Source organism: Sminthopsis crassicaudata, chromosome 4 (assembly GCF_048593235.1).
Source record: "Sminthopsis crassicaudata isolate SCR6 chromosome 4, ASM4859323v1, whole genome shotgun sequence".
Taxonomy (NCBI): Eukaryota; Metazoa; Chordata; class Mammalia; order Dasyuromorphia; family Dasyuridae; genus Sminthopsis; species Sminthopsis crassicaudata.
In genome coordinates this window covers 399,373,593-399,635,874 of record NC_133620.1, presented here as the reverse complement: position 1 = coordinate 399,635,874, position 262,282 = coordinate 399,373,593, and the positions used below count along the sequence as shown (strand labels likewise).

General features: G+C 34.8%; 3 protein-coding genes and 2 pseudogenes across 7 annotated transcripts in view; 2 read left to right on the top strand and 3 right to left on the bottom strand.

The window, feature by feature from the left end:
- Window positions 1-19,115: 19,115 nt before the first annotated feature.
- On the bottom strand, window positions 19,116-116,889 carry CNST (consortin, connexin sorting protein). 5 transcript variants are annotated; one of them, XM_074262576.1, is made up of 13 exons: window positions 116,560-116,700; window positions 110,609-110,702; window positions 78,669-78,770; window positions 78,104-78,551; window positions 57,646-57,851; window positions 53,886-53,916; window positions 52,894-52,980; window positions 52,289-52,403; window positions 49,829-49,850; window positions 49,580-49,676; window positions 43,232-44,103; window positions 25,001-25,133; window positions 19,116-21,822 (listed from the first exon to the last, which is right to left on the bottom strand). In XM_074262576.1, exons 4-13 carry the CDS (start codon window positions 78,498-78,500, stop codon window positions 21,617-21,619), a joined length of 2,166 nt encoding a protein of 721 aa, XP_074118677.1. In that variant the 5' UTR covers window positions 78,501-78,551; window positions 78,669-78,770; window positions 110,609-110,702; window positions 116,560-116,700; the 3' UTR covers window positions 19,116-21,616. The 5 variants fall into 5 exon arrangements, with proteins under 5 accessions (XP_074118677.1, XP_074118680.1, XP_074118676.1 ...); XM_074262579.1 differs by lacking the exons at window positions 110,609-110,702; window positions 116,560-116,700 and adding exons at window positions 77,499-77,546; window positions 103,013-103,114; XM_074262575.1 differs by lacking the exon at window positions 78,669-78,770 and having other exon boundaries at window positions 116,560-116,889.
- Window positions 116,890-116,937: 48 nt separating this feature from the next.
- On the top strand, window positions 116,938-135,782 carry TFB2M (transcription factor B2, mitochondrial). Its single transcript, XM_074262573.1, has 8 exons — window positions 116,938-117,406; window positions 122,249-122,337; window positions 124,960-125,110; window positions 126,259-126,407; window positions 127,422-127,508; window positions 128,965-129,024; window positions 130,421-130,572; window positions 134,917-135,782. Exons 1-8 carry the CDS (start codon window positions 117,106-117,108, stop codon window positions 135,101-135,103), a joined length of 1,176 nt encoding a protein of 391 aa, XP_074118674.1. The 5' UTR covers window positions 116,938-117,105; the 3' UTR covers window positions 135,104-135,782.
- Window positions 135,783-149,518: 13,736 nt separating this feature from the next.
- Window positions 149,519-262,282, top strand: part of SMYD3 (SET and MYND domain containing 3) — a 954,064-nt gene continuing 841,300 nt past the window's right edge. The window contains exon 1 of the mRNA XM_074262568.1: window positions 149,519-149,773. Coding sequence (XP_074118669.1) covers window positions 149,610-149,773 — 164 coding nt within the window. The 5' untranslated portion in view covers window positions 149,519-149,609. The remainder of the gene's footprint in view (window positions 149,774-262,282) is intronic.
- Window positions 177,839-178,822, bottom strand: LOC141538751 (transient receptor potential cation channel subfamily M member 7 pseudogene; annotated as a pseudogene).
- LOC141538748 (transient receptor potential cation channel subfamily M member 7 pseudogene) lies at window positions 180,527-183,749 on the bottom strand (annotated as a pseudogene).

Here is a 262,282-nt window from a genome sequence, read left to right as displayed (position 1 = left end):
AAATATGTTTTTTTAAAACAGAACTATACTAGACACTGAAAAGGGTTTAGACATGGCCACTGTTTTTAACTGACTTATGATATATTTAGAGAAACAACATATGCATAAAGAGATTAGCAATGCTATGGTACATGTGCCAAAGGGCAAATGAGTGGCACAGGCAAATGGTCCCAGAAAAGCATTAGATACCTTGGGTCTAATTATAACAGTACCTCCAAGAGGTCTCGCATAACCAGCTCATTTTTCATCATCATTTTTTTTTAAACTTCACAAGGTATGGTGAGAATGCCATAAGCTTCTTGGAGGGGAAATTAGACTATCTTTAAACTTGGCCATTTCATAACCTTAATATGATATAGTTCTGCACAAATGTAACCTACTCACACCAGCCAGTGAGTCCCCTTCAGGAACTGGGGGAATGTTACACTGAGAAGAGAAGGCAGAGGAGACTTAGAACAAATATCTTTTAGTATTTCAAGGGCTGTCACACAGATCAGGGATTAGACTTCTTTGGTCCAGCCGAATGGGCTTTCTTGCTATTCCTCACCCAAAACATTTTATTTACCATTGCTATACCTTTGTATATACCCCATTCTCTATTTCTAGAATGCCTTCCCTCTTCAGCCAAAATCTACTAGAATCCTGAGGTTCCTTCATATGTTTAGCTGATGTCACTTCCTCTACGAATTTTCTTCTGATTTCTCCCAGTTGCCAGTCCCTTCTCCCCCAAAGTACTTCCTATTTATCTTTTATATAGTTTGTTTATATTTATAAATATACATGCTGTTTCCCTGAAGAGAATGTAAGCTTCTTGTGGGCATTTTTTTTGTGTCTGTTTTTGTATTACTAGAGCTTAACATAGCCTGACACATAATGATTAATAAATATTAATTGATTGATTATTGACATGTGTAACATATTCCCCCCCCTCTTTCATTTTTACCACTGTATCTCTAGTACCTATCAGAGTGTCCAGAACACAGTAGGCTCTAAATAAACACTTGTTTGATTCTTCTGCTTAGTCAGCAGTGCTCTAGAGTTATGAAGAGACAAATTTATGTTTGGTGTAATCAGAAATTACTTAAAAATTAGAGCTATCCAAATGAAACAAACTGTCTTGGGAGTTAATGAGTTTTCTTAATCTTCAAGCTTAAAAGCTGTCAGCTATCCTGGGGAAGGGATTGTTTTCCATTATAGGCTATCCAATAATTTTTTCAATTATTTCTCCTGGATTTGTTTTCTAGGTCAGTCTCTTTTTCCAATAAGATATTTCACATAATTTTCTTCTATTTTTTTCATCTTTTTGGTTTTTATTGTTTTTTGAATTCTCATAAAGTCATTAGCTTCAATTTGCTCAAATCTAATTTTTAAGGAATTATTTTCTTCAGTGAGCTTTTGTACCTCCTTTTCTATTTGTCCCATTTTTAAAAGTTGTTTTGTTCAGTGGATTTTTTCCCCCTCATTTGGCCAATTCTGGTTTTTTTATGGTATTCTTCTCCTCACTAGCTTTTTGTACTTCCTTTACTATTTGACCTAGCATGGTGTTTTGTTTTGTTTTTTTGTTGATGCAATTGTGGTTAAGTGACTTACCCAAGATCACACAGTCAGGAAGTGTCTGAGGCTAGATTTGAACTCGGGTCCTTTTGACTTCAGGGCTGGTGCTCTATCCACTGCACCAACTAGCTGCCCCCCTTAGCATAGTATTTAAGGTGTTATTTCCTTCAGAATTGTTTTGTTTCTCCTTTACCAAGCCATTAACTGTTTTTCATGATTTTCTTGCATCACTCTCATTTCTCTTCCCATTTTTTTCCCTCCACCTCTCTTACTTGATTTTCAAAATCCTTTATTTTTAAAAAAATTTTTTTTTAGTTCTTCTGCGAGGGTGGATTTTGAGCTCTTAGATTCTAATTCTAGGCCCAGTGTTCAAGCCTAAGACCAATTCATGTTTTTCTCATTATGGACTGAACTAGATAGCCTCTGAACAATTAGGAAATCCTGTGATTCAATAATCACAATGGTACAATAAATTAACTGAACACTAACAAAAGCTTAATGAATACACTTTTGGTTTTCCTCGTAGCTCCTAGTATTAAATAATGGGCACATGGTAGGTATTCAATTAATATTTGTTGGGTTTAACTCATAGTTGAGCATAAGGTCTGTATTGCTTGCTGGGAGTTTTAAAAGAGAAAGAAGTGCTCTATGGCAGCTAGATGTTTTGGGATAGAGTGCTAGAAGACCCGAATTTAAGTCTAGTCTCAGACATTTGCTAGTTGTGATTACTAGTGGTCCTGTGCAAGTCACTTAACCCTCTGTCTTCATCCATTTCCCCATTTATAAAATGAGGATAATACTTCTTTGTTGTGAGAATAAAAAGAGAGATTATGTACAAAGTATTTTAAGAATCTTAAAGTGGTATATAAATGGTAGATATTGCTATTATTATTACATGCTGCTTTCTGGTTGCTGGGGTTTTTTTCCCTTTTTTTGGCTGGAACTATGATTCCATTAGTGGAAGAAATCATGCCAGCTAACCTGCTCTGCATCTTACAGTTTTAGATCTGTCCTGTGGCATTGAGAAGTTAATTATGTTGTCCAAGAGTCCCTTGAATTATCTTGAATTGAGCTTAGTCTTCTTGACTCCTCTAGCTGTTATATCAGACTCCCTTCTATGTGCAATCATCTTGACTTTTTTTCCTGCCACTTAAAATGGAGGAGAGAGTGAGACTGATAGTCTGGACAATTCTGTCTCACTTAAATCCAATTTATGTTCAAGTCAAGACATCATCCATGATGTCCCCGGGTCCTCTTCAAAAATGAACAATTTCCTACCTCTGCAAATAGGGGACACTCCATGGGGGAGTGGTGACCCAGGTCAGGCAAGACTTCCCCACAAGCTTGAAGGACTCCTTACTTTTTTAGATCCCAATTTTTTTGTCTTTTGTCCTAATTCTTCCTGCTACAAGTTTATCATCTAATTTAGAACCAAACTGGCAACAAAAGCTTCTGGATGGAGCTCAGCAGAGGGTGAAAAGCTCTCCAGAGATTTCCATGAGAGAAACTTCTTCACAAACAGTAATAATATCTACTGCAAGTAGGTTAGATAAAAATACCAGAACAACTGCTCCCCATCAAGAGAGGAAAATATCATCCCTACCACTGCTTGCAGTCACATGAAAATTTCACACCTTCAGTCAATTCAAAACATGAACCAAGGAAATTATTGGGTTGATGAGGTGCACTGGATTGTAAATCCCTAGGGATTTGTCTGGGAGAGCTCATCTCTCCTTTCAGAACAGAACAGGATGTGCGGCTGATGGTGTCCACTCCACATGATACCTTTTTTTGGGGGGTGTCTGACCTGCGATTTCATCAGGGAGTACCTGATACACGTCCACACAGTCTCTGTGATTTTGGGAAATTAACTTAACCTGATGGCAGGTTAGGTCCCTTAGGCTTTAGCACTATAAGCTGCAAAGTGAGGGGCAATATGTGTGGGTTTCCTCTCCTGACTCTCTTCTGACTCCCTGAACTTCACTATTATACCCCCATTGTCCCCCGTCCTTATGCCCTTTTATGTACTGCAGTGATTCTCAAACTTTTTGGTCTCAAAATCAAAATTACTTTTTTCCTTAAATGTTTTTTGTAAAAAAACTTATAATCCTAACAGTTTTTCTTTATTATTTACTTATTTTAAACATTCTTTCCTTTTTAAGTTTTGAGTTTCAGATTCTTTCCCTCTCTTCCACCCCCTCCCTACCCACTGAAAAGGCAAACAGTATATCAGTTAAATGTGTGAAATCATGCAAAACATTTTCCCATATTAGACATATCACAAAAAAGCAAGAAAATTATACTTCAATTTGAACTCAGAGTTCATCAGCTCTCTCAAGAGGTAAAAAGTATTTTTTTTTAATCATGAGTCTTTTGGAATTTACATCAAAATTCTTATAAATTATAAAGCTTTTTTAAGGAGGGGAGTTATGTCTAGAAATATTTACCATATTAGGAATGAACACATCTTAGTATTATTTTTATGAAAATATTTTTGATATTGTGGACTCCCCAAAAGGGATTTAGGGAGGCCCAGGGGGCCCCTGGATCAGACTTTGAAAATTGCTTATGTGTTATTTTCACCTATAAGAATGTAAACATCTCTGAGGGAAGGGTCTATCTTTGTTTTTGCTTAAATTTGTATCTCTAGCGTTTAGTCTATAACATATTAAGGGTTAAAGGCATGGGTTTTAATTTGACTGATTTTGTTAGGGTGCTGGACACTAAGGTCCTAGCTCAATCTGAACTGCCTTTAAACATTCAAGCTCTTGCAGAGAGTACAACTCTGATGGGCTGGCCACATAGCCTGAAGGGCTAACACATGTTTGTCTAAAAGATTATTTTATGGAGAAATCATACAAGGGAGCTCAGGGTTTTTCTTTAGAACATTAGTACTGATTATGAGATGCGGGAGACACTGGCATGGGACTCCTGCATCCAAGAAGCCCATTGCTGCCTGACCTGATGTCATGATGGACTGACCAGCCTCATTGACACTGAACTTTGACCTTAAAATCAGCCTGTCATTGGTCCTCTTTGAATATGAACATGAACACCAACAATTTTCTATCTGAGCACTTAAAATGGTTTTGTTGCTATTTAAAAAAAAAATTGCTATTTAATGCAGTCGTGGTCTGAGGCTATATTCTTCATGTAGGATTATCGGATTATAGATTTAGGGTTAGAGAGGATTATTTTATAATCATTTTGCAGAAGATGAAATGAGGTCAGAGAGACTCGGCTTTTCTTTAGGGTCACAGAGGGAGTAAACGACAGAGGCTCCTCCAGCTCCAAATGCAGCATTCTTCCTATCGCACCAGATGATCCAGACACTGAAATAATTGTCTGGTCCCAGATTCCTGGTCTTTTCATCCCTACTTCCTCTTTCTCCCCGAGAAGGGCCGGGATCTCACCAGCTACCTTTCTCAAACCTGCCCAATTCTGTAACATTCTCTTTTTAGAGTGTTCAGAGGTAGAAACTACAGTGACTGAACATTCTAAAACATGGTCCTCCGGTACTCCTGGCATGGAAACTAGGACATGTGCGACCGGGGCCCTTTTAGTGCCTCTGACCTTCATGGGTGAATTGGCAATATTGGAACAAAAAGAAATTTCCTTTTTATTTTCGCTAAAATACCTACCAGTCAAAAGATTGAAAATACCATTAGAAACAGAAATGGTTTTCTGGAAGACAGAGAAAGGTTCTCTTCCAGACCTCCCTTAGTGATAATGGAGCTGGGTATTTATAGCTTGGCTACCCACTCAGCTCAGACAACAATCAATGAATGAGGTCACCTGGTGGGTCACTGTGGACTGGTTTTGTTGTGAACAGTGCTAATTCTGATAGACAATCAGTCCAGGCTGAGTCCCAGGGGAAAAAAGGCTGAGGAACCCGGGCAATGTACTAATTGGAAGGCACTCTTGGGGGTCTCAGCATCTTGTACAAAGGCTTTTGTTTATCTCTGGCCTGGTCTGCTTGTTTATACTCCTCATCCCAATGACCTTCTCCCTTCCCAGGCCCTGGACTTTGGAATGCCTCTTATCATTTTAATGCTACTCAATTTTAATAATTTCTATTTTTCAGGGTTTATATTGTGCCCAATTATAGCAATCGAGGAGAATAGGTGATAGAAAGTGCACTGGACTTGAGTCAAGTTATCAATAAGCATTTATTAAGCACTAATTATGTTCTTTCCCTAGGATGAAGATGAGTTCATCAAATTAGAATTTGGCTTAATTATAGCATCCCCATTCATAATTTCTTCATTAAATTCACAGACTACAGTTTATTTAAACCTTTTCTATTAGAAGGGTATCTTCTTTGTTTCTAGGTCTTTGCTATCCTAAGAAAAATGCTGCCATGAATATTCTCATATATATTGGACCTAATTTTTTCTTTCTATCATTTACTTCTGGGATATATGCTCATAAATGGGATTTCTGGTTCAACAGATATGAAGAGTTTAGTTAATTTTTTTTTTTACATAACTATATATTGTTTTCACAATTCCAAATGCATCTTTCTCTCTTCTTTCCCTTCCTTCCTTCCTTCCTTCCTTCCTTCCTTCCTTCCTTCCTTCCTTCCTTCCTTCCTTCCTTCCTTCCTTCCTTCCTTCCTTCCTTCCTTCCTTCCTTCCTTCCTTCCTTCTCTCTCCTTTTTTTTCTGAGGCAATTGGGGTTAAGTGACTTCCCCAGGGTCACACAGCTAGGAAGTGTTAATTGTCTAAGACTAGATTTGAACTCAGGTCCTTCTGACTTCAGGGTTGGTGCTGTTATCTACTGTACCACCTAGCTGCCCCTATGTATTTCTTTCTATAGTCCTTCTAACATTGCCACTTTCCAACTCAGGATTGTTTTAATTTGAATTTTACTTTTAGTGATTCAGAGCAGGAGTGTCAAATTAAAAAAAAAAAAAAAAGACCTCGCATTAATTTAGAAAACCACAAATTAGTATTATCTATATCATATTTTATTTTGTTAAACATTTCCCAGTAATATTTTTAACTGGTTTGGGTATCCTTTGGAAAATTTGCTGGTCCCAGTAATCTGTGTGTGGAGAATTTGATACTGCTGATTTTAGAGCATGTTACTTTCATTAGTTGCTGATAGTTTGGAATTTGTTTGTTTGTTTTTTGGAAAACTGTTCATATCCTTTGGCCCTGATTTATTGGGAAATTCTTCTTGGTCTTAATGTATTTGTGTAAATTCCCTGTAGGAAGAAAGGAAAGAAGGGAAGAAGGAAAGGAGGAAGGAAGCATTAGTACTTAACTATGTGTTAGTCAGACACTGCTAAATTTTGAAGATACAAATGTAAGAAAAAGAAAGACTTCCTTCCTGTCCCTGCCCCCTCCCATCTTTTCCCCTGCTCCAAAGGGATTAATGGAGAAAGAACATAGACAAAAGGGAGCTGGAAAACAAGAATGAGTTGGTAGTAGGAGATGAGGCTATCAGTGAGAAAGCTGATTTTGAAATCTGTGAAGTCGGGAGTAGAGCTAGGAAGACAATGTGGAGTGCCTGACTAGAGCTACTCCACAAAATGGAAGCCTCCAAGAGGAACTCACCAATGCAAGAAGGGGGAATAGTCCTTGGATGTTCCTGGATGAGGATGTCCCAAGTGCAGAGGGAAATTCCAGCACGAGACAGCTGCTGAGGAATGGTTTTGAAGTCCAGAAAATCATGAGCAGAGCCAAGGAGGAGATATAGGAATACACACAAAACACACATGCTTAATATATATACATATATGTAATAATGTGTTACATATGCACACATATGTACAGCATATGTATACACATATTTATACATACATAAAATGATATATTTCAGAATCAGAGCTTTATGAATGGTTCTTTCTACTCAACAGTTTCCTTTATTCTAAGTTGATTTTGTTCATGTTCATTTACTTTTTGTATCTATTTTATGTAGATATTTTCAATAACTAATGCTTTAAATTTTTTTATAATTTTTTTCGTTTCTACATCACATTCATTTCAAAATGTACGCCTCTTCCATCTCCTGCCCAGAAAGCCTTCCTATATTACAAACAAAGAGAGGTCAGCAAAATTAACAGACTTTTCAACCGCATGTCCCATTATATGCAATATTTTACATCTCTGGTTCCTCACCTCTGTAAAGAATGGAGGAAGATGATTTTTTTCATCTCTTCTACTGGGAATGAGTGTGGTCACCACCATCACCCAGCAACCTGAAAACTCCTGAAATCTTAAGTGAAAGACTAGTCTTCCCTTAGGTCAGTGGTGATGTGATTACCTTCTCCTCTCTTTTTTCTCAGTGTTCATATCTATGCACCATTCCCTGAGTAGGAGAGAGAGCAGGTGGACTTTAGGTCTAGCTAATGCTAATACAGGCTTTTCAGTGAAAAAGGGATATTTTAGAACAAAATTCAATTCCGTCCTTTGGGCAGCTGGTCCTAGAAACTCATCAGCTAGCATCAGGTTTAAGGACCAAAGGTGAAAGGACATATTAGAATGTGAGGTCTCTGAGGAGGGGGTAAGAATGGGACTGGCAGCTAATAAAATTAGGGGGGGAAATGGTTAGGCTTCCCTCTAATTAATATCCCAATTGATTTAACATAAAGATGGAGCTGGGCAGGAAAATAGGGTCTAGAAAGGAATCCAGCTAAAATACAATTCTTGGGTGAAGAGAAAGAAAATAAATTATTGTCATTTCAGCTAAGTCACAGAGTCAGAATCCCTTCTCTGGAATGAGTCCTGGAATGATAAAAAGAAGAAAGATAATCAAAAGAGCAAAACAAATTGTGTATCAAAAACCATCCATTTCAGGTTTGTGTCTTCAGACTTGGGTAATTTTACGAAGGTAAAACTAGGCATATAAAATGTAAACCTAGCTCTTAGAGTGATAAAGCTGATGAATATTTGGGGATATATAAACCAAGATGAAATTCGGGTGATTTACCACTGTGAGAGTGGTAATTCTGATAAATAATTCAACTCAAAAGTAGAAAGTTGATTGCATCTGATTCAAAGCAATGATAAACAACCCTCCTTAGGGGATTGGGGGGAGGACAATACTGTGTTTAAGCTTCCCTGATGATGAGGAAAGCCTAGAAAGTCAGATATTTCTTATTATTTCTTTTTTAAAAGCTAAATTCTATTTAAAAATTTATCTATTTGAAATTGGATCTTCCTATCCCTTCAGGCTAGAAGCCACTTACTGGCTTGATCCCATTGCCTAGAGCTGTAGAAGCTTTGATCTTCGGTCCCTGACTTGAGTCGTTAGGCAGCATGGTGGCCCTCTGCCCTTAGGGGCTCACCATAACCCTATTGCAGTTCATAATTCCTAAAATGAATTGACCCACTAGCCTCAGATACCACAGGTATTCACTACCACTTTATTTCATTGTTTTTAATGAATCAAACGTTTATTTTTTCTCCCTTCCTTCTCCGATTCCCTCTACTCTTAAAAGCAAAAACAAAAATGAAACTCAAAACTGATATGCCTGGTCAAGTAAAGCAAACTCAGATAACGGCCAAGTTAAAAAAAAATGGAGGAATCACTGAGTCTTCCACTTCTCTGTAGGGAGAGGAATAATGAATGTTCTTTATCATCAGGACTCTGCAATCATGGTGGGCCATTGGGATAATCAGGGTTTGTTTTTTTTTAGATCTTTCATAGTTGTTTAATTTTTTTAATGTTGTCATTGTCTACATTACTTTGCATCAGTTCTTACAACTCTTCCCAATTTTCCTGGAAAGTCAACCAGTCAAGTTAGCAAGCACTCAGTGAGTGCTCCTCCATGCAGACACTATGTAATGCTACAAAGAAAAGCAAAAACCTTTCTTGCCCCCAAGGACCTCACATTCTAATATGCCAGCAATGATATGTAATATGGCACCAGGAGGACACTGGGAGGTATTTGGGTTGAGTCCAGAAAAAAGCTGGGAAAGTCAGGTACACAGATGGAACGGGATGGGAAGAGGGGGAGATGGGGATGGGGGAGAGACACGGCAAAAAGGCACAATTGGGAGATGATGTTTCCCAAGTGAAAAATATCAAAAACCCAGTGTTGCTGAACTGTAGAATTGAAAGGGATGATAGTATAAAAAAACTGCAAAGGTAGGAAGGGGCCGGATTGGGAAAGGCTTTAAATGTCAAATCAAGCATTTTATTTTTGATTCTGGTGGCAATTAAAAGCCACAGGAGTTGATCAAATAAGGAGAATGTGTGTGACAGGGAAAGACTGAAAAATCCTTCAAGGAATCCTTTTGGCAGGTCTGTGGAGGAGGGATCAGGGTGGAGACCCTTGAGGAGGGGACGGATTAGGTGTGAGGTGATTTTAGGCCCCTGGATGGGCAGCTCGTTGGCATGGTGGATAAAGAATTGGATCTAGCAGGAGTCTAGAAGACTCATCTTTGGAATTTAAATCTGGCCTCAGACACTTACTAGCTCGGTAACCCTGGGCAAATCCTTAATTCTGTTTGCCTCAGTTTCCTCATGTATAAAATGGGCTGGAGAAGGAAATGGCAACCCACTCTAGTGACTTTGTCAAGAAAATCCCAAATGGGGTCAGGAAGTGTTAGACATAAATGAAATGACTGAACACCACCAATATCACCAGTATGGCACTTGTGTGAGTGAAAACAAGGTGCTTTACACAAGAGATACAGGTAAAAATAGGAATGGATAACAGATGGTGAAGAGTCAAAGCAGACACTGATACTTGCAACCTGGGTAACTGGGAGGAGGATGGAGCCCTAGACAGTAAGAGGAATGTTACAGGCTTCAAAGCCAAAGAGAAGATTTTATATTTCATCATACCATTCCTTTCTTTCAGCACAAAAGGATTCTTATATATTCCTATTGCACAATATGGTTGACCATTTTGCAATGGATGGATCTTGTATCTTTCCATTTTAAAGCCAGATATTTAATCACCCACGCCAAGGAGATTGATTGTAGGAGGGAGGAGGCTAGTGGGGCATTATTCCCTGAAACTTGAGAGAGAGCCAGGAAGAACCAAGTAAGAGCCCTGCTTAGACAGTGCAGTGGAGCATAACTAATTGTCAACCTAAGTAATACCATCTTAGTTTTTAGTGATTATGGGATTGCTATAATTTGCTGAGTAAGTATCATGTTTAATAATATTCATCTGTAAAAACATCCCATAACCTTTATCCTCTTTCAAGACATGTCTTACTAGATGCTATTAATTGTCTCTACCATGTATCACTTATAGTCTGTTTGAATCTCTCTGGTTTATTTTTAACTACAATGCATTCCATTTTCCTGTTAGGGGAGCCAATCAGAATGGAAATTTAATGAGCATTCCCTCCTCCCCCCATTTTTCTATAAATATTTTAGTAAGAGCTTATTAACTTGTATATACAACACAAATTCCTTTGCTGAAGATTAAAATGGATTGACAAACTTTGTGTTGCATTGTTTTGTTTTATTTCTTAAATTTTTTTAGGTGTTACAACAATGTTTATTAGCTATGTCACCCTGGATAAATCACTTAACTAATCTTTCTGGGCCTCAGTTTCCTTATCTGTAAAATGAAGATGTTGGACTCAGTGGCCTCTCAGGTCTCTCTCAGTTCTAAATTCATCATCCTATGATCTTACAACTACCTTCTACTTGAACCTGTTCTGTTTTTTCCTGACTTTTTCTCGAGCCTCGTTCAATGAGGTCTCCTTCCCCACAGAAGGGGATTCCTCATTTGGATCTTGCCCCATAAAACTTATTGACCCTTTCCTCCATATATTTATCTAGCTTTTAAATTCCAACAGGAAAAATACCATGTATGGTTACATCCAAAGTTTCTAGAAAAGTCCTTAGTAGACATGGTTTTGATGGTGTTCAGTAGTGTCCAACTCTTAATGACTCCATATGCACAATAAATATTAGCTTCTAGATTGGTGATAAAGGGCACTGGTGGCAGTTTCCATTTGCAAAGCTAAAAGACAGAGAGAGGTAGAACCCAGAGGCCCACAACCTGTCTAGTAAGCTACAAATCAGCAGTGAGAGATGGGTGCATTAGTCTCTAGTTGGAAACCCCCATAGGGATTTTTTACTTCTCTGTTAAGAGGAAAACCCGCCCGTCCTATTCACACTTAATTCCTATTCCTTAGAGCTATGGCTAAAAATGTGGTGTAGGATTGAATTCACTGCCTCATTATTTTATTTCTATTCATTTTTGGTGAAATCTTAGCCTTGGATTACTCCTACCACTGAGTAAACTACAAATATACGTTGTCTAATTTCAATGGGAACTCCAATTAATCAATCCTTTTATTCATCCCAATTGCTTCCGTAGCCTACTCCCCATACAATTCCCTTTTCTTTTTAAGCTACCCATATCTCCCCCTTTCCTCACCCTTTTTGCTGAGGACCCCACCACTTATTTTACTGAAAACTGAGAAGCCTATGAACTTACTCTTCTTCCTTTCATTCATCCCTTGACATCATCCCCCTTTCTCTCTGGCTTCTGATAATGAAGTGGTACATCTGGACAAGACTAATCCTTTTTTACATATGCTCTTGACTCCATCCCTCCAGTCTTTTCTAGAAGATTACTCTCTCAAATATCCCTTCCTCCTTACTCATCTTCAGCCTTTTCCTGTCTCCTCCTAAGAGGAGATGGAGCATTAATTTTCCAACATGTTCAAACCTTCATCACCCATACAAAATCTTCACTTAACTCTATCAGACCCTCAAGCAACTCTCCATCTCAGCTCTTTTTTCAGCCAAATTCTTGGAAAAAGCTATTTCTTCTTATCTTACTCATTCCTCAACTCTTTGCAAACTGGCCTCTGATTTCATCATTCTGCCAAAGCTGCTTTCCAAATTGACCTAAATCCAATGGCTTTTTTCCCAATCCTCCTTTTTGTCAAACTCTCCTTTGAACTTTTGTTTGGCATCATTCTGCCTATTGGACATTTCAAACTGGATGATGTCCTGAAAACTGTTCAAAATTAACATGTTCAAAACTGAATTTCTCTATTTCTATTTAGGGTATCACCTCAAACCAGCTCATTTTCCTACGTTTCTTATAATGTAAATTTAAGCTAAGGAAAAACAGAAATGGAGAAAATAATTTACCTAAATCTCACCCCATATAGCACCATTTCTTGCACCTGACCTCTTCTCTCTACCCACAGAGCCACCACTTCAGTTCAGGGCCTCATCACTTGTTGTCTGGAAAATTACAATGACCTCTTAGCTTTCTCTTTGCTGTGCTTTTCCCTACTCCAAATGATTTTTTTTCACATCCCAGCAAAGATTTTTCTAATTAGTACTGACCATGTAATCTTGGCCCACCCCCTTACTACAGTAAACTCCAGTTTGCATTTCTTCTTCACATCCACTTCATAGAGCCCTTCCTTCTTTTAAATTTTTTTTTTATTATAGCTTTTTATTTACATGATATAAGCATGGGTAATATTTCAGCATTGACCCTTGCAAAACCTTCAGTTCCAACTTTTCCCCTCCTTTCCTCCACCCCCTCCACCAGATGGTAGGTAGTCTAATACATGTTAAATATGTTAAAATATATGTTAAATATATGTATACATGTCCATACAATTATTTTGCTGCACAAGAAAAATTGGATTTAGAAATAAGATAAAAATAACCTGAGAAGGAAATAAATGCAAGCTGTAAAAACAGAGGGAGTGGAAATGCTATGTTGTGGTTCACACTCATTTCCCATAATTCTCTCTTTGGTGTAGGTGGTTCTCTTCATCATTGAACAAGTGGAACTGATTTGGTTCATCTCATTGTTGAAAATGGCCACGCCCATCAGAATTGATCATCATATAGTATTGTTGTTGAAGTATATAATGAAGTATAATAAAGTATATATTGTTGGTCCTCTCACTCAGCATCAGTTCATGTAAGTCTCTCCAGATTTTGAGCCCTTCCTTCTTTTAAGACTCACTATAAGGATCACCTTTTACACAAAGCCTTTCCTGATCCTCACAAATGCTATTGCCTTCTCTCCTTGTCTTGTATTTATTGCCTTTAAATTTATTCTATATATATATTTTACAAGCATGTGAATGTACAGCTTATTTCCCCTGGTAGAATGTAAACTCCCTGAAAGTAAGAATTACCTTATTCCTTTATTTGTAAACTGAGCACCTAACACAGTGCCTGGCACATAACACCATTTGATTGTTTGATTTAAAAATTACTTATTAAATAACTTGATTATTTTTGTTGTGAGGCAGAAGCACAATAGAAAGAGGGCTGAATTGGGGCTGGGTGAGGGGGTGAGGTGGGTGGGAGGTTCTAAGACTGTCTCTGCCATTCATTAGCTTGGATGATTTATTCAAGTAACTGGGCTAATTGCCTCCCTCTGGATCTCAGTTCCTTCTCTGTAAAATGTGGGGTAAAAAGATGTGATCTTTTTCAAATCACAGCTCTGTGTCTTATTAGCCTTGTGATCTTAGGCCACTCATGTAACGTTTCAGATCCTCAATTTCTTAATCTATGAAATGTGGACAATAATAATTGCATAGCTCACCCCACGTGATAGTTAAGGTAAGCAGGTAAAAGGTGCCATCGTTTATATTCACTTTCAGCATAGCATTTCCTATGGAAAGACAATCAGTTTATTTTTTGATTCCCTTAATTTTGTTAACAACCCATAACCCTCGTTTAGAACACAGATCCTAATGGCTCTGTCCCCTTTCCTGACTGAATACAACCAAAACCAGCTCATTTTCCTATGTTTAGTTTAAGCTAAGGAAAAACAGAAATGGAGAAAATAATTTACCTAAATCCCTGTAGATTTTCTATCTCATTAGCCATTGTTTGACATGACTTGATATTTCCTCTACACTGGGAGCATAGTTAAAGATCACATTTCTCTCCTCTGTGCTTTGGTTGCTCTGATCTCATTTCTTTGGAAAATAAAAGAAGAGTCATTTATAGGCTGTCAAACCTTCTGATGGATTGTGGGATCTTCCCTACCTCCATTAGTGCAGAGCTCCTTCTTTTTGACCTCCTGACTCTAAGCAATCAATAGTCACAATAAAAAAGAATTATAGCTCACTTTCCGTAAATGCATTCTCAAACTGGGGGACATCTGGCTGTTCTTCATAAAACATCCATATCTGGCTGACATTCAGAAGTGTGGTTGTACTGAGCCTTAAAAAACAAAAAACAAAATCCAATCTCCAAATAAACACACAGCATGTGACTTTGGATCCCTCATCCCAGTTTTAGGGGCTTGGTTTCTTTATTTTTATCTTTATCCAAGAGGATTTGGCATAAATAATTTTAACCATAATATTCTATAATACAGAACTCTGACCAAAACCTTAAAGCTGCCCATAAATGATCATGAAAATAAATGAGCACGCACATTTATACAGTCCTCTAAGGTTTGCAAAGTGCTTTCTTGACAACAATCATGGCAAGTGATCACCTTCATTTTATAGATGAGCATTTGGAGTCTTAAGATATTCAGTGACCCAAGATCACAAGACTAATAACCAACTATGAGAGGGGAGTCGGAAACTTTTTTTTTTTAATTCACAGAAGGGAACATAGAGCAATTCTGTGACCAACTAGGAAAGACACATACTATACTATGCAATGGGTTAGTTTCTCAAATAATCCTTTTTCTTGTTCTTATTATCTTGAAATGTTTCTGTTTGTTGAAGACTGTTAACAGGAAAAAATAAAGTACAAATGAGACTACTTATAAATCTTAAAGCACTCTCTAAATGGTAGCTGTTATTTTATACTGAACTCTATGAATAAATCATTATCCTGAAATAACTAAGGTTGGCTGTAAAAATGGATAAATAATGTTAGGCAGAAAACCCAGCAAGCATTGTCTTAATACTGATTAGTCTGGTGTTCTTTGTTAAGGTTTCTCTGTTTAGATTAATTGTGGTGACTGGAAATAATCAAATTGTCTTGATCTAGCCCAGCTGGCCAGTGATTATTTGGATGAAGTTCCCTCACCTGTTAAATGAGAGCATCGGACTACATCATCTCTCAAGCTCCTTTGCAACTGGACTGCTTCGTGATTCTATGATAATGATCTTATCAGCAAACTCACAAAGACTCTCCCTGGTTTACAAAGTGATCTTGGTAAACATGAGCTCATTTAATCTTCACAAGAACCCTGTAAGGTAAGTACAGCAGATATTATGATCCCCAGAGGCTGCTACAGAGCTCTGTGGATGGAGCACAGGCTTGGAGTTGAGAATAATTCAGTATCAGACACTTAACTACTTGTGTGAACCTGGGTGAATCATTTAACCTCAATTTGCCTCAGTATCTTTAATTGTAAAGAGTACTTATGCTTGGATTATTGTGGGGACCAAATGAGAAAATATTTGCTTATAATAGGCCCTTAATAAATGCTTGTTTCTTTCCTTCTCCTCCCCCATAATACAGATAGTTAGAGGCAGGATTTAAATACATACAATACTGGTTCTAGGAATCCAGAAAGAAATATTAGAAATATTTCGCAGAAACCACTATTCTTTTAGTGTGGAAGGACATAATATATCTGGAGCCATGCCTTTTCTCTGACCCTGGGGAGGTTTAAATCGAAGTACTTGGGAGGGTTAGGGATGGAGAAGTAAGTTACCTGAGTCTTTCGTCCTTTTCAACTGGAGGATCCGAGTGTCAGCTTGGCAGGGGCTGTTAGGCTGAGCTAGGGCTCTCAAACTTGCTCCCTAGGGAAGAGAAATGGGAGACTATCGGGCAAATCTCCCCTTTGTTTCTCCTTTCCACTCCCAAGCCCAGCCAGGGGCCCATGAAACAAAAGAGCTTCCATTTTTATAGCACTTTTACAAAGTACACTCCTTCCCAACACTAGGGTAAGTCAAGAAATTCAGCAGAATCTCACTTTTATGAGGGAGGAAAGTGGGGGGCCTTGATAAACTGTTTCTTACCCCATGAGTCACTCTGTCAGCCACTTTTCTCTTACCTTGGAGAAATGTAAACATTTTTAATGTTTGTTTCTTTATGGTGTATTCTTGGTGAGGGCTTTTTCCTTCTCTTTTCAAGTATCATAAAATGCTACTCTCTGCCCTCTTTATTCCAGGAAATGCTCTTTTTGGACTTCCCTTTGGACTTGCTTCCTTCTCATTCTTCTTTGCTAGATGACCCTCTTCTTTCCCTTAAACACAGTTGTTGTCCAAGGCTTTCTCTTATTATTATTAATGACACTAACAATAACCACAAGAAACTTTACATATTTCTCGCTAGATCCTCACAACAACCTTGTGAAACAGGTGCTATAATTATCTTCCTTTTGCAGTTGAGGAATTTGAAACGGAGAGATTATGATCAATCGCAAAAATGAAGTGACTTGCAAATCTTAGAACATTATATAAATGTTAACTCTTATTGTTTTTATTGTATGATCTGTCCACGGTCACACAGCTAGTATTAATCATCTAGCCTTTCCTATAGATGTTTCATGCCTTGCTGGATACTAAAGATTGAAGAGTTCTTGAACACGGTTGTTATGTGTTATATCTTCCAAGGAAATTAATTTTGACATACCATGGAGATACCTAGTTGGAAGCCTTTAAAGTGTTTTTTTTTTTGTTTGTTTGTTTTATTGACTCAAATACTTTTTTATAGTCAACAAAAAATAAGCATAGTAGCACTTTGTATTCTATAAATCCTTCATTCACAATGTGCATAAAGATATGGACTACTAAAGAACACTGTTAATAAAAACCTGATTAATCTCTTCTAAAACTCTCATCAAGGTCATCTCTGTGTGGGTAGATTATTTTTGTAAAAATTTTATGTACATGGACAAGTAGGTATGTAATTGTTAGTCTTTTGGAGTAGTAACAAGGTCAAAGATTTTTGCCACTCTTCTGGTATTTTTCCCTCATCTAGTCTCCCACACTTTGATAAACTGATCCCTCAAGATCCCAAAATTGTTTGCCTCTAGCATGGACCTTTCTTCCGTAGCTAGATGCTTTTTCCATTTTTTGTCCTCTATAATATCATTTCTATTTCTAAGACTGTGACAGCAGGCATTAGATGTTGTGTCTTTATTTTGTAGATGGAGAGCCTACTGGGGATAAGACTGTCCATATTTAGTGAGGGTGGTTCTTGGAAAATAAGGTGGTCTGTTGCCAGGACAACACTCACAGTTCGGGTAATTTCACACTTCTCAGATTGGCTGATAGGAAAAGATAATGATAAATGTTGGAGGGGATGTGGGAAAACTGGAACACTGATGTATTGTTAGTGGAGTTGTGAACCTATCCAACTGAGCAATTTGGAATTATGTTCAGAGGGCAATCAAACTGTACGTACCCAGCAGTGCCATTTTACTGAGTCTATATCCCAAGGAAATCATACAGGAAGGAAAAGGACCCACTTGTGTAAAAATGTTTGTAGCAGCTCTTTTTGTGGTAACAAAGAATTGAAAAATGAGTAGATACTCATCAACTGGGGGAATGGCTGAATAAGCTGTGGTACATGAAAGGTAATGGAATGAAGCTGATGAACAAGTTGATTTTTAGAAAGGCCTGAAAATATTTACAAGAGCTGATGCTGAGGGAAACAAGCAGAACCAGGAATACATTGAACACAGTAACAGCAAGATGATCAATTATGAAAGACTTGGTGGTTCAGTGATCCAAAGCAATCCCAATATACTTTGGACAGAAAATGCCAGCTGTATCCAGAAAAAGAACTAAAGAGGCTGAATGTAAATCAACACATGCTATGTTCACTATGTTCACATGGTTTTTCCCTTTTGTTCTGATTTTTCTTTCCCAATATGATTCATAAAGCAATATATGTTTAAATTAATTAATTTATTTTTTAAAAAGGAACTACATTAAATATATATATCCCTCTGGTGACACAGCAGGGTCATTTTTGTGACTGGATGAGGCTCAGGAGTAGGTCTGCAGGGACATTGTGGAAGAAAATATGTTCATTTACAAAAAATTATGTTTTATGTATCCCCTTTTTTTGTGTTGCAGCTTGCCCACCCTACATCTTAGGAGAGGAGAGGATAATTCTTCAAAGATTACCAGACTATTGGGGCCTCTGAAGAAAACATTTTAAGAGAGGGAAAAAGAATTTCAAAATTCATATTCTCGTACCTATAACATGTAGAGTACTGGATGGCCTTAAAAATTCATAGAGTAAGATTGTTGATTTGGGATTACTCCAATGACTTAATAGGAAATTAAGCATAAGCAAAATTTGTAAAGCTGATGGGTTCTCCTGTCCAGCCCATCCTACAGCCTGCCTTCATGCTGTCTCCTGCAGAATTCCCATCACTTTCCTTTTATTCCTAGGCAGGGCCTCTTACCTTCCTCAAAACTCACATTGTGGTTCATGTGTTCCCCTCTCCCAGCAAGGTTGAACTTTTTAAAAAGACAATACCTTAAATCTGAAGGAATGGATTTTTTATGACATAATTTCAGGTAGTGCAGCCATAAGTGGAAGAGAGATGCTTGCAAATGGGAACTTTTCAACATCTCACTATGTTGGTGGTCCCCTGGTACTTGTATGAGTCAAAAACTGCTCAGCACCCGAGGGTCCAAATAAATTCTCTCAGACACTTTTCGTTTGTTAAAGATTTTAAATCACAAGCTAGATTTGATGCTTTCAAATACAGTTCTTCAAGAATATTAGATTTGTTACAAATTATCAGTACCTTCAAATGACAGAAAACTTTACACTGTTGAAAAATTAGGTGAAATTTTTCATGTGAGTTAAACAGCCCTTTCATCACTAAGTGGAATTATTCCAAGTCATGCAATAAATGGCTATTAAACTTTTAAAAATTGTCCTAATTTGCTGTGTTGAGATCTTAAGCCTGTCCTTAAGTCAAGGCATCTATGTGCTCTGGCCACACTGTACTGACTTCGCTTTTCCCCACTCAGGGCACATCTTTCTAAGCACCACTTTTTCAATTTTACTGATGCATCTTATTTCTTTTCTCCTCTATTCTTTGTGCAAATTTTCCAATAAATCAATATGCTTAAAGGAAGAAGCCTTATGCTCTAAAGGCAAATACAGCTGATTTCCTGTAGATTCCAACAGTAAGTGACTTGGAAGGAGAGGGGCTTCAGCTGTGTGACTTTGAAAGAGGGAGGAAAACCTTATTTTTATCTTAATGTGGATCTGCCAGACTGCAGGACAAAGAGAGTCTTCTAATTAGAAAGTGAGGGCAAAACATAAGATATCTGGCTATGGCTAATGGCCACTCATTGGAGTTCCTGTGAGCAGCCCTTACTGACAGAACCACATAAGAATTAGTACCATCATCATTTTATATAGAATTTGAGTATAAATTTGATACACAGTGCAACTGAGCTGCTTTTAAAAAATCACCTTGGCTTTTTAATCTTTTAAAATTTATAATAGAACATTAAAATATTTTCTAATAAAATCAGTCTTAAGTATAAGGTTTCATGATCTCAATATCTTATATACTTTCTAAATAAATATCTCTCACCTATAGCTCTTGAAGGTATTACATGGTGACATGATGCAGATAAGTCAAACAGTATTTTTTGGTGAAATCAAACCATCAATTTAAAAATAAACAGTTTAAAAACACTCTGAACTTAAGTTGCAGAAAATCAAAACACAATGGTACAGTTATTGTACATATATCTTTAAAATAACTAAATGCATGCTCAGCAACACTTTACAAAAACAAAATCCCTTAAAAACAAATCTAATCTAAATAAATAAGCAGAAACACAAAGGAAGGTACTGTACCAGCCAGTAACACATAGAAATATAAAATTGATTTCTCCCTTCCTCTTTTAGATGATTTTGACATGAAAATAATGTAAAACAAAGATTATTTTCTGGAAAATTATAATTCTTAAGTTTTATTCTGAAAGTAATGTTTTGCATTAAATAATGTGTAATTGTTGCCTATGATATGAAATGGCAAAGTAAGGCTTCCTAAATGTTAGACAATTGAGCCTCAGAAGGGGATAATTCCATTTTACTATTACTAATTATCTTTTGGGAGGGAAGGGGAACTGAAGTTCACCAATTCCAGAAATGACTGAACCTTTAAAGCTGACAAAATGACTATTAAATGTTCATTATGAATATTCAAATTCATTATATAAAAACGGATTCAAATGTAAAAAAAAAAAAACAAAAAAAAACATAATTTTTTAATACTGAATCATTTATCTCAATGATGTAATCTCACTTGTCCAAAAAAAAAAAAAAAAAAAAAAGAAAAAGAAAAAGTTTGCTTTTAAGATGAGAGGCTGGAACTCACAGCATTCATTCGTAGCATTTATTAGTATGAAAACCATGTCAGAAGCATGTACTGACCATGGGTGAGAAATGGGGGCCTGAGGAGCAGCAGGAACTGTTTGATCTAACTGACTCAGCTAGAAATCAATCATTGTCAACTGCTGCACATAGTTATCAGAGCTTCCATGCCAGAGCCAATTTTCTGAAATTCAATTGTCTACTTCAGGCCATCTATTCCAGAGTTGTATAGTTAAACAATGGTTAAAATGGAAAGAAAATCTGTGCCTGCACAGCAATATTCAAGATAAAAGAATAATGACAATTGTTATTATTCTGTGTTGGGTATTTGCTCATAATAACTGCCTGAGAATAGAGAAAGATGGATGAATACATACACACAACTATTTCACATACGGAAGGTGGACTTTGAAAATATTGATTTGCTAAACCTGGATTACACAGCTCTCGAGTAATTAAAAACACATCAAGACTATAAGGTAATTCCTTTTTGTGACACACACAAGACTTATTGCATGATAGCTGGAAGCAACATCTTTGGACAAACAAATGTAAACTAAAAGTGATCTTTAACCCTTAGCATATCAGGATGGCTAAAAATGGGTGGTTATAGGAATGCTTTGTCCATTTCTATTTGCAGCGACTTGCAGGAAGATACTGATGTGCTCTCACAGACATCAAGATTTGGTCATCCTTCCACCCTCCGGTGCTCGGAGTCTCTGCTGAAGAAGTCTCTGTTGCCCAAGGTATTTCACCGAAAGTGGCAGCGCACGGGACAGAAGCGTTCTCACCACCAGCAGAGCTCAAGGCTGGGATGCTGCTAGGAGAAGGATATCCTGTGTTTAAGCTCTGTTATTCCCTGCAGTAACTTGGAATAATAGAAATCCATGTTGGCCGCAAAGTCAGTACAAACAGGTGATTCGACATCACCAAAGGTACAGTACAGGGCAGTTCCTCCGACGCTGAGAAAAACGGTCACTATGCACAGCAAGACCAGTAAAAGGCAGGAGCCGCCACCAACTTCATCTGTAAGATCATGAAGACAAACCAGAGGTCACGTACAGATCTCCAACATGGAGAAGTCATCAAAGGGAAACCAAAACAGGGCCCTAAGCACCTGCCAGGATGGAAAGAAGCCCGGTCCTCTAGGGAAAGCTTCAGGGCTTCACTAATGTGAACAAAAAAACACTTATATTTCAATGTCTTGCAGCTTATTCAACTTTGAAGATCCCAAATGAATGGCTGGGAGAGGTTCAGAAGTCCCCATGTTCAACCTTATCTTCTTACAGACAAGGAAACCAGGGAGCTGAGGGAGTAACTGACTTGTCTGGGGACACAAGGCTGGCAAACATTTGGGCTGGAGTTCAGACCTAGGGCTTCTGGGACTCCCAATTTAGTGACTTAGATACTACATCATGGTGCCTCTCTGACTCTAGTCAGAGTAGAAATGAATGCTATCACTAGCATTAGATATAGAGACAAAATATATGTGATCTTTGAGAAAAGAAGTCAATCTTACATCCTGCTAGTGCCTACAACATAAAAACAAAAATTAAATAGCCAAAGCCATCCCAGAACTTAAAGCATCCAATTCGACCCCTATACTTGAAAAAACTGAGCCTACATAAAAGGTGGTGACTTGCCCAAGACCACTCTTGGTAAAAATAATGGAGCTGAGACTCTGATCCACGTTCTCTGACTCCAAATCTAAAACTCTTTTAAGGTCAATTTGTCTTGTAGTAATGAAGTTGTGCTTAAAGAGAATCTGAGCATTTTTATATAGACTTTTACTCTATAATTACAAATACTGAGGTAATGAAAATGAATTGAAATAATTTATTAATATTGTGGTTAAAGCTTTGCTTTAGGTAAGAATGCCATTTTTGAATCAAATGAAATGACTGAACTTAGAAATTCCTCTGCTGAAAAAAAAATTATTCAAATAGAAATATGCCTTTTATAAGGCCAGATCATCATTTATTTGTTTTTTTCTTTTTGTTTGTTTGTTTGTCTTTTTTTTGAGGCAATTGGGATTAAGTTACTTGCCCCAGGATCACAGTTAGAAAGTGTTTGTGTCTGAGACCAGCTTTGAACTCTACCTACTATACCATCTAGCTACCCATATATATATATATATATATATATATATATATATATATATATATTTTTTTTTTTAACTAAGGCAATTGGGGTTAAGTGACTTGCCCAGGGTCACACAGCCAGGAAGTGTTAAATGTCTGAGACCAGATTTGAACTCAAGTTCTCCTGAATTCAGGGCTGGTGCTCTATCCACTGCACAACCCAGATGCCCTCCCCAATCCCAGATCACTCTTTGGAAACCTCAGCACAACTATCTTCATACAGTTTAAACTGTTTTTATATATATATATATATATATATATATATATATATATATATATATATATATATATATATATATATATATATATTTTTTTTTTTTTTTTTTTTACTTTATTGATATATGTTTAAAGTGTTCAAGGAGAAAAAGTTTGTCTCTAAGATGTTTGTAGCAAAAACACGAGTTGAACAGAATCTACAGAATGCAGTGATGATATAATCATCCACCAAAATTCCCCCAACCCTTGAGAGTCCTTTAATACTTGTCACTGCAGTTGATCTTCCAGGCAGGCCGGTCAAGAATTGCCATTCCCATTTTACAGATGAGGAAAATGAAGCTCAGGGAAATTAATCAACTTAGCTAAAATTACATACACACCATAAATAGCAAAAATGGGAATGGAACTAAGTGTGGGCCCCATGTGCTTGACATTTGGGCGACTGCCCTCTCATGATGGGAAAGACTGACGGAATGGAGCTTTTTGGTTTTGTTTGTTTCTTTGCATAGAACAGTATAAAGATAGATAAGGATACATGGTCTTTTCTCCATTTTCATGTTTCAGGAAAAAGAAATGGGGAGTTTGGGGAAGAGTGAATTAAGGACATCTCTGAACTAGGCAAAGCCAAGAATGAAGCAAGAGTCAAAGAACTATCAAGAAGGCAGCTTAGTGTGTCCTGGCTCTGGGGTCACCGCTTAGTGGTTCAGATCCTGCTGCTCACTATTTGTGTGACATTTGGCAAGCCATTGCCTTTCAATTACTTCATCTGTAAAGTAAGAGGGTTGAATCAGATGATCTCAAAAGTTTTCTTTTATGTACAAGTCTATATTCTACAGCCAATTAGTAGGTGGGAGGCCTGCTACTTGCTAGAATGACAGAAAGTTCTTGAAATACAGTGGAGAGAATTAGGTTAAGGTGATTAATAACATCTATGGTTTAGTCAAAAGTACTACACTCCTGGATACATTTCTTTAAATCCTACCTAATGTGTGTTACTTATCTAACTTAGAGTGATTAATGAAACAATATTATAAATATTTAAAGTTACACTTTTAAAATAAGACTAAGGTAACAAAATTATGCTTTAACTTTAAGAAACGGGACATACTATTGGTTATCAAGCCTTGACCCTTATGTAACTTTGGTTTATGGAATCACATTACCCAATACCATCCCTGTGCCCAAAGGCAGCTATGAATTGCAGGCACTGTGCTTAGAACGGAAAAATGGGCTTCTACAGGATTGGTCTTGCAAATTCCAACTTACAAAGTTATGGCAAAGCTGATGGCAATTATAAGAATTTTAAATTCCAGAATATTATTCTCCTAATGAATTTTTATCCATTATAGAGTTATCTGAAGAGATGGGGATACTTTAAAAGAGGATCAAGAACTTGGTACCAGGCTTATAATCTATAGATATTCTGAAAAAGTAATAAATAGTAATGAATAATCCTTTTTGAGATGATTCTTTTCTTTTTCCTATGGTGAGCTGTGTGAAAGGAACAAAAGTTCTATTCTAGTAATTTCTAATTACAGGGCAAAAAAAATGTTCAAAACAAAAATGATTTGAAAAAAATTTCTGCACTAAAATCTTCCTTTCATGGCTCAATGTGGAATAACAGTCACCCTAGGTTCTCAAAGGTGATTTCTGTCTGTGCACCACAAATTCTTACATATCCCATAAAGAAGAACAGAGTCAAGCATAGAATAATGATGGGCTGATTTTCTTTACAGTGAAGTATGTAAATCGCTTCCTGGTTGAACAGAATATGTAGGGATAAAATTAGTTGCTAAATTCACATCTCTTTTTAAAAATTTTGTTACTAATCATTATCTGCAACTTACCCTGATCCAAGGAGTCTTCCATTTCTTGGAACCTCACTCGTCTCTTTGATGATTTTTGCTGCATTTGGGAAAGCTGATTTCCTTCACTGTTTCTTTTCTTTAATATAGACACCAATCCCTCTGTTGGAACAACCTGTCAAATTTTAGAAACACCACATCTAAGTATTGCCAAGGAAAACAAATCGATGGATTATATTAATAACACATTTCATTATTCATCAGGGTAGGGGCAAAAAAAAAAAAGTCCATTGTTTACTTTTTTTCCTTAATTACTTTTTAATAATTAATAATATTTGGATGTTGCTGTTTTATAATCCATAAGTAGGAACAAAAACACGGTGTGAAAGACACTGAGTGTTAGTTACTTAAAACTACATATTATGTAATTATATAACTATAATTAGTTATTTATAGCACCAATAATATAGTTCTAGGAAAACCAATAATATAGTTCTAGGAAGGCAAAACTAGAGAGGTGCTTTTTTAAAAAGTAGATTTGGTGATTTTAATGGACAATAAACTTAGTGAGTCAACAATGTGACTTGGGAATCAAAAAAGCTAATGTAGCTAATGCTGCATGAAGACATGGATAATTTCTAGGACTAGTGACATTCCTGATCCACTATGACTGAGACATGCTACTTCTGGAGGTCACATTTTAGAAATCACATTCATGGGTGGTGGACAAATGACCAGGATGATGACAGTTCTTGAGATTGTGCTATATGAAAACTGGGGGGGGGGGAACCCCTGGAAATGTATAGCTTGAAAAAGAAAATTCACGAGCATGAGACTTGTTTCAAGTTTTTGAAATGCTGACACAGATTAGATTTCTGCTGTTTGGCCCCAAAAGTACAACTGGGAATTACTTGGGGGCAGTTGAAAAGAAAGATTCAGATTTGATGTAAAGTAAAACGTCTATTAATCTTAATAAGGATCTTCAAATAAAAGCTGGATTGCTGTTGAGGGGAAACTCATTCAAGTACAAGTTGTAGTAGGTGGCTTTTGAGATCTCTTCTAATGCTGAGATTTTATGTTTAATGGCAATAAAATAGAAGCATAAAAACTTAGCCTTGATTTAGCAATCTTAGAAGCTAGCTGCTTTCAAGGTGATTAATATCTTGTAACATACTGGACAAATAGTCACCTAGTCTCTTCTTGAATTATTTCCAAATGACAGAAAATTCCTCACTCTAAAAGGCAATCTATTCCATTTTTTCATTGGTCCAATTATCAGAAATTCTCTCTTAAACCAAAATCTCCTTCCTTTTATCTTCTATTCTTGATTCTCCTCTCTAAAGTCAAGAAAAATGTCCAATTCATCTTACTTGATAACATTTTAGATATTTCAAGACCATTATTATATTCCAACTCTTCCTCCAGCTAAACATTCCCCAGTTCTTTTAAAGCATCCTTTATGGTTTGGGGTTGCTCTCTTTTGAAATCATTCGAACTTATTAATGTCCTTTCTAAAATATGGTGCTGACAAATAAAAAAAAAAAGACTATAGATGTGGTTTGATGAAGAAAGAGTACATTGGAACTATCACCCTTTTTGTTCTGGACAATGGTTCTATTAATGTAGCTTAAATTGTATTATTTTTGGCAACCACACATTATTGATTCATACAGATATCCTAGTGCACTAAAAATTCCAGATCTTTATTATATGAACTGAAGTCAGAAAGACCCAAGTTCATAATGTTTATATGGGGTTTTCTGAGACAAGAGGTACCAATAAGGATCTTTGTGTATAGTTTAATGAAACCTATTTCTATCTGAGTTTGAGACCACTGCCTCAGGAGTTAGTCTTTCTGAGAAGGTGTGGCTAAAAAAATTCTTTACCTCATCGACAGTGATTAGTTCTCTAGCACTGAACTTGACCAGGCTGGCTTTGAACAAGAGGCACATGATCCATTGCCAGAACTGTACTGAGATTTTTTTTCCAGTTTGGTAGATTGAATTGCCAAGGCTTGAACTCTGTTTTGAGAATTTGGTGTTTCCTTCATGTCACAAAGAGGCACTAGAATAGGACTCTGATGGAAATTTCCTAGTCTTCCACCAAAGGGGGGGAAAAAAAGAAGAAGAAGAAGAAATCACTTTACTTATCAGGGCATTCTTAATGAATCAGTTTTGGCTCTTAGTGTTGCCTTCCTGGCCTATGTGCTCATGTAATTCTTCAATAATCTGTCCTGGAGATTAATCTGTTCTAGGGATTAATAGAGTTGTGTCAATTTGGGCAAATGACTTTACTTTTTTTGGGTTTTAATTTCCTTAATTATAAAATGAGAAATCTGGATTAGGTCACTGTTAAGGTTTCCTCAGAGAGAAGTCTCCAAGACTGAATGACATGTTCTAGTTATGCTCTAGAGGGGATTTCTGTTTTATCAGATGATCTTGGAGGTTCTTTCCAATTCTGTGGTGTCACTGTTTCTGTCAATTGCACTAGTTTACAGTTTTTAGATTCTATTTTGTCTTTTTTTGAAAAATATTTGGATATCTTTCAATTTCTGGAGCTTTTCTTCATTCTTCAGAGATGAATAGCAACCATTCATAATTTTATCTGCATGTTATTTCAATTAATTGCACTACAATTTGCCTATATCTGAAGACTTAAACTTCAAAGACTTAAACTATGGAGACTAAAAGTTAAGAACTGAATCATTTCTTAGGTCTGTTATTTATTAATACCATATAATTTGCCATAAGCAGTGGGTTTATTCTGTAAATTTGTTTGGAGTATAAACTAAAGATATTTTTTAAAAAACTGTTTTTCATAATTTTTCATATTTTTCATAAAATTCAATTCCTTTTAGGCTATATTTCTCATGACACTATTCTTAAAACCTCAGATTGGGGATAACAAAGAAAAGCAAATGCACAGTTTCTGACCTTATGGAGTTTACACATTAACAGAGGGGAGAATAGTGCTGTATTTATGAGATCTTAACAGGGTAGGTGGAAAGGAAATTCAGAGACCTTAGTGTGGGGATGATAGGGACTGGGGAGGAGGGGAGGAATCGGGAACGACCTTTATAGGAAGTGGGATTTGAGATTAGTTTTGAAGTAAAGTAGAGAAACGAGCCTGAGGAATTGAGAAGGGACAGTGCTCAAGACTTGGGAGGAAGGCATAGTCAAGGGGAGGGTAATGAGTAACAACAGCAAGAAGGCTGCACTTACTGGATCCAGAATACGTGCAACGGATTAAAGAATAACAAATGGCAAGGCAGTGATGAGTTTTTTACAAACCAGAGGATTTTATACTTGATCTTGGAAGGTTATAAGGAGTCACTGGAGTTTATTAGGTGGAAGGGGGAGGGAGACAGTAACATGGTCAGATCTCTCTTTTATGAAAATCATTTGGCAGACAAATAGACTGAAGTAGAATGGGTGGAGGTGCAAAGGTAGGGAGACTAAGTAGTTACCACAGTATTTATGGTGTAAGGTGATGGAACCTACATCAGGTTGGCAGTTGTGTGTGTGAAGAGGAAACATATAAGACTACTTATTACTATAAAAGTAGGAATGAGAACTCTTGACAACAGATTGGATAGGAGGTATTTGAATGGGAAAAGGAAAATGCCGTGGAGGTGATATAGGCAAGAGTGACTGGAGAGGTGGTGATGGTACCCTCAATAGTAAGAAAGAAGCCTTGAAGAGGGGATTTTTATTTTTGAAAGATGAATTTCATCTTGGGCACGCTCAGATCCTGTGGGTCATTCAGTTTGAGATGTCCAAAAGTAAGCTGGTAATGTTGATGTTGTATGGCTTCTAGAGGAGACAGCAATGATTTTGAGGCCCTCTGGCCCAAGAATGCTCTTGTTCTAACAATCCTGTCTATCAATAATTGTAGAGGAATATAATGATATTCCTTTCCTTGGATTTTAGGGAAGATGTATTAGTAATCCTAAGGCCCTCTGACCTGAGTGCTATTGTTTTGACAATTTGTCAATGACTGTAAAAGTCCTCTGACCTTGGAATGTAAAATATTTCTTTCTTTAGATTTTAGGGAAGATATGTTAGTGATCCTGAAGTCCTCTGACCTAAGTGCTCTTGTTCTAACAATCTGTCTGTCAATTATTTCAAAGTTTTCTGGTCATAGAATAGTCCTACAAACATTACTGTCAGATAAACTGTTGGTTGGCAATAACCAAATTCCTGAGACTATAGTGAATAAGACCACCCCTAAAACCTATTTGTAAGTCATAAAATTAGCAAATAAGTAACATGAAGCTCTGATCCAACTCTTTTCTATAAATCTATCCCCTTCTCTTAGGACCCTTGCTAATTTCTTTGGGAACTTAGTCCATTGTAATTGGCATTATAATCACAATCAACTTTGCCTCTTGATTGGATATGGGTTCAAGCCTGCAAATTCTTACAACACTGGTCTGTGAACCCAAACTTTTGGGGTCCTTTTCCCCCAACATCAACAATGTGAGAATAAAACTCAAGGGAAAAACTGGAATAAGTTATATAGATCTGGGAATCATCTACACACACATATAAAGAATATTTTAACCCAATAAAGCTAATGACATAGAAGGAAACTAGAGAAGAACTCAGGACTGTTTTGTTTTTGTCTCTGTATCCCCAAAGCCTAAACACAGCACCTGACACAGAATAAGTATTTAATAAATGTTTTGTTTTTTTTTGGGGGGGGGCAGTGGGGGAAGGACAGTCAGTGTTAAGTGACTTGCCCAGGGTCACACAGCTAGTATTTGAGGCCAAATTTGAACTCGGGAAGATGAGTCTTCCTGACTTTAAAATAGGCACTCTATCCACTGCACCACCTACCTGCTTCTTAATAAAAATTTATTAATTAAAAAGTACTTCATTGTTTTTCAAATAAGCTACCTTTCTGAAACCAGTAAATGTAGAAAGCCACAGTTAAAAAGAACAGATAATTAAAAGAACTGTTCAACCATTTTTGCAATTTTACAGACATAAATGAAAGCAGAATAAAAATATTTGGTACTTTTAGCTTGACAACAAAATTAATATATGCCTTTTGGTATCATAATTTCATGCTAGTTATCCAATCTTTAAAACTGCTTCACAAAGTTTCAACATATAAGATTGTCTGTGTCTACCACTATTTTCTTGTAACTATCTGTATGTAGAAAAAGAAAGAAAACATAATTGGAGGAAAAAAAGTAGTATTACTTCTTTAAAGCCTTCATTCCATAATTGCTCAGGCTTTGGAGTCTAAATCAGATTATAGGTGAGAGCAGATTATGTTAAAAATAGAAAACAATCTTCAGCTCTAACCTATTTCTTGAGGCTACTGACAGCAACAACAGTTTAACACTGGCAAATGTGGAATAGTGGAGAGACACTGGATCTTGAAGCTAGGGTTAGGTATTGCTCCCAATACATGCTGACTCACTGACCCTGGAAAAATCACTTAATGTCTTAGTGCTTCAGGAGTTCCCTGTACCAACAGAATCTCAAAGCCAGCTTCTCTTTCCATCTCTATATTGTTTAAGATAACTATACTCCAAAGGATAAAGCTGTTATAAAGAGAATGTTTTTTACCCAATATCATTTTATACTTCTCTGGGTTAATTCAGCTTCTTCATCTGTAAAATGAGAAAATGGACGAGGTGAGAGACCTCTAAGATTTTTTCTATTTCTAAATCCTATGATGCTAACTGGAGATTCTATATCTGACTCAAGATTCTTACTCTTATCAAATTAACTGAAACTAAAGCTAGAGAACTAGATTAAAAGATCCTAGCTAGAAGTTAATTAAGAGAAATGGGCTCAGATTAAAATCTGGGGAAAAAACAACTAGCAGAGTAATATTTTGTTGAAGAGGTTATTATAAATAGTTGTTTCATGCCTTCAGAAGCCTTAAAACTTTGGTTGGAATAGGTAAATAAACCCAAATGCACAAAGTCTGAGTCTGAATCCCAAATTCTCAAGCCTTTATATCTCAGCCACAAGTCCGTATAATACCATCACTTAATAACTCATTTTTTCTCTTATCAGCCTTTTTATGAAATGTATACAAAAATGAGACCATCTAGGTCACAGAATGTAAGTATGAATCCACAAAAGATCAACTGGGAAGACAAAAATGCAGTGGAATAAGGCAAGGAGCTCACTGAACAGAGTGGGAAATAAACACAAAATTCTTGATTGACTAGAATGATACTGATTTTTAGTAAATATAACAATGCATACATAAATTAATGATCTTCAAAATAGTCTCCTTGAGAATATGAATATATATATATATATGATTTAATTATGCTTTTATCAAAAAAATTCTTATAGCTTTTTTTGCTGCAAAGTTATTTTCATAGGTAGTTTATCATACCCACCCATCTACTCACACATTTTCATTACTTTAAAATGATGAGACATTTTTCTTAGGCCCATCATCACTCCTTGTTTCATTCATTACTTCTTGTTTCGCTGTCCCTTTTTTCTTTCCTTTATTTTTTGAGACAATTATGTCAGAAAACCCCAAGGAGAGGAATTTTGTAGGATGAGTGTTTAGGGGAAAAGACTAGAACTTGGAGTGGGGCAGCCTAACCAAAAACACATCAGAAGCATATCAATTAATATAAGTTCATGTACATGCTGCTGATTTGCAGAATATACTTTGAATTAATAAAATGGGTACAAGTGGCTGAACAAATATGAAATGCTAAAATTTGCATTGCCTTAAGGACTACCTATAATATCTATCTTTCATCTGATAGATGAGACACAGAAAACAGGTGGTTTCCAGTGTAAGCTTGTCTTTAATAATGGGCTTTGCATTTGTATAATCTGTTATTTTCAAATCTTAAGGTTCTTAGAACTAAATTACCAAATATAGTCCTCTATTTCAATTCTTTGAAAAATGAGCACACAAAAGTCACTGTCTCCAAAAAAATCAATAAAGATCAGCAACTTATGCCTTTCAAAAAGTATTTCTAATAATATCTTTGTTCTGGGAAATTTAGAGCAGTTCATATCACATTAAGATTTAAGTATAAATATACATGTCTCATAAACAAGAACAGTTTTTCATCCCTTCTAGAGAACATAAGTCCAAACAAAAGAACAAAAATTCCTTTAGAGCAGAAACAATTTAGAGAATTGGGACCACAACTTAGGTTTTTCTGCTTCTACTAAATAGCACGCTGCCTTATTTTCTTATAAGCTAAGAGTGATAGGGCTGAATAGTAAAGAATTCATGAAACCACTTATTTTGTTTTCTAAAATCAAACAAAAGATTCACCTTCAAGAAAGCCTAAGACATTTGATGGGTTACACATGCTTTCAATGTGTTTGCAATCAGCATTCTTGACTTTTTTCTTAATTTTCAGTTTAATTTTTTGTTGCATGTAAATGATAAGCTACTTTAGTTTCCTAACTTGATTACAACTTGGAAGACCCAAAGATTTTGGAGACTATCTTGGTATTTAGTATCATATTGGTAGATGATATCACCATAGATATTCTGGGTGGAAGTGTATTCTTATCATATGCCAAAGAAGGGGTAAGGATGAAAAAAGAGTTCCTGGAGATGTCTCAATAAGCTATGACTACCTAATATCCCTCCAGTTGCTGGTCACAAACCAAAGTATAATTTACACTTTTCTTTCTTAGATCCCTTTAAGTAGGGGATTTGTACATTAATTGAAGTGATAGGATACAACTCGGAAGCAACTGTAACCCTTTGTTTTGAGAATAAGATAAAGTCAAAGCTTTTCCAATTCTTTTCATTTCCCTCCTTCCCTTCCCTTTTCCTTAGCCTTTTCCAGGAGTACGGAATCTCTTATTTAAAAAAAAAACAAAAAAAAACAGGCAGGTGGGTCAACATATAGAAGGAAGAAGAGCTGGCCAAAAAGAGATGCCCAAAGAATAAAGATAAAGGTGTGGAGATACCCTAGTGTTGCCCTTGGAAGAGTCTTGGTGTACAACTTCAAGTTACAAGAATAAAAAGGCAGAATATAATGTATCCAAGTAGGTACCTGAATATTCTTTTTAGCTACATTAGAACCTAAAGCCATAGTTTCTCTAGCTCTTCTCCAAGTCCACATAGCAATACTGTTTAACCATGATTCTGATCCGTGATCTGAGGAAATAAGATGTTGAAAATGCATGCTAAATTAATCTCCAAATAGCTCCCTCCTTACATCAAAAAGGAAAACTACAACAAAGCTTTTCAATGTGTTCCATTGAGAACAAAATAATTTCTCAAACTGCAAATTAATATAATTGTTATTGGTGATGCTCTTTAAATAACTGAAGATGAAAATAAGATCCATCTGGCCTGTTGTACCACAGATGCATAATAAGCAGTCTTTTCAATACTACCCTCTAATATTAAAGACCACCTTAACAAAATTAAATTGTTGCATAAACAAATAAAGCTGTTTTCCAACTTGAAGGGCACAATATAATCCAGTATAATGAGAAGAAAACTCAGACACTGAAGTTAAAATCAAGAGCTTGAAATAGAAAGGAACAGAATACAAATTAGAGGCCTTGTTTTGAGGAATCCCTGAACTTTTGTGAAGCAAGGCTTTGAAGAACTACATAAAAACAAGAAGAAATCCTACAAGATTCACACCTATGATGAGAGAGGACATAAGCTTGGATAAACTCAGCTAGGTTCATTCAGAGACAAGCAGACAGAAGGCTGGAGGCTGAAGGCTGGAGTACAAGCCCTTGGACTCAGACAGATTCATCCCATCTCACATTGCCTTGGTGGCAGGCTCTCCACTGAAACCAACACTCCAGAAGGCATCCAGAAAAGTAGCCGAGCCCCAAGTGAAGGAGATAGGACTTTGAAAGAGATAATAAAGGATTTGTACTTTAACACCTGGCTGCATTTGTGGCGATTACTGAACTGAATGAAGGCTGCTCCCAGAGACCCCAAGAAAACGGAAACAGAGAATACTACAATAAATGTTGGCGGGGATCTGGAAAAAGTGGGAGACTAATGTATTATTGGTAGAATTGTGAACTGATTGTGAACTATTCTGAAGAGCAATTTGGAACTATGTTCAAAGGGCTATTTATTGATGCAGCAATGTCTCCACTGGGTCTGTATTCCAAAGAGATCATAAAAAAGGGAAAAGGACCTACATGTGCAAAAATGTTTGTAGCAGGTCTTTTTGTGGTGTCAAGAAACTGGAAATTATATGCCTTAGTTAGGGAATGGCTAAATAAGTTCTCGAATGTAATGGAATATTACTATTCTATAACAATGATAGCATGATCTGATTTCAGAAAAGCCTGGAAAGACTGATATGAACTGATGCTGAATGAAATGAACAGAATCAAGAGAACATTGTACACAGTAACAACAAGATTATGTGATGATCAACTGTGATAGCCATGGCTCTTTTCTACAAAGAGGTGATTCAAGAGAATTGTAATACACTTGGGATGGGGAGAGCCATCTGGATTCAGAGAAAAGACTATGGAGACTGAATGTGGATCAAAGCAAAGTATTTTCAGATTCTGTTGCTGCTGTTTGTTTTGTTTTTTCTTTCTCATGTTTTTTTTTTCTTTCTTTTTGATCTGTTTTTTTCTTGCCCAGCATGATGATGAAATATGTTTAGAAGAATTGTGTATATTTATTGGATTGTTTGCTGTCTAAGGAGAGGGGAAAGGAAGAGAGAGAGAGAGAAATTTGGAACACAAGGTTTTACAAAGGTGAATGTTGAAAACTATCTTTACATGTATTTAAAAAAATAAAAAGTTATAAAAAGAAGGGAGAAAAAAAGAGAATAAGAGTTCATTCTTTGTACTGAGATCCTTAATGCCTAGCACAGGGCCTGACACAGAGCAGGTGCTTAACAAATTCTTGTCAATTTATCGGAGGGGTCATGTAGCTTCTCCTGGATGATGTTCACTAATGTGAAACTCACTAACCTAAGGCTGACCATTTCATTTATGAACAGATCTGTGGATATTTTTTCATTATGCTGATCTAAAATACATTCGCCTTTAACCTTTATCCATGCTTCTGGTTTTGCTCAAGCTAAGCAAAATAAGTTTGGACTTTTTAAAAAATGTGTAAAGATGGTTATTCTATGTATCGTTAAGGCTTCTTTTCTTTAGATGACACACTAAAAATTTCCTGTAAAAAATACTTATATATTCTTCTAAAAATCACTCAGCAGAATGTTTAGCACACAGCAGGCAATTAACACATTTCTAGCTGACTGAATGACTGCTGGTAAATAGTCACAGTACTCCACATGTGGTCAGAACAAATGCAGAGTACAGTTGTCTAGGTATCGGCTCCCTTGCTCTGAACATCACGGGAATACTTCTATCAGTGCATTTACATATACAACATATAATTATATACAACTTCAGCAATTTTGGCTGCTGTTTCATACTGCTTATCTGTGATAAGTTTATAGTTCATTAAAATCTTTACTTCTTTTTCACATATATGATTTGCTAGCCATATTTCATTTCAAACCTCATTTTACTTTGGCATGCACATTCAAAATTCGACTGGGCACTGCAGAAATACAAAGTTTAGATAAGACATCACTGTCCAACTTAATTGCCTTTAAGCTTTCTGTTCTAGAGCCTCTCTTTTCCAGAGATTGCCTTTTTAAAATTGTTTTAGAGAGGGAAAAAAAAAGGTGAATTGCTATTTAGACATTTAGAAATTTAATTTTTTGAATATGGGTATAATATTTTATATTTCCCTTTAAATGTTATCTTATTAGATTTAGTCTAATGTTCTAAAGTTTTAGTCTGTCAAGGTCTTTTTGGATTCTGACTTTGGGAAGGAAAAGAAATATATTTATTGTTTACTATATACCACTTAATAATGAGTAGTTAGGTGGCACAGTAGATAGAGTACAAGCCTCTAGTTAGGAAGAGTCAACAAATCTATTCTTAGATACTTGCTGTGTAATTCTGGGTAAAATCATGTAACCTTGTATAAAAAAAAACCCAGCTTCTCATCTATAAAATGAGCTGAAGAAGCCAAACCACTCTAGTATATTTGCCAAGAAACCCCCAAATGGGATCATGAAAAGTTGAACATAACTTAACAACAACAATTATATACCTAGCACTATACAGAACAACACTTTACTAATGTTATTTCATTTTTGCCATTTGAAATATTGACTAGCCTTCTAGTTTTACATCTATTACTTTAAAAAATTAGGGTAAACTGAGATACAATGATCTGAGCACATCAGTTTATTAGTTAGACCAGCAGAAACCAATAAGTTAGATCAACGGCTCTCTCAATGACCAAAAACTATGAGATAGACCTATCAGTCTTCACAGAATTTTGTGAAGTGCAAGAGACAAAGAACTGGCACATTTCCACAAGATATACTGTCTATTATTGCCTTCCTTATACAATTAAGGAGGGTCTTATTTCCCCTCCTAGGAGCCAAAGAGTCTGCCATCCGAGATCCACCACCAGTAGCCTCAGGGTGTAAGATAGATCCTATAAATCAATTGAAAATTCTTTAGTGACAGATAGGAGTAGTTTCTAGATCCACATGGGTATCAGCCCATTTTCTTTGATATAACCAATCATGTCCTCATCCCTCCTCATCCCTGCTGATAGCAGTGTAACCAATTGTTTTGTTTTCCCCATCTACCAGATCAACTTGTAGGTCTTCAAAGATTACAAACAGATCTCATGTGATTTTCCAGAGGCATAAAATATGAGGATAACAAATTTTCTTCTAACTCAAAGAGGAAACTGAACTTGTGTAACTAAAAAATGTTCATTATTTGAATCTATCTACAAGGTTAGAGATGGTGGGCTAGACTCTCTGGTGTCCATTTGCACCCTCCAAAGATAACTTGAGGGAAGAATAGAAAAATGATCAGCAGGAGAACTGACCATCTTAAATTAGCTCATGGGCAAGTAGACAAAGAAATGTGGCTTGAGCAATCATACAAAATGGAGCTATTATACAGAATAGGATCAATTACATAAGAGAACCAATGAAAAATGATACAGAATCAAAGTAATTCCTTCATGTCTCTTGAAAAAGTTGATAAGTATGATATCTATTCTGTTATCTAAATCATCAATAAAAATGTTTTTTAAAAAGCATAAGGTTGAGGACAGATCCTTAGAGGCACTGTGCCAGAGAACTCTCTTCAAACTGATAGTGAATCACTGAACAATACTTTTTGAGTCTAGTCACTCAACTAGTTCTTAGTCAACCTAAATTATCATCCATCTTATTTTATTAAGCACAAGGGACCAAATGTCTTTTGGAATTCCTTCAAACTAAGGACATCATACACAGCAAAAGGCATGCAATAAAGTTTTACTAATGTAAATGACAAGATTTCAATCAAGCTCAAGAGTTCTTTCTCCTCAGGGAGATTTATAGCAAGTGATGAATATAAGTAGTTGAAAATTCCAAAGCAGATCTACAAGAACAAAATATACACCAACTATGGCAATGTAAACAAAAACATGGCCACAAAAAGCAGTTATATTCAAGTGGAAGATGGGACATTATAGAACCTGGTTAAAATTAAAAAGAGCCTAGCTTTTTGTTATTCTAATAAATCAATGGTGAGTTCCAAAATTATATCTGGAAACACTTTTTTTCTGTGACTTTGCTTTAAGTTATTGGGAAATAACTTTGGGTTTATCAGCTACATTAAGACAAAATTTCAGTTAAAAAAAAAACCACAAGTTTTTTTCTCAAAAATATTTTTGTTTCAAAGCAAGTTTCTCTGATAAAGTTTTATTCTTAAACACAGAGGGAAATGAATTAAATTTATAAAAAATTACAGCCATGCCACATTTGATAAATGATCAAAAGATATGATCTATGCCCAAAAAGCTATAAATTCATGCATAAACTTTGACCTAACAATACCACTACTTGTCATGAATACCAAAAGGGATTGGAAAAAAAAAAGGAAAATACAAAAAATATTCACAGCAGCTCTCTACTTGAGACAAAAAAAAAAAAAAAAAATTGGAAATGAAGGGGATGCTCATTAATTGGGGAACAGCTCAATAAATTGTGTTGTGTTTATGATGGAATATTTTAGTTCTATGAGAAATAATGAGCAGGATGCTCTCAGGAAAAAACAAACAAAAAAACAACAACCTGGAAAGTCCTCTATGAACTCAAAGTGAAATGTATCATATGCTAAGTAATAGCAATGTTCCAGAATGATCAGCTGTTAATGACTTTAATATTCTCAGCAGTATAATCATCCACGACTACTCTGAAAGACTTATGATGAAAATCCTATCCATACCCAGCAAAGAAACTGATTGTTTGAATACAAACTGAAGCATTCTGTGTGTGTGTGTGTGTGTGTGTGTGTGTATGTGTGTGTGTCCCTCCCTCCTTCTGTCTCTTCTCTCTCTCTCCCTTAATTTTTTTTGATAGTTTTTATTTTCATTAGGGTAGGACATCTATTTTTTTTTCCCGACAACTTGACTTTTATGGAAACGTTTTGTATAATTTCATAAGTGGTTTCTTAATTGTGGGTGGGGATAAGGGAGAGAATCTAGAACTCAATAATTTTAAAACAAATGTAAAAAAAAAATTTTGGAAATTATCTCTAACACTACAATAATTGTATTCTGCATTCTATCCCAATTAGAAGATACTTAAAACAATAGACCCCATTTTTAGAAATTTGATATTTGGCTTAGAAATGTGTATCAGTTAATATAAAACTAGAAGAAAAGGGTTTGATATATGGAAAACACATCAGATATTATTGAGGAAAACTGCAAAAACTGCAAATATATTTTAACACATATACATGTTGTATATGCAAATTAACATTTGATACTGTTAACATGAATTAATATATGAATCCTATAGAGGATAACAAGACCAGTTATATAGGCCCCATGGCAGAGGAGAGACATGAAATTAGGAAGACCTGGTAGCATTGCCTACCTCTGAATTAATATATGAACAGGGGCAAATGGCTTAAATGCTTTTAACTTGGTTTCTCTATATTTGAAATGGGGATAAAATGATTGAAAGGCAGCAAGGGTTTTTCTTTTCCTTTTTTTTTTCCTGAGGCTGGGGTTAGGTGACTTGCCCAGGGTCACATAGCTACGAAGTGTTAAGTGTCTGAAACCAGATTTGAACTCTGGTCCTCCTGAATTCAAGGCTGGTGCTTTATCCACTGCGCCACCTAGCTGCCCCCAAAAGGCAGCAAGGTTTAAAAGAAAAATCATTATTGCTTCAAAGGTTCTGAGTTTAAATCCTTCGGTTGACACCTAATAGCTGAGTGCCCTTAGTCAAGTAACTTATCTTTGCTGTATTTCAGTCATATCTGAATGGGTAAGACTAGATGACCTCTAAGGTTCTTTTCAGTTCTATATTGCTAATCCTATTCAGCAAAAATATTTGTCAGGATATATGCAAAATGAAATCCAAAATAATGGAACGTGTAATCAGCAAGAAATAAGACAAAAAATGAAAATGAAACTGATTCAATGTTGAGAATCTCAAAAAGGAGGATACTTTGAGCGAAATATCAATTAGAAAGTATGATTTTTTTCAAGAGATTGAACTGCATGTTTCTTGATTAATAAGCAAGTCTGTCTTATCATTCCCTCCCTATCATATGAGGCTTGCTAGCTTAAAGAATGAATACTGACATCATTCTAAATGGTAATGAATGGGGCAGCTAGGTGACATGGTGAATAGAGCACCAGCCCTGAAGTCAGGAGGACCTAAGTTCAAATCTGGCCTCAGACACTTAACATTTCCTAGCTGTGTGACCCTGGGCAAGTCACTTAACCCCAATTGCCTCAGCAAAAATAAATAAATAAATGGTGATGAAATGATGACAGGACATTGTATTGCTTCTTTTTAATAAACAATTCACATCAACTTAGGTGGGTGGATCCATTTGTCAGCAGTTATATTAAAACTGAGAAAAGCATAGGCCAATTTAAGGAACATAATTTAAAAAAACATACAAAATTCACTTTTTGAAGACTACATATTTTTATTTTCTTATTAGTAAATGAAAAAAAAAAAGCCTACTTTCCCTCTAATTTGCATTGATAGACTCATTTATGCAAGTCCATGAAAAGTCATACTTAGCCAATCAACAACAACAACAGTATTTTGGACCTTTCTATGTGTGAACCTCTGGGGTCCAATACTACAACTTGAGAAATATTTATTTTTTCTACATCTGTACTTTCATCTGTGTAGGCAGCTCCTGGTGAGTAAGCCCCCTTTATTGATGCATAAAGCCACTGTCCTGCAACTTAGACATGAAAACTCAGATCCATAAAAAGTGTCTAATAACATAAAGGGCATATATTTATCAAATAAATGATACAGTGGAAAAATGAACAAATAAAGAGTTCACGAATGAGAAAATATTAATGTGGTTGTTGTCTTTTGTGAAGGAATTCAATGACCTAGAAGTAGGAGGACATAGCTAAAGGTTCTCACATATACCTCCAAAGCAGGGGTTTTTAATTATTTTTGTGTCAGATCCTTCTGTGAGTCTGATGAATACAGCCTATGCATCTCTTTTCAGAACAGTGTTTTTAAATGCATGAAATAAAAAGATTATAGAAGAAACCAATTATATTAAAGTTCAGTTATTGAAGCATTTAAAAAAAAAAAAAAACTCACAGACTCCAAGTAAGAACCCTTGTTTTGGTGGAATAGGACAAAATCTTAGCTTTTTTCCCCAAAGACAGGCAGACTGGCCTATATTTCATGTTAGGTTCTTAGTAAGAGAGAAGAAATTCAGAAAGTTATTAGTTATTTGTTATATACTGTTATAGTTAACAGTTATCAGAGATTGTTTTCTTTGAGTAAACAGTGTTCTATCTCATAATGAGGGGGACTCAAAGGCGGCCCCTAACTGCTAGTCCAAGGAATCCTGACTTTCAGGGGAGCATGCAGAGCACAAACCAAGCCAACTACACTCTGGTCATCTTCCTCATCCCCCTTTAATCAGAACCTGGCTCTGGCCCTTGCACTTTAGGCTCTTAAGAGTAAACTTTCACTTTAGGGTCAGCTAGCTGATGCAGAAGATAAAGGCTTGAACCTGCAGTCAAGAACACCAAAGTTTAAATGTAGCATCATTCATTTGCTATAAGACCCAGGATAACTTAACCTTGTCTGTGATATCTCAGGGACCGTGCTAAGTGCTACATAAATGTGATTTCATTTGATCCTTAGGCTGAGGTAGGTGCTGTTATTATCCCCATTTTACAGATGAGCAAAGTAAACAACATAGGTTGTCCAGGTGTACACAGCTAATAAGAATCTGAGGCTTGACTTCAAGCCCAGTACTCTATCTATTGAGCCACTGGTTGTATTTAATTCAATAAAAAATAAACAAGGCAAATTATAAAAGAAATAAAAAAAATACAGAACAAGCCAATTTTTTCCCCACAGGGGGAAAAAAATCTGTCAGCATTTGTATTTTAACTTAGAATTGACAGCTAGAGGGCTGGTGTTAATTTGGCCAATGTATAAAAGGTGATTTCCACACAAAAAGGCCAACTTAAAAATTAGCTGATACAACAAAATATTTGGTGTCATCTAAATTTTCATTCTTCCTCAGTGTCTAGGGACTGTGCTCTTAGACACAGAAGACAGTTAATACAGTGCTTTTGATGAGTAAATTAAATTAGTATAAGCTATATTGTATTTTTGCTCTGAAATGGCTAGTTAGTTCAGAGTATAATCCAGTCAGTCTTCAATTCCATTTCCTTAGACTTTACCTCTTGAAGCTTCCTCTCCTATGAATAGAGGCTGGAAGATTAGGTCTCTATACTCCATAAACTCTACACTTGTAAGTCATGCCGTGTGAAGCTTACTACATTAGTATAATAAGAACAATTTACATTGATATAGCATTCATACAGATTTACAAGGCACTGTTTGTCATGCTTTGCCCCACCCTGTGCACCCGGCCTCACTTAGCACTTTCTTATTCTCCACCCATGATGACTGCACAGAGAGCATGATTTCATGGACTGCTTCAAAATTCAGCCTAAATTTTCATTTCTTTTTGTGGATCTGTGGTTAACACTCTCCCTGAATTGGAAAAAATAATTTAGGGATTTGCCTCAACAAATCTGCACTGGGTTGCACAGAAACAAATATAAATGAGAGTGAAGAATATCAAAATAATTTATCATTTACTCTGCTTAATTATGTCAAGAAAAACTCCAAAAGAGAATTATTCCTGGAAAATCAACTATAAATAGTAAATGAAGGAAACTAAAAATAAAAAAAAAAAGAAGCTTATGTCCTACTTTAGCAGCAATTAAGGCTTTAAATGTTACTGGAATCTTGGGGAGAAAAGTATTTCAAACAGTATTATAACCAATGTAATTATTTGTTTTTCTTTAATCTTGGCTTACTGAAAGTACTGTGCAGAGTAGTTTTATGGTTTTACCTAGAATTCTATCATTATCAACAGTAGACAAAACAAGCCCAGAATCAATTAAAAGGAAAGAATAAAACTTAAGTTAGGGGAAAAAAAAAAAAAAAAAAAAAAAAAAAAGGCTCTCCAGTGGGTTTGGCTATTTTCTAAAAGAGGGCTACTTTTTTTTTTTTTTTTTTAACTTGTTTTACTGAAGAGAGTTTCTTTTCTTTAGGAAAAAATCTGAATCTGAATTACTTATTGTGCTAATGGAGTAGATAGTCCAAGTCAGTATTACTATGTTTATCCTCAAAACACTATTGTTTATTCAGATCAGAATGGAACTTTGTTTCTAATAAACTACATTTTAATATTTTTAAACTACTTTAAAAATTTTTTTAAAATTAAGATTAAAAATGGAATATACTAAATTTTATCTTCTATATGAGAAGGAAAGAAAAGACTTTAATGAAAAGATATTAAAAGCTAATTGGAGAATAAATCTTATGTGCTGAACTTTCTTTAACTGCCATATACAAGCCCTATTTATTTAAGGTTTTTACTAGCATTTAAATAAATATGACTCAACTATATCCAGAGGCCAGTAATTTCCCTGAATTTTAAAAAAATCATTATTAAAAACAATTTTTGGCATGTATATGGGGCACATATTAAGTACATAAATAGATGTTTGTTAATTTATGTTATTAAGATTTAAGTCCTAATAACTGAAATTAAATTAAAATTATTGTGTCTAGGACAAGTGCTCTTAATTAACATTATAGTTAAAAATGTGTGCATATATATGTATAAATAAATTCAACTTAAAATATCATTTATTTCTAACTCTGATTTTTGGTATTAAATCTCTTAGATTTACCTCTGCTATCTCTATCCTTTTTGCAAGATCATCAAGAGAAAGGAAGCTTTCATCGGAAGGCAGAGGCTCCTGTAGACTATAAGATGCTTCTTCAGGTGAAAGATCTTGAAGGGTATCAGAGTCCTCTTGATTTTCTTCATATGGAAGACAAGGTTCACTGTCTTTTAGGCATCCTTCTAAAAGCTTGTTCAAGTAATCTTTTGTTTCTTTACTGACTTCCTCCTCGTCCTCCTCTTCTTCCTCCTCTTCTCTCCATTCCTCTGGTCCTAGATGTAATTCTGGATCCTCCAAGTCAGATGTTCTATTATCTTCATAATGCACATTTTGTGGTGGTAATTTTCCATCATTATCTATAAGATCGGGTTGCTGCTGATTTAATGCACTATTTTCATATTCTTCTCTCGCAGTAACATCAGGGGCATCCTGGGGTTGCCATTGGAGTCCATTTCCTTCAGCCTGTAAATTTTCATCTTCAGGATTCAGAGAAAGAGGTATATGTTCACTGCTGGATAAAATCAAGGGATCTACCATTGATAATCCAGAAATCAGCTCGGCAATTCCTTCCCTTTTTGCTACATCCTCATGGCCTTCTGTCTCACCCAGTGGTAAGCAGCTGTCCTCTTTACTTGAATTCTCAGAAGAATCAGAACCAGGCCTGCTGCCCACTGTCTCTGAGGGCTGGGTGTGTGACTCCAGTGTTGATTCAGCTCTGCCCTCCTGCTCCTCCATGTGGTCTTTGCTGGCACTTACTGGAGGACTGACTGCCTCCATCAGCTCATCAATCTGATTACTGGACAGGCTCCTCTCTCCCTTCTCTTCTTCTTTATGCTCATTTTGTTTCCTTGGTTCAATGCCAGTACAAGTTTCACTTTCTAAGGACAAAAAAAAAAAAAATCTCAATTTGAAAAATGACTTTGTAGGTGAACAAAGATAAGAAAGAACATTTCTAGGTGGGATCTGTTGCAAGGTAAGAGTAAATAAAAGATACATTTATTTCCTAATCAATGTATTTGCAAGCAGAACTAAATATATTTCACTCAAAACCATTTTAAAAGCAATTTATAAAAATGATTGGTGCACTATAAAGTCTCAGTCCTGGAGTTAGGAAAACTCTTTGAGTTCAAATATGGTCTCAGACACTTAATAGCTGTATGACTCTGAACAAGACACTTAACCTTTAATATAACATATAATACTATGCATTGTTGACTATAGTCAGCTACTACTTGTGGATTTTGCATTTAAAATGAATATTATTTAGGTCTTTAGAAACTCTAGATGCTAAACTTCAAAATAGACAGATCCATGATCTTTAATCAGAATTTTTTTTAATAATAGAAAAAGTATTATTTGGAAAATATGATAATAGTTGAACTGCTTTTCTAATAGAAAACAACATACAACTGTTCATGACTTGGAGTCAAAGATCTTAAACATTAGTTTTACATAAAATTTGAAAAATACTAATAGCCTTTTATTTTCAAAATATATGCAAAGATAATTTTCAACATTCACCTTTGCAAAACCTTGTGTTCCAAATTTTTCTCCTTCTCTTCTCTCCACCCACTTCTCTAAACATCAAGTAATCCAATATATGTTAAAATGTGCAATTCTTCTATACATATTTCTACATTTTACATTTAAAATTTAAACACAAAAATTTACAAGAGGTAACTGAATAAAACCAACAGATTAAAAGTGTATTTTAAAAAAGGAAAAAACTGTATTTATTAAGATAGCTATTTTGGCACGTCATTTTATTACACTTCCTTTTTTTAAGCTTTGTAGATATTGTGGGATTTTTTATTTAAAACAAACTGAAAGTTTATGGCAACTCTGTACTAAGCCCTCCTGTCTACCAGGGCCATTTTTCCAATAGGATGTGCTCACATTGTGCCTCTGTGTCACATTTTATTAACTGTCACAATATTTTAAACTTTTTCATTCTGATTTTGTCTTTTATGGTGATCTATAATGGTGATCTACTGTAATAGTTTTGGAGCACCATAAACTGTACCCATATAAAATGGTAAACTTAATTATGTATATGTTCTGACTGCTCCCCTGGCTATTCCTCTACCTTTCTCTCTAGCTCTCAGGGGGTTCCCTATTCCTTGAAATACACAGTATCGAAATTAGGCCCATTAAAAATTCTACAGTCTTTTAGGTGTTCAGGTGAAAGGAAAAATCAATCAATGGGGCAAACTTCATTTTTGTTTTATTTTAAGAAGCTGCCATGGTCACCCCAATCTCAAGCATCCACCATCCTGATCAATCAGCAGCCATCAACCTCAAACCAAGACCCTCTATCAGCAAAAGAATTATAACCCATTGAAGGCTGAGATGGTTAGCATTTTTAGCAATAAAGTATTTTTAAATTAAGATATGTACATTATATTGCTACACCTAATAATACTATTGTACATTTAACAGACGACAGTCTAGTATAATATAACTTTTACATGCACTGGGAAACCACAATATTTGTGTGACTTGCTTTATTGGCATATTCTCTTAATTGCAGTAGTCTGGAACTTAACCTGCAATATCTTCAAAGTATGTCTATATACAAAATATGGAAACGTCTACAGACTGAAAGATTATCAGGTAAAAATCTATTATAACAGGCTGAAAAAATAATAGCTAACAATTTAATGTTTGCAAATTGCTTTATAGATATTATCTCATTTGACCCTTTCAACAACTCTGTGAGGTAGGTGTTACCATTTTATATTTGAGGAAACTGAGTCACATGGTAGTTAAGTTTTTTGCCCAGGATTACACAATTAGTATTTGCATTTTAACTCAGGTCTTTCTGACTCAGACCAACATGTTATCCACTGAGGCAGCTAGCAAAACTGGCAGCTTTCTAAGAAGTATTGACTAGTTTTAATATCCTGGATATTAAATTTCCTTTGAGGAAAAATATTATTCATATATCACTAAGTCAATAGTAGAAGTAAAAGCCTGCTCTGTGATTTTAGGCAAAAGGAAGATTTGCCTGGGAAAATGAAAGGTTTAGGTGCTAAGTATGTCAAATTTAAAACAAACTACTGTATTACTAGGATGCCCGACTCTTTCAAGGCAAGGATAACTTTGTCCCTTTGTTTTCTGTGGTTAAAGAGTACAATATAACTGTGTAAGAAAGGCAAACAGTTGTGGCTTCACAACCTCAACATTTAAAATAAACTTCTGTCTTCTATTATCAAGTGAAGGCAAATTTCTTAGTGAATATAACAACTGATTACTGGTCTGATATTCTTCAAGTGATTAACCACTGTTAGAAGTTGTATCCCAATAACATTGTTAACAATGCTGGCAGTAAAAGGAAGAAGTTAATGACGAGGATGTAAAGGAAAATAAATGGTCAGTTTCTGTAATTTTCAATTGGCAATGCTAACAGATTTTAGTTTATTAATTGGAACTTATGAAAGAAAAAGAAAAAGTAGTAAACTTATGTGTTACTGACTTCTGACTGATTGAATCCTACATAATAGTAAAAAATTAAATAGCATGGGAAGGAGACTAGTAAAAATGCAATAGCACAGTTTTTGGAAATTATTTTTAAGATTACAGCTTTGGTTTTACTACTTCCAACTAGAGTGAAAAGAATTAATGGACAAATTATTTTGGATTCTTCCAGGAAAAGGAACTATCTATTTTATTTTATAAGTTTTAATACTTGCTTAACATGTAGCCTTCCCTTGGAAAAGCTCACTCCCTTATTTCCTTTGAATGCTTTAATTTCTGTAAAACTTACTGTAATTTTATTCTACTAGCATATATAATATTCTTAGTTGAAGAAATGTACCAAATTTCCAATTAATTACTCTGTAGTTGTGTGGTTGGTTTTGTTTTGTTTTGTTTTGTATGTGTGACATTAAATCTAAATCAGGGTGTAAGGGATTTTAGATGCCCATTTTCCATATAGAATGAGGATTAAAAAAAAAAAATCATCCTCCAAATCCACTTCCTCTTACATTACCATGTCATAAAAATCTTTTTACAGGCTACTTCAGGTCAACCAACAAACCTTTTTTGCTGTAACTTTCCACAGTGTTTACTCTGCAAATAGTGAGTATTCAATAAACTTGGGGCTATTTGGCTTCATAACTACTTACATGCCTGTCTCAAGATGTGAAACTGAAGATAAATCCATTTGACAGCAGGACAACAACTAGGTTGATCAATAAATTATTATTTATCTCCCTGCAAATGAGCTAATTATTCGCTTGTTTTCCTACTAAGTTTTATTTATATCACAAGTCCTTATCATCTATCGATAAACCAAACTATGTTTGCATTTCCCAAGTATGTTTGAATGGCTTAATCTTCCATAGGATTTTGAATTTAGATCTAGAAGGGATATTGGAGATCATTTTGTCCTATCAGATTGTTTTGAAGATAAGGAAAATGAGGTTCTGGGCACTGACTCTGGGTTCAAATCTCCAGATTTTCTCATTTTTAATCCACTTTCTCTTTTAGGGCACCATGATGCCTCCCTATGCATGAAGAAGCTTAGCACAGTGTGCAGAGCATTAGATTTGGTCTTTACAAAACCTACTGAGTCCAGATCCTGTCACTGCCTGAGGAGCCTTGGGCAAATCTCTTAACCCCTAGGATCAGTAAGAGCACTTACAAAGGGCTGTGTGGAAATCAAATGAAACAATTCACGAATAGTGCTTTGGAAACATTAACCTGCTCTGCCTCCCTGCATACACACATATATGTCAGCATATATGAAAGTTTTGCTATCTGAGTTTCAGGACACACACTCGAATTATATTCACTTATAGTAACAGTGATTCTCATTTGATTCTAAATTAATAAGAAAGCTTATAATTTTGATGTTAACATAGTTGTAAACCATAACCATAGCTATAAAGCTGGGAGGGATCTTGGACGTTATTTATTTTCTCATTTTACAGATGTGAGAGGTCAAATGATTTATCCAAGTCCACAAAGACTTTACATATAATATTTCACTTAATCCTCATACAGATTTGATCCTCACATTCTGAGTTTGAGCACCTTTTTGGAGTACCTCCAAAGCAGTGACTCAGGAAGGAAGAACTTGGAAGAATTGGATGGAATTTGTTAGCCAATGATAAAAATAGTCTGAAGCTCATATTTATGCAGGTCATAATATAATTCATTGATTTCTTTGATAAATTTTACCTTCTCTGTAACTGAGGCAAAGGGGTGGGATTTCCCTTCTTCCTTCAATAGTCAATCACTTGAACTGACAAGTACTGACTTTCAGAAGTGTCCTTGATTGGGATATCAGCCTATTCTTCATACCACACTGGAGCACCTCAATATATAAAAGTATTTGGGGAGGGGAAGGAGACATCCTAACTATGATTTTCCTTAGAAAACACCTGTTAAAAATGGCCTTGGCTCTGGTGCCACCTCCTTTTGTTTGCCAAACATTGTTACATGTTACATAAAATTAAGACTGTAGTTTCAGAATCATTTTAATGAAATAGCAAAAATAGTTATTTTAAATTTAATTTTTTTTAAATTTTGGATTCTGTTCTTTTTATAACTTAAAACATCAATAATTACAGATCTAAAAATTCACTTTCTTTTAAACCTTTAGTCAGTTCCCTTTTCACTTGAAACCTTCAAATAACAGTAAGTAATAGGATCTTAAACAATACTACTTTTAAAAAGAACTAGGATGACTTGGCTACCAAATTAATTTCTACCTGCTCACAGTATTATTAAAAACAGTGATATCAAATTTGAATAGAAATGGATTCCTGCAAGCCACATATTGAATTAGAAAACCACAAATTAATATCTATGTTGTTCTGTATTTTTATTTATTTTGTTAAACAATTCCCAATTACATTTTAATCTGTCAGAGTCAGATATCTCTGGATTAAAGGATTTTAATGTTATAAATTCATCACAGATATAAAATATATCTGTTCTATAAAAGAAATAAAGCTTCTGAGCTGAGCAAACTCATTGTAAAATAGCATAAGCTGAATTTCTTAGGGATGTCCACACAGTTCTAGTGAACTGTGTGCTATGCAATGAAATTAAACTTTTAAGTTCTTTTGAGTTTTATAATTGTAACTTACATGTAAGAAAATTTTCACCAAAGGCTTACACTAATGTAAAAAATATTACACTTAGGAACTAATTTTTAAGTATTCTAAGAATTCAGATTTTATGAACAAAAAATGCAGGAAAGTGGAACCATAAAAAAAGCTTCTCTAAAAAGATAAAAGTACAAAAACCTCAACAAAAATTGTTATGTGTGATAGAGATGGAAGATTTGTAGAATACCAAGAATAATATTAAAATATAAAATTCTGATGAAATCATAACACATACCTGACTTTTTGGCAGTGGCTCCTCTTTCTTCCAAATCTCCAATTACCATTAACTGCATAAAACATATTTCCTCTAAGGACTTTTCTGTAGGTAAGATCTGCAAAACATTAAGATCTTTTCTGGTAACTGTTCAATTGAAGTTAAAGTGTTATAATGATTTGATAAAGAAAATATTTCCCCCAAAAATCCATTACACATATATAATGCTACTGATACTCTGTCAAGGTTATTTTCAAAACAATTTCTTACCTTATGTTTTGAGAGAAGAGGCCTGTAGTAAAAATGGAGAGAAAAAAAAGATAAAAAACATTCCCAACAAGAATGAACTTATAAACAAATGTCATTGAAATAGCAAAAAATGGATTCACTCATCTAGATTCTATTATTAGCACTTAACATTTCCAATGCTGAAACATTAACACTGGTCTACAGAGTTTAAAGTGCAAAGCTATATCATATGTTGATTTCATTTGATGACCAATTACTGTGAACTATGCTTAACCTTTACTGTCGCTATAAATGTTAAAAGCACATAAGCCAAAAATAATTCACTACATAATTTTAAAATATTATACATATTTTATAGCTATAAAATATAAAGTGATCAAACATAATGAAAACATTCTGTATTCATATTTAAACTTAGGATAAACTACTTGAGAAAAAGATTAAATTTAACAAATGCTTAAAATAAAAAAAAAAAAAAAATCCTGCCATTTTGTAATATAGATGAACTAGTTATTTCCATTTTTTTTTTTACATACAACATTCTATCTGATCTCTGTACTTTTAATCCAACAGGTTGTCCTCATGTGAAGTTAAATTCTTCCTCATCTCTGGCTCTTTGAATACCTAACATCCTTCAAAGTGGAGCTCAAGAACCAGCCCAGATATGAAGCCTTTCTTAACTTCTCTAGTTACTAGAGTCTCTTAACCTTGTTTGCTTCAGCTTCCTCATCTGTAAAATGAGCTGGAGATGAAAATGGTAAACTGCTCCAGTACTTTTTTCAAGAAAAACCCAAATGGGGTCACAAAGAGTAAGATACACTTGAAAAACAACATTTTGTATTTACCTATATGTGTACATGTTATTTCCCTTGATGTGGATTGTTTTTGTTTTTCTATTGTCTATTTGTGTATAATATTATTATGACAGCATTAAACCCCCAAATAACGTGGATTCTCCTAGAAGACATCTGAAATCATTCAAAATAGTTTGGCTTGGCCACTCACTTAGGAAGGATCATATAGATGAACAATGTCCAGATTTCAATTTGGAGGGATAACCTATAGAGCTTGTTCATCAGTATGTATAGAATATAGAGTATAGGCTATTCTGTGACAGGTTGGGCCCAAAGTTGAACCAAAGGAAAAGAAAGGGCCAGAGTATTTTTAGGAAATTACAAAGCGCCTTCACTGATCTCAAGCTTCCTATGAAACCAAAAACCTTTCTTTTCTACAACATTTCATAGTGCTGGCATCTGGGATCTTCTGATTCAAACTTTGAATGGGAAGAACTTCTGATTCAAAAAAATTAGGTTCATTTGAACATAATGCACCTAAGTACCTGGCGCAATGTTTGGCACATAGTAGGTGTTTTAAAGATGTTTGTTGAATATGGCAGGAAAAGAGTGAGATGCCTTATTCCTAAATTTAAAAAATAACTTGAAAAGGTAAATTTTAATAAGCAATATAATGAATTTTTAACTAAGAAAATTATTTATTCAATTTTAAAGAATAAGATTGATTTTTTCATAAAATAGGTATGCTGTAAATGTTTGTTGGCAGGAAAAATTTGCAACAAATTAGAAAGATTTAAGACCTCTAAAGAAATATACATGCTTCATAATACTGAACAGATCAGTTTTGTTTGTTTTCCTAAGATGAAACCAGTTCTGTATTCCTGTTTATATGTTTCATGAATGAGAACCTTATTTACATATTATTTTTTGAGAATTACCAATTAAGTAAAACCTGTAATTTAAAAAATCCTCAAAACAGACTAACCTGTTTAAATAATAAATTTATTAAAATGATAGCTACTAAAGAGAAGGCAAAAGCCTAGATATCTGAGCAGCTAGGTGGTGCAGTGGAATAAAAAACAAACAAACAAACAAACAAAAAAAGCCATGATTCAAGTCCAGAGTTGTTTATTTACTAGATGTGTGATTTTAGACAAGTCAATTAATCTCTGTTTGCCTCAGCTTCCTCAACTGTAAAATGGGGATAATAATAATAATAATAATGCCTAACTCATGGGGTCCCTGCAAGAATCAAATGAGAATATTTGTAAACTGCTTAGCCCAAGGCTTGACACACAGAAGGTGCTACCATCCTTACCAGTTCTTATTATTGTTCTCCGAAATACTGCTTTAGTCATCCAAATAGATCCTTTAATTAATAACCCTAGTAACAGAACCCCCAGGTTACAGATCCCAAAGCAACTTCTTTATCTAGTATGCAGTGTTTGAAAGCAATTACATCAATTATAATAAACTGTTAGTTTACTCTTCCAATAATTCTCAGTAGAAGAGAGAAAAAATATATCCATCATTATTTTGAGAATAAAAATGTGATTGTGTTAGAAATAATTCGGAATCATCCTATTGAGAATATCAACTTAATTTTTAAACAAGTTTTTCTTAATAATAGATACTAGGTGTTAAATGAGGTTCTTCAGCTTCCCTTGCTTGCAGCTGTTATACTTACTCTTGATGTGTTGTACAAAGTTTAGCAAGTCTTTCAAATTCTTCACCATTCAATCCCTTTTCTGAATTCCTCAGAGATGTAATAACATGTGGTTCTGCTGTTTTCCATTTTGCTTCTAAGTAAAAGATAAAATAAAATAAAATCTATTAGCCACTATGCTCTCAAAATATTTTACGAAGTAAAAATATGAGCCTGCACCAATGTATATTGGTATCAGTCTACTATATTTTGAACAAATGAAAAGGATTCATCACTAAGAGAATTAATACAGATTAAACTATAATGCCACAATAAAGTAATTGATTTTACTTTAAAAGAAAACACTAAATAACATTCTAGATTTTTAAAAAGATAAAACTTAATGACAACTGCTCAAGCAAACTAATCAGAGAAAAGAAAGGGGGAAAAAAGTGTTCTTTTCCAAGCAAGCCCGTCAAAAGCAAAAATCTGAAGGTGAGTTATAGTAAAAATGTTTCTTTTTTATTTTTTTGCAACATTGAATTGTCTGGGAAAAAATATAATCTTTGAATAAGAAAACCAGGACAAATTTTTTAAGCTTTTTATCTAATGAGATAATTCTTCCTTCTTAATCAAACTATACTTACCCCACTGCTCTTGAATGGAGGTCAGATTTGCAAGCAATTGCTCATGATATAATCGTTCAAGCTCAATGAACTTCATTGCCTTCTCATCTGAATACAGGATTTGAGAAAAATATAAAGGAAGACTAAAAGAAATGTCTGTATGTACATTTATGCTGAATATGAGGTTTGTTTTTGTCAAAAAGGATGTCTACCTAAAATGAGAAATCTACCTACTATTTTAAAACTTATTGAGACCTAAAATTTTCTGTCTCCCCATAAAAAAGTAAATTTTTATGTAGATTATATAAAAGATATTTTATATGAGGTAATGATGGAAAGTGATGTTAAATCTACAAAAATCAAAGAATTTCAAAGTTGGGTATTATCTCTCTGATCATTTGATCTAACTCATAACCTAAAAGGAATTTTCATCACAAAATTAGATACTCAGCAAGTGATCCAGCCTTTGTGTGAAGATTTCTAATGAGGGGAAGCTCATGATTTCATATGACAGCCCAACTCACTTCTGTAAAGCTCTAAATTTTGCATTATTTTCAGATAAATCAGCTAGATGGTGCAGTAGATGCAGTTTGGACCTAGATTTAGCCTCAGACACTTACTAGCCCTATGATCCTGGACAAGCTACTTATTTGCCTCGGTTTCCTCACCTATAGAATAGGAATAATAATAGCATCTGACTCACAGGGTTATTGTGAGGACCAAATCAGATATTTGTAAAATGCTTATTACCATAGCCTCTTGGCATTATTTGAATGTTTATTTTTTTCCCCTTTCCCCAATATCAAACCTAAATTTATCTTTTAGTAACTTTTACCTAATGTTCCTGGTTTTATCCTCTAAGATTAAAAAAAAAAAAAAAAAAAAGTGCATATATCCAAAGTCATATGTTAGTTATGAAACATGACAAATTTTGAGAAGAGCTACCATTAATCTCTTACTAATGATTCTTAAAAACTTTTCTTAAGCAATGGCCAATAGAAAGAAAAGGATACAATCTTCCTCTTGAAAATAGGTCTCTGCGATCTGTTTAAAACAATGGAAAGATTAGCATTATTAGTTAAAGAGACTTAGAATACAAGGCTGGGACTTTCAATTTATTTAGAAATGAGGGGAGGAGCAGAGAGAGAAATAGAGGCAGACATAAACACACATGCACACACACGAGACAGACAGAGAGATTTAACTTCATTTTCATTAGGGAAGTTGGTAATTAGATTAAAAACTAATCAGGAAGGCGTATCCTAGATCTATTTATCCCAAGAAAAAGAGCTATTCATCCCATTCACAAATGTTTTTCTTCCTGTTCTAGTTCCATGTCAAAGGTGACTTCTTAGGTTCATACAAGTTTAAGGATTAAAAGTTCCAGAAAATGTAAAGTGAGTATCCAGGTACACAGTGAAACTCTTGATTTTTTTTTTTTTTTTTGGGGGGGGGAAGAACAAAGATGATATATATGTTCCATCAGATGAGATCCTAAAACTGTATTTGAATAAATCCATTAAACATTTATTCTAAACATTCATTTCATAATCTACTAAGAACATCATAAAACTTAACTTTTTTAAAAGGCAAAGACTTGTACAACTATCAATGTTTCAGAAATGAAACTAGATGGAAGCAGAGCTTCTGTTAATTATTTTAGGCTCTTCACAGAAGATTTTTTTTTTTTTTATTAAAAGTGTAGTAGTTTTGATTATACAGATTATTTCCCTAAAGCATACCATAGTGAATACCTGCATAATTTGTCTGTTTTATTTAGTACAGTCATGCATTTAACCTAGATGCATAGTAAGAGAGACATGATGTCATCAGTTTCCATGGATTTAACTACAACTTTATTCTGATGATTCCCAAACTGATCTTACCTGCCCCAACCTCTCTCCAACTGTTTTCAAATATCTTGAACTGGCTGTCCAGTTCAATATGTTCAAAACCAGAAAAAATCATCCTTCCTCCTAAATCTTCCCTACCCCCTACCTTTTCCTATTATTTTCAAGGGCAGCACCATCCTCCCAGTCCCTCAGGTTCACATCCTAGGAGTTATCCTGGACTCCTCATTATTTCTCACCCTCTATTTTCACTCTGTCACAAAGCAAGGCCTGCTGATTTCAATTTTGCAACATTTCTCAAATATGTCTTTTCTCCTGATACTGCACCCATTCTGATACAGGCCCTCATTGCTTCATACCTAGATTACAGTTAATAATCTACTAGAGGGTCTGTCTGCCTGAAGGTTCTCCCCATTCCAATCATCCTCCAGTCAGCCACTAACAAGCTTTTTCTTAAATGCAGGTCCAATCATGCAAATCTTCCCACCCTCCCAGTAAAGACCATTGGCTTTCTATGGCCTTTAAGATCAAATACAAAAATACTCTTTGCCATCCAAAGCCCTTAATAATGCAGATCTTTCCAGTCTTTCACCTTACTTTCTATCACAAACTCTTCAATTTAGAGATTCTGGTTTCTCTGATGTTCCCCAAATAAGATCCTCCATCTTTTAGCTCCAGGTACTTTTCTTTATTTGTCCCCAATGCCTGGAACACTCTCTCTGCTCCTCTGACTAAGGACCTCCTTGATTTCCTTTAAGTCCCAATTAAAATCTCACCTTCTGCAGGAAGTCTTTCCCAATTACTCTTTTCCAGTGCTTACCCTCTGTTAAGTATTTCCTATTTATCCTATGCACAGTTTGCTTTGTCTATATTTGTTTGCATGTTGCCTCTCCCATTAAATTGTAGGGAATGTCTCTTCTCTCTTTTTGTATCTCTAGTATTAAGCTGGGTGCTTGACATATAGTAGGTACTTAAAATTTGATTGATTTATTGATGTTCCTTACACTTGACATATCTATTTTTATGGGTTGAAATCTCTTTATTTTCCTTACTTAGAAGTAATCTCTCCTTCAATATCTCAAGAGTATCTTATATAAAAAAGTAGAGAACAGAAATACAAAATAAAATATAACTCCTAATTCATATTCTATTTTGTATTATACATATTTGTATACGTTTATTGCTGTCCGAATTAGATTACTGCTCCTAGATGGTAGTGATGGGGGTTGAGGTCCCTTTAAGATTCCTTTCTAATTGCCCAATGCATGGCTGACCTTGATTCACAAATCCTGGTCAAAGGTACCCTTTGAATATCTGGGCCCAGCTCCACTATCAGCTCAGCTTCCCCCAGCCCTCACCTGATCTGAGCTAACTGAAAAGCCCGCCGAGAATTTAGGGGTACCACCCATCATCTTCTAGGTATAAAAAGAGCCAAGCTGGAGCCCTCTTTGCAGGAGCCTTCCCACCAACACATGGTATCCTTCCAGCCATGTAAGGTTTCTGCCCGCCTAGCGGCCACCTCTGGCCCTAGCATCTTTCTAACTGAGCTTTACTTCCAAACTTCTACAATAAACCTTTTATTTATCAATCTAGGTTTTTGGGACTGTAAATTCATTTACAGGGGACACTGCGCCTCATGGGATTATCTTATTATCTATGTACCAAGAAATGGGGTTCCCCCTTTCCTTTCCCTCATTAGTAGGGTCATACCTTAACTTTGTTCTTCCCACTACCCTTCTCCTGCACAGACTTTACAGGGTGAAGTTGCTCACAATAGGTTTTTTTGAAAAAGCAGTTTTTGATGATACTCATACCCTACAGAGTTTTGTGAAGAGTCAGAGGTTTTCTTATAGATTCTCTCTGCATTTTCAAACTATAGCGAAATCTCATCAAATAGCCCAAATGCTCATGGTGAGGACAGAGAGATGGTCCAGTGGACCGAGTCTTTAAACAAAAAGTGAATTTCAAGGAGAGGAAGCAGTTTGAATAATGTAATTTTTAAAATGTTGGTCATTTCTTTGGGAAAAATCTTTTTTTTTTTTTTTTCCTGCCAAAGTATAGGTCTGTTGATAGTATCAAACTCTTTTAAGATTTGACAAATTTGGATGTAGGACTTGATGCTTTCTTTGCAGTTTTGTATGCTAAAACTTAAGGCCACAATATTTTCCAGATAGTGTACTGTTGATGAAATACACTATTGTATGAAAGATTGAGCATATTCAGAAAATCTTGCTGTGAATATTCCTTCTATCAGTGCATTCTATATCAATGTCTTCCCATTCTATGCAATTATTACCCAAGTCTCCCTGAAGGTATGCATATAGCACCTGGATAGCACCTGAGTAGGATGCAAAAAGCACATGAGAGGGAATGAAGACATGAATTGTTTAACTAAGTGTTAAGTTTGGGAAGGGAGAAAAGTAAAGCCAGAAAGAATATAAAATAAAATACTTTCTATGGCTGTTAGCAGTTGACATTGCACACAATCAAAAGCAGTTAGGAGAGAGATACTATGTTTGTGTACTAAGTATGTGATGAAAATTTTGATGAAATATTCATTAGGCCTGTCGGCTATGATCCCACCAAAAGCATTCATTGTGTCTAACTATATGTTTAATTGCTGCACAAAATTAAATTTGATTTGAATTATTGATTTTCCCTGCAACTGAGGTTATCTATTCCGTCCCTCATTCCCTCTTTGACTAAACTACCAGGTATGCCAATAAAGGGCTAGAGTCTCCATTTTCCATTTAATTGAAAGTCACTTCTCATAAACCCAATGCAATTCTAGGACCATGGATGGGACAAGGAATGAAAGATATGTAAGTAAAAATACATCAAAATGAATTTTGGATCCCATTCTTACTCTTCTATTTAGCTGAGAGTTGGCAGTGTATAACAGAATGCTAATTGGAATGGGTACCTGATGAAGACAAAGGGGCAGAATTCTTGAATCCAATTGTTCAAATTCACCTCGGATGAGAGAGAACAAGGACTGCAAAGCTTGTTTATGCTCCTTTGGTTGATAATTAGCATTGGATTCAGCAGCACTTTCCTCACCACCAGCATGTGTAGACAAACTAATGATCTTTTCTTCCATTATTGCTGCAGTGTCTCCTGAAGAAAGTCCTTCAAGAAATAAATGAAATATCTACATTACAATTAAAATCCCTTCATCTTGTATATAGTAGCTTAATATAATTATGTAATTATGAAACTTTCAGATATTACTACAAATAAAATTATAATCACCTAAATAAAAACTCGGGAAACAAAAAGATGCAAGCTCAATTAAAGTAAGATTCTGTTGATACTTTGCTAAATATTTCCAAGTCCAAATAAAATATTCATGCACTATCTGTACTTGAAGATGTTATAAAGGTTGAACTAAGGAAAAATAATAGGGCAGTAGGTAGTGGGAACCAGGAGTCAGGAAAACCTGAGTTCAAACTTGGCCTCAAACATTTACTAGCTGTATGATCCTGGGCAAGTCATTTAACCCTATTTGCCTGTTTCCTCATCTGTAAAATGAAGTAGACAAGGAAAAAGCAAACCATTTTAGTGTCTTTGCCAAGATGTAAATGGGATCATGAAGAGTTGAACAAAACTGAAATGACTGAACAACAATAACAAAAGAATAAACATGCTAAAACTTAACAAAATTGATTCCCTCAAAGAAAAAGAAATAATAATTCTTTTCTGTTGTCTTGATTGAACATAAACAGATCTTTAAAAAAAAAAAAAAAAAAAAAAAAAAAAAAAAAAAAAAAAGTTGAACCTTCCTCTTTTAACTCTAACCTGGTAACTTCAGAACTACTCCCAGATCCCAGGAGTAATTGAAATACAAGATTTTTGAGGACATTAAAAAAAAAAAAATCAGGACATGAACTTTTAAGCAACTACATGTTGTGCAAAAAAAGATACATTTTAAAATTTGCCAGGAATAAATACTTGATAAGCAGCTTCTAAAATGATGCAACTTTTTCAAGTAAATAAAATTTCAAAGAAATTATTGCTAATATTGTTACCACAACTTACCTAAAAATCTCAATTATCAGTTTCAGTCTTAATTGTTATTTTCATATTGAAAAGTGTATATGGTTGCCTGCTACCAGGTCCTTCTAAAGTTTTGTTCTTCCTAATAAATCTGTCCTATTTTTTTTGAAATCAAAATTGGCATTCCAAGCCTTTTTCATTCTGGCCTAATCCACCTATCTAGTTATACTTTCCATTAGTTCAGCACACAAATTACCTATTCTAGGTAAAATGATTTATTTGCCATGTGAGGAACCAGCTTCATGTTTTGTTAACTTTAGACTTTGTTCACATTTCTCTTCTTGTCTGATCTCATTGTTGTATATAAAAATCAGAGGGCAACTGAAATCTCACCTGTAAGAAGGCTAATAACTGTAATTTCTTCCTTCTCTGACCTTCCTTAAAGCCTTATTTTTGTGTTGTTCATGTGATTTGTCATATTGGGGGTTCCAGGTTGCAAAGGATCCCCAAAATATATTAGTGTTCCAAACTGGTATCCCTAAAGAATATGGAAGTTTAGAAAATTTCTAAGGCAAAAGGCAAAATTTTATTATAATTGTAATGCCAATTAAAGCAAGCTAAATTCTATAAGAGAAAGATAGCTAAGACCAGGAGGCAAACAGATAAATTTATAATAATTGGGGAGAATAAAGCAAAACTGAGCATGATAAATGACATCATGGGATTGGGTTTCACATGATTTATGGGAAATTTGGTAATGGGGGCTAACAATGACCCCTTTTCTTCCTTCACAAAATTAAGAAGTGGTCATTGTTTGAGTGTAGGTGGGAGATAGTAGCCCAGACTTTTGGATAACAAACCAGACGTCCTTGAAGGATAGCTTAGTGGAATAAAGATGTCAGCCCCAACTCCCTTTCTTTCACACATTATTCCTAATAGCTACATTCCTAAAGTGAGTTCATCTCTCTAAGGCCTAAGGGCTTCTTGATACTTATATCTCTTATACTATTGGGGTTTCCACTATATCATTTCCAAGGTCAAGTAATGTGAGGATTATTACTACAACATTCCTAAGGGTTGCCTCATATTAAAACTTCATGTAATTTTTAGTAGAAATAACACATCAAGATATACAATTATTCTAAGAATTGCTAGGACATGCACAAGTTAGATTTATATGTAAGACAAATATAAAATGTTAAAATCAGTAAGAAAAGAGGTAGTATAGGAAAATCAAAAAAGCAGGGGTTGATACCTGAGCAAGACTTTCCACTAATGAAGTTATATATCCTTGAACAAACCACTTAGCTTCTTGGAACCATAGTTTTCTCATTTGTAAAATGATAGTTAGAGCAGATTCTGGGAACCTTTCAAGGGATACCTACATGAAATTAAAATGGCTTCCCAAAAGTTCTATTTAATTAATAATACATCACTTTCTATTTTTGACTACAAGAGAGGTGACTGAAGCCTCCAGAGCTAAGAAGTACTTTGAGCTTCAGGAAAGATTAGAAAACATAAATCTGTAGTGTCCAAAATCAGCAAAGTGGCGTGACTTTCTTCAGATCTGAAGTAGGAATGGAGGAGGCTAACCATGTAGGAATCCAAGGTTATAATTTGGCAAATACAATTTCAGATATACAGTGAATTTATGTCAATGTTGGTTAAGTACACTGAATGTATAATTGTACTCCAAAATTATCATAGTCTAAGTTACCCTCATATGAAGGGTCATAAACTGGTAAAAAATTTATTTCTAAAACCTATAGGGCTAATAAAGATGTGCAATGGATAGAATGCTGGATCTGGAGTCAGGAAGACATCTTTCTGATTTCAAATCTGGTCTCAGACATTTCCTAGTTGTGTGGGCAAATCACTTAACCCCAACTACCTCAGTTTCCTATTCTGTAAAATGAGCCACAAAAGGAAATGGCAAATCACTCCAGTATCTTTGTAGTCACAAAGAATTAGACATGACTGAAAAAACAATTGAATGACTACAACAATGATGTGTGGATTACTAACAACATGTAAGTATTATAATTCAAATACTTTTTTCAAAGGACTTTATAATTTGATGCAAAAAGCATTATATTAACCAATGGGACAGAAAAGTATTTGAATCCTGCCTTAGATACTAGCTTATGAGTAAAAGTCACTCAACTTTTTTTCAGTTACTTCATTTATAACATGGGGATAATTTCAGTAGTGCCTACTCATAGTGTTGTTAGGGTTAAATTAAGTAATTTGGAGCTGTTATAAACCAAAGAGCACTTTACATTTACATGTAAACTATAATAATTACACTTTCTACCTTAAGATTATTGAGCTTACTTTGTAACATCATTGCAAGAAGTTAGAAAAAATTATAATTTCCATCAGAAATGGGAAAATTCAAAGAAGGGTAAATTATTTACCTTGTATAACTAGAGACAGAGATTTAACAATCTCACATTCAGCCTAGCATCTTAAGTATTAGAGCCTCTTGGTTTTGATTGAACATTGTATTACTGGGGTGGATTAGAAACTGGCTGTCCTTTCAAGAGGAATTTGTGCAAATTTCACATTTGATACCACTGACAGGATTTATTTGGTAGTGTTGCTAAAGCCTTTCAGGAATATGTCAATTCTATCTTTTTTTTTTCCCCAAAAGGCATATAAATTCTTAATCAAATTATGAAATGACAATTATGTTCTATTATCTAAGAATTTATTAAATGGACCAAGAAATCTAGAAGATGTTTAGAAAATCTTTAGTTATGAATTTAATTCTTTGATTACTTAAATGTAGGTGGCCCCATTTAGCTACTATTATGTTATTTAAGGCAAAGAATTCAAAAAGGAAAGTAATTTTTCTTTTTTGCAAAAAGAAAAAGTAATGTTATCCTGAAAGTAAGGCAATACTACATTCAATATATTAAAAATGACAGAGCAACAATAGGGAGCTCTAAAGTGGTATCACTGACTCATTTAAAGGAAAGTGTGCAGCTGAAAGATTAAAGCTATTTTAAAATTGTATTTAAAATGCTTACTGAAGAAAACGAAGATGCCTGAATGTCAATATGAATAATGAAGAATTAGAAAAAATGCCTTTAGTAAATAAAACTCTTTTCAATCGTTTCTCAATGGACACAATCATTCATGTCCCTGGAGTTTAAAATGTCACAAATGGACAAAATTATTTTCTGACGCTAATTTGATTACTGAATTTTGGAAAAATTAATAAAATATCTAAATAGCAATGAACATATTTCAATTTCTCTATTTTTCAACTGATTTGTTATAATTATTCGATGTCTCACATCTAGAAGTATTTTAAAATGTATTTTACTCACTAATAGTATTATTCAATTTAATTTTTATTAATTTAACATATATTTAATAAAATTTCTCCCACCGGTACCAACAACCCTAACAATTCAATAACTTCAAAATAAAGTAAAGCTACATTTAAAAGGAGAAAAATGAAATCTAAACATTGACATAAATACTCCATGTAAATAAGTTTTCTTTCATTATATAAACATCTGTTATGTCAACTTGGCCGAAAAAATTTAAAACATGGAAAAATTATTTTTAAAGACTGTTTGTGAAAACCAAGTGTTTAAAACTGTTTGAACAAGAGTTTACCCAAAGAAGAGATATGAGAGGACTCCCTTTTCTACAACTCCTTTGTAGAGGTGAAGCTGGCCCATGATGTGGAATATTGCAAATAACATCAGAATTTTCTCTTCTGCTTCTTTATTTCTTTTTCTTATTAAAAAAATTATGTGCGATGAATCTCTAAGAAGAGAATCTCTCAAAGAAGAAAAGCAAGAAAAGCAAAGACTAAAGATATCCATAAAAAATTATCTTAGAAAAGAAAAAAAATTATTCAGTTAAATTGGTATTACTATTGAATGTACTGACTGACTCTTGTATGATAACGTTAAGTCACTCAGAGATAAAGCTTCACACTACACTTATTGTTAATGAAGTCTGGAAAACATTAATTATTCATAAAATACCTTGAGATCTAGTGGTCAAAGAAATGACTCAAAAGTCATGTTTTAATAGTTTATCACATGAATTCTCTTGCTAGAAATGGATTCCAAATTTGAAGATCACAATAAATGATAAAATGTGTCTGACTAAAGGTTCATTTTCAGAACACAGTACTTTGTCTTTAGACCCTGGTCTAAAAAAATTGAGGATGTACCCTAAATATCCTTCACTTTGCTTTATTTAATAAACCATTTATTTCAAGTGACCTGAAATTGAGTTTTATGGATAACAAATCAGTGATGTAGAAATGAGATGAAAATTTAAAAAAAAATTATTTTTAATCTCAATTTGAACACACACACACACGCATTTCCTTGCACACAAAACACCAAAAGATGGTTATGTATGAAACCATAACTATTTCATTCTGCCTTTTAAAAAGCACATATTTCTTATATGTTTCATGTATAATTGTCCTGTTTGTCTCTAGTTCTTTCTAAACCTCTGCTTTTTTTCTATGTAGTTTAAAAATATTAACAATGGCATCACTATATTAAGTGGTCAAAGGATATGAATAAACAATTTTCAGATGAAGAAATTGAAGCCATTTCTATTCATATAAAAACATTGTAAATCACTATTGATTAGAGAAATGCAAATTATGACAATCCTACAATACTTCTTCAAACCTATTAGATTGGCTAAGACGACAGGAAAAAGATCATGATAAATGTTAGAAGATTTGTGGGAAAACTGGGACAATAATAAATTGTTGGTGGATTTGTGAAATGATCCAACCATTTTGGCGAGCAATTTGGAACTATGTCCAAAGGACTATACAATTGTGCATACTCTTTGATCTATCAGTGACTCTATACTGTATCTATATCCCAGAGAAATCATAAAAGAGGGAAAAGGACCCACAAGTGCAAAAATTTTTGTAGCAGTTCTTTCTGTGGTGGCAAAGAAATGGAAATTGAGCAGATGCCTAATAATTGCCAAATGATTGAAATAATTATAATGTGTAAATGTAATGGAATATTATCGTTATACAGGAAATGATGAGTAGTCAGATTTCAGAAAAGCCTGGAAAGATGTACATGAACTGATGTTGAGTGACGTGAGCAGAACTGAGAGAGAACATTGTACACAGCTTCACCTCTACAAAGATTATGTGATGATTAACTATGATGGTATGGTTCTTCTCAACAATGCACTTATTCAAAGCAATTCCGATAGACTTGGTATTAAAGAGCCATCTACATTCAGAGAGAACTATGAAGACTGAATGTGGAATAGTATTTTCACCTTTTTGTTGTTGTGTTTGCTTGGTTTTTTTTTCTTTCGCGTGGCTTTTTCCCTTTTAACTTTATTTTTCTTGCACAACATGACAAATATGGGAATATGTTTAAAAGAAATGCACATATGTAACCTACATCAGATTGTTTGCTGTCTTAGGGAGGAGAGAGGTAAGAGAAGGAGAGAAAAAATTTGGAACACAAAGGTTTTGCAACGTTGAATATTGAAAACTATCTTTGCATGTACTTGGAAGAATAAAATGCTATTGGGAAAAAGAAACAAACAAAAAACCAATGGCATAAATAGTGATATTGCTAGCTTCTCCCTCTCCAATTAAAATGGAGAAAGAAAACTCTCTGTCTCAAAAATAGTCAAATAAATAAATCCATAGTTATTTCAAATATATATACCTGATATCTATTACCTCCTTGTTAAAAAGTAAGTTAAGCTGCATCACAGGCCCTCTGGAGATATAGTTCATCTATGCCATTGATGAAAGTTCTGAAGTCTTTCAAGGTTGTCCTTTTTTAAAAGGACATTGCTGTCCTTTGTATAAATAGCTTTCCTGGTTCTGCTCACTTCATTCTTTATCTGTTCATACTACCCAGGATTTTCTGAAATGATCATTTTTGTCTTTTCTCAAAGAGAACTAATGTTTCAATATATTCATATGCCTCAGTTTGTTTAATAATTCATTAGTTCTTTTTCTATTTATTAAAATGTTACTATTACATTACCATATAGTTCCTTCTAATTGTTTAGATAAAACTTAAATTTTATCTTTCTCTGGACTTATTTTACATTTCAAAGTTTCTACTCTTTTTTTTTTTTTTTTTTTTTTTTTTTTTTTAATAATCAGAAATGCTTGAAAACTCTTTCTGGCATTAAAAATTCATTTCTCCACATAAGATTTCCCTTAAATTTTTGCATGGTGAATTATTCTTGGTTGTAAGCCTATTTATTTTGCCTTTTGGAATATTGGATTACAATATCTACTATGGTTTGTAGTAAAAAATGCCAGTTCTTTTGTGATGTTGACTATAGTTCCTTGGTATTGCAACCTCTTCTTTCTGGATGAGGGAAGTGTTTTTTCTTTGACATGAGGACTTCAGATTTTAACCATGACATGCCTGGTACTTTCTGCCAATGGAATTAAGTACTGAGAAAAGAATCTATAAAAACTGATAGATAGTTTATCTATCAGTTCTACTGTATCTTGGTACTTATTATTTGTTATTTTTAGAAATACAGTATAGTCTTGGCTTTTTGGGGGGGAAGGGTAGTGTGGTCAAACCTTGATTGTTAGGGATTCAGTGACTTAAATGATTTCTCTTTTGGCCTGTTTAACATGTTGGTTGTCTGATATCAGGTATGTTACATTTTCATCTATTTTTAATCAGTTGATTTTGTTCTGATATTTCTTGCATTGGTTGCTATTTAGTCTACTTCTTGAGTAAGGATTATTACTTTCTCTTCTAAGTAATTTACTCTCCTAATTCTTTCTTCAAAAAGTTTTACTTTTTAGACTCTTACCTCATTATTCTATCTGTTCATGTAGACCCTTTGGAAAAAAAATCCAACTGTTGGCAGTTTTTATGGTATTACTCTTTGCTTCTTAGCATCTTAAGATACTGATCACTATCATATTCACCACCAGGGACAAGTGTTACTCTTAGGGTAGGTGGTCCAGCTTAGGTTTTTCATGATCCCCTCATTTCTTTGTGACCTTTTCCTTCTGTGCTGGGCTTTTATGGATCTTTGAGGTTTTGTATGTTGGGAGATTAAGGCTAATTTTGGCCTTTCCAAATAGCGTTGATGACCTCAAAGACCATGGGCCTGAGCTGCCAGAGTTTAAGTGTGTAGAATTACCTGTTGCTGCAGCTACTTTCTGGGGCTTCTAAGGCTCCCATTGGGACTTTTTGACCAGACTGGTATTTATTCTTCTGCTCTTATCTTTACTTCCTGATTCCTCTGACTTTTTTCAACACAGCTAAAGTCCCATGTTCTGCAAGAAACTTTTTTCTGTCCTCCTTTTATCTCAATGTTTTCCCTCTGAGAAGTCCTTCAATTTATCCTGTATTCATCTTGTTTGTAAATAGTTATTTACATGTTGTCTCCTCCATTAGACTTTGAACTCCTTAAGAGTAGGAACTATTTTTTTTAACCTTTGTTTGTATCCTCATAATGCCTGGCATATAATAGATGTTCAATAAATGTTAGCCAACTAATAATAATAATAATAAGAAGAAGAAGAACTAGCATTTATTGAGCATCTATATGCCAGGAACTGAGTACTTCACAAATATAACCTAAACTAATACTCATAACAACCCTGGGAGTTGGGGCTATTATTATCCCTATTTTATAGTGGAAGAAAAATGCAACGATCAACCATGATTCCAGAGGACTAATGATGAAGCATGCTGACTTGTAAAGTGCTGGAGTTGATGCAGAATGAAACATATCTTTCTGGCTATGGTCAATGTGAGAACATGTTTTGCTTGAGTAACGTATAAGAATTTATTTCATTTATTTTCATTTTTTTCAACTAGATGGAGGGATGTGGAAGGAAGATAAAGTAAACACTTAATTAAAACTCTACTTTTTAAAAGGGAAAAGGCTTTACATCTAATAAACACTTGTTCTTGTAAGGATTCATTTGACTTAAGTATTGAAAGGCTCCTTTCACTGAATTATGGCTAAATTAGATAAGAATCTGAGGAAAATACCATAATTCTGAGGAAATGTTTAAAATGTTTAAAACTAATCAGTTTTCCTTCAAGAATGAATCATCAAACTTTCCTATTTATAATATTCTTTATCTCACTGAAACTTAACAGGATGGTTGGCAAAGACAGTTTTTCCTGGGTTATGCTCTTTAGAGATAGCAACATACTAGCAGAAAATGAACATGAAATATAATTTCCACTGAAAATTACTTTTATGGTCAAGCCCTAAGATGAGGTTTTCTTTTTCACATCCTATAAAACTATCTTGATTGAAGACAACTCCCAATCATAGGAGTAGTGAATGAATACTACAAGCTTAGCTACAAATTCTTTTGATTTGAAAATCTTTCTGACACTTTTCTACACTCTAACACACTGATATCACTTAATAGAATTCAATGGACTGATGCTTTTAAGAACAACCTGAATTAAAGAATACTTCTACAAAAATATGAAGTGATAGCATTCTTTTAGTATAGGTAGCTTTAATTGTATTATTAAGTTTTGTTATTTTTACTGGGAACTTCCAAAATCCTAAATCCTGAAGTCTTAATATCTCAATAACAGACTGTGACAGAAATCTTGTCAAAATATTCCCTTTCCCACTATAATACAGGTTACTGTATATAATGTCCATGCTAGCTCCCTGGAGGGCCTCAGGATCAGTCAGAGTCAGGATAAATCAAAGTCCTTGGTCTTTAGGGGCAGAAGTGAAAAAGGCAGGCAAGCTGCTATGTGGCTTGCCAAAGATATATCCTAGATTCTGGAGTCCCAAGCCTCCAGCCTCTCTACTCCTCATCCTACAGCCAAGTGGCTCTGACCTTTCCCTCAGCCCTCCAATCTTTGCCTAAGATTACCTCACCACCAAACAGTCAGCAAGTACCAATGGTGAGGAGAGCTATCAAATCACCCTCTTATCTAAATAAGAGAGCCACTATCTCACAATGAATAGGTAATTAGCCTTCAAGTGCTCTGTTAGCTGATTCAAGCATACCTTTTCAGAGTTTCAGCCCTCTACAACTGTACAATCATGGGAATTTTTTGATATGTAGCTTGTATGCATGGATTTATGTTTGATCCCTTGTTTCTTCTTTCATCTTTCTAAAATTCAAATCAGTGCCAGAAGAATAAGGAAAAGGGAAACATACCTTTTTGAATATTTTAAAATGCTAGTCTAAGGCAGATCTTTGACTTGTCATGGACCCTCTAATAGTTTGGTTCAAACTATGCATCTCAGGTTGAAAACCTGGGTGTCAGCCTCAACTTCTCACTCTTATTCAACCAAGCTTCCCAGAATGTTGACATATTTGTTATTTCTCTTTCCCAAAATTTAAGTCCACTTTCTCTATACTCACACAGTCACTGTCCTAATGTAATTGCATTATGTCTTACCTGGATTATTACAAAATCTTTCTAATTGGCTGCCCCATCTCAAGTTTCTCTCTACTCCAATCCATTTTCCATGCAGCTGACAAAGTGATTTTCAAGTTTGCATCTGACCATATCATACTCCTCCCTTCCCCCCTTTAATAAACTCTTAGTGGCTATTATTGCCTTTAGAAACAAATATGGTCTTTTGTTTGGCATGTAAAGCTCTTAACAAGAACCTGGCAATTTTTCTATATTCCTAGCCTTAAATTTTCAGATCCAATTTTTCATGTCTTTGCTTGGGTTACCCCAGTATTCTAGCTGTCACAGACACTCTCCTTCTTTACCCCTATACTTCTTAGAATCCTTAGTTTCTTTAATGACTCAGCTCAAATCTTACTTTCCCCCAACTAGTTATTCATTAATATTTTATCTGTAAGAGACATCCTTGAAAGATATAAAACTCAGGGTAGGGGACTGAGATAGAGGGTTAAAATATTTTATTCTAATCAATTAACACTTAAGAAGCAACTACATTGGGGCAGCTAGGTGGCACAGTAGATAGAGCACCAGCCTTGAATTCAGGAGGATCAGAGTTCAAATCTGGTCTCAGACATTTAACACTTCCTAGCTGTGTGACCCTGGGCAAGTCACTTAACCCCAGCCTCCAAAAAAAAAAATTAAAAAAAAAAAAAAGAAGAAGAAGCAACTACATCATCAGTTGATCTTTTTCTACCACTCAAATGAAAGCATGAATGGAATAAATGTTTGGGAAAACACTTTTAGGATGGGAAGGCTACTGTATTTATATCCTGTATCAATGGTTAGAAGCCAACAGTATTAAAAAAAATTCTCCCTCTTTAGATCTTCCAAAAAACCTTAAGAAAAAAAAAAAAAAAAAAAACAACCCTGTTGTTTCTCCTCTAATTTTTCCTTATTATTTTACTTCCTCAAGTGCCCCAGCCAAATCTCTTCTCTCCTCAATTTATACCTCTCCTCTCCACTCCCTTCCTCTTAGCATTGTATTTTCCCTTCTACTTTACTTAGAGAATAATTGAGACTTCCTACCATGAAATCAACCTTCTTCCCAATTTTATACTTTCATTTCTTATCATCACACCCCCATTCTCTCTTCTATTGGTCCGGATTCTGAGGAAGAGTTGAGCCTTCTCCTTGATATGATCCATATATGATATTACATTGTCTACATGGGACCTTGAGCTCATCTCCTATGGGCTCTCATGTTGAAAATATAGGGCTTAGAAGCAAATGTCTGCTCTGTTACTTACTGCCTCTGTGACTTTGAGCAATTTCCTTCTAGTTTGTCCTCCTAATTCAAATTCTCCTCATTTTAATGTCTTCATCTGTAAAATAAGGAGGGGAGGAGGCAGACCAGATAATCTTTGAAACTTCTTCTGGTCCTAAATTTATGATATCTGGTGGGAGCATACCACAAGTATGGTGACATTGATTTATGAAGTCATTGATCAAGAATAGTTTTCTGGGAGCTTGTCACTCAAACATTTTGCTGAGATTTCTCTCTTTTCTCACTTCTGCCTCTTGGCTTTTGAAGTCTCAGTTTTAAAATACCACCTTCTACTAGAAACCTTTTCTGATTCCCTTTAATCATAATGCCTTCCCTCTGAGATGTTCTCCAATTTATCAAATAAATATAAACAGATATATATCTTGTTTGAACATTGTTGTTTATATATTGCCTCCCTCTATTAGAATGTGAATTCCTTAAGGGCTAGAACTATTTTTGCACAGGGCAAGCAAGTGCTAAATAACTGATTGTTGACTTGAGTCTATCTTTCCTTATAGGAAATTGGAGTCCTTTAAAGAAACAAAAATGAAGCCCAATCAAACAAAAAAACTTCACTTGATCTCAAAATCTTATTTATTTTTAATCAGTCCTTTCCTTTACAGTCAAAATGTGTTGAAAATCATTGCTTCTACTTCCTTCAACCTTTTGCAATATACCTTTATACAGTATCACTGACTTAAAACTATTCTTTTCTGGATTATCAAGACTTATTAATTACTAAATCCAACAGCCTTTTCTTAGGCCTCATATTTATTGGTCTCTATGAAGCTTTTGAAAATACTCACCACCCCTTCTGGATAAGCTCCTCTCTCCAGGTTTTCATGATATTGTGCTCACCAGATTCTCCTTTTACTTTAACAGCTCCAAGATTTCCTTAATAGTAACTATTATCTATATCCTCCCCTTGAAGCACTCATGTACCTCCAGGGGTCTTTCCTAGGCCCTTTCCTCTTTTTTTTTTTTTTTTTTTTTTTTCCAGCTCCCTGATTCAATCTGTTCCCTCTTTCTAATGCCAGTACCTTATCACCACAATTGGCCATTTCTACCATGATGACCCAAAAGAATCCCTAACAGATCTCATCTTTTCTGCTGAATCTAGCCTTTTCTTAAACACCTACTTAAATGCTAAATGCTAGGGAGAAGTTGTTGGTCCTTCAATCTGGAACAGGACCAATGATATCATGATAATGGAATCAAGGTATAGTAAGTACTTCAGCTGTTGCTGATCAGTCCAAGGTAAGTTAATTCGGGAAGACTCTACCAGAGAGTAGGCACAGTGTATTTGAACATTAGCAATGGAGCATGCTCAAGTCCTAAAGTTAGAGTGGGAAATGATTTGAGTAATATTTTATCTTGTAGAATGATGTGTTTCTGGAGATCATCAAGTCTAAAAAGTAGTCTATTTCTGTCAAAGAAACTACCATCCTTCTAACCATGTAGGCTCCATGTAACCATCTTCCTCTCTCTAATCTCCCATATCCAATCAGTGGACATCTTCTTAATTCTATTTTAACAGCTATATCAATAGTTAATACTTATAAGGCATCTAATATGTGCCCGCCACTGTGCTAAGCATTTTACAAGTATCATCTCAGTTGATCTATACAAACTGGGGAGGGAGGAGCTATTGTTATTTCCAGTATAGATGAGAAAATTGAGCAGAGATTAAATAGTTTGTCCAACAAGGTCACACAGCTAGTAAGAATGTGAAGCTATACTTGAACTCATCTTTCTGACTCTAAGCCCAGCACTCTATCAGTTTCCATTAGTAATTGTCCAATTCTGTCCACTCACAGGGTCACCATTCTAATTCAGGAATTCATCACCTACTGAGTGGACTATTGCAAAAACCTTCCAAATAGTCTCCCTGCTTCCACTACCACCATTTTTCTCTAATTCACCTTCTATTCAGTTATGAAAGTGATATTCCTAAAAATCCAATCTAACTCATTTACCTATTTAATAAGTTTCAGTGTCTTCCCTATTGCCTCTAAGACAAAATGCAATTTACCTCTGTTTTTCAATTAAAACTTTTCCCAATCTGGCCCAGCTTAACTTTCTTGGCTTGTTTCACTTAACTAATCTCTCCTCAAGCACTCCAGCTTCAGATGGACTGGCCATCTTGCTGCTCCAAGGTAACGATTTATTTATTTATTTTTTATCAGTGTGTTTCTGCACAGACATTCTCTCCCTTTTCACTTTTATCTTGTAGAATATCTAGCTCTCTTAAAGGCTCAAATCAACTGCCACCTCCTATGTGAAGCTTTTTTTTTTTTGATCCCACCTTTCCTCCAAACTATTCAAGTTCCTCACCCCACAATCAAAATCATTTTGTGCTTAATGTTCTCAGTAGATATTTTTATACTCCCAGCAGGAAGATTCTTGAAATCTTTGTATCACTAGTCCTTAAATGCCTATCTAACAGTACTTCTGTATACAGTTGTTATTGTTGTTTCAGAGAACCACGATAGCAGGGAGGTGATGCCACAACATGCAAATAAGTTGGCTGGAAGTGCAAGTAGGCTGCAGACATCTGTGCCCAGTGACAAGATGCTTAATAAATACATTGTCCACTGGAGAAGGAAATGGCAAGTCCAGTATCTTTGCCAAGAAAGCCTCATACGGGGTCAAGAAGAGGCAGACACAACTGAATAACTGAACACGCAGTAATGAATGCTATTTCTGTTAAAATTTTAGGTGTTAATTGTGACAAGTCCTAAACAAATAATGAAACAAATGACATTAATGCTGAGATGACATGATGAAAACCATATACAGTATAATCAACTTGACTCTATCATGCAAAATTCATTTCTCAATTCCTCTAGCTTTTAGGACAGCATTAATATCTAGCAAAGCTAATTTTAACAACACAGGGAAAGCACTATATAAGGTACCTCCATATCCTAAGTTAGATGAAGAAAAAAAAAAGTCCTCTGTTACAATATGACATGCTTAGAACCTTATGTTTTAAATACAGCTCATTAACAATGTAATATTAAGGGATTCTGTCTTTTCTAATTCAAATCCCTTTTACATTCTGAATATGCATTTTATAATTTGTGTCTGAATCTGGATTTTCTTATGTCAAGCTGAAAGAATGTTAGAAGTGGCAGAAATACTCTAGATCAAGTCCTTTAGTTAACAGAAGCAGAAACTGAGAATATATTTTTTAAGATAACAAGACCCCTATATTCTGTTCAAATTCATTCATGTAACATAGCAAATAGTAATGGAATTGGAATTTCTAAGATTTGAGTTTAAGTCCTGGCTCCAATATTTACTAGTTTGGGGGATAATATGAGGATCTACTTACAGAACAAATCATGATCAAGGGACAGACAAAATATATTAGTGTTTTGTAACAATGAATCAAATGACAACTAAAAGTGCCATATAAATAGTAGATACTTTTATTTTCTCTTCTAGAGCCTCAGGTAATACAATTAGTCTTAACACTCTTGGCCAAAATAAATAAATAAATACATACATAAATCCTACATTTTTTGCTTGACTGTGCTAGAAATACAGAATATTAATCTTAAGAATCTTATTGAAAATGTTCTTTTCTTTTTATCACACCTATAACTCCTTTTTCTCCCCACTCTCAATATTTTAAAATTAAGAGCAAAAATCACATATGTTCTCATTTGACCTGTCTTTGGGGAAAAAATTAAGAATTTCATTGTTAGGGGCAGCTGGATGACTCAATGGATAGAACACTGGTGCTGGACTCAGGAGGACCTGATTTCAAATCCAGTTTCAGATACTTAAAATTTACTTAGCTTAAAGCTTACCCTGGGCAAATCACTTAATCCCAATTGTCTCCTACCCATCTCTGGAAAAACAACAACAACAACAAATCTCCCAAACTTCATTGTTGAAAAAATGTTTTACTTTTTATGTGGCTATAGAACATTCCTTTCTCACTAGCTTCCCCTTTTTCATTTTATTAAGCCTTGTATACTTGAGAACAAGAGAAAATACTTACAGAATGTTATAGTAAACTATTTTGTAGATTATTTTGATTTTATTAAACTAAAATTAACTGATATTGATTTTTTAAGGGGGATTAATTATAAAGAAAGAAAACCTTTGATCTCCATGTTTCTCTAACTTATAAAAGTTTCAAATGACTGAAATTAATGTTTTAAGATTCTGAATTTGTCAAGTAATCTATAGGCACAGCTACTCTCTTAGGTAAAATGAATTTTAAAACTTTTTAGTTTGGAAACTGGAATACAGTCAAAGAGGTAGTGAAAACCACAATTTTGAAGCCTGGACACTTACACAGATATACAATTATCGTTCAATTCCTAAAATTTCATGTAATCAGGATAAAAAGATAATACAAAATAACTTGCCTCTAAACTTTGGATATGGAATAAAATAAACGTATTTGTCAATATCCCTGTATACAGATCTGCTTATCCCTTGGAGAATTTTGAAGAAGATCGAAGGCTATTCCTTCTCAAATGATATTTATCTTTCTTAATGAAAGAAAAGTAATAATACTAAATTAGAAAATTAAAATAATAACCACCTGAGGTAACAGAAAAAATTTTATTTACTGCAACTCCATAAATAATACTTAGTGAAGAAATGAATGACAAAAACAATAATGATGTCTCAAATGACTTTGAAAAAGAGAGGGACAGACTTACACCAGAATTTTTAATTCCTTTTTGAGTTTTGGGACATGGCATGACTCCAAACAGACTGAATATACTGAAACAGAAATACAAAAAAGCTGGCATTTGAGAGAATGATCATGAATCCATTGATTTTTTCACAATAGTGGACAAGAAGGGTAAAAATATGTGGCAATTACTGCCATGGTAAGAACCACATAAAGAAAGGTGAAGATTTCAAGGAATATGATTCAGGTCAGACATCAAATATCACCATGGGAAAAACTGGCAAAGAAAAACTATTGAAGATTTATGGAAATGCAAAAGACAAAAGGCTGAATGGAAATATGAAGTCAAAGAAACACAAAAGAAATAATTCAACGTAAAAACATTTTACTATAGAAACTTGAAAAGCAAGGAAATAAGAGGAGAGAAGATACGTTTAAAACACACGCACACAGACACAGACACAGACACACACACACACACACACACACATTTTCACATTAGACCAAATGAGAAAGAGAAAACTTCTCTACCATTAATATGATGAACAAAAGAATATCTATATTAAGGGAGGTAATCAACACTCTAATTTCTCTGTAAGACTGGAAGTTGGCAGAGTCTGAAAAAATACATAATTATTGGCTCAAATACTTCAGAATACAACATGAATTACCCTCACAGCATTTTATTGGCCTCCTCTTTCATACAGCCTACACTACCAAAAGGTGAAAATCTTTTGACCCCTCCAAACATAGGTCAATTATGTATTTACTACCATACAGCTTCTGTACCAAGATTTTTTTAAATCTATAAGCTTGCAAGAAAATAATATATTGATTGAGGAGCAAAAAGAATGTGCTAGAAATTGTCAGAGGATGTAAAAGCAATTATTATTGATTCTGTAACCATTAAACAAGCCACTGAAAAACATCATGGACCTTTTTTATTACAAATTATTTGGCCCTAACTGTATTATAAAGTGGTAATCATCAAAACTATCTAGTACTGGCTAAGAAATAGTGGTGGATTAGTGGAATAAATACGTTTAATAAGAAAAAAAAAAATTTAGAGCAATTAACACCTATACAATGCCAGTTTGGCATGGTAAAATGTATAAGGAATCTAGAAGATATGAAAAAAAATGTGCAATGTTAATAGCAGGTATAGAAAAATTAACTCCTCATCAAAAAGGAAAAAAAAGATGATTTCTGGATTTTTTCAGATCCCATAATAGGTTGAACATTTACTGAAATAAATTTGGAAAAATTCACTTTACCTCTAGAGCAATAGTAAAAAATTATAATAATTCTATACCATAGGATATGTCAAACATAACTGAAAGTATATTTTTAACTAGACAATAACCTATGAAATGGCCAACATTCAAAAGTGGAATCAAAAAAAGCCTTCATAAGCAACATCTTCATGAATTCAATGAATTATGCATCAACCAAGAATTGTGGAACAAAAGGCTAAATCATATAGATGTGTTTATAGAAAGAGGACATTTTTAGACTAATATAGGAACAGGTCATCACTGACAGAAATTAAAGAGAAGTTACCCTTAAGAAACTGCAATTTATAAAGGGCTCCAGATTTTGCAATCAAGTTCTGGAAATTTTGCAACATATGACTGAAGCTTACAAAAATTAACTTTCTGCTGTTGGCTAGAATTATGCATCATACAACAAATTTCCATGCTACACACTGCAAAAGATTCTTGAAAATTTAAATAAGCTGCAATGGAACTGAAACATTATTAAAGATAAAATCATTGCCCATCTTAGAGAATAAGCCCAACACTTTAATTTAAAAGATAAGGAAATTGAAACAGGGAGAGTTAAGTAATTTGCCCAGGAATACACAGCTAGTAAGTGTAAAGATAGGATGTGAATCTTAGTTTTCATGACTTTTGTACACTGTCTTATCTATAATACTACCCTGTTTCTCAATGTAGTCATATTATTGATCTTAAAACTACATGAAATGCACAATTTTCAAAATGTAGACACACCCAGCTAAAGATATTAAGATAAAGTGAGAACATAATGAAATACATATCCTTATAGTCATTCAGTCTGATGGTGGAGTTGTTGTATCTCAGTACTCTTAATTACAAATTAGATTGCTTAATTCACTTGAACAATAGACTGCACAACTTTAAACATGCAAAAAATGACTTGTTCAAGTTTACCTTAACCCCCTCAAAAATGATGACAAGAAAGCAACAGTAATAGTAGCATATTCATTCATAGAATACTCAAAAGGTTTAGAAAACATCTTACAAAAATTATTTCATGTGTCTCTCAACTATTTGGCAAGAAAGGTGGTATTCTTATCCTCTGACTCCAAGTCCAGGATTTTATTTTCACCAAGTTACCTCAAACTTGGGTTAAAGTTAGAAGTTAATAATATTTACCAAGTATTTATATTAACTTTATGAAAAATAAGGATTTTTAATCCCTAAACAAAAATAATCCTTTATCAAAAATGACCATCTTCCTCCTCTGAGTCTGAATAGAGTCCTTCTCTAAAACTTTATCATGCTATTACAGTGACCCTGGGATCTTTAAGGCTGTGATGGCAGAGCCTAAATTCTAACAGGTACTAACCACTTGGAAAGACTTTGGGGAAAAGCCCTGCAGGTGTTCTATCTACCTAGCTACGACTGGCCATCAGAGTATTGGCCATCAAATCACTGAAATTTTTTGGCCACAACTACTAAATCAGAGAGGAATAGTACTGGTGAAGGAAGAATACATTTTGATGAAATCAGAGATAATTGAAGTACTGGAAAAAACTGAACAAACTTCTAATTAGTCAGTGAGGAAAACAATCAAGGAATAGGAAAAAAGGAGGAGAGGTGACATTTCTTCTTCCTTCATCACAGACTTATGCCAAGTCCAACAGCTAGGGTCATGGAAAGTGGAAGCTAAAAATCCCAGTCTCAGTTGTACCAGAGTGCCCTATCTCCACACATTCCTACTCTTAAATCACCAGAGACTGCCTTTTTCACAGACACTTCACAACCCAAAGAAAGCAACCGGAGATCTAAGTTCTGACAGTTAGTACAAAGAATGACATTTCATTTAAGGGTAAGCAGCTTAAAATGAATTGTACAGAATGCAAAATAGACATATAGAAATTCAATTCAAAGTGAGTTTGATACTGCTTTATTATGCAAGTTAAGATAATAGAAAAAAAATTAAAAACATTAAAAATGCAACAGACCAAGCAAGAATACTATTCAGGGTACCTGAGTATATATGGTAAGGAGGACAGATCAGCAGTACTCCCTGTGAACCCAGATCAGTTCACTTGTGAACTGTATTTGTATCCCTCCTTTTATGTTGACATATCAATACATTAAAAAAAAAAAAACAGTAAACTTATTCTAGAGTAGGGCTTCTTAAAATCTTTCCTGTTATGGACTTACTTGGCAATCTGGTGAAACTTCAGAGATGCCTTAGGGACTCCTTGCTACCTGCATTTATAATCGAAGGAAATGCTCAATTTCAATTAGGAGTTAGTGAAAATAAAGATAATTTTTTTTTCCTTTTCTATAGACATACTGCTGAGGGGTTATGGGTCATAGGTTAAAAGCCTATCTTCTAAAGCTACTATGAAATTTGGGAAATTATGTTAATCCACAGTAATATTTTCTTAGGGACATAAACAGAGCAAAAAAGAATGAGAGAAATTAAAGGAATAACTATTAAACAGCACCTCAAAAATTAACAAAAGAAACAACTGGAATGTTAACACAATAATATGTTGTCTGTCAGGGAGGCTGTTGTGGAAGAAATTCATATCACAGGTAAATGTTTGGTTTTTAAATTAGTCCCATTCTTCTATTTTTAAGGTTTTATGACTTAAGCATAAATTTTATGAAATAACTAAAAATGAAGGAAAGATATGGTAACAAGAACAAGAAGATTAAAAATCACATAGTGACATCCAACAGAAAATGGAAGAAGCATTTTGAGGGAGCTTGTTCAAAGAATACAATGTAATATTTTAAAAGGATTTTGTTTGAAATACCTGGTGTTGACTTTGTAATCATTCCCTTTTTGCTTCTTGAGTTTTTTTTCCCAGGAGTTTTTTTCTCCTTTCCGAGGTGCTTTTCATCTGTGGAGCCTTCAGGGTGGATTTTTTCAGAATTATCACTTGCAGGTGCTTCACAGCTTGGGGTAACAGAGTTATCACAGTTGCTGCAGCTTTCATTATTGTTGAGATTGTCCTGTTCAAACTTTTCATGTTTTCCCATCTCATTGTCACTGCTGGTCACAGCCTCACATGCATCCTCATCAACTTGATTTTCATTTTCATCTGATACAGAAGGCAAGCACTGCCTTGTACTTTCCATGCTGTCATTGGTATGACATCCATCTTGTGGGTCTAACTGTAGGTCATTTGTAGGAGTTTCTCTGTCATCCATTAGAGCATTCTTTGTTGAAGCATCAAAGTTTCATTAAAAATCTCCCCATGTCTAAAAATGGAAAAAAAAAAAAAATGACATGGCTTAAAAGTTCACAACTACATAAATATAACTAAACTCATATATGATAAAATAAACTTCCATTTTAATCATGATACTATTGATTACCAAGGTGTTAATTACAAAATAAGTGCTTATTCTTGTTCTTTGGTCCTCTTGTATCCTTAGGTCATTTGACTTTTGAGTATTTCACTGTTCACTAATATGTACCTGTCGGTGCAAAACAATAATAAAAGCTTTATTACTTATGATGAATTCCTTTTTTTAAAAAGGTTTAGTGAAGCATAATAAATGATCTTTGAATATTCCATCTTCCCTAACCCTCTTCTTATTCTTCATTATGATCTCTACTCTCCCCCTCTTCTCCTTTTATAAAAATCTCTTTAGGATACAGGCCTGGCAGTGGTATTGCTAGATACCACTCTTTATAGCTCTTTATGCAGAGTTCCAAATTGCTCTACAGAATAGTAGGATCAGTTCCCAACTCCAACAGTGTATATTAATGTCTCAACTTTTCCACATGACCCTCTAATATTTTAATTTGCATAAGAATTGTGGATTCATTGTGGCAATCTACTGAGTTCTTAAAAGAGATGAAAATATTATTTATGTACTTATTTCATTTGATCTGAGCTTATTTAGCACATGAAATCTACTGTGGTGATTCAAAACTAAAGCATTTAATATTTAGCAAAGAAACTTCATATGTATATCTAAATTTGGCCAGTTTAGTTTTTCATTCTATATTTCTACCATCATATATATAATATTGAAGTCAAAATAATTTGACAGTTTGTAAAATACTAAAATAAAAAACCAACAACCTTCTATTCAAGGTTTCCTAGTTATGCTACCATTTAATTCTCCAACTAAATAAATACCCTCTGTGTTAGTGTAGGGCAGAATGTTAACCTCAGAAAGAGATTAAGAACAACATTTTCAGCAGCTACTTTAGATTTGGCCTTTACAAAGAAAAAATCCTTGCAGCTGTCTTAAATTTTTGAGGGCTTAATTTTCTATTTAAATACATCAGGTGATATAGTAGACATGCCTTTACAAATGAAAGCCCTAGGGCTTTACTTGTGCTTTTTAACTCCCCAGTGATTTGAAACAAACAAAAAACCCAAAGGTTTTACTTTTTGTAGTGGTGTATATTAAATTTTGTGTATTTCAGTTTCCTGGCAAAACAAGGGGTCTGAATTAAAAGGTCAATCAATCAACAACTATTTACTAAAAACCTAATAAACCTTTGGATAAGATAGATATAAAGACAAAAATGAAACAGTAACTTCCCTCAGGGAGTTTACATTCTATCAAAGGAAAGAACATGTATAAACAACAACAGATACAAAATATATGAAAAATAAACATCAAAAGCTCTAGTTGCTGGAGTGGATTAAAAAAGACTTCTGATAAAATATGGTATTTGAGCAAAAGTTTGAAGGAAACCAATAATTTTAAGACTTGGAAATGAGATGGGAGTGCATTCTAGAGGGCATTCTAGGGGAAGAAACAAGGAGAGATGGAATATCATGAAGAATAGCAAGAAGGACAGTTTGGCTATACTTTTAAGCAGGAATTTTAGATTTTTTTTTGTGTGTGTGTGATGAACTCCTTTGGAAAGTGGTGAAGCCTATAGATTTCTATGAATATTATTTTAAATGAATAAAATAAAATACATATTACAAAGAAAAATCATAATGAAATATAATTAAAACAATAATAAACTTTTAAAATAAGTATAGCCATTTAATCCGTGTTTCTCTTTACTATAAAATTATTTCCTTGATCCTGACTCTTTGCTAAAATTAATTCCCTTGGAAATTAGCCCGACAGTGCAATAAATCTTTGCCTTTTAACCTGGAGACTGAATGTGCCAATTCTTTTGCCAAAATCCACCATACTGAATAGGAGGACATTTTGGGGTGCGTTCCACCTCAACAAGACCACAGTATAAAACTATTAGAACTAGCAAATCTTTCCTAAGAGATGGAAACACTTACACCTAAACATTCAAGTATAGGGGAGAATCAAAGGGGAAAGGACACAAAGATAATTAAAGATAAGTTCTATACACTTTAGGAACTCACAATTTAGTTGTAGTGCCAATGTAAACAATCTATCTACCCCAAACCCCAGACTGATTCTTTTGTGAAGGCAAACTAGGCCATCTTTTTACCTCAATTCTTACCTAGTCTTTAATTACTGAATGCCTCTTAGACAAACAGATTTAGGAAAGATCTTGAAAAGCTTAAAAAGACCATGTTCTCTCACTGCATCAGGGACCACCTTCTCTGGTTTTTACCTATCTTGCCATAAGACTCCAATGCAGAGTGAGGCTGATGACTTTGTGCAACCCTACTTCACTGAAATCCAATTCACTTGCAAGTCAAAATATCACCCTTCTGATGTCATTGGTTCTCTTCCAAAAAGAAGGAAGAATAACAAGTAACAATAAGTCAGCTAGATAGCTCAGTGCAAAAGGTGCTGATCCTGGAGGTAGGAAGACCTGAGTTCAAATTTGCCTTCAGATATTGGGTGACCCTGTTTAGCTCTGTAGAAGAAAATGGCAAACTATTACAATATCAATGTCAAAAAAACAACCCTAGTATTGGCTCTTAAAGAGTCCGGAATAACAGAATGACAGCAGATGTAAGAGCAGTTAGTGGTAGGAATGTCTGATCACAAAGTTCAGAGGATATTGAGGTTTAGAAAAGCTAATTAATTAACTAGTGATTTGTGTTGTGGAGTGAAGGCAAGATGAAAAATGCCCTATCAGTTAAACTCAATATTAAATAAATTATTTGGAATAATAGGCAAAAGAGTCCTAATAAATTTCTTCTATGAAACAAATATAGTGCTGATACTTATACAAGAAAGAACAAAACCAAGAAGAGAAAAAAATTATAGACCAATTTTACTAATGAATATTGATGCAAAGAATCCTAAGTAAAATATTAGGTAGGAGACTATATATCACAAAGATTATACACTATGACCAAGTGGGATTTATACCAGGAATGCAGGACTGGTTCAATACAAGAAAAAATTATTAACATAATTCAAATATCAATTAGAAAAATAACAAAAGTTATAAGATACATCAATAGTTACAGAAAAAGTTTGCTACAAAAATACATCTATTCCTATTTAAAAAAAAAAAAAGGTAAAAGCATAGGTATAAATGAGTTTTTCTTGAAAATAATAAGAATCTATTTAAAATCATCAATAAACATTATCTGTAATGGGAATAAGCTAAAAGTCTTCCCAAGAAGATCAAGAGTGAGACAAGAATGCCTATTATCACCAATATTATTCAATATTATATTAGAAATGCTAGCAATAGCAAAGAGAAGAAAAAGAAATAAAAGGAATCAAAATGGGCAATGAGAAAATGAAACTCTTTTTTTTTTTTTTTGCAGACTACATGACAGTATCCTTAGAAAATCATAAAAATTCAATTAGTAGAATATAATATGCTTATATTATATATCACATAATATACCACATAAATCATCCGCATTTTTACACAATACTAACAAAGCAGTAAGAAGAAACAGAAAGAGCTATTTCATTTAAAATAAATATAGACAATATAATATGTAAAGGGCTAGAACTGAGCAATGCACTTGAATAATGAAGCATGTGAGACTAATTGCCAATTGCCCTATTAACTTGTTTGAAGATTGACCCTCCCCTGCTGTTCTGTGCTGATTTGATTGGTGGGACAAAGAGGGGGAAGTGACGTGTGTGAGGGAGAGGGAGAGGGAGAGGGAAAGGGAGAGGGAGAGGGAGAGGAATTGAGACACAAAAGCTGATTCAGTCTCTCTGGGCGTTTGAGGGAAGAAGGTGTATGTGACGTTGCTAGGCCTAACCCCCTGACCTTGAGCATAAAAGATCAAGAATAAAGATGTTTAGTGATCCTGACTCCAGCTGATGGGAAGACAGAGTTCCAGCATTTTGGCGTCCAAGTGTAGGGCCAGCACCCTACTTCCACTTAAGTCCTCAGGTGATCAGGAGATTAGGTGAGTATTCTAATAGAAATAAGGAATTTAGCTTGTTAAGGACTAAACCAGCAATCTCTAGGAGCTGAGATGGGGCAGGTGTTAGCTAAAAACATTCCCTGGGCCTCAGCAGACCCAGATACAGCCCCTGCTCAACCTCCCCTAGTAGTAATCCTATAGAGGATATAATTAAGATGATTGACGAGAAGAGTTTACTTGTAAGTAACCCACAAATGGATAATCTTTTAGACTCATTGAATTGCACATCCCCTTGGTTCTTAAAGGAAGAAAAACTAAGTATAGATAACTGGAAGCTAGTGGGACTTGAAATGAAAGAATTTTCCACAAAAAATAGGCCTTATTCAATTACCACAGAGATATTTTATATATACCAAGTGATTCAATTAGACTTAAGCTATCCAGCAAGTTATAGGAGAAGGAAAAGTGAACAGAGGAAGAAGCTTGAGAAACAAAAGATAGAAAATAAGCAAACTCAAGGCCTTGCCAGAGGGCAAGGGGATTTGAATGAGGAATTAGGGTGTGTTGACTGACTGTCCTGAAGGGACTTCTATCCCATCTAGAGAGCAAGTTATTGATCAGCCCACATCAACTCCACCTTCAGGGACAGAGGGAGGAGGAATAGTGGGAGGGGCGGTGATATCATCCGCACCTCCCCCCCAGCAATCACCAACCCCCATAACTAGATTACAGAAAGGGCTTATTGAAGCCATCAAAAATGGGAAAAAAAAAAAAATAATAATAAGATAATGATTTCAAACTTCAAATTTTTCCCGTGATAAATCACAGCATAATTCTGCAGTTCAAGAAAGTAGAAAATATGCTCCTTTTAATATGGATATCCTTAAAGACCTGAAAAAACCTTGCACTCTCTTTGGGGCTACATCAAATTATGTTAAGATGTTAATACACAATTTGGCTTATGAAACTTTAACCCCTAGTGACTGGAAAATCATTGCAAAGTTGTGCTTAGAACCTGGACAAAACTTGTGGTTTTCTGAACATAGTGAGCTCTGTAGGTTTCAAGCCCAACAAAATAGTCAATGTGGAGTTAATACTTCAATCACCTGTGACCTACTAACAAGTGTAGGTTCTTATGCAGATGCTTCAGTACAGATTAATTACTACATAACAGCATTTGAGCAAATTGATGCTGCTGCTATCAAAGCCTGGGTTTCTCTCCCCAGTAAAAACTACAAGGGTGAGACCTACACAGAAATTGTACAAGGACCAAATGAACCCTTTGCTGATTTTGTGGCACGTTTGCAGACAGCTGTCACACGGACTAATGGTGAAAATGAAGTAACAGACACTTTGGCATTTTCTCTAGCAAGTTGCTTACCAATGAGGTTTGTAGAAGGATTATACTAGGATTAAATAGGGATGCTCCTTTAGAGGAGATCATAAGATGCTGTGCCACAGTGGGCACAAATACCTTTTATAGCCAGACTATTGTGCAGACTTCCCAAGATCCCAACATAGGAAGACAGGGTCCCTTTTGGCAAGGGACTTCCAGAGAGACTCGTCAATGCTTTCAATGCTGTAAAGTAGGCCATCTGAAAGCTCAATGTTGGCATAGAGACAGAGTGAGAAAACAGGATGGGAGAACAAGACCCAAAGCCCCATATCCAAAATGCAACAGAGGACTCCATTGGGCATCAGAGTGTAGACTGATTCAGGGAAATGGGATGAGGGGCCCAGATCCAGGGCCCCAGGCAAAAAACACTTGGGGCATGATGGCAGCCGATGCCACACCCAGAGAGTGTCTCTAAGTCCAATACCCAGACATGACCAATCAGCCAGGAAGCCATCTGATGGGAGAAAGGGATTACAATTAAGGAGGATAGAGTTGTATGCAGCTGGGACAACTGAGATACCCCCTGGAGAGGTGAAATCTGTTCCTCTCTAGCCTATGGATCCCTTGCCTCCAGGGACAGTAGGCTTGACCATTTCACCTCCTAAGAGTACTTACAAGACAGTGTTCATTCATACACTGATGTGGGAAACTGGGGAATGTGTAGGTAATATCCCAGTCACTAACACAGGTAGATATTGTGTGACTTATCAACCAGGGGAAGTAGTAGCATTGAGTTTAATGATAAAGACCCCTAATAAGCAACCTGGTGACAGTCACCCACGTTCTGACTCCAAGCAGAAAAACCCAGGAATATGCTGGACAGCAGCTATGACAGCTGACCAACCTATGCTCACCATCTATATAAATGGCATACCATTAGAAGGACTGGTGGACACAGGTGCAGATCGCCAACTGGCCCAGTCACTGGCCAAAGACTAAGGCAGACACCTACATGTCTGGGGTAGGAGGATCAATAGCAGCTGAAGTTAGTGCTACCCCTTTAAGATGGATATTTGAAGGTGAAACAGGAGTTTTTACTCCTTTTATAGTTGAAAAAATCCCCATCAACCTATGGGGAAGAGACATTTTACAACAATTAGGGTTAGAAATGAGTACTTCGGTTTTTTAGGCAGGGCTGCTATTGAAGGCCTGCCACCACTTTCACCTGTTCCTATCCAATGGAAAACGGATACACCAGTGTGGATAGAATAGTGGCCCTTAGGCAGTGATATAATTCAGGCCTTACTAGACGTAGTACAGGAACAACGTGACCAAGGACACTTACAACCTTCTCTAAGTCCTCAATATTTGTTGTAAAAAAGAAATCTGGAAAATGGAGGATGTTGACTGATTTAAGAAAGGTAAATGAACAGATGGAAACTATCAGAACTCTTCAACCTGGACTTCCATCTCCTACTCAGTTGCCTAGAGAATGGCCTCTTTGGGTTATAGACATTAAGGATTGTTTCTACTCTATCCCTCTAGATAAAGAGGATATGAAAAGATTTGCCTTTTCAGTGCCCAGCGTTAACTTAGCTGAGCCTTATAAAAGAAATGAATGGACAGTTTTGCCACAGGGAATGAAAAACAGTCCTACTATGTGTCAAATGTATGTTGCTGCTGCTCTTATTCCAGTAAGAAAAGCATTTCCAAAAGTAATGTTATTACATTACATGGATGATATATTAGGATGTGCACCTGAGGAACAAATGTTAGAAGCATGTCTACAAAAAGCCATAGGAACACTAAGGAATTATAAATTGCACACAGCTCCAGAAAAGATTCATAGACATGCTCCTTTTCAATATTTAGGATATGAAGTATATCCTAAGGTGCTTACAGTACAAAAACTCTCCGTAAGAACAGAGAAGCTAAATACCTTAAATGACTTCCAGAAATTGATAGGAGATATCCAATGGATGCGACCCGTGCTAGGCTTGGCTACCTGTCAATTGCAACCATTACATCACATTTTAAGAGGAGACAGTACTTTAAATTCACCACGCCAGCTTACAAAAGAAGCTCAAGAGGCTTTGAGACAAGTTGAACTGGCTTTATCCAATGTGGTTGAAAGAGTCACTCAAAAACCCTTAGAAACATCAGTTTTTGCTACACAAGAGGCACCCACAGCAGTCCTTCATCAAGGAGACGGTGTGATAGAGTGGCTGAACCTCCCAGCACAACCAGCACAAAGCCCTATTCCTTACCCAGTGCTTGTGATTAGAATTTTATTAAAGGCCATTAAATGAGCAGTACAATTATCTGGGATAAGACCTGACAAGATATACACCTTTTATACTAATACAAACTTAATGTGTGCTATGAAACCATCCCAGAGTGGCAAATTTTATTAGCCATGGCTCCAAACTTTACACACGAGTCTCCATTAAAGATAACCAGACTGTTACATAATTGGCGATGGATTCCTGAAGAAAACGTTTCTGAAGTTCCTCTTAAAGGACCAACTATCTTTACAGGTGCATCCAAACACAATATTTCCGCTGTATATTCTCGTAACATAACTATAAAGAGGGTAATCAGAACTCCTTTTCAGTCTACTCAGCAGAATGAATGGTATGCAATCATTCTAGCTCTTGCTTATTATCTGGGAGACATAAATATAATATCTGATTCGGCCTATCCAGTAGGTGTGGTACTAAAAATTGCCACAGCCCAAATAAAATTTGTAGCCTCCAATATATATCAGCTCTTTAAGGAACTTCAAGAGCAAGTGAGAAAGCATCCAGGTAAGATTTATATTTTGCATGTCCACTCCATAGTGGACTTCCAGGTCCTATTTTTGATGGTAATTCAAAAGCAGATAGCCTTCTAACCATGCTGGCCAGTACTCCTTTATTTCAAGAAGCACAAGAATCTCATTCTAAATATCATCAGGCTGCCCGAGCTTTACGTTTGCAGTTTGGAATAACAAGAGAAGAAGCTAGGAGCATAGTAAAAGCCTGTACAGCTTGTCTTCCTTTCCATGCTCCTACACTCCCTCCAGGGAAGAACCCTCGTGGTTTGAGACCTAATGAAATTTGGCAAATGGATGTGACCCATTATAAATCTTTTAGTCGTCTATCTTTTATCCGTGTTGTGGTAGACACCTTTTCAACATTCACATTTGCAATGCCAGCAGCAAAAGAGACAGCCGAGTGGTCACTGAATTCTTTATACAAGCATTTGCAATTATAGGTGTGCCACAAGCAATAAAAGCAGACAATGGACCTGCATATAAGTCTAAACATTTTACACACTTTTGTGCACAGTAAAGATTTTACATACCACGGGCATACCCTTTAATCCTCAAGGGCAAGCAATAGTAGAGAGAAGAAACAGATATTAAGACACTCCTCCAAAAACAAAAGAAAGGGGGAGCCACGGATAACTCTAGAGAACTTCTAAATTTAGTTCTCTATACCATTAATTTTTTAAATTTTTGACAAAGATGCACTGGCAGACAGGTTTTATAACCTACCAGAAGGGCAGTGTCCAGTGAGAACAGCTCCACTGTCTTTAGATAATCACCAGGTGATGTGGAAAGACCTAGAAAGTGGTGAATGGAAGGGACCAGATAGGTTAACTGCTTGGGGGAGAGGGTTTGGTTGTATCTCCATAGATGGATGCCAACGAGCCGTATTAGCCTTATCCATTGGAGAGAGATGGAGCAGACCCTTGAAATGAAGGAGAAGACCCAAGAAACATCAGGTGGTTCCATTGCTGACTGTGCCCACCACTAAAAGAACCTGGCAGTTATGGCGTTTGACTCATGAACATCAAAAACTGTTAGACTTGAAAATCCTCAGAAATCATTGGATTCTGAGATGTGATAAGACCGTTATAGGACTTGAAAACCCTCAGGAATCATTGGATTCTCTGAGGCATCATAAGACTTCAAAACCTGTAGGGATCATTGGATTCCCTAACATATAAAAAGGCTGATGTGGGACTTCAAAAACTTGTGGGGATTATTGGATTCCCTAACACATGAAGCAATGGACAATAGATTGATTTTGGACTATCTCTTGGTTGCTGAAGAAGGCGTATGTGTGACTGATGTTTACATACCCTCCTTCTAGGACTTCTGGAAATCTTTTACAAAACCGTGTTGATTTATATTGTTTGTTATATTACTATTTGCATGTAAAATTCCTGTTTGTTACACCACATCGAGTCTGTACTGACTGTGGGGAGAGTCATCACTAATAGCCTCTGTGTTATTGCTATGTGCTTGTGTAATAATTCCCATGCTGATGGGTTTGTGCATACTTGTCTCTAATAAGGCCCTTCAACCCAGAAATTTGCTAGCAAATCCCCACTTCTCTTTGGTGCTTTTCATCTCCCTTCCTGAGATGTCAGGGAGGGCATGATCACCTCCTTTTTGGGGTTCTCACCTCCCTGAAAAGTCAGGGATGGCACCACCACCTGTGGTCTAAAACAGAAGAAAGCGGGAGATGTAAAGGGCTAGAACTGAGCAATGCACTTGGATAATGAAGCACGTGAGACTAATTGCCAATGGACAGTTCCCTATTAACTTGTTGACCCTCCCCAGCTGTTCTGTGCTGACTTGATTGGTGGGACAAAGAGGGGGAAAGTGACTGTGTGGGAGGAGTAGGAGGAGGAAGAGGAATTGAGATGCAGAGGGGTGTTTGAGGGAAGAAGGTGTGTGTGACGTTGCTAGGCCTAACCCCCTGACCTTGAGCGTAAAAGATCAAGAATATAGACGTTTAGTGATCCTGACTCCAGCTGATTTCTGGGAAGATAGAGTTCCAGCAATAATATACCTAAGATTATATATACATACTAAGACAACCCCAGGAACTATATGAACATAATTATAAAAAGAAAGAGGGCTTTACGAGGCAGAGGTGAGAAGGAAGAACACTCCAATGATGGAGGACAGCTAAGACAAAGGAAATATAGTATATGAGGAAGACAAAAAAAGTCAATTTGGCTAGATAGAAAAGTGTGGAATGGGGGATTAGGAGTGGGAGAAGAACAGTAAGGTTAAATGTAACTAGTTTGTATTAAATTCTAGAAGCATTAGAGAGCAATTGGAGTTTAATGGGAGTGAGATGGTCAGATCTCTGCTAAAGGAAAGTCACTTTGGCAGTTTTGTGGAGGTTGAACCAGAATGGGTTAACACTTAAAATAAGAGTCCAATTAGGAAGATTTTGTCCTTGAGCAAAAATATGTCCAGAACTTGAACTAAAGTGTTAATTGCTTATAAACTTATTAACCTGTAACAGACTACCATACAGGCTTCCAAGAAGAAAAATAAAATTAATTCTAAAACAGGATTACAGTCACAAAAGAAGCACGGCAATAAGATTTATGTTTCTCTTTAGAGACTAAAATCTTTGTATTAAAATTGGTCAGATATTACAGATAACAAATAATAAGCATTTTTTCTTATCAAGAATTCAGAGTTCTTATGCCTGAAGGGCATACTTTTAATCCAGTAAAACAATATCCCAAACAGATTTTTAAAAGGGCTTTTTTTTTTTGGGGGGGGTACAAAAATATTTTTAGGACTTCTTTCTAGGGTGGCAAAGAATTGGAAACTGAGGAGATCTTCATGAATCGGGGAAAGGCCAAACTGTGATGTATGATTGTAATGGAATATTGTTGTGCTGTAAGAACTTCAGAAAAACCTGCAATGACTTGCATAAGCTGATAAAGTGAAGTGATAAGAACCAGGAAAAGATTGTACTCCGTAACAGCAATATTATTATTTGATGAACAATGGTGAATGACTTATTCTCAGCAATATAATGCTTTAATACAATCCCAAAAGACTCATTGGGGGGAAAAAAAAAAAAAAAAAGCTGTATTCCTCCTGAAAGAACTGATGGCATCTGATATAGGCTGAATCAAAGTATTTTTTCACTTTTTCTTCCTTTTTTGTTTACATTTTTTTCCATAAAATGACTAATGGGGGAAATGTTTACATTTATTACACATGTATAACCTATAATTTTAATCTGCTTACTGTCTCAGGGAGTATAGGAAGGAAGAAGGAAAGAAAAGAATTTGGAACTCAAAACTTTTTTTTTTTTTTTAAGTTAAAAACTACTTTTTACCTGCATTTGGGGAAAAATAAAATGTCAATGAAAAATAAAATGTGATGATGAGGGTTAAAAAAAATTTCAGCATTCTGAGGGTTCTTGGTACCCCTTTAAAACAACCAAACTAAACAGTGTATTTAAATATTATATTCTATTAAATTAAAATATAAACCTTTTATTTACACAGAAACTAAGAATTGATGAGTTTGACATATCAGATTCATTGTACTCATATGTAATTATATTTGTGTATGTAACTACTTTGTTTCTATAAGTTACTTTTTTGGGTGTTTAAAAAAAACACTAAAAATTATTTGTTACAATCCTTAGCATTTCAGAATTCCTAAATTAGATTATGACTTCACTTACTTGCCACACCTAAAAACAAATAGCAAGGAAACAAATCTGAGAATACAGAAATTCTATTCATGCTTCATTCCTCATTTCCCCCTTAGGGTAGGTTCTTATAGTGGTTAGGAAAAAACTTTTTAAAGTTTTTTTGTGTTTTTTTTTCCCCCTTTTGAAAATGCGTGGCAGGAAGTCAATCTAATCTTAAAGGGAGCAAGGAGAGCTCATTATATGAAAAGTTTGCTTAGAATCTCTTAATCTATATTCCAGATAAAAAGTGCTTTTCTGAATAGTTAGAGAGCTAGGTCCTCATTTTACATGTGGTTTAAGAATAACTATTTTAGGTATTTAAGAAATCAGATTTTTTAAAGAATAATGTTATTAGTAAAAATGCCTGAACCCATGAAGAGCTGAGCTTAGTGTCATAGGCCTTGAGTTCAAAGCTTAACTCTGCTACATATAGCCTATGTAACTTCAGGCAAATTATTTGGCCCACCCACAGAGAACTTGTAAACTGAACTAATATGATTTAAATGAGAGATCCTATTATGATTATTATATCATCCCAATAATGTTGCAGCAGTGAAACTTAATGCCCCTCACTGCTCTTTATCATCCAGTTCTTAAGATATGCTTGTTTGTTTTTTTTAGTTTGAGGTCTTTTACAATTTATAGTTTCTAAATCTTTTCTAATTACATTGCAGAATAGAGCAGGTTTTACAATTTGTTTTGATTATTTCTCCCTCTTCACTTAACAAATAACACAAAAAAAGACTGACAATCGTGGCTAGAAACTGGAAGATGAATGGATGTCCATCAGTTGGAGAATGGTTGGGTAGATTGTGGTATATGAAGGTTATGGAATATTATTGCTCTGTAAGAAATGACCAGCAGGAGGAATACAGAGAGGCCTGGAGAGACTTAAATCAACTGATGCTGAGTGAAATGAGCAGAACCAGAAGATCACTGTACACTTCAACAACAATACTGTATGAGGATGTATTCTGATGGAAGTGGAAATCTTCAACATAAAGAAGATCCAACTCACTTCCAGTTGATCAATGATGGACAGAGGTAGCTACACCCAGAGAAGAAACACTGGGAAGTGAATGTAAATTGTTAGCACTAATATCTCTCTGCCCAGGTTGCATGTACCTTCGGATTCTAATGTTTATTGTGTAACAAGAAAATGATATTCACACACATGTATTGTACCTAGACTATATTGTAACACATGTAAAATGTATGGGATTGCCTGTCATCGGGGGGAGGGAATAGAGGGAGGGGGGGCAATTTGGAAAAATGAATACAAGGGACAATATTATAAAAATATATATATATATATATATATAATAAAAAAAAAAAAAAAAAAAAAAAAGACTGACAATACTAAAAATGGCCTCCTGTTACAAGCACATTTTTATAAACACCATCATTCAGACAACTTTAATATCATCTAACTCACAGTTTTTATACTATTAAATAAATTCAACCTTTATAATAGTAAATAGTAAATGACATTTTTACTAGTCAATAAATTCAATATATACTCTCAATCCTCAAATGTGAAATAAATCACCATTAACAAGGTACAGTGGTCTATTTCTCAGTTACTTTTCTTACATTACATGCAAATAAACTATGCTTGCTATTCTGAGAACTATGGAATAGAGAGAAATAAAGAACATCCTTATTTCATTCTTTCAGGGATTTGTCATTTCATCAGTTTAGATACTCCCTCCACTGATACACTAAGAATTCCTCTACATCTTTGTAGGTAGTCTTCAAAAGTTACCAAGACTGAAAAATACACTATTCTATGGCCAAAATGGAGACAAGATTTTCTGAACTGAGTTAGATTAGATTAGTCTTTAGGGGAAAAAAAAGGCTTCATCAGTCACATTTGGAGCCTTTCCGATTTAGCAGGATTCATCCAAACTAATTCCTTCTATAGGCGCAAATTTTGAGCATCCAGAGTCATCTACAAAGCTAGGTCACAGGGTAGAATTAATATCTAGATTCTAGATTAGGTTCATGAGATTTGCAGCTAAATAGGAATTTAGTCATCATCTACTTCAACCTCCTTATTTTATAAATGAAGAAACTGAGACCTAGAGTGATTGAATCACTTGTTCAAGGTGATACATGTTGGAAGTGGCACACCTCGTCTTCTAAACTCCAAAACTACTTCTCTTTCTACTCCTTGACCAAGGAGAAATGGCAGTTAGAGGAAAATATTTAATGGGTAACATAAGGAATAAGGCTATCTAGCTATATGCATATGTGTGTATGTGTATACACATACAAATAAAATGAATATAAATAAAATGAAGTTTCTGGTGGTGGTATTAAAGAAACAATTTTATGCAGTAACTTTAGTAAAGAGAATTATTGTTTTTATAGTTTTATTGGTATGTCAATGGAATAATGAGTAGGTCAGTGGCATTATTAAGTTATTAAGTATTAAATCGAAATAAACTTAGCTATTAAAATGTTTTCTCTGGCTCTGGTTCTTTTCAAAAGATGGACTTAAAAATAATAAGTAAACAAAAATTATGATAGAATGATAAAGCGTTTATCAAATACTTACTATATGTTAGGCACTGGCAATACAAATTCAAGGGAAAAGCAAGGCAGTCTCTGCCTTCAAAGAGTTTACATTCTAAGGAGACAATACACACTGCACTGTAGCACCTGGCTGCCCAAAACTTCAATATCTCGGTCCAGATTCAAAGACAAATGGCTGGACAAGGGGTATATTTATTCTATAACTGTTGAGACTTCCAAAAATCCTATCTAAACAAACAGTCTATATGTATGTGTATACAAACACACACACAGACACATACATAGACCATCTACAAGATAGCTATAGCTGTAATGGATTTAAAAACATAGTTTTGAAAGGGACTTTAAGAAATTACCTAATCTAATTCCTTAATGTTACAGATGAGAAAATTGAAGGAAAAGAAGAAGTTAAATAACTTCTCTGAGGTTAAACCAGTCAAATCTGAATCCTTACAAAGTCCAGCTCAAGTGGAGCTCAAGTCCACCTCCTAAAAGACCTTTACTTATCGCCCAGAATGTTATTTCACATATATTTTGTATTTACTTATAAATGTGTTCACTGTGTTTGAAGGTAAGGTCCTTCATATTGTTTTTGTATTTTTGTGGCCAGTACCTAGAAAAATATCTTAAAAAATAATAGACGTGAATTAAATACTTGTAGAATGAATGATAATGTATAAATGAAAAGTTATTTAACATTATTCACAAATTGTGATAAGCACTGAGGACACAGAAAAGTGGAGACAAAGACTCTGTTTTCAAGCAAAGCAGATGATACTGTATATTATTTCAAGCTGTTTCTATGGATAAAATATTATCTGTTTCTGATGTTGAACTATTTTATGGTGCCAAGGACATTGGTGTCAAGAATTTTGTTTTCCAAAACCAGTGCAGCCAAATTAGACTGGGATGGGGGGAAAGGAGAGTTTGTGGCAAATTTCTCAAATATATAAAGAATTAAACCAAATTTATAAAAATAGGAGCTATTCTCCAATTGATAAATGGTCAAAGAATATGAGCAGGCAGTTTCCAGAAGAAATCAAAACTATTAATATTCATTTGAACAAAAATGCTTTAATCATTATTGAGTGCCTTTTGTCCTAGTCATATTGTTACTATATTGAGGCCAAAGAAAAAGGAAAAGGACCCATATGCACAAAAGTATTTGTAGCAGCTTAAAAAAAATTCAAACCTTAGTTAAGTTGTGAAAGAAGAATCAGAACAAAAGGGAAAAATCATGAGAAAGAAAAAATAACAAAAAAGTGAAAACAGTATAGTTTGATTTGCATTCAGATGCCACAGTTTTTCTGAAACTATTCCTTTCATTATTTCTTATGGCAAAACGACATTCCATCACATTCATATACTACAACTTGTTCAGCCATTCTCTAATTAATAGGCATCCCCTCAATGTTCAATTCTTTACCACCACAAAAAACTGCTAGATTTCAGAAAACCCGGAAAGACTTACATGAACTGATGCTAATGAGGTGAGCAGAACTAGCAGAACATTGTACATAGTAACAACTTTGTACAATGATCAATTTTGATAGCCTTAGCTTTTCTCAGTAGTACAATGATCTAAGACAGTTCAAAAAGACCCATAATGGAAATTGCTGCCCATATCCAGAGAAAGAACTGTTCTGGTCTCTATAGGGGCTGCTTTCTGGGGTGAAAGCTTTCAAGTATGCATTGGAAGCAAGGCCAGTGGGAATCTTGGACTTCCTTGTTTTTCGATGGCTATTGACCAGTGGTTATTGATGCTGGGGATAAATTCTCCAGTGAGGGTGGGAGGGTAGGGTGGTGGTGAAGGGAATGAGGACTGTGCACAGGATGAAGGCAGGATTGGTAATCTGGGGTGCTGCTATTCCTAAATTATTGTATACAAAGTCTTTTACTATCTCCTTCAGAGTCTTAGGGGAAGTAGTGATGTAGTTGATAGTGGTGTAGTTTGACCTGTCTAGCAATATGACTTTCAGTCTTTCTCTCAGGAAGTCTAGCTGCTTCCAGTAAGAATGAATTAAAGCATTTTGTCCATTATGCTACACTGCCTTTTTCTGAATGTTTTAAGGGAAAAGTGTAATTATATTGGAGGAAAAAAGAAAAGCTACAAAGGAAAGGAATAGAAAATAAGAATAGAATTCGGATAGAATTGTACTTTTTTTTTTTTTTAAAGCATACTATGATTGGAAAAATATCAACATTTGTGTCTTCACCAATTCTAGGTTTTACGTAAATACTTAATCTTTCTGAAAAGATGAAGACAGTAAAAAAGTGAAAAACACCCATATTGTCATTAGGTATACAAAACAATCCTTTGGTCCTCAGTTTTTTCATCTGTAAAATGATTTTTTAAAAAAGGACTGTTCAATTCCTTATCAGCTAAGAGATATATTCAGATATGAAGGTGATATAAAAAAAACTAACATTAAAAATGTTTTTTAAAATCTATAAAATGCAAATTACTTCAGCTAAGAACATTGTTTATACCATTATTTCTAACTTATCTATTGTTTTAAATCTGTTCTTTAGTTTTTTCAATTCTCAAACAAGTTAAAAGCTCCCCACAAAACTGTCTTCTATGTTGTAAGTACATAAAATTATTCAATGGAATATATATTTTATTTTTTACTAGCTGTAAGAGTTAACTATTAACTCTTGGCTAAGGGAACAGATTTAAGATGACAAAAATTAAACAAATATGAACTTGCTTTAAGTTTTGTTTTTTGATTCTCTGCTTTGATTCCATTTGAGAATTTCCTCTATTAATACAAATCAACAACTCTTCTATAACCTATGATCTAAGAAAAATGCTTTGAGAAGAAGGGGAAAAGCACAAGCATTTGCCAGGCCTAAATTCTTTACATTTGATCCTCACAACAACCCCATAAAAAAAGGGCTATCTATTATAATTCCTACTTTATGGCTGAGGAAATTAAGGTAGACAGAGGTTAAATAATTAAGTATGAAGATCACACAGCCAGTATTTGAATGAAGCTAGATTTGAATTCAGATCTTCTTAATTCCAGACTCAATCAGTACTCTAACCACTGGGCAACTAAAAGGTAAATGATTGGCCTATCTTCATACGGCCAGTAAATGTCAGAGACAGAATTTGAACACAACTCTTTCTAACTCTAGGATCAGTCACTGTCATACTATCTCTCTTAAAATTCTCTTTAACCAAAAACACCTCCTTCCCCCCTCCCAAGCCACACAAACCATGAAAATTATCAAACAGGAAACAGAACAGAGGGGAAGCTTTATAATTATGTATCTTGTTTTTACTGACATTGACTAAAAAGTAAAAGTTAACATGGACAGTAATTGTCATAGTCCAAAAGGAAGTAGGAGTTAGTTTAAAACAAAACAAAACAAAAAAAAAAATATGAACTCTAATATTGGACTATATATTCAATGGTAGATGAATGGTATTTTCCATATTCTACTTCTCTGATAATTTGCAGAGTTTAAGAATCAAGAGACAAAAAATTCTGGAAGCTTTATGCTGTTAAAGTTAAAATATTCAAAAGAAAAGTCAGAAGTTGGTGGTTACTTCTTAAATTTTTTGAAGGTGAAGAATGGCTCAAGAATGGACAGACTAGGATCTAGCTTTTTTTAAGCCAAGTTTAAGATTTTTTCCTCATCTACTGCTTTACTAAATCAGACATATTTTCAATTTAACAAATTATATCCTGATAGTTACATAAGGTTTCCAATACATTCTCTTTATGATGGCTATGGTTTGTATAGCACAAATAGCTTTTACAAAGTATTTATCTACCTAGTGACATTTCATCTTTTTAATAACCCATAAGAAATACATTGTTTAATTATTATTATTCCTACTTTACACACGTGGACACTGAAATCTGGAGTGGTAAAGTGACTTGCAGATTTTCATAGTTACATGGCTAGTAAAAGGTAGGGCCAGAATTCAAACTCTAATTTTTTAAAAACGTGAAATCCAGAAAAAAAATCTGTCATAAGCAAAGTATTAATTTCCTCATTATAGTTCTATGTCAATAATGATCTAATAGCAAAATGAAAAATTGCACAAATAATTATATAATATAATCACCTGTGAAAATTGTAAGGAATCGCTACATCATTTAAAAAAATGGAAATATCCAGAAATTTAAAGTAGAAGACTAATGTTTTAGAATAATCAATAAATAAGCCCTTACTAAAGATCTTTTATATGTGAGGGTCTGGGCATAGAAATAAAAAAAAATAATGTAGGAGAAATATAGAGAGACTAATGATAGAATAAAACAAGTTGATATAATCATGACAAAACAGGGAAGAGACTGAGAAGTACAGAGGGAAAAGTTATAATTTTAAAGAGGTGGGAGGAATATGAAGGGAGATGATTTACAAAAGTAAAATACCAATCCTACTAATTAACAGTCATTAAAAATGGTAAGATATTTCAAAATCAATTGGATGATAAGCTTTGTTAAATATCCCACAAAGAGGAAACAGCATGGCTTTCAATGTGAAGGATTAATAAATTGTGGTCATTTCACTTACTGCTATAATGACTTCCTATTTACTTGGGAAAAAAGCAGGGGTGAAAGGTATAGGAGGGGAAAGCCACTGTGAGGAATCAGTAGGTTTTAGGTGACTAGATTTAACAAGATTTAAAATGTCAGATGTTTCAAAATCTTAATTGACAAGATGTCTAAAAGATTACAAGAGATTATTCCATATAAGAATGTACTTGTGTAGATTAAAATTCTAAAAAGAAAACTCAACTCTGAAGCTATCTTATTAACACAAGTAATTAACATAAACATTTAGCATAACTGATGTTCCTATCTTAAATAAAATGTGTTCACTCCAGAGAATTTAATTAAACAACTATGATAGAGAAGGCAGTACAAGGCAGAAACTTTTCAATATGTATTAACAAATAATTCAATTTTGTTTTTGTTTTGTTTTTTAACTAAAGTAAAAACATGTTAAAACAAGGGTTTAGAATGTTTCCATCTTGGCATTTCTTCATATTCTCTGACAGCCAAGTTTCTAAGGATCCCTTGAAATTTTACAAGACAATTTCCTAGATCCCAGTAATTTTTTTAAAGCCAAGTTAAAATATACTCCACTCAACAAATAATTGAGCAACTACTGTTGCTCATAGCATTGTTACTCAGCATTGTGGGAGGTTAATATAATTTTTACCCTTGTTAAAATTCATTCAAATAAAATTACTGCTCTGCAACTATGTGCAACTTAGGTAAATGAGGCATACATACATGAATTATGTAACAATTAAAGACAGTGCCAAATCAGTGGTATATGCAATAAATGCTATATAAGAGTTCTAAGAAGGGAGAGATCACCATAGGCAGGAGTAGATACATAAAGACATGACAAAGCTAAACTTTTTATTTTCCCAGTGCCTATCATGGTGATCTGGATACATAAAATATTTAATAAATATTTATCTTGTATTATTATTTTGGGCAAAGATAAGGTATAGCATTTCCAGCAGGGGAATCTGTCTAGACTACAGTGGTTTGACTAGGCAAGGAAGAACTGGAAGTTAGTCTACCTGTTTGATTTAATTATATAAGAAACTGTATATAAAACCACTTTACCTTTTATTTCTTATATTGTCACCAGAGTCCAATGTTCTATTAACTCTGTAAAAGAATTCTCCACTCCAGTCAAACTTGCCCATCACTGTCTCCAGACAATCCATGGCCTGTCCTCTCTACAGAACCGAGTCAGAAGACCTAAGTTCCACTTCTATCTCAGACATCTCTGAATGTGGGCAAGTCCCATAGTATCTTTGAGCTCCATTCCTCATGTGTAAAATAAGAGTTGGATTCTACAGTCTCAGGTCTTGTCCAGCTCCAAATCCATGATCTTATAAACTTGAGTCACACTGCAGTCCACTCTTGACTAGTGAGTGTGTGTGTGTTTGGGGGTGGGAGGGTGGGGAGAGTGTACACACATGTGCCCTTTAATCCTTTTCATTTGTCAAAATCCTACCCACAGTTCAACACTTACCCTTAGTACCCCAACTAGGAATTAGCTCTGCTTTCTTGTAACCTATAATCTTACCATTCATTATGTCCCTATAATTTGCTACCTTACATTATTAATTATTTTTAATGTAAATTCCTTATCTTTCCAACAGGGACTTTAAGTTTCTTAAGGACATACAGCAAAAAAAACAAATCAAACTAAAACATTTACTTCCCTCACCATATCTTTGCCCAGATATGTAGTAACAACTCAAATATTTGTATATGAAATTTGAAAAGTGAGGCAGAATGTAGAAGCCTTGAATGATAGGCTAATAGTTCCTAGCTTGTGGGCTGCAGGACTTGAGAGGTCATGGAGGTAAGAAGTCTAAGAATACACATATGGATATATAAATAAGCAAAAAGACATCATGGTACCAACCAATAAGTAAATATTTATTAAGAGCCTGCAATGTACTAGGCACTGTGTTAGTGGTTGGGAATATAAAGAAAAAAATGAAATTCTCACCACTCTCAGGGAGTTTAGTTAGGTCTTAGGGAGGAAAAGGGTATGGTGGAATGACAAAATGCATATCAATAAATACATAAAGAATATATTCAAAATAAATATAAAGGATTTTGAGGAGAGGAATACCAGCAATTGGGGGGTATCAGGAAATTCTTCATGTAAGAGGCATTGCTAATCTAAATTCAAAAGAAAACAAGGGCTTCTAATACATTCAAGCCATGAGAAACAGTTAGGAAAAGACATGGAGGCAGGAGAGAAGTAGAAGTCCTATATATGGAACAGTGAGAAGGCCAGTTCAGAGAACCATAGAGTGTATGAAAGCAAATAAAATAAAAAGATAGAAAGGTAGACTGCAGTGAAGTTGTAAAGAGCTTTAAATGCCAAACTGTAGATTGTATTTGCTCCTAGAAATGATAGAAGCCACTAGAATTGATTGAGCACAGCAATGGGAAGATCCACACTTCAGGAAAATGACTGGCAGCTCTATGAAGAATGGATTAGAAAAGAACCAACCTGGCTCAAGAAGACCAAAGAATTATTGCAATGGCTGAGGCAGGAAATGATAAAGGTCTACATTAGAGTGATAGTTAAGGGAGTAGAGAGAAGGGATAGATGTCAGAGACATTATGGAAAGAGAAAAGGCAAAACTGATACAGATGGCCTAGATTCAAGGCTCGCCTCTGACAAATACTTGTCTGGGACTCTGGCAAAGTCTCTTAATTTCTCAGTATCTCAGGCAACTCTCCAAGTCTCTAGGTTAGAAAACAGTTGCTAAATTCCATTTGTAGGGGAAGTGTTCTTCTTCTGGGGAACTGTAAGAGAGCTCTTTACAGAAATGAAATCATAGATCTGGATAAAATTTTTTAATTCAAATGTGTCCTGAAGACTACACATTTTTCACATGTCCATTATCATTTTCAAATTCATGAATGTTATTGAGTAATAAAAATTTAACTAAATGTATAACTAGATTCATAATAATTTCTAGTCTATTTTCTCAATTAACATATATTCATGGAACAACTACTACTTTGGAAGGCAATCACAAAATTTACATTAAAAGGGAGATCTCATATTTGAAAACACCAAGAACCTTTGAGCAAAGAAGACTAGACTTCATACATCATGCAGAATTATTAAAGGTTCTCCAGAAGGGGATGTTGTTGTTGTTTAATGTCTAACTCTTTGTGATCCCATCTGAGATTTTCTTGGCAAGGACACTGGAGTGGTTTGCTAGTTCTTTCTCCAGCTCATTTTCCAAATGAAGAAATTGAGGCAAACAGAGTTGAGTGACTTTCTCAGGGTCACACATCAAATATGAGACCATATTTGAACTCAGGAAGAGTCTTCCTGATTCCAGCTTGGAACTTTATCCATGGTACTACCCTACCCCCACCCCAAGTAGGTGATGCTAAAATGTAACACTGAAAGACAGTATATGATGATTAAATGTCAAATAAGTGGTACAGATCCCAGCTTTAAAAGCTCTATCAGACTTCAGAGACAGAGAAAATTGCTATGGAAGGAATACTCTTTCTTCCTTCATTCAGAGTGTGATTTGTGTTTTATCTGCCTTTATATCCCCACCCTATCTTATTCATGCAGTAGTTAAGTAATTAATATTTGCTGAATTGAATAAAAGATTAATTAGCATTGTTATGCAGGATGAATTATAGGAGTAAAGGACGGGAGGTAGAAGATCAATTAAGGGATAAATGTAGCAGTTGGGAATAAGCTATTCCCCAGTAAGAATAAAAAAGAAAGAATAAAAAGGCTAAGAGTGAAATCAAGATGATTTCAAGATTTGACCCTGGGGATGACTAGGGTAATTAAAGAAATATAAAAGTCAGGAGATGAGCACTAATTTTGTTGAGAGAAGAAATACTTATTTGTTTTTGTTTTTTATTATACTTGCTGATTTTGCTCTTCAGGAACACAACAGAAAAAATCCTAATTCTTAAAACTGAAAAAAAAAAAAAAAAAAAAGTGCCTAATAAAGTTAGAGTAAAACTTCATCATATGCTGCAAAGGTGTCAAAATAATTACCTTGTTATACTATTCAAAAGAAAATCCAAAAAATTAAATCATTACAAAAGTTTCATATTCAAAAATTTTTTTATTTTATTAACTTTGCATATTACCCAAATTAGAATCTACTTTTACTTTCTATAGCACAGTATAGAAGATAAGTAAAGCCCATAGGAACAGAACTCTTTTAGCTCATTATTATTCTAAATAATATAATGAAGTAATGATTGGGAGAAATATTTTGAGATCAAAGAAAGCTAATGAAAAAATTTTAAAAAATTTTCATTTATTAAAGATTTATTATTAACTTCAACTGGTGCTTACATTAGCCCAGTAATCCTTCTAGTCAACATTCATTGGATCTACCAAATTCTAATAACTACTATAGACTTTTCCCTATAAACTTACTCTTTGATATAAAAATTTACCATTAACCCTTGTGTTTAATCCAAATTTTGTTGCCTCTCAAATTTTTTTTTGTAAACTTGTGTTGTTTTATTTTGTTTGTATTTTAAAAATAGCTTTAATTTTTCAAAATGCATGCAAAGATAGTTTTCAACATTCATCCTTGCAAAACTCTGTGTTCCATATTTTTCTCCTTCTGCTCCCCTCTCCTCTAGACAGTAAGTAATCCAATATATGTTAAACATTTGCAATGCTTCTAAACATATTTCCACATCTATCATGATGCACAAGAAAAATCAGATCAAAAAGGAAAAAAAAAAAACACAAACAAGCAAACAACAAGAAGTTGAAAACACTATCTTGTGATTCACATTCAGTCCCCACAGTCCTTTCTCTGGATGCAGATGGCTCTCTTTATCACAAGTCTATTGGTATTACTCTGAATCACCTCATTGTTGAAAAGAATCAAGTCCATCAAGTTGCTCATCACATGTTATTGTTACTGTGTACAATGTTAGCCTAGTTCTTCACTTCACTTAACATCAATAAAACTTTTAAAAAAGACAATCCTTAAGCTTGTTAACTAATTCTAAGTATCTAGGTGCCTTAACTTTAATTTAGGATCAATAAGCTTTTAGGATTGAAGAACCATTTTTGGTAATCATCTTATAACTCTTGAAGAGCCAGATCAAGATTTCTATACTTATGTACACATGTGCATATACATGCCTATTTTTAAAAACTGATCTTGGAAAAATATGCCAACTTCAAGTGTACTGCTTTATTTTTATTTTCTTCAACTTTTAAGTTGAGAGATAATAAGCTTAGAAATATATTTTATACTTCATGCATTTACCATACATTATTTTGTATTTCAGTATGTTTTATCCTTCACTAGGGCTCTATAAACAATATTAATGGAGGGGTCTCTCCCTCAAAGGCTAGCATAATATTTTAAAAGAGAAGTCACCCAAAACAATACCGACCCTCAACCCCCCAACACTCCACATTTGAACCCTTGCTCTCCACTGTGCAAGCTTCCATCCTCCATGCTTCTTAGTCGGGTATGGCTCCTCAGTAAAAACATAACAGCAACTGGGGCACTCAGGTTGAGAAAAATCTCCCTCCCATTCCCCCAGTTCCCCAGTGTACTTATCTCCTGGTGCCACGATCCCTTCATAGCTGTGGCAGGCACCTCTGGGAGAGGAGGTTTTGCACTTGGGCAGTAAGTAGTGAATAAGAGCTCTATCTCCCTCTTTTAATTCTTGGGTGAGCCAGAGTAAATCCCACAGAATGTGTAACAATGGATTGATTGTGACCTGTATCACATATCCCATTACATTACCTTTCCCCAAAAACCATACCGCTTCCAAACTTCCCTGTTATTATTAAGGAAACTGCCATATTTCTAATCATGACTCTCAAAATCTTGGGGACTTCTCACTCTCTCTTAACTTACATAATTCAATCAGTTGTGAAATCTTATTTATAGTTCTATAACATCTTCCACTTTTCTTAACTCAAATAGCCACCACTCTAATTTCAAACATTCAACACCTTTCATTTGGACTAATAATCGGTCTCCCTACTTCAAATCTCTTCCCTCTGCAGTCTATCCTCTACCATGTTGTCAATGATTTTCCTAAAGCATAGGTCTGCCTATGTTACTCCTCTATTCAATAAATTGCAATGACTCTTTGATGACTACCAAATCAAATAACTTTCCTTCTTTTTAATAGTCAACAAACAAAAAGCACAGTAGCACCTTGTATTCTACATGAATGCTCATAAATCTGGAAGTAAAAGGGAGGCCAGTTAATCCAGCTCCTTTATTTTATAGTTAAATAAATTGAGGTCTGGCTCTGTTAACTTTACCTTGCATCAGTTCACATAAATCTTTCATGTTTTTCTGAATCTATTCCTCTCATTTCTCATTCCTTGTGATTGGATAATATTCCAGTATATTCACATACCACAACTAATTCATATATTTCCCTATTGATAAGTAGGCATTCCCTTAGTTTCCAGTTTTGCTATAATAAAAAAATACTGCTATGAATATTTTCGTCAATATGGGTCTCTTCTCTCTTCCTTTTTTGTTTTTAGGAAATACTCCTAATAGCATTGATAGGGTAGATTGTCTCTGGTTTAATGGTTTTTCAAGTAGAGTTTGAAAACTGCTTTCCAATGAGTACATCTATTTACTTGTCCTTTCGTATTCTCTTCATCAATTATCACTTTCCTTTTTGTTATCTTTTTTGGTGTTCATAGAAAAACAAAAATGAAAAGCTTTACATTCTATTTCCTACACAACCCTGGCATACTATAAGGAAAAAAAGAAAGATCAAGATCTTGCCCAAGGGCAAGGGGTTAAATGAGGAATTAGGGTGTGATGACTCTGATTCTCTTGAAGAAGCTTCACCCGGCCTAGAGAGCAGATTATTGACAGGCCCACATCAACTCCACTTTCAGGGGTGGAGGAAGAAGGAGGAGGGGAAGAGGCAGAAACACAAACAGAATCGCCTGTGAAGCAGCCTATGACAAGATTAGAAAAAGCATGGGTTAAAGCTAAGAGAGGACAGGATATAAGTGATTTTATACATGCATATCCTGTGATTGAAGAGATTAACTCTGTAGGTCAAAAAAGGAGAAGATATGCACCTTTAGATTTGAATAAAATTAAAGATTTGAAGAAAGGTTGTACCCTTTATGGGGCTACATCAGCTTATGTTAAAATGTTACTAAATGGTTTGTCTTATGAAGTCCTAACCCCGAATGATTGGAAATCCATAGCAAGGATATGTTTAGAACCTGGACAAAATCTGTTGTGGCTTGTGGAGTTTCATGAATTATGTAAGATCCAAGTCAGACGCAATTTGGAAACAGGAGTTAACACACAATTCACTTTTGAGCAATTAGCTGGTGAAGGTCAGTATGGAGAGAATTCAGAACTGATTAAATATACTATGACAGTGTATGAGCAAATTGCTAAGGCTGCAATAAAAGCTTGGGGTTCCTCCCCGAACAGAAAGATGGGGGGGGGGGGAGGCTTTCACTAAAATAGAGCAAGGTCCCAATGAACCTTTTGCGGATTTTGTGGGACGTTTGCAAACTGCTGTCAAAAGAACTATTGTAGAAAATGCAGCTACATAAATAATGATCAGACATCTGGCTAAGGAAAATGCCAATGAGATTTGCAAGAGAATTATATGGGGACTAGACAAAGATGCTTCTTTAGAGGAGATCATAAGACGCTGTGCTACAGTAGGAAGAAATGCTTTTTACACCCAGACCATGATGAACATGGAAAGACAGGGTCCCTCCAGGCAAGGGACTTCTAGAAAAACTCGGTGATGTTTTCAATATGGAAAAATTGGACATCTAAGAGCTCAATGTAGATATGGAGATAGAGTGAGAAGACAGGGTGAGAGAAGACCTAAAACCCCATGTCCAAAATGTCACAAGAGCTTCCACTGGGCCTCAGAATGCAGATTGATCCAGGGAAATAAGAAGTGGAACCCAGCTCCAAGATATCAATTAAAAGATAGGTGGGGCATGATGGCAACTGAGGTTATACCCAAACAGCCTTTAGAAGGTCAGGACTCTGATTTGATAAACCAGCAGAAAAGCAATCACATGGCAGAAAGGGATTACCTGATAAAGTCAGCCAAAAAGCAATCAGATAGCAGAAATGGATTACACTTGGGGAGAATACAGGCCTTTTAAACCAACAGGGCAGTGTCCAGTGCAAACCACTCTAACGTAATTTCCAGATGATAAGAGATTTAGAAAGTAGTAAATAGGAGGAAATTAGATAGGTTAACTGCCTGGGAGAGAGGGTTTGCTTATATTTCTTCAGATGGAGAAGGAATCAGATGGGTGCCAATGAGTCGTATTTGCCTTGTCCATCAGAGAGAGACAGAAAAAGAGAGACCTCAAAACAAAGGAGAAAATGTAAGAAACATCTGACACTGAAACAGCATGGCTAATAAGAAGACTGTTAAAGAACTTTAAAACCAGCAGGAATCATTGGATTTTCTAACACAAGATGAGACTAATGGACAACGGACTTATGGACATTTATAAATTCTCAATTTATGTTATTTGTTACATTACTTCTAGCATGTGTTATGTTACTATGTGTTTATATAATTTATGTAATTATGTGTAATACCTCCCATATTGATGGGTTTATGTTTCAGGTCATGACCACCCTATGTTCTAAATCAAAAGAAAGGGGGAGATATTAGGATTACAAGGTGAGAACTCAGGTCGTCTAAACAATTCTCTGGCTCAGAATTCACACCTTTGGTTCAGGCCTTTGAAAGGAGTTTGCACCTTTGGACTTGTGGGGGAGAGTTTACATGTTTAAAAGAGTTTGCACCTTTAAGAGGAGCAAGTTCATTGGTTGAAGTATCTCTCCCGCTGAGTTCTCACTAGCCCATTCTCTGCTAGGATAAAAGAGGATGGCAGTAGGGCAAGGAGTTAGTCTGACTGAGGTTGAGTTTAGACGGTGGTCTGAAAGGAGAGTCTGACTAGGAGAGTGAATTAAGACAGCAGCCTGGAAGGATAACTTCACAGCTTACCTCACAAATAACTCTAAGTCATTGCCTTTGGGCATCCAGCTTTTTATTTGGGTTAGAATTCCCTGAACTACTTCTCTTAGAGGAAGAATAGTATCATAACCAAGGCTCTTGCTATTTACTTTTGTGACTAGATAGATCCTCAACCTCTACCATGACAGTAAGTTATCTGCACAATATAGGTTTTATGAGAAAGGCTTCTAGCAGTTTCTACATGTGTCTTCCCTTCTTGGATGGTCCAAACATAGTATATTACTTAGCTGCAAAGATTCCAGGACCTTGTAAAAAAAGTGGAACCCAATAAGGAGAGAGGAAAGAAAACTGTATCGTGATTATTACATTTTTTACATTTGTTTTTGTGCTCTTACAAGTATAGGATCTGGGAGAATATATACTCCTTAAGGACAAAAGTTATCTTATTTTCAGATTTAAGAGAGATCTTTAAGAGAAAAACTAAGTCTATGGGAACCCTGAGACACTGATTAATGTATTATTTCATCTCTTACCTCAGTACCAATGTCTGTAATGTTTTCCCTTTTGTTTTGTTTTTTATTTTGTTTTTTGTTTTCCCCTACCTCTTAAAATTCCTGTCTCTAAAAGTTTAGCTCAAATGCCACCTCCAGATGCAAGGATTTTCTTTATTCCCCTACTTGTTAGCTACATTCGAAATTAACTTTCTATTTCTTTTGTATTTATTTATCTGTGTCCTTGTCACTGACTGAAAGTAAGTTCCTTAAAAACAGGGTTTCTTGTCATTTTTATCTTTTTATCCTTAATACCTAGCACATTGCCTGCCATATTATATGTTTTTTACTAAATGCTCATTAAATTGAATTGAACATAACTGGGAGGAATATTTTACCAGTAGTGTTAAATATGGATGAGGAAAAGAAGAAAGAGAGCTGGCTATTATACTAGTCCAAGTAGATATGAAATAAGACTTTGGGACTAAGTGTTAGAAACAGAAAGGTCAGACAATATATTTTGGTGAGCAAAGCTTGAAAGTAATATGCTTAAGAAAAATAAATTTATATTTATTTTAAAACATTGTATAACTCAAACTTTTTATAAATACAAACTAGAAATTTGTTTAACTGATCCAGATGAATACAATGAATATAATTTTCCTTTCTGGAAGAAAATTATAATGGTACTAAATTTCTAAAAACAATAAGGTATATATAAATATTGAAGAGCTCAACAAGACAGAAGTTGGGGGATTTTAAGTTCTATTCTTAGATCTATTACAAACTCATAGGACATTGTATTAAGAACCAAATAAGTAACATTTGGTCATTCTAGGGCTTAATTTCCTTAACTGTAAAATAAAGGAATTATTACTCAATGATTTGGTAACACTAGCCTCCTTGCTGTCCCTCTGCCTCCAAACTCTAGGCATTTCACTGGCTATTCCTTAGGTTCTCCCTCTTCATTCCTTGGCTCCCCTGGCCATCTTCAGATAACAAATAAAAACTTAACATCTACAAAAAAAGCTTACCTGATCTTCCATAATGCTGATGCTTTCTCTCTATAATTTCCAATTGTTTGTACGTAATTATATGTTGTCTCCCCCATTAGACTGTAAACTCCTATAGAACAGGAGTTCTGAATTTTGACCTTCTTTCTATCACTGGAGCTCAACAAAGTATCTATCACTAAAGTTTTATCTATTTATTAGTTTGATGTTTAATGAATGCTTACTGACTGAATGATTAAAAATCTATCACGATAATTCCATCACATGAATTCTTTAATTAAGGTCATACAGAAATACATAGTAATTTCCAAAGTGCTGAAAGATATTTTTTGTTAAAATGATTATTCCCCACCAGTAATTTGATTTTAGTCATATTATCTTCAACTAGTAAAATTTATTAAAATGCACAAGGGAAAATAAAGTTATGTAAGAGTATACTAGGTCACTTCCCAAAGGAATGTGTGTCCTGGTAGTGGTTGTTAGGAAGGATGTACATAACCCAAGGTCACTCAGTTTCTGGTGGATCTGAAATCTAAAAAAGGGATGTCCCAAATATAAAAATTCAGAGAAACTACTGAAGATCTCTATGAACCGACAGATGTCAAGGTAAGCAGAACAAAGATAGCACATAATATAATGAACAAAATAATATAAAGTGATACAACTGAAAGTCACTATAAATCTAATTAATATAGTAATCAATCTCAGCTTCAGAAGAATAGCTATAAAGCATATATTCCTCCTCTCAAGAGAGAAATCATGAGCTCTAGGTATGGAAAGAGGCATTATATTAGTGGACATGACCATTGGGTTAGATGGGAGGTAAGTACATTCACCAAGAAGGTCTATACTACAAATTTATTCCTCATGTACCCAGAGTTTTTTCCTTACAGAGAACTCCTGACAATAACAATAGAATAAATGCAAATAAATTAGCTGACTGCTAAAACATATGGAATTTTTTTATTCAGTTATTCAGAGTAATTCATAATGGTCAGTGGATCATGGATTTAGAACAGGATAGGGACATAATTATACAGAAAAGGAAAGTGAGATAAAATGACTTGCTCCAAGTTAACATAGATCATAGGTAGCAAAGATGCTACACTCAAATCTTCCAACTCCAAACCTAAGTAACAATTATTACACACTCAAATGCTCTTTCCCCCCACTAGGGTATTAATCTTATCAAAAACAGGAAGTGAAGAAAAACCACCAATTGAAATAGTTTTTTTCTTTTTCTTTTTTTCTTCTATCTTGGGCAAGTCATTTAAAAAATTCTTTTGGGTCTCAGTTTCTCATCCGAAATATATAAATGAGGTGACTTCTGAGATCCCTTTTAGCTCTCAATTTTATGATTCCTTCTATATTTCAATAGAGAGTCCATCCTCTGGATTGGCATTGAGCAATACCATTCTCTAGGCACCAATAGAAAATGAAGCACAATGAAAAATCTTTTGAAGATAAGAGCTTAAAATACAGTGCTTAAACAAAAGATCATTTAAAATATCTTTGGCAAATGTCCAAAAACCAAGCAACCAACCAAACAAAAAAAAAAAAACACCTCAAAAACCTATCATTCCCCACACTTAGTTCAGTTTTTCTTAAAATAGATTTTTCTGTGGCTTATTATAAAATGGTCTCTGATGGTAACAAGACTTGCAGAATGTTATTTAAAACTCAAGGGTTCAAATTTAGGATTAATAAGACAAACCAAGCTCTTTTTTCACTTAGTCATGAAACAATCATTATCTAATCACATTATTCTGGTTTTTTTTTTTAAACTTTAATTCTTGCCATTTAAGATCTGACATTGCGTTTTAACTCTATTTGAATTAGACCAGATCCACATTAATCTACAGAATTTTTTTAAAGTAACAAGCAAAACAAGTACCATATCATTTTCAAGTTTGCTGAATTTGTATTAAAGATTTTGTATTTACTCAGCCTCGTTTTCTTGGCAAAGATACTGAAGCAGTTTGTAATTTCCAATCCAGTGGACTTTAGTCAACTAAACTAAACTAAACTTTAGTCAACTAAAGCAAACAGAGGTTAACTGACCTATACAGAGTTAAGTGAGTGTCTAAGTCCTAATTTGAACTCAGACCTTTTGAGTTCTGGGACTACTGCTCTATCCTCTGTGACAACTAGCTTACTACCAATAAAGATATCAAAGTATTTACCTTTTTTTGTTGTTGTTGCTTTATGTACTAAAATTTGTCATTTCCCTAGTCAGTATAATTTCTACTGAATTCAATGTTTTCAAGCTAAGTTGATATGGTTTAATGGAGTTATAGTATTAGGCAAAAGCTCTAACTACGTCTTACATTAAGGAAACTCGCTCTACCAAAGCAGATCTAGAAATTATTTTGAAATGTATAGTATTAGGGATTTTCTTGGGCACTGACAAATAAAGTATTTGCTTAGAGCAGGCCAATAGCCAGTAACCAATAGCCAGAGATTATACTTGAACCCAGGTTTTCTGATTCTGGTCTAGGCTTTCTCTTCATTATTTCATTATACCTGTCACATTACATATATTATTTGTTCTTAAGTATGACAGAAAATGAGGAATCAGACTGTTTAATTTATTGCAAAGCAACTGCATATTTAAAAATAACTCTACATTTGCCATAGAAAACTTTAAACTGCTTATGCTTTCTTTAAAACTTAAAAACTAAAACTTACCATTTTAAATAAAATTTCAAGATTCTGTGACAATACAAAAATAAGAAGTTCTCTATTCAGATAGCAATCATCAAGGATGTACACATAGGCATTCCTGCAAAAAAAATAGGAAATTATAGGATTACTTTAAATAATATATAATTGTCACTTAGTATCAACACTTCCTAAAAGAGTTTCTATATCTACAAGATAAATAAGTAACAATTACTATTGATTAAAATGATATCATTTTCTTATTCTTACTATTCTTACTATTTGTACTACTTACTATTTGATACTTTATCAGAGAAATTACATTGATTAATAATGGAAAGTTCTGACAGCTAGCATGAAAATATAATGTCAAAATAGAAATACACACAGGCAGGTCAGAGGACAAAAAGGCTTGAGAAATCTCTCATAATTGTCAATGCAATTATAAGATTTTAGTTATTTAAATAGTTTTCAATTTGTTATGAAAGAACATTGAAATGTCTGGAAAAACAAAAATATTCCCTGGTTGAAAGGAAAGAATTTTCCCCAGAGAAAAGACTCCTAAATAAAGAAAAAGCGAAATCCCATAACTAAACAAACACTTCAAGATCAAATTAACCTCTTCTGTGTCATGTATCCCTTTGGAAGTCTGATGAAACTTATGGCCCCCATCTCAGAATCATATTTCTAAATGTATAAAATAAAAAGGCATATATAAAAGAAAAAAATAACCGCCACTTCTGCAAATCGAAACTTTAAAATGTGTTTTTGTGCATAGACTTAAAAAAGAAATCAACTATATTGAAATACAGTTTTTAAAATATTTTAAAAAACAAATTCATAGATCCCAGATTTAGAAAACTAAATGTCTAGAAATACCCACATGTATTACTTAACACTCAAGATATAACCATATATAGTGTTGTCTAGCCACTATTAACAAAGAAAAAGGTGAAAACTGTCAGATTACAAATTAGCTTTTAGATTTTTATTTTTCTAATTCAAGAAAAATTTGGAGATACTATTACTTTTTCCCTCAAAAAAGAAAAATGATACCAAATTTTCACTTAATCCTCTAAATTGCCTAAGACTCTGAAAAGACTCCTAAGAAATCACAATACTTTGAAACCTCTCCAAATTTTTCATCGAATGATTAACAAACTCCCTTGTAATGCCCTCCACCTCACAGTGATTCTGAAACTCTGCAGGTGACCACTCAAACTTCATTTACTTATCCTCCAGTATCTAATTTCTTATTTCTATTCCTCTCAAACTTCCACACCCATTCCCATGCCCAAGTCCTAAATTCACTCTTTTACTGGGACATCAGAAATATCTATTTCAAAGAAAATAATCCTTTTCTTCATCTTAAACCTTTTCATTATGCATCCCTTCCAATTTCTTACTCACTAAAATCTGGTTCCTTCATGATGACAGCCTCTCTGAGGGCTGTATTTTCATTCATTCTTCTCAATTCACTAATCATGGTGATCGAGTTAGAATATACTTCAATCCCCATAGCCACTTATATGTTCTCTACTTGTCAGCATCATTCAGTAACTTTTCTTCCTTTAAAACTAATGAAATCCACATCTACCACTAAATCAAAATATGGTAATTTTCTACAAACCTCCAGGACATATTTCTTTTCCTCAATGAATTCAGTACTTAGACTGAAAATCGCCCTTTCCCTGCAACTCCTACCTGCATTTAGGGAACTTTGGCATATGTATTGGTATTCCCTTAAATTTCTTGGACTATGGCGATAGCTGGCCTGTTGATCTGCCCTGCCACAAGTCTCTTCCCACTCCACTCCATCCTTCATTTAGGTACTATAGTGATTTTCCTAAATCACTCACCTACCTCCTTATTCAATAAACTCCAGTATCTCCTTCTCACCTAAAATCTTTTTTTTTTTTTTTTTTTTGAGGGAGGGAAGGGGACATTTTAAGCCCTTCATAGCCTAACTCCTTCCTACCTTTTCAGTCTTCTTACACTTTAGATTACACCATATACTATTCAGACTAGTGATACTGGTTGTCTTGCAAGAACAAGATACTATTTTCCAACAAGACTCAGAGCATTTTCATTGGCTGTTCCCTACACTTAGAATGATGTCATCTCTACCTCCTGGGTTCCCTCAGTTCCAGTTTAAATATCATCTTCTCTAGGATGTATTTTCCAATTTTTCTTAATGCTACTACTTTTCCTTTGTTAATAATTTTCTATTTATCCCGCACCTGTTTATAGATAATTGTTTGTATGCTGCCTTTTCTGTGAGCTACTGAGGGCAGGGGCTGGATTTTTTGTTTGTTTGTCTGTTTGTTTTGCTTTTTAAAAATATCCCTAGGACTTCATAGTAGGGTTTTAATAAATGTTTACTAGCATAGGCATACCTAGATTTAAAATTAACTAAAAATCCTTGTGAAATATGTTCCCTCATAAGTTTCCATAACACCCAACCAATAAAAAAACTTCAATGGAATACTCAAATATTGAATGTGGGACAAAGATTTAAGATGAGGCTTTATAAGTCATCTAGTTTATCTTCCCTCATTTTACAGAAGAAGAAACTTCTATTCCAGAAGAGCTAAATGATTTTTTTCAAAGTTTCAAAGGCAGCAAATGGCAGAGCTGACATTTGAACAAAGGTCTTCAGATTCCAAATTCATCTATTTTTCAATTGCAACGTGTTGTTCTATAGGATAAAACTTTTACAACAATTGAAAGGAAATGTTTGATGAAGGGAAAATTAAATGTCATTGGTTTTAATAAAACTATTTTCATCCATAAAAGTTAGTATTTTTATACTTTGTAGCTTTTTCCCCCTTAAATTGTGCCTGTGGTTTAAGCACCAAACTGATTTTATTCAGTGATTCCCAGGGATAAATAGCATGAATTAAACCCTCCACTACTCAAAGAATAAAGTTTCACAGGATTACAGATATAGAAATGAAAGCCCTCTAGTCTAAATTTCCTCATTTTATAGAAAAACAAACTAAGGCTGAGGCGGTTAGGATCATAGTGAATGTAGCACTGGACCTCCAATTGAAATCAAATCCAGTCTTATATACTCACTGGCCATGTAGCCCTGAACAAGTCACTTAATCTGTTTGCCTTAGTTTCCTTATCTATATAAAACAGACATAACAATAATAATAGCACCCACTTTCCAGAATTGAGATATTTGTTAAGTGCTTTCCAAACCTTAAAGACTTTACAAATATCAGGATTTGAACCTATCTTCTAAACTAAACTTTAAACCGAAAGTTCTTGTCACAGCACCACATCATGTATTTACATAACATTAAGGGTAACCAAGTCCATCAGCTAATATTGTTAGGTACTACATATAATTTATACAACAACAGCTGACAGAGTCAGTGAGAAAATGGTGTTCATGAGGTAGGTTTGATTTCTATTAGGATCAGTTAACTTCAGAGCCAGTTCCCCAAACGATGTTCTTGTATGGGATCTGAACAAGAAATGGATTTGGTGCCAACTATATTACACCTATTGGAAAAAAAACAACACAAAATACATGCCCAGACAGTGTGCCCAATATAAAATAAAATCAGAAAGTTATGCTACCACTGCTTTAATTGTATCACTGTTAGATTTTCTAGACATTGGCAACAGTCATCATTAGATCTTCCTCACCAACCTTGCTAAAAAACAAGTTTATTTCCTGTTACAGTGTTACAATAAATTTTCTTCTACTTTTGCCTGAGAGGGACTAAGAAAATACAAAATGACAGAAGATTTATCTTCTAGGCAATGAAGTCCAAGTCTTGGGTTTTCACCCCTATTATTAATAGTGTGAAGCACAGAATCTAATTCATAAAATCTTGTACAATGCCAAGGCTGGCATTCAGATGTTAAATGATAGTAATAATGACATCCCAGGAAATGACCTGGCACTCTATTCATCTTCTTATGACCCTCACTGAACAACTACTCAGCACCTGTTTGTCCCCAGCCTTAATAAGGCCACACCCAGAAGAAAAGACTTCTTGGAACTTAGTTCCAATATCACAACACTTAATCACATCTCACTAGGTCTGACAGCAAACAAAAACCTTTAATCTTTGCTATATCCTAATTTCTTTTTTCATAGTCTAAAGTCCATGAAAAACAATAAGTAAAAAGGCATTTGTCTTTCCTACTTTAAAAATACCATTGAGAATAAAAGAAACTTCAATAAGTCAGATTCTAGGAAATAAAATAATACAGTCAGAAGTTTTGCCCTGATATCAAAGGTTTAGAGTTGGAAAAGGCCTCAGATCAATTAGTGTGACCCTTTATTTTATTTATGAGGACACTGACCCAGCAAGGTTAATAAAATGACAGTGTCAGTGGAGGGATTTGAACCTAGAGTCAGACTTCAAAGACAGTAAGAGCTCTTGACACTACCCCACACTGTCTACCTTTTGCAGAAGTACAAAAATAGCACAGGCTATAAATAACATGCAGCTCTTAAGAAAATCAAAAAGGGAACCATACTAAATTTTCCTAAATGTTGATTTTCAGAATCATTCCATCAGTGATCAGAACATCTAATTATTGAAATTTACAAACTTAAATCCTAATTTAAAGCTCTTCCAACCCAACCAGGAAAATTTTCAATATCAGAAAAATGCACATAACAATAGAAATTCATTGGTCAGGAATATGTAAAACCTCATTCTTTCCCCCAGAATTAAAAGAAAATCAAATCAGTCAGATATTATTAAATGGAACTTTAGAAACACTCCTACTAAAATAAATAGGGAGCTTAAAAGATGAAGAGTGAATGATTTTTTTTTTTTTAACTGATGAATTAAGCTATCATTCTACCATAAAACTCTGACTTTAAACTTTTTGGGCCACAAGAACACTTTGAAAAAGTGTAGTACATTTAAAAAGTTTATAAAACTAGTAAAAATAATAATAATAACAATCTGAACAAGAAAAAAAAAGGGTAAAGGTAAACTTCAATGTCTTTCATAAAGTACACAAATTAGAAGACAAAAATCAGATCCACAACAGCAATCATGAGAGAGATGATTTAAAAAAAAAAAAAAAAAAAAAAAAGCTTAGATGAAACTGTCGGAATAAATACTCAAAAAATGACTAAAGATCCCTTTGTAGAGTACTACAAATCTTTAATCTAATGAATTAGTTATCAGTTTAAGACAAATCTGTAAGTATCAAGATCTTCGGACTTTGGTGATTATTCGCTGAATGATACATTATTTAGAAATCTTTTTCTTCTATTATGAGCTATGGCTTTGGCTCGTCCCCCTCCTTCTCTCCCTTCTAGCTTCGAATCCCTCAATCTGACATCGTCCTGAAGGGATTGGGACTTTTTTCGCTGCCCAGTCGGTAAGAGGACTGCCAGCATTTCCATTATAGCAGCCTATTTTTAGAGCCTCTGGACTGGCCATCGAAACCGCGCTCCGAAGCACAACTTGTTTGACCATCTTTAGGCTGCACTGAAGCAGAGGTTCAACGTTCGAAGTAGGAGAGCCTTTCCTAAAAACAAAAACCACTGGGAAGTCCCTTGGATCCGGTTGACATTTTAAAGCACTTCATTTTTCTTGGTTTCATTCAGATATGTGAATATTAATTGGAAAAATAAGATTATTTATGCACAGAAGCATTACCGCCACAATAACAAAATGCAATTGGGCAAACAAGGCGTTTAAACGCTCCCGGCGGGCAGAGGGAGAAGACGCGGATGGGGGTGGGGGGCGCTTCTGACAAGCCCAGGAAAGAGACAGCAAAGGTGTGAATAGGAGGAAGCAGCAACATCTCCCCCCCCTCCTTATTCCCAAACTGGAAGGCAGAGATGGGGGCGCCAGGGACAAGGAGGGGATCGGCCGGGCCGGGGGATGCGGGTCCGAGAGAAGGCGGGCTGGGGGCGCGGGGCGGAAGGTGGGCTGGCGTGGGGGTGGGCAGCGGCCGCTCCGACCTCCCCTCCGTTCTTCCTCCCTCACCTGGGCGTCCGGTTACAGGGTCCGGGCTGCCGTCAGGGACTCGGTCGGGCTCCAGCCCAGCTGGCTGACATGGCCGCCTCCGAGCTGTCACCGCGCTTGGTTCTCCCGCGGCTGCCGGGCGCTTCTGGGCAAGATCCTCCGCCCCGCTCTGCGGGTTACTCCACACTGGCTCGCGGGCGGGTTAGAGCCGACCAGCCTGAGGCCGTGGAGCATAGAGCGCTAAGGGCTAGAGAGGCCCCCGGAGGTGCCACAACCATAGAGTGACGAGTCACGACTGACGTCCAGCGAGCATCTCCCCTCCCATCGCAGCTTCAATCCCTCAGGCGAACTGAGAGTGGGAGGAAGCGGAAGTGCTTGGGAGGGACTTAGCCGCATGCGCCGAGAGTTCTGTTTACTTCCGCTCTGCGCACGGTCTGAAAGGTCGTACGCGTGCGGCTAGTTGAATGAAGTTGGTGTTTGCGGGCCCGGCTTCAGCCCCGGCCCCGGCCCCGGCCCGGGATCCAGCTCCGGCCCTGGCTCCGACAGGCAGACCGTGAGGAGGAGAAGATGTGGGTGTCAGTGAGTGGGCTTCCCGCGCGCTTGTCACTGGCTACAGCGGTCGGAGCCTGCTTTCGCCACTGCCGCCGGCAGACGGGCGCGGGCTTCCTGACGCGACCTCGCCGGTGCCTGTCCCAGTCGTGCGTGGAACTACGGTCCTTACCGAAAGCGGGGAAGTCGGGGGCGCCTTCGAACAATGGGAAATGGCAGCGGCTTTTCCCGGGCAGCGCGCAAGTGGCGAACACCGTGGCGCGGCTGCTGCAGGCGGGGCCTCCTGGAGCCGGCCCGCGGGTCCTAGAGTGCAATCCCGGTGGGTGAGGCTGCTGCGGGCGAGGAGGGAGCGTGGGGCTCCACCGGGCACCGGCCTACCGCGTTCAAGTTCGGGCCTGTGTGACCGCCCCGTTGTACCGAGGAGGCCCTGCCCCTGTTAGACTAGTTCAGAATACCCTGGGCGCTTTTCACCGCCTCTCGAGTCTTGCCTAACACTCTTTCTCTTGTGACTTACCTAGGGTCCTACAGCTAGAAGTTGTTGTCAGGTCCTCCCGAATCCAGGCCCGATATCCCGTCCACACACTTCCCTGCCTCGGACACATTCCCAACCCCCTCCCATTTCATTTGTGCTTGAGTCAATGCTAGTCATTTGCTGAAATCAGTTTCCTTTTGTTAGTTTTGATCTGTTACATTTTTTGGTTACTGTTCTAAAGATTCCAGGTCTGTGAAGGATTTGCTGGCACATAGAGGTATCTTGTTCCTCCTCAGCGGACTTTATGAGGACAGTGTAGACAAATAGAGCTGCAAGGAACCCCTTTCGTTTTTCTGGTGAGGAAACAGAGGCAGAGAGAAGTTAAGTGTTTTATGCAGGAGCACTGGTGTAGTCAGGAGCCTAGCGAGGATCTAACTAAGCTCTTTTGATTCTTAAGTTTAATGCTTTTCCATTTCACTGTGCTCTCTAAAGATAAGTTAAAGTCTTTAATCTCTAACCTTTTCCTGGAGATATACATACAAATATGTGCAGCAGTGTAGCTCAAAAGAGATTAGGGTTTGCTAAATAGGTGTGAGTAATAGAGATGATAATTGAACCCATGAGACCTGACTACGTCCCTAAATGAGAGAGTATTTTGAGAAAACAGAAGAGGATCCAGGGCAGAGAGTGTTGGGTCACATCTAGAGTTCGTGGCACAAATAGTGTGATATAAAGGCAGATCAAGGAAAATAAGTGACTGGTGGGAAAGACAGGAGAGAACAGTTAAAAACCTGGAGCAGAGAGAGTATTCAGAAAGATAGTTATCAATGCCACATGCTACAAGAAAGATGAGAGGAACAAGAAAAGGTCTTTTAGAGTTGGCAATTACAATCATTCATTGGTAACTGAAGAGAGCATTTTCATTGAATTAGGCCAAAAGCCAATTTGTAGAGGATTTAGAAGAGTGGATCCAGAAAGTGAAAGCATAGATTGATTGGAGAGTATTTTTCAAGGGGAGTAGAAGAGAAGGAATATTGAAGCAGTGTAATTGGATCTTTTGTGGGTTGGGCTTTTGTGTGTTTGTTTTTATGGATGCGGAGAGGATGCATGTCTTTGCAAAGACTGGAGTAATGGAGAAGATAGTAAGGGATAATGTCAGGTTGATGTAAAATGAGAAGAGAAAAGTAGCTTGTTTAGAATGACCTTTATATTTTTGATGAAGGCATGAAATGAAGTCCTCATCCGAGAAGATGAGGTCTGGAAGTATTCTTGGATACAGAGGGAATGAATAAGTGTGGAGTAGCCACATGGTGAGAGAGACAGAGAATCAAATAGGGAGGAATGGTAGGGTTCCTTTGTGTAGTGGAGCCCAGTTAAGTTAGAACAGTATAAATTTATAAGGACTAAGTCAGCAGGATTTTTTAATTTCCTCCATTACTGTTGAGCAGTTTACTAATAGGGAAATCTGCAGATGCTGGAAATAATACAAGATCAGGGGGCGGGGAAAGCAGAATTATTGAGAAGACAGGGGATCAAGTAATTCAAGAATAGGAGATTAGTTCTGAGTTGAACTGGCTCACCAAGGATCAACAAATGGAAAAGGAGGAAAGTATAATCAGAGCAAAGGTGATGGCTTCAGGTAATACTGAGACATGGAGGGATTGAAAGTTGTGAAGGCAAAGATTAAATTTAGGAGGAAGAATAAGGTATAGAGGGAAAAAAATGGAGATAAAAGATTCTACGCAGCCATAGAAATATAAAAGTACAAAGTACATGGAAGTGAAACACTTATGTCTGATATGTATGATTGAAGTGGAATGGGAGCAACTATAGATGAAATAGAAGCTAGAGTACTGTATTTGAAGTAAGGAATTTTTGTTTTGTTCCAAGTAATAGGATGAAGTGACGTTGTCAGGGTCACACAGCTAGTTAAATGTACTGGGTCAGGTTGGATTTGAACTTGGGCCCTTTTGACTCATTTACCCTTTCTCTACCTACTGCACCAATAGTCCATTTTATTCCTATGTATTAGTGTATTTAACATGATTTTAAGAAGGGTTCCACCCACCTTGCTCTAAGACTAAAAGGTACTGACCTGTTATTGGTACAGACATAGCCCTCATTTTAGCCTTCCTCATGTATGCTGATGAAATCCATCTGCTTTTCCCTAAAGCAATTTTTGTATCTTGTCTCCTTTGTGCCTCACAACCAGATGAAGGTTGCCCTGGCCATTGTTATCCTAATTTTAAAGATGAGGAAACTCTGGTTCAGACTGTTAATTGCCTATGTTCCAGTGATTAGTGATTGTCTGAGACCTTCCTGGCTTGCAAATAAAATGATCTCTCTTAATCCATCATAGAGGTAGAGAGTAAGGAAGAAATAAGCATTTTTATGGTATCTGCTATTTGCCAGGCCCTGTGCCTTTAAGCTCTTTAAAACCATCTCATTTAATCACAACAACCCTGGTGAAGTATTACTATTATCCCCATTTTACAATTGAAGAAATTGAGGCAGAGAGGCTAAGTTATTTGCCCAGAGTCACACAGCTAGTAATCTGGGGCCAGATTTGAATTTAGGTCTCCTCACTTGAGACCCAGTGCTCTATGCATTGTGCTGCCTGGCTGCTTTAGAGATCAAATAGCTCATTTCCCAGATAGGGAAACTGAGGCTAAGTGAAGCAAAGCTATTTGCCTAAGATCACAGGCTGAAATGAGGACACTGCCTCTACCAATAATAGGTCAGTATCTTTTAGTCTTAGAGTGGGGCAAATTGGTGAAACCCTTCTCAGAAACTTGTTAAATGCACTAATATATAGGAATACAATAGAAACCAGTCATAGTGAAGTAAACATGTGATTTTCCCCCATCCAGGTATTGAAATCTACCTGTGGGCCTGTTGGATATTAGATATGGGTTCAGAATATCATGGGCCCAAATTTAGAACTCTTGTTTTAGAATAGAGATTTGCCTGGTTAAGTGAATTGCCTAGGTTCACAAGGCCATTATATTTTAGAGGTAAGACTTGAAAAGATTTTTCTGGTTCCAAGGATGATAATCCCCTTTGCCAAAACTCAAACATGCTCTGTATCAGTTATTGTTTTAAGACATTAATTAGGTATTAATTTAACAAATAGAAATCATATTAGTATCTTACCCTAGTTCAGGTATGATTCATTCCATTATCCATGGGATTAAAAAATTTCATTAGCCTCTTTCCTTACCTTAGTGTGATAAAGACTTAGAAAGTTAAGGTTTATATTGAAAGCACAATGGTTCTACATTGCTGTGATTAAAAAAAAACCCAGTCAAAAATCGTTTCTTGCCTGTCACTTTGCTAGGTTATGACAAGGGCACTATGTCCAAATGGCTCTCATTTATTTGAATGCACTCAAACACACATCCATATATCTGTATGTGTGTTTTCAAATGTATATGTATGTGTCCAAATGTCAGCAAGACAAGATGAGAATCAGTACATTAGGAAAGGCAGGAGTTTCTGGGGAATCCGGACCATCTTGAAGGTGGTATTTGAGTTGAACCTTGGAAGAACCTAGGTTATTCTAAGAGTGATGAGAAGAGAGTTTCTTCTAGACAAAGAAAGCCAGTGCAAGGATATTGAGACAAGATGGAGTGCTCTATAAGGAACGGCAAGAAAGCCAGATTAGTTGGCCATATACATATGGATATATGAAGGAAAGTACTGTGTAAAATAGGTTGATGCTAGGTTGTGAAAGACTTTAAATTTCAAACAGAATATTTGATAGTGGATCCCTAGAAATAATAAGAAGGTTCTCAAGTTGATTAAGTAGGGGGATGATGGTCAGAATCATGCTTTAGGAAAAGCATTGTACTAACTGGTATGATTGCTTAAAGTGGAGTGAAGGGAAAGAGAACATTGCAATAGACCAGGGAAGGGATGATTAGGATCTGAAATAGGATTGCAATAGTGTTACTGAATAAAGAGGGAAATGTATCATAATTTCTGTGGAAGTAGAAGGGACAAGATTTGTCAGGTGATTAGAATTAGGTGATGAGAATGAGGATTTGATGATATTGAAGTTGCAAATCTGTATGGTTTGAAGAATGATAGTATTCTCAACAAAAATTAAAAAAAAATTGAAAACAGATTTTGTGAGGAAAGATAATGAGTTTTCTTTTGGACATGTTGAGTTTAATCCAGTTTGAAATGTCTAATAAGCAGGTAGTTATATAGGACTGGCGCTCAGGAGAAATAATAAGGCTGGATATGGAGATCATCATTAAACTTATGGGAACAGATTGTTGCCACAATACTGAAGAAATCGAATGTGTGGATAAGTGACTTGCTCAGGCTTACAGCTAATGAGAGTCAGTGTGCGTGCTCCCTTCCTAGTGCTTCACCTGATAGCAAAAGTGTAGAACTATCAAAGGTCAGTTTTAACGTGTTAGTACAAAAAACCCCAACATTTTAAATTAATGTAAAACCTTTTTTTTTTTTTTTTTTTTTTAATAAAGTTGAGGGCTTTTATTTTAGTATTTATATATTAAATTGCTCACTTTTCTATTACAATTCTAGTGCCTCGTATATATTAGGCAGGTAATAAATGCATGTTTACTGATTGATTGATTGAAATAAAAGAATATAACATTTCCTAAATTGAAAATTATGCTGTTGTTCCCCAAAATAATAAATTTTCTTTTCACATCCTAGGACCTGGAATGATTACTTCTGCATTACTCAATGCTGGTTTACGAGTAGTTGCACTTGAAAGTGACTTGACTTTTCTTCAATATTTAATGGTACATAATTTTAGTTTCTTAAAATAAATTTGTGTGTACAAAAATGGTTAACTTTTCCTTGTCTAGGAAAGTGGAACTAAGTACTTGTGGTTCATTTTATTTCTCATTGGTTTGTTACAAAGTTCCTTCTAAGAAAGTCTATTGCATGGGGCATTAGAAGACTGGTGTTCCTTTCTCTCCCCCCCCCCCCTTTTAGGATATTATGAATTTAATCATCAACAAAGAAAAATAACCAAACAAGGAATAAAATAACACACAAAATGTAATCTAAAGTAAGTTTATGTTTTTAAATCTATTTAGTTGATTATTAACTGACTTTACAGTTTCCTTAGTCTTTATTTTCCCTTCAAATACTCTGTGATCCAATAGCACAGGTGTTCTTCCTCTTACATGATGCTCCATCTCATGAGTTCTTGCTTTTTCTTTGGTTATTTCCTAAGCCTGCCTAGAATACTCTCTCTCCTTCTCTTTATGTATCCAGACTCAGCTGAAACCTTTTGCAAGATGACTTTCTAGTCTCTTTCTCAGCTAGTGCCTATCCTCTTTGATTATCTTCTATTAATTCTTTCTGCATACATGTATATGTGTCTCTTTGTGTGTGTGTGTGTGTGTGTGTGTGTGTGTGTGTATTTATATTGCATCTCTTTTATTCAACAGAAAAAAATCATTCTTTCTGTATAATTTAAAATAAAAGATGTCTTTAGGAAATGTGTATTTCCCATTCTTTTTATTGTCATAATTTAGCACAATACCTGGTAGATAGTAAACACTTAATAAATTTTTGTTTCTAGCCTTAGACTTTTGCAAACTGTATGTCCCTGAGAAGGGGTAAAGGAAGGAAATATGCATTTATATAGTACCTACCACATGCCAGGTGTTGTGCTAGGTGCTTTTTACAAATGTTGTCATTTGATCTTCACAATAACTTTGTGAGGTAAGTGCTATTATTATCCCCATTATACAGTTGAGAAAATTGAAGTAAACAGAGATTAAGTGACTTGTCCTGACTCACCCAATTAGTAAAGGTCTGAGGCTGGATTTAAACTTAGATCTTTCTGATTCTAGGCACACAACTATTTTCTATGCTAACTACCTCTAAAATGGTTAAATCTTTCTCTGAGAGGGCAGGATAAGGGTGGTTGGGTTGAAAGAGTAGAGGAAGGGAAGGGAATAAGCATTGACATCCTATTGTGCTAAGTAGTATACTGAGAGCACTTTTACAAATTTATCTGGTTTTGTTGTCCCAATAACCCTGCAAGGTAGGTCCTATTATCATTCCCATTTTACATTTGAGTCCAATGAAGGTGAGAGGACTTGGCCAGGTTCATACTGTCTAAGTAGCCTCTGAAAAGTCTAGCATCTGAGGTTAGATTGAACTCAAGATTCCTAACTTTGGGGTTTCTATCCTCTTTGCCCTCATTTGCCCTTGTATGTAGGAGACGTGGTGAAAGTAGAAAAAGTAAGATTTGCAAGTGGTTTGATCCTATGGAAAGAGAGAGAGTGAGGAGTATAGGATGGATCCAAGTTGCAAGCCTGAGTGCCTGGGGAGGTGGTGGTACTATCACCAGTAGTAGGGAGGTTGGAAGAGGTTGAGGCTTGGGGAAAGAATGAATGAATTTTATTTTGGACATTTTAAGTTTGAAATGTCTGAAAAGAAATTGGGATGCAGAGCTTAGCACAATAAACAGGGCTAGAAGCTTGCCAAGTAATTATAGATGTATTGATGGAACTAGAACTTTGGTTCATAGTTTATTTAAAGTTAAATCTTTGTTGTTCTACAATCTTGGTATTGACTAAGAGAAGGCTTTATATAAGGTATCAGGCAACAAGTATTTACCATGTGCTGGGCCCTGTGTTTGAATTTACTATTATGAGAGAAAAAAAAAAAAAGGCAGTGCCTACCCTAAAGAAGCTTTCATTCTATTGGAGGAAGACAGTCTACAAAAGGAAACAGAAGGTAAGCTATGAAGGTAGCCAGCATAGGGTCTCTCTAGAAGCACAGTTGAGAGGGGAATAAAGGTTGGTCATTTTGGGTCTCTGTCCAAAATGGAGGCTCTGGGAGGAACTCGGCAATAGAAGGGAGGAACTCTGCAATAGAAGAAGGGAGAAGGGGGTTGCTACAGTAGAGAAATGTTCAAGGCTAAGAAAAGCTGTATTCCTAGGAAGGATTGCAGCTGAAGTTCAAAATGTTAGTAATACAACTGGAAGGGAATTGTAGAGTATTGAACTTGATCAAGTCTGGAAGCTCAAGTTTACTATATGTGTGATCCTAGGAAGAACATTTCCTCCATTATCTCTCCATTATCCTGATTTAATTAGAGCTTATAAATGTCCATGTTCTAGTCTAAAGCTATGTTTTTATTGATGTGTTGAACTCCCAACATGGAAATTCTCTTCACTGGTAGGAATCAGCAACTTGTTGAAAACCATATAGAGTTGCCCTGAGATTTGTTGGTGGTCCCATAACTAGTATGTGTCAGTGCAAGAACTGAAAACTGCATGGTCTAAGGTGGGCTTTAATCATAATGTTAATGTTACCTCAGTAAAACTTGATAAATAATTCTGAGGTATAATATTCTACAGAGTTTATAAAGATTTTTAAATTTTTACTTTTTATTCTAGACCTTAAAAAACCGTCTAGATGGACAACTAGAAGTAATTTACTGTGACTTCTTCCTTCGAGATATTAGTAATAGAACAGTATCACCACCTGCTATGTATACCGAAACACTTTTCAAGAATTTGGGAATAAAAGAAGTTCCATGGGCCGCAGGTAAATTTTGTTGTTTGTTTAAATAAATAAATAAACAAACATTTTGCTAATAGGTTTATGTATTACATGCTTGTGAATGTGAATAAAAAGACAACAGATGTTTTTATTTAATATAGAAGTATGCTGGATATCTGAATATTCAGCTTCAACAAGAATTTCTTTGTTGTTATATAAAGAGCATTCTGTATTGAAGAAAGGAATACAAAATGGGAGCTAGGCTCTAATTATTAAATAGGATTTTAGCCAATAAAGAGGGGTGATTTAGGATGGAAACAGAGGAATAGTAGGGAGGTAGCATTCCAGACAGTGAGTAGAAAGATGGGTATAAAAGGAGACAATAAGTAAAGTCTGAGTAGGAGTATACCATATTGGGAAGAGAATAGCATGAGATTTATCTGGAAAGAAAATGTTGGCTAAGGATATAAAGATAAGTGATAGCCACTTATCACTTCACTATCCACTGCAGCTAATTGGCACAGTGAATAGAACATAGGGTTTGGAATCAGGAAAACATGAGTTCAGATGTGGTTTCAGGCACCTCGAGCTATGTGACCCTGGGCAAGTTACTTCACCCTATTTGCCTCAATTTCCTCATTTTTAAAATGAGCTGGAGAAGGAAATAGAAAACTGCTCCAGTATCTTTGTCAAGAATACTCAAAAGGGGTCATGAAGAGTCAGATATGATTGAAAAACAACTAAACAACAATAAAAAGTGACAAATTTTATTCAGTAATAAAAGGGAACCATTGAAGGGATTTTGAATAAGAAAATCAATCATATTTATATGGCAACAATGTAAATGATTTATGGGTAGCTAGTGGATAGGGAAGATGAGAAGGGAGGGAAAAAGACTAATTAGAAGGTAATCTTGACATTTGGTAATAAAGCTCTGTACTATGTTGACGGCAGTAAGAAGAGAGAAGAGAAGCATATTCAAGATAGTTATACATCATTATTAAGTTGAACGTAGTCTTTCTATATTAAAGTGAGAGGCTCTAAGAAGTTAGAATTTAGTTTTCTGAAGTAAAGTATGTAGGATTTTCTGAAGACTGATTTGTTTGTTCATTTATTAATCTTTTACAATTCTGTTACAGAGAAAAAAATATGCAGAATTTTTATTTACATATTGTTGCATGTTTTCCTAACAGATGTTCCTGTAAAGATAGTTGGATTCCTCCCAACTAAAAGCGAAAGAAATGTACTTTGGAAATTATTATATGACCTGTATTCTTGTAGTTCCATATATAACTATGGACGGATAGAATTAAATATGTTTATTAGTGAAAAAGAATACAAGGTATGTTACTAAAAATCAACTGCTAACTATTCTGGTAACAGTTCTCTATTGAGTTTCTTAAAATCAGGAAGACCTTGGCTTGTTTGAATTTCCCTCCAGATGCTTACTAAATTAATGATATTTTGAAAGTCATTTAATCTTTCTGTAACTTAGTTTCCTTTTCTGAAAAGTGGGAATGGTAATAGCATTTACCTTACAAGTTTTGTGAAGACCAAATGATACAATATATTTAAAACTTTGCAAACCTTAAAAGCACTATATAAGTAGAACTATTAATAGATTAATATTTATAATTATATTTCAGAACTGGTCATATTTGTATGCTTTAAAGACATAAATCAGTCAGTTGGCATTTATTATGTGCTTACTATGTGTCAGCTGCTATGTTAAGCACTGTGACTGCACATACAAGTAGAAAGATAGACTTATACTCTCAAGGAGCTTACAATCTCATAGGGGAAGATAACACACAAAAGGAAGCTGAAAATGGGAAGCACATTGGAGACAATAAATATTTGAGAATGCATTGATTATTTAACCATTATCATTTTATCTTTATTATGAGATTTTTCTCATACCATGCTATAAGTAGTGAAAGTAATTTTAAAATAGTTTAAAGGAAATCTGTTTTGCTTAAATATTAAAGTTTAATACATGGGACAGCTAGGTGGTGCAGTGGATAGAGCACCAGCCCTGAAGTCAGGAGGACCCAAGTTCAAAAGTGGCCTCAAATACTTAACACTTCCGAGCTGTGTGACCCTGGGCAAGTCACTTAACCCCAATTGCCTCAGCAAAAAACCAAACAAACAAAAAAAAATAAAGTTTAATACACCATATAGGTTTTTTAGAAGTTAACTAAGACACAGAACCCAGTAAAATAATGGATATAAACATTTTTGTTAATTTAGATTCATAGCTTTTACTTTTAGATATTAGAATAGTGTCAGACTTGAATGTTAAATGACTGTGAAGGATTTTAATAATATGTAATTTATAAATATTTTTTTTGGTCAGAAAATCACTTCAAAGCCAGGTGAAAAGTATTATCAACCCATAAGTGTTCTCTGGCAAACAGCTTGTGAGATAAAGCTTTTGCACATGGTGAGTAAAATTATTATTATTTCTCTTAACCCTAACTAACATCCTGTACTTTACCTTTTTCTTATATCAGAGCTCCAAGAAAAAGCTATCTATATCTTCTGTCTCTACATTTTTTCTCTCATTTCTCAGTTTTTTGCAGTCTGGCTTCTAGCCTTACCAACTTAATCTGCTGTCTTCCAACTTAATAGTGATTTCTTAATTGCTAGATATGGTATCTTTTTCTTAGGTCTTATTCTTCTTGACCTCAACTCTTTGCTGAGGTCTTTACACAAATATTGCATAATGACAGTTCTCTTCCTCCTCATCTTTAACTCCTAGCTTCCTATCCTCCTGCAAATTTTAGCTAAAGTTTAGCTAAAATTCACCTTTTATAAGAAGTCTTTCCTGATCCACTTTTCCCTCTGAGATTATCTCCAATTTATTCTGCATAAAACTTGTTTTTCATAGTTGATTTCATGTTGTCCACTCCCTTAGACTGCAAACTCCTTGAAAACAAGGACTTTTTGCCTTTTAATTTTTTTCATTAGCATAGTGCTTGGCACAGAGTAGGTACTTAATAAATGCTTAATGAATGCTTATTGACTAGACATTCTTCTGGAATTTGATCCCTATTGACCAAGCTCTTGATACTGTTTACCATGGTCTCCTAAATTTAACTCCTCTCCATTTTTTTTTTTTTTAAATGACTGTTTTTTTTTTTTTTTTCTCCTTATACATTTCTGACTGCTCCTTATGGGAGCATCTCCTTATTGGTCTACTTTGCTAGATTTTCTTCCTGGAACCCCTTACCAATGATTCTCTTCAAAAATTCTGTGCTGAGCACTCTTTTCTCTATACTGTCTCTCTTTCTGTGTTGGACTAAATGGAGGAGTTAGATTTATACATAAAAGAAAAAAAATTATGTAAGTGGAAGTTGTTTTTTTTAAGTTTTCATTTTGTATGATCTTTTTTTGAAAAGATCATTATAAAATTAAACTGTCATTTATTATATGCTTACTGAGTACTAGGTAATATACTAAGCTCTAGGAATATATACATCCCTTAAGGAACTCACATTTTAATGGGAGAGAACATTATTTAAAAGCAAACTTTCTAAAGAGGTGGAACTACAGGAAAAGAGTCAGATCCAGGCTCAAGAATGAGAACATGAACGACCTGGATATCCTCCTTTTCTAGGAATAACCAGCCAATCAGAGACACAAGGGTGGAGCATACTCTCAGTGTGAAAAATGCAGGAGTAGAATGAATTTATGGACTTCTGGGGCTGGTAATACAGAGGAATGAAGTCATTACCCACCCCCCAAAAAATTGCAACTCATGTTTTAAAATCTTATTTTAAAAATATGCTGTATTAATAAAGCCCAACATAGGTAACATAGATATAAGGCAGGAATAAATGTTTTAGTGGAAGTGAACTTAAAACAGTTTGTGAGATTTGTTTCTTTGTTTTCCCAAGGAACCTTTATCATCTTTTGTAACCTTCAAAAATGGATCACTGGTATCACTAAAGAACAAGGTAAGAAGCAATGCTTTACAGACATGATGAGTGTGTTGATTTGTCTTATTTAACTACTTTGTTACAGGGGAATATTTGTTGGGAGAGGACTAGAAGAATCATTAAGAAATGATAGCTATAAAGATAACTGTATAAACGTGTATACATATATGGGATTTAACATATACTTTAACATATTTAACATGTATTAGACTACCTGCCATCTGGGAGAGGGGATTGAGGGGGAAAGAAGGGAGAAGTTGAAATGGAAGGTTTTTCAAGGGTCAATGTTGAAAAATTATACCCATACATATGTTTTGTAAATAAAAAGCTATAAAAAAAGAACATTACTATACAAAAGAGGCGAAAAAATGAACAAGAAATGATAGCTGTGTAGAAAAAAAAACCATTTTACATCAAAATGCGTGGATTCTCTTTATTTTTTTTTAATGTGAAAAAAAATTTTTAAATTTACTTTTGTTTTGATAAAGATAGAAATTTTTGGATTTTTTTTGTATTTCATTAGGAATACTTAAAATGTTAGTGCATTGAAAATGAAAACTTTAATATTTGAAATAGTCATACCTAAGAAATTGTGAAAATATTATGTTTTTAAATTTGAATAATGTGACTTGTGAAAAGTAATATTTACATTTCTATGAAATTATCTGGAGTGAAATAATAGGATATCTACAATCCTCAGTTCATTGGGGAGAACTAAGAGAATATTCATAATGACTATCACAGTATAAATGAAAATATTCCTTAAAGGATGTTGAACTCTTTATTTTAACTGACTTCCAGGTTTCTTTGTGTTAAATAGATCATAAAGATTACTTTGTACAGACTTGTCAACTCAATTTAAAGATTAAATTTATCTTTTTGTCCCTGACCTTTTAGATTTAAAAGTGTTTTTGATATTGTTCTTTGACTTGAACTCAGAAATTTCTGATACTTCAGTCATAACCTTGATTTTTATTTTAATATTTGTTAATATAAGTTATGGAAGTTAGTAAACTTATATTTGGATGATTTAAAACCTATAAAACTAATCAAGAGGATACTGAGTTTCTTTTGCTTCTGCAGCATCCTAAGATATTACAGATTTTTTTTTTTTTTAAATAAAATTAGTACAATTTAAGAATTACATTATAGATTATCATAGGCCATCTTGTCTGGTCTTAGGAAACTGAGGTTTCCCTGAAGTGAAGTGATTAGCCAAGATTCACCCAGACAGTTGGTGGCAGAGAGATGATGTCAACCTAGAGTTCTGGCTCTTACTCTCTCTCCTCCCTCCACCTCTGACCCAGAATCCTAGTTAAATTAACACAGGGTCTGGTTCTTGTCCTAGCGATATTTTTCGTCTAAACTTTTCTTCCTTTCCTTCTTTTTTTTTTTTAAACTTTATTCTCTCCAGGAATTGGAAAATAAGCATCTATGTTTTATTCGTTTAACTCCTCGAAGAAATTTATTTACAGATAATTTAACACCTGTAAACTCATATAATTTTATGTGCTTGGTTAAACAATGTCTTATCAAGAGAAAATCTAAATTAATTGATATGTTTAGGTAAGTATTAAAAAAAAGGGTGAGTTCATTTGAGAATTGATATTTCACTAATACTACAGAATTGGTTTTGTATATTTGATTAGCTTAGAATGAAGCACTGGATCCTTATTTTCTCCTCCCCTCTAATCACACATCATTCATTTTTTTTTTCCACTTCTCTGAAATCGTAAATTAAATTCCTTTTTTGCATCAGTCATCAGGAGTTAATTAAATTTAACTTACTTTGTCTTTGCCCTAAGTCAAATAAAAGAAATAGGCTGTTGTTTGTTAGGAGCATAGTAATTGGAGTTCGAATCAAGAAGACGTGAGTTTGAATTCTGATGCAGAGACCTAATGACCATAGGCAAGTTATTTAACTTCTCTGGGGTCTCATTTTCTCATTGGTGTAATTAAGATTCAGTGGGTTTCTAGAAGTTTTACATCTAAGACAGGCAAAGAGTGACACTGAGGTAGCTCCCTGCTTCACAACTCTAGGCCAAAAAGTTACATGAACCTGAAGTTCCAAAGGAAATTATAAATGTAAACTGTATCATCTTTTTCCTGCTTTCTCTTAAATACACATACATGTTTAAAAACAGTCTCTTTACATGCCCAACTTTTTGGGGATAGAAAGATAGAACTAACTGAACAATAATTATATGGTACTTGTGAAGCACTTTACAGTTAGCAAATGCTTTATATCTATAGGTTATTCCAAAAGTCTTAATACAGTTTTAGGCTCTAATAGCTTTTTCAGATATCCTGTAGTCTCATTTTGATCCTCATAACAACATGTGAAGTAGGTAATGCAAGTTTTGTATTACTATTCATTATTTAAAATGCACCTTATTAGCTTATCACATTCAGTGCCATATGTAGAGAAGCTGTTATTTACATCTTTTAGACAACTTTTTGAAATTAGACATCTTTTGAAATATGAAAAATTTTAGCAGTTTTTGGTTTAAAAAAAAATACACCACATTTCTGGAAGCAAGTTTCTGGTTGCCTGGTGAATTTTTTGTTGTGAGTCAAAACTAGAGATTGTAAAAATATGAAGTACCATGTATAAAACTAGATGCTGTCAGGGCTTGAGATGAAATTAAGATGCAAACTTAGAAAAAGTTTTAAATATTATAAAATTATAAACACATATGAAAGGGAACTATATTGTTGGTTAAAAGAATGTTCATAATAGGAGTAGAGAAGAAAAAGTTGAGGACAATTTCCAAAGGCAGTATTTTGTGTGGCTTATTCAAAGGACATGTTCCCATATCATTTGGGAAAAAACCGTGAAGGTAGATTTTTAAATGTGTGGGAAAGAGTATTTCCTGAATCTAAATGTGGTTTCAAAGTATATTTCCTTTCAAATATAATGCATAGTAGTGAAGATGAGATCAGAAAGAAGAGAAAATAGAAGTGAGGGGGAAAAAAAAACAATGATGGATTAATGTGTTGTCAGCAAGGACAAAGCAAGTTTAATTTAAGTAATTGCTTACACAAGTAGTTACCATTAAAAACATATTGATCTGAATTTTAAGAAATGTTATAAATTGCTCCAAGTAGTTAGTCAAAAAACCAAACAAAAACAAACAAACATTTAAGTATCTATTATGTGCCAGAATTATGTTAGACTTTGATACTACACCTAGAGAAAGTGTAGAAAGCAAAGGTGGTTTAGGACAGAGCTTTAGGATTCTAGTTAATAGACTCTGGCTACTTGCAGATTATCAGTGCTGGAGCTACAAAGACCAAAGTGAAGTCCAAAGGACCAAAGTCCCTGCCCTTCAGGGGCTTATATTCTCTTGGAGAAGACAGTTAATCGGCAAACTGGTGATTATGTAATTTGGTAGAGTCAAATGGTGATAGTTAGGGGATCAGGAAAGTCCACAAACAACTTTTAAATGCTTACTAAGTATGAGCACTATTGTGTGCTATGGTACAAAGAGACGGCTCTTACCCTCAAGGAACTTACATTCTAATAAGGGAGACATGTATGCGTGTACAAGGTACATTCAGAGTAAATGGAAAGTATTCTAAAAGCAGAAAGAGAGAGAGAGAGAGAGAGAGAGAGAGAGAGAGAGGGGGGCAGAGCATTATGGGAAAGGGGAAGAGCCAGGGCAAAACCATGGATTTAAAAGATAAGTTGTCATGTATAAAGAACAGTAAGAAAATCAGTTTAACTGGATTTTGGTGTGTATGAAAGGAAGTGATGTGTCATTAGGGTGAGTAAAGTAAATTGAAGCCAAATTGTGTGAAGAGCTTTGAACGACAAATAAGGAAATCTACATTTGAACCTAAAGATAATATAGAGAGCCCTGGTATTTATTGGGAAGTAGGAAATTATCAGAGCTTCACTTTAGGAATATTCCTTTGGTAGTTGGGCAGGATTGATTTGAGACAAGGGAGATCAATGAAAAAGCTATTCCAAGTTTAGACAAGATATAGTGAGGTCTTGAATAGGGGAAAATTTGTATATGTGGTGAGAAACAGGTAGTTGTAAATGTGAAAATAGAAGCAACAAGATCTGGCAGATGAGATGATATGCGAGGCTTTTGAATTTGATGACTAGAAAGGTAGCAGCTTCTTTGATAGGAACAGGGAATTTCAGAAAAGAAGTGAATTTTTGGGGGAAAGATAATTCGTTCTGTGAATGGTTTGCCATACCTGAGGATGCTTACCGTGGCATCCAGTGATTTCCTGTTTAATAAATTAATCTTGGTTTCCTGGACTTTCTTCAAAAATCAGCTCAAACACCACATATTCTAGGACAAGACTTCTTAAAATTTTCCATTCATGACCTATTTTCACTCAGAAATTTTTATGTAATCCTGGGTATATTGGTATGTAAAGTAGGAATACAATTCAAACATTTACTAATGATAAACCATAATTTCACTATCCCCATATTGAATTACAAGACCCCATATGAATTTGCAATACACAATTTAAAAAGCTCTGTTCTCTTAGTTCTTCTAATTCTTAATGCTTTTCTCTCTCAGATCTCCTATTTTGGTTGTTTATATTTTGTTTTTCACTTTATAATACAATCTTCTAGAGGGCAGGGACTAACTTTTTGGCATTCTTAGTATTGCCATTATTTAGCACATAGTAAATGCTAAATGAATACTTTTTAATTTGTCTATTGAGAAAGCATCAGTTTCATTTTTTGTTTATATTGTTTGGTATTTGTCATAACTAAAGTCTTCCTAACCTTTAAAAAAAATACCAATGCTATATAGGCACGATGCTTTAGGTTAACATACAAGTTTCTGACCTGTAGTTTCTGAATTCTGAACCATATTTCCACCATATTTTTCTCTATCCTCCTTCATATTATCTCTTTGACAATGGAATCTCAAAATATCAAGGTATAATAGATTAGTTTGGAGGATTTTGTTGAATTTTCCCCATAATTTTTCTCCTTCATCCTGTGCAGTAGACATTGGTGTACAGAGAAGATTACTAAGTGAAACAATGAAATGTTTCATTTTGCCCTTCAATGAACCCAGATTCTTTCAGTTTCTCTATTGACTTCTCAAAAGAAAATCAATGAGTCTTCCTTCCATTTAGATGTGTCTACTTTATGTTTTCATGTTTGATTTGTAGTGATAGTGTCAGTATCCAGGAGATTCAATCCCTCCAGCAATAGAGTAATTAATTAATGAACAAATATCTTGCTGCTAAGTGAACGTTTATTTAGTAGTCTAAAAATTATGTGTGATTGTTAATGCCTTTAGACACTATCACTGTATAAAGGGGCTGCATAGTTTTTGAGGGCCATTTTAATTTTTGTCACCCTTACCAAAAAATGCACTGCTTAATTGACCAACTAGCTAATGATGAGTGCCTTCATATTTAGCCACACTAGTTTTAGAAGAGTATGTGCAATCTTTTTTGAGAACTTCTCAGATTTTCACTCTTTTTGGCTTGGGTTTGGAGAGCTCAGCATCACCTTCACATCTTCACACACTTCATAATTTTGTTACAGTAGAATTTTTTGCAAATATTGTGTTATAAATATAATGGAATTGAGGATGTCAGTGTTAAAAGTAAGCCTGATATTTTGAGTTGAAGTAGGAGAGATGACCACAAAGGAAATTATAGTTTTAAGCCATTTTGTAAAAATAGTTGCAAAAAAAAAAAATGTGATTAGATTATCTCCTTTAAAAAGTACAAGCCTGTCATTTTCCAAGTCATTGTAGCTATTGTTTAAGACTTTGGCATTCAACACAATAATACCTTTGAATTTGTAACTTAATTCATTCATAACTAGTTGATTTTAAAAGATAAGTTCTTTATAACTTTGTGTATTCATTGAAAATGTTAATAAAAGGAATGAAATAAACCTGTTTATATATTTTGCAGCTCATGGTGTATATGTGATCCAGAAGCATTACTTCAACAACTAAACAAACAGAACCATGAACTTATAGACAGTTTGTACCCAGAAGACTTTAAACATCTTTTTGAGGCTTTGGAGCGTTCTGAAACTTTTACCCAAAAATGGATATATGATCATTTCATACAAAATGCAACTCTATCAAGCCCCTAAGTCACAAGGATTTTGTTAACTGGAGAAGTTACTTTCAGAAATTATGATGCAAATTAAAAAGGAATGAGTTAGAAAATTTTGTGTCCTTTTAACTAGGAATAAATGGTTTTGTTTTACAGTCAGAGGATAAATTTGCTGAAAATTCATGCTGATTTTTTTTTTAACAGTTGGTGCTGTTAAATATATAAAATATGTAAATAAAAGTTTCATTTAACTACATATTTGATGAGCTGAAAATTAACGGTTTGTTTTTGCTTTGTAAAATTCTTTACTGCTTGGTAAATTGAATCAATTATCAGAGGGAAATTTATTAGGTTAAATTCCAGCCCTATTCAACATTTTAAATTGAACACATTTAAGAATTATACTTTCACATGGATTTATTGCTGGTTACATTTCATCAGTCTTAAAAAGCAAATAAGATTGACTCAATTAATTGCAAGTTTTACATTTCAGGTTTGTGAAGTTATGGTTGCAAGACCTGAACAATAAAATTTTAAAATATTTTATTTAAGCTCTTTTAAAATCAGAATTTCTTTCCTAATGGGTTTTATGTTATTCTTACAAAGCCTAAACTTTTTAATTTTTCAAATATAAACATAATATATAAATTTGTTAAAATATGGTTGTATTACATATATGTATATTTTAATAAAGAAATGTAAATTATAAAGTATCATAACATTCTTTTTTGTATTTTCTTTTAAAATTCATTTACTTCATCCTGTCAGTGAGATGAAGGAATGAATAACTGATAAGATTTTATTCATAGGTCTAATCTGCCATTTGTCATAATATAGAATATATTGTTAAATCACTATACTTGCATGCCTTTCATTTCTTGCTTGGCGTATTAAAAGCAAAGTAGTTCTAGATTTAAAATCAAAAGACCTGATCTATCTCTTGATTCTGACACTTAATAGCAATCTGGCTTTCTCCATAGGATTATAATTTTAGAGCTAGAAAAGACGTTAGAGATCAAGGCTAGAAGTTAATTGCTCATAGCAACACAACTGCAACTCTCTAAATAAAATCCTTCCTTTGTACCAAATAAGCCAGAGGTTTCAAAGCACTGTAGCACTACTGGATGAACCAGATTAAAATGTAATTGGGAAATATTTAACAAAATAAAATGCAGTAGAATATAGATAGTATCTCTATGTGGATTTGGGTCAATACGTGGCCTATAGGGAACTTCATATATGGTTTAGTTGCTCCTCCTCCTTTCTGTTTTGAGTTTGACACCCTTAAAATCAATAAATATACTCATTGGCTATTTCTAAAAAGGTGTACTTTATTCTGCATTATTATTCCATCATTTTTCAATTATGGGAGGCATACTTTATACTTATAGGACAGGACTTAACATTTTCCACTTGTGACCCCTTTCACCCAAAAAATTTTTACATGATTCCAGGTATACAGATATATGTCAAATATATACTGAACGATGGTGATGGTGATAATAAATCATAATTTTGTGACTCTTACATTCGCTCATGGGATCTCATCTGGGGTCTCAACCCACAGTTTAAGAAACTAGATTCTAGAGGCATGATTTGTCATTTCACTGATCTGATATTAAGTTTTTAGCTCATTTCTTTTACATTTCTTTTATTATTATATTTTATTGTAATGTTCTGTTTGGTTTTCTGGAGGTCTCTGGACCAGCTTTTCTTTCAGCTTGGTAATCATCATGAGAATAGCCAGGTGTTAAAGTCCAAATCCTTTATCATCTCCTTCACAATCTAATTTCCTTGCCTGGGGCCTGGGCTAGTTTTCTTAGAGGCCTTCCAGAGTCTTGGTTTCAGTGGAGAAGCTAAGGAGGACAGGCCTGCCACCACGGTGGTGTGAGATGGAATGAATGAATCTGTCTCTGAGTCTGAGGGCTTGTGCTTCAGCCTCCAGCCATCACAAAGGTGGATGATGGAATGAATCTGTCTCTGAGTCCCAGCTTATATGTTCTATACTGAGTACAAACCAATCATTATATCACTAGGAAACCATTATTTGTTGTAAGATTAAATCAATCATACTGAATTTAGAGACCTATTAATCATCATGCTAAACTAGATAACCATTGCCTCATCAATTCCACTGACTTAATACCTTGTAAGAATCCTTGTTTCAGAGTCTTGGCCCATAACATTTTATATTACATATTATTATATTTACATTTACTGATAACTGTTCATATTATTCTTATCCAATTTCTTTGAACCTCATTTATCATTTCTTACCTAATATTCCATTCCATTTCTATATTATAATTTATTCCTTCACTCCCTGGAATGATCTTAAACTAACATTTCCATTACTAATTTGTCCCTAGGTTCTTTTAACATTTAAAAGATGCCTGGTCAAGAAAATCTGACATATTCCCAGAGATAAAAATTAGGGAAAATTTTGAATTAAAGTAATCAGAACATCTGAGCTGGAGACCTCAGAAATAATCTCAGGCAACCTCTATTTTCCAGAGGAGAAAGCTGATGCTAGGAGAAGTTGTGAGTTAAGATCAGCTAATAAGCTTATTTCCATACCATAATATTGCTGAATGCTTTGTTTTTGATGACTAAAAATAAATTTTGCTAGTATTGTTAACATCAGTTTTATGTAATCCCGTGTTCACATAGGTTTCAAACTATAATGAAGTATACACTAGAGATATAGATTTACTTGCTAAAATATGAGTATCTGTAAGTTAAGTTGTATCAAGATGAGGCACTTTTACCTTAGGCCTAGATATAATATATGATAGCCTTTCTTTTCAACTTTTAGTTTTTAAATACTTTTTAAAATAGTTAACCTTGGTAATTAAAAAATTTTCTCATAACAAACATGATATATTTTTCCAGTCATATTTCTTATCATAAACTTAAATTGTGTTTTGATGTATGTATTTTTAAAGAGGAGATTTAACTTACTAAAATATTGTAGTTCTATCTTTTTGCAAATTACTTCCTGGAAAGGTTTTCCCAGGTGATTAATCTCATTTATGTCAATTCTTGTTAGTTTAAATTTTAGAGAATTATTTTTTCCTAATTTTAACTCTAACCTCTGGGATAAATCATTGATTTGCTGATTACCCTCTTAATTTATATAGCTTATTGTTTGCAAACAATAGTGCTTTTTAGCTTTTTGGGTCTCCTTGTTATGGCAACTGATTTATACCTTTTAAAATTTTGTGAAATTATTATAACTTTTATCTGGCCTTTCTTTTACCCAGTACTCATAATTTATCAACAACTTATTTGAATATATCAAAATTGAACTATTTTAATTGAATTTTTCTCATTTTTATCTGTTATCCCAGTTTTGCATTAATCTGCATTTTTACTCTAACAAAGTGATAATCTGACTATTCAGGCAACTGAATTCAAGTATGATTCCCACATTAGTAATGAATCACTTTCTGACTATTATTGTCAATTTCACCTTTTGTAATGTTGATCAGTGTTCACTATGTGCTTACCAATCCTTTTCTGAAAATTATCATGTGTAAATGTGAAGTTTTTGTGTAGTACATAAATCTTTGTTCTCTCTCTTTCCTGACCCATCTTTCTCAATATATTTCTTCCACCCTCACCTGTTTTCATTGAAATCCTTAAGTACGTGCTAATTAATTTGGAGGTCACATCAAGTTCCTTGTAGAATCCCACCTTTCTTTCCTTTGCAACAGAGGTGCATAAGGTAGTTATCTTTAAATTCATTTATTTTGCAAATAACTCAATGTAGATGACCAAATGACTGAGAAATGATGTTTTGACATTTTAGTGCTGTTATTATTAAACATTAGATAATATTCAAGACATTATGATATCATCATGTACATTGTTCTCCTGGTTCTACTTCATTCTGAATCACTTCATAAAACTCTTCCCATATTTCTATGAATTTGTCATTTGTTGCCTTCTGATTGGACATGTGATTTCATCAATGTAGGAAACTCTCAGGGAGGAATTTCCTTTACCATTGTTGATCAGCACCCGAAGAGACTAAGAAAGATGATGGAATAAGAGGAAGCTCAAGTCTCTCAACATAGCTACAACAACAAAAATTCAGGAATGGCAATATTAATAAACTAGCAACAACAGCATTTTTATAGCACATTAAAGTTTACAAATATCTTATTTTGTTCTCAAAGCAGTAGGTGACATTATTATCGGTCCCCATTTTATAGATGAGGAAACTGAGGCACAGAGCTAATGAAGATCTGAAGTTGTGTTTAAACTCAGGTCTCCCTGATTCCTAATTCTACAAGAGCACCATATGAAGAGTGAGTGGGGAATCTGAGGAGAAGCCATAGTAGATCATTTTTCTAGGTCAATTCAGGGAGAGAGGCAGAAATCTACAAATCCTGGGGAGGGGACTAAGAAAGTTAATGTAGAGCCTCTAGCATATAGAGGCCTGGAGCTTATGGTTGTATACCAGATCAGGAACTAGGAACAAGGCTAAATGGGCAGTAGTATTGCTCTGACCCTAGAGTCTTTCAGCACAGCTGAGAGTTGAGACCTTAGACCTAGAATTTTGTACTGTGGCAGACAATGCAGACCAGGGGTGGATCTAGAGTTCTATCCCCGACCATGGAGCAGGATCATAGAATTAATTCATAGACTATGGCTAGAGCCAGCTGTTCAGTATGCAGATTAAAGTGTTTGGACAAGGACAAGCCTGCAGTTCTTTTGCTTTGAATGTGCAAACCTTCCAGCTATCTGGCAAAGTCTGAGGCAAGCAGCTGTTCAGCAGAGCTTCAGCCAGATGCAAGACTGCATTTATGTTACCCAGATTCAAACTGGAGTTGGGAGTGTGCAAGTTCAGACTAGAACAGTGATCAGACAATGCCTTTGATTAGACTGTTCAGGATATGCTGAAAGTTTGCATCTTCCTAATTTGAGTTTTCTGAGTTCCTTGAAGAACACAGCACTCAATATAAAGAGAAAACAGCTTCAGGACCTTAGATAATACAGAACAAAACCAAACTTAAGCCCCGACATTTTTCCTCCAGAAGTATACAAATCTGTCCCTAACTTAAAATCTCAATTCAAAAAGTAAAGCTGAAAATATGAAACAACTACAAAAAAAAAAAAAAATCTATGATAAAGAGATTGACATAAACTCAGAAAAAAAGAGAAAAATTGCATCTACAAACAACGACTTAAAAACATAGCTTGAACACAAGGAAAATTAGAATTCCTGGAAGAAATTAAGAGTTAAAGAGAATGAAAGAAATATGAAAATAACACACATAATATAATGGTATATATAATAAGATATATAATATATAGAGTATAAATGTATAGAGTATACATATACAAAGATATGAAAAGAAATTAGCTTTTCAGAGTAAAAACTTTGGGGCAGCTAGGTGGTGCAGTAGCCTTGAATTCAGGAGGACCCAAGTTCAAATCTAGTTTCAGACACTTAACACTTCCTAGCTGTTTGACTCTAGGCAAGTCACTTAACCCCAGCCTCAGGAAAAACAAAACAAAACAGAGTAAAAACTTTGATAGAAAATACATTGCTTAATATGTGGGATTAAAAATTTTATTCTCTTTACCCAAGAGAGTTCCCCCCCCCCAAACTAGAATGGATTTACAGAAGCAAATAATGACTATATAAGACAAAAATATTTTAAAAAATAAAATCAAATGACAAACAATAGAAGAAAATGTAACATACCACATATCAAAAACATCTGACCTGAAAAAATAAGTCAAGAAACAAAAATTTAAGAATCATTATACTACTTGAAAGCTACACCCCGCAAAAAAAGATTTATTTCTAAAAATCATAACCATCCTTAGAACCAAGGGGCAAAGTGAATATAGAAATAATTTATACATTATCTTCTAAAAGAAAAAAAAAAAAACTCCCAGGAACATCCTAGGCAAAATACAGAGCTTCCCAAACTAAAAATGCAAGTTATCTGAAAAAAAGAGTTGAAGGACCAAGGAACCAGCACGTATTACACAGGATTTGGCATTTACCATAGTAAAAGACAAAAGAGGTTGGAATATGATATTACAAAGAGCAAATTATAGAGGTTTCCAACAAAGAATAATTTACTCATAAAAAAAAAATGTAATTCTATAGGGGAGAAAGTGGATCTTTCATGAAATAAAATTCTTGGTGTGAATGCCAGAGCTGAGTAGACACTTTGAAATATAAATACATAATCAAGAGAAATATAAAATGATAAATACATTTAAGCAAGACCACATACAAAGACGAATACAAACATTTTAGTAGGGGATAAAGAAATATGTCTCCTCAGAAATCTAATATCATGAAGAATGATAGATTTACAGTCTTAGAAAATTAATTGAATGCACTCAGAAGTAACTTGCCAAGGGTCACATAACCAATATGTATCAGAAGCCAGACTTGAATTTAGGATACAAGTACAAAGAATTAAAGGAGCCTAGCTATGTGTGTAAGTGTTTAAAGATTTTAGCTTTAAAAAGTCAAGGTCTCCTCCTACTGCAGACAAGGCCATTTCTAGATGTCCTGACTTGTATTTGGTCACTAGACCTAGATGACTCTATAGGAGAGAGTGAGGCTGATGACTTTGCATAGCCTTTCCTCACTTAAATCCAATTCACTTGCATGTCATGGAATTATTTTTCTGATGTCATGGTCTTTAAGAACTAAGGACAAACAACATGTTTAGGAGTACAATGCATGCAGTAATACAATGTCATAGGTGTGTACAGTTTAGTAATTTATGAATCAGATTTTTAAATTGCTTTACAAAATAACTGGACCCATTCATATCTCTTCCAAAATGCATTAACTGTCTTTCTGCTTCTCCACAATTGTAATTTTTCCATTTTGGTCATTTTTGCCAATCTGATATATGTGAGGTAGAACCAAAGTTACTTAATGTTCATTTCTCTCATTATTAGTAATTTGGAGTTTTTCATCAAAAATATAGTTTTTCATGTCTTTTTCAAGAAAATATCTTCCCTATATACATTTAAGATTCCTAGTTTCATGTTTTCTTTGCACAAGGCTATGCTAATCTTCTTAGTATTGTTTTTATTTCAGTATATGTGTTACTGGAGTGAGCATAAGGCCATATTTTTAACACCAACCTCTTAACAGTGTTCCTGTAAAGATATGAGATATGGAATTCATCCATCTTTGAAGAATTAAAAGATAAATATCACCCAGAGAGCAATGGAGTTAGGCACAGTGGATATAAACAGACTGCAACGTATAACCAGTATATAACAATGAGCCAGAGTATTTCACTTGTTATCCTTTCACTTTTAGGATAAATTGAAAAAGACTTTCAGGATATTGATTATTACTCCACTCCAGGATTCACTGTTGCCCTTCTCATTTGCTCATGGCAAACTTATGGAAAGATATGGATGAAAGTTGCATAGAACTGAAAGTATGGATAGGTTGTGATCTGCACCATTGAAAAACTTTCAAATGGATGAAATCACAGATATAATTAAATATTCTGATAATATGATCAAATCTTTAGTGAATCCCTACTGCTTCTAGGAAGATCTGAATTCAAATCCTATCTCAGATACTTATAAGCTATATGATCCTGAGCAAGTCATTTAGCTAACTCCTACTTGTCTCAGTTCCTCATCTATAAAGTAGGATGCATTGGAGAAGATGATGATAAACTACTCCAAGAAAACCCTATGAACAATGCCATAGGGTCAGGAAGAGTTGGATGTGACTGAATGAGTGAACAACAATACTGCCTCTAATTAATAAGACAAACTCCTTGACTCAACATTTAAAGAATCTTTTCAGTTTGGCTCCTATTTTACCTTTCCTGAAGGTGTTCAAAGAAGTTCAGAAGTTCCTTAGTAGTGAAATGGCAAAGCGAGCCCTTTTCAGAGCTTCTCACCCATCTTTGGTGTCCACTCAGCTCTCACCTGTGGCTTCAAGAAGCTATTGCAACACAGGTATCCCCTGTGAAGACTTTTCCTAGCCTAACAGATGAACACGTTCTAATGGCTCAGAAGGTGGCTGAAGCACTTAGAGCTTGGTCAGACATTAAAATACCAAGGTCATCCACTGCATCCCAGGCTATCACCAGGCATCCTGTCTTTTGTCTTGCCACTGAACTTCAGTGACTCTGAAAGAGAGAGTGAGGCTGATGATTTTTGCTACTCTGCCTCATTTAAATAAAATTAGTGCACAAATTAAGATGCCACTTATTTGTGATATCGTTGGTCTTTTTCAAAAATGGAAAGGAAACTTCTTTTTTCTTTTTTCAGACATTTCATGTTAGTTTCCTTAATGTTTTCTACCTTTTAGCCAAGTCAGTCAGTCTTCTTATGTTAAGACTCAACAATGCATTACTTGCCTTCACATATCTAAAATGTACTTCTGCTTCATTAAACTAGTAAAATTCCTACAAGGTTTAACTCGGGTACCATCTCCTAAAAGACACTTTAAGACACTATTATCAAATTATTATAAGCATTCTTCTCCTCCTCAAATCAACTGGTATTTATTCATTATGTGGACCTGTTGTGTCCACTGTAGATATAAGTCCATTGAGGACAAGGATTGATTCATTTTTGTTTTTTCCTAGTTATTATGCAATACAATTTGGATAAGGAGTAAGAGAGCCATATAGTTAACAAAACTATTTTAGGAGGAAAGCTGATGACAACAGGGAATGGTCTCAGGGTATGGCCTCCATTGCTCTTGTCAGAGCACATAATGGACAGTGGGGTATCTTCCTCATGTGGAACTGCATACTACCTTTAGTACTCTGGTATCAAAACCGTTCAGGATTCAATTTTATATACAATTTTAGACAAAGAAAGTAAATATTTATTAAGATTTTACTACATATCAGGCACTGTGCTAAGTGATTTACAGATATTTTATTTGGTCCTCACAACAACCCTGGAAAGTTGGTACTATTTACAAAGAAACTGAGACAGTTTAAATGATTTGTTCAGGGTTATATAGCTAATAAGTATTTGAAGTCAGATCTGAAGTTAGGTGTTCCTGATACCCATTTTTTTTTTTAACCTAACTGCTACCTAGGCATCAACGTCCATAGGAGAATATACAGTTAGGATTAGTGAAATGAGGTATTCTCTATATTTCCTAATTAGAAGTGAGGAATGAGGGGGCAGTAATGTAGATAACAACTCTAACTGTTACCTAGCAAGAGTTCTGGGAAAAGGGGAGGGTTATGCTCAGTCTTGCAGGGCTGAGGACTTCCCAGTGAATCCAATTTTCATTTTATATTAGCACAGTTCCTTGCATATGATTAGTAAGTAACAAATAACTCCTTCTGAAATGAAATATATCAAAATTTTTGTGATTCTAATGATTATTAAGATCATTTGGCAATATTTACTGAGTGAATACAAAATGTGGGGAGGGGTAGAACCTTCATGATAATTTCAAAGTAGGGGACAGAGACATGGTACAGTGGATACAGCACTGTCTCTGAAGTCAAGAGAACCTGAGTTCAAATTTGACTTCAGACACTTAACACTTACTACCTGTGTGACCCTGGGCAAATTATTTAACCCCAATTGCCTCATACACAAAAATAAAGTATCTTATAGGAAGTGGCACCTTAGCTAAACTTTGCAGAAATTCTAATTATAATTCTAATCGTTTAATAAAGTAGGAGTACATTTTGGGTGCTTCTGACAGCCTTTGAATACCAAAAGCAAGAGATGGATTGTTGAGTCTTAGAAATGTATGTATGTATGTATGTGGCACTTTACCAAGTTTTCACTGCACAAAAAAATGTACCATATACTTCCATTTCAATTAATTTCATTTATTGCAGGTACTTACTACAAAGAATTGTGAGAAATACTATAAGAAAGAAAATATAGCTTCAGGCATGTACCCATAAATGTTTTACAACCAAGTCTTCCAATAAAATGTACAAAAGGATACACTTCTAAGTTTGTCATTTTAAACATTTTCTTCACCAGCGCTTTTAAGTTGAGACAATCAACAAAACAATAGATCAATAAGTCCTGGTTTGAGGTCGTTTCTGAGATATAAATGTTCACAATGAAAATTTAATAATTGTCTTAAATTTCAGCATACACCTGTAAATACCTCTCATTCTGTTGTAGCTGCTTTGGGATGTAGATGGTTTCAGAGTAGAGACATCTAAAAGTCTTCTAAAAATAAAAAGCTCTTTATGATGGTCTGCTTACTATATACTTCCTCTCCTCTCTTCTTGTTGTCCCTTTTGACTCTGTAAGACAAAGAAGTTTGCCCTTTTCTTCTCCAGAGTGTCCCCTATTTTACAGATGAGAAATTGAGGCAAAAAGGGATTTAAATACCTTAAAAACAGATAATAAGTGTCTGAGGTGGAATTTGAACTCAGATTTCCCAGATTCCAGGCCTGGGGCTCTGATCTATTGCATCACCTAGCTTCTCCTTTGAATCCTGTTATTTTGCCAATTTGGCTACAACTCTACTTCTCAATGGGAATTGTCATTCCGGTAATTTTCTCTAAGGCTGCTAAGGGAAATAACGGATAGAGTCCTGTTAGGATTACTAAGTGAGAATTCAGGTTTTCTGGACAATTACAAGGTGAGAACTCAGGTTGACTTGATAGAGGGGGCAAGCTCATTGGCTGGGGTGGTTCTTCCCAGAAGCCCTTGCATTATCCCACGCCCATTCTCTGGGAGAATAAAAGAGAGGACTCTCAGAGAAAGAAGAAGACTCTGAATTGCATCAGGCTTGACGGGGCTCTCTGCAGGAAGGGAAGTCACTTCTTTGGACAAGAGTTAACAGCAACTGCCTGGAGACAACGGTTCACTACAGGAAGAAGAATCTGTCGGAAAGATTTGAGTAGACACAGCAGATCTCTTCCCAGAGAGCGATCCGGCAGCTTCTGGAGACGACAGCTCGATACAATTGGCGCCCAACGTGGGGCAAGGACTTTTGCTTATCCTGACAAGAAGAGCTAGACCAGACCTTCGCATTTTGGCGCCTGAACAGGGACAGACACAGTCCTGATTCCAGTGGAAAAGCTTCCGATCTAGATCTCAGTCTCTCTGACCCAGAACCGTGAGTAACGAGGAAACTTTGTTAAAGATTAAGTGAGCGTGCTAATAGATAAATAAGGAACTTAACTTGTTAAGGGCTAAACCAGGAATCTCTTAATAGCTGAAATGGGGCAGATGTTAGCTATATTCAATCCCTGGACCTCAGCCGACTCATCCCCAGCCCCAGAAGCAACCTCAGCCCCACCCCCATTCAGGAGTGGTACTATAGAGAGTATAATCAACATAATTGAGGAGCAGAGTTTACTTGTAACCTGGGTACAGATTGCTAAACTCTTGGCTGCATTAAGACACACATCCCCTTGGTTCTTAGAGGAAGAAAAGATAGATGTAGATAAATGGAAGCTAGTGGGATATGAAATGAAAGAATTTCAAGCAAAAAATGGGCCTCGTTCAATTTCTGTAGAAGTATTTTATATCTACAACATAGTTCAATTAGCCTTAAACTATCAAGCAAGTTGTAGGAGAAGGAAAAGTTCTAAAAATGAACAGAGGAGGAAGTGTGAGGAAAAAAGGAAAGATCAAGATCTTTCCCTAGAGCAAGAGGATTTAAATGAGGAATTATGGTATGATTCTCTTGAAGAAGCTTCAACCCTGCCTAGAGAACAGATTATTGACAGGCCCACATCAACCCCAACTTCAGAGATGGAGGAAGAAAGAGGGGAAGAGGCAGAAACACAAACAGAATTGCCTGTGAAGCAGCCTAAGCCTATGACAAGATTAGAAAAAGCACTGGTTAAAGCTAAGAGAGAAGGACAGGATATAAGTGATTTTATACATGCATATCCTGTGATTGAAAATATTGACTCTCTAGGTAAAAAAAGGAGAAGATATGCACCTTTAGATTTAAATAAAATTAAGGATTTGAAAAAAGGTTGTACCCTTTATGGGGCTACATCAGCTTATGTTAAAATGTTATTAGATGGTTTGTCTTATGAAGTTCTAACCCCGAATGATTGGAAATCCATATCAAGGACATGCCTGCAACCTGGAGAAAATTTGCTATGGCTTGCGGAATTTCATGAATTATGTAAAATTCAAGTCAGATGCAATTTGGAAATAGGAGTTAACACACAATTCACTTTTGAGCACTTAGCTGGTGAAGGTCAGTATGGAGAGAATTCGGAACAGATTAATTATACCATGACGATATATGAACAAATTGCTAAGGCTGCGATAAAAGCTTGGGGTGTCCTCCCTGGACAGAAAGATCGGGGAGAGGCTTTCACTAAAATACAGCAAGGTCCCAATGAACCTTTTGCAGATTTTGTGGGACGTTTGCAAACTGCTGTCAAAAGAACTATTGGAGAAAATTCAGCTACAGAAATAATGACCAGACATCTGGCTAAGGAAAATGCCAATGAGATTTGCAAAAGAATTATATGGGGATTAGACAAAGATGCTCCTTTAGAGGAGATCATAAGACACTGTGCTACAGTGGGAACAAATGCTTTTTACACCCGGACAATGATGAATGTGGAAAGACAGGGTCCCTCCTGGCAAGGGCCTTCTAGAGAAACTCGGCAATGTTTTCAATGTGGAAAAATTGGACATCTAAGAGCTCAGTGTAGGTATGGAGATACAGTGAGAAGACAGGGTGAAAGAAGACCTAAAACCCCATGTCCAAAATGCAACAGAGGACTCCATTGGGCATCAGAGTGTAGAATAATTCAGGGAAATGGGATGAGGGGTCCAGGTCCAGGGCCCCAGGCAAAAAAGACTTGGGGCATGATGGCAGCTGATGTTACATCCAAAGAACCTTTAGAAGGCCAGGACTCTGATGTAATCAACCAGCAGAAAAGCAATCACATGGCAGAAAGGGATTATCTGATAAGTGAGTCAAAAGGCAATCAGATTGCAAAAATGGATTACACTTGGGGAGAATACAGGCCTTTTAAACCAACAGGGCTGTGTTCAGTGCAAACAACTCCAATGTAATTGCCAGATGATGAGAAGAGATTTAAAAAGTGGTAAATAGAAGGAAATTAGATAGGCTGGCTGCCTGGGAGAGAGGGTTTGCTTGTATTTCTTCAGCAGGAGAAGGAATCAGATAGGTGCCAACGAGTCATATTCGCCTTGTCCACCAGAGAGAGACAGAAAAAGAGAAAGACCTCAAAATAAAGGAGAAGATCTAAGAAACATCTGACACTGAAAGAGCATGGATAATAAGAAGACTGTTAAAGAACTTTAAAAACTAGCAGGAATCATTGGACTTCCTCACACAAGATGAGACTAATGGACAATGGACTTATGGACATTTATAAATTTTCAATTTATGATTATGTTATATACTTCTAGCATGTGTTATGTTACTATGTTACTATATGCTTATGTAATTTATGTAATTATCTGTAATACTTCCCATATTGATGGATTTATGTTTCAAGGTCATTTATGTAATTATCTGTAATACTTCCCATATTGATGGATTTATGTTTCAAGGTCATGACTGTCCTATGTTCTAAATCAAAAGAAAGGGGGAGATGTTAGGATTACTAAGTGAGAACTCGGGTTGTCTGGATAGTGACAAGGTGAGAATTCAGGTTGGACAATTACAAGGTGAGAACTCAGGTTGACTTGATAGAGGGGGCAAGCTCATTGGCTGGGGTGGTTCTTCCCAGAAGCCCTTGCATTATCCCACGCCCATTCTCTGGGAGAATAAAAGAGAGGACTCTCAGAGAAAGAAGAAGACTCTTTGCATTACATCAGGCCTGACGGGGCTCTCTGCAGGAAGGGAAGTCACTTCTAAGGACAAGAGTTAACAGCAACTGCCTGGAGACAACGGTTCGTTACAGGAAGAAGAATCTGTCTGAGAGATTTGAGTAGACACAGCAGATCTCTTCCCAGAGAGCGATCCAGCAGCTTCTGGAGACGACAGCTCACTACAGAGTCCCAGACCTGAAGTCGGGAAAACCCGAGTTCAAATGCAGCCTCTTACCTGTAGTGATCCTGGGCTAGTCACTTAACCTCCGAGTCAGTTTCCTCACCTGTAATATAAGGATATTAACAACTACCTTATAGGATTGTGGTGAGAATAAATGAGATAATATTTGTAAAACGTTTTACAAACCTAGTGCTAGAGAATGCCAGCATTATTATTAGTAGTAGCATTTCCTATCTGTTTGTGTCTTTGCAACCTCTGAAATCTGCATCGTTTCAGACACTCTGTTCTTGCTGGGTTATGCTTCCTCTGCGGGATGATCCTCCAGCAGGTAACTGACAAACTTGAAGAAGCAATTCCCCAGACTAGACAGCCAGGCAGCAGGACCGAGCGCTACTTGCACTACAACTCTCAAGCACTCTCCTCGGGGCATGCTCAGTGGACCCGTTAAGTACTGGAAACTTGTCCCGCCTACCTTGGTTTCGCGCGAATGTAAAGCGCAGGCGCAAGTATCCTGGAAGCCCGGGAGTCCTCAGCTGGTGGGGATGGGATCCTAGCTGAGTGTGGCGCTCCTTAACGTGGGGAGAAGATGGAGAGGTCCAAGCTGGAGAAATTCAGGAGTCCGAGCAGGGGGAACGGGCTCCGGGCTGCGGCCCCACTGCGGCCCGGGGAGCTGCTCTTCAGGTCGGAGCCCCTGGCTTACACAGTGTGCAAAGGGAGCCGAGGTGTCGTGTGCGAGCGCTGCCTGTGCAGGTACGGGGCAAGCTTCGGCTCACCTGTGTACAGGTGCCCAGGGATGCCGTGGAGAGAGTGTAGCGGACTTGGGCGGGCACAAGGACGGAGACTAGGAGGCGCCGAAGGTCCTGCAGGTGGGAGGCGGGAAGGAGTCTGCCCTTCTCCATTTAAAGGACTGCGGAAGAGGGGGACTTGAGGCTGCAGGTGGGACCCCCTTTCAGGTGCCGAACCCGGGCGCTAACCCACGTGTTTAAAGGGTTGCCATGTAGGGACATGCGTACTTGGGAACACCCCCCTCCAGCTCCGGCCCGTCTACCCTGTCCCCCGTCTGCCAAGGTCCTTGTTCCCCCGTGGGGGTAGGGTAAGAAGGAGGTGCCTGAAGACGGCCAGGTGGAGTTGGAGAGATGGGTTCCACCTGGGGAAGGAGCCGGGACGGCTGAGGCTGGAAACTGACAGGGGTGGGAATTAGGCAAAGGGAGCCACCCAGGAGGAGGAGCGAGCGCTGCGGATTGGGGGAGAGCTTCGGGAGAGGCTTTGTGATTTGGGCTAGTAGGCTTGGGGAGTCAGAAAGTCTGAAAGGAAGTGCATTTAGTAGTGCTTTTGCAGGTGTGTACACGTGTGTGTGTGTGTATGTGTGTACGTACACCTGAGTTAAAATTCAGCATCCAACACAACTGCCTGCCTCAGTCCCCTTATTTATAAATGGAGATAAAAATAGCGTCTACCTCCCAAAGTTGTGGTGAGCATCCAGTGAGATAATTATTGTAGCACAGTCCCAGGCACATACATAGTAAGCACTAGGATAATGTTAACTATCATATAAATTTATACACAATATATCCAACGTGTCCCAAAAGTCTTGGTGCAGGTTTAGTCTCTTAAAGCTTAAAACTTGCATAATATATACTCTATTGGTTTATATGTCTGTGTATACTTACATGCAAAGACATACGTATAAGAACCTTGGATAGCGGATAGAGAGCTGGTCTTTGTGTCAGAAGAATCTAGATTTAAGTCTTACTTCTGCCTGTGAGACTCATGAAAGATGAAATTCTTGGTAACTTTAAAATTAAAGGTTAATTTGTTGAAGTATTTGTGTAAAGTGACTTACCTAAGGTCACGCAATTAGTAAAAAGTGAGCCTAAAGGCCTGTCTTTAATCTATTCTTTAATCTTTGTTGTTGTTATTGAGGGGAAGGGGAATGATAGGGTCAGAACTGTCTTTTAGGAACAGCTGTTGGAAGTTATTTGGAAGATGAATTAGAGAAGGAAGAAGCTAGGGAATGGGATTGGAAGCTACTGCAGTTAAGATACTTATATTGTCTTTTGAGTGAATTATAACCCTGGAGGTGATATTTGGAGTTCTCTAATCTAATCTATAGCCTCCAGCTAAAAGTTGCAGAGAAGATGCCATCTGCACAGTAGAGGGAAATTGCTCATACCAATGAAAACACAAGTCCAATCCAAGTATGTGTATAGGAATTCTTTAGATCATAAGATCATAGAGTGTTGGAAGGGACCTTAGAGGTCATTTTACAGATGAGGAAACTGAGGTCCACAGAGATTGTGATTTGCTTAAAATTATACAACTAATAAATGGCCAACATTGGATTTGAACTAAAGTTCTCCAACTCTAAATTTGTTGTCTTTTCTACTGCCTCTCAATTTCAGATGTAGAGTTGTTGCTTTTGCTTTATTTATTTATTTTTGGCTTGGACTTCCATAGGTGCAAGGAAATCCCAATATGCAGCCTCTTTCTTCTGCCAGGTGAATACTTATTTGTAACATATACCTTGGAGAGTTGCTTGAATTAAGTAATTTACCCATAGTCACTCAGAATGTGACCAAGGATAGATTTGAATTTAGATCCTCCTGGGTATACTGGATACTCCATTAGTTCTGCTGCTCCAGCTCCAGCCTATTCCAGACTAATTACTTATTATCCTCTCTCATGACCACTAGGGCTCCATCAAAAGTGACCTACTGGTTGTTCCTAGTTTGACATTCCATTTCATGTCACACTGACTTTACTCAGACTATTTGCAGTTAGGATTGCTCTTTCTTCACTCAGTCTATAGGGACCTCTAAGTTGCCTTCTAGATATAGTTAAGTATCATTTCTTCTAAGAGACTTTTCTTGAGTTTCTTAATTATTCCTCACCTCAAGCGAGAACATATATATATATTTTCATTTTGTATAGATTTCATTTCATTTGTATAGGTGTATAGCATCAGAGCAATAGATGCTAATCTAATAGCATGTTATATGCTCCTTCCCTCTCCCCCAATGTAAACTCCTTGAGGATAATAACTGACTTTTATATTTGTATCTGCAGAGACTAGAACAATACCTGGCATGTTTATTGATTGATTGAAAAATATTTATATACTTAGAGGAGGCAGCATGTGTACTGATGCAGAGCTCTCACTGTGGAAGAAGAGGATGTTGCTTTGAATCCCAATCACTCACTATCTTTATGACCTTGAGCAGCTTATGTCATTTGCAAGTTTTAGTTTTTGTGCAAGTAAAATGGGCCTAAGTGACTTCTGAGATGCCTTGCCTTTTTGGTCCTTTTTGCCTCTCTAGGGAGACAGAGGCATACAATGTTAGCTTGGAAAAGGGATATGTGTGTATATGTGAAAATTATGTGACAATTTGTGTTTCTAACTGTAAAGAGGTGGGGGATATTCCCTTCCAAATACTTGCTTTGCCTCATAATTGATTTATAGTTTAAATTTTGAAGTGTCAAGCAGTGGTAATCGGTTGTTTTCTTGAGATGGAGATAAATAAGTTGGGCAAGCTTGTGTTTCTGTTGGAAAACAAATTGCTTGCTTTTTACTCTTTGATTTAGATGGACAGCAAGACTTCCAGCCCTGGATATTTAATTAAATATATATTTTAAAACTGTGCAAAGCCTTGAGGATACAAAGGAAAAAAAAAAGAAACACTTCTTCAGGCACTTTCATTCTGTGAGGGGGAAGAAATATAATACATATATATCAGTAAGTACAAAGTATGTATATATAAAATAATTGCAAGAAAGGAGAGAATGCTGGGAAGTTGGAGTATCAAGATAGACCTTTTGTTAAGAAGGTTACCTTAACCCTCTTGAAGTAAGGGGAGGGGAGATTTTAGGAGGTAGAGGTTAAGTTAAGGTGGTACATTTGAAAAAACAGATGATGAAAAAGGCACTGATACTTTTAGAGACTAAGTATCTATACAAGGAGCAGCTAGAAAGCTAGATTGCTTAAAAGTGAAATAAGACTGAGAAGTAAGGCAGCTAGGTGGTGCAGTAGATAGAGCACCAGCCCTGAATTCAGGAGGACCTGAGTTCAAATGTGGCCTCAGACACATAACACTCCCGAGTTGGGTGACCCTGGGCAAGTCATTTAACCCTGTTTGCCTCAGCAAAAATAAATAAACAAACAAATAAGACTGAGAATATAGGTAGGAGCCAGATTATGGAGGACCTTAATTTTCAAGGTAAGAATTAATTCTTTTTCCCTTAAAGGCTGTTAAAAAGTTTTGTTGTTGTTGTTGTTGAGGGGAAGGGGAATGATATGGTCAGAGCTGTCTTTTAGGAACAGCTGTTGGAAGTTATTTGGAAGGTGAATTGGAGAAGGAAGAAGCTAGGGAATGGGAATGGAAGCTGCTGCAGTTAGGATACTTATATTGTCTTTTGAGTGAATTATAGCCCTGGAAGTGATATTTGGAGTTCTCTCCTTGTTACATCCTCAATGTTTTATCCCAAAATTTACATGTCCAGAATGAAAAACTTGCATCTGAAAATTCTCTATTTTTCTTTGTAGAATATAGGTATCAGCTTGCAGATAAAAACCAACCTGCCAAATTATTTAGAGTTGTAACAAACGTCTCCTGGAATTAATAAATGATGATGAATTAGTAGCTAGATTATCAGAGATCAGCACTTAAATAATCTGAATTGTTTGGCTTCTCTAAGAAGTCCATGGCAGACCTCTTCAGTTTTTGATGTGATTCCTTTTGAGTATACTATTAAAGTGTCAGGGTTCCTCCCTATAATGGTGTTATATGTAGTAAGTATTTGATTTTATGGCATCTATTTGTGTACCTAGACTCCAGTAATGATCGTTGTAAAATTGTTATTAATTGAAGGGATTCATTGGAAAAAAAGTATTAAAGGAGAATTTTGGAAAAATTGGAGGTGTGGAAATTATTTATTTAGGATCAGAAGACCTGACTGGGTTAAAGTCCCTTACTATTTATAATATCAGGGCTAATTGGTTTAGCTTCTGAAATTCAGTTTCCTTATCTGTAAAAGAGAAGTAACAATACATTACCTGATCGTGGTCTGGTCAGTAGGAAAGCTCTTGTGCGTCTGTATGTGAATAGGAATTGCTTTTTTTCCTCCTGAGTAAACTACTAATAAATAATAAGGCTAGCAAGACGGTGAAAAAAAATTATGTTTATGCCTTCAAGCAATTCACAGTGTACTTGTGACAATTATAAGATATGGAAAATAAAACTTGAAAAGTGTAGAGTTAAGGTAATGTAAATTGGAAGCTAGTTAGGATAGGGAAGACTCTAATTTAGATTCTTTCTATTAAAATCTTGCTTCAGACATTTACTAGCTGTGGGACCTCAAGCAAGTCACTTAACCCCTATTTCCTTATTCACAAAATAGGCATGTAATAGCACCTGCTTCCAGGTGTGATGAAGATGAAATGAGATCCCATATAAGTGTCTTACAAACCATAAAAAACTACATAAATGCTAGCTGTTATTATCGTTATCATCATTTTATTGTTATTGTTGTTGCTATGCTAGGGACAGAGAATACCAAGTGCAAGAAAAAAACCTTCATATTGGGTTAGTTATCAAAGACTTTCTAGGGAGAAGAGGAAGTAGAATGTGGTATGATATTTTGAGACCTATTTTGGAAAGGATACGGATGGTAGGGAGATAAAATGTTGAACACTCACTAAAGATTTATCAAATGCCTACTATGTACTATTCTGGCTGCTCAGAGTATAAAGATGGGGGTGGGGAAGGCAATCCTAGCTTGGCAAATTGTTTATATTCTTTTTTTTTTTTTTTTTTTAGACAATTGGGGTTAAGTATAATTGCTTATATTCTAATGGGTAGATATAATTCATAACAAAAACTTTTAAAAACAGACTGGACCCAAAATTATCAAAGTAGTCTTCAAAATCTCTAATACTTAAAAAAAATCTCGAGTTTTTTTACTTTTAGTCCTTCCTGTTTTACATCTTAATAGAGTTATAGAACACAAGATATTTATCTGTAACATTTAATTTCCCCATAAACCCTCTCTTCAAACTGAGGTCAAAATAAAAAGGAAGAATATATTCATCTAGCCTTATCTTAGATCCACTGACCCATTTTCATTAGATTTGCCTGAATTTATTTTGGCTCTGCCTGGGCTATCTGGATTTGTGCTTATTTTCATGTCTGTTATAGTATATTTGTTTTCCTTAGTGGAGAAACTTAAACCAGCTCCCCTGCTTCTCCTGCTTTTTTCCTCATCAAAGACTGGTTTCAGGTTGCATCTGATCTTACAGAGAAAGAGGAGTGTGGAGGAGAAAGGGATGCCACTAGTGGACCTAATGGGAATCAGACAGTGGACTTTAGGGAAAAAAAAGTCTCTCCTTTTTATCTCTTATTTGTTCTTAAGTCTTTGGAATGTTTTTCTTTTTGGGTAGGAAGAGAGTTAAGGAGTAACATGCTGAGAGTATTTGCTACAGCATCAAAGATGTACTTCCTTAACCTTTTAATAAGTTCATAAAAACAGGAGGTAATGATGAATCTTAAGGAGGGAGAAGGTGATGTAGTTTATCAAAGAGTGTAGAGAATCAATGCAGAATTTGTAGGTTAACTAGAAATCTTGCAAATAATTTTTGACAGTTTAAAAAAAAATCTATGGCCTATGTCACCTCTTGAATTAATGTATAGATTAATAAAGTCAAACTCAAAAAAAGGACCACTAAATTCTGGCCTCATATTGATTTACAATAACACACATTAGCCTTATATATTATATTATAAATATTGTATTTTTAATTTATTTTATTAAATATTTCCCAATTATATTTTAATCTGGTTCTCCAAATATCCTCAATTGGGGAGTATAGATAGAGGCCTTAAGAGCTCCCTTTTCTCTCAGCTTCTAACAATTTTTATCCTCATTATAGGATTTATAAATGATTTCATAGTACTTTATAGTGTTGAGTTTTTATATGAATATTAAGGTAATTCTAGACTGAAAGAAAAATGAGTCTTTAAAATGTCAGAGAGGATTTATCCTTTTGTAGTCTGTTGTGAATTTCTTTGTCCATCTGGCAATTGGTGAGATGAGACTGGAAGGAAAAAAAGAGAGAATTTCTAGATAACAGTATTATTTCACTTACATGTTCATATTTGCCTTGTTTAAACTGGCTGACAAGGACTGAAATGAATGGCCATCCTTGCTCAAAGATGATGATTGAATATTTTATAAAGGATTTTTTTTTTTTTTTTTTTTTTTTGGTGGTGGGAGAGTACATTGTGGTTAGTATATGGTGTGAATCAGAATTTTCCTCCTCTGATTTGTGACAGTTTTTGTGATCATTCAGTTGCCTTCATTAATTAAGCACCTACTCTTTGCCAAGCAATGTGTTAGGTCTTGGTGTATATATGAAGATAGTTAAGATGTACATCCTGTTCTCATGAAGCTTACCTATTCTTTTGGACAATTGAGGATATTGGTTTCTTCAGATCCCCCTCCCCCATTTCTAATTGCCTCTTTTCTTCAATTCATTTTACAGGAACTGCTTTAGCATCCTGAGGTCATACATTTCTCAGGATAATTCAGACTAGCAGATGAAGTCAAATCAGAAATTGCTAGTGGGTTTCTGGGCTGAAGGGTCTTACGAGAAACAGGTATGCACAAACCCATCAGCATGGGAGGTATTACACAAACACATAGCAATAACGCAGAGGCTATTAGTGATGGCTCTCCCCACAGCTGGTGCAGGCTCAATGTGGTGTAATAAACATGAATTGTGCATGCAAGTAGTGATAATGACAAACAATATAAATCAACATGGTGTTGTAAAAGATTTCCAGAAGTCCAAGAAGGAGGATATGTAAATAACAGTTACATATACGCCTCTTTCTGCTACCAAGAGATAGTCCAAAGCCAATCTATTGTCCATTGCTTCACATGTCAGGGAATCCAATGATTCCTGCAGATTTTGAAGTCCTACAACAATCTTATCATGTCTCAGAGAATCCAATGGTTCCTGAGGATTTTGAAGTCCTACAATTTTTGATGTCCATGAGTCAAACGCCATAACTGCCAGGCTCTTTCAGTGGTGGGCACAGTCAGCAACGGAACCACCCGATGTTTCTTGGGTTTTCTCCTTCATTTCAAGGGTCTGCTTCATCTCTCTCTGATAGACAAGGCAAATATGATTCATTGGCACCCATCTGATTCCTTCTCCATCTGTAGAGATACAAGCAAACCCTCTCCCCCAAGCAGTTAACCTATCTGGTCCCTTCCATTTACCACTTTCTGGGTCTCTCCACATCACCTGGAGATTAACTAAAGATAGTAGAGCTGCTCGCACTGGACACTGCCCTTCTGGTGGGTTATAAAACCTGTCTGCCGGAGCCAGTGCATCTTTGTCAAAAATCAAGAAGTTAATAGTATAAAGAACTAGATTTATTTATTTATTTTAAATTACTATAGACTTTATTAAATTTATTACAATATATACAAAAGGCTAGAAAACATGAGGGAAAGGAATCAAAATTTAATCTTTTGTTACTGACAGTTTATTTTCTTACCCTTAAAGTTCATCTCTTCTGCTAGTTTAGATAAATGTCTTTTGTAATCTTTTTCAGAAATTAGATTGGGCACATTTCATCTGATATTGGACATGAGTGACTTAGGGATTAAACTCCCATGAAGACTAAAGCTATCTAAGGTTTGGCTCTGCCTAATAACCTTCAGTCATTCACAAAACAAGCTTAATTGAAGAGTTCCCAAGGCAAGAGGAAACATGTGCTGAACTAGAAATAACCTCATGTCTTTCTGGACTCTTGCTTTAGGAATCCCTGGAAGAAATGTGTAATTAGAACAAGAGATAGAGAAGATCTATGAGGTTTTTATTTATTTATTTTATTTAGAATTTTTTTTCACAGTATATATGCATGAGTAATTTTTTTTATAATATTATCCCTTGTATTCATTTTTCCAAATTATCCCCCCCCTCCCTCTACTCCCTTCCCTTGATGACAGGCAATCCCATACATTTTACATATGTTACAATATAACCTAGATACAATATATGTGTGTAAATACCATTTTCTTGTTGCACATTAAGTATTAGATTCCGAAGGTATAAGTAACCTGGTAGTAGACAGTAGTGCTAACAATTTACATTCACTTCCCAGTGTTCCTTCTCTGGGTGTAGTTATTTCTGTCCATCATTAGATCTATGAGTTTTAAAAAAGTCAATTCAGATTGGTTTTTACAGCAGTTATCAAGGGAGAAAAGCTTTTACAGTTACAAAAAATATAATTTTTTCCTCAAAGAAATGTTGGTATTTTTAAAGGTAGATAAGATTATATTGTTGGAAGTAAAATTTTCACCTTTTGATATGATAATGTTTCAAGAAGAAAAACAAAAAGGCAATTTGGTAACTTTATTAAAAAAGAATATTTCATCCCAAGAATTGTAAAGTGAAAATGGTCTTTAAACTTGACTCTAATTTACATGAACTGATACTGAGCGAAATTAGCAGGACCAGGAGATCATTACGTACCTCAACAACAGTACTATTTGATGATCAATTCTGATATGGACTTGTCTCTCTTCAACAATGAGATGAACCAAATCAGTTCCATTTGCTCAATAATGAAGAGAACCAGCTACACCCAGTGAAAGATAAAGAGCTAGATTTAGAAGTTTTCTAGGGTTACTTGTGGCTCCCCCTTTCTTTTGTTTTTGGAAGAGTGTCTTAATGTGCCTGTTTCTCCTCTCTACTATTACCTGTCCTTGAGGATTAAAGGGTATGCCAGTGGTGTGTAAAATCTTATACTGTGCACAAAAGTGTGCAAAATGTTTAGAAGTATATGTAGGTACATTATCTATTCTTATTACTTTTGACACACCCATAATTGCATATGCCTGGATAAAGAATTCAGTGACCACTCGGGCTGTCTCTTTTGACGTTGGCACTGCAAAAGTGAATCCTGAAAAGGCATCTACTACCACGTGGATGAAAGACAGACGACCAAAAGATTTATAATGGGTCACATCCATTTGCCAAATTTCATTAGGTCTCAAACCACAAGGGTTCTTCCCTTGAGGGAGCTTAGGAGTGTGGAAAGGAATGCAAGCTGTACAGGTTTTTACTATGCTCCTAGCTTCCTCTCTTGTAAATCCAAATTGTAAATGTAAAGCTCAAGCAGCCTGATGATGTTTAAAACGAGATTCTTGGGCTTCCTAAAATAAAGGAGTATTGGCCAACATGGCTAGAAGGCTATCTGCCTTTGAATTACCATCAAAAATAGGACCTGGAAGTCCACTATGAGAGTGGACGTGCAAGATATAAATCTTACCTGGATGCTTTCTCACTTGCTCTTGAAGTTCCTTAGAGAGCTGATATATATTGGAGGCTACAAATTTTATTTGGACTGTGGCAATTCTTTTTACCACACCTACTAAATAAGCTGAATCAGATATTATAATTATATCTCCTGGATAATAAGTAAGAGCTAGAATGATTGCACACAATTCATTTTGCTGAGTGGACTGAAAAGGAGTTCTGACTACTCTCTTTATAGTTAAGTCATGAGAATATACAGTGCAAATATTATGTTTTGATGCATTGTAAAGATAGTTGGTCTTTTAAGAGGAACTTTAGAAACTTTTTCTTCAAGAATCCATCACCAATTATGTAATAGTCTGGTTATCTTTAATGGAGACCCGTGTGTAAGATTTGGAGCTGTAGCCAATAAAATTTGCCACTCTGGGATGGTTTCACAGCGTACATTAATTTGTTCATTAGTATAAAAGATGTATATCTTGTGAGGTCTTATCCCAGATAATTGTACTGCTTGCTTAATGGCCTTTAATAAAATTCTAGCTACAAGCACTGGGTAAGGAGTAAGGCTTTATTCTAGTTGTGCTGGGAGGTTCATCCACTCTATCACACTGTGGGTGCCTCTTATGTAGCAAAAACTGATATTTCCAAGGGTTTTTGAGTGACTCTTTCAACCACATTGGATAAAGCCAATTCAACTTCTCTCAAAGCCTCTTGAGCTTCTTTTGTAAGGTAGCGTGGTGAGTTTAAAGCACTGTTCTCCCCTTAAAATGTCATGTAATGGTTGCAATTGATAGGTAGTCAAGCCTAACATTGGATGCATCCATTGGATATCTCCTATCAATTAATGAAAGTCATTTAAGATGTTTAGCTTCTTTGTTCCTAAGAAAAGTTTTTGTACTGTAAGCATCTTTGGGTATACTTCATATCCTAAATATTGAAAAGGAGCATATATTTGAATTTTTTCTGGAGCTGTGTGCAATTTTTACTTTCTTAGTGTTTCTATGGTCTTTTGTAGACATGCTTCTAACATTTGTTCCTCAGGTGCACATCCCAATATATCATCCATGTAATGTAATAACATTACTTTTGGAAATGCTTTTCTTACTGGAATAAGAGCAGCAGCAACATACATTTGACACATAGTAGTGCTATTTTTTATTCTCTGTGGCAAAACTGTCCATTCATATCTTTTATAAGGTTCAGCGAAGTTAATGCTGGGCACTGAAAAGGCAAATCTTTTCATATCCTCCTTATTTAGAGGGATAGAATAGAAACAGTCCTTAATGTTTATAACCCAAAGAGACCATTCTCTAGGCAATTGAGTAGGAGATGGAAGTCCAAGCTGAAGAGTTCTGATAGTTTCCATCTGTTCATTTACCTTTCTTAAATCAGTCAACATCCTCCATTTTCCAGATTTCTTTTTTACAACAAATACTGGGGAATTCCAAGGACTTAGATAAGGTTATAAGTGTCCTTGCTTAAGTTGCTCTTGCACTATGTCTAATAAGGCCTGAATTTTATCATTTGTTAAGGGCCACTGTTCTACCCATACTGGAATATCAGTTTTCCACTGAATAGGAACAGGTGAGAATGCAGGCAGGCCTTCAACAGTAGTCCTACCTAAAATGCCGAAGTACTAAATTGTAATTCTAACTGCTGTAAAATCCCCACAAATTGATGGGAAATTTTTCAACTAGAAAAGTAGTAAAAACTCCTGTTTCACTTTCAAATGTCCATCTCATAGAGGCAGCACTAATTTCTGCTGCTATTGATCCTCCTACCCCAAACATGTAGGTGTCTGCCTTGATCTTTGGCCAGTGACTGAGCCAGTTGGCACCTCTAATGATTGTACGATTTGCACCTGTATCTACTAATCCTTCTAATGGTATGCCATTTATATAGATAGTGAGCATAGACTGATCAGCCTGTCACAGCTGCTGTCTAGAATATTCCTGGATTTTGTTGCTTGTCATCAGATCTGGGCAATCACCAGATTGCTTATTAGGTGTTTGTATCAGTAAACCTGATGCTACTACTTCTTCAGGTTGAAAAGTCACACATTGTCTACCTGTATTAGTGACTGGGATATTATCTACACACTCCCCACTTTCCCACATCAGTGTATGGATGGACACTGTTTTGTAAGTACTCTCAAGAGGTGAGATGGTCAAGCCTACTGTGCCTAGAGGCAAGGGATCGATAGGTTGGAGAGGAACCAATTTCACCTTTCCAAGGGGTATTTCAGTAGTCCCAGCTGCATACAACTCTATTCTCCCCAATTGTAATCCCTTTCTCCCATCTGGTTGCTTCCTGGCTGATTGGTCATGTCTGGGTATTGAACTTCTAAAGGCTCTCTGGATGTAGCATCAGCTGCCATCATGCCCCAAGTATTTTTTGTTTTGGGCCCTGGGGCTGGGCCTCTCATCTTGTTTCCCTGGATCAGTCTACATTCTGATGCCCAATGGAAGCCTCTGTTGCATTTTGGACATGGGGTTTTGGGTCTTGTTCTCCCACTCTTTTTTCTCACTCTGTCTCTATGCCAACCTTGAGCTTTCAGATGCCCTACTTTACCACATTGAAAGCATTGACGGGTCTCTCTGGACGTCTCTGTCTTCCCATGTTCAGATCTTGGCAAGTCTGCATCATAGCTTGGCTATGAAAGATATTTGTGCCTATTGTGGGACAGCATCTTATGATCTCCTCTAAAGGAAAATCCTTGTCTAGTCCCTAGTATAATTCTTCTACAAACCTCATTAGCATTTTCTTTAGCAAGTTATTTTATCATAATTTCTATTGCTGCATTTTCACCAATAGTTCGTATGACAGCTATCTGCAAATGTCCCACAAAATCAGCAAAGGGTTCATTTGGTCCTTGTGCATTTTTTGTGAAGGCTTCATCTTTGTAGTGTTTACCGGGGAGAAAACCCATGCTTTGATAGCAGCAACAGTAATTTGCCCATATGCTGCTATGCGGTAATTAATCTGTATTGAAATGTCTGCATAAGAACCTACAACTGTTAGATGTCATAGGTGGTTGGACTATTAACTCTACTTTGACTATTTTGTTGGTCTTGTATCCTATAGAGCTCACTATATTCAGAAAGACAAAACAATAAGTTTTGTCCAGGTTCTAAGCATGTCCTTACTATAGATTTCCAGTCCCTAGGGGTTAAGACTTCATAAGCTAATTTCTGTAATAACATCTTAACATAGCCTTTTTCAGGTCTTTGAGAATTTCTATATCAAAAGGAGTGTATCTTCTACTTTCTTGACCTGAAGAGTTAAACTGTTGAATCACAGGATATATTTCTTTTTTAAAATTTTTATTATAGCTTTATATTTACAAGATATGTGCATGGGCACTTTTTCAGCATTGACAATTGCAAAACCTTTTGTTCCAACTTTTTCCCTCCTTCTCCTCTCCTTTTCACCCAGATGGCGGTTGACGAATACGTGTTAAATATGTTAAAGTATAAGTTAAATACAATATATGTACACATGTCCATATAGTTATTTTGCTGTACAAAAAGAATTGGACTTTGAAATAGTATACAATTAGCCTGTGAAGGAAATAAAAAATGCAGGCAGACAAGAATAAAGGATTGGGAATTCTAAATAGTAGTTCATAGTCATCTCTAAGAATTCTTTCACTGGGTGTAGCTGGTTCAGTTCATTACTGCTCTATTGGAGCTGATTTGATTCATCTCATTGTTGAAGATGGCTATGTCCATCAGAATTCATCATCATTTAGTATTGTTATTGAAGTATATAATGATCTCCTGGTCTTGCTCATTTCACTCAGCATCAGTTCATGTAAGTCTCTCCAGATCTTTCTGAAATCATCCTGCTGGTCATTTCTTACAGAACAATAATATTACATAATATTCGTATACCATAATTTATCCAACCATTCTCCAGTTGATGGGCATCCACTCAGTTTCCAATTTCTGGCCACTACAAAGAGGGCTGCCATAAACATTCTTGCACATACAGGTCCCTTTCCCTTCTTTAAGATATCTTTGGGATATAAGCCCAGTAGTAGCACTGCTGGATCAAAGGATATGCCCAGTTTGATAATTTTTTGAGCATAGTTCCAAATTATTCTCCAGAATGGCTGGATGTATTCGCAGTTCCACCAACAATGTATCAGTGTCCCTATTTTCCCACATCCCCTCCAACATTATGCATTATCTTTCCCTGTCATTCTAGCCAATCTGACAAGTGTGTAGTATCTCAGAGTTGTCTTAATTTGCATTTCTCTGATTAATAACTTGGAGCTTGGAGCACATTTTCATATGGCTAGAAATAGTTTCAATTTCTTTAACTGAGAATTGTCTGTTCATATCCTTTGACCATTAATCAATTGGAGAATGGCTTGATTTCTTATAAATTTGAGTCAATTCTCTATATATTTTGGAAATGAGGCTTTTATCAGAACCTTTGACTGTAAAAATGTTTTCCCTTTCTAATCTTGTCTGCGTTAGTTTTGTTTGTACAAAAACTTTTCAATTTGATATAATCAAAATTTTCTATTTTGTGATCAGTAATGAGCCCTAGTTCTTCTTTGGTCATAAATTCCTTCCTCTTCCACAGGCATGAGAGATAAACTATCCTATGTTCTTCTAATTTATTTATAATCTCATTCTTTATGCCTAGGTCATGAACCCATTTTGATCTTGTCTTGGTATACAGTGTTAAGCATGGGTCAGTGCCTAGGTTCTGCCATACTAATTTACAGGATATATTTCTATTTTCAAATCAGTTGTATCCTGCTCTTCTTCTGTGGTTTTGAGTAGTGCCTTTTGTAATCTAGTTATAGGAAGGGTTGATTGTTGGGGGGTAGGTTCTGGTGGCATCACTGCCACTCCTCCTCCATCCCGGAAGGTGAGGTTGATGGGGGCATGTCAAGGACCTGCTTTATAAGTGGATTTGAAACTGCTTTGTGAGAGTGAGAATCACCATGCCCTTCTACTTCACTTAAATCCTCATGCCCTCTGTTGATATTGTCATTAATCTGTCCTTTGTCTTCTTCTTTTTCCTCACATTTCCTCATCTGGCTATTCTTAAAAGTTTTCTTTTTTCTGTAACTTGCAGGATTCTTTAAGGCCAATTGTATTATGTTGTATACATAGGATGTTTCCTTGGAAATTGAATCAGGACCTTTATCATTGTAGTATTCACATAATTGATCTCCTACTAGTTTCCAATTATCTGCCCCTATATCTTCTTCCTTTAAGAACCAAGGGGACGTGCGTTCTAATGTACCCAACAGTCTAGCAAGTTATAAGTAAGCCTTGTCCCTTGATCAACTTGAGTATGCTCTCTATAGTGCCCCCTTGGGGTGGTGATGGGGGTGGAGCTGGGAATGGGGGAGAATCTTTTCCTAATATCTGCCCCATTTCAGCTAGAAGAGGTTACTAGTGTAGCCCTTAACAAAGTAAGTTCCCTGTTTGTCTGTTAAAATATCCACCCTATTTCCTGGTCATGGAGGACTTCTTTTGGGAATGGGACATTTAATCTCTTAGTGTCCCAAACCACTTTCAGATCTACCTTGGTAGAGGGGAATTTACTTAAATTGTATTAGAAAGTAAATAAATGTCTTATGAGTTCAATTGAGGTCACTTTTAGTTGGAGCAGTTAGAAAGCAGTCACTGTATAGATAGGCTGGTTTTGAACTCTTCCTTGAAAGAGAGGAATGAGTTTGACAAGTGCAGAGAGGGGAAGGGAGTGGTAACAGGATGAAAAGTTAGAGTCAGGAACTTGTAAAAGGGAGTTGACAAAACTAGTTGTCTAGAAGGAAGGATTAAGTAGAGAGAAATATTTAGGGAGGGGTTAGATTGTTGTGCAATGTGTATGTCAAGCTAAGGAATTTGAGCTAAAGAGTCAGTGAAGGGCGACACATCATCAAATTAATAATTTGGAAAACAAAACTCAGTGGAGAGAGACGAGGAGTCAGAAGATCCTATATATGAAACCTAAGGACTGAGCCTTGGAGAATGTTGTTGTTTAGGCATAAGATAATAGGAGGAAGAAGACCTATGGAAGTCAGCTGAGGTGGAGAATGATGATTTTTCAAAACAAAACCTCTGACTTTTATCTGCATTAAAGGATCTAGACCATAGGGCATTTATTAGTCATGCTATTCTTTTGGCAATTTGGTTATCTTTAAGTCATGTTTCAAGGCTTAACAGAGGCCAGAGGACAAGACAATAGAGAGAAAGCATCAGGGAGAGGGATTGAGAGTGTAGGTAGAGAGTTAGATTCTTCTGAAATCAGAGGAAAGGAAAAGTATATATAGAAAGAGACCTTTAGAAGTAAGGAAATGGTATGAGATGAGATTTTATGATGAGGATAATGGGAGAAGGCTTAGAATAATCATTATACTGATTCTGTTAGTGATTTGATAAGAGATGATTAAAAGGATTATTGAACAAGATGGATGGTCCAGTTGAAACTTGCAAAGATTGTAGTGGATTAGCTAAACCTGGTTCTTCCATTAGCTTTGTTTACCAGTGTGTGACCAGACATAGGGTGTGGCCAAATAAGGTCCACTGAACAATCTTTTATAGCTCATTTCTTCTGTGGAAAGATAATCTGCAGAAATAAATAGTTACAGGTTATGGATATTCAAAGGCTTCAGAATTATTAGATTTTCCGTTTTTCTTCTTTTTCATTTTATTAAATAGTATTTTCCCCCAATTACATGTCAAGAAAATTTTTGGCATTTTTTAACAAGATTTTGAATTCCAAATTTCTCCTTCTCTCCTTCTACTCTTCCAAAGGTAATAGGCAGTTTGTCATAGTTTATGCATATGCTATCATGTAAAATATATTTCCACATTAGTCACAATTATGAAATTAAGAAACAGATCAAAAGGAAAAAAAAAACCATGAGAAAGATTAAGATAAATGAAAAAATATGCTCCAATTTGTATCCAGAGTCTATCAGTTTTTTATCTGGTTATGGATAACATTTTCCTTCATGAGTTCTTTTAATCTGTCTTGGAACATTGTGCTGCTGAGAAAAGTGGAGTCATTCATAGTTGATCATTACACAGTATTGCTGATGCTGTATATAATATTTTTTTGGTTTTATTCATTTTACTTTGCATCAATTCCTACGAGTCTTTCCAGGTTTTTCTGAAATCTGCTTATTCATGATTTTATATATAACACAATAATATTCCATTATATTTATATGCCACAGCATATTCAGCCATTTCCTAATTGATGGGCATCTCTCCCGATTGCCACCATGGAAAGGGCTGCTATAAATATTTTTGCATATGTATGTCCTTTACTTTTTTATGATCTCTTTGGGATGTAGACCTATTATTGGTATTGCTGGATTAAATTTATGTGCAGTTTGGTTGTCATTTGGACATGATTAGATTTTTCATAATACTTGCTTTACATTCTATGTATCTATAGATACAGTACTGGTGGTTATACACAGGTAGAGAAGTATCCCCCCTACTCCTACCCTCCAAAATCCTCTGAACTTTGCCTAAAATAGAATTGGGGACACAAAATGCATAAGAATTGACTTGAAGGTGATCTCTGTTGTTAATAATAACAAAAACTAATACTTATACTGCACTTCAAGGTTTGCATTGTGCTTTATGTATATCTTTTCATTTGCTAGAAAAGCACTGGGGTATTTTGGGGAATTAAAATCCAATCCAAAATTTTTGTACAGTGTAGAATATAGTACTATGTGCAATTAATCATTGAAACCCTTCAGGGCCTACCTTAAGATCTGCTTCAGGTCCTACTTCCTTCATAAAACTTCCATGATTCTCCCTCTATGTCTTATGCTACTACAAAATGCTACTTTATCCTGATGACCTTGCTTAACAATGTATACCTTTTATATGATAATTCAAATGTAGAATAGAATTTAATACATTAATATCAAATATTTCTGTGTTATTTCTCTTGCACCTGATGCTTTCCTCTCGTCTATTAGATTTAGTTTCATGAAAGCAGAAACTGAATATCTTTTTCTTTCTCCAAAGATAACGTGTCACATACTTCTCAAATTGACTAAGGTGACAACAAAAGATAATGATGAATATTGAAGGGGAAGTGGGAAAACTGGGACACTAATACATTGGTGGAACTGTGAAAGGATCCAACTATTTTGGAGAGCAATATGGAATTATGCCCAAAGGGCATCAAACTGTGCATATCCTTTGATCCAGCAGTGTTTCTATTGGGCTTATATCCCAAAAATCTTAAAGGAGGGAATGGGGACCCACATGTACAAAAAATGTTTGTGGCAGCCATTTTTCGTAGTGTCAAGAAACTGGAAACTTAGTGAATGTCCATCAGTTGGAGAATGGCTGAATAAATTGTGGTATATGAATGTCATGAAATATTATTGTTCCATAAGAAATGCTTAGGAGGATGATTTTAGAGAGGTCTGGAGAGACTTATATAACTGATGCTAAGTGAAATGAGCAGAATCAGGAGATCATTGTACACAGCAACAACAAGGTTATGATGATCAATTTTGATGGATGTGACTCTCTTCAACAGTGAGATGATTCAGACCAGTTTCAATGATCTCATGATGAAGAAAGCCATCTACAATTAGAGAGAGGACTCTGGAAACTGAGTGTGGTTCACAACATAGCATTTTCACTCTTTTAGTTGTTATTTCCTTGAATTTTATTTTTTCTCATTTTTTTCTGTTTGATTTGATTTTTCTTATGAAGCGAGATAATTGCATAAATATGTATGCATATATTCGATTTAGCATATATTTCTACCATATTTAACATATATTGGATTACTTGCTATCTAGGGAAGGGGGTGAGGAAAGGGGAGGGAAAGTTGGAATGCAAGGTTTTTCAAGGATTAATGTTGTGTTTACTATGTATATTACTTTCTTGGCTCTGCTTATTTTACCCTGCACACAATTCATGTAGATCTTTGTATGCTTCTTTGTATTCATCTCATACATAATTTCTTATAACACAGTAATATTTCATTATATTAATATAGCATAATTTGTTTAGCCATTCCTCAACTAATGGACATCTACTTTATTTTTAACTATTAGCTGCCACAAAAAGTGCTGCTATGAATATTTTGGAATATATGAGCCTGATGGTATTTTAAGCTTTATTTCTGATAGAATCCATCACAATTTGATGAGTATACCATAGTCAAGTTTTCAAAATGCTTTTTTTGGGAAAAATAATAGTTACAAAAAGGGAAAGGAGGATGATTAGAAGTCAATAAACATTTATTAAATGTCTATTAGTTCCCACTCAGAGGATTTTTCAATGACCCGAGGCAAGGACATGAGAAGTAGTATCTGGGAAAGCTTCAATCTATTATAGCTCAGTTGTTTCTGAGCAGTTTTCTTGATCAATGATCATGTTTAAAGCATCTGTGGATGTGTCATAGATATAGCACAAGCATTAAATATGTAAGCAGAAGAGCTGGGGATTTTAATGGACAATACAAATAAGGGTGAAACATGGCAACTTCCCCCTCCAAAAATCCCCCCCCCCCAATCTCCTCACCAAAGAACCCTCAAATCCTTTTTATTTTTTTATTATAGCTATATATTTTCCAGATATATGCATAAGTAATTTTTCAGCATTGGCAATTGCAAAACCTTTTGTTCCAACTTTTCCCTTCCTTCCCTCCACCCCCTCCCCCAGATGGCAGGTTGAGCAATACATGTTAAATATGTTAAAGTATAAGTTAAATACAATATGTGTATACATGTCCAAACAGTTATTTTGCTGCACAAAAAGAATTGGACTTTGAAATAGTGTACATTTAATGTACTATGAAGGAAATAAAAAATGCAGGCAGACAAAAATAGAGGGATTGGGAATTCTATGTAGTGCTTCATAGTCACCTCCTAGAGTTCTTTTCCTGGGTGTAGCTGAACAATCCCCAACTTCTAAAGAAATCTTAGGTTGTATTGGAAGAGGAATGGTTTATTGAATATAGTAGGTAATAATTCAGCTGTAGTGTGCTCTAGTCAGAGCTCATTCAGAATTTTACATTCAGTTCTGAATGACAAATTTTAAGAAAAACACTGGCAAACTGTAGAATGTCCAGAGTAGTGTGAGTAGGATGATAAAGGCCCTTGATCATACCATATGGGGACTGAGCAAAGGAACTGAGGATGTTGAAATAATAGGCAGAGGATTCGAGGCAAGTACCTTGCGACAATTAGCAGTTAGTACTTTGATCATGTGGCTGTCACTTGACCTACCTTGATCTTACAGATAGAAATATTTGGTCAGTGGCAAAAGCACAGATATTTTAACCTCTATTTCCTTTCTTTTCTCTACTATAAAATAGATCTGTTTTTTTACTCTCTCAAAGTACTATTCCCCTTCTCTCATACACTTTAAAGATTTTGTAGACATCCTCTTGCTTATTTGTTGGGATTTATTAATTTTCGTTATGGTTGCTGTGATCTACTGATTGAAATTTCTGCTTGTCCTCTTTCCTCATCTGGGTCACCAGACAGCAAGTCACCTTATTAGCATAACACCTAGATGTCTATCTTCCCCCATTGATAATTAATTACCCAATCTTTTTCCTTAGAACTAACTCCATTGTGGCTGTTGCCTTTCCCAGTTCTCACTTTTTGAAGGAGTAAGATTTATTCCATCTTTGGCCCATGTCCCCACTTACTTAGACTATGCTCTTTTTTTATCCATTTCCTTGAATTGTGTCATTTATCCAATTTCACTGACGTGATTTAAATCCAGCAACGAATTAAATTTAAAAATACATAGTAAAAGTAGAATCATTTGGATGTACATCTTTATTGGGAAGTTGATCTATTATGACTTTAAATGTACCATTTAATCAGATTAGAAATACATAGTAAAGAAGACCCATCAGTTGAATGTAATATAGACTTTACCTTTTTATTGGAGAGGCTTGATATGTTATGATTTTAAATGTACCATTTAATTAAATTAAAAATACATAGTAAAAACAGAAGTCAAGTTATGTAGCCTATACATCTTCATTGGGAAGAATTGATATGTTATGATTTTAAATGGACCGTTTAAATAGATTAGAAACTATATAGTAAAAGCAGTAGCATCAGTTAGATGTAATACTGATGCTGTATCTTCATTGGGAAGAATTGGTACCTGTAGTCTTAAGCTGGCAAAGTTTTGATCTCAGTAACAAGGAGATAGGAATAGCTATATAGTCTAAATCCTCATTTCTCCCTATCTTTTAAAATAGTTTGTACCAGCTGTCTTGCATCAGTTCAAGTGCTGCATATCTCAGAAGCCAACCTGGGGAAAGGAAGCAATGCCAGAAAATAAGTGTACTAGAGGGCAGCTAGGTGATACAGTAGATAGAGCACTGGGTCTGGCGTCAGGAAAACCCAAGTTCAAATTCAGTCTCAGACACTTACTAGACATTTATTAGGGCAAGGCACTTAACCCAGTTTACCTCAGTTTCCTCATTTGTAAAAGGAAGGAAATAGGAAATCACTTCAGTATTTTTTGCCAAGCAAGAAAACCTCTAATAGGGTCACAAAGAATCGGACGTGACTGAAACAATTAAACAGCCACAACTGTACTGGTAAAAAAAAAATTGGAATGTCTTTATTACACCTCTATCCAGGGTGTCCCAAAAGTCTTAATGAACTATTAAAGCAACAAACCTCATGCAGTTCACATTTACACTTTCCACAATCTACAATCTCTTCTGAACAATTCCGTAAAACAGTATAAAAATGAAACTATATGAGATCTTAAATTGCAATGGTTTCCTTTTTAATTAAAAAAAAAAGGAAGAGTGATGTTTTAATTTTAAATAAGTTAGATGGATCGCCATTGTTTTTGATGTGTTTTGTTGTAATTGAAAACAATTTTCATTTATGTAGTTGTCAGTATTTTGTTTTTTTCTTAATTTGCTTTCTTTACACTGTTTCATTTCATATAATTCCCTCCATATTTCCTTGAATTCTCCTCATTTGCTTTTCTTATAGTACTATGATTTTCCATTAAAATTAAAATTTAAAAATTAAATTGAATTAAAAAGTTAAATTAAAAAAAATTAAAACTGTGATTTCATTATTATAGAGAAATCTGTGTGAAGCAATTCTCTTTATCAGTACAGATAGGCATCTGCCATGATTTATCAGAGGCAATATTGAAGAAATATTTCTTAATTATTGGGGATAGAAAGAGAAGCAAAAAAATAGGTACCTGCCCTCGAAACTTGAATTCTTTTTTTTTTTTTTTTTTTTTTGAGAAACTTGAATTCTAATGGGGGAAAGAACATGTAAATAACTATATCCATATGAAGTATTTACAGGGCAGATATTTCTGAGATGAGGCATTGGCACTAGCGTGGCACTAGGTAGATCTGGGGGGAAAAGTAATATTGGAGCTGGGAAAGCAGAGAAGTGAATATAGGAAGATAGCCATTGAAAAGACATGAACTAGAGAGATAGGGTGCCATATGTGAGGGGCAGATATAGGTGAGTGAGCTAAATCGTGGAGTGCATTGAAGAGAGCAAAGTGTAAGACTGGAAACATTAGAAAGGGAGAAGATTATGAAGGGCTTTAAATATATAAGAGGGGTATTTATATTTGACCCAGAGACTGAAGTTCATTAAGTATAGGGGGTCACATCGGAAAAATGAGTCAGACCTGGCATTTTGGAACATCACATTGGCAGCTGAGTGGAGGATGAATGGAATGGAAAGAGAGGGAGATTAACCACAAAATTATTGCAATAGTCCAGGCAAAAGGCAATGAGGGCCTGTATTAAGGTAATGGCTGTTTGAGTGGAGAGATGTCAGAAAGTTGGTTGGAACTTGGAGAATCTAGAGAAAAACAGCTAATATACATCAGAGAAAGATTGAACTTCAATTTTTCTGATTCCAGAACTAGCTGACTGCCTCTGTATACATTATGTCAGAATATTTTTCATTATATATATTTTTCAGTGCCCTATGTTTTCACACATTCATTTATTCACCATTCCACTAGGATGGTACATATAATTTGTTTCTTATTTTTGCTCTTAAAATATTACTGTTATATTCTTAACACAATTACCTTGAAGGTTCAGAGAAGTTTGGAGGTACACATGATAAGACCTGATGGGCTGAGAGAGTAGTGGGCAAATGTTAAATCCTTTTGTAAAGAGTAATGTTGGGGCAGCTAGAGGACTTGAGTTCAAATCCAGCCTCAGATACTTAATACTTCCTAGCTGTGTGACTCTGGGCAAGTCATTTAACTCCAGTTGCCTTAGCCCCCCCCCAAAAAAAAAAAAAAGTATATGTTAAGGGGCAGCTAGATGGCACAGTGGATAGAGCACTAGTCTTGGAGTCAGGAGGACCAGTTCTAATCTGCCTTTAGACACTTAACACTTACTGTGTGACTCCAGGCAAGTGATTTAACCTCAGTTTGCCTCAGGGGATTAAAAAAAAAGTCCTCTATCTTGCCAGAAAGTGTGTTTGATGATTCCCTGGTCCTCCAAGTGGTGTGAATCACGTGGAGTCTAGAGGGGCCTAACCTAGGACAGATGAAAGGGGGTAGAAGTTGGAATGGAGCTGGACTCTGGGTTTCCTCCCATAGTTTAGGGAAATGGAATAGAATGGGGTGATCAGGTAGAAAGGTAAAACAGGAGAGCTATTGGCAAGAAAGTTGGGGATAAGAACTGCTTTCAATCCCGTTAAATAGGTGATATCTGGACAACAGAAAGGCAGGGGAGAAGGAAGGTTTCTTTCCAGTCTTGTTAGTCTCCTTGGGGTCAGGAAGATTTGTATTTCACCTCAAATACTCAATACTAGGTGGTGATCCTGAATAAGAAAATTAACTTCTTAATGCCCCAGACAGCTAAGTCTACAGACTAAGTTACAGATTAATTGCTAAGCTATATTGATGGAGGGAATTTCCACACCAGGGTGTTTTTCTTCTCGGATGAAATGTGTTTTTTTTTTTTTTTTTTTTTTTAAGCATTATTCCTATTATGATAAAGGCAACTACTAATACATAGAGATCTAGCATAATTAAGATAAAACATTTATGAAATAATAATAATGTGAACCTAAAAAGAAAGATATTTGATAAAGATTAAATTTATGTATAAGTGTTTAGTGATGGGGTTTTTGTAGAAAAAGCGATACTTGTACAGAAGGTCTTGTTAGTTAATACTTTGACTTTCATATTGTGCCTGTAATGAAGATTGGGAACTGTATGGGAGCTAACTGGGTTGTTTTGAATGCTATTAACATTTCATTCTGGATTCCTTCATGTTATTACCCCAAAGTAAAGAGTATTAGGATACCTACTGTAAACTCTTTAATCTTGATGGTTGAGATAATTACAAGCTCACCTATCTTTTCCCAGGTGGAAAGAATCCAATCACCTATCTGTCTGGGGTGTAACTGGAACAGTTTGCTTAATTAAAAAGCTAGAAAAGATAATTGTGTATATTTTAATGTGTAGCCAAATGCCCTTATACTTAAAGGTTTCCAAAACAAATTGCAGGGTTTCATTACATTAATTCAATGCATCTTAAGTGTGTACTAATTGAAATCATTGGGGAACTCATGAAGTTTTTTTTTTTTGCCTTTCCCCCTCTTAGACATTCTAGCTTTTATTATACTCAGGCCAATTCTAGATGATAGAAAGCATCATGGTGAAGTGAGAAAGAAGTTCTGGAGTTAGAGGGCCTGGGTTCAAATCTTCTGTTAAATGTTTGCTGGATATCATCTATGACCTTTGTGACTTTTCAAGCAATTAAATTTCCCTGTATCTCACTTTTCTCCTCTGTAAAATGAGGGGATAGACCAGATGACCTCTTAGGTTTCTTCCAATTCTAGACTTATAATCTTATGATAATAACAACAATAATAGCTGAGTATCTTAGATAATCCTTACAACAACCCTATGACGTGGGTGCTATTATTTCCATTTTACAGATGAGAAGCATTGTGACAGGAGATGGAACCAAAGCCAGTAAAAACTCAGTTCTAGTCCTACCTCTGATACCTAATGACTATGTGACCTTGGGCAAGTTTTGGAACCTCATAATGTTCTAGGCAACAACCTAAGACTTTAAGTTTCAGAGAAAGTACTGATCTATTTTGGTAGAGGGAGTTCCCTATGCCAGTGAAATCATTTGATTAATCTCTATTCCTTTACAGATGAGGAAATCATCAATGCACAAGCATTTATTAAGGACCTACTTTGTACTAGGAACTATGCTAAATGTTGGAGATAGAAAAGGAGGAAAAAGATAGCCCTTGCCTGCAGGGAGCTTATATTCTACTCATGCAAATATTGATAGAATGTGTATGTGTATATAAACATGTACTATATAATCTACATATATGCATATATAATCCAATATATACTTAATATTTATGTGTAAGTAATATACATATATATATATATATATATATATGCATACACAAAGTAAGCTATATATGGGATGAAGGAAACAATTGAAAAGCTCAGTTGATTTGACTAGAGACACCCAGTGACATAGTTCTTAAGCCCAATTATTTCCGATGCCAAATGCAGCTTCTGTTTTCTGAGACACTGACTCCTGCCAATTTAAGGGTAGCTGTTGCTCAAATTTTGGAATTATGAAAGAGATTCTAATTTACAAATGGGATAGACTTAATGGCCAATAAGGCCCATTCTAATAATTTGATTCTCTGCAATAGAGGGGATTATTGATCAGGTGAGATCCCGTGGTTCCCTCTCAGTGTGGCCATATTCAAATGTACTGATCTTTGATTTTAGGCTTCATAGTGGATCAGCTTTATGGTTTTCTTTAAGGGACAACTTTAAGCTATATTCATTGTGTCACATTCAAGGCAATGACTATGTGAAAAGAAACAAACAGTATGTTTTTAGGATTTAAAATGAGATATGATCTTATGCTTTAAATAATCAAATTTCCTTTCTCCCATTGCTTGAAATTCCTGGTTATCAGGACTGCGTAAAAATTTTTAGTTAGATAAGGGCTCCCTCTGGTGGAAGATGTGGCTAACATTTCTTTTGAAACATTAACTTTGTTTTCAGCTTTCATCACTGGATAGCTGTGGGCAATGAATTGCCAATCTGCCCTTAAACCAACAACATAGATTACCCTGTTCTCAAACAGATCAGGCAGATCTTCTGACAGAGGTTGTATCCAACAAAAGTATAAACTAATTTTGTCTTAGTAATCCTCTATCCCTTTGCTGAAGGATATTATTATCCTATGAATAATGAATAAGCTTAAACAAATAATAATAATAATAATAAGCTTCATTATTTGTTCCCTGAGACTTCTGTTGATTTTTCAGTTAGACTCAAGAGTTTAGCTTCCTCTTTTAGTGATCTCTTCGATTATATTGTTCTAGTCATTATGTAAATTATTCTCTTCTGCTTATTTCACTCTTCCTACAATTTTCCCTGCATTTCTTTAAATTCCTCATATTTTTCATTTCTTACTTCACACAACTGCAATTACATACCCCCATGGTTTTTCCAGTGTTCTCCAACTGATAATCTCTCATTTTGGTTCCAGTTCTTTTCTACCTCAAAGAGGACTACTATGAATATTTTGGGATATACTGGGCTTTTTTCCAATTTTTCATTGTTTGTCTTTGACATCCTTAGGTTATATTATCAAAAAGTAGTATGATCCCTGGTTCGAAAGGTAGAGGCAATTTGGTCACTTTTGCTGAGTGGAAGTAAGGTTAATGTGAAATCCAGATTGGTTGGACCACATCGCAATTCCATTAATGATGCAACCACATGCATTCCCACATTAATAGCAAGGACAGTGTGGGGTGAGATCTTCCAGTTGTTTTGTTTACATTTATATTACTGTTATTTGGTGCATGTTTTTGTCATTTATAGTTTGCAATTCCACTTTTGAAAACTGTTCATTTCTAGTAGTGAATGACTCTTGGGGAATGACTTAATTAACAGGTTTCACACAGAGTTTCCAGAGCCCTAAGGAAATTCAGAAACCTAGCTCAACTGGTACCTGAAAATTAAAAAAAAAAAAAAAAAAAAAAAAGATATTGGAAGCCACATACTCTGATTATTTACTAGTTTTAAAAAAAATATATATTAATTTTAACTAGAAAGTAACAGTAACTGGAACTATGTTTCTAAAAATTCAACCTGAAGTCTTAGCTTTCCTGGCTACAATGTCACAATGTAGACTCATTGACTTGTAAGTTCAGTAAAATCTTCAGTTTTTTTCTTTTCCATATATATATGTGTTTAGCTCCCATTCTGTACTTGTCATTAAAAAATAATGGGAACACTTAATATTTATCCCTTTAAAATCTCATCTTTTCAGATCTGGTCTACCTCATGTCAAGCTTTTGAGATCCTGATTCTGGCATTTAATGCAGCACTTCTCAAACTTTAAAGAATTATTAAGGAGATTTTGTTTATGTGGGTTATATCTATTGATATTTGCTATATTATAAGTTAAAATATCTTAGCATTATTATAAAGATAGTTTTAACTTCTAGGATCCTCTAAAAGGGTCTTGGAGATCTTTCAGGAGTCTCCAGACCAAACTTTGAGAAGCTAATTTGACTATAATCTGGTTTTGTGCCATTTGCAAATTTCATAAACATACTATTTATGATGTCATCCAAGTCATGGCAAAAATGTTGAACATAATGGGAACAAGAAGAGCTTCCTTAGAGGCAGAAGTCTCTCCTGCTAGACAATGGTAATTAATCACAACTCTTCTGGGTCTTATCATTGAACCATTTTTGAATCTCTGCTATACATATCATCTGATTCACAGGTTCTCTTCTTGTTCACAGATAACTGACAAATTTTGTAAAATACCTGTGTAGTTAAAGCTTTTTTCTGGAATCCAGGTACATTGTATCTACAGTATTTCTCTTATCTTTCCTTTCACTGGACCTGTTAAATAGGAAATTAAATTAATCAAACATGACTTGTTCTTGACAAATCCATGTTAGCTTTTATATCTCACCACATGTTGCATTCCTAGTGCTCAAAACTATTTCTTTAATACTATATAGTTTTGCCTATAATTGAAGGTAGTCTTATTGACCATAAAATCTATCTTCTCTCTTGAAAAATGAGGACATTTGTTTATCTCTAATATTGTGGTATTTATATTGTTTTTTATGACTTTTTCCTCCTTTGGCTTTTTTTAAAAAATTAAAATATTTAATACAAACTTAACAGACAGCAAAATAAGACAGACATTTCCATATATATGTACATACATACACATATACAAACATATATATGCCTTTTTACACACATATATTACAATAAAAAGTATAGAGGGCCAGAACTCTGAAAAGTGTACTTGAATCAAGGACAGCAGAGTCCTTATAGTTAAGTACCTACAGTGTGATTGATTCTCTAGTTAAGCACATACTTAATGTAATATGGTGATGTAATGACAACAGTTGGTGCATGCTCAGTGTGCTGTAGTGATGTAATCGTTCTGACATATTTAAGGGATTCTCAGACACAAGACTCGGGCACAGACATAAAAATTTCATGGATTTTTTTCAATCACATAGGTGAAAATGTAAGCAATAACAATGCATTCTTGAATTGAAGATAACTTCCATTTTTATAAGAACCGCAAATGTATAAAGCATCAGAAACCCTAAGTATGCCAATATGTTAAACCAAAATTTCACAATTGGTGCATAGTAAAAAGCATAAAGTTTCTGAGTGGCAGCTTTTTATGTTTTACTTGTATGTCAAGTTCAGTCTTTCCTTCATTATTTTCTAAAACTTTGTTTTCTTTGGAGATTTTTCAAAGGCATTTCTTCTCTAATATTTTGGAATTTGTTTCCATGGACATTTGATGAGCATCTTGAGATTGAGGAACGTAGGACATTTCTGCCTTGGTTTTATATTCCAATATTAATTCCAGGTGGAACTAAAATGCTTAAAATTACTTTGTACCATGAGTTTTTTTCTCATGTTCAGCCTTTCCATCAGATAATAACATTTGGGTATAAGTATGAGCAACAAATGGCCTAAGTCTTGAAGATATTGCTAACTTAAGGCAGGTTGAATTACTCCAGTTTTTTAGTTCATATGTGAGTAATTTCATGGCTATTGTTTCATTTGTCTGAAGGATTGTTCTAGAAGCTCTACTGCTAGCTGACCAAAATCATTTGAGTACTGCTTCAATCATCAATCAAGTCACTTTGTTTAGCTTCATATGCAATGGAACGATACATCTTACAGGCTACTAATGCTTTAGCTCACCATGTTGTCAGAAAAAAAGGGCCTTAACTTGCCTCTTCATAAGACAAGCCCAAATTAAGAGCTCATTGAGTGGATAAGGAAACTGCCTAGTTTCAGGATCATTTAATATCAACAATTTCATCTTTGCTTCTTTTCTTCTTCCACAGCAGTATCGATCTTTGGTCTATAATCCTGCTTCTTTTGTTTTGAAACATAAGGTGTTTTAGAACGTAAGAACTCCATGACTTCTCAAGGAGGTGAGAACCCCAAAAAGGAGGTGATCACGCCTTCCCTGACTCCTCAAAAAAAGGCAGAAACACCAAAATAGGAGGTGATCACGCATCACCCTGACATCTCAGGAAAGGAGATGAAAACACCAAAAGAATGAGGAATCAAACCAGATTAGCGGGTTTCTGAAGGGTGTCACTTGAAACAGGTATACATAAATCTATCAACATGTGTAAAATTTGGAGCTATGGCCAACACCATTTGTCACTCTGGGATGGTTTCACAGCATACATCAACTTGTGCATTAGTATAAAAGGTGTATATCTATCTTGTCAGGTCTTATCCCAGATAATTGTACTTCTCGCTTAATGGCCTTTAATAAAATTCTAGCCACAAGCACTGGGTAAGGAGTGAGGCTCTGTTCTGGTTGTGCTGGGAGGTTCACCCACTCAATCACACTGTCTCCTTGATGAAGGCCTGCTGTGGGTGCCTCTTTTGTAGCAAAGACTGATATTTCCAAGGGTTTTTGAGTAACTCTTTCAACCTCATTGGATAAAGCCAGTTCTACTTCTCTCAAAGCCTCTTGCGCTTCTTTTGTAAGGTAGCGTGGTAAGTTTAAAGCACTGTCTCTCCTTAAAATGTCATATAATGGTTGTAGTCAAGCCTAACACTGGACATATCCATTGCCTATCTCCTATCAATTTCTGAAAGTCATTTAGCTTCTCTACTCTAGGAAAGTTTTTGTACTATAAGCACCTTAAGGTATAATTCATATCCTAAATATTGAAAAGGAGCATGTCTTTGATTTTTTTCTGTAGCTCTATGCAATTTGTAGTTCCTTATGTTTCTATGGTCTTTTGTAGGCATGCTTCTAACATTTGTTCCTCAGGTGCACACATCCCAAAATATCATCCATGTAATGTAACAATATAACTTTTGGAAATGCTTTTCTTACTGGACTAAGAGCAGCAGCAACATACATTTGGCACATAGTAGGGCTATTTTTCATTCCTTGTGGCAAAACTTCCATTCATATCTTTAATAAGGTTCTGCTAAGTTAACGCTGGGCACTGAAAAGACAAATTGTTTCATATTCTCCTTATCCAGAGGGATAGAGTAGAAACAATCCTTAATGTCATTAATCCAAAGAGGCCATTCTCTAGGCAACTGAGTAGGAGATGGAAGTCCAGGTTGAAGAGTTCCCATAGTTTCCATCTGTTCATTTACTCTTCTTAGATCAGTCAACATCCTCCATTTTCCAGATTTCTTTTTTACAACAAATACTGGGGAATTCCAAGGACTTAGATAAGGTTATAAGTGTCCTTGCTTAAGTTGCTCTTGCACTATGTCTAATAAGGCCTGAATTTTATCACTTGTTAAAGGCCACTGTTCTACCCACACTGGAGTATCAGTTTTCCACTGAATAGGAACAGGTGAGAATGCAGGCAGGCCTTCAACAGTAGTCCTACCTAAAAAGCCGAAGTACTAAATTGTAATTCTAACTGCTGTAAAATCCCCACAGATTGATGGGAAATTTTTCAACTAGAAAAGTAGTAAAAACTCCTGTTTCACTTTCAAATGTCCATCTCATAGAGGCAGCACTAATTTCTGCTGCTATGGATCCTCCTACCCCAAACATGTAGGTATCTGCCTTGATCTTTGGCCAGTGACTGAGCCAGTTGGCACCTCTAATAACTGTATGATTTGCACCTGTGTCTGCTAATCCTTCCAGCGGTCGGTCAGCTGTAACTGTTGCAGTCTACAATATTCCTGGATTCTGCTGCAGTCTACAATATTCCTGGATTCTGCTGCTTGGTGTCAGAATTTGGCCAACTATCACCAGATTGCCTATTACGAGTCTGTATCAGTAAACCTGATGCTGCTACTTCTCCTGATTGATAAGTCATACATTGTCTACCTGTATTAGTGACTGGGATATTAGCTACACATTCCCCAGTTTCCCACATCAGTGCATGGATAAAGAGGTGAAATGGTCAAGCCTAGTATGCCTGGAGGCAAGGGATACATAGGACAGGAACAGATTTTACCTCTCCAGGGGATATCTCAGTACTCCCTGCTACATACAATTCTATTTTCCCTAATTGCAATCCCTTTCTGCCATTTAATTGCCTTTTGGCTGATTGATCATGTCTTAATATTGATTTTCTAAAGACTCTCTGGGTGTAACCTCAGCTGCCATCATGCCCCACCTGGGGCTCTGGAGCTGCGTCCTGCCTCTCCTTTCCCTGGATCAATCTACATTTTGAGGCCCAGTGGAAGCCCTTGTTACATTTTGTACATGGGGTTTTGGGTCTTGTTCTCTCACCTTCTCATCTCACTCTGTCTCTATGCCTACATCTGAGCTTTCAGATGCCCTACTTTACCACATTGAAAGCATTGATGAGTCTCTCTGGAAGTCCCTTGCCACGAGGGACTCTGTCTTTCCATGTTCTGCATTATAGCCTGGTTACAAAAGGCATTTGTGTCCACTGTGGCACAGCATCTTATGATATCCTCTAAAGGAGCATTCTTGTGTAGTCCTCATATAATTCTTCTACAAATTTCATTAGCATTTTCCTTAGCCAGTTGTCTGATCATAATTCTTGTAGCTGCATTTTCTTCATTGGCTCTTGTGACACCTGTCTGCAGACATCCCACAAAATCAGCAAAATGTTCTTTTGGATATTGCTCTGTTTTCGTGAAGGCTTCTCCTCGATCTGTCCTGGGAGGGTGCCCCATGCTTTGATAGCAGCAATTTGCTCATATGCTATCAAAGGGTAATTAATCTGTACTGAAGTGTTTGCACACTGACCTTTACCTGCTAGTTGGTCAAAGGTGATTTATATATTAACTTCAGTTTGCCTATTTCATTGGGCTCATATTCTACATAGTTCACTATACTCCGAAAGCCACAACAAGTTTTGTCCAGGTTCTAAGCATGTCCTTGCTATAGATTTCCAATCACTAAGCCAAATTCTCTAGTAACATCTTAACATAAGATGATGTAGCCCCATAAAGAATACAACCCTTTTATCAATTCCACTAACTTAATACCTTGTAAGAATCCTTATTTCAGAGTTCTGGCCCATAACATTATAAGGCTGTGCAATCTTGATTGTGTTGCTTTTTTTTCCCTTTTGTCCTTCCCTATTACCAAAAGACTCATGACTTTTTAGCACCTGAGGAGTGCTGCTGGAAGTATTTTGTCCAAGCCTCAAATTATTCCCATTGAAGCTGTTGCATATTACTTGGAAACATTTTCTAGTATGAGTGCATCTGTAGGTTCGTCCCATAAGGTGTTCAATGATAAGTCCTATATCAATCAGAGTTATCTTATCTCCTGGAGGAAGGTTCCCCTGTTTAACATCTCAAACTAGGTGAAATAGCATTGGATTAATTGGACCTTGTTTTGTGTTATAAAGCTCTTCTAGTCTAGGAATTATAAGGAATTTGTGCATGCTTACTCTATTTTCAATAAAAAAAGTTTTACAAATGCAACTCTATCCATTATAAAGGCATCTAACATAGCTTGTTCCAAAATCCAACCAGCCACTGTTGTCCATAAACAAATACATGATTTTGCCAATATCAGCTTGATCCCATGCCAGTGTGAGTACAAGTTGGTCAAATACAGATGTATTAGTACTTTTTAGCAGTGCTGTTAAGTATTGCAACATCTATATCTTGATGTTCATCTGACCCAATGTGGAAAACAATTATAAGTTTTTTTTGTTTGTTTTTTTTTTTCATGCATCCCATCAATGTCTGAAATATGTGAACAGCCTCACTCTGGCTAAAATTGAATGTTTTTTTGATGGTTGAAATGTCAAGTTCTATTGCATCAAGAAGATTTCTTCCTTCTTCTGTTTGTTTATGAACATGAGCCAGTATGTCTGCAGTTTGACTGTACCTTCCAAACCACCACTGGGACAGGTGGACTTTCTTGAAGATATTCTAAAACTGTAAGGATAACATTGGGTCCACTTTTATTTATTATTTTTTTCACAGTATATATGCATGAGTAATTTTTTAAAATAATATTATCCCTTGTATTCATTTTTCCAAATTGTCTCCCCCCTCCCTCCACTCCCTCCCCCCCGATGATAGGCAATCTCATACATTTTACATGTGTTACAGTATAACCTAGATACAATATATGTGTGGGTCCACTTTTAAAAATGAGAGCCAGCACAGGAACACCTTGATCAATTCTAGCATGAATTCTTTGTTGATAGGTTTCTCCAATTCTCGTCTGAATCTCACTTCTGTGCACCACACTTTCCAATGGTATCATCATCCACCAATGTGAAATGGGAATGGAGATTGTTCAAAACATTCAATTTACTCAAAGGGTTCAATAAAGTTTGATAAAGGGCAATCTCATCTCTTCCAACAAGATCGGTCCTGTTTTCAGTAACTCCCCAGGGTGCTACTCCAATAGTATAACTCTTTGAGATGATCTAGAAAGCATGTTCTTTGAGGGCATCACCAACATGCTTTGCCATACCCATGTTCACTCCTGCAGTTAAAATCCAGGCTTGGGATGTTAGACCTATAAAAGTTTGGGCAATTCCATTTGCCACTCTTTAACAAAAGTTGGAGAATGATTTCAGGTTTAGTGTCATATGGCAGTCTCACAATGGAAATGAATGATACCCTAAGAATCATTGGGGCTCTGTTCTGTGTGTTTTTCCATTGGCCACTGCTCTGTCTCTTGATTTAAATGTTCACCTGATTTCACATCTGAGTACTTCATATCAAGACTTGCAGTAAAACAAGCATGCTGCCTGACTGAGCAACCACTGAAGCACCTGACAAGCTGCTGACAAATCTGACATCCTGGAAGGCATCTGGGAGGATCCTTTGAACTTGGTATAATATAAACACATTCCCTCTTGGGCAAAGAATTTTCTATCCAGGATTTCTGGGACATTATCCTCACGGGGCGGGAATCCGGAAGGGCAGCAACTCCACCGCCTCCTCCTCCGGATCCTGTAGCCATCAATCGGGAAACTGTCCTTCTTGACTTTTGGGGTGAGCCAGGAAACTCTCCTCTGACAGGGACCCACCCTTCAGGCCAGTTAAGTGGTTTTATTAAGATTGGCCCAGGACCACTCCCTACTTATCTGGAATTTAAATGATCTTATTTAGCTGGAGATATAGATCTGATATTTCTGTTGAGTAGCTGCACCCTCTATTGAGATGAAAATTAGTCCAGGACACAATAAACTTCCCTTTTGCTATTCAAACTTTTCCAGTTTGTGAATTCTTTCCACATAGGACCTGAATCGACCAGAGGGAGTTCCAACCACACTCTGCAAGGCTACTAACTGCATCTTGATGATAGGGGATATTGGTAGCATTTTAAATTAATACATACAGAAAATTTTAAATCATCATTTATCCTTTTTCTTCCCATGGATTTTTTTTTTAATTAAAATTTTTTTTTTTTATTTTTTATTTCAAAAAGTAATATAATGGTATGATCTGGAGGTGCAAAGGAGACAGAAAAGATGTAGCCTTTAGGGAGGAGAAAAACTGAGAGAAGCACCGTTCCCAAAATCTAGAGCAAAGAAAATATTAAGGAAACAGTGTTCAGAAGTGGCAAAGGTTTCAAAGAGCTCAAAATAGATGAAGCGTGATTAAAGTGCATTAAATTTATCAATTAAGAAAGTGTTAGTAACTTTGGAGAGAACAGTTTCCATTTAATGATGAAGTTGGAGATAGAGGGATGGCTCAGGTCCTTGGATTACAAAGTATGGTGATAATAGTACATCCATCTCTAGGAGGTAAGATGGAGGACATGCGTTCCGAAGGATTGTTATTGACCGACTCTCTTGTTCCAGACCTAGGTTTGTCAGTAGCTTTAATTTTCCTGGTTGGTAAAATACCATCTACAAAATTGGGAGAATTTACTAGTTCTAAAATTCTGTGATTCTTTGGTCAGGTCTATCAAACATTTGAAAGACATGAGGTCCAGGCTGAGGCTGTTTGCCTGTGGCTTGTTACTAAGCAACATTAATTGGCCCACACAAGGATAATCCCTTGGACTTCCTGCTCAGTAGCATCTAATTAGCACATCTGAGCTGATTTTGCTTACCTTCATCTAGGTGGAAAGCATCCTTTTAAATTCTGATCCGCTAGATGGCAGTGTAGGAGCATGAGAAGGAGCAAAGATTATCTGCTGTACATATATTTTCCTTTGGAGAAAAAGATGTTCTTGCCCCCAGATACCTTTAGATTTGTGTATGAATAGCTAGAGGCTGCAGGGCCCCATAAGATCAAGGTGGAATGTGCTACTTTGAAAGTTCTGCTAGTGTAGCTGGAATTGCATTGTCTCTCTTTGCTAACACTTTAATCCCTTATGAAAGTCACCAGCTTTTTTACTAAATACTATTCCTACATCTATTACTAAATCCAATGTCCTGTCTTTATATTTCTTACCTTCTTCACAGCTTTTACTAGAATAAACCTTTTTTTTTTTTTTTTTTTTTTTTTTTAAAGTTGTTGTTTTTCTGGGTACCTTGGCTCTTCCCATCATGCTTTTTTTTTTTTCCAGTTACTACTTTATCTGTTGATCCCTAACTATAATATAATATAATATAATATAATATAATATAATATAATATAATATAATATAATATAATATAATATAATATGATATAGTCCTATGATCTGTACACTTATCTTCTTATACTTTTCCTCCTTGAAAGAATTCTACTGTCATGGCATTTGGAATTCACTCTTTTCTTTATATAACTGCCTGCTCAAAGATTTTTTTTTTATGGCATCCCATCATCTATCAGATCATTGCCAATGTACTCTTCTGTTTTCCTTACAAAACCTTCCAAAATCTATTTTCATTTTACTAATCCAACTGTAGTTCCTACTACTTCCAACCTTCTGTTCTGATTTGTCTTCTCACAGTTCCATGAACAAACCATGTTCGTGCTTACATGAATAAGGCCATTTATTTATTTATTTATTTTGTGTAGCAATTGGGGTTAAAAAATTAGTACCCACTAAAATGTAAGCTTCTTGAAGGCAAGGGTGCTGTTTTTGCTTTTCTTTGTTAGCCTTAGCACAGTACCTGGCACACAGTAAGTACTTAATAAATGCTTATTGTTGATAATGTCTAAATGTTAGGGAAGAGAAATTCTTTCCCCTCTATCTATGGGGACTCCTGAGCTAAAATTGTGAGAAAATCTTATGGTCTGTTTGTTTTTTCTTAAAGTATAGTTATGGTTTATTTGTCCAGAGCCAGGCCAGCTATATTTTTCTGTCAGGCTTCTAAGAGGTCCCTTAAAGTTTATGGATCTTCATAAATATCACTAAAGTTCCTATAGCTTACATTCTCCTCTTTACTGTTAGTCATTCCTACCTAGTGGTCCAGTTATACTTACCAGGTCAAATCAAATCTTGTCAAGTCATGAAGTGTTCATTAAGGACTTACTATATGACAGGTATATTGCTGAGTACTTGGAATACAAGTTCAAACAGAAATAAAGACTATCTCTGCCCTCAAATATTTTACACTCTAGTTGGGGAAAACAAAAGGAAGCTGAAAAGTAGAAGGAAGAAGAGAGGAGAAGGAGAATATTGCATGGTGGACAAAAGTCTGGAGAGTCAGGAGTGGAGGAAGCCCAGGGCAGAACAAAGAAGTAAACATGGATGACCCAAGATGGACCAAGGGAAGGTCATGCCCAAGGGTAAGAGTTGGGGAAAGAAACAATTTCATTTGCGCATAAAATTCCAAAGCTGGGGGCCCAACACTTTTACTAGACAGCCAATATTCACAGATAACTCCAATAGCTGGCTACAAAGAGATTATTGCAGAAAGCAGTTTCAGTTGAATGATGAGGTCAGAAGCCAGATTGCCAAGGCTTGAGAAATCAGTGAGAAGAAAGAAAGTGGAGGTAAAGAGTGTAGAAAGGTTTTTTTGGAAACTTGGCTGTGAAAGTAAAGAGAGATATACCAAAAGTTATTCCTTTAATTTCAATTTTTACTATATTTAAAATTGCTAAAACTGTTTAAATTGGAGCAGTAAGAGTCAACATTTCTGTTTTAACATGTGGTTTTAACGGTAGTGCTTCTAGTGTTTCTTCATTTTATCTAGTAACTCATGGTTTCAAATATATATTTTATCCTACTGTGAAAAGATGCTTTTATTCCCATATTTTAAGTTTTTAAAAAATAACTGAGTACTGTATGTTATTGAAGGCTTTATTTGCATCTTATGATATGCCCTAATAGTATTTATCTTTTCTCCTGTTGAGATTTATTACATATATATTTTTTAGTACTAAACCACTCTTTCTACTTTGTCACATTGAATAGCTTTTTGATATATGGCTGATTTATTTTAGTATTTTTGCCTTAGTATCACTAATGATATTGGTCCTTTCCCCCTCAGTGTTGTCTTTATTTTCACTTTAGAAATTAACTCTCATAGAAGAAACTAGGTATTCTTTTCCCCTCTTTTCTCCATGATTTTGAAATATTTGTAGCAAAGAAGTAACTTTTTTTTTCTTTGGTAGCATTTACCTGAGAATCTATCTGGGCTCAATATTTTGCTGTTACCTTTCTAATGACTTCTGATTTTTTTTTTCTGGGATAAAAGGAAGAAGGGAAGGAAAGTAACATTTATTAAGTAATTACTATGTGCCAGACACTGTGCTAGGCACTTTACAAATACTATCTTATTTGAATATCACACAACTTTGGGAGTTAGGTGCTACATAATCTCGTTTTACATTTAAGGAAACTGAGGAAGTTTAAGTGCCCAGGATCATACAGTCAATTTTGTCATGTCATGTACAACTCTTGGTCCCCACCTTCTCCAGCTCATTTTACAGATGAGGAAACTGAGACAAACAGGATTAAGTGACTTAGCCAGGGTTACACAACAGGTATCTTATCTGAACTCTGGAAGATGAGCCTTCCTGTCTGTAGGCATCACATTCTCTCCACTATACTAACTAGTTGCCCTTGGTTTTTTTTTTTTTTTTTTTTTAAGCTCTTGTGTTTTATAATTCTGTAGATATGTGAGTAAAAAGAAGGATTCTCCAAACATGGTGAGGTCCTCCAGATGCTACATTTTTGTTTGTGACAATGTGTATGATATGATCATATCAAGCCCTACTACACTTGAAAGACTCAGTATATAAGATTCTCAACTACAAAAAATAGTGTAATGTAACAATTCACACAGAACAAATTAAATGGATGAAAAATACTATTGCCCTAGATTGAGTTATGGAGTTAGATGGACAAATAACTGATTGAGATGTAGTCAATTCACCACTTATATTTTATTTTATAATTAATTTTTTTTCAATGAATAAGCATTTATTTTCCCTTTCTCTCTGACTCCCATCCCCTAGAGAATTACATGTCTGTAAGACATTTCTTCTTCTGGTGAAACACGAAAGAAAAGCTAGCAATAGTTATTCCATATGGTTCATATTATTAGATTATGTGCTCCAGGTTGGGGTATCTTAAGTGGTACAGTGGATACAGTGCTGGGCAAGGAGTCAGGAATTCTATCTTCTTGAGTTCAAATATGGTCTCACATACTAGCTTTGAGATCCTGGGCAAGTTATTTAACCCTCTCTGCCTCAGTTTTCTCAACCTGTAAAATGAAGGAGAGAAGGGAAATGGCAAAGCACTCTAGTATCTCTGTCAAGCAAATTCAGAATGGAGTCACAAAAGTGATTGAAAATTCTTGATCAATGATGACATGCTGCATAGTAAGGAGAAGATAATTATTATTTATATCTTCCCTAGTATACGTACAGTCAGTGCTTTGCGTGGAACAGCTTCATTATAAATCTTTGTCAAGTTGAACTGGTGATAATAATCATACTTTATTTTCAATGAGTTGATAATATATATGGTCAAATATAATCCGTAAAATCCATCTAATGCTATTCAACTATTCTAACAGTATGAAGCTGTGAATAGACTATGAAGCTACATTCCTCTATGTGCTGAGAGATACCTTTTGAAGTTAGAAATTAATTAGTTATTTTACAAACTTTATTAAGCATCCTTCTGTGTCAGTCACTGGTGCTAAGCTTTGGTTATATAAACAAAGACAAAAATATCAACTTTCAAGGAGCTCATATGAGGAGAAAACATATAAATACTGTTACATAGAAATACACACACATATAGTGTAAATGAAAGGTAATTTTATAGAGAATATGCTGATAGTAGGAAAGACTGGAAAAGGCATTGAAGGTGAGGGGGAAAAAAACCCAATGGAGCCAGGAAGTGGAGGTGAAGAGTGAGAGTATTCTAGGCCTTCATGTTTATTAGGAAAAAAAATGATGCTGAATGTTTTTGTTAATTGTTTTTCTGTCACAAGTGAGTATTCAGTTCAGGTGGGGAACTCTTCCCAAATTACTGTGATATAAAGGTAAAAATCATTAATGAAACATATTAAAAAACTCCTTCACAATGATTATCACTATGCTCTGTTATCTTACTAGTACTGTGCTCTTGTCAGAAAGTTGGTGAGACAGGTCACATTTGTGTCACAGAAGGTGACCAACAACAACAACAACAAAAAACACTTTTAGAAGCAGTTGGATGAGAAACAAGAATGCTGACTCTTCCTCCTCCCAAAATTCTTTTGTTGCCCATTGCCAAATATATTTGTATGTTTGTGAACAAAATATAGTTTTGTTAACATATTGAGTATTTCAGAAATCCAGGCTCCCTTTGTAGAGTTAGGAAAATGCCTGGTTGTTTGTCTTTTTAAGGCAATTTCATTTCTGTTGCTGTGGAAGACTGTTCAACCTAAACCGATTGATATTAAGAATACCTTAATAACTGCTCTTTTCACTGTCATTTTATTTTATATTTTATTGTGCAAGACCCTTTATTGTTTTGCTTGAATAAGTGTGACTATAACCTGGGAACACCTAACTTAAATGATTTTCTCAAAACTTAGCTGTTTTGCTTCATGACAAAACACATCAGGTGTCATGTATATGTTATGGAATCAGGGAATCATTTTTTGATTACTTTAATTTTGATAACCAAAGTGAACATTCTGAAAGGAGTCATCTGAATGCAGGATGAACCAGTTGTGCTGCTGTGAACAGCAAATCCTTTGTTAAACCAAAGGTTTAGGTTCAACATTGGGACAAATGAGCTCATCCTCATATCCAGGAAACTATATGATCTAGTGAAAATAAATCAGAGCTGGTAGTGGGGGAGGCTGTTCCTTGTCCTTCCAATGACTGCTTTTAATCCTCTGGGCAATCTATTGTTGGCACCTTACTGGAGGAGTATCTGATGTAGTCATGAATTGGATTAACTAATATCTTTCTTGATGCATCATTGTCGTTGCTTGGTGAAAGTACCCACAGAGGGCCGGAATAAGTTAGAGTGAAGTTGCCTCTGAGTAGTAAGGATTGTGTGATTGACTTGGAGACTTCTTTTGAGGGTGGGGCAGGATTTCTCTAAAACTCCACTGATTGCTTTCTACAGGGGCAGAGCCCCCCAAGCCTGCTTGACTCCATATGGGTTTGCCATAGGCAAGAATGAAATGAAGGAAAGAAGTAAAAGTTATTTAACTTTTTTTTTTCCTTCCACTTTCCAGGAATGAATTAAACATAAAACGGGAAAATATAAATAAGACAGACAATAAAGAAATAATTTTTTTTTTTTTTTTTTTTTAAGGGACTTTTGTGAAAGCTAGTGAAGAGGGTAGAGGAAATACCTTTCCTTAAATCCCCTTATCTTTCCCTTATCACTCATCTCCACATGTACACAAATACCTTATCTACTTGGGGCAGTTTAAAAAACATCCAGATAAACATACAGTATGGAAGGAAAATGAAGTAATAAAGATAATATGAAGTTGATTTTTTGTACCTAAGTGCAAATATAAAGATTTTCCATTTATCTCTATTGAATTTCATTTTATTTAATTCAGTTTGATGCTCCAAGTCTGTCAGGCTCCTTTGGGATTCTGTCATCCATTGTTTTTGCTATTTCTCCTAGTTTGGTGTCATCAGCAAATTTGTTGAGCATTGTCATTTATGCCTTTAGCAAAGTCATTAAGACTATGTTAAACATCAGGGGGCCAACCATAGATCCCTTGAAGCACTCCACTGGAGACCTTTTAACCACATTGACATTGAAACATTAACAACCATTTTTTGAGCCTGTTCATTAAAACATTTCTCAATCCATCTGATTATATTATCATCTAGTCCATATTTCCATCTTCCTCATAAGAATAGTATGTGATACTTTATCCAGAGCTTTCCTGTGATCTAGGTAAATTATATCTGTACCATTCTCCTCATCTACAAGTTTAATAATCCTGTCAAAAAAGGAAATGTGGTTAGTCTGGAATAACTAGTCTGTAATGATTAGTAAATTTGTACCTTTTAGATGCTTGCTAAAAATCTCCCTAATGATTCAGTCTATAATTTTCAGTCACTAAGGTTCAGCAGTCACTGCTGCTCATTCTTTCAGGACTTAAAAATGCAATTCATATGGGCCTGATAATTTGAATTCATTAAGGGCAGATTGGTACTCTTTTATTATCTCCTTACTTATCTTGGATGTCAGCTCCTAGTTAATCATTTTTGTTTTCTTATGTCCATGGAAAAGCCATTTTCCTTTGCATAGAAAACATACCAGATTGAGAAGAATGGCTTCTGTCATCTCTCAATTGTCATTTTTTATCATCCCATCCAATCCAAGAAAAGGTTCCATCCCTTCTTTGATCCTCCTTTTTCCACACTCCATTTTCTTGCCTTTGATTTCTCTTGCCAGCCTTATGGCATTGTAGCTTTAGCATTTCTGTTGCTATTTTTATAAATTTATGCTTCATTTCTTCTATTTAGTCTTCATTATGTTGCTTACTTCCAGTGTGTCTACCTTAAAAAAAATCTTAAATTGATAAGTTAATTCCCTAAATATCCTTGTCAGTTTCTTTAAAAAGTTGATTTTTTTTTTTTCTACATTGAAATTATTTCCCTTGGTGTCTTCAGAATTTCATTCTTAAGAATGGCCTACCCTTTCTGGGCTGACTTCCCATGAAGCATTTTGTTCTATGACATATCTAAATTTTAGAACACTGAAATCTGTTTTTTTCAAATTTAGGATACATACTAAACTATACCTTGATTTCCCCTCTTCTGCAGATTTGAATGTCTACTTCTGAAGATTTTCATTTTTGCTCCAGCATTTGATTCCTCCTGGTTTCATAAGTATCAGATGAAGACTAGAATTTACCAATTGTTGGTTTTATCACCTTTAAAAGATTGTAATTATCACTAAGATAAGTCAAGAAATTAATAGCTGTTTTGCTTATGTAGGAGAAAATTAAAATTCCCCCATATCTAAAAATTCATATTTCTCTGCTTAGGCTTCTGTTTTCTAAATATTCTAAATATTTCATCCATCCAGGAGATTTGTAGCATATTCCAGTAACAAAAATCATTGCTTTTTTTCCTTTTCTTTGGGTTTTCACCCAAATACTCATTGATATCCTTTCTTACTTCTAGTTCCTTGATTCCCTCTCAGAAACATGGCCTTTAATATAAAATTTTCCTCCACTCACCTTTTTAATATACTACAGTAGCTCCCTATAGCCTTTAGGGTCAAATGCAAAAGGCTTTGTTTGGTGTTCAAAGCTTTTCATAACCGTCCTCTCATATCTTTCCAGTCTTCTTACATCTTACTCAGTGAGTATTTTTCAATATAGTGACACTGACTCCCTGACTGTTTCATCAAGCAGACATACCATCTCTTAGCTCTAGACATTTTACCTAGCCATTCCCTGTTAGGTTCTTTGGTTTCCTTTAATTCCTGCCTAAAGTCTCACTTTTTACTTGACGCCTTCACCCAAATTCTAATGCTTTTCCTTTTAAAATTTATTTACTTTTTATCTTATATACTTTCCCTCTTTGTACTTGTTTGCCTTTTGTCTCTTGTCAGATCACAAGCTTCTTGAGGGCAGAAAATGTCTTTTATTGCTTTTTGTATCCACAGTGCCTCAAACACAGTAGGTACTGAATAAGTGTTTATTGATCTATGTTTATTTTGAATAACTATATCTATTCATAGCCATGTTCCAGTCTGAAATTTATCCCATCAACTTTCTATGATGTCCATGAAGTCATATTTGCCTTTTTTCATTAGGACCTTGAGTTTCTTTTTTGTTGTAAAGACTGTAGGCATTTTATATAGACATTTGAAGATATGCATTTTAATACTGATTCTTTTCATGGATTTTTTTCTCCTGTGAATTTCTGGATGGCTCTGATGTTCTTCCTTTTTTGGAGTTATTCACTATAGTATCTAATTTGGAAGATACATACATACATAAATTTATGTGTGCTTACTTTTACTTCTCCCAATCTTTTTATTTTAAAACTTTTAGGTTTGTAAGATATCTGCAAATATGTTACCAGCTTTTGTTAGTTGTATTACATCTCTGGTCAGGAAACTGTCATTTCTATATTTTAAGCTATGGTCCAAAAATCCAAATTCCACTCTGATACAACTTTCTCATCCAAGTATTCATTTCCCAGATTTATTTTTCTCTTCTGCATTTCTTTTCTTCAATGAGCAATTGGGAGAAAAATATTCTATGCCTATGGTCTTCAATTGTTTTTTGCCCAAGACATCATATTAGTTGAAAATTTTTATATGATTTTTAGATTTTTTTTTATGAATGTGTAATTGGTACCTAAGTAAATTACTGGAAGTAGGTAGGTACGATTGGATTGGGAGATTCTCTGTTGGATATATAGGAAGACAATAAGTTTCCCTATCAGTTCAGCAAATGGCTATCTCAGTGATCTTTTTTTTTTTTTTTAATTGAAATTTTTTGTTTTCAAGACATATGCAAGGATAATAGTAAAATATATGTTAAATCCAATATAGGCATACATATTTATATAATTATCTTGCTGCACAAGAAAAATCAGATCAAAAATTTTTAAAAATGAGAAAGAAAATAAAATTTAAGCAAACTACAACAAAAAATCGTGAAAATGCTATGTTATAATCCACCCTCAGTTCCCACAGTCCTTTCTCTGGGTGTAGATGGCTCTCTACATCATAAGATCATTGGAACTGGCCTTAGTCATCTCATTGTTGAAAAAAGCCATGTCCATCAGAACTGCTGTATACAATGATCTCTTGGTTCTGTTCGTTTCACTCAGCATCAATTCATGTAAGTATCTCCAGGCCTCTCTGAAATCATCCTTCTGGTTGTTTCTTACAGAACAATAATATTCCATAATATTCATATACCATAACTTTTTCAGCCATTCTCCAATTGATGGGCTTCCACTCAGATCCATTTTCTTTCCATTACAAAAAGGCTTTGCTACAAACGATTTTGCAATATGGGTCCCTTTCCCTCTGTTATAATCTCTTTGGAGTACAGGCCCAGTAGAGACACTGTTGGATCAAAAGATGTGCACAGTTTGATAGTCCTTTGGGCATACTTCCAAATTGTTCTCCAGAATGGTTGGATCTGTTCACAATTCCACAACAATATATTAGTGTCCCAGTTTTCCCACATCTTTTCCAACATTTGTCATTGTCTTTTCCTGTCATCTTAGCCAATCTGACAGGTGTGTATGATATCTCAAAGTTATCTTAATTTGAATTTCTCTGATCAATAATAATTTAGATTACCTTTTCATATGACTAGAAATAGTTTCAATTCTTCATCTGAAAATTGTCTGTTCCTATCCTGTTCATATTAATTGGAGAATGGCTTGAATTCGTATGAAATTGAGTCAGTTCTCTATATAGTTTAGAAATGGGGTCTTTTTCAGAGCCCTTGAATGTAAAAAATGTTTTGTAAGCTTTTTGCTTCCCTTCTAACCTTGTCTTTATTAGTTTTGTTTTAAAAAAACTTTTTAAGTTAATATAATCAAAATTATCTATTTTGTGATCAATAATGATCTCTAGTTCTTTGGTCATAAATTCCTTCATTCTTCACAGAGCTGAGAGAAAATTATCCTATGTTCTTCTGAATTTATAAGATATCTCTTTATGTCTAAATTACAAACCCTTTTTAACCTTATGTTGGTATCTGGTATTAAGTGTATATCAAGGCCTAGTTTTTGCCAGACTAGTTTCCAATTTTCCGAGCAGTTTTTGTCAAATAGTGAATTCTTATCTCAAAAACTGGGGTCTTTGGGTTTGTCAAACACTAGATAACTATAGTCATTGACTATTTTGTCTTGTGAACCTAATCTATTCCATTGATAGACTACTCTATTTTTTAGCCAATACCAAATGATTTTGATGACCGCTGCTTTATAATATAGTTTTAGGTCTGGGATAGTTAGGCCACCTTCATTGAAATTTTTTCCATGAATTCCCTTGGAATTCTTGACCTTTTGTTCTTCCAGATGAACTTTATTAATTTTTTTTTTCTAGATCTGTACAATACTTTCTTGGGAGTTTGCCTCCATAGTCTTAAACAAGGAAGTACAAATGTTACTATTCTTAGCTTCTTGGTTCTCCTGTTTAGAGGACAAAGAACTTTTTCTTCTCAGTGCATCCAGTTTGCTTTTCTTTAGGAAGAGCTCCATATTTCTAATTACACAGTTTTTCTCCTTTGTCCTCTGTCATCCTGACAAGATTCATGGCTCCTTCCTCCATTTCTTATTCTTTTATTTCCTATTGAAGACTTGCTTCTATTTCCTTTAGAAATGTTTCCTTCATTCTTCACTTAGTTTTTCCTTACATACATTCATCTGCCTTCTGCTTCTCCTCTTTTTCTTTCCCTTCTCTTTTTCTTCCTTTCTGAGACTACTTCTGCAGAATTGGGCCTGTAATCCTATTTTATCTTTTTATATCTTCTTGATCCTATTTCTTTTTCAACCTTCAAGTAAAATCTGGATCAGTGTTGGGGTGAGAAATTTTATAAGGTTCCAGCTATATAAAAACAGGTATACAAATTGGTCTAGAAGGTAAATAGGCTAGGTCTGGGGTTGGCCACTTTTTTTTTTTTTTTTTTTTTTATAATTAAAGCTTTTTATTTTTTGAAATATATGTGTGGACAGTTCTTCAACATTAGTCCTTGAAAAACCTTGTGCTCCAATTCCCCTTCTTCCCCCATGCCCTCCCCTAGATGACAAGTAGTCCAGTATATGTAAAACATGGTAGAAATATATGTTAAATCTAATTATATGTATACATATTTATACAATTATTGTGCCACACAAAAAAATCAAATGAAATCAATAAAAGAAAAATAAAAAGAAGCAAAATTAAATTTAAGCAGACAATAATAATTTCAAAATAATAAAAATTATTTCATTATTCCTCTTCATTGAAATTATTTCACTTCAAAAAGAGTTGCTATGTTGTGAACCATATTCAGTTCCCACAATCCTCTCTCTGGATGTAGATGGCTCTCTTCATCATTGAACAATTGGAACTGGTTTGAATCATCTCATTGTTAAAGATGGCCACATCCATCAGGATTGATAATCATATAGTCTTCTTGTTGCTGTGTACAGTGATCTCCTAGTTCTGCTCATTTCACTCAGCATCAGTTCATATAAGTCTCTCCAGGCCTCTCTGAAATCATCCTTCTGGTTGTTTCTTACAGAACAATAATATTCCAAACCATAACTTATTCAGCCATTCTCCAATTGAAGGATATCTATTCAGTTTCCATTTTCTTGGTTGGCCACCTTTTGAAGACTGGTTTGCTAAGGTTGTGATTCCTTCCTTTCTGATCTGTCCATGGATAGATAGTGGTACCTATGTACAATGATGGGGGGGAGTTACGTGCTTATTCTATCATCAGGGAGAAGAGTGTAGTGGCCCTTTCATTCGGCTGTCAATTGGATTACATGTTGCTGATATCAATATTAGATTAATTCATCCTTTTAGTTAGACATTTTTGAATGAATAAATAATTTAAAGAATGAAGATAAATCTATGTGTTAGAGCTGTATTGAGCTGTTTGAAAAAAGTAGAGATATTCTGAATGCCTACTTAATCTTAAGTATAATATGGAGGACTACTACTCTGGAAGACAGCTTGCCACAGTGGAAGGAACATTGGAATTGGAGTCAGAAGACTTGGTTTCAAGTCCTGACTCTTCAGCTTCCTATGGGTGTAATCTTTTTATTTATTTTTATTAATTTTTATAATTATAACTTTTTTTGACAGTACATACTCATAGGTATATTTTTTTAGATTTTCTTTTTACAACATTATCCCTTGCACTCCCTTCTGTTCCGAGTTTTTCCCTTCCTTCCCTCCACCCCCTCCCCTAGATGGCAGGCATTCCCATACATATTAAATATCTTATCCAAGGTACAATATATATGTGCAGAACCGAATTTTGTTGTTGTTGTTGCAAAGGAAGGATTGTATTCGGAAGGTAAAAATAATCTGGGAAGAAAAACAAAACAAAACAAAAAAACAATGCTCACAGTTTACACTCATTTCCCAGTGTTCCTTCTCTGGGTGCTGATTCTGTCTATCATTGATCAATTGGAATTGGATTAGCTCTTCTCTATGTTGAAGATATCCACTTCCATCAGAATACATCCTCATATAGTATCATTGTTGAAGTGTATAATGATCCCCTAGTTTTGCTTGTTTCACTCAGCATCAGTTGATGTAAGTCTCCCCAAGCCTCTCTGTATTCCTCCTGTTGGTCATTTCTTACAGAACAACAATATTCCATAACATTCATATATCACAATTTACCCAACCATTCTCCAATTGATGGGCATCCATTCATTTTCCAGTTTCTAGTCACTATGAAAAGGGCTGCCACAAACATTTGGGCACATACAGGTCCCTTTCCCTTCTTTAGTATTTCCTTGGGATATAAGCCCAGTAGTAGTATGGCTGGGTCAAAGGATCTGCACATTTTGATAACTTTTTGGGCATAATTCCAGATTGCTCTCCAAAATGGTTGGATTCTTTCACAACTCCACCAACAATGCATCAGTGTCCCAGTTTTCCTATGGGTGTAATCTTAATGAGACTCTCCAAGCCTTAAATTTCTTCTTCTTGTAAATAAGGGGCATGAACTATTTCATTGTTAAAGTCTCTTTCAGATGCAAATCTGTGATGCTGTGATCCTTTGTTATCTCACAAATTATATAGTGGAAAGAATACTTGATTTATAATCAGTTCCAGGATATGAATCTAGGCTCGGTTACCATCTGTGTAAGGATGTGCCACCTGAATAAGTCAGTGTCCCTGACTTCAATTTACTTATTTGTAAAATGAAGAGGTTGGATTAAATGGTTTTTGAAGCATCCTTTGGTTGCAGATCTATGATCCTATGAATAGACAATCTTTAAGGTCCTTTCTAGCTCTAAATCCCATGATTTGTGAGTTTCACCATCAGAGCTGAAGCTTCTAGCCCAGTATAGCATTTCTAATGGCATATGTGTCATTATTACATGCATTTGAGAAATAAAGAAATGTATCTTCATGCCATTGAATTTTGAGCTTCTTCTGAACAAATGGACTTTGAGGAGGTAGATGAGATACCCTTGTGACTTCTGTGATCCATATTGGTTCTTTTTTTCATTCCCCAAAACAATGAATTGTGAAATTATTTTTTAAGCAGGTTCTCGTGAGGGAAAGAAAAACAGAGAGACAGAGAGAGACAGACAGACAGACACATATATGGAGGGACACCCAGAGAGAGGGAGAGGCACAGAGATGCATACACGAAGGGAGACACACGCAGAGAAACAGAGACAGACACATACACACAGATAAACACACACACAGAGACATGGAGCAAAAGACAGAGAAGACAGAGATAGGGAGAGAGAGACAGGGAATAGAAAGAGAGAATGTTCATCATTTTTTCCATCTCTGATTTGAAACTGGTTCAATCTGCTTGTTTGAATAGATATTTATAATAAGCTTTACTCCACTAAGACTTACGATAAATCTTAACAGAGTCCAAAATACTTATGCTGACAACCTCAGAGCCTCCAGAGAGAGACTAGCAGTCTAGAATCTTGGGGTGTGTCTGGCTTTTGCTTATGAATTAAGTTTAACTTCATGATGAGCCTAAGGCACTGTTTTTTGTAATCTTTGTCAATAAAAGAAAAGGTGGATTTTCTTGCCTTTTCCTTGTTTCAAAAGTCACCTTACAAAATGCCTGTGCTCCAGAATGTCAAAGCAAGAATTAAGGGTGGGAAAGGAGGCATCCTGTTCCATCTAGCAACCAAGCAACCCACACTGAGTGTGGCACACACATGCCCCCAACTGCCCTTGGTATTCAACTGTAATTGCTCTCTGTCACTTCAGGTGAAACCATTCAACCAAAACTTCAGTAATAGTCTCACAATGCAATTGCATTTAAATCTCCCTAAAGAGACAAAGCACCAGATATTGAATATTTGCCTTTTTTTTTTTTTTTTTTTTTTTTTTTTTTTTTTTTTAAGCACACATTCCCAGTATTTAATCTTAATCAGTTCTTATCCCAGCATTTGGTACAATCAGGCTAGGCCTTAACAGATAATCTTCTGAAGGTCCTTATGTAGACGTGTTGACATCTATTCTTTAGGGTAATGATACTTATCAGCATTAGGTTGACTTTTATGGTTTTCCTGTTTTCTAAACTTCAGCATTGGTAATGGTCTGGCAGAGTCTAAGTGTAATAGAGGGCTACCAATGATGGTACTGACCTTGACCTTCTAAATGATTGAACTAAAGGAAAAGTCTCTATGTTAGAATGGATACTTCTGCAAATGGATCGCAAATAAGCAATTACTTTAAGTTGCTTAGTATAGATTCAGTGAGTTGGAATATTATCCATTTAAGAGTTGGTTATGATAGTGGTGAACTAAAGATTGTACCATGCTTGGAACCAAGTGGGATTGAATTTAAATTCTACCTACTAGATACATGACCCTGGGTCACTCATTTAAACTCTGTGTTTCAGACCATTTTTTGAGACTAATGTAGAATTTAACTGGTTACCATTTTTTTTTTTTTTGGGTGAAAGAAGTTCCTGTACTAGTATTCCTATATTTGTATAGAAAAATTTAGGGAAATCCTAGCAAATTATATTATCAATTAGAGAAAGATGTTCCAGTTTGATTTTATTTGAAATTTTAAAAGCCAATTGGATTTCATGTGTTTTAAACAATATGCAAATATTAGCAATGACTTGTTTCTTTGATGCTATATTTAGGAAGCAGCTTCCTCACTTTGTAAGGAAAGAGAGGTAGTATAAGTAAGGCCCATTGATTCAGAGATCTATAGTTGGAAGGGACCCATAATATCAGCAGTCTAACTCCTTCATTTTTCAGGTGATGAAACTGAGGACCAGAGTGATTTGCACTTGATTACATAGAGAGAAAGTTGAAGATTAAGATTCAAACCCAGGTTCTCTGATTGTAGATATGGCCCACCAAAACTCCTGAGGCCCCAGATTAAAACATAATTGGTAAATTTTAAACAAAATAAATAAACATACCATAAAACTAAGATAATATCACATTTAATAACTCAGCCAGTATATAGCTTTCAGGGATCCTTATGTATGAATTAGTGTTTATCATTTCTCTTTGAGTTTGATAGCACTCTACTGTACTAATGCTACCTTTCTTGTTCCCATTTTAGATTAAGAAACTGAGACACAAAAATGTTAAGTGACTGACCCATGGTCACACAACTAAAAAATAGCTATGAGCAGTAGTTAAAATATAGTTTTGTAGATTCAAATCCAGTATACAGCAATACAGGACCCTATGCTACTTTCTCAGAAAAGAAAAAAAGCTAGATATTGTTGAATTCTGTGCCAGAAACAGTTAAAAATATTCAGTGCTTGAGATGCATAAAAAGATCTAAATTCCAAGCTTATATAAAGTGATCATATTTAACCTCACCTTATTATTGATCTAAATTTAAAATAGCACATCAATTTCTATTCATGTCAGAGAAACAACTTTCAATAAGAGGTCCTATAATATGTACTTTAACATTTTTTAAAATTTTATTTATAATTTTTTTGACATTATATATGCATGAGTAAATTTTTTTTATAACATTATCCCTTGTATTCATTTTTCCAAATTACCACCTCCCTCCCTCTACTCCCTCCCCTTGATGACAGGCAATCCCATACATTTTACATGTATAATATGTACTTTAAACAGAGAACTATAACTGGTTGGCTCCAACTTACTTTTGTAATTCATTTTAAAAGAATTAGTGCTAAGCTGGAGCAATATATGCAGAACCAGCTGCCTTTTGCATTTATTTATTATTTTTTGGTAGCATGTTTAAGAATTGAATGGTGAAAGGTTTTTGTCTCTAATATATCTGTTTTTACATGCAGTATTTAGTCAAGGGCCAAGTTGAGAAGTTGCCTGCCAAAAGAGACTTACTGCCTTTCTCTGTATTTGTATGGGAAACATTTTTTGGTCTTAAAAGTAGGAGGGAAAAGGGGCAGAGCCAATATAGTAGAGAGAAGCAGGAATTTGCCTGAGTTCTCCTCAGTTTCTCTTAGAGACAATGTTAAATCAAACCTTTAAAAGAATTTTGGAGTGACAAAATCCACAAAAAGATGGAGTGAAACAATTTTCTAGCTCAAGGCAACTTAGAAGGACTTCAAGATAGAACAGTATGTTGTAAGAAATCATCAGGGAAAACTTCCCTGATATCTTAGAACTAGAAGTTAAAATAGTAATTGAAAGAATCCACCAATCGCCTCCTGAAAGAGACCCCAAAGTGAAAACTCCAGGGAATATTGTAGTCAAATTCCAGAAATATCTGGTCAAAGAGAACAATACTGCAAGTAACCAGAAAGAAAAAATTCTAATATTAAGGCATCACAGTCAAGAATACATAGGAATTAGCAGCTTCTACATTAAAGGATCGTGAGGGCTTAGAATATCATATTCTGGAAGGCAAAGGAGCTTGGCTTACAACCAAGAATCAACTATCCAGCAAAATTGAGCATAATCTTTCAGGGGAAAAGTTGGACCTTCAATGAAACAGGGGACTTTTAAACTTTACTGATGAAAAGACCAGAACAGAGAAAATATGATCTTCCAATACTAAACTCAAGAGAAGCATAAAAGGGTAAACAGGAAAGAAAAAATACCAAACAAAACATGGTATTCATTCAAAAGATTAAACTATTTACATCTCTATGTGAGAAGATGATTCTTGTAACTATTAGATAATATATCTCTATTAGTGCAGTTAAAAGGAATATACTTAAAAGGTGTGAGTATAAGTTGACTTTGATGTGATTTTTTAAAAAAGATAAAAAAGTGGGGAAAAAAGAATTGTACTGGGAGAAAAAGGAAAGAGGGAGGCAGAATGGGGTAAATTATATCACATGAAGATATATGAAAGATCTTTCAATAGAGAAAAAAAAGAAAGGGGGTGAACATTGAACTTTACTCTTATTGGATTTAGCTCAAAGAAGTAATAATAAATATACTTAGTTGGGAAAGAAATCTATCTTACTTTTTAGGGAATAGGAAGGGAAAGGAAAAGAAAGGGGAGAGGCTAGTAGAAGGGAGAAAAAATTGAAGAAGGCAATGTTCAAAAGCAAAAGATTAGTGAGAAAAAAGTGTAAATGGGAAAAATAGGATAGAGGAAAATACATAGTAATTATAATTATGAAGTGAAAGGGATGAACTCTTCTATGAAACAGAAGTGGATAATAGAGTGAATTAGAAGTCAGAATTCTATAATATGTTGTTTACAAGAAACACATTTGAAATGGAGAGACACACAAAGAGTAAAGGTAAAAGGCCAGAGCAGATTATATCATGCTTCCATTGAAGTAAAATAACAAGAAGAATGACAACAACAAAAGCAGGGATAACAATCCTGAATTTATGACCAAACCAATAATAGAGAATGTTATAAAATGCAAAATTATCTATTTTGATTACATTAAATAAAAAAAAAAAGATTTTACTCAAAGGAAACCAATGTAGCCAAGATCAGAAGGAAAACAAAAAGATGGGAAACAATTTTTATAGCATGTATTTTTGATAAGTCTCATTTCTCAACTTTATATAAATGAAGATACTGAGGAATTTAAGCATAAAGTGATACTCTGAGGGAAAGAGAAGGTAGTATATACCAAGAAAGTTACAAAGATAAAATTCAAGTATTTCTTGCCTTTCTTTCAGAAGTTTACATTCTATTAGGGCAAACAAAATTATATTTATGCACATACATAGAGACATATAAAATCAGTATATAAACATACACACACACAGAATAAATATTACCATATTCATATCCCAATGGGAATAATTCAGGACTCTGAGTCCAATAGCTCTGGAAAGGGCAGATGCTCTCTCCCCTACAGACCACTGATCTGTTTCTAGCCCAGTTGTCCCCAACACCACAAATCATCATCCAAGAAATCATTCCTTTTGGTATCAAGACCTGCAGTTTCAAGTTTTTGATAAGTCCTTGACATCATCAAATAGTTCAGTATCAGAAAGTAATGCTTTTTTTTTTTTTTTTTTTTTTTTTTTGTCAATGGAAAGAACATGAGAGAAGGTACAATGCCATCTACTTTGCTATTTCACCTCAAAGATGACTCTTTCCATCTCTCATGCCGTTGATAACCCCTATGAATATCTCCTCTTTTATTAGACTATCAGCTTCTTGAGATTAGGTTTTTCTCAAATTATATCACACTGCTTTTTACTAGTATGAAGGGGTTCATACTATATAAGGGTTCAGTTAATCAGCAAATAATTATTAAGTGACTACTATGCTTAAGCTACTAGGAATAAAAGTACAAAAAAAAATGGAAGAATTCCTATAGGTTATGGTGAACTAATTCTGATATAGTCTTATAGTCCATGGATGAATGGACAGATAGAACATTTATCAAATATTTACTCTGTGCCAGGTACTGTGTTAAGCATGTCCTTGACTTCACAGTGCCAACATTTTAAGGGGAAAAGATAGTACGTAAAAGAGATTTGGGATGGTTTAAAATAATCAGAAAATACTCTGGAAGCTTGAAATCTGATAAGGTAAAGCCAAAGCTGGCCTATCAAGTCCCAGAGTGGTTCTAGGATCTGAATTTATTTTTCTGATGGGAGGAGTTGGAGATGATAGACTAATTGAAGGCAAGTAGAGATGGCATGGCTGGAAATTGCTAGGGAAGTGCTTTCCTCTGGGTAACTTATGGGTGTTTCTAGATAAATCTCCATCACTAGAAAAATTGGCAGATAAAACTGTTGAGACATAGTTGGTGATCTAGAAAGATCATGGGGAAGTGTTAAAACCCAGAAAAAGGAAAAATACTTTCCTGATTTTCAAAAAAAGAAAGGTATTTACAAATGATAGGTTATGAGTTTGACTTCAGTACCAAAAGTTCAAAAGCATATTAATAAAAAGTAGTTCATAAATATCCAGGAAAGGAAAGAGTATGAGAGAATAAACAGATAGTGCCTACTAGTACCAGGCACTGTGCTGAGCACTTTTACAGATACTTAATTGATCCTTAAAACAATTTTTTCAAGATAGATGCTATTGTTATTGATGATTACATTTTGCATGAAGAATCTGAGGTGGAGATTAATTATTGTATAGGACTGTATAGCTATTATATATCTGAGGCCACATGCTTCTCCAGCTCATTTCACAGATGAGGAAACTAAGGCAAATCAGGATAAGTGATTTGCTCAGGGTCACACAGATAATAAGTGTCAGAGGTCAGATGTGAACTCAGAAAGATGAGCCTTCCTGACTCTAGGCCCAGCCCTTTATCTCCTGAACCACTAGCTACCTTGGAAGTTGTGATCACAAAAAGCCTAAAGCAACATCCTTAAGAACTCACTTCTTTCTTTTCTTTCTTTCTTTTTTTTTTCAAAGTTTGTTTGTTTGTTTTGTAGGATTAGTTAAATGATAGAGTGAGAGAATGTTGTAGATATAGTTTACATAGATTTTTACTAAGACTTGAAAATCTTTAATGCCATTTTTGTGAAAGAGATGGAGTTATGTGGGTTTGGAACCTGGAAGAATGACTGGACTCAAGAATAGGAATTAATAATTCAATGTCACTTTGAAAGGAAGTCTCCAAGGGAGTGCCACAGATGATCTGTTTGTAACTTTGTGCCATTTAATATTTGTATTATCGTCTTGAAAAAAGGCACAAGCAGCATGCTTACTAAATTTGTAAATGACATTAGCTGAAGGAAAAAAGCTAAAAGATTGAATGACAAATTTGGATTCCAAAAAATATCTTGAAGTTTAAGATGCTGGACCAACTCTAATAAATTAAAATTTAATAGAGTTTTATACTTGGGTTCAGAAAATCAATGTCATAGGTGTAGGATGGGGAAAGAATGCCTTGGACTGTTTAGTGGATGTAACATGAGGCATAGTGAGAATATGAAAGCCAAAAAATCCAGTACAGTTTTAGATTATTAATTAATTAACAAACATTTTAAATTGTTTGCTCTGAGTTAGGTGCTGATATATGTGGCCCTTTCATGATATTAAGAGGAAAAATTCTAAAGACATTGGATGGATACCTCCTAATGTATTTATGGAAGACATAGGCAAGAATCATATAGGATTAAAAATGTGTGAATAGGTTGAGGTTTGTATCATTGAATATCCACACTAATGAAACAAATGAAATTATTGAATTATTTAAAATTTGGTTCCTAACCTTGAGAGGTTTGTGGGAAAGCCTTTAGAGTAGAACTTGAATTGAGATTTAAAAGACAACTAAAATTCAGATCAGGGAAGACAACAGGACCATAGAGGTAGAAATACGTAAATATATAGCAATAGATTCAGATTCACCATGAAGATAATAGGTACTCAATAACTTAAATGTACTCTCCTCCATCTTGCCCCTATGTGATAATGGGCAAATTTTAAAAAATAGAGAGATTTTAGATCTTAGTTTTCTTATTTATAAATGGAACTCAAAGCCCATAATACCTAGTTGTAGGGTGAGAGGGAGGGTGTTTAAATGAGATAATGTATATAAATTACTTTTAAAAACTTAAAGCAACATCCAAATGTCAGCTGTTGTTACTATTATTAGTATTTCCCCTTGGCATTTCTCATGGCAAGACTCTGATTCATTTATGGCATCTTCTTTCTTCTCAATCCATTTCTTCGTACAATGCTGACACATAAGAGGCAGTTAATATGTGCTCATTGATAGGTGGATTATTAGTGTTGGATTAATGAGTTTGCAAGAAAAGACATTGGTGGTAAACATATCTCCTGTATTAGTATATCTTGTTTTATTTTGAATTAAAATGAAAGATTGGTGATCTTTAATTCCCTTCCAGTTCTAGCATTCTGGGAATCTGATGAGAAACTGCATGAAGTGATTATTCTTTGGCTTGTGTTCTTAAAGTATTCTTTATAGAATATTGAGAAACACTGGGAAAACTCAGTGCTATTTGAATATCATACACATCTTAGATCCAGTATGTTATAATCACAAGTGATATCCTCTTTAGTTTTTAGTTCTTTAAGCTTAGTTTTAAATGTATTCCTTTTTTTCTTCTTCTGCATTTGCATATTGTTTTCTTTTAATGAGCTTTTAATAGCTAATAAGATTAGGAGCTAAAATTGGGCCATGTACAATTCTTAATCTAGTTGACTTTTGGTTCAGCATTCCTACTTTTTTAGGCGAGTTTTTGATTCAGATGTAAAGATCTATTTATAGATAAGAGATAAAATGTTTTAATCCTACCCAGGGGATCCCTGATGAGCCCAGAATGAACACTAAACTGAGTGGAACACTATGTTGACTATCAGTGCATAATTGCTGCCTTAACAAAAGCTTTAATCCTCTTTTCATAAAATATTTAGCTATTCTGTACATCATATTAGTTGCAGTTCTGTTTTATCTAAGAGTAAATTTTGGTAACAATATTTTTGCTGACATTAAAGACTAGATTAATGTAACTTGATTTTCCAGAAGTGATAAGAAAACATAAGGAGATAATATATAATCAAGGCAGGTAGTGAATAATGTCTATTTTTTTTTCTTTTTTTAAAAAAATGCATTTAAAAGTGCCTTTTGTCTTTATGTTACCATCATTTCTAAAGAAAGGCCTCTTTCTCTCCCACTTTATTTTTTATCACCCTCCTCTCTCTTTCCTCTCTTCCCAATCATTGAACTCTTTTGAAATACATTAAAAACAAAACAAAACAAAACAAAAAAACATTTAAGCACAAATATCTGAAATAATGACTGCATCCAAAGAGATATACATCATTTACAGATGAAGAAATTAAGACTCAGAAAAAGGTTAATGAATTTCCTTTGGTCATGCAACTAGTATCAGAGGCAGGATTTGAATCATGTTCATCACCCCAAGTCTAGGAGGTATCCATCCACCCATTTCTTCTCAAAAGTTGGATTCCTTTTAGTGATCTCCTCTTACTTACTGTTGTAGTTATATGTGTATATTACCTTTTTGGTTTTTGCTACTGCATGAGAGCATTACTATGAATATTTTATTATGTAATGAACCTCTCTCTCTCTCTCTCTCTCTCTCTCTCTCTCTCTCTCTCTCTCCCTTCCTTCTTCCCTCTTTCCTCCCTCTCATTCTCTCTCTCTCCCTCCCTCCCTCTCTCTTTTTCTCTCTCTCCCCCTTCTCCATTGGATACTTTAAATTCATATGTTGAATCTTAAAGAACCCTATAAATTGGATTTTTTTTTTTTTTAGCAGATGGGCCAAATGTTTTGTTAAAATTCCCATTTAATATCAATTATTGCATTTTAAAAAGTGAGCATCTTCTAAAATAAAAGGCACATAACTTTTTATTTTATTTTTTCCATTTTAATAAAATTAGTGTTTTATTTCCCCAACTATGTATAAAAACAATTTTTAACTTTAACTTTTTAAAATTTTGAGTTCCAGATTTCTTCCTCCATGCCTCCTTCTATTCCCCCCACATTGAGATGGCAAATAGTATGATATAGGTTATACATGTATAGCCATGTATAGCATATTTCCTCATTATTCATGTTGTGAAAGAAAACACAGATAAAAAACTCAAGAAAAATAACATAAAAAGGTATTATTTGATCTAACTCCATCAGTTTTTTTTTCTGAAAATGAATATCATTTTTTATAAGCTGAGAATAGTTGTCATTCACAGTATCATTGTACAATGTTACTGTGCACAATGTTCTGCATCTGCTCATTTTACTTTGTATGAATTCGTACAAGTTTGTTACTTTTTAAAGCATAATAGAAATATTCATTTGGTTTTTAGTTTCCAGCTGATATCAGTAAGAGATGAGGTAAAGTTATATTTTATATGATTTTGTTTTAGTTGAGCCATTATTGTCTTTGTTATTGTGTTAATTCATTTGTATCCCTGATATATGACTACCCCAAACAAAAGATGCTTTGACTTAGCTTTTCTGAAGTTTTTCAAGTTTTCTTTCATTCTCCTTAGTAGGACATATGAGAGCCTTTTTTTCTTTCCTCTATGTCAATCATTCAGCAAATGTTAGACATTTACCCTCAAAGATCTTATCATGAGTTGGAGAGAGAAGACACATAAAATTTGGGGCAATTTCACTATGATTCTCTTAGCCAAATGGGGTTCTTGGTAGTGGGTATTTGCAATAAGATATTAATTGGTGTATGAAGTCTTAAGAATCTTGCAATCAGAAATTTCACCTTGGCTCACAACACAGACACATTCAGGGTTGGCTTGTTTGACTAAAGGATATTTTGTTTTACAAAAGGTTCATTAAGTTAATAGACTTCTGATACAACTCATTTTATTGGGTTGTAGCCCTTGTAGTTAAAATAATTTACTGAATGACCTACTCATTAATAACAACAAGAATAAAAAAACCCCAGTAGCTGACAGAGCTTTCTGGTCACAAAATGATTTACGTTTATTATTTTGTGATTCACATAAACATCTCAGTGAGCTCTTTGGACCAATTGCTACTTGTGCCTGTCCTATCCACCATAGGATATGAGCTCCTAAAGGCCAAAAGCTGTTTGCAATTTTTTTTGTTTGACTTTGTCTTTGTATTCCTGCAACTAGCACACTGCCTTGTAACTTAGTGGGTGTCTAATAAAGATTTGTTAGACTGCAATGAACTTTTATTATCCCCTTTTTATAGATGGGAAAACCCAGGTTCAGAGAGAGAACAAATACCCCAAATCATGTGGCTCAGAAGACATAGAAGGTATAGAAATATCTTATAGAAATATAGAAAGAGGCATAGAAAGACATAGAACCCAGTTTCCTGATACAGTGTTTGCTTACTATGTAGTATGATTTTGTAGCATTCTTTCAGAAACAAGACACACCAGAATGGGATTCAGAGTGGTCAAAAATATATATATTTAAAAATTATTATTCACAATTAAGAGGAGTGTGTGTGTGTGTGTGTGTGTGTGTGTGTGTGTGTGTGTGTGTGTTTTAGATAATAGTGCAGGTTTTCCCACCCTGGTTGCCTTACTCGGAGCTTAGCTAGTCACTGTACAATAGAGGAATTAAGAATTAGGAGTGAAGCAGACTTACTTTCTTATCATCTAATAAGAATTTTGAATGTAGCACATAATGTAGATATTTGAATTCTTATTGCTTCCTCTAAATTTGAGAGTAAATAATTGCAGTGACAAGGTGTAAGAAAGCTAGAAAATATAAAAACATCCCAAAAGGAATGTGTATATACATACCCCTTTGAGAGGCAGCCTATTCCATCACTAAAATTTTTTTGACTAGACTTCAGAAATATGTTAAATTTTAATTTTATTATTATAAACATGCACAAAATTGAAATTTAAATTTAAAAAGAATGAGATAAAAATAAAGTAATAAATAGCATAATTTTTTTTGTAATGGTACAAAAATATTTTTACAGTCTCTGAAATATGACTAATGTTAAAGTAATGTGATTAGATAGGCTTCCTTATTTTATTTTATATGCTTTTAAAATTTGTATCTTATTTTCTAAGTTACATGTAAAAACAATTTTTAAATATTCGTTTTTAAAATTTTGAAAATAGATTCTTTCCCTCCTCCCCTTGTCATGCACAACATTTCCATAATAGTCAAGTTGTCAAAGAAAACAGACCAAAAAACAAAACCAAAAAACCCCGGAGGAAAATAAAGTTTTTAAAAAAGGTATATTTCCATCTCCATTCAGACCATCGTCAGTTCTTTCTCTGCAAATGGATATCATTTTTTATCATAAGTTCTTCAGAGTTGTCTTGGATCACTGTATTGCTGAGAATAATTATAATATTCAAGCTAATCATCTTAATTGCTGTTACTTTGTACACAATACATTTATTTCCCTTTGCATGAGCTCATGAAAGTCTTTCCAGATTCTTCTGAGAGCATCCTGCTCATCATTTCTCATATAGGCTTCATTATTTTAGAAAAACTAAAGTATGGTCTGGAATGTGGAAAGAATTTGTAAATAATAACTATTTGTTAGTAATTATTTATATACATTCAGTTATATTTATATAGATATTAAATTGATTCAATCCATGTAGCTAGTCAAGCAGATGAATTTCTTTTTTTAAATCATTTTTAATTTAATTACAATAAGCAATACATAATTGAAATATAATAATAAAGATCTAATAATCAAACAATAGGTCATAGTGGTAAACATACTAGTTGTTCAACAAGCATCCTGTTTCTCTGTGTGTGAATTTAGCTACCATACATAAAGCAGAAGCAACAAACAAAAGTGAATTCTCTGATTTCATCTCAGCAAAAAGTTTTCAACACAAATTCATTCCTTTTTAAAAGAGTACTTAATAGATCTTACAGGATGATTGCCCCAATCTCACAGGATAGGGGCAAATGATATGCTAGATATGAAGATTTATGTAAGCATTAAAGAAACATAAAATGCCTAATGGATGATACCATACCTTAATTTCCTATTCATATTTGTATATTTTAGTTGTGTTTTTGTCTAAGTGTGAAGGCTTATTTGGCTGGAGCCTTGAAGGTAAGAAGGGAAAGCACTACAGTTTTATAATAAACTGTAGTATAATAAAACTATAGTTGCAGGATTGGGGCAGGTTGTAGAGAGCTTTAAATGTCAAATAAAGTAATTCATATTTGATCTCATAGTCATGGGTAGTTATTAGGATTAGAAGGTCTTACCTATGCTTTGGAAAAATTTCTTAAGCATCTGTATGCAAGATGAATTAGAGAAGAAAGAGAGACCAATTAGGTAGAAAGTCAGGCAACAAGCATTTATTAGGTTCTTCTGATATGCCCAGGACAGTGCTAATAAATTATTATTTTTATTATTATAGTATTGAAATAGTCAATCCAGGTAAGTGGTGATTAAGGCTTGATCTAGAGGGTTGTCCCAGTGCAGTCACCTCATCATTTCCCACCTGACCGAACTCCTAGGCTTATCAATGTTTTTAGAAACTCATCTTCCTGAATTATCTCAATTGTGAAAGTCATACCTCATCTATATTACTTGTCTCTGGAACCTCTCCCTCTGATTGGAGAGTTTGGGGGGTGAACACTGGATTGTTTCTTCTAGATTCTGCATTTAAAGAAGGGACCCAGGGCAATCACCTCATGTTTTGTACCAGATGCAGGAATATATTATGTTTTGGGCTGTCCCTTCTCTCTCTTCTTCTTTTTCAGCTTCAGTGTAACAAAATAGATGAGAGAGATGTGGAGATAGAAACAATAAAATAAGGCAAATATGTGGCCGTGTGGGAGTAAATGAAAGTGTGACATTAGGAATGACATTGACTGACTGGAGGGATAATGGTGCCCTTGACAGAAATAAGGAGGTATGGAAAAAGGGCAGGTTGGGGTAGGGGAGAAAAAAAAATTTCTGCTCATTTATATCTGCTCATTCTGTGAACAATTGACAGCCTACCCAAAATGAAAGTGGAAGGAACATTATCATTCATTCATTACTCCAGAGCACAGAGTTTGAAATCTGAAGGTCACCTGTTCCAGACATGAAACTATTGGAGAGGAAAGGAGGGAGTAGTGGGATTTTCTCAGGGGCACCTTTAGAGCTGCTTTAGGGGGTGCCTAAAACATATTAGGTTATAATTGTCCTGAAGGGTTGATGTCAGACTTAAAAAAAAAAAAAAAAAAAAAAAAAGACAAAAATCCCATGTTTGACTACTCCTGTGCTTTCTTTCATGCTCTGGAACCCAGGAAGCAATTAGTCTTCAGAACTAATTAACTCTGGAGAATTTCAATACCATCTAAGAAAAAATTAACTTTGCCTTTGTGGACTACATCACTAGGAGAAGCTAATTCAGCCTATTTTGTAAGTCCCTAGGAAGATGCATTATGTGACTGGAAAGGTGACATCACACATCCTTAGCATATTGAAATTTTCTATTTAAACTTATTTTTTCCAAATTAGTGCAATCTAGAAAGGTAATCTTTTCTGAAAGATAACCATTAAAATTGTTTAGGATTTTAAAGTTGCTTTAACAATTGAATGCATTTTGTGATGTATTTTGTGTTTCTCAGAATTGGTCCAGAAGACATGGATGATAGGTTCAGTTAAAAAAAAAAATTAACATTTTAATTACCATTTTTTCACTCTCTCCTATTTTCTCCGGGGGGGGGGGGGGGGGGGGGGAGAGAGAAACAACAACAAAAGAAAGGAAAAAAATAACAGTATCTTTCTGTCATTTAAGTATAATCAAAACAAATTCCCTGTTGATGACCAAAGATACATTTCTAATTCTACATATAAGTTTATTGCCTCTCTTGTCATGAGGTGGCAACGTCCTTTTTTCATTAGTCAGGTCTGGTTTCTTTTTTTTTTTTTTTATGATTGAATTCTTACATGATAATCCTCTTGGTGCCATGATTTAGATTAGAGCCCTTGAAATCTCCTTCTGAAATGATAGCCTCTTTCCCACCTCTGCCAAGGCCGCTTTTCAGAAACATTCAGCTGTTAATTGTTGAGAAGGCAAATAACCAGCTAGACTCCACTCCAGAGCTAATAGAGAGCACCAAGCATAATAATAATAATACAATTTACTAGAGAAAATAATTTCTAGCTTCCCTGAAGAAGATTTTGTCTCTTATCAGAGGATTTTTTTTCCCCCTTAAATCCTTCACTTTTCTCATTAGAGTGTGAGGAAACAGTTATTTATCCTACATTGACAAGAAGAAGCTGAGCTCTCATCCAATCATTTCTGCTAGTTTTGGCAGTATTGGCTTCAAAGGATTACCTAAAACTATCTGATAAAAGAAGATAACTGTGACCCAGATGGTGGCTAGCTTTTGTGGAGCCTTCAGGATGACGTGGTCTAGTCAGCTGGATGGGAGTAAAGCCCTCTGTTCCAACATTAGGAACTCCTTACTTGAGTTTTAGTTTCCTCATCTCTAAAATGAGAGAGTTAGACCAAATGATTTTTATGCTGCCTTCCAGCTCTAAATCCTAAATACAGTGGCTACAGTCAAGCCTAATTAATTTGGACACTATTAATTCAATTTGTGGGATTTGGGACATGTTGGCTGAAAGTTTCTTTGTTTTATAGAAAAAGTGTGTGTGTGTGTGTGTGTGTGTGTGTGTGTGTGTGTGTGTGTGCGCGTGTGTGTGTGTGTGTGTGAAGTATTCAGTAAGCCAAACCAATTAATAATAAGAGCTAATAGTGCTTACTGTTTGTTAGGCAGTGGGCTAAAGATTTAACAATGATTATTTCATTTGATTCTCCCATTAAGTCTAAGAGGTAGATGCTATTATTATCTCCATTTATGGATTAAGAAACTGGGATAAAACATAGGTTAAGTGCTTTGCCCAGCTAGTCTGAGGCTGGATTTTGAACTCCTGTCTCCTGAACTCTAGCCTCAAAACTCTTGAGTATTATGGTGTATTATATGTACTGTGAGTATTATGAGTACTATAGAATGCCTGTTTAGTTTTGTCTATGTAAGAGTAAAACCAGCAGTTTATTGCCCTAGTGGTCTAGCAGACTAATTTAATCATTATTTTTACACAAGGGATAGATTACTTACATTTCTTAAATATTAAAGCATTGGGATGTATAAATTTATATATAAGAATTATATAACTATAAATTATATAATTATTATTATATTTTTGAGATTGATATCTAAAACTATTCCTATCCATCTTAGCATTTACTATTTTGAAGTTGAGATGATTTTATCTGAAGTTTCTGAAGTTTATCTGAAGTTTTCTAATTCATCCCAACTGAGGTGAATTAATGAGGTTAATTATTATTTATGAAAAACATCATGAATCTGACCAAATGGCAGTTTTTTCTATGATAAAAAACAAAACATACCAGATACAGAATCTTTCCTGTGTCTAAATATGACTTTTACCACTTACTATTAAAATGAAGTTGGACTGATTACTTATCAATTTCTTTGGGTCTCATTTTTTTCATCTGCAAAATGTTGTTGTTGGACTTGGCCAGCTCTAAATCTACAAACCTAATATTAGTATGTTTAGAATAACAGAGACAACATTTCAGCTAAGATAACATTTTGTTCTATAATATTTTATTATCTGTATCATAAAATATGGAGACAAATGTTTATCAAAGTTACCTTCCAGTGTTATGGAAGATATCCTGGACAAACTCAGAGTGGAAAACACATCCTCTTCAAATGCTATATATGGCCTGTCTATGGGTGACAACATGATAATTTCTTTAAGTCCCAGAAAGCTATGTTGCTCAATCACTTTAAGGAGATTGACCTAGCCATCCACATAGGAAAAACAAAGTGGGTATGCTTAATATCACTCTAGGTCATCAGTATTAAACATCTTTCATTTTAATTGCAGTGAATAGTTTTTAGAGCACTTTCATATATATGTTTTGCATATTACCTCAGTTGGAGTGTGATAAATATTTGTTGAAATTAATTGAATTATATTAGATGGGCTCAGTTAAGCAAAAAGAAATGTAATTACTTAAGAATAATATATAATTATATGATAATAAAATTTATGATTAGCAATGCTTTCCTAAAGATTAAGCAGCATGGGATAGAAGTTTCCCACTTGAGTCTCGATTATAACTTTATGTGTATGTATAGACATAAAATGTTGCATAATGAAATTTTTTTGTTATTGTCTGTATGATAGGGATAGTTACAATTGTCCTGAATACTTATTAAGATGTTGGAATAAAATAACTTTATGGTGTAAAGCTCTTCATAGAAATAGTTTAGTAGTCTGATATCAATTCAATTCAGTTCAATTTTTTCTTATTGATAAAGTTAACATTTCTAGTACAATATTGAATAATAAAGGTGATAATGAGCAACTTTGTTTCACCCCTGGTCTTATTAGGAATGATTCTAGCTTATCCCCATTACATATAATACATGCTGATGGTTTTAGATAGATGCTTCTTATTTTAAGGAAAACTCCATTTATTCCTATGCTTTAATAAGCATTTGTCAAGTGCTTTGGGAATGCTGTCTTGAGTAAATTTATATTTTACTGGAGTTTGTGTTGGGGAACAACATATTGAGTATAAAATACATGGTCAACAAGCATTTATTAAATGCTTAATATGTATCAAATCCTGTGTTAAGGAATGACAAAGAAATGCAAAAATGCTGTTCTGCTTAGGAGGAGCTCAGATTCTCATGTAAATAGATAGATGCATAGAAGCTTCATATAGAGTAGGTGAAAGTTAACTTAAGAGGGAGGTACTGGGTAGTAACTATGGGAACTAGGAAAAGCCTGTAGAAAGTGGCATTGGATCTGAATTGTGGAAGAAGATAGACAAATTAAAATCTGTGTTTAGCACACAGATAAATATATGGCTTAACTAAATTTTTAATAGCATAAAATTGCATCAAGACTTTTGAGATATCCAGGATGTTTGTGGATATCTCATAAAAACTTAATTATCCATGTGCTGATTTCCCTGATTATAAATTCACTGATGTCAAGGATTGATTCATTTTTATCTTTGTTTCCAGTATCAGGTATACTTCTTGGAACATAGTAGATGTTTAAGTGTCATGTTAATCTCTTACTAATAAAACTCTTATTTATACAATGGATTTAACTTTCCAAACATGCCAATTATTTCACACATTTGTAACATCCCTGTAAAGTTAGTGGGATGCAGCTATTGTCCCCAGTTCGCAGATGAGTTGAGATAAAGAAAGGCTAAGGGGAAAATTTAAAGGTAAGTTATTTGTTAGTAGCTGTGTGGGTAGCTAGAACTTAGATCTTTCTGTTAATTCCATTTTTTTTCTCATGTTGAATCTCACTGACTTTTAATCACTGAATTAAAAAAAAATACCTATAGACTTGTCCTCACATTGAAATTTAAAACTGCCTTTGGACAGTGATCTTATACTTTTGTATATGCCATAATCCCCAACAGTTCAGAGTTAACAAAAATGCTTGTTAAATTGACTTGATTCATGTTATTGTTATTTATTCCTTTTCAATTGGATGCTACTCTTCATGAACTCATTTGGGATTTTCCTGACAAAGATACTGGAGCAATTTACTGTTTCCTTCTCCAGTTTATTTGACAGATGAGGCAAACAGGGTTAAGTGACTTGCCCAGGATTCACACAGTCAGTCAGCATCTGAGGCCATATTTAAACTCATGAAGAGGAATGTTCTTGCTTCCAGACATGGTACTCTATCCACCTCACTGCCCTAATTGAATCGATACTTTCTTAAATTTGATCTTACCCAATCCCTTGCCTGACTCTTTTAAGAGGCCACATTGGTGTAGTATTAGACTTGGAGTCAGGAAAACCAGGATTCAAGTCTCAACTCACTTGACCTCATTGAGCTTCAGTTTTCTCCATTGTGAAATGGGGATAATAGTATTTCTTACTTATTTCAGAGGAATATAGTGAGACTAAAGTGACAATTCTGTACAGATTTTAAAGTGTATTGTATTATGATGATATTTTTATGTTGAAGATTTTGAGCCCTAACTGCACTTTTGACTTTTAGACTTGCATGTCCAACTGCTTTACCTGAATATTCCATGTTAAACTCAACATATACAAAACTAAACATATCTTTTCCCCAAATCCTCACCCCTTTCAAATGTTCATATTACTATTGAGGGTACCACCATTCTCCCAGACATTCCATCTCTCACTCCTCATATACAATCTGTTGCCAAGGCTAGTCGATTTCATCTTTGCAGCATCTCTCAAATACATCAGCCACTGTCCTGATATTAGTCCTTATCATCTCACATCTGTTCTATTATAATATCTTGCTCTTGGTTCTGCTTGTCACAGATCTCTCCCATTTTAATCCATTCTCCAGGATGGATTTTCTTGATGTCTCTCCTTACTCAGAAAACTACAGTCCCTCCAGGATCAAATATAAAATGTTCTGTTTGGCATTCAAAGCCCTTCTTAATTTAGTCCTTCCCCTGCTTTCCTTATATGAGCTTCCTCTTACTTTCAACATTGTTATTCTTCAAATAAGACACTTCATCACTCCGTCTCTCTACTCCAGACATTTTTAGTGGCTATTCCCTTATTCTGGAATGCTCTCTTTCCTCATCTTCCTCCCTGGCTTCCTTTAATCCCCAGTTAAAATTTGCCCTTCTACAGGAAGTTTTCCTCAGTCTTTCTTAATACTAGTACCTTCCTTCTGTTGATTTTTGACCCATTCATCTCTTATGTAACCTTTTTGTACCTAATTGTTTGCATGTTGTCTCCCTATTAGATTGTGAGCTCCTTGAGGTCAGGTCCTTTTTTTATGTGTTTTGCACAGCATTAGACAAGTAGGTGCTTAATAAAGGCTTGTTGAGTATCTGATAATTATTATTCATGTATCTATGTTTTATATCAAGAGGCTGATATTTTTTCTTTCTTTCTTTTCTCACTATTACTTTTATTGGTTTATAAAATCATAATGACAGGGATTGTGCTACTAGTTGACATATATTACACATGCTCAATAGATACATGCTCTGTTCCCTGTGGTTGCTCCCTAGTGAATTCTTGTTGACTGATAGACTGTAGCAGTTGATGTTAGGAGATGATTGTTGTTTCTTTATCATTGACCTAGAAAAATGTGACCTTTAATTCTTAAATCAGTAACAGATTCCCATGCCCTCCTGTAAGTTCATTTTTTTTTTTAAAGAGAGAATGGCATGAAAGTAACTATTTGCAAGAAATCCATTTTATTTTCTGGATTCAACGTCACCTGTACCATGTATCTATCTCCTTTGGTCCCTTTTGCAGTAAATTCTTTGAGGCATGAAATAGCCTGCCAGTTGTCTATTTCACTCAGAAGCTAATGAATGGTTATCAATTTATCATGGGTAATAACCTAGCTACAAATTATAAAGAATGCTTGCTATCATTTTCCTAGCATTTTTTTTTAGCATAAAATAGTCCCTTTATTTTCTAGTAGATTTACAATTTCGATATCCTTAAAGCTTTAAACAGAGCATATTTTTCAATAAGATACTTTATGATACTTTGTGATTTCTCCTTCATTGAAATACTGTATGGCTGCCCTTCAGTTTATATAATAGATGTATTATTGAAAAATTGTATAAAAATGTTTTTGTATGTGTATTTAGCCATAGGTTTCTCATGGAGTTTTATAGTCACATATAATCTAATTTTAGAGATTCTTATCTTTATTTCTGATTTTTTTTTTTGGTTGGGGATGACCTTTAAAGCTTTAACTGTACCATAAACTTGTGGTTATTAGTTATAAACACACATGTATCAAGGACTTAAATTAAAAAAAAATACTTAGTTTGATGATCAATTATTTCATTAGTTAAACTATTTCCCCTGTCATCCCAGATTCTTACCCTTCAAAAGCTTAGTAGAATGTCTTTAAGAGATACTATTGCCAAAAAATGCATAAATTTGTTGCCAATTCAGACTTATCATTATCCTTTACAAACCTAGCTATCCTTGTCTGCTAGATATTTTGTTCTAACACAAATGCACGCACAAGTACATATATACATATGTTTTATTATCAACTCTGTATACAAATTATATATTTGTATATTTATATATATGTATTTGTATTTATATATAGTATAAAGATTTTTGGAGTTTTGTATATATAAAATGCAACATAACACATACATGTATGTGTCATAGTAGATTGGACAGTTTTAGGGAGATATATGTACATATATCTTAAAACTGTAGTAAGACTAATTGTGCAATATGTGTACTTGTGTGCCCTCATGCACACACATTTTTTATTTTCACCAGTTTTGTATTCAAAACCTTTCTTGCTTATTGAGAGTTTACCCTTTGTTATTGTGTAATACAAAAACCTTAGTACAAAAGTTTATAGATTTTATATAGCAATGCAACCCTAATCTTTTTGCAAAAAAAAGGATTGCTCCACACTTTTCATGAAATAATCTATGCAGATAATTTTATTTATTTACATGAAATTAAAGATTTATTTTAAACTATGCACAAGCATCTTAAATATTCAATAAAATAATATGATTTACATAGATGTTGAAAATCCTTTGTGATTTTGATGTTATAACTTATGAAAATTGTCATAATAATATTATTATGTTAAAAGGGCTTATTTTTGATGCAAAATTTCTTACTTGATGTATTAATCATGTGGCTGCTTGTAATTATTATTTCAACCACTAGTCATGATTACTCTTGTCTGTATAACAACTATAGCAGACAACCTCTTTTCTAATAAATAAAATTTGTATTGTTTTGTTTGATATTAGAGAATTCTTTATTTGTCTGTAGCTAAAAATAATAGAAGCATCAGATTCAAACTTTTTTTCAATGTACTATCACAAGACAAGTCTGTTTACTTATTTTCAGATAAGATCATATATATCATATTTGCTTGCAGGATATGGCTACTTTATTCATTAATATTTTGAAATAAGTATTTCATAAAAATAAAATGAGCATTGATCCTAGCAGTCAGTCAAGTGGCTCATTAGCTGACTTTTACTTTTTCTCTTTCATTTTCAGGGCAACTTTTTATTAGAATTGGGAAACATAATGAAATTATTATTTTCTGAACTCATTCATATGGCTCTATTTAATAATTTTAGTCATTTTATCTTTCCGGATTATAGATATGAAAACTTACATTGATTTAACATTTATTTTAAAAATGACATCTTATGTTTTTATATATCAAGCAATTTTTTCTTCCTATCATTTCACTCTTCAAATAAAGAAGAGCAAAGCCTTTGTAACAAACATGCATGGTCAAGTAAAACAAATTCTTATATTAGCCATGTTTAGAAATATGTCTCATTTTACCTGTGTAGTCCATCACATCTTTGTGAAGAGGTAGATAGCATTCTTCATCATTGATTTTCTGGAATCATGGTTAATCATTACATTGATCATAGTTCAAAATTGTTCATTTCTACTATGCTATTCTAATAGTATAAGTTATTGGTTCATGCAGGTGAAAAATTTAAACATATCTCTCTATATTTACAATAGTAAAAAAAACTTCCCTACTTGTCTGTCCGTTTCTGAATGCTTTTAATAGTATTTATAGTATTTAATTTATAGTATTTAATAGTATTTTTTAAAGATTTAATTAAAAATCATTCTCTGTTTTTAAAATACCTCTGTCACAAACATTCCCATCCCTTTTTGTAGGGTTCAAGGGTGGCAATAGAATCTCTACAGCTTTGGGAATCCCTATCCTAGATATCACCTCAGGTAATAAGAAGAATGCTTTCTCCCACTCCTCTTCCTCATATGGTTAGGCAGAAGCACTTGCTGATGCATTTTGCACTGGATTGAGATAAGGTGAGGAGGTGAGATATACTGGTAAAGTGTTGAAGTGAGGGGAAGGAGATTCCAATATGGGCTTCAGATACATGCCCTTAATTTTATTTGTGTATCTCTGAAAGGAGTATGAAGGAACAAGTTTGAGTGAGTGCTTAAAGGATTAACTTTCTCCAACATGAATTCACAAGGATTTTATCTTGTTGCAGTTTACTAAACTATTTTTCAGATGGAGATGGATTCAGTCATAATTGCTCTATATCTGATAAATCTTTTTTGGAAGTTTTTTGTGGAGTTGATGAGAACAGGGGAAATTGTCTAATCTTCCATCTTGTTGGTTTTGGGACAATGGATGTCCTAAATAAATTCGTTCTTGTTGGTCTTCACTAGAAATGGAAAACAGCTGGTCTGAGGCAATTTGCTGTCATCTAAAATTAACAACTTGACTTTAGTATTCATCAGATACTTAACTAAACACTAATTTAATTAGCAGGATTGTGTTATCAGATTGAGTCTTATACATGACATGTCTCAGGTCATTTAAGAACTGGCAAGTGTTACTATAACAAAAAACTAAAATGTAAAATTCATTCCAGGGAAAAGAGGTCATTTATTAGGAATAATGAGTAATTTTTAAGCAATAAAAAACCAATTAACCTTATATTTGTCACTGTTTAAATCTTAAGAGAATACCTTCAATGTACTGATATCTATAAGAGCTTTTCATTTGTCACACATTCCCTGTGTCCAAAAAGCTATTTCAAAGAATTCAGAACTGATGTTTATTTTAATATTTTATTGATGCCTTTTGCATTTTTAATAACACAGTTATTTCCTAGTCTGCTTCTAATTCTGGTAACATGTGTAGGTATAATAAAAATATTCAATGTGTTGCAAAAACCAAGATCCAGTAAGCATCTTTTATGTGTGCTGATGGAACTGATATTAATTGAATTGTGTCCTGAGCTGAGAATTCATTTAGATCCATTCAAAGTCGGTCAAATTTGAGACTGCACAAAGAAACTGCCTGAGAAATGGCTTTGCAATAATAGACATGAAAATTATTTTCCTCTTTTTTTCATCGAGCGCTGACAGAGAACTTTATTGGTTTTTATTTTCAATAGCACTAGAATGTATGACCTACACTGACACTTTAATGAGCATTCTATATACCCAACTCTCCACACAGGTGGTGCAGTGGATTGAGTACTGTTCCTGGAGTCAGGAAGTTCAAACATTGCCTCAGATGCTTAGTTCTGTAATCTTAGAGAAGTTATTTAACCTCTCACTAAGGTTGGCTGCCCCAGTTTCCACAACTGTGAAATGAGGATCTTGATAGTATCTATTTCCAAGATTGTCTTAAGTCTCAAAAGAGATAAAATCTATAAAATGCTAAGGTACAGTGCTTGGCACATTTTAATCAAAGAAAAGAAAACATTTACTGATAAAATGATTGATAAAATTACTGATAAAACTAATAACATATGCAAAATCTCATGCCCACAATCCCCCCAACTATACAGAGGAGGAAAATATGTTTTAAAACTAGTCTTCCAAGACTAGAATTAAATTGAGTTTATATATTTTTAGCTTTGTTTTTAGTTACATGATCGTGTTTCTTGTGAATAGATCATTTTGCTATTTCTGATTATTTCACTCTGCATCAAGCAAGATGAATGTAGTCAAGAATAAAATGCTGGACTTGAACCAAGAAGGACCCGAGTTTGAATTTTGTCACAGTCACTTACTATCAGTGGAGTCCTAGGCATGTCATTTAACCTCTTTAATTCTCAATATCTAGCCAGCCATTTTGGAGAGCAATTTGGAACTATGCTCAAAAAATTATCAAACTGTGCATACCCTTTGACCTAGCAGTTTTCTACTGGGCTTATATCCTAAAGAGATCTTAAAGAAGGGAAAGGGACTTGTATATGCAAAAATGTTTGTGGTAGCTCTTTTTGTAGTGGCAAGAAACTGGAAACTGAATGGATGCCCATCATTTGAAAAATGGTCAAATAAGTTATGGTATGTGAATTTTATGGCATATTATTGTTCTAAGAAATGGACAGCAGGATGTTTTCAGAGAGGCCTGGAGAGATTTACATGAACTGATACTAAGTGAAATGAGCAGAACCAGGAGATCATTGTACATGGCAACAGGATTATACACACTCAATTCTGATGGATGTTACTCTTTTCAGCAATGAGATGATTCAAACCAGTTCCAATTGTTCAGTGATGAAGAAGGCCATATGCCCCTAGAGAGGCCAGTGGGAACTGAGTGTGGACCACAACATAACATTTTCATGCTTTCTGTTGATGTTTGCTTACATTTTGTTTTCCTTCTCAGGTTTTTTCTTTCTAGATCTGATTTTTCTAATGCAGCAAGATAACTGTATAAATATGTATATATATATTGGATTTAACCTATATTTTAACATATTTAACTTGTATTGGATTACCTGCCATCTAAGGGAGAGAGTGGGGGGAAGGAGGAAAATTTGGAACAGAAAGTTTTGCAAGGGTCAGTGTTGAAAAATTACCCATGCATATGTTTTGTAAATAAAAAGCTTTAATAAAAACATTCTAAATATCCACATTTTGTAGAATGGAGATAATATGTTGAATCTATTTGATCATATTATTATGAGTAATGAATGAGAGAATTGAAATAAAAAGCTTTGTAAACATTAAAGCACAGTATAAATACTATCTATTCTTGTCTCTATTTCTCATCTTCAGTTATTTCTGACAGCACAATAGTAAGGGATTGCTAAACTGTAGTTTTGCATGAAATGTTTCAAAACAAAAAAAAATAGGCATACACATACAGAAGGTGGAAGCAAGTTCAAGTAATAGAATATAAGTAAATTAACAGGCCATGATCCTGTAAAAATAGTGTCAGGAATGCTACAACTGAGAATGAAGTGAGGTTGGTAAGGAAGAAGCTAAAGATGACAATTTTTTTTTTTATAGTTTTCAACATTCTTTTTTAAAAAAGATTTTGAGTTTCAAGTTTTTTCTCCTCCCTTCCCCAAGCAGATAAGTGCTCTGATATAGGTTATATATGTGCAGTCATGAAAACATACTTCCATATTAGTAATGTTGTGAAAGAAACAAAACAATAGGAAAAAGCCATAAAAACAAAAAGCAAAGAAGCAAAATGAAAATAATATGCTTTGATCTGCATTCACACTCCTTAGTTCTTTCTCTGGATGTGGACAGCATTTTGCACCATGAGTCTTTTGGAATTGTATTGGATCTTTGTATTGTTGAGAAGAGCTAAGTTAATCATTGCACAGTATTGCTATTACTGTGTACAGTGTTCTGGTCACTTCACTCAGCATCAGTTCATATAAGTCTTTCTAGGTTTTTTAAAATTCTCATTTATTATTTCTTTCAGAACAATCGTATTCCATTACATTCATATACCACAATTTTTTTCAACCATTCTCTAATTGATGAGCATCCATTCAATTTTCAATTCTTTGCCACCACAAAAAGAACTGTTATAAATATTTTTGTATGTAGGTCCTTTCTCCTTTTTAAAAATAATCTTTTTGGGATACAGACATAGTAGTGGTATTGCTGGATCAAAGGGTAATTACAGTTTGATTGTCCTTGGGACATAGTTCCAAATTGTTCTCCAGAGTGGTAACAATGCGTTAGCATCCCAATTTTCCCACATCTCCAACATTTGTCATTTTTCTTTTCTATCATATTGACCAATCTGATAGATATGAGGTATTACTTCAGAGTTGTTTTAATTTGCATTTCTCTCTCTAATTTGATATAGAGTATTTTTTTTATATGACTATAGATAGCTTTAATTTCTTCATCTGAAAATAATCTGTTCATATTCTTTGAACATTTATCAATTAGAGAATGACTTGTATTCATAAAATTTGACTCAGTTCTCTGTATATTTAAGAAATGAGACTTTTAGCAAAAACACTGAGTGTAAAAACTGTTTCCTATCTTTCTGTTTTCCTTCCAATCATGGTTGCATTGGATTTTTTTGTGCAAAACCTTTTTAATGTAATAAAAATTATTCATTTTGCATTTCACAATGTTCTCTATTTCTTGTCTGATTATAAATCCTTCCATTCTTCATAGATCTGGCAGACCTCCTTGCTTTCCTAATTTGCTTATTGTATCCCCCTTTAAATCACGTTCCCATTTTGATCTTATCTTGGAATACAGTGTGAAATGTTGGTCTATGGCTAGATTGTGCCATACTGTTTTTGTTTTTCTAGCAGTTTTTGTCAAATAGTGAGGTCTTCTCTGCAGAAGCTAGGGTCTTTTGGTTTATCAAACAACGGATTATTATAATCATTTGCTACTCTATCTTGCATATCTGACCTATTCCACCAATTAACCACTAGCAAATAGTTTTGATGACTGCTGCTTTATGATATAGTCTTTTAAATTTGGTATGGCTAGGCCACCTTCTCTTGCATTTTTTCACTAATTCTCTTGATATTCTTGATCTTTTATTCTTCCCAGAGAATTTTGTTGATGATTTTTTTCAAGCTCTATAAGATGATTTTTTTTCATAATTTGATTAATAAGGAGATGAATAAGTAAATTAATTTAGGTAGAGTTGTTATTTTTATTATATTAGCTAGGCCTATCCATGAGCAATGGATATTTTTCCAGTTGTTCAGATTTGACTTTATTTGTGTGAAGTGTTTTGTACTTGTGTTTTTATAGTTCCTGCGTTTGTGTTGGTAGATAGACTCCCAAATATTTTAAATTGCCTACAGTTGTTTTAAATGGAATTTCTCTTCCTTTCTCTTGCTCCTGAACTTTGTTGTAATATATAGAAATGCTGGTGATGTAGGTAGGTTTATTTTATATCTTGTGATTTTGCTAAAGTTGTTAATTATTTCAAATAGTTTTTTAGTTGATTCTCTGGGATTCTCTGTGTATACCACTCTACCATCTGCAAAGAGAGAGAATTTTGTTTTCTCATTGCCTAGTCTAATTCCTTGAATTTCTTTTCCTTCTCTCATTGCTAAAGCTAACTTTTCTAGAATAATATTGAATAACAGTGGTGGCAGTGGACAGCTTTGTTCCCCTAATTTTATTGGGGAGGCTTCTAGTTTATCCCATTGCAGATAATATTTGCTGATGGTTTTAGATAGATATTGGTTTTTAATAGTACTGTATTTTGTCAAACACTTTTTGCATCTATTGAGATAATCACATGGTTCCTATTATTTTTGTTATTGATATGGTCAATTATGCTAATAGTTTTCCTAATAATGAACCAGTCCTGCATTCCTGCAGATTATAGTGTGCCCTTATGATAAATTGCTATAATCTCTTTGCTAATATTTTATTTAAAATTTTAATATCAATATTCATTGGGGAAATTGGTCTATAATTTTCTTTCCCTATTTTGGCTTTTCCTGGTTTAGGTATCAACACCATATTTGTATCATGAAAGGAATTTGTTAGAACTCCTTCTTTGCCTATATTTCTCTCCCCCCCCCACCCCCTTTGAGGCTGGGATTAAGTGACTTGCCCAGGGTCACACAGCTAGGAAGTGTTAAGTGTCTGAGATCAAATTCGAACTCGTGTCCTTCTAAATTTAGGGCTGGTGCTCTATCCACTTTGCCACCTAGCTGCCCCTGCCTATATTTCTAGATAGTTTATATATTATTGGAATTTATTATCTTTTAAATGTTTGGTAGAATTCACTTATAAATCCATCTGGTCCTTTAGATTTTTTTTTTTTTTAAGGAAGTTCATTTATGGCTTGTTCAATTTCTTTGATTAAAGTGAGATAATTTAAGTATTTTATTATTTCCTCTTCTTTTAATCTGGGCAATTTATATTTTTGTAAATGTTCATCCTTTTCACTTAGACTGTCATATTTCTTGGCATATACTTGGAGAAAATAACTCATAATTAATTTCTTCATTGATGGCAAATTTGCCATTTTCATTTTTGATATTGTTAATTTTTTTTTAATTTTTAAAATCAAATTAATTAAAGGTTTATCAATTCTGTTGTTGTTTTTTTTTCTCCCCATAAAACTGGCTTTTAGTTTTATTTGTTACTGCAATGATTTTCTTACCTTCAGTTTTATTAAGGTCTCCTTGGATTTTCAGAATTTCTAATTTGGTGTTTGGTAGAAAATTTTTAATTTGTTCTTTTTCTAGCTTTTTAAATTGCATGCCCAATTCTTTGATCTGCTCTTTTCATGTACACATTTAGAGATATAAAATTTTTTGTAAGTTCTGCTTTGGGTTCAGTCCATAAATTTTAGTATGTGTCCCATGATTGTCATTCTCAATGAAATTATTGATTGTTTCTATAATCTGTTGTTTGATCCACTCATTGTTTAGGCTGAGATTATTTAGTTTCTTATCAATTTTTAATCTATCTTTCCATGGTCCTTTATTACATGTACTTTTTATTGCATCATGATCTAAAAAGGATGCATTTAATATTTCTGTCTTTCTGCATTTGAATTTGTGGGTTTTTATGCCCCAATTCATGCTCAGTTGTGTAGGTGCCATGTACCACAGAGAAAAAGGCAAATTTTCTTCTATCCCCATTTGATTTTCTTCAGTCTTTCATATCTAGCTTTTCTAAAATTCCATTCACCTCGATTTCTTTCTTGTTTACTTTGTGGTTCGATTTATCTAGTTCTAAGAGGGGGGGGTTGAGGACCTCTTTTAAGTATACTTTTGCTGTCTATTTCTTTCTGCAGTTTACATGACTTCTCTTAAGAATTTGGATGCTATACCACTTGGTATATATGCTTAATATTGATTATTTCATTGTCTATGGTATCTTTTAGCAAGATGTAGTTTCCTTTATTATCTCTTTTATTTAGAGTTGTTTTTTCTTTTCTTTTGTTTGAGATCAGGATTGCTTCCCATTTTTTTTTGTTTGTTTTTTTGCTTCAGCTGAAGCACAATATATTCTGCTCTAGTCTTTTATTTTTATTTTGTGTGTCTCTTCTTTAAATGTTTCTTATCAATAACATATTATAGAGATCTGATTTTTTATTCATTCTGCTATTTGTTTTAGTTCTATAGGAGATTTTATCCCATTCACATCTTCAATTATCATTACTAACTGCATCCCATCCCATGTTTCTCTTATGCTTTTTTTTTTTGTCTCTCTCTCCTTTACCTCTGTCCCTCCTCAACAGTGTTTTGTTTCTGACTAGTGCCTCTCTCAATCTGCCCTGCCTTTTATCATCCCATTTCTCCCACCTTTTCTTTCCCCTTTCTTCTCCTACTTCCCTGTAGGATAAGATAGATTTCTCTACCCAACTTAGACAAATCAAATCATTCTTTGAATGCTCATACCCTCTCTTTCCCTCTTTATTCTAATGGGTCTTTCATGTTTCTTCTTATAATATAATTTGCCCCATTCTGCTTCTGCCTTTCCTTTTCTCCCAGTACAATCCTTTTTTTTCCACTCCCTAATTTCTTATATCATCACCTTAAAGCCAGCCTATGCCTATACCCTCTAAGTATATATTTCTTCTAACTGCTCTAATAGAGATAAAGTTCTTAAAAGTTACAAGTATCACCTTCCCATGTAGGGATGTAAACAATTTAACCTTATTGAATACCATACTCTTGTTTTGTTTTGTTTTTTTCCCTCTTTCCATTTTTATGTTTCTCTCAAATCTTGGATTTGATGATCAGTTTTTATGTTCAGCTCTGGGTTTTTTATCAGGAAAATTTAAAAGTCCACTATTTCATTGAGTATTCATCTTTCTCCCTAAAAGATTATACTTAGTTTTGCTGGGTAGTTAATTCTTGGTTGTAATCCAAACTTTTTTGCCTTCTAAAGTAATCATGTTCCAAGCCCTCCAATCCTTGTTTATTTGTTTTAAAGATGAATTGAGAGAAAAAGGGAGAATCAAATAGGAGATGGAATCTTTGCTTGTGGTAGATGGAAAATTATAACTGACAGGAGAGAGAAGGCAGGGTTGTTTAATTATTGTTGTTGTTGTTTTTGGTTATGATTTTCTCTGCAAAGGAAAACATTTACACTGGAAATGCCAGCTCAAAAATGACTAATAAGGGTTGATTTCTAAGACAAGTGAGGAGATAGTAAGTATCCATGATGAATTCAAGTTACCAGGCTCAGAGGAGCTGTATCCTTGAATCCCAAAAGAACTAGCAGATTGCTGAGCCACTGTCAGGGATAATGAAAAGATAATGGAAAACGGCAGAGGTACCTATCACAGAATTGGAGAAAGGCAAATGCTCCTATCAAAAAAAGGGAAGAGAACAGCCTGACAATTACAAGCCAGTGAGCCTGATAGTGAGTCCTGGGGAAAATTCTACAATGGATCATTAAAGAAATAGTTTGTGAAGTGCTAGAAAGGGAAGCATTGATTATAGAAAGCCAGCATGGCTTCATCCACAACAGGTACCGCTAGACAAACCTCATTTCCTTTTGTTGCAGGATTAATAAGTTAGTAGATGAGGGGAATGCAGTGGATGGAGTTTGCCTGGAGTTTGGCCAAACTTTGGATATAGCATTATCTATTATTGTAGAAAAGATGAAGAAACATGGATTAGATAGAGTCTGATGATCGCTGATTAGATGGCCAGACTCCAAACATTGTTGTTACTTGGCTTATGTCAGAGTGGCCATGACATATTCTAGTAAGATGTTCTTGACCTTGTGCTATTTAACATTTTTTCTTAATGAGGCTCATAAAAGCATTGATAGGATGTCATTAATTTATAGAAGATATAAAGCTGGGGAGGGTGGCTAACATTTCTGGATGACAGGATCCAGAAGGATTTTGACAGGCTGGAGTATAGAGTTATCTCTATAAGATGAAACTCATTAAAGATCCATCTTCCTTCCTACTTTGGAATGTAGGATGGAAAGAAAGTTTAAAAAAAGGAAGAAATATTGTTAAGCACTTACTATGAGTAAGGCATTGTGCTAAACTCTAGACATACAAATACAAGCAAAAAGAAAGACAATTTCTGCCTTTATAGTGCTTAAATTCTAATAGGGAAAGGTAACCTAGAAAAGGGAGATGAAAATCTTGGGTGGAGGTTGGGGAATAGGGTTAAAACACAACTCCTTACTTGTATTTTTATTGTTATGTATAGTATGTTCACATCATTTTTGTCAGTCTGGGTCTCACTTTCTACAGCAACTGAATCAGTGCACAGTGTGTACCCAAAAGGGAATAATGATGAAGCTGAGAAGTCAAATCCAATCTATCCTGGCTTGTTTGAATTATTGAAGCTGATTTTGGTTTCCTATCCCTAGAGAGGGGTATTAGCAGGAGGCATCTGGAATTCAGCCAACATAACCCTTATGGACCCCTTCCACTAATTCTTTATTTTAGTGAGCAGACACAAATCAGTAATTCATTTGATTTCAGGGGTGAGGATTGGTTGTATGCTGTATATTTGAAATTTATTTCAGTATCACATTTTATCCAGATCACATTTTAACCACTATGAGTCATAAAATAACACTTTTTCTTCTTCTCAGATTCTGACCTAATTTAAAATAAATGATTTCAGAATTTTCTCAACCACCTGCTGATTTTTTTCTCCCTTCATTAGAGAAGCATAAAAGCAGGAGAGACCTTGTTTTGAATCCTGCCTCCCACATTTACGAGGCAAGTGAACATAGGCCATTTTTCCCCTTCTGAGCTTAAATTTCCTCATATGTAAGATAAGAATAATAATCACTACTATAGTACCTACCCCATAGTGTTGTTTTGAGGACTGAAGGAGAGAATGTAAATAAATACCTTATAAACTTTAATAGGCTTCATAAATATCCACTCTCATTATTTACAATAATACCATTTCCATTAGAACAATGATAAACATGATTTTAGAAAAAAAAAGGAGTTTAGATCTATATCTAAGTTGTGTTATAAGCACAGGGGACTTTTAAAGAGATCCTTTAAATAAATGACTCTTAAAACCAGCTGCAATACTAGTATATTTGAAAGAGCCCTATCTCTAATGAATGTTAAAGATGATTTATTGGGATCCCTACTCTATCAATTAATCAATTTGATAAAATCATATCAAAGTTCTGTGTATAAGGCCCCCAGAGCTGTGAGCTGCAGATTCTTGCATATACTTGCTCAACTATAGGAAATTAACTAAAAGCCTTCAATTCTTGTTTTTCCTTGTCATGGTTATCAAGCCCAGCATGGCAGAAGTCACAACTCTTGGGAAAATCCCCCAAAATATGTTTGCACCTCTGGACCAATCACTTTTCTGAAAGGAGCAGATGACCATCTTATGACCATATTGTTATGTTATATGTTATGACCATATTATGAGCATCTTATGATATTTAGGTCACTGACCGAGATAGCTTATACCATTTCTTTGTGCCTAACCTAAGGAGAAAGCCTGTTTGTCTTATATGGAGATATTCCTTACTTACCCAACTTGATATATTATTTTGCTTATTTTAGTTTATGTCACATTATAATTAGTGAAATTATTATGTATTTGGTATAGCTGTTTAGGAATGATTGGACATATAGCCTTATAAAATTAGGGCCCTGGAAGGAGGAGGCATCTCAGATAGTGAAGAAGAGCTGAGGTCCACTTCATTAGAGGGAATCCTGGAGATTTTTCTTAATAAAGGGCCATTGGCTCAGTGCTTTGTTTCAATCTCTTTTATTGTAGGTGGAATAATTTTAATCCCCATACAAAGGTGAAGTTCCTTACTAGAACACAATAACAAACTATATCTTTGTAAGATATTTATTTTTTATTAAAGCTTTTTTATTTTTCAAACATATTTTATTTTTCAAAACATATGCATAGATAATTACACAACATTAGCTTTTGCAAAACCTTATATTCCAGTTCTCCCCCCCTTCTTCCACCTTCCCTCCTCTAGATGGCAAGTAGTCCAATTTTAAATATGGTAGAAATATATGTTAAATCTAATATATGCATACATATTTATATAATTATCGTGCTGTGCCAGAAAAATCAAATAAAATCAGAAAAGAAAATAATGAAGAAAATAAAATGCAACCTTTGTAAGATACTGAAACTTTAAACCTGTCTCTGTATTAAAAAAAAAAAAAAAAAAGTAGTTTTCTGATTGGACCAGAATTATTTACTTATCTGCAGTAAGAGCCAAAGCTTCCAAATGAGTCTGAATGACCTCAAAACTTTTACTGCTTTTGGTTAAGGGCAATATAGTCTAATGGGAGGAGTACAAGCTCTGGAGTTTGAGGACCAGGGTTCAAATTAGAGACTCTAATAACTTCAACTTCTTCGGTCCTCAATTCCTCATTTGTTAAATGAGATAGCTAAGGTAAATGATTTATGAGTCTCCTTCTAGTTCCAAATCTGATTCCCTTGCCCCAATATCCATTCTTAAGTAGATGGTATGTCATCTTTAACTGGAGAAGTTTTTTATTTGGGCTGACAATATATCACATCACACACAATATCAACATTTTCTTAGGCTTGCAATTTACTCTTGTTTGCTATATGTTAGTGCATTGTAGGACAGCAACATTAATCAGAAAAATATTTACCACTGTTTATTATTACTTACAAAGCCAACTGTTGCAAGGGACAAAGAAATGAACATGATCTGGAATCAAGGAATTGAGTAGAATGTGGTGTTGACAATAAGCTGGCAATTGCAAATGGAAAAACTTGGCTATTCTGTGGAGTTTCCTTGGCAGGTGACTTCAATATTCAGAAGCATTATTAGGCTATCTTAGTGCATTTATTTTTCATGTTGTTTCATTATTAATCAATAAACATATATTAAACCGTGTCAAAATATAAATTTTGGGGAAATTCTTGCATAGAAAGCAGTAGAACTGATGTTAGGAAACTATGCGATTAGATATATGTTTTGGTGGGTAACTCCAGATGTGGCAATAAATTGAGATTTGAAAGAAAAAATTCTGGATAAAACAAATTTAATAATTTCTTCCTACCTGAAATGATCAGATGCTGCCACCAGGTGGTGATAGACCCACACCTTTGGTTTAAGCAAGATTAGGTGGTCTAACCAAGCCCTTATGAATTAATAAAAATAGCTTTCTCTATTATAAAAATCAGTTACATAATTATCAAGTAAGAAATTTTAAGAATAATAACTTTTACAGTAAATTCAGTGAATTAAATTTCATACAAAACTGTTCAGTGATAGTTCTTGACGCCAGGGTTTTTGTCATTGACTTCTCTGTAACCTTTAACCTGTCCATTGGCTGGTCAGAAGATTAATCTTTTTTCAAACCAGCTGGATTTAAAGAACCTCTTTCCTGGAAGTCAGCTTCATCTTTTTTTTCCCCCTTGTCAACTATGACCTTCCCCCCCCTTTACTCCCCATCTTCTAAATCCCTATCCTTCCACTTTTTACCTAAGCCTTTCCTTGGTGAAAGGTAAGCTGGCCAATGTTCATATCTTTTCTTTTTCTTCTTTTAAAAGGGGCTTCTGATTCATTGAACTGATATTTCATTCAAGGGTCTTTCTTGCTTTATTTATAACATGCATAATCAAACAACTGAACATTTTATTTTTTTATAAGTCTTGAAGAATTAAAAAAAATAGTAATTGCTCTGTGAAAATTACCTGCGTCATTTAAATGATTTCACAAGGGGTCATAAGATTTAGAGTGGGAGGATATCTTGGAAATGATTTAATCCAACCTCATTTTACTGAGAAAGAAACCAAGGCATGTAACATTAAGTGACTTATTCAGTGTCAAGAAGATAGTAAGTCACAGACACAAATGAGATTTCAACCTAATTCCTCTGATTTTAAAATCTAAAATAATAACTATGTAATATAATAAAAAGATAATACAAATTAGAAATTTTTTGAAATGAGATTTTCTTGTTGTGATAATATTGAGGTTTTACAAAAAAGCAAAAAATATTTCTTTAAAGCAATAGCAGTGAAAAAAGGAGAGATTAACAACCTTAGCGCGGGGATGGTCGCTAAATTCACAGGAGGAGAAAATATTGACTTCAAGAGGTGGAAAAGAAAATTCTCTGTATAATTGGCTACTTAGGAAAGGAGCCAGAGAATCCTTCATGATTTATAATCTCTGTGTGTGGTTTTATGACACTTGTTATATGGATACCTCTGTAAAAATACCACCTTGGATAAGGAAATATTGGAAAGCTGAACATTTCTTGTAGTAAGAGAATTAATCATAAAAAACTGATAAAACTAACCCCAATATTCTATATGTTCTTATCTAATTTTTAGGATTAACTGTGAGACAAAACTTTTAAAGATAAATTTATGTGTAGAATTAAAAAAACTTTCTTGTACTTTTTTTGACCTGTGCAAGTTGGATGGTTGTTAAATGAATTTAAAACTAGAGATCTAAAGTGTTTTTCTCCTATCTTGTGACCAGGCCTTTCAGTGATGACAGAAGCAAAAATAGACCTTGTGCCTTTGTGTCACAAGTGTTCTTTTCCTAACTGCTTTTTTGTTATTCACTTTAAAGATAACAGGACAGGAAAATAGTAATGAAACATTCTTGTTATGCTTTTAAATTGCCCACTTTCTTCAGAAACTCCTGCATTCTTTGACCCACTATTTTCCAATTAAATATGACTTTTGAAAAAATATATTGGAGACAAGGGACAGGTTTGAATAAACTCACTATTTATGAAATTTGTTGATGATGAAGCCACAAAGGCTTACATATAGGCCAAAATGAAAAGTTCTCTGTTGCAAATTAAAGTCTGATATAGCTGCTTAGACCCCTCACCAGTGGCTAAGTGATTTGCGAAGAATGATACAGCTAATCCATGTCAGAAGCTGGACTAGATTTTAGATCCTTCTGGCTTTGAGGCCATCTTTCTATCAACTATACCACAGAGCTCTTTCTCATAGTGAAGTATTTAGAATTTAATTTCTTATTTTTACAGTATCAACAAAAGCTAATTACAATTAGGTAGGATAGTATGAGATGAGACTATGGTTTAGTAGAATATAAGTTGTAAAGGACTCAAAGGTCATTTGTTACTTTCCATGCATGTACAATTTGTCATAGTTGCTTTTAGAAAAACTGTCTACATAATAAGTAGACTAATCAACAAGTACTAAGGGCATTAGGCCTTTATTTAACATGTTTTTAACTCCTCCAAATAAATGATTGTTAGCTTTACCTGAAATACAAAGGCATGAGGAAGGGAGCAGAGGAAATAGCGAGCAATGATATATGTGGTTCATTGACTGAGAGAAACAAAGATACCACTGGCCTTTATAAAGATTTTGGAAATATGGAATGGTATTCTGGTAAATTTTTAAAAATACTATTTTTTTGTTTGTGGCAGCTCTTTTTGTAGTAGCTAGAAACTGGAAGATGAACGGATGTCCATCAATTGGAGAATGGTTGGGTAAATTGTGATATATGAAGGTTATGGAATATTACTGCTCTGTAAGAAATGACCAGCAGGAAGAATACAGAGAGACTTGGAGAGACTTACATGAACTGATGCTGAGTGAAATGAGCAGAACCAGAAGATCACTATACACTTCAACAATGATACTGTATGAGGATGTATTCTGATGGAAGTGGAAATCTTAAACATAAAGAAGAGCCAACTCACTTCCAGTTGATCAATGATGGACAGAAACAACTACACCTAGAGAAGGAACACTGGGAAGTGAATGTAAATTGTTAGCACTACTGTCTATCTACCCAGGTTACCTATGCCTTCGGAATCTAATACTTAATGTGCAACAAGAAAATGGTATTTACACACATATATTCCTATCTAAGTTATATTGTAACACATGTGTATGTGTATGGGATTGCCTGTCATCGGGGGGAGGGAGTAGAGGAAGGGAGGGACTAATTTGGAAAAATGAATACAAGGGTAATATTATTAAAAATTACTCATGCATATATACTGTGAAAAAAATTATAAATAAAAAATAATATTTTTTCCCAATTATATATAAAGGCAATTTTTAATATTCATTTTTACAAATTTTTGAATTCCAAATTTTCTCCCTCTTTCCTCTTTTCTTTTCTTCTCAATATGGTAAGCAATTTGAGAAGTTATAGATGAACAATCATGTAAAACATATTTCCATATTAGTTATGTTATGAAAAAAGAAATAGAACAAAAGAAAAAAACCATGAAAATAATAAAGTGAGGACAGTATGCTTCAATCTGTATTCAGAGATGTGATGTAGATGTGGATGACATCCAAAAGACTCTACCATGAGTCCTTTGGAATTGTCTTAAGCCATTGTATTGCTGAGAAGCTGAGTCATTCAGAGTTGATCTTCATACAGGGTTGTTGTTACTGTGTGCAATGTTCTTTTGGTTTTGCTCATTTTACTTTACATCAGTTGTGTGATTCTGGGTTTTCCTGAAATTCTCCTGTTCATCATTTCTTGTAGCACAAAAGTACTTCATTACATTCATATACCACAGTTTGTCCAGCCATTCCCCAGTTGATGGTCATCTCTTCAATTTCCAACTTTTTTAACCTTGGTAAATGTTTCATAACCAACTTCAGGATAGAACTGGGGATAGGGCGGGAATACTTTGCACATACTTTTGTCTGAATTTATTTTTTTCAATCAGTTTCTTAAGTTGAGATCATCAACAAAACAATATAGCAAGCCTCATTTTATGGTATCTGCTGCTTCCTGATATGTGATTATTCACATTGAAAATTTAATAGTTGGCTCTTAAGAGCCCATGTAAGCTGGCCATGATAAAAAAAGGAAGTCAGTTACAGACATCTTTCTGCCCTTGATCCCAGATTATACCAGGCTCTCAGTCTCTCAGTTCCATATAGTTACACTTGGATTGTTGTATGTTTTATAGGAAGGGGGCAGAATCTTTCTTTTTTTGATGTCCAAATCAGGAAGGCCCTGATTATCAAAGCTGAAATTTGTCTAATATGGAATATATTATAAACTGAAACTGAAAGGAAGGGTTTGTTAAAGAGTACAAGACAAGTATCAGAATAACTCATTAAAAGAAAACTAGAGGTTTTAAAGACTATTATACAACAAGAGAGAATATGCAATACAGCATTTACAAATTGGTCATAATTTATTAAATTATCTAGACATTTATTAAGCATCTACAATGATTGTGACACTCTCTTAATGTCAACTGTGACACAATATCAGCCATAAAGCAATTTGTAGATTTTTATGGATATGATGTATCCATAGATGATTATGATACATGGTAAAGTGTAATAGGAATAAAGAAGAGATATGAGGTTTGCTAAAAACATTTTCAGAGGGACTGAACACTTGAACCTTGAGGGATTAATGAAGGCTTGATGATAAAGGGGCTCCTGAATTGAGCCTTGAAGGAACAGAGGATTTTAATAGGTCATTAAGAGGAAGTCTGTAGGTTCCAGACATGGGAGATAACTTGTATGAATACCTGGAAGGTTGAGATGGCAAACATTGAGGGAAAATATTTTAGTTTATAATAAAGATTATGTTAAAGAAAGTAATTTGAGATCAGAATAGAAAGGCAGTTTGGGACTATATTATAGAAGGATTCAAATTCCAGGTTAAAAAGTTTGTATTTTATTCTTGAGAAAGGAGGTGACAAAGCCAATCCTAAGCATTTAGAGGATTATTTTGGCAGCTATATGAGAGGTGAATTGCAGAGAAAAAATTTGATGGCAAGAAGATTGTTTAGAAGAATATTACAATAGTTTTATATTGCTGAATGATGGAAGAATGAGTGGAAACATTCAATTCAATTCAATTTAATTCAATTCAATAAATGTACAATAAGCACTCATTTATGTATCTTTTACCTTGCTATATGCTGAGATTGCAAAAAAAAAAAAAAAAGGAATCAACATTGTCTCTGCCTTCAAGGAACTTATTTTTTAAGAAGGGATGACACTATGTACTTGGTTAAGTAAATACAAAATATGTAGAAAGTCAAAGATGATGAACCTGGTTAGTTAGGAAGATGATGAGTTAATGAACTGGACTAACAATCACAATCATAATTGCTAATTGTCTATATTTCTTTCTCTTTGTGAGGCAATTGCAGTTAAGATTTGTGAAGGGTCACACAGCTAATAAGTGCAAGTATTTGATGTTAGATTTGAACTCAGGTCCTCCTGACTGCAGGGAGGTGCTCTGTCTACTGCACACCTAGCTGTCCCTTGTTTGTATTTAAGTTTTGCATATACTATCTTATTTGATCCTTAAAACACATGTGAGGTAGGTTCTATTATCACCAATTTACAGATTAGGAAAGTAAGGCAGGAGAAGTTGGGACCTCATTAGAGGTAATAATAATGAGTTTAACTTTGGACGTGTCAGTTAGAACATATGAATAGAAACATCCATAATTCTTTAGAGACGTGAGACTGAAGCTAATGGTAACAAAACTGGGGGTGTATATGTGAATTTGGGAATCATTTGCAAAGAGATATTTGAACCTATTGAAAAGTATGAGATTGCCAATGGAATAAAGAAACAGAAGAGCCTAGAGCCTTGGAACATGCAGGTTTAGGGCAGGAAGAGAAAAATGAAAACACCAAGGAAAATGAGAAGAAATAGTCACATAAAAGTTAAAAAGAGAGAGAGAATAGATTCTACAAACGTTACTGACAAGTTGCCGACAATTTATTTTGGAAAAGAATTCTACTTTAAGCTCTTAAAGCAATGTAATGCCCCCTGTGTCTAGTGCAGTGTTGCAAGACTGAAATACAATCTAATGTTGAGGTGTAGTCAGATGCCTCAATTTAAAGGGGATAAAATTATTTATCCCCAGGTGGTACCAGTCTAATTCTTAGATAAGTTTTAATTGAATTTTCAAAAATGAAAACCCCTTGCAGTCACAGTTCCTATTGCAATCTCAAAGAGCAAGCGTGAATGGATTTAGAAAAACCATACAGCTTATATAGGATCTTTACTGGGGAAGTTCCATTTACTGAAGATTAGTACATTTTCTATCTTGCATCCCAAAATTTGTTGTATAGGCTAACTCCCTTTGGCTTTGATAGCTGTAAGGAGGATAATGTGTTGTATAACTGAGTTGCATTTCCATTTCTTTTCTCTTTAGAATAATATATCGCTTCTAGAGTCTTATACCTTTGGGACACAACTAAACATGTCATGTAACCATTATCCTGGTTATGTGTCAGGGTGATGAATTTAGTTCTTTGTTTTTTTAATAATTTGACTTTTTTTATTCTTGTTCAGTTATAACAAGTGGGCACAATGGAGTTTATTTATATGGTGGAAAAAGTTCAAGTGTTAGAGACCTTGAGTTCAAATTTTCTGCTCTTTACTAGATATGGGAGTCATAGGGAGAATGGCAAAGATGGTAGAGTAAGAGGAGGTATTATAGTCCAACTTTCTTTCTTATTTTTACTTTTTTTAAAATTAATTTTATAATTATAACTTTTTTTTGACAGTACATATTCATAGGTAATTTTTTTTTTTTTACAACATTATCCCTTGTACTCCCTTCTGTTCTGAGTTTTTCCCTTCCTTCCGTCCACCCCCTCCCCTAGATGGCAGGCATTCCCATACATATTAAATATCTTACAGTATATCCTAGGTACAATATATATATATGTACAGAACCGAATTTTGTTGTTATTGTTGTTGCAAAGGAAGAATTGTATCCGGAAGGTAAAAATAATCTGGGAAGAAAAAAAATGCTTACATTTTACACTCATTTTCCAGTGTTCCTTTTCTGGGTGTAGCTGATTCTGTCCATCACTGATCAATTGGAATTGGATTAGCTCTTCTCTATGTTGAAGATATCTACTTCCATCAGAATACATCCTCATACAGTATCTGTTAGTTCTGCTCGTTTCACTCAGCATCAGTTGATGTAAGTCTCTCCAAGCCTCTCTGTATTCCTCCTGTTGGTCATTTCTTACAGAACAATAATATTCCATAACCTTCATATACCATAATTTACCCAACCATTCTCCAATTGATGGACATCCATTCATTTTCCAGCTTCTAGCCACTACAAAAAGGGCTGCCACAAACATTTTGGCACATACAGGTCCCTTTCCCTTCTTTAGTATTTCCTTGTGATATAAGCCCAGTAGTAGCACTGCTGGGTCAAAGGGTACGCACATTTTGATAACTTTTTGGGCATAATTCCAGATTGCTCTCCAGAATGGCTGGATTCTTTCACAACTCCACCAATAATGTATCAGTGTCCCAGTTTTCCCACAGCCCCTCCAACATTCATCATTATTTGTTCCTGTCATCTTAGCCAATCTGACAGGTGTGTAGTGGTATCTCAGAGTTGTCTTAATTTGCATTTCTCTGATCAATAGTGATTTGGAACACTCATATGAGTGGAAATAGTTTTAATTTCATCATCTGAAAATTGTCTGTTCATATGCTTTGACCATTTATCAATTGGAGAATGGCTTGATTTTTTATAAATTAAAGTCAATTCTCTGTATATTTTGGAGATGAAGCCTTTATCAGAACCTTTAACTGTAAAAATGTTTTCCCACTTTATTACTTCCCTTCTAATCTTGTTTGCATTAGTTTTGTTTGTGCAAAATTTTTTTAATTTGATGTAATCAAAATTTTCTATTTTGTGATCAATAATGATCTCTAGTTCTCCTTTGGACACAAATTCCTTCCTCCTCCACACGTCTGAGAGGTAAACCATCCCATGTTCCTCCAATTTATTTAGGATCTCATTATTTATGCCTAAATCTTGGACCCATTTTGATGTTATCTTAGTATGTGGTGTTAAATGTGGGTCCATGCCTAGTTTCTGCCATACTAATTTCCAATTTTCCCAGCAGTTTTTGTCAAATAATGAATTCTTATCCCAGAAGTTGGGATCTTTGGGTTTGTCAAACACTATCTTGCCCTGTGAACCTAACCTATTCTACTGATATAGTCCAACTTTCTACCACAATTGCTCCAAAAAAGAATAAGAAGGTGCATCAGACTTAGTAGTGATGAGGAAATCCAAGGAGATACTACCGTGGGTCACTTATCCCAAGTAAGTATAAAGGTCTGTAGGCATTGGGGGAAGGGAGCACGGCATCTAGCCAGGAAAGTTTGCATTGAGTCTTGCAACATGGGGACTGAGCTGAACTGTATGTCAAGGCAATGAGTGGTCATGGATAAAGAAGGAAGAAAATAAGAGGGTTGGCAACTATTGCTCTGACCAGAAGTGGGATTGAGGATCTGGATTGAAGATTGTTTGTGGTTATATATCAGCAATGAGAATAGTGGCCTACCTCCAAGGGATCTAGAGCAGTGATTCTCAAAGTTTTGTTCTCAGTGTCTTCTTACTTTACTATTAAAAATTGAGCATCTGTCCAGAGTTTTTGTTTGAGTTATATTTAGAAATATTTACCATATTAGAAATAACAACAAATTTTGAATTTGTTTCAAAGGGTTTCAAAGATACCCAGGATTCTCTAGACCACATTTTGATCTAGAGAAATAGAAGCAAGCCAGCATCTGTGTTGCTTTGCATTTGGAGCACAATTCTGAATTCTGGGTGGACTGAAGCTGTAGTCAGAGGCTATTTACCATAGCAAGGAGCCATCAGATGGAACCTGAAGTTTATTTATACCAGGCAGAGTAGGAACAGCAGTGAGCTTTCTGCTCTTTTGCTCTTACACCAGAGAAGGATATCAGGTTCTGCTCATAAACTTGGACTGGGTCCTCTCTCTGAGTAACCAGGACAAGGAATTTAGTTCAAGGGTGAGCCAGTAGTCACTCAGAACATGCAAATCTTTTCTGCTAGCTGACAAGCCAAAGTCTAGAAGCTATCTATTGGAGGGACAGCCTACATCTAAGGGAAAGCTTGTAGTTTTGTCATATAAACCCAGCAGCAGAGATTAATCACACACCAGCTAGCCATAACCCAAAGTCCCAACTTAAGAAACAAGGTTGGAAGGATGAATAAACAAAATGTCAACCATTTGTGGATCTAGAGATTCCTTAGATACAAACCTAGAAGAGAAAAAACTTTACAACTTCTTCATGCAAAACCTTAAAGAAAAATAGGATTTTTTCACAAGGTCTTCTAGAATTCCTGGAAGAAATAAAGAAAATTAATAAATGATGAAAGTGAAATGAGAGTTTTAGCAGAAGGAATTGAAGAAGATATGAATTAGAGCAAAGACTTGAAAGGAGAATTAACAGTTTAATGGAAGTGGTGCAAATCATTTCTTGAATAATAGATTCTCTGAAAATTAAATCAGTGAAAATTATCACTTCAGTTCCAGCAACTCATCCTTAAAACTAAGGATTTTAGCTACATAATCTGTAAGATCCCTTCAAGCTTTAAATCCAAGATCATTTGATTCTCATGTGTGAGAAAGGGTCATCCTCTCAGTATTATACTTTTTTTTTTCCCTTACAGCATTTTTACCAGTTATTAGGGATATGACCTAGACCTGAACATGTGATTTTTTTTTTAATACAGGGAACTACCAGGTGAGGAAACTCACTTTCCCAACTTGTCTTGGCACCTTTTCTGCATTTGAGCTGTCCAGATCCTTGTGAAGTTAAAGTAGGATTAAGTGGTTTGTTGAGGGTTATCCAGCCAATTTATTTCAATGTTAAGGTTTAAATCAAGTCTTATTGACTTTGATTGGCTTTGACTTTGTTCCTCTAACTACTCTGCCAACCTGCCTTCCTGGCTTTAATTTACTAATTTTCTAACATAATCCTGGTATAAGAACCCGGTGCTCTGGCTAGGGAGTTGATATAATCTGGATTCAAGTCTAGACTCATGCACTGATTCTGGGACCTTACTTACCCTTTAAGTGCCATCATACAATTCTAAAGTTATTCACTGAAGAACTATCTCTAAACTATTGGTTAAGGGAGTATAGTGTAGATCTGTGATTGTGGTATGGACCTGTGATAAATTATCAGATAGCTCCCAACCTCATAATTTTTTTTTTCTCTAGAAGGCTAAGGCATTGTTGTTTGGCATGGATTTTTAGTGTCAATTCATTCGTGTTAATTTTTAATATTAATTCATTGCTTCTTCTTGGGGGGGGGGAGCAAAGTAAAAAAAATGAGTTTCAGTAAAGTTTTTTGTTTTTCTGTCATTTTCAGTCCTGTCTGACCTTTCTTGATCTAATAAGGAGTTTTCTTGGCAAAGCTTATTGGAATATTTTGGCATTTCTTTCTCCAGCTCATTTTATAGATGAGGAAACTGAGGCAAACAGGGTTAAGTGACTTGCCCAGGCCTAAGGCCAGATTTGAATTTAGGAAAATGAGTCTTTCTGATTCAGGCTTCAAAGTAGGAGATTCAATCAAATATTGGAGAATTTGAGAGTACATTTGATCTATGTGCCATTCATTGGTTGTGCATTCATGTGGTATTTAATGTTAACAGATGATTCCTAATGCCTTACTTTTTATGAGTCATTTAATTCCTTCATTTCCAGGAACTATAATTTCGAAGACTTTTTTTTTGGGGGGGGGGGATGTCCACTAACTCTTACAATTCTCTTAAGCCATCTCAGAAGTGAGAAATATTTGGGGCATTAACTCTGGGTCATCTAGGCAAATTAAGTTCTTATCTGTACTTAGCTTTTACAGACAAATGACTGAAAAATCTCCTCCACATTTGAATATATTTAATTCCTAATCTCCTAGTTTGCTAAAGGGTGGGTCTTAATAGCTATTGGGATCTTCTCTTAGGTTTATTTTCTTTATTGCCAACTATGCCCTGTGTCATTAAATCCAGGACTCTCTAACATAATTTAAAGTTAACATAAAGGCTCAGACTTTCTTAAAAGTGAAAGAAATTAACACTCTGCCCTGTAGGCTAAATCAGCAGGAAAGTACTATGATCTGTACTGTGCCCTTAATGAAGTTTAGTGTCTGTTGAAGCATTTTTATGGACATAGGCAATTTTCTTTGACAATGTTGATTCTCCCCTTCCTCCAAGTTTTAATCTGGCAGCTGTTTGGTAGAAATGTCCCAGAGGAAATTGGATGGTTCAGTGGAAAGAACTTAGTATTTAGAATTAGTATTCTTGGGTTAATATTATAGCTCTGCTAGTCATTAATTATGTGATATAAGGCAAATCACTCAACTTTTTTCCCAATCTATAAAGGAGGATGGAAACTTGGACTTTGATGAGTTTATGGTCATCTACCTATCATTCTACTTTTAGAATTATGATCCTAGCATCTATAATTAAGTATGTGAGTTGCTATGATGTTATGTTCCTTAGAGACTGCTGTTCTTTCTCATTTATGTATTAACCTATTCAAAGGGAAATTCCCAGTGATAAATATACATGTGCATGTAGGTTCTACATGTAGGTAAGTAGAAAAATTGCCTCCAAGTAGGAATCATTCTAAAATCATGCAATCCTAGATTTCAGAGGTTTCTCCAAAGATCAAAGGGAGGATGTGCCTTCAAGAAATGTAGAGAACGTCAGCTATATGCGCAAGAAAGAGCGTCCAATAACTATGGGTTGTGAGTTCACCCTTTGCCCCCATATAATATTTACATGTGGATTTCACTCTCTTTGTATTCTAAGTCTATTTTAAAAATTTTAATTTATAAGACAACACTGAGGTACCACTATACACCTCTCAGATTGGCTAAGGTGACAGGAAAAGATAATGATGAATGTGGAAGAGATGTGGGAAAACTGGGACACTGATACATTGTTAGTGGAATTGTGAACTGATCCAACCATTCTGGAGAGCAATTTGGAACTATGAACAAAGGGTTATCAAGATGTGCATACCCTTTGATCTAGTAGTATATTTACTGGGTTTGTATCCTAAAATGATAATAAATTTAAGGTGAAAGGACCTATATGTGCAAAATTTTTTGAAGCAGCTTTTTTCGTAGTGGCAAGGAACTGGAAACAGTGGATGCCCATCAACTGGAAAATGGCTGGATCAGTTATGGTATGTGAATGTCTGGAAAAACTTCCATGAACTGGTGATAAGTGAAGTGAGTAGAACCAAGAGAACATTGTATACAGTAACAGCAAGATTATATGATGATCAATTTTGATGGACACAGATCTTCAACAGCAAGGTGATTTAGTTCATTTGTGATGGGGAGAGCCATCTGCTCTTAGAGAGAGGACTGTGGGGACTGACTGAGATACTTTGGTGGGCAAACAGTGGAGGAGAGTCTCCCTTACATTATTCTCCTCTGGATCCCCTGTATATTGTCAATATCCTTCTTATTTTGCTGTGACTGGAACTGGACATAGCCATAAATGGTCTGAGTAGGTCTGAGTAGAATATAGCAGGACTCTTACTTTTCTCATTCAGTTTTGTTCATTTTTATTAATACAAAGTTTTAGTTTTTTGGCTGCCCCATTATATTTCTGAGTTATAATTTATTAAAAATCCCAGTTTTTCACATGGGTCAGTTTAGATTTATATAGTTAGATATTTTAATTGTGAATTTAATGGACATCAACAAAAATAAAAATTTCATTGTACAGAGAATAGACCCAGGGGATTATATGTGTTCTATGAACAAAATTTATTAAACTATACATTAAATACAATACAACAATAGCAAAATGTCCTCCTTCTCTATGCCCTTTTTTGAACTTCCTTCTACTCCCTTCTGGGTGTTTTAAATGAAGATTTCATTGAAGCTTTTCTTTTCTTTTCTTTCCTTTCCTTTCCTTTCTTTTTCTTTTTCTTTTTCTTTTTCTTTTTCTTTTCCTTTTCCTTTTCCTTTTCCTTTCTTTTTCTTTCTTTTTCTTTTTTTCTTTCTTTTGCTCTTGAGGAGCTTCCAATCAAATGGTGGAAGACAGTACAGAAAAGGAAGCATCATTGCCCTCTGTCTTTAATTTAAATTACATATTAAACTCAGTCCATCTTTTTAGCCTATAAAGATTTTTTTGGTTCTTTCTTCTGTACTAGAACACATCTGAAGCAGGTTTGACTACTGACTGAGATTCATATTAACTGCCTAATGTTGGTAATTCATTTGACTTATGTGGTTTTAAAGTTCCTCACTTGTAAAATCTAAGGTCCCTTTCAACTCTAATTTGTGAACTTCATCATTGCATTTGTAGCATGCTTTGAAGTCTGAAGGCACAATCAGGAGATATAAAAATTAAATAAGAAATCTAGGTCATGAGTAATTCTAGAGACACTTTTGTTCTTTACTTTGTCCATTGTGCAGAGGAATGAGTTATTGGGTTCTAGAAAACTTACCAAAAATGTTTGAAAGAATCCAACTAAGACCATGGAACTGTCTTCTTTAGGAAGATAGACTCAATGAATCAATTATGTGGTGAGTCAACACAACCTTCTACTCCTCTTCCATGTTCCTTTCTTCTTAGCCTCTTCAACCACTGAAATCCCAAAATATGATAGTACTTACCTGCTCTACCAATAATCACTGCTTTTGAACTCTGGGAATTGAGCAAAACTGGGAAAAAAACATCACTGATGTCTCAGAGATGGGATCTTTCCCATATAACAAGAGGAAGTTGGGAAGCCACCTTTGTTGCTGTCTCTTTTCCATATCATGAACTGACCAAAGACTGCAGTGGACAGCCAAGGCTGTTTAATGGAGACCTACATTTCATCTACTCTGTATCATGTTGTTGTATACCCAGTTATTTAAATTTTGATCCCCTTATTAAAATGTGAACTCCTTGAGGGCAGGGTGGTTTTTTTTTTTTTTTTTTTTTTTTTCTTTTTCTCTTTATATACCTAGTACTCGGCACAATGCCTGGAACAAGTATGTGTTTAATAAATTCTTGTTGATGAAATGACTTTGAGGTGTAGACCCTTAAACTTTCACATGAATTCTTCTCTAGTTGTTTTGAGCCTTCTTTCAGTTGTAAAGATTAGCCTTTAGCAAATTTCAATTAAGTATCATAGTTCTGTGCATTGACTCTTTTTCCTTTCCTATCATGAAATGTTTCTTTACAATAATGATAGTTCTTAGAGACATTTGCTGATAAGTGTAGAAGGTAACATGGACAAAGGAGACTGGTCAACTCACCTTTCCAGTTTTAAGAAAACTCCTAAGAATATAACCCCTCCCCCCCAGCAATAATTGAAGATTTGACCAGTTGACTCCAGAGGTCCCTTCCAATTTTTTTTTTATTATAGCTTTTTATTCACAAAACATATGCATGGGTAATTTTTTAACATTGACCCTTACAAAAACTTCTGTTCCAACTTTTCCTCTCCTTCCTTCCACCCTCTCCCCTAGATGGAAGGTAGTGCCATATACATATATACATTGTATATATATATGTATATGTATATACATATATGTATAAATATATACAGATGTCTTGCTGCACAAGAAAAATTGGATTTAAAAAGAAGGTAAAAATAACCTGGGAAGAAAAACAAAAATGCAAGCAAACAATAACAGATTGTAAATGCTATGTTGTGGTCCACACTCCTTTCCCAGTGTTCTTTTGCTGGGTATAGCTGGTTCTGTTCATTACTGATCAATTGGAACTGATTTGGATCCTCTCATTGTTGAAGATGGCCACATCCATCAGAATTTAACATCATAGAGTATTGTTGTCGAAGTATATAATGATCTCCTGGTTCTGCTCATTTCACTCAGCATCAGTTCATGTAAGTTTCAATTTCATCATCTGAAAATTGTCTGTTTAAATCTTTTGATCACTTATCCATTGGAGAATGGCTTGATTTCTTATAAATAAGAGTCAGTTCTCTATATATTTTGGAAATGAGGCCTTTATTAGAACCTTATTGCTTCCCTTCTAATTTTATCTGCATTAGTTTGTACAAAAGTTTTTTAACTTGATATAATCAAAAATTTCTATTTTGTGATCAATAATGATCTCTAGTTCTTCTTTGGTCACAAATTCCTTCCTCCTCCACAGGTCTGAGAGGTAAACTATCCTATGTTCTTCTAATTTATTTATAATTTCATTCTTTATGCTTAGATCATGAACCCATTTTGATCTTATCTTGGTATATGGTGTTAAGTGTGGGTCAGTGCCTAGTTTCTGCCATACTAATTTCCATTTTTCCCAATAGTTTTTGTCAAATAATGAATTCTTATCCCAAAAGTTGGGATCATTGGGTTTGTCAAACACTAGATTGCTATAGTTATTGACTCTTTTATCCTGTGAACCTAACCTATTCCACTGATCAACTATTTCTTAGCTAATACCAAATGGTTTTGGTGACTGCTGCTTTATAATATAGTTTTAGATCAGGTAGAGCTAGGCCACCTTCATCTGATTTTTTTTTTCCATTAGTTCCCTTGAAATTCTTGACCTTTTGTTCTTCCAGATGAATGGTCACTTCCAATTCTGAGGTTCTGTGAGTTGAGAGAGAACAAAGAATCAAAAGTATGGGAGACTAGGTAGGTGGATGGTGGTACAAAGTAAAAAAAATAGGATGAATTTTAGCACTTTCTAATATGACCTTTCAATGACTACTCTTCCTGGAGAGCTCCTCCTTCATGAATGGAAAAAGATTAAAAATATTTTGAGCTTATAATCTTTTTAAAATAAAAAATATTGACTTATTTTAGTGGATTTAAAAATATTTTTGAATTCTAAATTCTTTCCCTTTCTTCTTTACCCACTGAGAAAGTAAGCAATATGTTATCATTTATTTATGTGAAAGGATGTAAAACATGTTTCTATGTTAAGCCATTTTTTAAAGTAAAAAATATATACTTTTTTTTGCATTCAGACTTCATCAGTTTTCTCTTTGGAGGAATTTTTCTCTAGCATTTTTTCATCATGAGTCCTGTGGAATTGTCTTGCATCTTTGTATTGATCAGAGTAACCAAGTCTTTCATAGTCAATCATCATTATGACATCACTGTTACTGTTACAATGGTCTCCTAGTTCTGGTCTCTTCACTTTGCTTCAGTTCATATAGATCTTCCCATATTTTCTGTAACAACCCCCTTGTTATTTCTTATAGTATTCCATCATAATCATACACCAGAACTTGTTTAGTTATTCCCCATCTGATGGGCCTCCTCTGAATTTCCAATTCTTTGATATCACAAAAAAAAGTTGCTATACAAATTTTTGCATGCATAGATTCTTTTTTTTTTTCCTCTTTAATCTCTGGGGCACAGAGCTAGTAGTGATATTGCTAGGTTAAATGGTACATGTAGTTTTATGGTCCTTTGGGCATAATTCCAAATTGTTCTCCAGAATAGTCAGACCAGTTCACAACAACACTAACTGTTCATTAGCGTACTTATTTTCCATTATCCCTCCCAGCATTCATCACTGCTGAGAGATATGAGGTACCTCAGAGTTTTTTGATTGTTTATTTTAATTTGATTTACTTTTATAAACAATGATTTAAAGCATTTTTTAAAATATGACTATACCTAGCTTTTAATTTACCAAGAAATTGAACTAAGCTCAACCAGCCTGAAATTTGAAGGCTTTCCCTCCCACATCCTTTTCCCTGTTTTTTTTTTTTTTTTTTAATCAATTCAATTTTTGCCCTTTTCTAATCCTGTAGTACTTCTTCTGTTTTCCATGATTATTTCAAATATTATTGATTGGCTTAACAATTCTATTCAGTTGTTTTTCTGCATGAGAAGGCACTGCTAATGCCAGGCCACTTAAGTGCTCCCTTACTAACTACTTTATATATCTTGACTATCAATTCTCTGTTAACTATTTTGATCTATCATTTCCATTGCTAAGGCCCATTGCTCTGAGAAAAAACAAACAAACAAACAAAAATTTGTTGCAGATAAAAATTGAGTAAATTAGTCTTCCCTCTGTTGTTGGTAGACAGTTATTTTATCTACCCCAGTCAGCTGTCTCATCCATTCTTTTCCTCCCCTAATATGTAACCTCTTCCTTTTAAAAAATTATTTGCCAGCCTCAGATCATTCTGAATGGTAGTACTCCAGAAATAACTTTTACAGGGTTGGATCTTGATGAGTAATTCCTCCTGTGTGACCTGTCTTTGTTACCATTTTCTATATTGTATGTTTTGTTCAATCATTCAATTATGTCTGACTCTTTATAATCCTTATGGAGTTTTTTTTTTAGCAAAGATACTGGAGGGGTTTGCCATTTACTTCTCCAGTGAATTAAGGCAAACAGGACTTAATTGACTTTTCCAGGGTCACACAGTTGGTAAGAGTCTCAACAGAATTCAAGTTCAGGGCTTCTTGACTCTTAAACCTAGTTTTTTATCCACTGAGCCACCTAGCTGCCTCCTGTATATTGGATACTCCTTTAAAAATTAAAGTTGGGTCTCTTCAGACAGCTTCCTTTTTTTCTTCTCACTGTATTTGTTTCTCTTTGGCAAATCTTTAGGAATAAAATGCTAAAAACACATTCTTCCTCAATCATTTTTCTGCATCCTTTTCTAAGGATATTATCAGTGATGATATGCTACATCATTCTTATACTAAATGACATAGTTTAAGTAGGCTGGATCCGCTGCAAATCCAAAAACAGCATTAGAAATTAAAAACAACAACAACAACAATATTGCTGTCAGTTGTGGAATTGAGTGTCCAGTCTGATTGAAAACATTTATACTATAAACCCAAGTCTTACTTTTAGCCCCTTTCAAATTCCTGGGGATTTGGGAGTTTAACTGGATTAGTTCAACTATTATTTGGGGGTGAATACAAATATTTTGGCCATTTACATCAGGCTCTGACACTTACTGACCACCTGACCCCAAGCAAAGTGCTCTTGGAAGCTTTCTAAGACTGTAAATTGCAGAGAAGGTGCTGACCTCTATGAGTAGAGGGAATTTCCTCATTTAGGATTTCTGTATATCAATGAAATCATAGGTCTTTAAAAAAAGGGATTGGGACAAAAAATAACTAATGTCTTTGAATCAATATGGTGGTAGGCAGCTAGTTTCATAGTGGATAAAACATACTGGAGTCAGGAAGATCTGGGTAAAAAACTTGCCTCATATGTTTACTTTATGAACTTGAATAAGTCATTTAAACGCTCTGCCTCAGTTTCCTAATGTGAATAATAAACATACTTATCTCCTAATGATCAGAGGAGATGACATTTAAAGTGCTTTGCAAACTTCATAATGCTACATAAATTTTTAGCTATTGATATTATTATTAAATCAGAAACCTCAAATTAAACTTTAGGGAAATTAAGTGACTTGCCCATAGCCACACAATAGTAAACTTCCAATACAGAATTTGAACCCAGTTGTTCTTGATGCCTATGACAGTATTCTCTCCATCATTCAATGATTCTATTTCTATTAACACAACAACAACAACAGTAATAATAACCAGAGTTTTTATAGTGTTTCAAGCTTTGCAAAGTATGTTACAAATATTCTAAAATAATTGATCTTTTGATCCTCATGACAACCCTGGGGCAGTAAGTTCTACTTTCACCCCCTTTTTTAGAGATGAGGAAACTGAAACAAATAAGTGACTAATGGAAAGACAAATAGCTCATAAATATCTGAGACTAGATATAAACTCATCTGACCCTATTCTGTAAGTGCTGTGTCTCCTATCTGCCTATCAGAATCAGAGAGGGAATCTATTCTTAGTCAGGAACAGATTGGACCAAAGGATTATTGATAGCTTTTTCAACTCTGAGAGTCTGTGGTTGTCCCCAAGCAAAGACTGGTTTGCTTACAAAACCATTGTCTTCCCTTCTCTTCTTTCATAGCTGGACTTAAATGGTCCCATTTTTGATGAAAGTTCAGTTTAGGATTTGCAAAAACTAACTTCATCCAGAAAGTTGGAAGCTTCCTCTATTATAAAAGAGTAATCACTTATTTAAGGTGTAGTCTAAATTTTGATTTTGATGTGACTAAAATGGAAAGTCAACTAAATGAACAAGCAAAGGGGAAAGAATAATTAAAACAATTTATTGCAGCATTGAGTATATTTTTCTCATTGAGTAAAAGTTTACAAAATCCACTCAATAATGACAAGACTGGATCTTTTCTCATCCATGAACATCTTCTCTGGCTGCTCTGAATTGTCACTTTTTTTTTTTTTTTTTTTTTTTACATTTTCCTAAAGGAAAAAAATCTTTCCATGAATGGAACTGTGCCTGGCATACCTACCACATGTTGTAAGACTAAATAAGTCTATTGCTTGGTCTGAAGTTAAGAGGAATTATATACACCTGACAGTGAGGGTAAAGCATGTTCTTCCAAATCTGGTTCATATTATGCAGATTCAAATTATAGACATGCCTTAATCTGTAGGTAGTGACTTTCTGCTTGACTTGACATTTCTGCATCCTTCTGAAACTCAAATACTTTATGTAGTTTATGTAAAGAAATTTTTTTTTTGGACAGAGCAAAGGTATTTATTGATTTCTATTGATCTCTACAATGCAATCTTATTAGAGTTTATTATTATTATTATTATGATTCTGTTACGGAGTCCTTTCTAACTCCCTCCAGGTATTCAACTTACCTCCAAACACCTTTTCCTCATATTCTCGCATCCAGAGGCAGAGTAGCTATGTTTTTCTTGGAGCACTTTTGCCGGCTGTGGAATCTAGTAAAGGCTCAGAATTGTTTCATTTCTCTATAACTGTCTGCTGGTGCTCTCTTTTCTCATTGAGTAATTAGTTATACTGCAATTGTGATTTTTCTCTTAGTAAATTTTTGTTGTGATTTTCCTAAAATGCAGGTTGGATTATGTCCCTTTATTCAATAAGTTAAAGTGGTTCTCTGTTGCTTCTAGGATAAATATAAAGTCCCCAGATTTGCATTAAAAAGCTCTTATAACCTGACTCCAGCCTATTTTTCTGACCTTATTACAAATATTCTTTTTTAGGCACTCTATGGTCCAACCAAATATGACTCTCCTTATCTCATCTTGCTGACTTTGCCCCATGTCTGGGATTTACTCCCTCCTTCCTCTTGCTTCATGGAATCCTGGTTTCCTACAAAACTTAACTTTTAAATTATGTTTAATTATTAAATTTAATTTAATTACTAAATTAATTCAATTACTAAATGCCCTCTTCTTCATGAATCCTTTCTTGGTCCCCTGCTCCCCAATAATTAGTTTCTTCTCCTGTAAGTTTTTGTGTGTGCCTAAAGATGCTCACATTCTCTGTCTCATTAGAACATAAGCTCTTTGAGAGATGGGAGCACCTAGGACAGTTAGTCTAGTACAACTCAGGTACTTATAAATTCTGGGCAGTTGCCTCATTGCTTTCCAAATGCTGATATCACTGCTCAGGCATCAAAAGTCAAAGACCTTTATGTTTTCATGGATTAACCAACTACCACTGGAAAAACTCCAGCTCCCACAATCCAAGTGTAGGTCTCCTTATTTTAGGTCCTCAAAATATGCAGGTTTCTAATAGGCCATATCCTTGTTTATTCAGTCACTTTTTCTAAAGTGCTCAATAACTAGAAACAATTATTCTCTTTGCTTCGAGATTATAGCACTTCCTCATCACTCATCACATCATTTCTATATCTCATCTATATTACAAACATACTTGAAAAGTGCTTCATGTTGTCATTATGATTTCATAACCTCCCAGGGTTTGGATTGCATGGTTTTGAAAGTCTTGATAATCCTACTCAGTTAGCTAGATTCCTATGAGATCCTTTGGCCTCTTTTGCATAATAGTGTGATTTCCCAACTTAAACCCCATCCATGGGAGTTGACTCCCATGTAACTAAAAGAGAATTTCTTTCAAAAGTCCCCTCTTCTACTTCCCTGACTTCTCCTCACCTATAATGTAGGGCATGGAGTACAAGAATACTTTACAATTCAACTTTAATGGATGCCACTAGGAAACCTAAGGTAGTATTTCTGATGAGACTTTGAACTCTACACAAGTGGCTTTGGGAAAAAAATATCTACTAGCATTTTAAAGTTTACAAGTACTTTATAAATATTATCCTTCATTTGATCCTCATAATAATTCTAGGAGGTAGGTGATCTTATTATCATTTATATTTTACAGATTAAAAAACTGAGTCTGAAAGATTTGAATGACTTCCAATATTATGTAGCCAGTAGGTATTTGTGGAAGAATTTGAACTCCCTGACTCCAAGTCCAACACTAGCCACTCTGCCTCCTGCTGCCTGTGTTATATATAATAGCTCACATGTACATTGTCCTTTGCAGAATTTTTTTTAAAAAGAATGTCTTTATCTTATTTTTTCAAATTACATGTAAAAACCATTTAAACATTTTAAAATAATAGCTTTTTATTTTTCAAAATACAGTTTTTCAACATCCGTTCTTGCAAAATGTTGTGTTTCAAATTTTTCTCCCTCCCTCTCCCCCTATCTCCTCCTCTAGGCAGCAAGTAATTAATATAGGTTAAACGTGAAATTTTTCTAAACAAACTTCCACATTTATCATGCTGTACAAGAAAAATCAGATCAAAAGGGAAAAAATGAGAAAGAAAAACAAAAAACCAAATAACACAACAGTTCATGTAAATCTTCCCTGATTTTTCTGAAACCATCCTGCTTGTCATTTCTTATAGCACAGTTGTATTTCATCATACTCTTATACCATAATTTGTTCACCCATTCGCCGATTAATGAACATTTCCTCAGTTTCCAATTCTTTGCTACCACAAAAAACCCTGCTATAATGTTTTTGTACATATAGGTTCTTTCCATTTTTCATTTATTCTTTGGGATACAGACTGTGTAGTGGTATTTCTGGGCCAAAAATTGTGTAGTTTTATAGCTTTTTTGGCTTTTTGCTCTCCAAAATGGTTGGATCAGTTTATAATTCTACCAAAAGTGCATTAGTCTTCTTTTTTTTTTTCCACATCCCCTCGAACATTTATCATTTTCCTTTCTGTCATATTAGACAACTTGATAGGTGAGGTGGTACCTCTGAGTTGTTTTAATTTGCATTTCTTTAATCAATAATAATTTGGTATTTTTTCACTTGACTTTGATTTCTTTGTCTGAAAACTGCTTATTTATATTCTCTGATCATTTATCAATTGGGAGAATGACTCACATAATTACATATTTGACTCCATTTTCTAAATATTAGACAATGATGGCTTTATCAGAAAAGCTTGTTGTAAATTTTTTTCTCCCAATTTCCTTGCTTTCTTTCTAATTTTGGTTGCACAGTTTTTTATTTGAGCAAAAACTTTTCAATTTAATGTAATTAAAATTATCCATTTTACATCCTGTAGTGTACTTTCTCTCTCCTCTCTCTCTCTCTCTCTGTGCATATGTATTATGTATATATATGTATACACACATACACACACATATATATGTATATATATAGGTCATAAGTTCTTCCCTTATTCATAGATCTGACAAGTAAAATTGATGACTTAAAGAAGGTTAAGGGTAACTGCTGAAAGTAAACTTTCTTTATCCTTTTTTTCCCCCAAGTTAAACTGAAAACCGAAGATACTTTTTGGGTGCGGAAGGATTATTTCAGACATGTGGGTGATACCTGGTGCTTGAGAGACTGGGTCAGTGGCTGGGAAAATGCAAAATTTACAGAACTGCTGGTCTTCCCAGATCCCCTCCAAACACTCTGTGCATTAAATATTAATCTACAGGCGTTTTGATGTCCTTTCATCTATGAATTGAGTTTTCACCTGTTTGAGGATATTTTAGGAAACCCACCCATCAAAGTGTTCTTTCCTGTATGTTCTGATTTGAGCTGTAAGAAGATGAAACCTTGATTGTATCTATAGAGAGAACATTTTCCTTTAGTGTTTTTTTCTTCCCCCCCTTTTTTTACAAGTCACAAAGTAGCTCTATGTATCTTTCATATCAAGATAGGATTTTTAAAAACATTGTGTGTGTGTGTGTGTGTATATATATATATATATATATATATATATATATATATAAGCATATTTTCTGACATTTTTATGCTTTTGAAATTCTAACTGGAGTCAATTACAGTCTATCCATGTTCCTCAATTAACTTTTACAAAAGAAATTGATTTAGATAAATATAATAGAAGGTAAAAAATCAAAGATTATGTTAAAGGTTGACTTTATAAAATTAAAGTAAATAATGCTTTTTTAAAGTTAGACTGAAATTGAAATACTTCAAAATAACATATCTTTTTCAATCTTGCACATGCAGGATTGTTCCAAAATCATTACAAAATGATTCACATTAATAGAATTTTAGAGCGTTATCTTTATTTTTAAGTGGTGCTAGATCGAGAGTCACTAAGGTCTCTTTAAGACTGGTCTTACAGTCTTGCTGTCTGTCTAATCTTGGCAAATAACTTAAATCTCGATCTCAGTTTCCTCGTCTATAAAATGGGAATAAATATAGAAGCTATCTCTGAGTTATGAGGATCAAATGACTAATATTTGTAAAGTGTTTTGCTAACTGTAAAGAATCATATAAATGCTAGCTATAATTATTATTTTTATTAGGCAACCTTGAAAGCACTTTCCAATTCTTAGGTTCTGCCTTAGTATATCCCCAATATCTACCTAGTTTCCTACATGCAATAGGCATGCAGTTAATATTAACTTAATCAAATTTTTATTGAATTGAAGTCTCCCATTAAGTTCTTCCTAATGCAGATCTCAGGTTTCTTTTGTTGTACATTTGTCTCCTCTTGACCTGTTCTCAATGGAAACCAATATAGGTTTCATTAATTAATATTTTTTCATATTTTTGTATTTTCTTTTTTTTTGTATTTTCATATTTTTATATTTTCAAAGCAATTATGAAATTTCCTGTCAGCTTTTTCTAGCATAGTGCTTGGCACTTAGTAGATACTCATTGAGTGTGACGTAATATTTGACATAGTCCATTTTAAGTAATTAGGAGTCATGGTAGATGAAGTACAGATTTTGAGGTAAGAAAGACCTAGACTTCAAATTCTATTTTAAATATTTACTGGCTGTGTTGACCTTGAGCACACAAGTGTCCAGTTTCTGCTGTCTTAGTTTCTGCTTCTATGAAATGGTACTTTGTTCACAGTGTTTTTGTGAGGATCAAAAGAATTAAGTTATCTTAAGTGCTTTATAAACCTCAAAGTAATATAGAATTGCTAGCTATTGTTATTATACCTATAATTCTTCAATAGCAATTTGACGTAGTTGCTGTCATTACTGCTAACTTATCATAGTAAAAGTTTCTTGATTGAGACTAATTAAGGGAAGGTGAAGCTTGTGAAGAAACTTTCAAAGCAGTGTTTCTTGGGGTGGAGGTAACAGCACTCCCCTAAAGCAATAACTTCATACCAACTGTTAAGAGGGTTTCTGAGAGGTCTTAGAAAACTTTCATTCAACAAGAGAGCTTTTCTGAAGCATCTAATATCTGTAGGATATTATATAATTCTTTAATTCTTTAAATAATTAAGCAGCATAGTTTCAGGAAAAATCTGGGAAGACAATGAATTGATGCAAAGTGAACTGAGCAGAGTCAGGAGTTTATTCTATACGGCAATATTGTAATGATGATCAATTGTGAATAACTTAGTTATTCTCAGCAATAAAAGGATCCAAAATGATTCTGAAGGACTTATAATAAAAAAAATAGCTATCTACTTCCAAAGAAAGAACTGATGGAGTCTGAATGCAGATTGAAGCATACTTTTTAAACTTTATTCTTTTTTGTCTTCATGCAACATGGATAATATGGAAATGTTTTGCATGACTACATATAATCTGTATCAAATCTCTTGCCTTCTCAAGTTGTGGGGAAGAAAGGAAAGGAGGGAGAAAATTTGAAGCTCAAAAATTATAAATAGTGGATGTTAAATATTTTTACTTACATGTAATTGAAAAGGAAATTTAAAAAAAAAGAAACAATTTTTTAAAAAATCAGATAGATTTATCTTCTGAAAATAGTAAAGCAGCTGAAGCCGGTAGTAAACTAGCTAAGGCATGTAGTTGGCACTTGGAGTCAGGAAGACTGCCTCAGACACTTACTAGCTGTGTGACTCTAGGCAAGTTATTAAATCTCTGTTTACCTGTTTCTTTATCTGTAAAATGGGGATAATAATAGCATCTACTTCCCATGGTTGTCTTGAGGATCAAATGAAATAATAATTGTAAAATATTTAGCACAGTGTATGGCAATAATGAGTGCTATCTGTTAGTTATTATTAAATCTTAGCTGTTAAGCCTTTAGATAATTCAAGGGTAAATTCAAAGAATCTCCGAGTTGGAAGTGACCTCAGAAGTCATCTGGTTGAACTTGCTATTGAACAAGAATCTCTTGTATAACATACCCCTAAGTGGTTTGGACTGTTTTTTTCAAAAGTAGAGATTAACTTGAAGTAACTCTTCTACAGGAATATATGTTATCTTATGTGCTGGAAAAAAAAAAAAGGTAATACTGTATTTATCATCATTGCCTTTCAGGGACATGCTGAATGTTTGATTCCCAAGTGGAAGACATTGTAGAGGATTTGTGGGCTGGTACATATCAAAAAATACAGGGGAGCCTTGGAATGGTAGGCCTACTACTGGGGAAGTAATTTAATTTCCCTCTGCCTCAGTTAACGACATTTCTAGGCTAAGGCTCCAGCTGCTTCTTATCATTCCCTCAGAAGAGCACACCACACTTCGTAAAGTGGTTGCAATGGTGGAGTGTTTATTCATTTACTATTCATGGTTTTATAACTGTAATTTGATCAGGTGATATATTTGAAGAAAGAAAGATTTATAAATAATAGGCAGGCCTTCCCTGGCTAGTTCTTCTCCTCTCTTCACTTCCCCAGCAACAGTTCTTATATTTTTGTTAAGAGGAGTTGGACCTTTTTAAGAAAAATTTTCTCTGAACCTTTGCCAGAAATCAGTTTAAAAGAGTTTCTTTTCTTTAAGGCTTACCAGACTTTTTTTTTTTTTTTTTTTTGCATAGCAGATGGAAAAGATCAATGAACTGCAATGGATGATGATGACAGGGGCTTTTTCACTTTATTTGATCCTGGCCCTCAAGACAGCCTTTAACCCTCCAGTGGCCCTATCCCAAGACACTTAAGGGAATATCTTGTGAAGCACAATATGAATACATAGTCATAGTTCTTAGGACATTTTGTCAAAACATGGAGCTAATCCTTTTAAGAAATCATTATCCACCTCTGTGTTTTTTTTTTTTTCTGTTTTTATTTTTATTATTTTTTTTTATCAAATGGAATCCTCACAGTTAGTTGGATGAAATTCTCAGAATTGCTTAGAGCTGTTGAGATCTGGATTCATTACAATACTGTAAATATATATATTTTTTATTTTATAAATTATATTGAATTATTTTTTCATGGAATAGGCATGACAAATGTCTTTTCTTCAGAGTATACCAGTAGTTGAAATTGCAAACATCTAAATTAAATATTAAAATATTTAGATTAAAAAAATACCAGTACGTTGTTAAGGTAACTTCTCAAATTTGCTCTTAGTTCTTGTTAATCTTATCCTTTCAACAACTAAATCCAGGCTTTTTTTTTAAACAGATTTAATTCAGCAAATATTTATTAACTATTTATGTATCAAGTACTGAACTAGGTAGCATAATGGATAGATTACTAGGCTTGGATTCAAGAAGATTCATCTTTGAGTTAAAATCTCAGAACTTACTAGCTGTGTGATTTTCAGCAAGTCACTTAATCCTGTTTGCCTCAATTTCTCATTTGTACAATGTGCTGAAGAAGGCAATGACAAACCACTTGAATAGATTTGCCAAGAAAACCCCCCTAAAAGGGGTCACAAAGAGTCTGGAATGACAACTGTGTTAGATGCTGGGGAGACAAAGATGGAAAAAAGACATCTTGCCTTCAAGCCACTTATATTCTACTAGAAGATTTATAGTCAATCAATAAATATTTATTTAAAATTTTTCTTACCTTAAACATCAAATAAAACAAAAAATCCATATCTTTCTCTCTCTCTAATATATTTATGTGTATATGTTCACATGTGTGTACTAGAGCAGAATATTATATAGTTGCTTTTTTTTTTGAGTACATAATAAATTCATCCTATAACTTTCAAAGCTGTCTTTCTTGGATGTCCTTCTTTTGGACTTTCTTCTGTTTCTTCATTTTAAAAAGAGATGTGTGACATTCCTTTTCTTTTTTTTTCTTTTTAAAAAATATGTTCTATTCTTATTACCCCTTATTTGCTCACCCTACCCACCTCAACTGGGGAAAAAACAAAACAAAACTAAGATTTGAACTCAGGTCTTGTCAACTAGATCAAATGTTCTGTCCACTTTGTTACTCCATTAACAACAGAGAAAGAAGAGAAGAAGGCTTTTTAGCCCTCTGTGGGCTGAACTTTGGGGAATATTGAGGGTTACGGATGATAGGAGAATGAGGAGATACAAGCAGACAAGTAATAGGAGAGAATGTATCATGGAAACCAAAGGAGACTATAGTATATAGAAGGAGGGAGGATTAGCTAATATTGTCAAATACTATAAAAGGGTAAAGAAGATGATTTAAATGTAATTTAGAACAGGGTGCATAATGTAGATCATTTCCCAAATTGGGCTTTTGTCCCTTATTGTTAGAACAATATACTAATGAAATAAAGTTTCAGAATGACCTTTTTTCTCTTTAAAATTTTTGGTCAGTTTAGGAAAGTGAGGTAGTTGATATGACTTAGGAGGTAGTGGCTAGATATTTGACCTCAAGGTCAGACATCTATTGACTGTGACTATCTTAAATGCTTTAGGCAGCTTTCTAAGAGTTTTAAAAATAATTTTAATAAAGTCCTCAAATTCTGAAATTTATCAATGTGGATATTACTACAGATCTTAACCTTATCCATCATGTCCTCCTGTTGAAGTTTGTCTAGAGTTTCTAGGATTTTTACTTTTTCTTGATTGAAAGGATGTATTGATTGGAATCCACTCATTATACCTTACTTTTATCATGTGACCAGACTATTTCTTTTACTTCTTTTCTCCTTGGTAATTATTTTGTGAGTATGTTATGTTAATACCTCTTATCCATCTCTCTTTTACCCTCTGGGTGATTCTGTTCTCAATTCTTTGGACACTGTTGTTCCATGATTACCAATCATTTGATAACAGCAGAGAGAAATTTTTAAAAGTTGTGCCTTTGTTTCAGAGAAAAATTTTAGCTTACTTATATGGCTTTGCAGTTTTCCAAAGACAAACTAATCATCTTTCTTCTTTCTCTTAAATTCTGGGCCTAAGTCGTTGTTCATTTGCAACCCATGAAACATTAGTGAAGATAGGGTGAAAATGATGCGAACTTGAGAAGAAGCATATGAATTACTGGCAAATTGGTGGTATTTTGAATTCTACTCCATGAAACTATTTGTATAATTTGTATTTAGCAAGGGCTGATTTTGAGCTTTGTTATTCACAGATTATAATTTAATTTATCTTCTGTCACTTAAAGTATAATTCTACAGTAAAATCATGTTGTTTAGTCTTGCAATAGAATAAAAAAGAAGCTGGCATAGTGAACTGAGAATTTTCTTTTCAAGTGCTCAAGTATGCTCATCAAAGAGAATCTTTTATAGTCTGTAAACTATGTACAGATTATATGTTTCAAATTTTGATAAACTCAATTTCCTGGATAATCTCTTACCGAACATACTCTAATTTTCTTTTTAAAAAGTACCAAACACACTCTTCCCAACATCCTTCCCAAGATGTCTTCTTGGGAACAATTGGAATGATTAACTTTCTAATTGGCATGTGGTGGAGCTTTCTAAAATACTTTCATTAAACCAACTTTATTTTTAAAAGATAGTTAAGTTAAATGTGTAATTATTCTCATGAGTAATTAAAATGAAATAGTGAATATAATTAGAAATTGTGACTGGCTTTTTGTAGGGCATCTCATAACTGTGGGCCTCTGCCGTATTGATGCAGTGAAAATGAACCAGTTTGATGTCTCCCATGGAGAGACTTTTGGAGAGCTTACATTTACACGAGCCGTTAGAACTTTGAAACTCTTTTAAATTACTTTTGTGTCTCATTTTCAATGAAACCCCATATTTCTACAAATATGTCTATGTAATATATGTATAGCACCATACATGCTATATGTATATATATATGTATACATATTCTCATGATGTGTTGAAGTTCATTTATTTCTATTGCAAAAATTTTTGTCTTCTTTTTCTCCCAATAAATGGCCAAGGACATGACGTTTTTAAAGCTGTTTTTTTTTCCTCAGAGAAAGTAATTTCTATATTGCTATCTAATAAATGAAGACAATTGGGATTTTCCATGTTAATCTTATTCTTTTGTTGTTAAGTTCCTGAGTATTATATCCTTTGCATAGAAAAAGAAAGCTCCAAGCCATGATTTACTCATGGTCCTCCTTTCAGACTGGATAGGCTGCTTGGCATTAGAATGAACTGAGAGTGAGTTTCCTAGTCACTTAACCAACTCCACAAGAGGTTCTTTGGACTTAGAGAGGGACTTAAATATAAATATATATATTTATATATCATATTTTCATATGATAATAATACATATTTACATGTGGCATTCAAAATTTATATTATACATTTATATATAGTTATGTATTATATATTGATATATTATATATTTATGTAATATATGATGTATTTTTATATTTATTCAATAAATTAGTGAAAATTAGTAAAATAGTCAGTAATTAGTAGATTAATAAGTTTATTTATTCCTTTTCTTTGACTTTATGTATTGATAATGGCTACTTTTAGAAAATACAAAACAAAAACTGAGCTGGAATATTTAGTTGTCATTTGATCAATATTTATTAAATCCTTACTATATGTTAGGCCCTGAGGATATAAGATGAAGGAAGGAAGGAAACTTGAGCATTTATTAAGCACCTACTGTATGGCAGGTGCTGTGCAAAGTATTTCCAAATGTCTCATTTGATCCTCACCTCAGCCCTAGTT

Excerpts from the sequence above, each read along its gene's own strand:
- CNST (XM_074262575.1), bottom strand. The coding sequence starts at position 78,500 with ATGGATGACAGAGAAACTCCTACAAATGACCTACAGTTAGACCCACAA. Across the intron at positions 49,851-52,288 it reads CTTTGTACAACACATCAAGA|GCCTCTTCTCTCAAAACATA; the intron begins GTAAGTATAACA and ends TTTTTACTACAG. Across the intron at positions 49,677-49,828 it reads CTCTTCTCTCAAAACATAAG|ATCTTACCTACAGAAAAGTC; the intron begins GTAAGAAATTGT and ends AATGTTTTGCAG.
- TFB2M (XM_074262573.1), top strand. The coding sequence starts at position 117,106 with ATGTGGGTGTCAGTGAGTGGGCTTCCCGCGCGCTTGTCACTGGCTACA. Across the intron at positions 122,338-124,959 it reads CTTTTCTTCAATATTTAATG|ACCTTAAAAAACCGTCTAGA; the intron begins GTACATAATTTT and ends TTTTTATTCTAG. Across the intron at positions 127,509-128,964 it reads AGATAAAGCTTTTGCACATG|GAACCTTTATCATCTTTTGT; the intron begins GTGAGTAAAATT and ends TGTTTTCCCAAG.